Here is a 244,712-nt window from a genome sequence, read left to right on the forward strand (position 1 = left end):
TTCCAGTTCAGTTAGTTCAGCAAATCCTTTCCCTCTTTATTCTTATCTTAATCCTTTATCTTAATATGTTATAACTTTACATTCTCACCTGTTAACAATCCATTTTTTACAAACTCCTTTGTAACATTACTGCTAAAACCACTTAACTTCATTCCGACATCATTTTAACATTCATTAATTTTACAGTATTTCTGTAGGTAGTCTTTAAATTTCTTCCAATCTTCTTCCACCGACTCCTCTCCCTGGTCTCGGATTCTGCCAGTCATTTCCACTAGTTCCATATAGTCCATCACCTTCATCTGCCATTCTTCCAGGGTGGGTAGATCTTGTGTCTTCCAATACTTTGCAATAAGTATTCTTGCTGCTGTTGTAGCATACATAAAGAAAGTTCTATCCTTCTTTAGCACCAATTGGCTGACCATGCCCAGGAGAAAGGCCTCTGGTTTCTTCAGGAAGGTATATTTAAATACCTTTTTCATTTCATTATAGATCATCTCCCAGAAAGCCTTAATCCTTGGGCACGTCCACCAAAGGTGAAAGAATGTACCTTCATTTTCTTTACATTTCCAACATTTATTATCGGGCAAATGATAGATTTTTGCAAGCTTGACTGGTGTCATGTACCACCTGTATATCATTTTCATAATATTCTCTCTTAAGGCATTACATGCCGTAAATTTCATACCTGTGGTCCACAACTGTTCCCAGTCAGCCAGCATAATGTTATGTCCGCCCATTTTATCATAGCAGATTTCACCGTTTCATCCTGAGTATTCCATTTCAACAGCAAGTTATACATTCTTGATAGTATCTTAGTTTTGGGATCTAACAGTTCTGTTTCCAATTTTGATTTTTCCACCTGGAAGCCAATTTTCTTGTCCAAATTGTAAGCCTCCCTTATTTGATAATAATGAAGCCAATCTCACACTTTGTCTTTTAGTTTCTCAAAGCTCTGCAATTTCAATTTATCTCCTTCTTGTTCCAAAATCTCCCAATATTTCGGCCATTTGGCCTCCATATTGAGCTTTTTCTGAGCCTTCTCTTCCATTGGTGATAACCACCTTGGGGTTTTATTTTCAAATAGATCTTTATATCTTATCCAGACATTAAACAATGCTTTCCTGACAATATGGTTTTTAAATGCTTGGTTTGTGGGCTGAACTGAGGATCCTGCCCGTGTGTGGACCTACTTTGGCATGGATTTTCCTATGCTCCTTCTAATGTGGAACGCCACCCCAATCTGAACTATTTTGTAGCACTGATTCTAAAGCTGTCTGATGATCAGCTGTTGAGACCCAAATGCCATTGCTGAGCCTGAGCTACGCAAGTACGGAATTCAGAATTAAGCCAAGAACTTCAAAGAGAAACAGAAATGATTTGAGAGAGAGAGAGGAGCGGGATGAACACTCATCATAAACCCATAAAATCAATGGTAACTACACAGGCACAGGGGTAACGGCCAGTCCAGATCCCCTAGTGACTCACCTCCCTGTCTTGCCCAAAGGCGAGCACTCCTCCTGCGAGTACTCAGGTCTCTCCTTCTCTCAGACCTTAGTCTCTGCAGCTCGGGAGATGTTGGTGGGTTACTAGACCCAGAGGCCGCCTCAGCCTCTCTTGACCCAACTGGTAGTGGAGCAGCTGTAAGTGATTGCCCGGCTGAAGGCAATGAGGTAATCCCCGCATCTGGAGCCAGGGCAGGCTCAGGCCCCTGACTCGGCCCAGCTGATGTTTGTTGCAGGGGAACCTGTGCAGACTGGGGCTCTTCAGAATCAGGCCCCAGACTTGGTTCAAATGCTGCCTGAGGCAAAGGATCCAGTGCGGACTGAGACTCCTCTGGTTCCAAGTCTGAGCCCGAGTCCCAGGCCATCACAGTTAGTTCCTATCCTCTGTCCCTTCCAAAAAGGACTGACAGGAGAGCAGTAGTCTGGTTTGGTAAGTCCCCACTCAGAGCCTTGCCCGCCCCATGAGGCAGCTGCCTCAGGCAGCATCCCTCAAAGCATGGCACCCCAGTTCTGTGACCCAGATTTACCACTGGTCTCCCTGGCCTCTAAGAACAGAGAGGGGCTGGCAGCAAAGCTCTGTGGAACACTTCCGCTCCTGCCAAGATTACTTTCTTCTTGACAATCCTTACTGAGTTTGCTGACTCCGTCGGAGGGGAGTGGAGCATTTTTGCCCCAGGTGCCTTGGGCCACCCTGCCCACACCCATGCCATGCCACTCACCCAGTGATTCGTGAAAAGCCCCTGGCAAGTCGGAGTGTCATGGAGCAATATATATGGTGTGTGAGTATGAATGGTTGTACCGACACATTCCTCTGACTTGACAAGAGCTTAGATCATGCTGAATGCATGCAGAAGAACAGAAGAAGAGGCCTTCTGGATCCGGCCAACCAGATGCCTATGGGAAGCCCACAAGCAGGATCTGAGCACAGCAGCACTCTCACCTCCTGTGGTTTCCAGCAACTGGTATTCAGAAGTATACTGTATCTGCCAGGCGAGTGTGCCTATGCCAGTATAATCAAATGAGAAGCCAGCATTGTTCCTTTATGGGTGAAATGCTCATATTATGATGGGCAGGCATGTATATTGCAGAAACTCTTGCCTCTGGTGATCCCAGCATCTGGAAAAGGTCCTACGACTCAACACCCTCTCAGTGGCATCCCATCCAGGTTGACCCATACATCTCAGTTGGAGCCACTGAGAACAAGTCAGTTTCGATCTGCACAATAACCTTAAGAATGGAAAGCAGGGACTTTGGAAGTTGCTCATCAACAGTTAGCACCTGCACAGCTGGTTGATCATAGTCTTCCACACTGTGGTGAAATGTCCTGTTTTCCTATTTAAAGAAATTCTTTATAAATCTATATTTATGAAAAGCACGTACAAATGTTTTGCGAATCCAGTATGCATTTCCTCCCCCTCCCCATCATTGAGAAAAGGTTTATGCAAGTAAATTCCACTGAACAAATTTGGACTTACATACGTGGGATTCGGCTGAAAGTGTTCAGAACTTCCCAGAGACAAGGAATGGCAGCTAACTGGACAAAGCAGAATAAAGTGCCCTACGCATTCACTAATAATTTGAAAACTGGACACACTGCAGAACCCAGCAAGATGGGAGAGCACAAATAAGACGAATACAACAAGATCGCCCATATGAGTTCAGTGAATGGTCCTGGGGAGAGAAGCGAGACATCTCTCAGATCCCATGCCTCTCATGTTTGCTGCAGAGCCCAACCAGAGGGCGGATTAAGCCCGCAGGCAAAGCTGTCCTCCCACTTCGCCGGCTGAAACATGCTCACAAGCCCGGCCGTGGGAACTCCCACGCCATACACGTGACCGGCTGGGAAAGAGCGCCCCGACGCCCGCTGGGAGATGTAGTCTTCTGGTGGCTCCTGGTCGGGGCAGGCGCCCGGCTGAAGAAACCGCATTTCCCAGGGTCCTCCTGGGGGTGGCGCCGAATCTCCTGCCGGCGAGCAGCTGCACCCGGGCGGCGTTGCTGAAAAGGGGGAGGAGGGAGGAGGTCTCTGTTCCGCGAGCCTCGGCGTTTCCTCGCGCCAGCGCTGGAAGAGGAAGGCGGGTTTCCCGTGAGGTAACAGCAGCAGCAGCAGCAACTTTTGCTTTCTCAACTCTGCCGGCAGCTGCGCAAGCGGCGAGCTGCTCCGCTCTCGGACTCGCTGCGAGGGTCCCGCGCCACCTGCCTCGCTCCGTCAGCATGAGTTTGTGGGCTCGCGTGGGCATCTTGGGCACCCTGGCGTACTGCGTAGCGAGCAAGAGGAGAGCCCTGGCCGAGCCCAGGAGGAGCAAAGCGCCGCGCGGAAGCGGCGACGGCGACGGCGACGGCGACGACCCGCTGGAGCTGAAGCTGGTGCAGGTTCTTTTCCGGCACGGCGCCCGCACTCCGCTGAGACCCATCCCCGATGTGGAGCAGGTGAGGGGGCCCGCCGCCCGGGGGTGGAAGGAGAGGGACGGAGCTGGCAGAGCAGGGCTCGCCGTCCCGCTCGGCCACCAGCGGGTCACCTTGGGCCAGGCAGTGTCTGCCGTCCAGCCGAACCTGCCTCCCAGTGTCGTCGTCGGGATGAAATGGGGAGAGGGGAAACCATCTATGCCGCCTTGAACCCCAGGCAGAAATAATGCGGTCAATGCATACATGCCATTTCCCTTTTCCTCTGGCCCTTCCCAAAAACAAGGGCCATGGGGGAAGCATCAGCTTGTGGGGGGGGGCGACATTCAGCAATATACCCCTCCCTGGGTTGGTTCGACCCCTCTTGGCTTCTTGCCCCTCACCATAGGTGCCAACTCCTAGGTAAGTAAAATATTATTTGACCCCCCCAATAAAATATTGGAGGTGGCTGCCCCCCAAGTTGATGGGCATTGTGATTCAAATAGTATGTGTGCCTGCAGTGCCTTGTGATCAATTATATGGGGTTGGGGGTCACCTGCCCCCCATATTTTATTCAAGACAGCACCCCAGCACACACACACACCCGCTGTCTGTTCACTTGCATGCGTGCGCGCACACACACCCATCCACACAACCACCCAAGTGGGAAGCACAAGGTGAGGGTCCCTTTTGCTCTCCTCGCTGTTTGCTGGCTAGGAAGATCTACAGAGTCAGACCGCTGATCCGTTGTCCACACTGGCTATGCTTCAGGCAGGAGCTTCCCCCAGTCCTACCTGGAAACGCCCAGGGTTGAACTTGGGACTTCCTGCATGCACAGCTGATGCTTTGCAACTTTCCTGTTCCTAAGAGGGCAGGTGGACAATGACAAAAGGATGTCCAGCAGGGCCAGGAGGCTCAGCAAGTGGGGGCTTTGAGTGGAGCCCCCTGGTACCGCCCCCTCTGATGCTGCCCCTGGATCTGGGCAACACAGGCAAGCCTCAGCCAAGATCACACAGGGGGGGCAGCTAGTTGGGGGTGCCTGGTTGTGATAGTGGTAAAAGGGGGGGGGTTAAAAGAACATGTTAATATTGTATCCTTAAGTGTTAAAAGTATCTCTGCTACATTGTCTCACTAATCTTTGTAACAACCCTACCAGGTATTATGCACCTGTGATTTTAAAAAATGTATTTATAACCCAGTGCTGTAAATTGGCATGAAAAGCAGCAGCTTGCCAAATAATTATCAGGCATGTTCATGCAGAAATACTAGTGGAGCTGATGATGCCCTGGGCTTGGAAATTCCTGGTGCTAACAGCAATCAATTCCTAAAGAAGGTGCTGCATTTTTTTCCAGCTGACCTAAAAAGCCATTTGGCACATCAGGAGCAGGTTGGAGGAAGCGGAAGTGGTCCGAGGAGCAGCAGAGGTTGCTGAGCTTACTAGCTCAGGGCTGTCAGTGTGGGCATTTTCACGAGGCAGCAGGTGAAGGAAGCATAGGTGGAAAATTTGGCTTTGCTCAGTGCCAGTAGCCACCAAGCGGAACGCAGGCCAAAGTACAGCAGGTACAGCAATAAGACACCTTTATACTGCCAACCCACAATCTGATAAAGTGGATATTTGCCCCAGAGTGCCTTGGCATTCTCTAAAATTTAGAGAACATGGAAACAAACGTGGGAATTATGTTAAAATGTGGGCTGCTGCAGAGCTAAGGGAGTGAGCTCCATGTGAGGTCAACTCTATTGTGGTCACTTGCTTAATGCCTGCCATTCATACTGGTGGGGTGTGCTAGCTTGGGCTGCTCTGCTGCCTGTCAACCATGAGATGCTTCCTTCATTACCAGCTGGGTGCTACAGGCCCAAATTGTGAGCGCTGGAAGGTGTAAATGCAACTGTATGCCAGAGAGTGTGCAGTCCTGCAGACATTGCTGGACAACAATTCCCATCATCATCCCTGACCACTGGCCATGCTGAAGGAAGTTAGAATACAACCCCTGCAATATTCAAAATTGTATGTTATGTGCCTATTGATGAGTGATAATAGTGACTCATTTATAGTGCTAATTCTCTATAGCCTTGTTTTGTGCATCTCCTCCTATCTTGAATGTTACCAACCCATAGGCTAACTAACTACTATAAATAATTTGATTGGGGTGCTTGCCTCTTGCCCTTTTAACTTCAGGAGATGCATGCATAAACATGCATTTGCATTAGTGCAGAACATCAACCAGTCTGTAATAATAATAATAATAATAATAATAATAATTATTATTATTATTATTATTATTATTATTATTATTATTATTTATTTATATCCTGCCCACCCTCCCCAGCCAAAGCTGGGCTCAGGGCAGCTATATAGTCAGATTTGGAAATTGTTCACTCTGCTTCAACCAGATCAAAGTTTGTCTGTGCCACTGTTTTTCATAAACAGGTGATGAGAGAAGGCATTGCAACTTCTACTTACCCAGTTTATGAACTACTTACCCAACACCTGCATTTCCTCTTGATTTTGTAGCTGGAATAGAATTAATGGTTGTGTTTATTTTTCCTTATGCACCATGTTCCTCTCTTGGCTCTACCTAGCAACTTGTGATAACTTCTGGTGATGAACAGATTTGGCAGATTTACCACCTAGATCAGTAGGAAGTGCAGTTGTGAAGAAATTGAGATTGCTCTTTTTAAAGTTCCTAAACTCATACACTTTAAAGTGGAATTTCTGGGGAAATGGCCAAGAACTATTGATGGCAGATATGCCTCTTAGGATGAATACAGAGAAACCCTGATATTTTAAACATTCCAGATATGTGCAAGCCTCATTTGTATTTTCTGTGTTGCAGTGTTTCCAAAGGCAAGTGCTTGGAATAGGGCAAGGATTGGGAGCCCCCCACCCAGCTTACCAGCTTTTCCTCTAAGGACCAGCTGTTTAATAACTTAAGAGCCCTGCTGGATGAAGCATATCTAGTCTAGCACTGTGTTCTCACAGTGGCCATCAGATGCCCATGGGAGTACCATAAGCAGAACCTGAGTGCAACAGTGCTCTCACCACACATAACTGGTCTTCAGAGGTATTTTGTTTCGGACAGTGGAGGTAGAACATAGCCTCCATAGCTGGTGGCCATTGATAGCCTTGTCCTCCACGAATCAGCTGAGCAGGGTGGGAACACCTGCCGTAGGTGATGCTATAATTGAGGCGCTGAACAAGGACCATGGTTTGGTTCTCTGTATTTGTAACCCTGACTAAAAGAATTGCAAGCAATCCTCAGTTGACTCTTTAACCAGCAAAAGAGTTGAATATAGTATTTTAGCCCTGGCAGTTCTGCAGAGATCCATTTTCGCAAGACTTCCTGATGATGGTGTCCATAAGGCATGTGCAGCACATTTCATTAGGGGTGTGCTTACCCAGTAAATTAAATTGAAACACAGTTCTTATGAAGCCGAACAAAAGGAGAGCGAGCACAAGGCAGAAGAACAACAGACAAAGACACACAAAGGGGGGGGGGGGTAAAAAGAAGGGATGGAGACACAGGTGAACACACAGAGCCCATCTGCGCCCCCCCCCAATCCCATAGTCACTACTTTGCATTATGGCTTCTGAGTCATCCCCAAAGCAAACCCAAAACTCCTCACAGGCTGACCCCACTCCTACTCCTCCACGAAGTCTAAGAATGACACACAGGAACAAGCTATTCGCTGCTACTGCTGCTGCTCCTCTTGTTACACACACAAAGCAGAGCCAGCCAAGAAGGCCTTGCCATGCTCTGACTGCTTCTCCAAACACAGGAGTAGGAGCGCTCCCTACTGCCATTGTAAAAACATTGCTGAGGCCGCAGCCACTTTTTCAAGACATTAGAGCATGCATGGGCACACCCAGAAAGTATGCCTACATTGATGTTTTTGTATATTTCAAAATCCTGGAGTAAGAAGATTGCGAAATCTGTCACTGCCTGCTCCTCTTGCAGCAGCACAGCCTGAGCATTGAATGAGATGTTTTAGCACAAAGCTTGCAGAGTTTGCCATGCCTCTAAGCCCACTGAAATAAATTTGATTTTCCACAGTAGTGGGTTGTCAACCTCTTCTAGCTATTTGAAGGTCCCAGTTTGCCTACTCAAATGCTTTTTCTTTTCCTTCATCCTTGTTTTTGGAACAGGTGGCATGGGACCCTGCTCTTTTGGAGACGCCTGCCGAAACAAAGTTGGACTACACAGTAACGAACCTGGCTGGTGGGCCAAGACCTTATTCTCCTTTCGAAGAAAGCTACAAAAAAACAGTGCTGAAGGTGACCCAACATGTATTCCTTTGGAAATGTTGAATCTCCGTTTATTTTTTCAGCCATTCAACAGAGCTTTTCTCTTCCCAGGGCGGAGTGAATGCAGGCCAGCTGACAAAAGTAGGAATGCAGCAGACGTTTGCACTGGGGAAACGGCTAAGGAGACGTTACATTGAGGAGACCCATTTCCTCTCACCAGCATTCAAACCTTCTGAGGTCTTGTGAGTCTCTGAACACTCCAATTTCCTTCCTAACAGCTTTCTTGCTCTTCCTGCTGACTGTTCCGCTCCCTCCCAGCCCACACGGCATCATAAGCCTTAGCAAAGTTTCATCCAAAGTCCTCGCTTGCTTTTTCCCCACACCACTGTGTTCAGTTTGTTAAGAATCTCCAGCTAGAACAGATAGCAGCGCTTGGTACTGCCATATTGGTGGCTCACAGATTGCTGAAACCCCTCAAGTCCCACCCCGTGTCAGTTTGTACAGGGAGCAGCCCACTGTGTTCCCATTTCATTGGCTGCCTTCTGTCTTTCAGTGTCCGTTCCACTAACATTGTTCGGAATCTGGAGTCCACGCGGTGTTTGCTAGCTGGGCTGTTCCAACAGCAGAAAGAAGGTCAGCAATGAAGGGGAGCTCCTTGCTCCTCTGTTCGCAGTCCTGCCTTGGAGTCTCTCTCCTAACAGAGATCATTGCCCTTTACACCACTGTTCTCTTTCTAGATCTTCTGTTTATCACTGTCTATTATGCCATACCCTAGTGCAGTGTTTCTCAGACTTGGGTCCCCAGCTGTTGTTGGACTACAACTCCCATCATCCCTATCTAGCAGGACCAATGGCCAGGAATGATGGGAGTTGTAGTCTAACAACAGCTGGGGACCTGAGCTTGAGAAACACTGCCCTAGTGGATTCTGATAGGCTACACTTGCACTCTAAATGAGGAATTTCACGTTTAGAAGGAACTGGTGACTACTCAGAAAAGGAGTGCTATGTTGGCTCCCTTGCTGCAACTCCTAGGGTAGAGGATGTAGTTTGCAAGGTTTGTGGTGTTGGTGGGCTTTTATTTGTACAGTCATGCAATTGGGTGCAGCTCATGCACTGCATCATTTTGGGAACGTTTTCAGTAGGTGAGCTCACCATGGCAACTGCATCTGGCCCAGGAGCTAGTAGCATGTTGCAGAGCTGGCCTTAGAAGGGCCCAGACCCCTGCTGCTCCCACAAGTATACCTCTTGCTGCATGCCTGCTTCACAATCCTTTGTTAATGCATGCAGGTATCCTCTACATGCCTCCCTTTACCCAGGCAGGGCAAACATCAATCATAAGTTTCTGATACAGCAGAGAGCTTGACCCCCGTAGTCAGCACACCTTGCATCATGCCCATTGCACCATTGACACCCTACTACCCTTGAGAACTGAAGGAGATGGAAAATTCAGCGGCCAGGTTGCTCACTGGAGCAAGACGGTCTGAGCATATTACACCGATCCTAGTCTGACTGCACTGGCTACCAGTTAGTTTCCGGCCCCAATACAAAGTGCTGGTTTTGACCTATAAAGCCTTAAAACGGTTCAGGACCACATTACCTCAAGGACTGCCTCTTTCCATATGAACCTACCCAGTCTCTGAGATCATCTTTTGAGGCCCTCCTTCATGTGCCGCCTCCTCCTCGAGGTCCAGAGGGTGGCAACACGAAAACGGGCCTTCTCTGCAGTGGCTCCCTGTCTGTGGAATGCCCTCCCCAGGGAAGTTCACCTGGCACCTTCATTATACACCCGGCAAAAATGTTCCTTTTTAACCAGGCATTTGATTGACATTCTATGCCCTTTTAAAATGTGTTTTTTTGGGGGGGGGTATTGGGGGGTTGTTCTTTATTTTGATTATGTATTTTGTGGTTTTATATTTTGACTTTATTCTGTGAACCACCCTGAGACCTCTGGGCATAGGGCGGTATATTATTATTATTATTATTATTATTATTATTATTACTATTATTATTATTATTAAAATAAATAAATCCAAAATTTACAGGAAAAACGAGACAATGCAGGCAGAAAGAATGAGAAGGAAAAGGGGGGCAGAAAGGGAAATTGGCTAGTTCCATCTTCCTCCCAACTCCCATGATCAGAGTTGTGGTTCAAAACATGGGGGGGGGACCACATTGGGGAAGGCTGACCCAGCTATTAGTCCCATTTGCTTGGAATCACAGGTGGTCAGAGCACTGTTGCACTCAGGTCCTGCCTGAGGGTTTCCCATAGGCAACTGGTCAGCCATTGTGGACTAGGTGGGACCTTAGCTAATCCAGCAGGCTCTTCTTATGTTCCTAAGGAGAAGGTTTGAAATGATGCTGCTAACTGGCAGCCGGAACAAAACTAAATGGGAAGGCAATGGCCATACTGCGTGTGGCATGCACCTTGAAGGTTGGGAATGAGCCTCTATTCAGAACCTTTAGTTGCCCAGCTTTACAGAAAGATGGGTAACTTGGGTCCTCTTGATGTTGCTGGACTAAAACTCCCACCGTCCCTGGCCATTGCCAATGCTGGCTGGAGCAGATGGGAGCTAGAGTTACCAACCACATCCAGAGAGCCACAGATAACCGACCCGGCTCTCAAACGCTGCTCTGAGCAGGCACCAAACTTATATGTGGAGCTGCACAGAGACCAGGAAGAAGAATGGAACAAACAAGTTAAATCTCAAAAGTTTTGATACTAGGATTAAGTAAATTGCAAAGTTCTGCTACCAAAACATTTGTGCAGAAACCACTATTTCTTGCAGAAACTATTATTGTGTTAAACCTGATTATTGGGAAATGATTAAGAAGGGAAGAACGCTGCGCTTACTTCTGGTTTTGTAAACCCCAATGTTTACAACGGTGGCTGTTACAAACTGCTTTGATTAAGATAATGGCATGCTGTGGTGTAAATTAATTTACAAGTAAGAGAATCATGTGGTGTAAGTCGTTCTGTGTAAGAGCAGAATATATCACCAACAAGTATCTGAAGGCATGTGTTAATAAGTGTGCTTTGCTGAGCATTTAGCACAGTGGGCTCTTGCCTTATTAGTTTGCAGGCATGATTTAATGCTTGCTTGAAGCACAAATGTAATTGGGAGCATAGACTTGTATGCTCCCAAGTGCAGGGGAAGTTCCCTAATGAGCTTTGCACAAATGAGGGTCGAGATGGGTAAGAGATTGTCCTAGGATTATAAACTATTTTAAATCAGTACAAGATGTGTTTGAATTAATTCTCAACAGCCCGAAACTTTAAACCATGAACTGCAAGTGCATTCAATGTTTTTTGTCTTGTACAGGACCCATTACCATAGTTACAGATGAAGCAGACTCTGAAATCCTTTATCCCAACCCAGTGAACTGCCATGGACTGAAAGTCATGAACAGGTATCTTGCCACAAACATTCTGTCTGGTGCCACTGTGCAGACAGAGGGTGCAGTAGTTATTGCAGCAAGGCCTTTCAGAAGACCTTGACCTAAATTATATGCATGACATCAGTTGATTGCCAAAAGCAATGTGCTCCCCTAAACCCTGTGAACGGTTCTGGATCTGTTCAAGCATTTAAAAGAACATGTGAGAAGTGTTCAAACTGGGCAGAGGAGCATAGCCTAGCCACCCCTGCTCCTCCTTTTGCAAGAAGGATTGAGCTGCATTCAGAATCATCTTTATCAGGAACTTGTGCAGTCAGCATGCAAAGGTTTGCTGGGCTGGGGAGCTGCACATTTTCACATGCTTCAGTTTGAGCCTTCATACACGCTTGAACCTGAAAGACACCTTCTGACTTCCTGGGGGCGGTTGGCTTGTTGCATCCCTCACAGAACAGTTCCAGTGTTCCTCTGTGAAGCAAGCCCAGGCTTGCCATTCTTACCTTGCCTCTTTCCCTGCACTTTTTATGCCATTGCAAAAGTCTCCTTAGGGAATGATTGTGTCAGATCTAGCCATAGCCTAAAAGCTGCTGACGTGTAAGATTGTGAGACGAGAACAAAATGGCCAAAGCAAATCATGCTCTTATTGTATGTTAGAGTAGTTGTGCAACTATGTTGTGAATAAACTATTTTCAATTTAAAAAAAAGCAGTTGGAATGAAAACTTATGAAGTAGCCTACCATACTTCTGTGTCTCACAGCTTGACTATTTAAACGGCTCAGATGATAGCATTTGTTTCCCCAAACTTATACTGTAGCGACCGGTTGCATTTTGTGGAGCGGCTATTGTGCTTGCTGTAGGCTCCTCTGGGATTATGATGGGAAAGGGCTCTCTAATATGCTGCTTGACAATTCTAGTGATTCGGTGAACTGCGTAACTGGTGCCCAGTCGGCTCAAATAAAAGCAAGTATGATCACGCTTGTGTCAAAAGCCCATGGGACAGAGAGTGAACGCCAATTCCCTAACTCCTGGCAGAGCCAATACGATGCTATTATAATCACTATATTCTAAAACAACCCCGTATGCAATTCTGCTTCTCTTTTAAGAACTGCATCCGTAACAGTTTCCTTTTCAGGGAAGCTGTGGCAAAACTAGGAATTTTCAAAGGTGGCTGTAGGCAAGCTTGTCACCTTGTCCCTGCAATTGAAGGGGCCTGGGGCCGTGCAACATCAGTGTGGCGTGCACACATGATGCAAGCATTCCCTGTGGACCTGGCCCCACGCCCCCCCCCACTTCGTGCCCCTGGCCATAGGCTACTCTTGTACAATGGTGCAGCTAACCTGTGGTCCCTTCCAGATGTTGCTGGGCTCTCAAATTCCATCACTCCTGGCCGTGCTGGCTGATGGGAGGTGGGGTCCAGCAACATCTGGTGCACCATTGGTCATTAACATCTGCCCTAGTGAGGCAAGAGCTATTTAGTTATTTGCCCTGAAAAAGATCTGAGTCAACTAAGGAAAAATTACTTTCACGTGCTTAAGACCTCTTTCTTTTTTGTAACTAATTCTGATGCATTTAGTTGTCTATTGGTCAAGCAATCATTTTAAGCCAAACAGCCCTACACTCCTTTTTCCCTTCTAACAAGCAGGGGGATTCAAGCACAGTAGCTTGTGCAGATTACCATTTATGCATTATTCTGAAGCTTTCGTTTTTCCTTGACAGAGAGAGGCTGGCCAATGTGCTTCTTCTGCAACCAGGAATTGCGGAGGATCTGAAGACCATTAAAGAGAAGATGGGCCTTGACAGCAAGAATGGGGCAGACTTCTTTCTGCTTTTTGACAACATTTTTGCAGAACAGGTATGCTGTGCCTTCGTAGGAACAAGCCTGTTTTCTTTAGCCATCCAAGTTGATTCATGCAGGTCAGTGAGAGAAGCTGTGCTGAAGTGGAGCAGTGTGGCAGCCCAGGTGCTGATGGGCTCCAGCTCCCATTAGCCCAAGCCAGAATACCCCATGCCCAGGGATGATGGGAGTTGTATTCAAGCAATGTATGGAAGGCCACGTGTTCACCATTTCTGTGCTAGCAACTATTCAGCAGAGTAACTCTTGTTGCAAATCGGAAAACCAAGACAGCTCTGCAAGAGAGGAAATCATGTGTCTTCCTTCAACTCCCTCTTCAAACATCACATTTTTTGTCTTTTGTGTTAATTGTTTTAACACTTCTCCTTTTTATCTTTCTCTCCATCCCCCAAAAATGTGTTGCCTTTTACACTGGCAAAATAGATAAGTTCTTGCTGTCGTTGCTTATGAAAATCTCCAAAGTAGCTTGTAAAATTGACTGAATTTCTCTTAGATCTTACCTAGGACCTGATGACACAGAAGTAGGTTACATGAAGCAGTTAGTATGATATCAGGGAGGGGTTGGGTCCAATTCTGTAATTCCCTCCTTAGGGTGTATCTGTGCTCCCAATATTAGATTGATCCCCAGTGCATCATATGAACAGATAATACATCCTGAGTTGGACCTAGTAAGTGGTCCAAGGTGGGATATTGGCAAAGGCCTGCTACTCCACTTTATCTCAGGTTTGGCACTAAAGATTAAACTGGATGTGGGAAAAGCTTGCATGCCGAGACATTTTAAGGGGTTACATCAGTTACAGCAGAGGGAATACTGTATGCTGAACATGACTATTACGGATGCTTAGGCTTTTAAGTGGCCAAGGATTGTTTTGTTGTTATATCTTATCCTGAGATCAATAGATATAGAGTAGGCTAGAAATGTTGTAATAGGAAAAATAATGCTCTAGCTGGGTAAACCAGTATAATTACCAATCAGTAAAAGCAAAGCATTTAACAGCAATACAAATATGTGCTTTCAACATTCAGGGCTCCCTTTCTTTATAGATTTGTCTGAAAAAGCCATGCACCGTCATTATGGAGCTTCTTTCTCCGAGATGCTTCTAACCACCCCAGGGTTTCCTGCAGCCGAGTTTGAAAGCCATTTTTGTACAACAATACGCCTCACTGACCTGAATACTTAAAACTCGTAGGAAATGAAATGAAATGAAACCTAGGTTCCTCATTGTAAACTTTCCCCTATCCTACTGTTGTCCTTCTGATCCAGTCTTATAGAATTCTATGGTTGGAAGAGGTCCCGGGGGTCATCAAGTCCAACCCCTGCAATGCAGGAATCCTGTCCACCGCTGTCCCAGGGTGGACTCGAACCACCAATCTTCTGGTTAACAGCCAGATGCATTGACCCATTATGCAATTGTTTTAAAATTACTGGTTTTATATTTTAATTTTTTACTGTACCGTATATACTCGAGTATAAGCCGACCCAAATATAAGCTGAGGCACCTAATTTTACCACAGAAATAATTGGGAAAACTTACTGACTAGAGTGTAAGCCGGTTCACCACACCGCAAACCTCCTGGTGGGCCGGAGTGCCTGTGCGTGTAGATGGCGACTAACAGACAAACAAGCAGAAAACTGACAGCGGCAGAGGCGGAGGAGGAAGCAGCCGCCAGAAAGGGCTGCTTTTGGGCTGCTCTTTCCTCCACCGCCACCACCTCCGACAGTAGCAAAGGGGACCCTCACTCGAATACAAGCCGAGGAGAGCTTTTTCAGCATAAAAAATGTGCTGAAAAGGTTGGCTTATACACGAGTATGTATGGTAACTTGCTGTTTGGTTTTTATATTGCTTTTGTAAACTGCTTGGGTCTTTCTTTTTGAAGTAAGCACTATATAAATTTGTTAAATAAACAAACAAAATGAATATTGTGCCACTTCAGGTAATTACGTTGCCTGACTGTGGCAGTAACATAAGACATGGGAGGAAATGGTAATCAAGACATATGAATGGGACCATTCATATGTCTTGAACTGAAATCTGTCCACTACATGAAGATGTTTTCAGGTTGTCCAAGTTAAAACTAAAGGCTTGTTGTTTTTAAAGGGAATCACTCACTTGCTTATTGTAACAGTAATATCACTATTCATATATCTATCTGTTCACATTGTTCTTCGTCTTTAGACTTAGAGGAATGGCCTAGTTCCTTGTCTAACACAACTTGTTCAAGTGCATGTCCATGTTATGATATCTAATGATAAGCACATGTGTGTCCATGCCTGATCTAAAGTAGTGGTGCCATTTGTCACTGCAGCCTTAGAGTTGTTATTTTAATTCACACTATGCTGTCTTTTAGGCACATGATCTGCCTAGTTGCCCTATTCTGAAGAGTTTCATGGAACTGATCGAGCAGAGGGCTATAGACTCACTCCTTTATGTCACAAAATCAAATTTAAGGTGAGCAGTCCCAGGGATGGTATGGGTGGTAAGCCTGGGGATATCTGCAAGACAAAACACAGAATCACTCTTCTGTTTTAAAACATGGACTTCTTATGCAGACTAGTCATGTGTGTCGTCATGTGTGTCCCTGCTAGCCAGGAACCTTTACTTTTAAACCTGCTCCTGTTCCGATTAAGTTCTGCCAGTTATCTAGAACTGTTAAAAGATGTCGCAACTCTTGTTAGAAACTTTTTTTTTTAAAAAAATGGATCTCTGTTTTGTTATATTTCTGACTAGAGAGTCTCTCAAGATGTCAGTTGGTCCTCTACTCAATATAATAGAGAAGAACATTAAGGCGGCAATGAACCCTTCCTCTCCTGAAATCAAGGCCAGGTATGTAGATTATTGGTATTTACGGTCTTGGCAGAACATCCCATTGAGCAGCATCTACAAGCTAAAAACATTGAAAGGGGAAATGGGATAAATCAAGGGGAGCAGGAGTTGATGGAACAGTGACAATTGCACCATTTAAGATTTGTCTATATATTTTTAACTGGGTAAAGGTGACTTGTAAGTATTCTAACTTTAAATGGATGTTATGTAGAACTTGGCTCACAAAAGCAGTTTCATATGAACAAATACAAACTAGGTGCTCGCATGTGGAAGACAGAGAACAAAGAGGAAGGAATGCTATTAGCCTGATAATTCTCAATTTAGCTTATTACATCTACCAACTGACTTGAGATTCAGTGTAAATGGAAAATGCAGCTGCAATGGCTGCTATACACAATGTATGTCATGAGCAAGACTGAATTATTGGTCACTTCTTCTTTTATTTTAGAAAGCTTGCTCTGTATGCTATTCACGATGTTACCCTCTTCCCACTGCTATTGGCTCTGGGGGTCTTTGATTCCAAGTGGCCTCCATACGCAGCAGACATGACAATAGAACTCTACCAGCGTTCCAAGGACTGGTTTATACGGCTGCTCTACAATGGAGAGGTAGGAGGCTCCATGGTGATGATGTTACACATATAAATGGGACCTCAAGTGAGATTTGGGCAGGACGCAAATTCCATACTCTAGCTTGCACAACATCTAAATACAAAGGCTGTTAACAGATAAATCCCTGAATCTGGAATGCGGGGATCTCATACCTGTTTCAAGCTAACTTTTTGTAACTTTTAAAGCAACTCTCTTTGCAAGGCTGGCAGTAGTGATGCTGTATGTCAGGATATCAGGACTCTGGCCCTCTAGTTGTCACTTGACTACAAATGCCATCATCTCTGACCACTGACTGGTACTGTTAGGAGTCTAATAGAATCTGGAGGGACCACAAAGTGTACGAGATTTATTTATTTTTTGCCCAAGGGCCTCTTGTAATGGCATTTTTTTGGTGACGTAAATGTTGATTTGTCTTGTCTTTCCGCAGGAGCTGGTTCCAAGAGGATGCAGAGCTGGTCTCTGTCCGCTGGAGGATTTTCTAAATGCCCTTTCAACTTACAGTGCTAATCCAGAGGAATATAAAATGCTTTGCTCTCAGTGAGAAGAGACGTAGAACAGATAAATGATTAGTAATACTAAAACATTATTCACAACATTTGTCTTTTCAAACGCCATAAAGAAAAGTGTCATTTACTTCTGGTTTAACTCTGCTAACAGGACAGTTCAAGTAATGTAAAGTATAACAGGGATGAATGCTGCTGCTACATTTTGAAAATTGGGTCCCTGGCTGCGGTAAGAGTTGGTGGTGGCTTAATATCCAAAAAGTGGTTACTGTAACCCAGTTTTTCAAATTAATGGAATCTTGCAGATGGCAGCCAAGTGATAGCCCTCTGCTGACAGAAGGCATACACCAGTGAAAAGGGGAGGCAAGGCAATTTTAAATAATCCCTGTCCCTAGCCAAAGCTGCTCCAAAAGATCCCAACCCGGAAACGGGGGGTTCCTGAAAATTGCCTGTCAGTAAGAGAACATTAATTGGACACCAACCACTCTGCACCTACTGCTACATTTGCTTTTGAGCTCCACTAAGACATTCAATGTGCTGAAGCTAGTGCTACTCTTTGTTTTAAGTTCCCTGTGGTCCTTTAGCAGCTAAACTGAACCACTAAACTAGTCTTTCAAAATTCTCAATTAAGGCATTTTACTGGAGCTTAACTTTCATTCCAGGACACCTATATATAGCCTTGCTGTTGTCAGAAGCTACAGCCATTAGCAGGACAAAGTCTCTTTCCTTGGAACCTTCAACCAGCCATTTTATTATAATTATTGCCATATTCACTTTATAACCGAAGTGTTGCTTGATATGGCTAGGTAGGCCAGAGGTGAACTGTTGTGGAAATGCTACAGTTAGCTAAAATGCAAAAACATGGAAGCGGGCCGATAGAAGCCTGGAAAGATGTAATTGGATACAAGCACTTTGTCAGACTGAATGCTAAAAGCAGGCAGCAATGTTAATATAACTAACCCAAAGACAAGACAGGTGGATAGTCACTGGGTATTCAAAATGGCTGTTACTTATTGTAACAGAAGCATGTTGAATCAGATTGGTGTTGTGCCCTGTGGGTTATAGGGAATACAAATTGACGACCCGAATCAGTGCAAATGCTACAGCAACCTCTGTACCTGAAACATAGGGTTAGTAATAGTTTGCTCCCTCTAGTAAAAGGGAAATGCAACCTGGAAGAACCTGTTTTGTGTAGCTGGAGAAAACTTGACACATCACAAATATGGATCTTCCAAAGGAATACTGGGGGTAGGTGAGGTTAGTTGTTGAAACAGACTTTGAAAATAAAGAGGTAAGAAGTCTCAAGGTTTTTATATACAAAGGTGCTAGCTCACTGGCCCTTTCCTAATGAATGTAAACAGATACCAAACTCATGGCTGTTCAAATATTCAGTTGATACTATGATTGTATTACAACTGATTCCGAGGAAATGGGAGTTACTACCTACAGCTTGATCAGTACTCAGGCTTTGGAGTTGGAGATCTTCATCTGAAACTTATTTTGGATTACTGAAGGTAAACATTTTACAACTTAATTCATTTTCTGGTTGCCTGACTAGAGTGGATATCTCTGTTCCTGAGCAGCTGCTCACTGCTAGGGGATCTTCACCTGTGCACCCGTGTTAAGGCTAACCTGCCCCCATGACAAAGGTGAGACTGGTAGCACAGCCATGCCCTTCTACACCGAGAGAGGGTGAAAGGGGTTTAAGAAGCAGCCTACCTGGTGTGCAACATAAAAACCTTATCGGAAGGATGCGATCCGAAACTCATATACGCAAGCACTTTAAACCCGATACAAACAGGCATATTTAGAAGCAAGCTAGACTGTAGCAAAGGAGGAAAGAAATAGCTTTTGTAAGAAACAATATATTTTATTTTTCTGACACCACAGCCCTGGCAAGTGGTTTTGTACCAAATTTAATGGAGGTTACACAGAGAACGTTTTACGCTGGGGAACAAAAAAAAAGATAGCCACAAAAAAGGTCAGGATAACTTTTAGTGTCTGTTCCACTCCCACATTAATAAAGTCACCGGGGGGGGGGGGGGTCCTAAGAAAAGGAGAACGAACAGTAAGACTACTGTAGAATGTAACAGTGTCAAAGTCCAGCCTCCTCCTGAAAGTAGCAACACTCTCAGAATGAGAAGGGGCTCTCCTACATATACTCCCCAAAAATAATACAATGTATTGCAGCTGCCAGAGGAGGAGACAGTAAAGGGAGGGGGGGCAAGATGCCTTTTTTTTTTTTTAAAGAGTGGGAGGGAGAGACAAAGGTGCTTGATAGCACTCCATAATTTGAAAAATATGTCCTTAACTTATTTTTTTTTAAGATTCCCCCTCACTGAACTTAAGTTCCTTTTGTGCTTTTCATTAATACTCTGCTCTGAGGTCGTAGTTTGGTTTTTCTATACATTGGAGTTGAAGGAAAATAGTCCAAAGTTCTGAAGATGGATTTTCCACCTAAAAGTAAACAGCCTCTCACCCCAAAGACTAAAGTCTCTGCTAAAATCCCTTTTACAATATAGTACAGTACACAAAAATAACCCCCCCAAAATAACCAAGAGTCCTGGGAGAAGCCAGTCCAAAGGACGTAAACATACAGAGAGAATGGTGCAACTTGTGACAAATGGCAATTCTCAAAATACAGCTACAGATTCTCAAAGCAGGTGCCATCACAGGATATCCAAGTACACAAAAATAATTTTTAAAAAATAAATTTTAAAAAAACAACCTGTTAAAATGAATTCATTTGTTTTCAGGTAATTCCATACATTCGAGATTTCCCAAAGCATCCTCTGGTCTGTTTTTTTACCTATTGCATGGCCAAACTGTGCTCCTGGAGCTCTCAGGCAGCCCTCAGGACCTGGAATCTCATCTCAACAAGGATCGAACCATCCAGTCTTATGTAGCAGCTTAAAACATCATGTTCCCTGGATTTCCAGGGCCTTGGCTAAATCCTCCCATTCCTACATCAGCAGCCATTCCCCGGGGTCTCATCTGTGGAGGAATCATGATGTTCTGTTGGGGTCCTATCATGCCCTGCATTGACATCATCATACCAGGTGAACCCACAGGTCCCGGATGGCTGTAGAGCCCAGTAGGAGCGCGGTCCTTGCCTGGAATCATGCCTACTGGGTTGCTCATTAGAGTGGGCTGGCCAGGCATGGTTGGTTGTGCTGGTGACATCATCCGATGGTGAGGTCCCATCATGCCTTGTTGCAGGAAGGCAGGAGGTCTCATTGGGTTGTGACCTGGCATGGATGACGCTCCTCCAAGAGAAATATCAGGTGCGCCCACCGGCCCCCCCATGCCAGCTAATGCCAGCCCCATTCTCGGATTCTGTTCTGCCATCATTCCCTGCATGTGAGAAAACCCAGGCCCAACACCCTGTGGCTGCTTGCGGCCCGGTACTTCCCCACGAGGGAAATACTGTAGTGTCTGGCTAGGCTTCTCTGATGGAATAATCCTGGACAGGTCGAATTCTGGTATTCCAGTAGCTCCAGGGCGAATCACTTCCTGCAGCTCCGGGTCAGTAAAAACTGAAGGCATGTTGTTTCCTAGGACAGTGAAAGAATCGGGTCCTCCGGGACCTCCAGACTTGCAAAGTGCGGGATCCGTTGAACTTTGGGGCATGCTGGTGGGACGTCCCAGAGGTCCCTCACCGTGGAAGCTCATTCCAGCTGGGAAGTTGCCTTGTCCTCCACTCGGTCCATTATGTGGAAATGGCACCTGCTGGGGAGGGGACTGTACTGGAGGAAACCCCTGTGGGAAGCCCAGGCGTCCTTGAGGTACCATTGGTGGATCCTGGGAACCATGACCCATCATTGGATTGTGTGACATCAGGCCAGGGACCCCATGAGGAGGTATACTGGGTCCCATAGCATTTGGAGAGGGCATCTGGTTACTGTGAGTTAGAGGCTGCGTCATTCCCATTGGGCTAAGAGTTGGCATCGGGCCCACCTGGTTGGGACCTGAACTGCGAGGATTCTGGGGGTTAATGCCCATTCCTAGAGAGAATGGGAGGGGGGAAAGGTTAAGATTAGAGCAAGTAGGTGATAATACAAAAAGCTTTCAGGAATGGCAAGTACTGCATACGTGAATTCTAATGTGGAAATGAGTAATCTATGGATAGCTAAATATCTCATTGCTATACTACAGCCTCACATAAAATAAGGACCACGTCGAAAGCACACCAACACAAAGAGGTTGTCCCAAATGCTGACATATTTTCAGTCAGAGACCGTTGCACATACTGGAATCTCTCAATACAAAGACAAATGTCAAAGGGGAGGTTTCATGCTGGTGAAGGTAACAACAATTGCTGAAATGAGGGAACCCTTTCCATTGTTGACTTCTCTGCCAAGGCAACCCGGTCAATCTGTAATAAGGCATGATCAAGGGTTCACAAAGGACAAGGGAAGCCCCAAGTATGCCCTAGAAAACATCCACCATTTTCACCAGGGTGAATCAGAAGTATTACGCAAGCTTAAAAAGAATGGGGGTAACAATTTGGTCTTTTCCTTGAGGTCTTCCATAGGTGACTGATACAACAGCAGAACAATGGAATTTAACCCTTCTCTAGAAGGGAAAACGATGCAAGTTTACTCCAAATCCTTCTGCAAGAAGCCACTAAAGGAGAAGGCAGTTATAGGAAAGGTCTCCAGGAATAACATTGCCTACAAAAAGAGGGGGTCCAGAACAGAGGCAGAGTGTGTTATTCTGGAGTCGCTTGGCACAGCTAAGCTCCAAATCTTCCACAACCATCTCACTACATTTTATTGTTGTAGGATTCTAGTCACTTGAAGCAATTTATCTCACTATTTCCATCAGGTTGGTTAAAAGAGCAAAGGTGTGTTTTTTCAAAATAGAAGTACTACCACCTAAAGTCTAACCATCCTGGAACCTGAATCAAGAACCTGGACACACTTAATCTAAGCCTCAACACCTTACTGTGAAGAAGAGAAGTTGTCACTCTTCTAAGTCAGCTTGACATAAACTCAACAGCTTTTAAAACTCCTCTTAATCCAACTGGAGTCAAACAAAATCTGACATCAATTCTCACTTCCTTGGGTAAAACTTGTTTCTGGGTTCTAAGAAAGACCCAACTGAAACAGCCACAAGCAAGTCACAGAACATACTACATCAATATCAGAATGATTCTTAGACTGGTAAGTGGCTCTCAGGTAAGCTATGATAAAACGTGATCACTTGAGACACACAGAGACATAATCCCTAGTCTTTTTTCACAAATTACACTTGGTGTAATAGTTTGCGCTATACTTGCAAGTCACAATGCTCCATTTTCAGTTAAAACTGTGAAAAAAAGAGAGAAGGGTATGATAATTTATGTAACTGCCTACATCAGCAGCCTCCTGCCAAACACTTGGGTTAAGTTACACAGGCTGTTTGCTGCCCCCACCTTAAGCTGTCCATCCTAGGTGAGTGGTTCCTGACAACTCAAATTTCAGTCAGGCAATTTCAGTGAAGCTATTTCAGTGTGTCACTGTTTTGCCACATGCAAGTTGCAATTTCATTAGCTTCTCCCTATGATATTCTCCAAACCACATGCTACCAGCCACAGCACACCTATACAGCATTTGTTTCTTACCCGAAAGATTGTTCATAGGTGGCAGGTTTGGGGAACGTGCTGGAGGAGAGTCATCATCTGAGGAAGCTACAGTCTTGATAGCGTCATGGTAGAGTGGAGTAGAACTGGGCATTGCAAACTTGGACATCCGGGACATCATGATGGAGAGAGGATTTTGAGAGAGAGTAGGCTCTGGGGGCATTGTGTATGGACTGCTAGAAGGAAGATTTCCAGGAAGAGTCACAGGAGCAGCCTGGCTAACCGTTGAAGGGGGTGCACCACCTAAATAAATAAATACAAGTTAGCCTTTAACAACTAGTCACCTTGCCTAGAATACTTTGGAAGTTTCACTCAACAGTTTCCTGTTGGGTCTGGGTTAAATGCCAATTTGACCATATGAAACTTATTTATATCAAATAATATCACTGGTTAATCTGGCCCTGTATTACTGACTACTCTGATTGGCAGCAGCTGTCCTCAGGGAGAGCGCATTCCCCCAGCCCTGAAAAAGGGAACTGTGCCCCTCGTTCGCTCCCTCACCCCTCTCTCATGCATACCACAGTACATCAATATACCACAAGGCAACTGCTCCATAATCAGGCTGTCTGCAGTTTATTTAGTATTTCATTCTCTATGGCACACATGTTACCCTACACTATACGCAACAGGAAGTTCATTTTCAGCCACACACAACACTTATGTACCACAAAGTCCATGTATCTGAGGACAACTAAGCCTTCAAGATGCTGTGACACTCTTACATTGGACGAAGAGGGTTCTGACTTAAGAGGCATCAATCATAATCCCACAAGTTCACCCCCACTGGCTTCTCTGCCAATATACCAAATGCTCATAGAAAAGCACACATCCCTAGAAGGAGTGGACTCTGGTCCCCTCTTGAATCCACTAAGACAACTGTATTGCAATGAAGTTGTTGTGAGCCGTCCCATGTGGTAGGCACTAAAAGCATAGGATATAAAATTTTAAATAAATAAATCTCTGGGACAATAGCAAGCCATAACAGCAATAGCAACTACACAGCCCTGTCCATCAATGGTCTTTCTGCATAAATGAAGCTTGAGTGTGTGTACATCAGGGACTAGATCTACTTTCTCCTGGTAACACTAGTCCCATAAGTACTTACAAGGATGATACTATAATCTGCAGTTATGCACGAAATACACACTGTATTACCATAAACTGAATTTCAGACCTTGTTACAAAATAATATGAATCAGGGTATTCAGACAAATCAACCAAGAGGAAGAACTAATAAAATAACTGCAGGAAAGGGAAGAGGAGAGGTTATTTTCATACTGGATCCTTTAAGCCATTTGCTTTTTGAGAGCCCAGGTGCCAGAATCTGAACAAAATGCTACTTTCCCTGCTAAACCCCAGTTTCTCAGCAATCTGGACAGCTCATTATAATCACATTTGCTAGAAAAACTATTTTACGCCCGGCAAACGCAACTACTATGCCTGCTTTTTTGTGTGCAGAACACCAGAATCTCTCAAGACTAGAATGACAGGCACTAACTGGATAATGCCCCTTGACATTCCTACCAGCCATAGTAGCTCCAAACATCTATGCATGCTTCATGCCATTCAGCAATGCCTGCTGCTGAGACAAAGGAGGGAGGACCTGGCTCACAGAGAGACCAGGAAGAGAGCAAGTGCCTTAAAAAAAGGCTCAGTTTCATAAATACAACTAATAGTAGAGAGAACAAACTTGCCTGTGCAAAAATGTACACCCTCCAGCTACCTAATGGTTGGAATCCCAACAAACGGAACAGTTACCCTGTGATGCATATATGAAGCAAAGCTGAACAGCTTGGGTGAGTTCAGAAGTTTAAACACTATTATTAAATGCGCTGTTTCACATAAGAGCACTAACCAGCTTACTAAAAGTTCCATTTCTTATTCAACATTTGCCTAATGTTCCAAAAACTTATCAGAATGATCAGCCTTCTCTACTGTACTCCTGGCGAGACAGGATGGACAGATCTTTCGAATTCGAATCTGGCTCTTTGTTGGCCAGTGATCCACATTTTATAACACATACCTCATTAATACTTCCACAGCCACAGATAGAACCAACAATCCTCCAATTAACCCAGGAGGGAGAGGGGGATTGACAGTTAATGAAACACCATGGGACTGCCCCCCCCTGCTTGGGGTGCGGTTGGTTGGGTTTTATCTTCTAGGGATACTTACCCTATCAGACCTCCACCTCTTTCCCATACCATTTTGACCCAGGAGTCCTGGCCCAAGGATGACTTGTTATTGAGGGGATGTTACCCATTTATTGGGGAGGCTAGTATGGGATCTGGGATTTCCACAATTGAAGGGCTAGGGAGGAATGGCGGTGGGGCTAGATATCTCTATCGGCGAAGGTTTTCGAGATGCAGTGATCCTCGAACCCCTTCCAATCTACGCCCCATCCCAAGGGATGAGGGTAGGGAGAGCAAGGATTACACACCTCCGTCATTGGTGCTGTGCAATGCCAGGTCCATAGGCAACAAAACCGCCACCATGCGTGACTTTTTTGTCTCGCAGGGGATTGACCTGGCTTGCGTGACAGAGACCTGGGTACGGGAAGGCGAAGTAGTCTCCCTACATGAGATAACACCTCCAGGTTTCTCTGTCCTCTATCAATCGCGGACTGTGGGTCGGGGGGGAGGAGTAGCGTTGTTATTCCGGGAGGATTGCTCTTTCAGAGCTCTGCCATCACCGGCGATCTCCAGCATTGAATGTGTTGTTCTCGTATGGGGCACCAAGGAGAGCTTGGCTGTCTGGCTGGTGTACCGACCACCCAGCACACCTGCAGCCACCCTGTCAGACCTGCTGGAGGTGGTGGCGGGCTGGGCCTTGGAGTTCCCAAACCTACTGGCTTTGGGAGACTTCAACGTCCATGCCAATGCCGCTCCCTCCTCACAGGCTCTGGACCTAGTGACTTCCATGGCAACACTAGGGCTCTCCCAGTTTGTTTTGGGCCCCACTCATCAAGCAGGCCACACGCTGGATCTGATCTTTGGGGCTGGCATAGATGTGATCATGCTCCCCGCTGTGGAAGTGCCATGGTCTGATCACTACGCTCTGAAAGCCAAGATTGACTTCCCGCTCCTCCCCGGCTCGGGTGGCGAACCTATTTGGGCTCGTCCGCGAAAACTGATGGATCCTGATAGATTCCGACAAGCCTTGCGGAACCCTGCTCCTCCTGGCGACTCATTAGATGACCTTGTTGAGGACTGGAATAACCGGCTCTTGGCAGCCATTGATGAGATCGCGCCTAAGCGCCCTCTGCGACCCCGTCGAAACCGGGCACCTTGGTTTACTGAGGAGCTCCGGAAAATGAAGCAGGATCTCAGACGGCTAGAGTGAGTATGGCGACAGACTCGTGACGGAGCCTCAAGAACATCTTATAGGACGCTTATGAAAGCCTATGAGATGGCTATGAAAGCTGCTAAGAAATCTTACTTTGCAGCTTCCATTGCATCCGCTAACTCTCGCCCAGCACAACTTTTTAGAATAATTAGGTCAATAACGTCCTTAGGAGGACAACCAAATTTAAGCACAAATTCGACCCACAGCTGTGAGGCATTCACGAGCTTTTTTGCGGAGAAAGTCCTGTTGCTCCGCCGTGACCTCCCTGCCAATTTAGATACAGTGAATGAACTGGAGGCCCCTCGACTGACTTCAGGTCCAGTGTTGGACCATTTCGATCGGATACTCCCTACTGATGTGGATAGATTCCTCCAAGTTGGTAGATCCACCACTTGCCTCCTTGATCCGTGCCCGTCTTGGCTGATTAGGGAGTGTCCAGATGTTGCGCGGACCGCCCTGGTTGAAATTATCAATTTGTCCCTTGACACGGGGACATTCCCAGGGGAACTGAAGGAAGCAGTGGTGTGTCCACTCTTAAAGAAAACTTCATTAGATCCCTTAGACCTATCCAATTACCGCCCAGTTTCAAATCTTCCATACCTGGGTAAGGTAATTGAGAGAGCGGTTGCTGAACAGCTTGGTAGGTTTCTGGAGGAAACATCGGCATTAGATCCATTTCAGTCCAGTTTCTGTCCTGGTTTTGGGACGGAGAGGGCTCTGGTTGCCCTAACAGATGATCTCCGTAGACAACTGGATCGAGGCGGGTCAGGACTGCCGATCCTTTTAGATTTGTCAGCAGCCTTTGACATGGTCGATCATGATCTTCTGGACCACCGCCTCGCAGACGTGGGGATACAGGGCATAGCCCGTAACTGGCTGTGCTCTTTTATCTCTGGTCGGGGACAGAGGGTGGCACTAGGGAGGGAAGTGTCGTCGCGCCACTCCTTGGTGTGTAGAGTGCCGCAGGGCGCAATTCTCTCCCCAATGCTTTTTAACATCTTTATGCGCCCCCTTGCCCAGATTATCCGGAGCTTTGGGCTGGGCTGTCACCAATATGCTGATGACACTCAGATCTATCTGCTGATGGATGGCCACACCGACTCGGCCCCGAACACACTGACCAGATGCTTGGAAGCTGTGGCTGGATGGTTTCGTGGGAGCCGATTGAAACTAAATCCTTCGAAGACAGAGGTCCTATGGCTAGGTCGGGATGGCATGGGGATGAGGGACCAACTCCCTTCTCTTGCGGGGGCCCAATTAGTGCCATTGCCTTCCGTTAAGAGTTTGGGTGTAATCCCTTTCCATGGAGGCGCAAGTTACAGCAACAGCCAAGGTGACATTTTTCCACCTTCACCGCATCAAGCAGTTAGTCCCTTACCTATCCCGCCCCGACCTGGCCACAGTGATCCATGCGACGGTCATCTCCAGGCTTGACTACTGTAATTCGCTCTAAGCGGGGCTGCCCTTGAAGCTGTCCCAGAAACTCCAGCGGGTACAGAATGCTGCAGCAAGGCTCCTCACAGGGTCTCTGCCATGGGAGCATATTCACCCAGTGCTTTTCAAGCTGCACTGGCTCCCGGTGGAGTACAGGGTCAGATTTAAGGTGCTGCTTTTGACCTTTAAAGCCCTTCACAGCCTAGGACCCTCGTACCTACGGGACCGCCTCTCCTGGTATGCCCCACGGAGAGCCTCAAGGTCCATAAATAACAACACCCTAGTGGTCCCAGGCCCTAAGGAAGTTAGATTGGCCTCAACCAGAGCCAGGGCCTTTTCAACTCTGGCTCCGGCCTGGTGGAACGCTCTGCCTCATGAGACCAGGGCCCTGCAGGATCTGATTTCTTTCCGCAGGGCCTGTAAGACAGAGTTGTTCCGCCTGGCCTTTGGCTTGGAGCCAATTTGATTCCCTCCCTCCCTTTCTTTTTTCTTTTCCTTCTCCTCCTGCGATGAGGCTACATTTTAATATTTTAATGTTCCATTATTTTAATGTTGTATTTTATTTTTGTTTTTAAGTTGTAATTATTCATCTTGTTTTTATTATTGCTTGTAAGCCGCTCTGAGCCTGGCCTTGGCTGGGGAGGGCGGGGTATAAATAAAAATTTATTATTATTATTATTATTATTATTATTATTATTATTATTATTATAACAACAATGCACTATGAGCTATCACTGCGTATTTTTAACACATGTCAGACAAGGTCAATGTTTTCCACTGTCAACCCAAGTCTCTCAAGCAAGATTTCATTCCAATTGTGATGGAATGAAATCAGGAGTGTCTGGATTTGTCTGCAGACAGAAGAAATGGCAGTGACTATGCACTGGCTGCAAATCCAGCTACCATCAACCAAAGCATCAAGATGAGAGAGGGGAGACGGAGAGAAACTTGTTCCAAATCTAGTGTTTTTCAATGCGGTCTCAAATGCTATTCTATAGTTTCAGAGTTATTTCTAACTCTTACTGAGTTTTATCAAAATGTAACTTAGATAATGTGTACTATTTGTCTAGAATAAAGTGTATGTAGGTCCTAATAAACCTAAAAATGTTTTATCACAATAAAACCCATTGGAGAGCTGGGCCCCAGAGCTACAGGAGAACTCCAAAAAGAGGGGTGGGGGAAAGCATGCCATTGCAGTGATTACTCTGAAACAGTAGAGGGCAATGCTGTCAAAGTGTTGTCTTGGTTGCCTTCCTAATTCCTGGAATAATGTGATTTCACAGACTGAAGAGCTCCCAAGGCTGGCTCCATCAAACAACTGCATGCAAACATTGCGCACCTGGGGACTTCCTTTATTAGAACCTTGCAGGATGAGAACAGCCAGTTGACTTTAAGCTATAAATCTGAAAGATTCAATGAGACTTGCAATTCTGTAGGGCAAACAGAACCATGTGAACCAAGAGAGGGACTTATATTTTGTAAACCATTGCAGAAATCAGCTGGCATCTACCTAAAAACCATTCACAGCCAAATCTGTGATCTAATGTTAAACCAACTTCCTCCCAGGAGGGATCTGTGAAGCCAAGCAAGACACACAGTTTACCAAATGCTGTTTACCATCTGAATTGTTCGGTGAGGACAACTCTTCACAAAATGTCATGGTTTCAGGAATTTATATGCAATAATCCTTACAGTACAAAAATACTACAGGAACCAGCTTGTGATATGCAAGAGAGCTGGTTCTAAGTTTCCATGGGAGGAACTCTCAAATCCGCAACAAATTTGCTTCAGAGCAAGGCAAAGGAGTTTACTTTCCCCCCTTTTCACATCTATCCCACTTTGGCATACGAGGTTGGATCCAGACATGCATGCCCTTCTGAGAAACATCTCAGATCCAACAGAGGTTCCTGCTGAAGGAAAGGAGAGCAAATTTTGAAGTTACCCCCCTGAGGCCTCCAACAACACTTCCCATGGTGTTCCAGAAGGTCCCTCAACTCCCTAGTAGCTACAGAAGGAACTGCCTCTAGCAGAGTGTTCTGCAAATAGAACTCAATTTACCCAACACACGATACACTAGTAATCACTCCAAGTCTACCCTGTTTCAACCTAGCCTGTATACAAAAGACTATGTTTCTAAGCTAGTGAGAGTAATCAGTCTGTGCATCCATCTCTTCACAGTTCAATTATATCCATACATCAACTAGTACTATGACAATATCTTTACAGGGTTGTGCCCAACCCTTTACAGTCTTGTGCCCAACACAAAGCAGTTTAAGAGCGGAAAGGTAACAAGCTAGCCTGCCAAGTCTGGTGCATCAGGTTGTCATTAAAAGGAATCAGAGCAGAGTTTGTTTAAAGGAAAGGTAGCACCTTACTGACTATAAAGATAGTGAAGAAAAAGGATGGTAGAGAAAGCGAGCACAACTGACCTGATTCAACATTTCCCATCATGGCTGGTGAAGACATGGCAAGAGACGCTTTGTGGTTGGGGGGTATTCCAGGACTCTGCAGTGGGGGCTTTGGAGATGAAGTCCATCCAGGAGAAGGTGCAGGGAGGGACGGAGACTTGAGATGGACAGGAGAAGCGGCAGCAGAGCCCATAACAGGAGGAGATTTGATTGAAGCAGCAGCTGCTGCAGTCGGCCCTGCGAGTATCCCTGCCAGCTGGGATGGAGTCTGGGGAGACTTGAGGTTCCCGGAGGGCGAACCCAGCATGGGAGACTGGACCTGGCGCATGGTGGGGGACTTCAGTGGATTTATGCCGGGAGAATGAACCTGGCTGGCACCTACGGAAACATCCAAGGGCTTGCGTCCGAGGTTGCGTTGAACAGGAGGAGCTGTGTTGAGGCTGTTTGGGTTGCTGGAGGGATTCAGAGGTAGTGGTGGCATGTGGCTAAGCCGGTTGTTAGTCCTTTGGTCGGGCCCCATTTGTTCTCTGTGATTCCGGAGACCAACACCTGGGCCCTGAGACATAGGATGGAAAGGTCTCGGGCCCATTCCATAGTCCTGCTGGGGATGCTCACCGAATGGCATGGGCACCATTTTCTGCTGCGAGGGGAGTATCTCCGAGACACCTGGGCGCATTTTCATCATTTCCTCCGGGCCCACTCCAGCTTCCCTCATCTTCTGAGGTATCATTGGTGGATTGGAACTCATGTTGACATTCAGATTCACATCCCCCTTCATGCTACCAGGGCCCATCCCAAATTCCAAGTCCCTACCAGCTGCCATCTGAGGTGGCATCCCTTTGGGGAAATCTCCCCTGGAGGGGCTCATGGACCCTTCAACCGGCATACGTGGGAAGATGGGGTTATTGCCGGGCTCCATGTGTCTTTGAGAGGGAATCATCCGGTTCATTTCCATGCCAGGCCTGATGCCTTCAATGCTCATGCCAGGGGGAAGTCCTAGCTGTTTTTCTGCCAGCTGCTGTTGAAAGATCTCCTCAGGCAGGCCCTGAGGATTGGGGAACCTCTCCCCTCGCCCAGGCCCACTGAACACACCTTGCCCAGGAGGGAAGTTTCGGCCATCTGGCATTTTTGGCACATCTTCCGGCCAAGGGACACCTGAAAGCCCGGGTCTAGAAGTGGCGTTTGGGACATTGGGACCCTCTATGTCAGGGTTTATCATTCCAGCAAACCCAGGCAGCCGCATCTGACCACCAGGCACATTGGGATGGGGGGCCATACCCCTTGGGGGCAGTGAATGGGACATAGTCATACTTTCAGGAAAGGGCTCTGGGCCCCCAGGACCCCAGCCCTCACCTGGGGTCATCTGGTATGGAGGTGGGGGGCCTCTGACCAATCCTCGAGGCCCATGCTGGTGAACCATCATGTCTTGTAAAGAACACTGCTGTACAACCTGCTCCTGCTTCCTCCTCTTTTCTTCGTAGAACTCCTGTTGCAACTTCAGCCAGGCCACCTGCTCGGGGGTCATGTGATCCAGGTGCTCTGGTCCTATAGGACCAGACTGAGAGTTTAAGGATGGTGGCCCAACTTCATCTGGTGAGAAGGGCATGTCTCGGTGCCCTGGAGGGCCAAAGGGAGCCCCTCCTTCTGTCCGGGGTCCTGGCCCTTTACCTAAACTTTGGGATTGAGCCATCAAGGCCTGTATTGGCCCTTCAGGCTTCTTTTGGGGACCATCCAGCACTCCAGAATTGGGCGGGGGAGGCCCAGCTTGGCCTCCAGTGAACTCCTTCTCATCTGGGAAAAGCATACGCTGAATATCTCGCAGAGTCTGCAGGGAACGTTCTCTATGCTCCAGCTGCTCCTGGGACAGTCCATCTGGATTTTCACCCATATTTGGTGGGTCCCCACCAGATACCTGCTGGTTGGGACCTTTAGGGTCCGCAGTGGAACTGTTACTTCCTTGGGAAACTGGACTAACGGCTCTATTACTGGGGGTTGAAGTTTGCCCAAATCCTTCAGTTTGTAGAGGGGTGGAGTTTGCAGGACTTCCTGCTGACATCACTTTACTTTCTAATCCAGGATTGTCCTGCTCAATAGGACATGGAGGGCCAGTAGGTTTGGGTGCTGGTGCCGGCACTGGAATGGGTGGAGTCTGCTGCATTTTGGCATTCTGGGGAGGAGTCTGCTCTTGAGAAGCAGGCAGCTGCGATGGAGCTTGGGGCTTTGTATCATTTCGAAGTGGTGGAATCTGAGTGTTCTGAAGAAAAAGGAAGAAAAGTAAGTAATTTCACATGGCTCAAATGAAGCCTAGTTCTAGGGCAATAAGGAAGGCCAAGCTCTGAGTTCACTTTTCGCCAATCATGCTTTAATCATTCAGTCAAGCCACTGGCAGCCTCACCCCTCCTGCCCACACTGTCTTCTCCATCTGTTAAGTTACTTACCAAAGGTGCAGTGTTTCGTTCCACCTTGTTAGAGATGTTCTGAATGTGAAAAGATACAATGGTTTCCACTTGTCCTTTCAGCACAGCTTCTGCAGCCCTGAAGACAAACACAAGCAGCTGAAACATCACACGGCATGTCAGTCCCTGTCAACAAAAGTCTGCACCCCTTTCTGTAATTGATAACATACTGTCTTTTTTCTTAATCGCTCTTCATAGAAAGATTCCAGGACAGTGTACAAAACTAAGTGAAATTCGCACAATCAAACAAGATACAAAACAATATAAAATCTTAAGAACTAACATCAGGATAAAGTACAATTAAAAAGAAAATAATCTAAAATCTATAAAACCTTGGCAAATGGGAAGGTCCCCTGGTGCAAAAAGCTTGCTGGTGCCAGGCACACAACATTAAAAATGGCATTCCAAAGTCCGTTGGTTACCATTCAGTAGGCCCTCTTTCTGTAAACGTAAAATACCTCTACTAAAGAGGGCAACATCTAACGAAGACGTTATTTTATGATTTAATTGGTTTCTATACCACTCTCTATCTGAAGTCCTCAGGGTGATTTACAAATGCACAATTAAGTGCCAAATTGTCCAAAAGGCAAAACACAGTTTTTCATTTTCCTAGAAGGATTCTCTTTCAACGTAGAACATACATTCATGCCCTTCCTCGTGTGATGTGATGGAGATACAGGTACCTATTTAAGCAGATATGGTTGCAAGTGGAAGCCATGAATGGATATAACTTGTCATCGTGTATAAGCAGCAAACAGAACTAAACCAGAGGCTGTGGCTACTGCATTCAATGTAAACTAAAGTGTCACTTACTTATTAGCCATCTCTGTTGAAAAGACATAGACCACTTTGGATGGAGTCTTCTGCATACTACCTGGCTCTGAAGGGGCCGCCTGACCATGAGAAGGCGTGGAAGATCTTGGGGCTGAGGCATTTGAAGGAGCCAAGGAGTGTGCAGTATACTGGGACTCTTGTGATTTTGCATGGTCAGCAGAGCCAAGATCTGAAACGGAAGTAGTGGAGAGGTCTCAGTCTCAAAAAAGATAGCAAAATTCCATTCCCATCTTTCAGTAGCTCACTTAGTAGCACTTTCATTATAGATACAGTACAACCACCCACCATAAGATTCATTTGTTCTGGCATTTATATAAGACAATTATTTCTTATGAATGCCCATCCTAATATTGATAGCTGCCATTTACAACTTCAGGCTTTTTCTCCCATTTGCACCACAGCTTCTACTATTACACTTTGTGTGATTTAAAATCCAGTCATTCATAGTATACTCTTGTACATTTGTCAATTTCCACACATCCACAAGGAAAACTCTTAAGAGTATTTTGGCCTGGGGGCCACATTCATCTTTGGCCAATCCTCCAGGGTCTGAATGCCAGCAGCGGGTATAGCAAACCTATACACTTTTAATGAAAACTTCCGTATGTGTGCGCACACAAAGGACGTGGTTTCACCTCTCCTCAGCTGATCCACGAAGATCCCCCTCCCCCCGAAACAGGAAAGGAGTGATTCTCCATCCTCACCAGGGTATCCCCTGCTTCACCCACCAAAATATTGTGTATGGTTCCTCCCCCCCCCCTTCATCATTGATGCCAAAAATCATTGGGATCTCGGGGGCAGAGCACAGATCAGTCACAGCTGTTGTAAAAAAATCTGACTGGTTTCAAATCAGGAGTGTGTGTGGAATCCCCCACTGGCAAAGCTATTGAACCTTCCACATTTTTCAGCTAGATAAAACACTTTCCCACAGTTTGCCTCGAACTCAGATGGCCTGCCCATAGTTGTTTAGATGTTTTAGTTTAAGACATACTATAAATTCTATCAAGGTAAGGCTAACCTAGGACAATTGCTTCCACCTTGACACACCAACAATGACAACAGCACACAGGAGATTGTTCTTAGAAGCTTTACACCACTTTAGTGTATTTCTTGGGAAAGGCAATGGAGTCAAATCCTAGAGTCTATTCAAAATCAGTACAAAGCTGATGTTTAAGCAACATACGCATAGGCCAGAGCATTTTGGCTGTATAAATTTTCTCATCATATTTAGTGTAACATTTGCACATTTAAATGGCTCTTACCCAACACATGAGACATGGGGGTTGGTTCAGAGTCTAAGTGAGATTCAAATGGTTTCCGAAACTTTAAGAAGTCCACACCACACAGTAATCAAGTAATAAAGTTTCAAGATCCACATATGGCGATACAAAACTTTTTTTTTTTTTGCAAAACATCATAAGCAAAGTAAAATGAGAAACAAGTCATGTGTTGAAAAAAGTGCCGATGGGACGAAAAATGCCCTAATCCTCAGCTATGAACCCGTAATGATCAAAGCACCCCGAACTCGAAGGTGCTGTGCAAAAATTAAATACACAACATAATCTCACCTGTAGGCTTGCAATCAAATAACAGAAGGGAAAGCAAAAAGTAAAAGAAAAGAAGAGGAATTTTTTTTGGGGGGGGCAGATATAATTGCATGCTTCAGCTCGCTTGAATGCGACCCCTGTGAATATCTTGAGCCCAGCAGCCTCAAGACTGAGTAGAATTCAAGCAAAGCTTGACACATTTGGGCTTATGTGGAGAACACTGGCCACTATCACACGAATTATGTTAGCCACTGAAGACAGTCCCAAGCACATGTGATTTACATAAACAGCACTTCCACAAGTGCAACAACACTTGTAACATGAGCAGTTCCTATGATATTCCAAGCAGAACAGGACTTCTGAGATTGACAGATTAGAGCTGCATTCCGGTAGTCAAAGACACCATACAGAAGCAACAGAAAGACTTTCCCTACCCCAATCAAAGCTATATTTCAAGTGGGTGGAAATGATGGTCATCAATTATAAGCTGTGAAAATATCTGACTGCTCAGAGACCAGCCTTACTGAGCTGAGATATACAGCAACAAGCACTACTCTAGAGCAAAAATTCCTCTCTGGGGGCTAAGCTCCTCTTACTATTCCCATCGCATCCTGAAGTGGGCAAGGATGCACAGCATTAACCTAGTTCTTCCCAACCTATGAAACACAGATTATCATCTGTCCTACTCCAACTTTTGTTTCACAAGCTATTCCTTTCCTTATAGGCCTTCTCCAAGGGGACTAATGTTCCTCTAATGAGGTTTTTAACCCTCTCTATCCCAAGAGGGTCTCAGTGGATTAACATATCTATGAAATTAACATGTCGACACAATGAAAAAACAAAAATACCCACTTAAATATCCTACACACAAACAACAGATTGTGTCATTTTTGAGAAGGAAAGCAAAACCCATTCTTTTAACACTTACAGAAATACAGGCTCAGATTTTGATGGCTGCTCCTTATGTGACATTACATAATTCAAAGATACCCAAGCACAGAATACACTCAGATCATGTCAATTACGAATGGCACTTGGGCCTTTTTATAGTGTGGTGTTTGCATTTAAACCTATGGAAAAGACACCCTCATCCTGAGAAAATAAGACCTTTGCCTGCAGCGGAAGAAAGGCCCACTGCTAGGCGCAAATCAAAACTGACCACAGCATGCTGTGGGGTTCATGGGACCTGCCTTCTTATCAAGCATATCAAACAAAACACTCTTGAAAAGACAAATTGTTTGCCTCTTTTTACACTTGAGGAACTATTAGTTTAAAAGGGAGTCACTGTAAAGTTTCAGAACATGTGCTTTGGCAGGGAGCTGCTTTTTCCAAGTCTTCCAATCCAATTGTCAAAAATCTTCCTTCATGCCGATATACAAAACTGACTCATTTTGGCTGGTACAATTTCTAGGGTTCAGAGCAAGTTAAAAAAAATCACAGAGGCTCTCAGTAAAAGCTGACACCCACTCATTTTTCTACCCCTTCACATGTAGACATACCTTTGATTTCAGATTCATCACTGGGAGTCCCAGCATCTCTTTGTTCAAATGAGTCCGCTGAAATGCTCCTCTCTCTCTTTCCTTTCCCTTTTGAACCATTGCCAGCCCCGTTCTTCAACCCCATGCTTCCTCCTTGTCCTGGGAGCACTTTTGGTGTGTGGCCCCCACTCTTGGGGTCGCAGGGAGAGGGCTGGGATTGGCCAGTTGAGCCCCCCTGTTTACCCTGGTTGGAGAATTTAGAGTCCAGCTGGGGGTTGCCAGATGGGGACATCACTGTAGGGGGACGGACCATCACCTCCTGCTTTGATTTGGGACTACTGGAAAAGAAAGGTGGGGAAGAAGAGTAATTTGTAATAAAAGGTATAAGAATGCCAATTTACGCAGCAGTAGCCACCAGCTCAGCTTATTTTACAGAGTGTGGCCAGCACCGGTAAGTTAAATTCATCCACATGCATATTGTCCAGCAGCTATCTAAAAAAAATGCCTTATTATCCAGCTTGAGGTATTACTACTTAAGCAAACAGAGAAAGGCAGCAACTACCCAGATCCTAGGAAGCAGTCAGTCACATGGGGATGTACCTCTGTCACTTCTGTCAATAAAGACAATGGTTTCTATGTACAAAGACATGCCTCACACTAAGACCAGCACAAAGCAAATAAGCAGGGCACCATAAAGTTCACAATGCCACCCATCTGGATTCAAACAACACAGCTCAACTGTCGGGGGGGGGATGTTTTTCCATGAAAGTTCAACTGAATTTATACACAACTCTGAATTTCTATCCATTACCTGCCAGCGGAATGTAAGTTTTAAAAATGCTCACTTCAGTTACTTTCAACTGTTAGAGGCAAAAATTGCATCTTTCTGAAAACAAGTGCAAAAGAATATTGTAAAATAGCACTGAACTAGATTTCATCAGCACAGTAGATGTGAGGAAAATATATTGAAAAAAAAGAGCTGAATCTCAGAACTGATCCATAATTATAGTCAGACAATGTATATGTAGCCAACTTGCATGAAGAGGAACACACCAGATCAGGCGTAGACCTCCCTGATAATGGAAGCTGGTCTGTAAGATCACTCAATTTTTTTGAGTCGTAGATTACTTGAAAGAGCTGTAAGATGCACATGAGTGGCAGAAGATATGAATCAGCTCTCAGATACAATGTAATAAAAAAAACCCAGCAATAAAGATGAGAAGGAACCTACCCACCCCTTCCACAATCCAATAATACACACTGGGTACAAATTTGCTTCTGGGCACAATTCTTTTGAAACGGATTAGGTACAGAATACTTCAAGGATCCCCTCCACTCATACCATTCCTAAGATCATAAGGAGAGACCCTTCTCTGTGTCCCATCGAAGGTAGAAGTGTGGCTGGATGAGATATGAGAGGACTTGCTCCATGTCAACAACCAGATTACCATATTCATTTGGCCCATGGTTGGTCACTTCCTACACAGCTTTTCCCCCCAGTTACTGAATAACTGTTTTCCCCCCAGAAGGCTTTTATAATATGAGGCAGATAATGCTTTTTTATGATTTTTTAAACTGCTAACTCTGCCTCTTTTGCAATTATTTTCAACCATTTTCATGAAACTGGTTTTTCTATATTGTAAGTTATCCTAAGTGGGATGAAGTTTGGGGTATTAATGCTCTGATAAACTAATAATAATAATAATTAAGAGATCTGGTTACCTCAGGCAAAATAGCTACAATTTCCATTCAATTTTGTGTTCTAAAGATGTTTCTTTGCACTTCTACTTATTTTTTGGGGGGGAATGTTTTTGTTCTGTCTATACGAAGAATATGCTTGCCCCCTGAACACCAAGACAGAAGTGACATGGGAACACTTCCTCTATGTGCCAATATTTACCTTCCCCATAAAATGGAAGTGGAAGCACTGTGTGCTGTCAAGTGGAATGGTCAAAACTGTCACCCTCTCAAAGGCTGTTTTGTCAAATTAGAGGATTGAGCCAGAGATCCTCAATGGGGGCAAAAAACAACAAGAAAACACAAGCGACTACAAAATCAAGAACCTCAAAAGAGATTGCATAAACTTGTAATTTCTTACGAAATATCATATAAAGGCAGATAGAACCAGCACATGAAGAGAATTCTCCGTATCAGAATAAACTTGAATAGCACTCAGCAGATGAAACTCACATGACAGGGGGTTCCAATTAAAGTACAGAAGGCAAATAGCGATTCATGTCATAATGCCACCAGAGAGACACACAGAGAGAGGGAGAATATATATATATATATATGTATGATATTTACCTCTGGGCATTTCCTGATGGGGAATTTCTCACTTTGGGGTTACTGGAATGCATTGACAGAAATCCTAAGCACACAGCCACACGCACTGAGGGGGGCTTCTTGTCAAGTTCCTCTGTTGCTGCTGGCAGTTCTGAAGCACTTTCTGTCCCTTGCTTTCCTCAGTGCTGTCGGTCTGCTTGTCTTTTTCCTTTTTGCTTCTCTCTGTTGTTGCACTGGGCCTTTCCCTCTCGCAGCTCCAGCATTCTCCAAATGTGTGACTCCTGCTGTTGTGAGGAAGTCTCGCATCTCCAGGGCAAACTGAACCAAACCCAGTCAAAGAACAAAAAAAGACTATTAAAAAGGGGAGGAATGTAGAACTAAATGAGATCAGTATATGGCCTTTCTTCTCCACCTTTCTAACTGGAAGGGCAAGATGAGAAAGCTCAACCAGATGGAAGCTGAATGTACATTCCGATTATAAAATAAATGCTTTTCCGGTATTAGCTACGTAAGCAACCACCAGGTGTGCTAGATCTAACAGATGAGAGGGAGGAAGTTTCTCTGTACTCCAATCCAAGATCATGTACAAACACATTTATGTGTAGAGAAGCAAGTTGCTCGTATCAATCAGTTCAAGCTTTCTAAAAGTACTATGCAGGCCACATCACTGCAAAAAGATATAGCAACATTTTTAGAAGATCACACAATTATTAGCACATCTTAAAAACAGGTAACAATTACCCTAGTGAAACACAAGATGGTAATGGGAGGAGGGATCATTTCATGACTTCTGAATAATCAATATCCACCATCAAAATTACTGCATCGAAGTGCTAAGTATCCTATGTCAAAGTTGCTAGGCCCAATTTTCTAGACTACGGTCCATAAATACTATGTCTCAATCTACATTTAAATGAAAAGTTAGAAACATTGAACATTATGGTGTTTGAGCAGATTTTAACACAGGGCTTATTCATCACTACTATTACTAAAGGAATCAAAAATGTTTTTCTTCTTCATGCTGAATAGTTTTGGAACAATTTTATATCAGATTCAATTTATTATCACAGTTTTTATATCAGAACAATTTTTGTATCTGAATGAAAACTAGATTACCAATCTCTAACACTGGATGATAATATTCAAATTAAGTATTTTTTCATAATTCATAAGTTTATAAGCTATGAAGAAAGTAAAAGTCTAAGAAAGTAGTATTTACTGGTTAGATTTCTTTGAAACACAGCAGTATATTTTGAAAGCAAAACAACCCTTTTGTGCTGCTGAAACATACTGCAAGCTTTTTCATACGACAATGTCGTAATACTGAATTCTGTCACTCTATGACACAGCATCAACATATCTTAATATCAGAAGATAGCATCAGGACATTTAAGTTCTTTTCCTCCTTTACCATTCCTTCCTCAAATGCTTCCAAGTCTGAAGGAAGGAAGTCCTACAAATTTGGCAAAGGATCCCCATACTCGAAGTATGTAAGGCAACAGAGATTTAAAAAAGATGTATTATTTTTGCTCATTGCAAGGAGAGGAATGTGCCAATTAAATTTCAGATAAGGTCACAGGATAGCTATTACTAATGTTGATGCCTAAGAACCTACAAGAAATACAATCCAATCTGCATTACCAGACTGTATTTTACATAAGCCATATACAGAGTTATTGTGAGATCTTGTTCTCACAAGCACAGGACTCATTCTGCCTGAGAGCATATGCTAATACCCACAAATCAGACTTGGTGGTTTTGAGAAACTGAGACTTCTAGAAGCATTTTTAGTAGAAGTGGACAGGCATGCTTATTTAAACATTTTGGATGTGCCACATCTGAATCTGCTGTAAGCCAGGCTGTATTTCTACCCCTTCACCCGTAAAACACTCAAACACAAGATGGTAGGCATGCTTTCACTGAGGACAAAAGACCATAGCAGACTACACAGAATATGAAGCAGGAGATGAATTCAAACACTCCTGACTACTACAAATCATCCCAATATAATGGGCACTAATTTCACTTATCAATCCCAAAAGGCAAATTTTATTATTATTTTCTAGGTTAATGAAGCTAAAATGCAAGTCATCTTTTGGGACATGTTGGACAGGGCACATGTCTTACAGAAAAGCAAGCTTTGCCAGCCTCATTTCTGTTAATGCCACTGTCTCAGAAGAAACAACCCACAAAAGTTACTTTCAACCCAAAGTGCAGAGTTCACTGCAATCAGGACATCAATGGTCCATTCGTTCTTTTTGTAATATACTTATTATACGTAGCCATTTGACTTCATCCCTGGAGGCACACTCCATTGTCTCTTGAGACAGACGGATGCCAACAATATTATGCTGTCAAATGTTACAGCCAAGCAGACCATTATTAAAACCAATTTCAGTAGCTCATTCTTCAATATAATGTAGGGAACCCTGTATTTCTGCAAGCCTTTTGGCCTGTTCCCTTTGCTTCTAAAGGCAGCTTACCAGAACTCCAGTGTCACGACATTGTACTGATCATCCTGAAAATGGGTTCAGAAGCCCTTTGTAGACAAAAAGATCACCTGAAATAAGACAAAGCTTCATCAAGCAAAATCCACAGCAAAATGAGTTTTGCCCAAAGCAAAAGAAGATACAAGACTTACACCCACCCAGTTTTGGAAATACAGGGCCAAATTAAACTAACCAGTTCCACTACTGGAAGCCTGAACAAAGTCTCCTGTAGTGCAACAGGCCCCCCCCCACCCCTCAATGGCTTGAGGTGTGTGTGTTGGGAGACCCCCTCCCACAACAGCGCACAAGGGGAAGAAAGGGGAGATTGTTCCATCATGCAAGCAGAAAGCTTGCGCTGACAAAACATTGTTAACAGCATGACATTGTGTTCCTCCCACCGCATCTGGAAGCATACAGTACTTGACAGCTTATCTGCCCTGATGTTTAAGGATTGGTAGACAAGGTGTATTACAAAAGACCTGCTAAGGAGGCAATTGCTCAACAAGTTGCACTGAAACAGAAGAACTGTCTCATCCAAATGATGGAGAGATGGATGGAAAGAGGGACACAATCCTCATCCCAAAATTAAAGATGTAGTGGTAAGTAAAGAATGATTGAGGGGCACAGAAGTCTACTGCCTTGAACAGAATACTTGTTCCAGCAGTTACGATCCTCTTTTAGCCATTTAATATCTATTCTGCCAACAGTTAATGGGAACAACATTCAACTCTGAATTGTTATGTTCTTTTCATAGATCCATTGAAATACAAACTAGATACTCTGAGCCAGGTCTGAGGTACAAAACACACAGAAAAAAAACAGGATAGATCCTTCATGCTGCTGCTATTGAAAAGATGATCAGAAATGATGTGTCATCCCTGGATCTGTAGCTGATTAAGCAAAAATATTACAGCCTACTGCGCCAGCCAAGTTTCAGTGACTGATATGTAATTTCTGAAGAGATCTAAAAGTTGATTATGACCTAGACCTCCTGCTGTGGCATTTTCCAACTGGGGTACAATTCTAGAGAAAGCTTGGGTCAATATTATTTTTAAATATTGCATGTATTTTCAGCATTTTTGTATTATGTTCCAATTCCATCACTGTCTTCTTCACCTACTATAAGATACAGAGAGTTGCTGTTATCTATAAGATATGCTATGGAAGTGATTCTACAGTGCTAGAAGGCAACTCATAGCCAAGCTATTGAACAATAGCTGGAATACCCTTTGAAACCAAGAGGCGAAGAAAAATAGAGCTCAACTGATGCAAAAACCCAAATTCTTTCACAAAGTATTGTTAGCTTCCTTGAGTCATGAAAACTGATGGCTCTGCTGCCTATCTTCCTTTTTGTCCTTCCTCTCTCATTTTTTTTTACTTTGTCTTGTTCTCTTTTGTGCGGTGACTGTGTGCATTGGAGTGAGTGTGTCTGTCTACAAAAGAAAACTTTATCAAAACAGATCCTAGACAGAGGAGGAGTCTAGAGATGGCACACTGATGAATCTAAGATGGAAATGCGCAGAGTTCACACCTTAGAAGAAGCACTTCCACATTCCAAATAGGAATGCAGTCCATCTGCACAAATACGGCAACCCACTTCTATTTCAGCAGCAATACCCCAACAGATGGTAGAGCAGCTCATGCTGAAGCTGGAAACCTTACTGGAATCAAAGCAGAATGCAACCCAACAGTACATTCAATCCCAGCAATAAACCATCACACACAATTCAAGTGAGCAAGATCTACATGGCAAAGTGCAATATCTACTGAGGGCTCCTAGAAAAGACCATTAGTAGCAGTAGTGGTGGTAGTAGTTAGAAGATTCTGATTTAAAAAATACAAATTGGAGACCTTTGAGCAGTTGTGGATAGAGTAGTAAGCTGAAAAGCACAAATTGGTTAAACTGCCTGTTCAACTAGACCTGAACCTCGGCAAACTAGTAATTGCTAGATTGGGATTAGGCTCATCTAGCCCTGAACCTAAACAAGATGTGTACTTACCTCTCCCACCCTGCTCTGTACAGGAGTGTTTGGGTGGAGAATTGGACTCAGGGTAAATGTGCAGACACACATGTAAAAGCATCCTGCCAAGTATACAAGGAATAAAAGAAGTGACTAAACTGTAGTCCAGATCCAGCACAGCAAACTGCAGAAGTTGCCCACCAACTCCTTTGACCTTAGCACTGGAGTAATGAGTGGCTAGGGAAACCCAGCCAGATGGGCAGGGTATGAATAATAAATTATTATATTATTATGAGAGCAGAAGTAGTCAGATAAAGGACTCTGCCTGCTATTTAAGAGACTGATCTCTGAAGCACTTTATCTCCCCCTCTCAGTGCTGTGGAGCTCTGCCTTGGAAATAGGGGAAAGGGCTGTGTGCACGCTAGCATGTCTGAGAGTGTGCTCGGTGCCTGTATGTTAGGTGAGTGTGCACACATGCACATTAAGCATGCACAGGGCATTACCACGGCTGGCATGTGGCCCTCAAGATGGGTGGCTAACCAACAATGAAGCCGTCAGGTGAAAAATATATTGGCCACTGGATGTGCTATTTTCATTCAAAATCTTAAGAGAAGATACAGCTATATTAAGCCACTCTCTCTTACGAATCAAAATCCCTGGTTCGCGACAGGTTAAAATTACATCATGCAAACTTTGGAAGTTGCAGTTTCCTTTATGGCAGACAAAGAATAAAGGTTCCACAGCACACAAAGAGAAGAAATATTCTCTCCCACTCAGTGTACCTCTTTTCTCAGACGATTAATAGAGTTTGAGTTGGGCAGAAGCAACTGTTAAGAATAATGATTGGTGAATGGCCAAGGGTTGATATCTCTGACATACAATGTCCTATGATAAAGATCTGTAAGCAGAGATTTCTGTCAATAGTTCAATAAAAAATACATTATGACAGACACACACACACACACCCTGGTCTGCAAATGCTCAAAGTCCATGTTACACAGTTCCTATACATTTCTTTAGCATCCACAAAATATACCAATGAGGTACGTAGACTTGGAAGTGTAGTCTATATGATCTGTGTTTTCCAAGTATGTGGCAGTTTAACTGCTTCTGCAACACAGTCTCCTTCAGAGGACATTAATACACATCTCCAATGGAGACCTTCCATGCCATGTCTATCTAATACTAATACTGACTTTTCAAGAATAAAGCGCTTTTAGAAGACCTATAAAAGAAAAATGATAGCAGAGGAGTGTTTTAATCTCACTTCAGCATGTAAAGGTGGCAGCACAGAAGGAAGAATGCAACAGGTTTCTCTCCATCTTGGCAGTTCACTAAGTTTCAATGCAGAAGGTGTACACAACAGGTACTTTAAATCTAAAGCTGTAATTTTGCCTGCTCCCACAAGATAGATAATACTACATGCCAGGAAAAGGTATTCCATTTTAAAAAAAAGAATATGCAAGTTTTCAAGTTACAGAATTTGTCACACCATGTAATCATAGCTTGTATGCAGTAGAGACGTTAGCTTGGTGAAAAATGCAAGTAATGTAGGGATCTGTGTGGTTCTTAACCATGCAACTGTGCGTTCCAGTTGTGCCTGGTTGGCAGGAGGGTGCAGAGAAGAGAAAGCTGGAACCTTAAGATCCTAATGGCACAATGAAACCAAGTCTACACAAAAGTAAGTCTGACTGAATCCAGTACGGCTTATTCCCAGTTAAGTAGGACTAGGATTGCAGCCTAAATCCCCTATGTTGAGAGATATTGAAGAAATGTGCATATCAGGAATGCTTTGATTTCATTTCCTTGCAGTTTCCCCACCAAAAACCAGTCTCTCCCAAGGTTCAGGAATTGTGGGTGGGGGTCCTGAGGAGGAAGGAAAATCCCTGAAAATCAAGAGGAGGCACCTTCTCCAAAGTAGAAAAATACCTCCACTCTTATTATGGGGCATTCCTTCCTCCTCAGCCTCCTCATCCCACAGCTTATTGCATTCAGCAGGGTAGGAAAGCCTGTTTCCTCTAAACCTGTTCCACAGGCTTTTCTCTGGATTCATCCCACCACCCCTTTTCAATTTCTGTGCATTAACCTCAATGCTCCCCTTTAACTGGGAAACTGGAATGAACATCAGATGTGATGTAAGCAATGGCCATTACAGGGACAAGAATCAAGACTACTGGCTTGCACTGCTGTAGCTTGCATGTGATCCGATGCACGAGAGTTAGAGCAGAGATAAATGAAGACCATGGCCAGGATTAAAATCATGGAGAAGATTCATTCATTTATTTTAGAAATATCCATCTTGTGCCAATTACCATAACTTAAGGCTTTTGTTAACACTTGGCAACGATCTCAACACTGCTCCGATATTTTGCACATATTTTCTTTATGATTTAAAATTTATAGAATTGATTTGTGAAGCACAATTGTCTGTATGTTGATGGAATGTAACTTCAAAAATTGAACAGTAAACAATATGCACAGACAATTCCATCATTCACATTTAAAAATCACTAAAAATAATTAAAGAGTACCTTGAGCTTAAAAAAATAATTCAAGCGAAGATTTTTTTGCCTGTTGAAGGATAAATGCAAACAGGTTTTCAAAGCTAGTGGTTAGAACACCAATATAAGTAAGATCAGTTGTCTGAACAGGTGGATAACTTTGACAGTTTCAGCCATGGTCTGCTTCAAACTGCCTGCCCTAGAGATAGATAAAATTTTGATTCTTTGACATACTTGAGGCACTAGCCAACACTTACTGTCCAATAGACTGAGAATAGATGGGTAGATTCAACACCACCTATAAAAGGAAGTCCTTGGACATTCAACTAATCCCTGTGACTACAGTATTTAAAACAACTGCAATATCAAAAGAGGTAAATTATCTAATTAACAGATGTAGTCCCTTGCCCGAGCTTTAAACATCAGCAGTTTCTTCGAAGTTTCAAGTTGATGGTGAACAGTCTCCCACCCCACTGTTTTCACAGTTGTTTCTGCTGCTTGGATAGCCAGTCACTTATCTTACTGTAATGTACAGATGCTATGGTTGTGTTCAACAGCTTCCCGCAACTGCTACTGATTTAGTGCTAAAGATAAACAAAGGATACATATTTTCAAGCTGGCTTCTGCAAGCATCCTGGGGGACTCTGTGGTTTGGACTTTACTACCTCTGCCAACCCCACCAATTTCCCAGTCTGCTATTTGAACTGACAGGGACCTGCAGTTCCTTCTGTGATTTGTGGGATCTGGGTGCGATGAACCAGCATACCCAACACCCAAAAACCCTCCAACTGGAAGGGAGCCAACTTTTAGCCTGAGGGGTGTGTGATACTACCTTGTGCCTTGTATCATTGTTCTGCTTGTACACAGTTTAGAGCACCCATGAAAGATGGGGAAAACGAAAGAGCCAAACAAATCTTATCGTGCACCGTCAGTCTGAATTCTCATCTACTTCCATATTCAGATGTTACACTCAATGACCAGACTAAGATAATTCTTTTAGTCCAGATGGATAATTTGCTATAAGGCACTTTAACATGGATATTTAAGCAAATAAATTTGTGTGATAAAGGTTCAGAGGCCCCAAACCTCAAAATAACCAAGGAGTTCCTTATGCAAGGATATTTGACTTTCCTAAGAAGATATGGATATGAGACCCATACCAAAGATTAAGCCATATGGTAAGGACATGTACCCTCAAGGTAAATATTAACTAGCCTAACATCTGCTAAAGGAAATACTGTCTTGAGAGCTACTGCTGAAGTTCTTCATCAAATCTTAAAACTCAATTATAAAACATTTTCAAATAACTAGCAGAATAAGCTGTGTTAAGACAACATTTGCACTGTTCCCTTTGTCAAAGGGTTCCAGTTTCTTCAGTAAGGAAACCTAACAGCAGAATGTTATCTTTGCAACCAGTAAGTGCACTACAGCTTCTTTAAATGCCATCCTACCCTCAAATACATTTACAATATATTTGGGGAAAAGTAGACTCAATATCCATCCCTTGCTTATTAGTGCTTTAAATGTTGAGAATAGCAGGATCAATTTCATATGGGGGTGGGGGAGAAAAGAGAATGATTTCCCCCCCCCCCCCAAGCTTAGAGTGGCTTATTGAAAGAACCTACAAGGTATTTTGAATAAACACTCTGAATTATACATTAACGAAGAGGTACAAAATTTAGCTGAAGTTCAGTGAAATCACATTCTCCAGAGACTGAAAATTTGTCCATCAACAGTCAACCTCCTAAAATTCTGTAACCAAAGTGTGCTGTGATAACTATTACTCATTATGTTGAAGTCTTCTCACTGCTATAGCTGGAAGATGTTGCACTCAAATTCTTGGCCAAGAATAAGCAATTGCAATCCATACAAAACAGAACTGACAATAGCTCCAACTTGGTAACAAGACATATAAAAACCTTGTGGTCTAGTGTGCCTGTTTAAATTACAGGTGAACAGCAGTAAAAGAGCAGTGTAAGAATGTCTGAAAATCCGTAAGTAGAATTTGAAATCAGAAAGTTCACAATATGCTTCCTTCATACCTATAGCTGATATGTTAATTATAAGCAGTACCATAATAAATATCCTCTTTTGGATTATGTGAGAACTGACTTCTTAAACTGGCTTAATAGTGGGCTTTCCTGTAACCGCAAGAACAAGCTATATTCTAAAACTGGGATGGGGAACCTATTGCTCTTCAGATGCTGCTGGCATGGCCAATGATCATTGCTGGTCTAACGAAAGTTTTGGAGGGCCACAGGTTGCCCATCCCTGATTAAAATTAAAAGAGGAAGTATGTAACACTGGACTGGTTTGAATGACACTGTAATCTGAAATATGACTTAGCAGGGATCATGCAAGCGTGCAGACTCCCAGAGGGGATCTTGCAGGCACTTTACTACTCCCCAGTCTCATGGCATGTTGAGCTAAGCCAAAGTTTGGCTTAGTGTGCCACCTGAACCCAGGCTCATGGTTATGTTTTCTCCTCATTATCAAAGGGCTGGAGCCAACAGCAGATTTCTGCTTAACTCAGTGTGGCACAGGAGCAAAAAGGACCAGGGAACAGCAAATTGGCTGTGAGCTCCTATACATTCACACAGTTCCACTACACCATAGTTTGGCTTACCGGATTGTTGTGCAAACCAGGCCACTGTCTCACATAAGAAACATACAAAGCTGCTTTATATCAATTCAGACTACTGGTTCACTAGGCAGTGCCATCTATTACAACTGACAGACACACTAGATCCTCAAGGAGGTCTTTCCCTGGTTATTTTAAATCTGGAGATGCTACAGACAGAACCTGGGGTCTTCTACATGTACCACCGGGTACAATGCAAGCTTTGGTAACAGAAAAACCAGCCAAATGTGCACCCCCCATTTGTAGTACTAACTCCACAGGCACTAGTGAGCGACACATTAGAGCACACCATGTTTCTCAGCAAATATCAATGTTATCCTAAAACATAGCAACTGAAGACAAAACACAGTGCATTTCTAACAGATTAGCATGCAAATGAAGGTTCTTTGGAAACAGAGAACTACAAGTCAAGATATAAAATTCTATAAGGAAGAAAAGTGTGATCTTACCATGATCGGAATTTTAAACAAAGTACAGCATCAGTTCTGGGTATCTTTGAGCAGTTCGTCTCACAAACACGTCCAGCATTTAGTTGTCTAGGAGAAAAAGATACAAGAATGTAGTAGGTATCTCTACTGAACGTAAAAGCTATGGATCACTACAGATGTTTAGAGCTGTATAAACAGTGGAGTCAAAGTTTCTTTTCACAGCAGCTGAAACCTGAAGTATCAATATTCTGCTTATGGTTCTGTGATCAAGAAAACCGATTTCTTAACTGCGACTAACTTGTGCACATTGCTCAACAAAGCCTAGGTTAACTTTGTCATACTCATGTAGTAAAGATCAAGAATATAGACTTTTACTTTTATTTTTTGGTAAGGAATTTAAGGGAAGTGGTGATTTCAGATTCCTAGACAACAGCACTAAGTTTCAGCTGCCCAGCCCAGGGCTACACTGTTTAAAAAGCCCCACCTTCAGCTACTAGATGTTCTGCCATTATCATCTCCCATTTCTAAGCTTTTTGTACATAAGTTTTATTCACAACCACAGGAAAACTTTCTTTGGTTAAAATAAAATGCCAGCACTCTCACTGTAAAGGGAAGCAATGTAATCTAAGCAACATTTCATGCTGTAATCTTGCATCACATATGGCCTGGTTCTGATAGTATGGCTAAACCATGGTTTGGCTCTTAGGGCTCTGCCCTGGGTTCACAGACACTCCTCTCTCTGGGTCTCCAATTATCTCCTCCACTTTCCAGTTTATGGAAACCACAAAAGAAGAATATTGCTTAAGGTGGGGAGAGGAGAAAACACCCATGTGCAACCAGAAGTCTAGAAATCTTAGCTGGTCTTGCTAGCCAACTTGGTCACCAAGACTTTTCTCCTTTTCTCTATGCAAGATCAAGAAAAATCCCCTGCTCCTCAGACCTGCAAATATAAATGTAGCTCAGGTGTGGGGCTGTTCCTGCACTTTGGCCTTCAGCCCCAGCCCAGATTTGCAGAAATCAGAGATGATTCCTACAGTTGTAGAAGCCCAAGGTGCACACAGCACCATCAGTAGTCCGGCCTAACCTCTAGAATGATCCCGCTTCCCCCTGATAGCCACTGTGGTGAAGTTGTTTAATTCAGAGTAGGATTGCGACTCTGTTCAACAACCCACCTCAATCAGCCAATAACTGTTTCTCCACTTAACTAAATCTGTGAAACCATGTAGGGTTAGGGAAATAAAGTGGGATATAAATACAAAATAGATATCTAGAGCTTGTTCGTGCACTAAGAGCACTTTGGAAGCCAAGGGACAATGAGACAAACCCAAATAATCCTTTCTAGATATAGAGAAGGGTGCAATAATGTTCCCTTTTCCTTACTCTGTTTCATGTAATTCAAAAGTCCAGCATAACTGTGGAGACATATCCATGTTCCACCAGTAGGGCCAAGAGATTTATCATCCTCCGCAGAGGATGATGGACCATTCAACATGAGCAGTGATGTTATGGCCCCCTATAGGCAGTTTCTTTCAAGAGATCTCAAGATACGGTAGTTTCAATCAGAAACCCCCCCCCCAAAAAAAAACCCAAAAAGATTAGTAACTTCTGCTAGGAAAAAATAATTCAGCTCCTGGAAAGAGCTTTCTCAAAACATTTTCACAAAAGGAACATGCCTTCAAAGGGAGTGATCCTGGAGCTATCATAGAAAAGGTCCTCCCCACCAGTCTCTTAAAAGAGGGCCTGTTCAACAAGTCAACTATCACCCAGAAAACCTTAAACTACCACAAAATAATTATGAAGGAGGCTTCAGCTGTACTTCCCTCACCCAACACTCCTCTACATCTTCCAATCCTCTTCACTGAAAGGAATATTTATTTTATTTAACTTAACTTATAGACCACTTAATTAAAAAAATACCTAAGAGGTCCACACAGCAGAAATTCAACTGCTCTCATGAGGGTCACACAAGTAAATGAAAGGGAAACTGGCCTCTCTCACTGACCATCCCTTTAAAATAGATAAAATAATATAAAATAATACCCTCTACTTTTCAAAATCCTGACAGCTTCATACAAGCCCATATCAAAAAATCATGGGTAGACCCACTCTGAGCACCATCACCTCCAGCAGGCAAACATCAGCTCTCACCAAAAGGTCTCTTGCACAGACCAGAAAACAAACTCCTTCTCTTCCAACACATAGGTAAGATTGGCACATTACTTACCGGTAACTAACTAGTCAACAGTCAATTGACTATGTATTATTTGACCATGGTCAAATATTTTCAATATTCCACAAAACGATGATGCTTGAAAATTTGGCCGGCTGCTTATTTAGCACAGCTGTCTTTTTTTGGAAAAAAAAGTTTTTTGTTTAATAGTTGCTACTATATGGTTTTATTTCTGTCTTCATTTTTTTGAAGTACGGCAACCGCAGGTTGGCTGTTCCAGGATAAAAGCCCAAGAGAACTTTTCCGTGAATTGCACGCAGTTGTAAAAACGTTGCCTAATACCACTGAGTTATACTTTACATGAACAGGTCGTTACTAAAGCTGGTATAAAAAGTGGCAGCCAAGATCCATTTCACACAGCATACCAGAATGACACCTATTCCCACACCAACCGGCCAGTGCCTTGAGAATTCTGCTGAAGCCCTTCTCCATGTGCCCCCATCAGTGGTGAAGGCATGTTAGGGGTCAGTGGGAAAGGGATTGAAAAGAAAGCTGCCAATACTGTGGTGCCTTTCTGTGGTGTAACCACATTTGGATAACTCTGTACAACTCTCGTCGCTGCATCTCAAGGAAGATATTGTAGAGTTGGGCAAGGTGAAGAAAAGAGCCACAAAAATTACCAGAGCACTACAGCAAGACACCTATAAGGAACAGCTACAACATTTGAACCCAGTTGGTAGTGGAGTGGTGGAAGAGTAAGGCAGGCATGATAAAAGTGTAATAAAATTAAGCACCAAGTAGAGGAAGCGAATAGAGAGAAGTTTTTCCTTCTTCTCTCATAATACTAAAAGCAAGGGTCATCCAATGAAGCAGAGAGCTGGGAGATTCAGGACAGACAAAAAAAAGGACTTCTTCACAAAGAACAGAGTTAAACTTTGGAATTCACTGCAACAAGATGTATTAATGACTACCAATTTAGAGTTTTAATTACGTTTTATCTGCCATGAATTTGTCTCCCAAGGGTTACTAATCATGATGGCTACTTATGAGCTCCAGGATCAGAGGCAGCAAGCCACTGAATACCAGTATCAGAAGAGCGGAGAGTGCTTTTCTGTTCATATCCTACTTTTGGGACTCTGGGAGGCATTTAGTTGGCCACTGTGAGAAATCAGATGCTGGATTAGACAGGCCTTTGAACTGATGCTAAAGGGCTCTTCTTCTGTTCTTACTCAATCACAAAGGAGTTTGCTTTTTCAGCATTGGCACCCCATTTATGGAATGTCGCCCCTAAAGTGGTTTGGCATGGCACCTATGCTGCACTCTTTTCAGCACCAGGCAAAAGTTTTACTCAGCCAGGCATTTAAATTGGCTTTATTTCTAGTTCTGCTTTTAGGGGTTCTATTTGATATCTTCTAGTTGTTTCCCATACTACGATATAATTTGATTATACACTGCTTTAATATCCAACCAGGATATTTAAATATGTGCGTATGTATGTATACTTCTCTTAAATAATTAGATTAATATTCAGTTATGTATTATCCACATAGCTTGTCCTATAGTTCAGACTGCAACACTATGGTCTCTTGGAGGGCATCTGAGGGGCCTTGGGATAGATCAGATCTACCTCTCCAACCTGAGAGTGAGAGATCCAATGTTGAGGCCTTCTTATTTAACCAGAATGAGTCTTCCGGCATCCTGGCCCAACCAACATCCAACACTGGATGGTCCAAGAAGGAATACGGAGGGAAAGAGCTGGGATCCTGAGTCCTCCCAGTCTCCTGTCACACACCCAAACCAGGTTTATTTATTTAAGTAACACTTCTGAACATGTTTAAATCTCTTCTTCCACTCCCTCTAGCAAAAATGGAAAGGGAAATGTCAAAACAGAAAAGCACAGCAGGAAATGGACGGAAGAACCCAAAGGCTTTCCACCACTCTCACTTTCATCCTGCTAGCTCAACTCGCAGGATTTTCAATTAAGGCAGTTGAATCTCCTTTGGATTTTGCTCCTCCCTTAACATTAGGATTGCAGTCTTAATCGCTAAAGCAAATCAATGTATCTTCCAGATACAGCAAGTTAAAGGATTCTTCTCTATGTAAATGAAGAAATGATTTGCTCATTTATCAGATATGAATACTTGCATGAAACACAAGCTTATGTTCACCTGGTGAAAATAAGTTTCCCTTGTCTGTCCAGTTACTATCAAATCCTGTATTATTATTTTTTGTTTTTAGGAGGGTGGAGCTAGCCCAAGGCAGAATGAAACAGAAAGGAGCAATACTGGAAAAAATAAGAAAAGAAAAAAATGCCCAGTGAGCAGATTCCCACACTTAGGCTGCAATCCTAGACTCAGCTGCTGGGGAGTAAATGCCTTTGAACGCAATGGGATTTACTTCTGAGTAGATATTACAAGACTGCACTGTCTTGTGCAAGACTCAAACTGTTAGGGGAGTTGGTTGTAAGACACAACCTATATTGAATGGTCTCTGTATAGATTAAAAAAAAAACCTAAAGCATGCAAAATTTACACATTGTGACAACGTCAATGAAAGGAGGCCTGGTTGTAATAATAAACCACTGAAGATAATATTCTAGTTGTAAATCAACAAGGTATACTCATCAGATTTAGGAAATATATGAAGTTGTATAGGCCTTGTTCCTTACTAATTTAACTCAATTCACTCTGTTACTATGTCAGGAAATTAACTGGAAGCTATTGTGGCTCACATGGCTTCCAATTAGTAACCTGGCACAATTTAAGGTTGTTAGTAACCTGGCACAATTACCTACGAAGCTCAAAATAGTTTGCAGCCAGGTTATTTAATGGAACACATCCACCCACACAAGTCTTCCCAACATTTAGGATAATCATCAGATCCCCTGCTCCATGCCCTTTCCATTCAGAGCCATGGATGGTAGGATGATTGGTGGGGATAGGACAGGGCCTTTTAAGAAGTGGTGTCGAGGCTACCTTCCCCAGGAAAACTAGTTGGCTCACACTCTCATAATCTTTAGATAGATGATCAATATTTTATTTTAACCTGGTTTTTGGAATCTTTTAACTTTGCATCCTGCTGCAACAAATGATTTATTGCTGGGTTTTAATACTATTTTATTACAATACTTTATGTTTTTAATATATTGTAAGCTCTTCAGGGGGCTCTTTTAACCCAAAACATGAGATATAAATATTCAAAAATAAACAAATTGCACACAAAAGTCAAATGCAAAGAACACAAATCAAATTCTCAAGCTTGGAGCTTATGAAGAAGTGGGAGATTTGTCTCAGCAGCTGCAGAGTGCTTTGGAGATGTTCTCAGGCCCCTTCTACGAATCCTTAAAGCCTCTCCTTAGCTCTAAGCAAGGGTCCCCATCACTTGAAACAAGGGCATGGTGATAATGTTTGGAAGCCACAACTTTTTGGGTGGCCACACAAAATTTGTATGCCCCTGACAAACTGAACTCCTTTGTTTTTGAAATTAGAAGCCTCAAACTTGTTGATTACTGAAGTATCTTTTTTGTTCTAAAAAGATTAATGCTTACACATACTTGTCAACTATTTAACCAATCGCTTTTTAAAGGTCAAGGGCACAACTACAATAATGAGATAGCTTATAGAATGCTGTCAGATGAAAGCACAGTAGGCTGTGGTAAAGAGGTAAAGAGACCCCTGACCGTTAGGTCCAGTCGTGGACAACTCTGGGGTTGCGGCTCTCATCTCGCTTTACTGGCCGAGGGAGCCGGCGTACAGCTCATGTGGCCAGCATGACTAAGCCGCTTCTGGCGAACCAGAGCAGCACACGGAAACACCGTTTACCTTCCCACCGGAGCGGTACCTATTTATCTACTTGCCATTTGTGCTTTCGAACTGCTAGGCTGTGGAGCACCCATCAAGGGTAACACCATGCCTCAATTCAGCTGCTCACTGTTACCTGGAGGGATTGGGAAGTGCAGAAGCAGACAAGTTTTTACTTCCTCTAGTCAAAATGAGATGCTACTGCTCAGCTAAGAAAGCAACATGACTAGTATTAGTTTGGTAACTCCCTCTTATCAGCAACCATTTCACTTCACACACACACACACACACACACCCCAGATGAGGTCCCAGGTCACTCTTATTTGGCTTAAAACCATAAGTGAGAACAACAAAAATCCTGAGCATTATTATTTAAAAGTGCAACATCTTCCAAGTTCAATAAAGATAGTCCATGTTCACCATATTCTAATACACCTGACTCATAAATGCAACATCTAACTTGACACCAAAATAATATGTCAAGTGACACGCTTTAGATAAATGTAAATCAATGTAAATTAGCTGCAGCTCTTCTGCTGGATTCCCCCCCTCCCCAGCACACATTGACCAGGTTGCTGAGCCCTACCTCAAGCAAAGCAAAATCAAGTAGATAAAGAGGAAATAAATGTACAGTATGTTGAATTAGTTTTACATTCCAAATTTGGTTTATCGACCAAAAATTTACCAGGTAGTTTTGAGCAAAACTAGCTCACATTCATCGCACTATTCCAACCAACTGGCTAAATTTCATTTCATCTGTAAGCTGAATGGAAGAGCCATAATAATGAGAACATACATGCCATTTAAAAGCATTTCTTAACAAACCACACTCAGACAACAGTATTCAAAGTGATATATAAATGAAGTTCTCAGCTTCATTTGTGGAAGTGCCCTCAGTTCCCCTCAGATAGAAAGTACTGAGGAATTACCCCTCCAGGAATTGCTGCAATGACTACAGACTGTGTACACTTGAATATATGAATTAAAAATAAAGCTGAATGGAAGCAAGTGATATTTGTGGATGATATGATGCGCCCACGCTGCTATACTCCAATGTGCTTTTCTTTTAACTACTTTTACACAAATGTTTTCTACCTTGCCACCATTTTACAACACATTAAAATAACTCAAGTTTCAGTGTGAACCAAAATAGACATTTTTTCCTCTCATCTTAACACAAGTTGATGGACTGCATTTTAGTCAGCCTACTCGGTTGTTTATTTAAATGGAGCATTAGTTTAGTAAGAAAAAAGTAGCAAACAGGGAGGTAGAATAAACTGAATGCAAAGACTGCCAATCTGAAGTTAAGATAGCACACCAGAGTATTTAGCATTTCAGAAAAAAACCAAGTTCTCTTTGTGTACTACCCCTTCAATGCTACATCAACATTCAAGTGACCTAAAGACCAGACTCAAGAAAGGCTAGGAGAAAAAGGCCCTACTGAATGTGTGGCCTCTCCTACCTAATTCAGCTTTGAAACTACGTACTAACTCTACATATCACAGGTCAAAACTTAGGAGCAAGTCTGTCTCCCCATTTACAAAAATGGTTTTGGAATGTAAGAGCAATTAGTCTATTACTTTAAGACCAATCCTAAGCTGCATGTGGTTCTAACTACAGAACTAAAAAATGACTGAACGTGTAAATTTCCAGGGTGGAGATAACCTCAACAGATTTGCACCATCTACCTACGCATGCAATTAAGCAAACAGGGACTGACCAATATTCACAGCACTTCAGGAGAAATTATCAAGCCCCTGATTTTTATCCCCCCCCCCCCCGCCCAAGATTTACAGCTCCCTTTAACTTGCAATGTGGAATAGTACTCCTTGCAGACTGGGCATCTAGTTCACAATCCCTCTGACCAGCATTGTTGGAAGGGGGAGCACTATGCTCTCTGGTCATGTACAGAAAGACCTCTTAAACAGCTCTGCACACCTTACTTTCTTAACAGCCTTGCGGAGGGTCACCTACAGCCACCCCATTTCCACACACTGGATCCACAAACCATTTTCTTACCCCCTTGCACTTTTATTCTTCTGTACTGCCCCCTCAGGCCCATGGCGACTGCTTGGCAGCCCAGAAGACACAAACACACACTCCGTCCCTCTTACCCCCCCCCCACCTCAAAGCCTAAAGCAGCTCCTCACCTCCAGAAGCATCTGCAAAATCCTCCCCCTTTCAGCGGCGACCCACAATGGCAAATCCCCTTATTTAACTGGAACGGGGAGAAGGAAAACGGGGGTGGGGGAGTGTGAAGCGTTCCTTACCCCCAAATTCCCAGGCTCACTCCGTTCCTTCCACCCTGTTTTCCTAACCCAGGCTGCCTTCCTCCGTTACCCACAGAGACGCACGAGCCCCCCCCGCCCCAAAAGGGCTGGCATCTCATGCCCAGACACCCGCCTTGCCACAACACGCACACTATCCACACACACACCCAAGCGCATCCACATACTACTCCGTGTACACAGATAGCCCACCCGCCCCCCTTTTCCCAGACTCAAGGTTTCTCTCCCCCCCCCCGGCCGTTTGTTCTTCCCCTCATGCGATGGACACGCCTCCTCCCTCCGGCCTCCTCCACGGCTCTCCTTCCAACCCGCCCCCCCCCCCGCCCGCCCGCCTCGGGCGGCTAATCGGAGCCGCCCCCACCCCCGCCTCGCTTTGCCAAGCGCCGACCCCTCCCGCCTCTTTCCCTCCCGCCCGCGCCCCCACCTCACGCTCCCCGCGCCAGGTTTTTCGACCAGCCCCCAAACTCCGAAACTTTCCCCCGAAGAGGCAGGCGGGAGGGCGGTTACCCGGCGGCCCCTCGTCCTCTCGCCGCGTCGCCCCCCCCCACCAGCACCACCTCAACACACGCGCGCGCACAGCCCGCCTCCCCACGGCCCGCAGTTTCCACGGGTGCCGCTGGCACCATGCGGAGGATCCTCCTGCCCGCCTCCCTCCGCACGCTCACCGCTCTTGCCCACCAAGGGCGGAGGGGCCTGGCCCGGCCGGGGGGCACCTCTCAGCCCCGGGCAGGAGGCGGCGGCGGCGGCGCAGCGTCTCCCCCCGGCGACGGCGAACTCGCTCCTTTCCCGCAAACACACACAGGCTCCATTGTCCGCCAGCCAGCCAGCCTCCCCCCTCCTCCTTCTCCTCCTCCCCCTCTCCCACATGGTACCGCCCATCGCCCCTCGGCCTCCCTCCTTCTCTTGCGCGCGCCCCCCCCCCCGTCCGCTCCCCGCGAGTGAAGCAGCCTATCGCGCGCGCGCTTCCCCCAACCCCCCCGGCCCACCCAATCAATGGAACGTCCCCTCCTCACTCACGGGCAGACTTTGACTTCTCCAAGCCATCGGGGCCGCCTCGCCTCCCCAGCAACGGGAATGGTAGTGTCCCGGTGGAGAGGAGAGGGGGGGCTAGATCCCCCCCTTTCCTCTCTCTCGGAATGGTATCAACTGATTCCTTAAAGAGACAGGCCTTGAATGCATGGGTCCTTCCTCCCCTGTAAAGCAGCACCGCCCTCACCTCCCTCCATTCATCCTGGCACCGCCCCCGCAATTAGCATAGGCCAGCCCCATACCTCAAGGTAGTTTTCTTTCCGCCGCCTCTTCCCTCTTAAAGACGCAGCCACCCAATGGCACTTCTTAAAGCGACAGGCTGCCCTTTAAAAAAATAGATTCTTCCCCCCACCCCACACACACACCCCGCAAAGCCATCTCCACCAGGAACTCCTCGGAGCCAGCCTGGAATCTCGGCACGTTTATTTCAAGGCATCAGAAGGCATAGAAGTGTCTCTGTGGCAATGCGAAGGGGAGGCACACGTCCCAAGCCTAAGCCACACCCAGGCAGGGCGCGCACACACAAAACACACACACACACGGAGGCTCTGCACACTTCCCACACCTCAGGGCCCCTCGTCTCCCAGGTACGGCAGCCGCACCGCACGCTGCAAAAGCACACACGACACCTCGCCGCGCTGAGATGCGTAAGCCTGAAGCAGGCTCTTACCAAAATCAAGAGACAGGGCGAGTGAGGCAGGGAGTCGGGCTGCAGCGCAGCACAGGGCGAACACACGTTCTCCTCCAGCCTCCACTTGCCCCCCCCCCACAAAATAGCAGACACTGATTTAAAGAGCATGTCTGCACCATCCATCTCAATTGCAGGCGCACAAATTGGATTTTGCAGAATTAAAAGCCGAGCTCTCTGGCCGGGAGGTCGGGGTCGTTGTATTAATTCAGGAGATGCATTCCATCTCGGCGATCGGGCGGCCCCCCGAATCTGATCGGCTCCCAGATTTATTCTCTCCTTCCAACCTCACACGCCCGCTCCCCCGTCTTGTGTGCCCTATTACATAAACCCTGCGGGCTATCAACAAAACCAAACGCAACTCACGCTTTAAATTTGCTAGGTATACTCCAGATCCATTAAAATCTATGGAATTGTGCTCATTGGTTTCGATAGGTATGTGGATTGCACCCGTATGACACTTCGTTGGCAAAACAGACATAAAAAAGCCAAAAGGCGGCGGGGGAACCATGTTCATATTGATTTAATACAGCTCCTCTTGGCCTGTGGATTGTGGCTAGCTACAGATATCCACAAACCACAGTGGTTATAATGAATTTGCAGGGTGAAATATACTCAGAGTCGCAAAGTGATTTCATGCTCTTTATTCAGCTCATAGTGGTGAGGAGGAATGAATGAAAGTCCCCTCAAGGTATCTGCTTTATATACATTATTTACACAATGGGCTGCACATGATTGGCTAATTCCGGAATTCTACTGTAAGCCAATCAGGTTGTGGATTCACTTCTATCTGGAGCATGATTGGGTGGTTCCTGCCAACCAATCATATTGCTGCATTGTTCTAGGACCAATCTGACTGCTGCATTCTGAATCCTATTGTTCTAGGACCAATCAGACTGCTGCAGTTTGGATCCTATTCAACTCAGTACATAACACCCCTCCCCTCTAAGTTCCAGTCCTGCCCGGGAGGTCGCATTCATAGTCCTCGAGGTACGCCGGTGGCCTACGTGTGCGTTGCGGCCTGGGGTGTTCCCTGGTCCGGGGTTCAGGTTCTGGCTCATGTTCCAAGGATGCTGGCTGTGATGGGCCTGTCTGGTCTGGTGCAACCGGCTCGCTCAGTCGTGGTTCTGGTTCCGGTGTCCTTTTGGCTTCGCGGGTCCTCTCTGTATTTACTGATTCTGCCTCTCCTGCTGGCCCCTTGCGTCATGCGGCGAAGGGTGTCCTTGGTGGTCCGCACCATGCGTTCTGCTTGGCCATTGGTGGCAGGGTGGAATGGCGCCGAACGGATGTGGCGGATGGCGTTCTGCGCTGTGAAGGTTTGGAATTCTCCTGACGTAAATGCAGTCCCGTTGTCTGAGACGAGAGTGTCAGGGAGCCCGTGGGTTGCAAACAGCCTGCGTAGTACCCGGATGGCTGCGGACGTAGAAGTGGACGGTACCAGTGCGACTTCCAGCCATTTGGTGTAGGAGTCCACCACTATGAAGAATGTTTTCCCCTGAAAGGGGCCAGCGAAGTCCACATGCAGGCGTGACCATGGTGCTCGGGCGGACTCCCAGGACTGGACTGGGGCCCTTGGGGGATCTGGGCGGGATTCTTGGCAGGCCTGGCAGTGTTTGACCCAGGCCTCTATCTCTCCGTCGATCCCCGGCCACCACACATAACTCCTGGCAAGGGCCTTCATTCTTACTACCCCTGGGTGTGTCTCATGTAGGGCTGTGAGGACCCTTTTGCGGAGGGGCTGGGGAACAACGACCCTGCTTCCCCATAACAGGCACCCCTTGTGGGCCGACAGTTCATGTTTGCGGGTTGTGTAGCCGGCGAATTCTGGCCCGGGGCTGCTGCTGGGCCATCCCCTCCACACCCAGTCCAGGACGCGGGAGATGACCCTATCTTTCTTGGAATGGTGTGCAACTTCTTGTGCCTGAATGGGGCGGTCGGGAAGCAGCTCCAGGCTCATAACCTCTTGTGCAGGTGCTGGGTCGGGGCCTGTTTCCGGTAGTGGTAGCCTGCTGAGGGCGTCCGCATGGCCCATCGCCTTCCCAGGGCGGTGAATCAGTGCATACTGGTAGCTGGCAAGGAAAATTGACCACCTGAGGACACGAGGAGACAGCACTTGGGGGGTCTGCTTTTCGGAGGCAAACAAGCCAAGCAAGGGCTTGTGGTCAGTCACCACGGTGAAGGGCCGCCCGTACAAGAAATCATGGAATTTTTTTACTCCCTTCACGATTGCCAGACCCTCCTTGTCGATTTGCGAGTAGTTCCGCTCGGTTGCGTTGAGTGTCTGGGAAAAGTATGCCACCGGTACCTCTCTTCCATCCGGGAGTTGGTGTCCCAGGACAGCACCAATGCCATAGGGTGAGGCGTCGCATGCTAGCACCACCGGCAGCCTCTCGTCGAAGTGTGCCAAGACCGAGTTTGAGACAAGCAAGTCCTTGACTGCCTGGAATGCGGCCTCCTGGCGCTGGCCCCACACCCAAGGGGCCCGCTTGTCCAGGAGTCTGTGTAGGGGCTCCGCTACCGCCGCCTTGTGGGGAAGGAAGGAATGGTAAAAGTTCAATAGTCCCAAGAAGGCCTGAAGTTCAGTCTTGTTCTTGGGCGCTGGGGCATCACAAATGGCCCGTACCTTGTCCCCAGTCGGGTGGACCCCTTCTGCGTCCACCATAAATCCCAGAAAGTCCACCTGAGGCACTCCTAGTAGACATTTTTCCCGCTTCACCTTGAGACCCGCCATCTGGAAACGGTGCAGAACGGTGCGGAGGCGGTCCTCAAACTCCTCTGGTGTGGGCCCGGCAATCAACACATCATCGAAGAAGGGGGTGACGCCAGGAATCCCTTTAAGGAGAGAGTCCATTAGATTCTGGAATATGCCTGGTGCCACGCTGACACCGAATTGCAGCCGCTTTACCCTGAACGCTCCTCTGTGCGTCACAATCGTCTGTGCCTCTGCTGTGGCCTCATCTACTGGCAGTTGTTGATATGCTTGGGCCAAGTCCAGCTTGCCAAAAATTTTCGACCCAGCCAGGGTGGCAAGGACATGGCTGACCACTGGCACTGGGTATGCATGGGCTGTGAGGGCCTTGTTTATGGTACATTTGTAGTCTGCGCAGATGCGGACCGAACCATTCGGCTTGACGGGTGTGACGATTGGGGTTTCCCAGGGGGCATTAGGCACCGGCTCCAGCACGCCTTGCTCCACGAGTCGGTCCAATTCCTCGTCTATACGGGGTTTCAGGGCGAACGGGACCCGGCGGGCCTTGAGCCTGACTGGTCGTACTGCGGGGTCAAGTTGTAGAGCAATGGGGGGGCCCGTATACTGTCCCAATTTCCCATCAAAAACCCCCGGAAATTCCTTGCATATGGCGTCCACGTCCACTTGTAAGCTCGTGTGGTTCACCCCGGTGACGGCTAGCCCCAGTGGTCCAAACCATGCCAATCCCAGTAAGCTAATGTAGGGGCCCTTGACCACAAGCAAGTCCAGTTGCCGCGTCCGCCCTCGGTATTGCACCCTGAAGGTCCCCACCCCCATTGTGGGGACCTTACGTTTCTGGAAGTCCCGGAGGGTGAATGGGGCCGGCCTGAGTTTGGGACCCCCAGTAGGACACAGTTTCCTTAAGGTCCTTGCCGAGATTATGGATAGAGTTGAACCCGTGTCAAGCTCCATGCGGCATGGGGCCCCCTCTATCTGTACCTCTACATAAATTTTCTCTACGTTGGGGTGGGGCAACTGGTATACCTGGAAGTCCGTGAGCTCCGTCGAGTTGCCTTGGTGTGTTGGGCCCCGGGACCTGGGGCTCTTGGATTGGTCATCTGATGCCTGGCGTCGGGTGGGCCGAGCTCGACACACCCGGGCGATGTGTCCCAATTTTCTGCACTGCCTGCACTCTGCGTTGCGGAAACGGCAGGTCCTCCTCTCGTGACTGTCTCCACAGCTTGCGCAGTTCCCTGCTTCTCGTCGAGGCAGCTGTGGTATGTGGGCTGCTTGAGTGCGCTGCTGTACTCGGTGCACCTCCTCCCTGTTGGATCCTGAGTCGTCGGTGAGGTCTTCGTGGTGGACCCTCGGTTGGGACGGCTGGCTCGGCCGTGCCTCTTGCGTCGACCTCTCGGCAGCTTCCGTTGCCAGGGCCTCCTCCAGAGCGACCTGGAACGTTAGGTTCTTCTTAGCGTAGAGGCGTCGTTGCAGCTTCTCATCCTTCAGGCCACCGACGAGGCGGTCACGAAGCATGTTCTCCAGCTCTGAGAAGTTGCAGAACCGGGCAGCTTGGCGGAGAGAGGTCACAAACCCAGTTATGGTTTCCCCAGGGGCTTGCCGCTTTGCATAGAAGGCATTTCGACGAGCCACCACAGAGGGCTGTGGCGAAAAGTGCCCCTTCAGCTGTTCCATTATTGTTTTGTATGGAACAGTAGCGACGTCTTCGGGTGCAAGGAGAGCCCGGGCGATTTCAAACGTCTCCTCTCCGCAGACGCTGAAGAATATCGCCCTCTTCTTGGCGTCTTCTTCATCGGTGACCCCTTTGGCTTCTAGGAGGAAGGTGAAACGGGAGGCATACGCTTCCCAGTCTCCAGATGCTGGGTTGAACGGCGAGAAGCTGCTGTCGGTTGCCATTCTGAGTTCCTTGTGTCCCGGAGCTGAAGCCTGGATACACGGTGCGAGGCAGCGGTGCGGCAGGTGGCGGTGCTGCGGTGCTGTGTGTGGCAGTCAGCTCAGCGGGATCCCACCTTCGTCGCCAGTGAAATATACTCAGAGTCGCAAAGTGATTTCATGCTCTTTATTCAGCTCATAGTGGTGAGGAGGAATGAATGAAAGTCCCCTCAAGGTATCTGCTTTATATACATTATTTACACAATGGGCTGCACATGATTGGCTAATTCCGGAATTCTACTGTAAGCCAATCAGGTTGTGGATTCACTTCTATCTGGAGCATGATTGGGTGGTTCCTGCCAACCAATCATATTGCTGCATTGTTCTAGGACCAATCTGACTGCTGCATTCTGAATCCTATTGTTCTAGGACCAATCAGACTGCTGCAGTTTGGATCCTATTCAACTCAGTACATAACACAGGGATTAGCTTCCAGCATTTTTAATTTCCACACGTCTTTACAATTAAACGGCAATGAGATGAAATGAAAATTTGTGCCTCCTTTTCTTGTCTCTAGGAGGCAGGAGACTTAACCCTCTCCACCATATACTCTTACTAAAGTTCAATTCTCAAGTCTAACCCCTAACATATTTCCTCCTGTTTCGTTTCCTCACCCTCACCTTCGAGTGGGAATTTTGCACCTTACGTTTGCCCATCCCCTCTCAAACCCACCCCAAGAACAAAGAGATGGAAAACAGAATTGGCACTAACTTTTGTGAATATAGCTTCCCATTTTGAGCATAATGGAATACAGGAGGCAAATCCACATTGTCTCCTTCGTTGTATTTTGAACTGGAGGCACCAACCAATAGTAACAGAAACAGCTAGTTCTTCAGCTCCCTTTGTAGCTGAAATTCACTGGGGCTATCATGGGCACCACAGTCAAAACAAAAAAAATTTTTTTTCCTTCCAGTAGCACCTTAAAGACCAACTAAGTTAGTTCTTGGTATGAGCTTTCGTGTGCATGCACACTTAAGCTCATACCAAGAACTAACTTAGTTGGTCTTTAAGGTGCTACTGGAAGGAAAAAAAAATTTTTTTGTTTTGACTATGGCAGACCAACACGGCTACCTATCTGTAAATGGGCACCACAGTGGAGGATGGGGAAAGATGTGTCTGTAAGTCATGTTTCTGAAGTACACAACAAGCACTGAATGTGAACATGGAAAGTGGTAATTTAGCTTCCTAAGAACTTTGGCTTCCACTTACAAAAAACACACACAAAAAAAACAAGTTACTAGCCCTTATGGTTGCAGAAATGAATACACAGTGCCTGACACACACAGCCAAGAAAAAGGAAGCGTGTGGGACATGGGTGAAAGGGAGAGGTAGCTCTGAACTGCTTTTAATGGCTATAGTGTGTGAGGATATGTATTTAAGCATTGATTCTTTCACATACTTAAAAAAACAGCAAAAAGTGTGTTCTCATTGTGAGTACTCTATCATGTACACACAGAAATCAAGCCCAAACATGCAGATCTGTTGCACCAATAAGATTTGGGGGGCCAGTTTCAACTTTCCACAGTACAATTTAAAGCCCTTTGAAAACTTCCCAAACCATGGTGTACGTGTTTACCACAGGCTATGCCAGCTCTACAGTGCCATTTCCAAGCCTCTGAGAAGTTATCACCTGTACGCATTTTATATTTCATAAGGTCTCATAGAAGGTTTTTGGGTTTTATAAGGAACCTGCATGCTGAGTAGATAGCGCTCATCTGCCCATGACCCACCCACTCACCCAAGAACCTGTGCCCATTGGTGGAGAAGGAAATAAATGCACAAATAGGCTAAGTAAATGATCCTATCATAAACGGATAAAGAGAACAAAGTGATATGCATTAGGACCAAGACTAAAATATCTCATAACAAAATACACATCTTTATGGAAGGTTGATATGTGGTTTTCTAAATATGTTTCATAAACATCTGAAAGGCCCTGCAAATATTATTGTGCAGGGCGTAAATAGGAGGCTGTCTTTCAGAAAGCACAGGTTAAAAATCTGTTGCAATAATGATAATATTTAGTACTTATGTTGCACTTTATAGTGTTCCAAGCACTCCATGTACATTGTGATTCTTGTTACACTCCTCGAAAGTAGGTCAGCATTATTACACCCATATTGCAGATACAATTTCCATATCAGTTGCCTGTATCCACCCACTCAGTTTGCAGCTGGGGCAACCTCTTTGCACAGCTCACACTCAAAGACACTATTGGATAGCAGATCTCCTAAAATAATTTTATTATTATCAATTTTTAGTTAGTTTGCTAGTTGCCTTACAAAGACGGCCTGGAGGCAACATACTAGAAATCTGAAACAAAAAAAGTTTTTTTAAAAACACACAGACACACATAAAGAATTAAGATTATAATGTTTAAAAGCATATCAACTTCATTTATTTAAAATGGGATTAGATATTTTCATGGGAGGCAGGTCCTTGAACAGGCACTAGCCACAATTACTAAACGAAGCTTCCCAATTCAGAGACGACATTCCTTTGAATATCAGTTCTTGGAGGGTAGGCAAACAACAAGAGAACTTTTGCCTGAATGCCCAGAACTGTCTGGTTGACTACAGTTGGAAAAAGAATGCTGTACTTGAAAGACCCTTGCGTCTTTCCAGCAGGGCTCCTGCATTCTTAAAACCAGCGCAACAAGCAAGGTTTATATGCTAGTTTTTAAAGAAGCACTTTTTTAAAATGGTGTTCTCTATCCTCAGGCTAAAGAGGTGCAGTGCTTTCTGTCACCTCACCATTCCCCCACCTAGTTCCCAATTCATTTTGCTGCATGTGTAGGGCTTTTTCAGTGCTGGCACCCCATCTCTAGAGTTCACATGATCTCAGAGAGGTTTGCCAGATTCAAGCACTGCACTTTTTAGTGCCAGATGAAGGCCTTTTTATCTGCCCAGGCTTTTTAGAAGTTTATAATTGCTGTTTGATCTAACAGTTTTAAATCCTTTTTCCCTCTGGTTAATTTTGGTTTTATTGTTCTGCCCTTTACAGTTATTCGGTGGCTTTATGCTATTATTATATTTCCATCTGGTGGCAATGTAATCACTTAATTTACCATTAGATATTCTGCCAAACTTATACAGTTACTACACCAGGAGGACACGCATGACCATAATGCCACAAACCAGTTCCTTGTTAGTTCACAACTGTCTTTTCGTTTTCAAAAGCGATTTCAGTGTGGTACTGTTCAATTAGCTGATTTGTCTTTATAAACAATAACAGTGAGAGGTTTTTGTTATTGCAGTTTTGGCATATGTTCAGGTTTCTGATGATGCAAAAGCTAACTTCACAAGAGAGTTCACTCTATGCAGAGTAGTTTGCTGACATTGGCAACAAAGTTGTTTTTGAAGTCTAAGAAGCTACTATTTATCTCTGGGTTCATGGCAGCATCTTTAAATGCCCAAGGACGTATCCTTCCAGTTCAACCCCAAATTGAAGCTGGATTGGACCTCCGATTCAGAAACTGTCAGGACTTTTGTGGCATTCTGCAGAGGCCACATATAGTTCCACAGTGCAGAAATGGACAAAATAACCCACCAAATAACTTGCTCTCATAGAAAAACGCTTCTACCTGTCATTGTAACCTGAGCTCTTCGTTAACAGAGCCCTCATATTATGCCAGGGCCAGAAACACACCTCTGCTACATGGCCAGGAGAAAAAGGGAACATACATACAAAAAAATATTAAAGATGCATTAGAATGATAGACACTCCCGCAGTGTCCCAGGAAACACTACCACAGCCTAACAACAACAACAACAATTTATTATTTATACCCCACTCATCTGGCTGGGTTTCCCCAGCCACTCTGGGCCACAACTGGGGACTCTACTGCCACCAGTGCCCACATGACCCCCTCACCCCCGATACAAGGAGCTAATGACAATGTAATAATCCCACTCCACCCTGGCACACACTCTTACATCACCACGAGAACAAGACACAAAAAAAGCCCACAGCTTGTAACCCTGTTACAGGCAGTCCCCAGGCAACCTCACGGTCAGGGGTTCAAATCCCTTTATACCATTCACACACACTGTTTTAGCTGCAAAGCACAGAGAAAGGGAAGGAGAAAACACACCCACATAACTCCCTGGGCGAAATGACTCCAGAGAAAACACACACACAGAGAGAGAGAGAGAGAGAGAGAGAGAGAGAGAGAGCGCACCTGAATCAAAGATTTCGAGATCTACCCAGCGAAAGAAAAAACTTTTTTTGCCAAGTAGCTAAGGGGAGGAACCAGGACAGGCAACCAAGGCAGCCAAAGACACACACACAGATAGCAGCAGCCTCCACTGGCTCACTGCACAGCACTGAACATAGGGCCATCTAGTCCAACACCCTGCAATGTAGGAATCTTTTGCCCATCGTGGGGCTTGACCCTCAGATCAACATTCCAGAGGGAAAGCAGGAATATAGCCCCCTTCACCGTTTATATGACAGCAAGGTGGGCAGACTGTCAGCTCAGGAGTAAAAGAGAGGGAGTTGCAAACTCTGCACGGCAGCTCCCTAACCAGTTGGTTACAGCAGAGCTCAGTCACTGCATGAGGTCTTTGTCCTGTCCCCTGCCTCCCCCCCACCCCCCACAAGCACAGGGGATGCACAAGGAACTATCTGCACAGAATGGCTCATGTTTTGCATGGTGAAGGACCATGCTTCAAATTAAGACACACCCACCCCACCCTCATGCTAGAAAACAGGAGGGATGTTGGGTCTCCATACAAACAGGAGCAGCACTGCATGAACCAATAGCCTTGTCCCCGAATAGAGCAATTGCCTTTTGGCCCACTCTTTCCCCTGATGTGACCACCCCCCCACCCAATGTTGCCTCATATGCCAACCCTGTCAGGTAGCATCCTAGAAGGCTTCAATGCCCTTCCTGATCTCTTCTGCATTACACACATCCTTCGCTTTCCTAACCCAGTAACTGCAAAATACACCCCAGCACCAATCCCATTTGTGCGATCTGACAGACCCCAGGGAAATGGGGTGATCAGGGGTGGGGGGGAACCCATATCCACCACCTTCAGCAAAGAAGCAACACATGTGGCAAAACTGAAATCCTTTACAGAACAGTATCCAGGAGGCAGGAGATTCTGAAAGGGAAGTCAAATGTGTGGAATGCCAGCCAGGCACTCTAGTAAGGCTCTTGTGCCTTGGACAGTGGCAGGCTAGGAAGTTATGGCACCAGCTCCATGGTAGAAACAACTCCACCTGTTGCATAACTGTCTGTTGTGCAGTTTTCCAGGATACAGGAGCCTGCCTAGCACAAATATGTTAACAGCCCCATGAAAGAACAGTCAACAACATCTGGGTTGTTGCTGCTGATCACCAGGTTGGGCTTGTTGAGGTGTGGGGTAGACCTCTCTACCTTTGGGACAGTGGCCTGCAGAGAGCCCGGGAAGACAGAAAGAGGACAATGAGCAATGGTCAGCAGCTGCAGCATGTAGTACTTGAATCTAGATGCACAGCAGGTGTTTATGAAGCTGAGAGAATGAGTGGTGCTATCTAAGCGCGGACCTGAGAAAAACAATACAGGCATATAGCTCCCCCTTGCAGATTGTAGTGAAACACTGTGTGCACAAGGGCAGTTTGTTCTGCTCCGTGCATCTGGGCTGTGATCCTGCAAGGCAAAAGGCCTCTTGAGCCTCTGCCCAGAGATGATAATGGTATTTGCCAACAGAGAGCTTACCTGCATGTGGGAGTGAATCTTTCTCCTTTGTGGAGATTACTGCTCCCCACGGTTAAGAGAGAAGAGTGCTAGAGCAAAGACAGTTTGTGCAAGACATAGTATTCACTCATGGCAAAGTGGCTGGGCGAGACAAGGGAAACAGCTGTAGCAGTTACACATGAGGACAGGTGTTCCCCTTTCCCTTGCTTACTTGTGTGATGCTCTGTTTTGGCACCCCCGGTTTTGCGAATGGAGTCTGTTTGTGTCTGGAGTCCTATGCTGAGGGTCCTGTGCTGTAAAGGTTCTATGCAGAGAAGTGCTATCAATGAGCTCAAGTTCATTCGCATAAATCTGCCTTGTGGAGGCAGGCTGCTTTGCACAAGGCACTCTGTGTGCAAAGCACCCTTTTCCCCATAGTTAGCCATCACCAGAGATCTTTCTTGTGAGCCATTAGCAGGCAGGCAGCTGTAGCTATTTGCCCTCTCATCTGAGGGCTTGGATACACTTCCGCCTAGAAAGCACAGGTCCAAGCAGTTTTGCCTTTGCCCCACAACTTCCCCCTAGAAAACTCACTCTTTAGTGATAAAATTGGAACAAACTGCAATCGGTGGAAAACCTGATTGCCGTTTGCTCCAATTCAGTGCTAAACAACGGGTTTCCCCAAAGGAAAGCAATGGGCTAAATGAAAGTCTGGATAAGCCCTCTGTTGTGGTCTCCTTCTGTGACAGTGGTGACTAACCAGTGGGCTATAGTTGTGCCCACCCCCATAAGTTTTTCGTGGCTTCCCAATAATGTATCTTTAAAAAAGAATTATTATTATATTAGTTTTAAAAACAAAACAAAAACAAACTATGAGTCCCTCACTATGATGCCAAAAGGTTTTGTTGTCGCTGCACAAGGAGTCTCCAATTTTTGTCCATTTTAATTTTTTAAGACATTTTAATTATTACTTTTAAAAGAAATCTCCCAGCTTTCATAGGTGCCCTGATGTGATTCCCCAATTTGTCATAATTTTCATTAAAAAAAAAAAGATTACACTGCACTCCCCTCTGCTGTGATTCCCTGATGCCAAAAGGTATTTTTCACCCCTATTTCTACTTAGAAAAGAAATAGTCACACCCCTTTTAAAAACTTTGGCCATGTCCACTTCGTACTTTTATCACTCCCACTCCGGCGTGTGAACCCCTCCAGAGGTTTGGCCATCAGTCAACTTAAACATATTTTTTTGTCTTGGGGCATGTGCAAAAGTAGTTATCAAATATGTATCGGCATATCGGAGAGAGGAAACAATTACCCCGTCCAATCACTGAAGGAACACAAGAAGAACCTGCTTGACCAGGCCAGTGACCCATCAAGTCCAGCATCCTGTTCTCACTGTTGCCAACCACATGCCTATGGGAAGCCCATGCACAGAACCTGAGTGCAAGAGCACTCTCATCCCCTGCAGTTCAGAATTCAGCTGGTATTCAGAAGCGTACTGCCTCTGAAAGTGGATGTAAGAGCCCCCTGGGGTTAATAGCCAGTGGTAGCCTTATCCTCCATGGGCTACTCTTTTAAAGCCGTCCAAGTTGGTGGCCATCATTGCCTCTTGTGGGAGCAAATTCCATACTTAAATTATACACTGTGTGGAAAAACTACTTTTTTGTCTGTCCTGAATATTGCAACATTTAGCTTCATTGGATGTCCACAAGTTCTGGTGTTATGAGGGAGAGAGAAAAATTTCTCTAACCACTTTCTCCATGCCATGCATAACTTTATTAATTTCTATCATATCACCTCTTATTCACCTTTTCTCTAAACAAAAGTCCCCAAAAGCTGAAACCTTTCCTCATCCCCATTGATCATTTTGATTGCACTTTTCTGAACATTTCCAACTCTACAATATCCTTTTTCAGATGAGGTGACCAGAAGTGCACATGGTATTCCAAATGTGGTCCCGCCATAGATTTGTATACTGGCATTATGATATCAGCAGGTTTATTTTGAATACCTTTCCTAATGATCCCTAGCATGTAATTTGCCTCTTTCACAGCTGCTACACACAAGGTTGACATCTTCATTGAGTTATCCACTAGAGCCCCAAGGTCTTCTTCCTGGTCAGTTGCCACCAGTTGAGACCCTCATGTGTGTTCAGTAAGACTTTAAACCTCAAAGTGCATCATTCTACACTTGTTTACACTGAATTGCATTTGCCATTTTACTGCTCATTTACTCACTTTGGCTTTGTAAACCCTTTCTGTTTATTAACCACTTTTTTAAAGCAGGGGTGGGCAACCTGTGGCCCTCAAGATGTTCTTGGTCTTCCACTCCCATCAGCCCCAGCCAGAATGGACAATGGTTGTCAAGGACTGGTTGGATGCAGAGCGAGAAGAACCAGCTGGGGAGCCAGCAAGGGAAGAAGGCTCAGAGCCCAGTGGCGGCAGGACAATGATGAGTGGTCAGAGGGAGAAGACTGGGAAGAGGAGGTGTTGGAAGCTGAAGGGGTAACAGGGCTTAGTGAGCTGGGAGTCTGTTCTAGGGAGAAGTCAACAATCAGAAGCTGAAGCTGACAAGTGAGAGGAGGAAGGTCAAGAGGCAGAGATGAGTCAGGCTGATGAAGAGTCATGGGGGTCTCCCTTTCCTGCTGGGCAAACTCCACTACCCCCTCCCCGTGTCTTTCATAACCAGGAGAGGCATGAAAAGGGCAGAGGAGAGATTGGCTGGATGCAGGCGTAGTCTCTGATTGCTTGGTAAAAGACCTGGAGAGGAAGAGACAGATAGCTGTGGAGATGTAGGGACCTTTAGTCTTGGCAACTAATTTCATGGAGGAAGAGCCACTGGGAATGAGTTGCTGTGTTCATTAGGCCTGACACTCAGCCAAGTCTGTGGAGATCTTGTTTTTGCTAATACAAAGTTAACTCCAACTTTGGACTGTGTGATTACTGACCAGCACGTTCTTTGACAGTGGTTAAGGACTGTGGAAATTGCAGCCCAGCACTAGCTGTAGAACCACAGTTTCCCTATCTCTGGATTTAGAGAATCATCAAGACTGGCTCCTGAATAAAAGAAGAAACCAGTTCTTTGCAGACACCCCCCCCAATTGATGAATCTAGTGAATGAGAAAACGAGATTGTCAAGGAATGTAGGAGTGCATAATTCTGGTCTTCATGAAACTCCACTGCTTTCAGATGCTGGATGCTCTCTGGCCCACAGTTAGCAACCTGCTGAAAAACGTTTTGAGAAAGGGCATGTTCCAAGTGATGGCTCAGACATCACCCCAGACTTCCCACATCATAAATAAGGGCAAATGAACTTTCAAAGACAAGTCAGAAACCTATTCTGGACAACAGAAACTATAGGAAATCCATCCCTGGATGATGTCCCAGACTTAGTAATACTTGACAGATGGAACTCTGCTGATGATCCAATTGTTGATTCATTTCACAAACGAGAAGATAAAGGCAAAAAGCAGCACCAGGATTTTCAGAAGGATGACGCTGAAAATTGTGCACGTAATATCTATGATACTAACGGAAAGAACTTCCTTGCTCTTTTCAACAGCCCACAACCCAAGGCAAAGACAAAAATACAAGTGCATGATGGTGCCATCATTATTCATTATTTGCTGGCACATGCACATTTTGATAACTATGCACATTTCACGTTATCCTCACATTAACTGGTGCCTCCTTCCTTTGGCGTGTGTGTGTGCGCGCACACACACACACACACAAATTCAGGTTTGGCACTTAGGCCACTGAACCAAGCATGAAAGAAACTGTTGCCTGACAAGACTTTATTTACTCTTCATCATTTCTCCCTCCTCAATATGTTTTCCTTTTCTATTTTGGATGCTCCTCGGGAAAAAAAAAGTCAGCATGCTTTCCTCATTTTAAAAGTTACGTTAGTACTCAGCCTTGTCAACTGTGGGAATCAGCTGCAGCAACTGCCTTGGGGAATGAATTCCCAAAGCAGGGATTCTCATAAGAGAAATCCCTACTGAGGCATTTCACCATGGGAGCAAACAGCAGTGCATCTCGGCTGAAGTAAATTGCTGCTTGACAGGTTGTACGCTGAGAACCAGGCTCAGGTGGAGAGGTCCCAGGCTATTTGGGATTTAACAGTCATTGCCAACAACGTGAATTGGACTGTGAATGGAGGACTTTCCTTTACAAATAACACAACACTCCCATCTCTTTAGCCTATTATAGCAAATCTATTGCTATCTAGAATCGCCATTGCCGCTGACACAGCTCCCTGTACCACAGCTGAGACTATATTTCAAACTCTGAGGGGTCAGCATCAGTTTTTTCAGACCTTTCAGGTGCTAGTCTCAAGCCTGGCTAACTAAAGTAAATGCATCCAAGCATTTAACATAACATCACAACTGTTTTGGCCATCAGTGTGCGTAGGAGTGAAGCTTTAAATTGCTACACCAAAAACAAATTCCTATGGACCAGCATTTAACTTAACAATAACAATACTTGCCATTTATATACATTTTTGAGTGTTCAAAACACTTCACATCCATTATCTCAATGCTACAGATACTTCCAGGTACTCAGGCAGCCTAGCACATGGGATTTCCCCAACCGTATTATGTATTGGTTCTGCAAATACCCACTTGGATTCTGAGCTATTTATTTCAATGTGTCTCTGGGGCAGAAAGCAGAGCTACTTAGATTTCACACTGCCAGAAGAAGACAAACTGTATGTTCATGAACTCTATGAATATATATACGAATACCAATATTTGTACCAGCTTGTGTATTGTTTGCCCGATTCAGTGCAAGTCAGAGTTCCCATGACTTTAAAAGTTGCGTAGTATTAGCAATTGCAGATTCTCCTCCCATAATGGAGTGCCAGAAAAAGCCGTATCTTGCAAAATTTTCTACTCCTATGAACTATGTTAGATACAGCTCTTCAACGTTTTCTTTTTAAGGAAAAGGAGTTGCAAGTGCCTGTAATACAGCAGAAAGTACTAGTGGAGGAAAATATGCCTGCTCCTGGCTGCCACCCAATCCTTGGGCTATTTTCTTACTCAGCTTCCCCAACTACTTCCTTCCCTTATGGGAAAAGGTATGTGGACCTAGAAGGTAAAATAAAGGGCAGGCTAGGTCACATCCACAGCATGCATTTAAAGCACAGGGTTTCCCCCAAAGGGTGCTCGGAAGTGGATCTGTGAGGGTGTAAATGACAGTTCCCAAGATTCTTTGGGGGAAGCCATGTGCTTTCAATGTATGTTGCGGATGTGACCTTAGAGGGGCACTTTGAGCAGGAAAACTGAAGAGAGGGAAAGGGTTAACTACCTTCTTCCTGCCACCTGCTTCTCCAGTCCCAATTACCCCCACTGGAAGTGGCTTTTGCTATTTCACATGTCGGTTGGGATATCTAGGGCAGCAACATGTTTAATGCTGAAAAATGTTTTCTGTGCAGTTGAAACAATACAGCAGTTGCTGTAAAAGACATTATCTTTGCATGGAAAGTGCTTTGAGAATGAGTCTGGTAGCGTGGAGAGTTTCTATAGAACAGTGCTGATCCACATGCAGCCATGTGAAGACCTTCCATGTAGAAATATTTTTGGGAGGAATCATGCTGCAGCCATAACACTGATATGAAGCAGCTCTGGAGGAGGAATCAGCACATGTGCTGGTTGGAGCAAGAATAGTTGTTCCAATATCAGTGTATTAGGTAAAGGTAAAGGGACCGCTGACCTTTAGGTCCAGTCGCGGACGACTCTGGGGTTGCGGCACTCATCTCGCTTTACTGGCCGAGGGAGCTGGCGTACAGCTTCCAGGTCATGTGGCCAGCGTGACTAAGCCGCTTCTGGCGAACCAGAGCAGCACACGGAAACGCCGTTTACCTTCCCGCCGGAGCAGTACCTATTTATCTATTTGCCCTAGGCTCTGTGGTTTAACCCACAGCACCACCCCCGTCCCATCAACGTACAGTGGTACCTCGGGTTAAATACGCTTCAGGTTACAGACTCTGCTAACCCAGAAATATTACCTCAGGTTAAGAACTTTGCTTCAGGATGAGAACAGAAATCGTGCTCCGGCGGCACAGCGGCAGCAGGAGGCCCCATTAGCTAAAGTGGTACCTCAGGTTAAGAACAGTTTCAGGTTAAGAACGGACCTCCAGAACGAATTAAGTACTTAACCCGAGGTACCACTGTATTACAAAATTATAAATAAAACTACAGTACACTGGTGTGCTTAATTTGACCCTTGTGACCTATTCTGAATACAGGGATTTAGCTTTGTGAACTGATCTACACAGAAGAAACCCCATGTTGAAATGAAGAACTGCAATGTATCTTGAGCCGAGTACAAAATGCACACCCCTCATTTCAGCTTTCAACGATACATGTGTTATATGCAGCCTTTCACTTTCAAAATGGTTAAAAGCTGTGCCCAGCAACGGACCAGTGGTTGCAAATGTTTTGAAGAGTAAAGCTGCCAACGTGTTCATGTGCTATTGACTAAATGTCAGAGGACACATGCACTTTGCATGTGCTGGGTTAGAATTCGAGTGTGTGGTATTATCTAAAGGGCTACTTAAAGTCGCGTTCGTCCGAGAGCTGCATATAAGCAAAACAATCAAATGCTGCCTCTGAATTAACAGCCAATGTCCCAGCACAACAGAAAGCAGAAGACTAAAAAAGATGATGCACTGAGAGAGTTAAATTCCCTTCCAGGAATACGTAGGCGTTGTTGTCTGTTTTGCAGGGCAGAAATCAATATTCCCGCCTCTTCTCCTTCTGTTATTTCACCTTGAGATACTTGCACTCAGACAGATGAGTTTTGAATCTTATTCTCTGTTACTACAACTTATTTCCTTCTAACAATTCGCAGGGTCACAGATGTTCATGCAGCATTAACTTGCCTGTAATTTGCTTCCCAGCTCTCTAAACGGAATGCCATTAGTGCTTCAGCTACACTTACTCTTTCTGCAGATCACAAAGCTACTTCTACTTGGCTGTGTCTGTGCCGTCCCAATCACGGCCATCTACTTAGTGACCCAATATCCAACTTTTTCCTGCCCTAGCATCTTGTCCTCCTTTTATCATCATATGTTGTCCAGCCTTTGCCTTTAAAGAGCAATTGCACAGAATGCACACTTAATTAGACCACGTGCTCTTTTTTCCTATTGGATTTACTAGTTCCTCTCGTTATGCTCCAAATTCATTTTGTCCAAGAGCATACATGAATGAAAGCTCGTTAGGTATTGCTGAGTCTAATTAACTTTATCCCACTCACGACCCTTGATCTCCCAGGTCCCAGTCCAACACTCTAACCACTACACCACACTGGCTTCTTAGAGTACTTCAGCTACTTATCTATTTAAGTAGGTACCGGTAAATAAATATGAGGAAAGCAAAATGTCACTTAGAGAAGGATCTGAAATATTTTCCTTGAAGCTTGAATTTGTTTTATTCTGGGTTGTTTTATTAATTTGATGTTTTAATGTGTTGTAAACAGCTTTGAGATTTTTTCCTTTAAAATATAAAGCGGTATAGAAATGAAATTAACAACAATTACTTTATGACGGGCAGAAATTTAGCAGGTGTATTTTACCCAGCACTGTTTCCTTGTGCTGAGAAACTTGGTACCTATACCATCAATCGCTGCTGTGTACAGTGGTACCTCTAGATACAAACTTAATTCATTCCGGAGGTCCGTTCTTAACCTGAAACTGTTCTTAACTAGAGGCGTGCTTTCGCTAATGGGGCCTCTTGCTGCAGCTGCACTGCCGGCCCACAATTTCCGTTCTCATCCTGGGGCAAAGTTCTCAACTCGAGGTAACTCTTCCAGGTTAGCAGAGTTTGTAACCTGAAGCGTTTGTAACCTGAGACGTTTGTAACTCGAGGTACCATTCTACCTTGCAAAGAAGACTGCAAGCCTACTCCCATTGTTTGCTGTTCTACTATTGAAAACTTACCAGCTCCCCTTGGATCCTCTCTATATTACTATTATTATTTAAATTTAATACCACTCTGCATTCGAAGATTACAGGATGATTTACAGTATAAAAACACAAAAAATACATAACAAAACAACAACAACCAGTACTATTATTCAAGTTATTGTTCTATAATTCAAATTATTTGAAAATATGCACTACTCACTGCAATCATAGGGACACAATGCACCATTTTACCACATGGTAGGATGTCCATCATGTGGCTGCATAGTTGTTTATGTTACTAGCATGGTTTATTCTTCCCCCGCCGCGTGCTCTAAAGGTTGGTGTGACTTGAGGCTTCTTCACATTTTTCTTGTGAATGAACAGTCATCTGTATTAATAATTCATGGCTGATTATGTTGAATGGGGAAAGTAACCCCACAAGCTATAGTTTAATACCTAGATTATTGTCTTGACTTCCCTGTCCCCGCCTGCTCCCTAATTTTCGGATTACTTTCCTGTTGTTTTTGTGCATGAGCTTAAATCATTTATATTTTGATGTATTTAATCGTTAATGTTTTCCTCCCCTTACTGTGAAAAAGTCTATACTGTAGTTTCTCTGAAGTCATGTTTGCTTGTGTTTTGTACGGCATATATGCAGTTAGTCTTGATTTTTACATCCAAAGTGAAATTTTGCAGGATCCCCCCCCCCCGACGCGCACACACCTCCATTTTTTTATATTAATGGCACAGGTTATGCATACATTACTGAAAGTCCATGAAAAATTACCAGGATATTTCTTTTTTGAAAAAGAAGAAAAAAATTAAAGAAAATACATATTTGGAAACCAAAGCAAGGAACACTATTATCATTCTGAGTAAACTTTTAAGGCTATGGGAAGAGATTAAAACATCTTACTTCCACAAAGGAATAAATAGAAAGCAGTGATAAAACACTGCAGAAATGCCTGAAGAGATAGGTAGAACTAATGATTTCACTCCATAGCAACAGAACAAGTCAGTAACTAGGGGTGGTACGACAGCAACCAAAATACTTCAAAACAAAACAAAACACTAGCTATGGTCATTTGTATTTATGTACATAGCACACATTTAAGAAACGGCCAATTATGCCCACATTTCCTGCATGGCAAGTTGGTGGATTACATTACTTGCAAGTGGACGTGTACAGGAGCGATATACCACTCTGTGCATCTTCTGTACAATTTCATGCAGTGATGTGGGCGGCTGGCATTTGCCAAACTCAACTAGCAGCAGCAAAAGACAAGTGAGGTGTCACAGCGCTGTCAGGCAAGGCACGTCCAGAGTCAGGAACCATAGAATCGCAGTATGCAGAAGGGACCACAAGGATTAACTCTTTATTGTCAAAAGTACATTTACAAGTTAGGAAGTCTGTCAGTCCTACATCCCTCAGGTACTGCTAGATGTGCACCTAATGAGGTAGTTGCCCATGGCTTTGGCTTATGCACCTCCCTTATCTGAGCTGCACACAAGCAAGCAAAGACTGTGTCTGCATGTAACCTGATTCTGCTCTTCCCTCTTCAGTTCTCTCCTGGCCCTGGGAGAGAGTGGAGCAGGAGAAGTGGAGGAAGAAGGAGGCAGTGTCAAAGCCTCTACACCAGCCTCCTGCACCAGTTCTTCACTCTCCAATCCTGCAGCTTCCTCCACATCACTGATCCCTTCTCCCAAGTAAGTCTCCAAAGTGCCCACTCCTCAGGATCCAGCCAGCCCCTGACATGTTGTTAGCTGGGAATCAGTACACAGCAAGATATGGATATTTGCTCCTTTAGTTGAAGGTAGCTGGTCACCATCTGAGGTATGGATTCACAAGTTTAGGGCTGCATCTGTCTACCAGAACAACTAGCAACAAGCGATGTGACCACAAGCCTGTGGCAAGCTCTCTTGATTGAATTTACATTCATCAATGTCTCTGTGAACTCGAGTGGTACCTCGGGTTACAGACGCTTCAGGATACAGACTCCGCTAACCCAGAAATAGTACCTTGGGTTAAGAACTTTGCTTAAGAATAAGAACGGAAATCACACGGCGGCAGGCCCCATTAGCTAAAGTGGTACCTCAGGTTAAAGAACAGTTTCAGGTTAAGAACCAACCTCAGAACGAATTAAGTTCTTAACCCGAAGTACCACTGTAATGTAAAGGTAAAAGGACCCCTGACAGTTAAGTCCAGTCGCAGACGACTCTGGGGTTGCGGTGCTCATCTCACTTTACAGGCCGAGGGAACCGGTATTTGTCCGCAGACAGTTTTTCCAGGTCATGTCGCCAGCATGACTAAGCCGCCAAACACTGAAACCAGAGCAGCGGACGAAAACGCCGTTTACCTTCCCGACGGAGTGGTACCTATTTATCTACTTGCACTGGCATGCTTTCGAACTGCTAGGTGAGCAGGCGCTGGGACTGAGCAACGGGAGCTCACCCCATCGCGGGGATTCGAACCGCCGACCTTCTGATTGACAAGCCCTAGGCTCTGTGGTTTAGACCACAGCACCACCCGCGTCACCTTAAATAAGTTGCCCTCCAATAGTTTCCTAAGAAAGCCCAGGGACAGGATTTTGCATTTGACTAGGACATTCCCACCTAAGACCAGTAAATACCCCTCCTGAACCCCCTTTTGAAACGCATTCCCTGGTTAGCAATCAGGAAACCTACCTGGGTAGGGTTTGTATTGCACACTTGTGGGTCCTCCTGATGCACCACTTAGAAATCAATGGCTCAAAATAAAATGGCTCATAAAGGGGGTCAACAAATAGGCTCAACAACCCACTGTTAAACCTGCATGGCATCATGATGAACATGTGATGTGACTCATGCTCCATGTTCTGGACCTGCTGCATTACAGTCTTCCAGACAAAATGAAAAATGTTGCTTTTCAGTAACAATTTCTTAACCAATCTGGAACTAGTTTTTTTGACAGACTCTCCTTACACTGCATTGCTCAGAGGGAAATGAATGCACATTCCCTTTGATGAACCAATACTTCATTGCTTTGGAATTCAGGAAATTTCTACAGCAGGTTAATTACTCAAATTATCATACGGGTGCTAAAACACTGTATTTCCACTCCCCACCACCCTACTCAAATGATATTTTAGTAGCTGAGAATATGGTCCTTATAGACTGAAATAAGATAGTATGAAAGTTGAGGACAAGAAGGAGTTGTGCAAGGTAAGGACACTTGGGAAGGTGCTTGAGATATGAAGGATCTTCAATTGCTTTCTTGGAATTACAATGGGGAAGGAATTGACTCAGAATCAATCTTAAATTGCATTAGAAAATTCTTAAACGTGTGTCACTGAAATCTATTTGGGATACCATTCAGTGATGATGTATTTATCTGCCAATCTTCCAGCAGAACTTCCATCTCCTTCCTTTCTTTTTGTTAGCCCTCCAGACTTTCTTATCAGGCTCCCCTTCATCTCATTCACTTGCTATTATTGCCTTTCCTCCTCTCATATCTTACAAGTACCTTTTACCACCCCGGTACTTATTTGAATTTCTCTCCCCTTTGTCTTTTGTGGCAATGCAAGCTAAATGGAAGCAGAAGCAAGGAAATAATTCCAGAGACTCTGTTGCTGATAAATAGAACAAAGTACATAACACAAGCTATTTGAGAAGTCATGCCTTATTTCTGCACATAACCAATACCAATGGTTCATTCGTCAGCTCATCTTCCAAGATAAAACTGTATATCTGCAAGCAATGCCCTTCTCCATTCTACATAGGGCACAATGCAAAAGAATCAATGGGCACACGTAAATCTGGTATAAAAGGAGGCAATACTCATAAACCAGTGGGAGAACATTGCCGTCTACCAGGCCACTCTGTCACTGAGGTTAAGGTGGCTATACCTGAACAAAGGAATTTCAGAGGGAGGCTCCAGAGTGAAACTGTTGAATTAAATGTAATCAAGAAGTCCAGCTCTATTCATTTGGGTCTGAATAAAGACAATGGGTTTGTTTCCCAATATAGAAGTTAATTAACTCAGCATTGCCAAGTTGATTGCTTTATCACTATTGTAAAGAGTCGTCATGATTATTTTGCATATAGTCTAGCTCTAATCTAGATTAGATTAAAGCCTGTGTGCTTCATACCTGCCTTACGTACAGAATAATTCAATTTTCCTCATGAGAAGGATGGCAAGCAAAGTCATGGAATTTCATCCCAGAGCTTCTTTTCTGTTTTTTGGGGAGGAAAACAATCCACCTTGAGTTCCATGATGGAAGAAAGGCAGGATATAAATGTATTCAATAAATACATATAGGTCAAGCAGACATTCAACAGGTGCAGCTTTCTCCATCGTTAGGTAATGTGCAAAGCTCTGCAAATTGAACTTGTCTGTTGTGCAGCTGATGAAGGCATAGCACCTTTGTAAGTCTGGGGAGGGGGTACTGCAAGCCTGCTTAAAGTCACACGTAAAGAGAGATGTTTGGGTGCCTTGTCCCTCCGTTAAAAATAATTGATTCATTAGGAGGCCCTGGAAAACATATTATATGTTGCCCCTATTCAATCGGGCTTTTGGTAAGGAAATCTGTAGTTGCAATAGCCAAATGGAAACTGTGCAGCAACCATAGCTCATTCAGTAGAGCATGAGACTTTTAATCTCAGGTTTGTGGGTTCAAGCCCCATGTTGGGCCAAAAAAAATCCTGCACTGCAGGTTGGATTAGATGAGCTTTGTGGTCCCTTCCAACTCTACAATTCTATGACTCTGTGAGTCTATAATTCTACTAGAACCAAGTCTTTCCTTCAGTGTCTCAGAAGAGTCAGAGAATTCCCACAATGGCAGCCAAAGACAGGACAGGGAACTGTCAAACCTCAAGAAATGTAGCTGAGGCAAAATGTCCTGTACGTTAACATGTGGACATGTTATCTCACAAAGAATGTATATGAGACACCTGGTTTAAAAGAAGAATGGATATATGAATTCAAATGATGCTTCCTGTAGAGATAATGGCAATAGGACTGTGTACTTGAGGAAACTAGAAATTCAGTGCATGAAGATCCACTGGCCTTACCCTGTATAAATTGGGCTTAACCACTGATGAATTCTGCCTTAGATTATTTCTTTTTTTAAAAAAAAATTGTTACAGATTTTCATGTTTAAGAAAAGTACATACAGCATCTCCATTTTCAATTCATAAAGTCTTTTTCACAGTTCAGTTATATTTGGTGCAAGACATTGCTGTCGTAGACATTGAGACATTGTGTTCCGCCTTTGATTCTGAGGCTCCATGTTTATTGGAACAGAATTCAAAATTTCAGAATCTGTGGTTCTTACAAAGGTGTATTTTCAGAATTTTGCAAGACATAAACAATAATAATAATAAATCATTTGTTAACATTGTTTTTCAGAATCATAAAGGTGAGATTTAAAAATAAAACCACACATATGAAGAGGAATATGGGTTATGTTTGTTTAATTTGGGGGGGGGTAACTAGTGGTTTTGTTTTAAAAAAGCATAAATGGTGGGGGATTTACATCATTTAAAATTATTATTGTGAGGGCACACACACATAATCCATTACTGACATTCCAAAATCTGCAATTCCTGACGGAATCCAAATAGAGCGGAACTCAAGGGATATCGGAATGTTGGAACAGTAATGGAGTGGAACTGACAGAATCCACTTATCCCTAGTAAAAATGCAGATTGCAGGCGCTGCAGAGTGCCAATGGGCACACAGCTTGCATGTGCATAGGTCTCTACAGAAGACATGCTCAGTGCAGGAAGGTGGGGGATAGGATGTGTGGGCATAATCCTGATCCCTCCACGTTTAATTTTTGATGTTTTCTATATTGCCTGTGCAGAGCTAACAGAGAAAGCCATAATACAGGGAGGTGATTTTTTAAAATTGTGGTTTGTGGAGTGATTTCAAGTGATTTATTTTTCACAATGAAAATGAAAACAAGGCCTTTTAAAAGAACAGGCCCAAACTCTGCATTAAAACTCAACACTTTTTTCATACTCTGATGCAGCTGCACTGAGTGCAGAGAGTAAAAGGAAAGGTGGAAAACTGCAACTGCTTTAACTCCCCCTGTTTACCAAGGACAGTTTCTTTTTTTCTGGCACCTGCTCCTGGTAAATTGGTTACAAGTCTCAGTATATTATGCCTCTGTGGGAGAGAGATGTTGGGAGTGTCTCTTTTTTAAAAAAGCTAGTTTATACTATAGCTCTTGGTGTTTCAGTTGCTTCCCACAGAGAAGTGAAATTTCTGAGCGGAGGGGCGGATGCACACACATGGGACACAAATGCCAGCACACTTCTTCCCTTCCACACACATCCTGAACTGCCTGTTCAGCAAATGAATGTACCTTGAGTTGCAGCTATTTATAATTAGGACAACCAGATTCACTGTAAGATCACATTCCTAATTTTTAAAACAAACAAACAAACAGTTATAGTGACGTTACTAACACGCGCTGTTTTGCATGTCATTTGAAGGAGGCAGCTGTATAGTAAATGAATACAGTGGACACTCGGGTTGCGAACGTAATCTGTGCAGGATGCACGTTCGCAACCCGCAGAGTTCGCAACCCGCGTCTGCGCACGCACGGCTTGCAATTCGGCGCTTCTGCACATGCACAAAGCACGATTTAGTGCTTTTGCGCATGCACGACCGCCGAAACATGGAAGTAACCGGTTCCGGTACTTCTGGGTTTCGGCAGTCCGTAACCCGAAAAAAACACAACCTGAAGCAGCTGTAACCTGAGGTATGACTGTACAGCATATACAAGGGCCAGGCGACCTGAGGCCTGCAGGTGACCCTCCGCTTAATTTAATGCACAGGGAAGGTGAGCCCTGAGGGAAGGGAAGGCGACTGGAGAAGGGAGAATTTGGCAGGGGGCAGACAAACTCATGGAGCAATGGAAGGAGGAGGGGAAGTTCAGGCCTCTTAGCATCTTAATTAGCTAAGATGTACAAATGAAAGTCTAAAATGTGCTGGAAATGTAAAGAAAAAGAGGGTACTTTTTATCATATGTGGTGGTCATATAAGATGATAAAAGACTTCTGGGAAATGATATATAATGAACTGAAAAAAATGTTGAAAATAACTTTTCCTAAGAAACCAGAAGCTTTTCTTTTAGGTATTATAGGACCAGAGATCTCGAAGGACCAGATGAAACTATTTATGTACGTGATCACGGCTGTACGGACTCTCTTAACCCAGAAATGGAAAGATGGTACAACTCTGACCAAAGAAGAGTGGCAGACAAAATTGATGAACTATGCCAAGCTGGAAAAACTTACAGGAAGAATTAGAAACCAGGAAGAGGAGGTATTTAATAAAGAACAGGGAAAGTTTATAATTTATTTGATAAGCTATTGTAAACAATTACATTCATTGGTAGGATTGACAGAAAACTTGTAGTAAAAATTTGAATTATGGATTGACAAAGGATTTATAAAAATAGAGTTATGATACAGATGCAGAGGGGGAAATCATTACATTAAGATCCACAATGAGGGGGATGGAGGAGTCAGAAGGGATTATATGTTTATGTATTTAACTCATTTGTTTATGTAAAATAGAAAATGCAAAAATAAAATGCATTTTTTTAAAAAAAGGTAAGTTTAGGTCTCTGGTCAGAGAAATCTCTCTTTCCCCTCCTGCCTGCTGGGGATGGGGGGAAGAAGAGAGAAAGGATGGGGTGTCAGAAAGAGACACACTGCCAATATTTGCCTACAGGAGATACATGGTGCAATGTCACTGCACTCAGTGTTTTCTCATGCGCAGGCGCACACAAGCAGTAGGTCACCATGATGTGGACCAATGGAAGGGAAACACTGACTCTGATGATGTCACATCTTGCATCGTTAACCGAACATCACCAGGGAAACTCAGCAACACATTCATCATAAGTTGTGGTTGCACTCAGCATGTTGCAACTGCAGAAATGTCTCCACTTTTCATCACAGAAATGCAGGGGGTTGTCAGCGAAGTAGATGGCAGAAGACTCACGCTGTGGAGCTTCCATTCCAGGTCTTAAGCTGGAGGTTGAGGCTATACCTTTCAAAGCTCTGAAGCCACGAGAAAGGGCTCTATTTCTCCCACTCATCTCTTCACGCACCTTCCTCTCCCATGCCGCCCACTGTGAGGCAGAACCAGAGTCCTGTTTGCTACAGCAGGCAAAAGAGTTATGGAAGAAGGGAACTGGTAGGGCAGTGGGTCCCAGTGCCTTGGAATATTAAAAAGAACAGGCACCATCTCCAAGTTAGAACCTGGAAACCCAGAATGGGACCAGGGATAACAAAACACATCCATAGCATAGACTTCCCCTTATTCAGCCAGTGTCACAATGAAACAGAGCAGTACAGAACTGGCAACACTTTCCCTTCACATTCATTTATTTTGTTGCAATAGAAGTACAGTGGTACCTCGGGTTACATACGCTTCAGGTTACATACGCTTCAGGTTACATACGCTTCAGGTTACAGACTCCGCTAACCCAGAAATAGTGCTTCAGGTTAAGAACTTTGCTTCAGGATGAGAACAGAAATCGTGCTCTGGCGGCGCGGCAGCAGCAGGAGGCCCCATTAGCTAAAGTGGTGCTTCAGGTTAAGAACAGTTTCAGGTTAAGTACAGACCTCCAGAATGAATTAAGTACTTAACCTGAGGTACCACTGTATAGCTTCTAGAATAAAGCGGCAGCCACAATGTGGGGTAAAGGGGTGAAGAAAACCAAGGCAGTGGTCCTTTCATACAACGAAGTTAAGAATAATTTCAGCAGCATTCTGCCAAATGCTACAGTCGCTTTCCCAAACTTAAGTATTTACATGTCACCTTTTCTTCATTTTTACACATCATTCTCTAGACAAGTCAGGAATTGGGCAAAATGTGATTCATCTGGAGGAAATGATGGGGTATCAGCCCCAACATCCCTAAGCCCTGTTTTGCATGGCACTTGTGCACACAGCCAATTAAAGCACTAGTCACTAACCTGGTGAGTCAATCTCTTCCTGCTCGGTGATTTTGTGTGGGCCATAGGACATGCTCAGGTAAAGAAGCAAGATGTGGACACAAAAGGCTAGCAGGCATATGCAGTTATCCTATACGCACAAAGAATAAAAAGTTAGACTTGAGTGCTAAACTAGGCATGACATATCTGTTTGTCTCCCTCAGTGCAAACAATCAGGGAGGGGGTTTAAACCATTACGGTATCTGTATGTGTCCACAAGAGATGTAAATGATAATTGAAGGGGGTCAGTATTTTTGGGAAGAGGGTGAATCAATTCCTTCTCCCCTCATACAGTGAACTTCATCCAAATCAAGAAAAAAGAGACCTTGCAGTTGCATTTACCTTTTCACACAACTGCACAGGATCCAGTCATAGATCTTCTGGTGCCATGCCTATTTTTGGACCTAAGTTGGTAAATTCTATATACAGTGGTACCTCGGTTTAAGAACAGCCCTGTTTACAAACTTTTCGGTTTACGAACTCCGCATCACCAGAAGTAGTGTCCCGGTTTGTGAACTTTACCTCAGTCTATGAACAGAAGCTGACCAGTGGAAGGGCAGCAGCAGTGGGAGGACACATTAGGGAAAGCATGCCTTGGTTTAAGAACAGTTTCGGTTTAAGAACGGACTTCCAGAACAGATTAAGTTCGTAAACGGAGGTACCAATGCACGGCCATTTTAAACTGCACTTTTTTTTGTTTTTTGTTTTTTTTAATGCTACTCCAATACAGACAAAAATCTTACATATAAGCCTGCATATCAGAGAGAAAAGTTAGTGTAGCTCTCTCCCTGATGTGCCAATTTGCTACTGCAGCCAGAACATAATAATTTAGATTTTTACTCCCAGGCTACGCCCAGACTGTTGTTTTTAATTTGTTGCTTTTAATTGTAGTTAAATGTGAAACTAATCGCTGTATCTGTTGAATCCTGGCACCCAATATTCCTCTCGGTATCAGCAATGCTGCTCTCTCAAACAGATGTTTGATGCACTTCTGTGCAACAATACTTTCAGATCTTCTGCCTTGTGAAGACTTTAATCTCTTCCAAATGGCTGGTGCAGTCATGGATAACGTTTCTGATACAAAACATATATCGATAGAAAAGCAAACACCCTCTCAACTTTATCTTCATTTTGTCCTCAGCCCTTTCAAATTGGCACTATTTAAACAGCTCTCTTTCAACTGTTAACTGCGAATACTGTCAGAGATTCTGGAGCAGCCCTGGAGGGAACTGAAAATGGAGTGCATAATGACAATTATACACACACACAAACATATATATATATATATATATATATATATATATAGAGAGAGAGAGAGAGAGTATAATGTATATGTATATAATAATAATAATTTATTATTTATACCCCGCCCTTCTGGCTGGGTCTCCCCAGACACTCTGGGCAGCTCCCAACTGAATATTAAAAACACAATGCAGCATTAAACATTAACAACTTCCCTAAACAGGGCTGCCTTCAGATGTCTTTCAAAAGTCATATAGTTGCTTATTTCCTTGACATCTGATGGGAGGGTGTTCCACAGGGCAGGCGCCACTACTGAGCAGGCCCTCTGCCTGGTTCCCTGTAACCTCACTTCTCACAGTGAGGGAACCGCCAGAAGGCCCTCAGCGCTGGACATCAGTGTCCGGGCTGAACGGTGGGGGTCCACAAATATATATATATATATATATATATATATATAGTCCACAAATGATTATCAATACACCATTAAGCCCTCTCCAAAGCTGGTCCAGGAAATCCTCTGGAACAAAATGGGATCTGGCATGGTCAGCTGCAGGAGGTAGAGGAACACAGAAGCAGGGGGCTAATTGCATCATGCCTCAGCTTGCACAGACAGAAGTGCTACCTGCTAAGGCAAAGCCACTACTGGATGCAAACTATACAATAAAATTTTTTTTTCCTTCCAGTAGCACCTTAAAGACCAACTAAGTTAGTTCTTGGTATGAGCTTTCGTGTGCATGCACACTTCTTCAGATACACTCTGTATCTGAATACTCTGTGTATGTATCTGATATACTCTGTGTATCTGAAGAAGTGTGCATGCACACGAAAGCTCATACCAAGAACTAACTTAGTTGGTCTTTAAGGTGCTACTGGAAGAAAAAAATTTTTTTTTTGTTTTGACTATGGCAGACCAACACGGCTACCTATCTGTAACTGAAACTATACAATGTATGCTTCTTTCTTCACATGCAACCTTATGCATATTTAATTAAGTAACTATTACACAGTGCAATCATAAGCTTATTTACTCTGAAGTACGTTCGTTGAGTTCCCTAACACTTACTCCCTGAGTAAGTGTGCTTAGGTTAGCTGCCTAAAACTCACATGATTAACTGATGAAGACAGAGACAAGTGTCAAGAGCCAACATCTCTGGAGAAGCTGCCAAGGTCCACAAGCCTACAGGAGGCCCGCAACCGACCCTGGAGCTTTCTGGATCTGATCCTCCTCCTTGCTGTCACTGCCTGGTGAACTGCCCTCTGCAAGCTTGCAAGCAGTAACAAGAGGGAAGGGATGGAGTTACAGTCCCCGCTTACCTGGTGATCTCTTTCTCTGGGCAATCGTACAGATCAGGTCCAGAGGAAAGGGGTAAACAAGGAAGAAGTGGGTCCAGTCAGAAGAGGAGACCCACTGAGGACATCATGTCCAAGGACCCTCTAAACCTGGGGCCAGCATTGGACCAAGATATCTTTAGCAGGGTGGCAAGCCCTAGATCTCTTATAGTCAGTTACACTACCTGCATTATTGAACATGCACTGTATAGTGCCATTCAGTTTCTGTAAGGTTTCTCCTCTAGACAAATGAATATCTGCTGTAGCTGTATAATAACCTCAGGTCTATTTCCATATTATTTCAAGCCCTGAGGATATAACATCACAACCATATTCATTTATTCTGTTATTTTGGAGACAAGTATTCAATATATTATATTATAAAAGTATTACTCTGAAAGCAATACAATTTAACAATTGATTAGCTCAAATGTTAATATTCTTCAATTCCCCCCCCCCATTTTATTAGGGAAAGCTATCCTCCCCGCCTCCAGTGAAATTAAACATCACAGGTCTGGTAAAATCTGTGACACCTAGGTGGCTGCAGCCTAGAGACAATGTGCTGCAGCCTAGACATTGTAATTGTTTTCCTAGCCATGAACAGAATCTTACTTGCTTTTCCAAATTTGAATTATTTTCTCATCCCTGATCACAGCTACTTGCAGCTCAAGCTTAAGAATATTTTTATATTGTAAACCACCTTGTGATCCTCAGATGAAAGGCAGTATAGTAATAATAATAATATTAATAGTAATAGTAATACCTTCTGTGGCAACATGCAGTTGATTTGAATGGGTTCCACACAATGTCAAAAAAGCAGGACACTGTGATAGCGAAGATGTGTTGGAATCACAGACAGATGTATCAGTGGAAATGTTTTTGACAGTGTAGCTATCAGAGATGTAACGTGCAGTGTATTTTCCTGTCCTAAATAGACACCATTAATAATATTGCAGTGGAGCAGCCATGTCAGTGTCTTGCAGAAGCTTTTATGGACTAATGTCAACTTCACCAGATGCATGAAGTTTTACCCTCAGTTGAAAGGTATCCCTATGGGTGAGGTCAAATATCAATGAAATGCAAAAAGTAAAAATCTGAGACAATTCAATTAAGTGACCTTTCACAGCAGCAATCATTGGTGATAGCACCACCATTCTAGCATCGTTAACTTAATTAACTCTTGTAGTTGGAAAGGAACCCATTGTCTGCTCTTGATTAGTATTGAAAGGTTATGGATTAGGGCCAGGTCCAGAGGGCAGAAGTGAGGCTGAGCTTTCGCCAAGGGCCCAAGACTAACACAGGGACCAGACCCAGCTTCCCAACACCACTCCAACCTCACTATTCGAAGCAGTACTCTTGATTTGCATGCCCTGCCTCTTCCAGGAGGAGAGGGTATCTTGCCTGAATGCCATGAAATCCTGAAGTTGAACTCTATATCATAGCAAAGAGAAAATATCCTGCTGGAAACATATATAAAGAAAGTCTTTCAAAAGGAACAGGTTGCCCAAACAAATGCATTCATCGTACATAAATCCTTAATGATATATTATACAGGAAAGCCTCCACCCTCTACCCCTCACAATTCCTTTAAGGGGGGGGGGGATAAGCAACAACAGATAATGCAATACACCTGATAGAGCAATAATCCTCACCTAGCAAAATCTGATTTTCACGCCTAATAAGTGAAATAACTGCTGTGACCCATGGTCAAGGTCAGAGGCTGAGGTGAGTTGTTACTGGAAGGGTTCAGGACTTCACATCACATAATGGCTCTTCAGGGAACACCTTTTTTATTTAGTGTTCTTTTCATGTGCAGTCCTCGCGTGGGAAGCCTGACCTGAAAGCACAGTTTGCACATAGTGAAGTCACTGTCACACTACCAGGGCTTGTGATCATGCAGAAATCTTCTGATCGTTTGGGTTGAACTGGTTTGCATTCCAGCAGACTGAAAGCAGGGAATGCTCATTGTTTGTTCTCTCATAGGAGCTACCCCACATTCCTCTGCTAGGCTCCTAGCATGACTCCGGCTGCGCACTGGTGTCAATCTTCTGCACGGTTTTTTTCTCACAGGCAGAGAAACTGACCATAAGGGACAGGGGAGGCAAAGGTACAGAAAATCCAAGGGATCTCCCAATTATGAAGCAAGCAATTCAGGCACATGCAGAGAAAGCCGCCTCCAGTTCATTTTAAATAGTGTAAATGAGGAGAAAGCATCAACAAATCAGCGTGCTGGTAGCCATTGCATCAAATTCTGCTCTTAAATCAACAAACAAGGCGCAGGCTCTGCCAGATGCAAAATGTGTCAATCACCTGCAAACAACTGGGGATCTGAAATCCATGCAGAATCTGCAATGAGGATGAAGACCTCAATGTAGGACTGAAACCCGGAATCAAAATACAAACAGAACCCAAACAGAACTTGGCTCGCAAGCAAATCATCACTAAACCCAAAGCAAGACATGACTTTGTAAAAGCTGGGAGGAAGTAGGGATGCACTGAATAACTGAGTAGGGAGTAGGGGGGAGGGAAGCTGGGATAGGATTAAATATCAGGAAACAGTACACTTCCTAGTTGTTTCCACATTTGTTCCAAATTATTCATCAGTAACTGATCTCAAAGAAAAACATTCTCCAAGACTTTAAAATACAGACTATTCTGCTCATCATAGAATCATAGAACCACAGAGTTGGAAGGTTAAAAAAAATAAAGCATCAGCTCAAGTACATAGCAGGGCAGAATCATTCACACACCAGGTCCCACTAATAAAGCCACAGCATCTAGTCCACAGTGTGCCACACAAAAACAGAGGACGTGTACTGCAAGAGAGTTGCCAACTCAGTTAACTAACAAACAATAACAACAAATCTTTCAAAGGAAATGCTTTGCAGTTAAGAACTGGTGCCTAAGATTGCTTTTTTCCTTCTCCCTCACAATCCCCTTTCCTTTTGTGTCATGTATTGAGGGCAGGGACTGTATTATTACTGACGATTACTAGTGGTATGAGGGATTGATATATGCTGGCTGGGAAGGGTGAGTTATCCTTTCCCTAATTGTCAATTGTGTTATTTTAAAAGGTAGAATAATGCTTTTTAGTTTATTGGCATGCATATTTTACTTCTTGGTGTTTGGAGGATATTTTGTTTAGTTGTTTATTTAACATGATTTTTTTTATAGCTGATTTCTATGTGTAGTGTTTATTTCGTGGGAGGCTGCAGTCATGCATGACTGTTGGTTAGTGTGTGAAGTGGTTTAATATAGATAGATATACTCAATCACATCATGCCCCCTGCTCCTCCAGAGCAGAAGTAAAGCTTATTTCCTCTCTTTCTGTCTACATTATGTAACAGCAAAGAAGAATGTGTGTGAGCTTGCTCTCAAGCTTACAACATATGTTTGGAACTATATTCTGTACTTTCCACCCAATATTTTGCCTGTGTTTCTCTTTGCAGCTGCACAGAACAGTACATGAATCAGACCCATCAATATGTAAGTAAAGAATGTTTAACTTACTTAGCAGTGTGTGTTCTGTTCCTTGCAAAAGGGGTAGAAAGAGGGGAGTATTGTAACCGGGATAAGAAATGTCTAACAACCTATATTCCTAATGCTTCCCTGTGCTGCTTATTTTTTTGTCTGTTTAATACTCTGCTACTGGGGCTCTCTGTGTGCAAGCCCCACGTTTTGAATCCAGGCACCCAGCTATTTCTTTTGTTGTCCATCTACGCCTGCAGGTCCACAGTGTGTATTTAATTTCCCACTTATTTTGAAACTAAGGAGAATGCTCTATTTAGTTCTTAATTCTGTTTCATAGAACACAGAAATTCTCTGAAATTCTCTAGTTGCTTTATTATTTAAGTTGTTTTAACCTTTGTTGTAAACTTCTCAGAATTTTCTTCAAATTGATTATTAAGTCACAGCTACACAATTTGTGACTCAGCAAGCCAAAAGTAGCATGCCTCACACTCTAGTTTCATTTAGGAAGCAAAAACAGAAGATTTCTCAAAATCCTGGTGGGCCGCCAATAAATGGCTGGTGGGCTGCTCTCGGCTTTACAGGTAGGGGAGTTATGCTGATCTGTATCAGGGGGACATGTCCGTCACACCCAACAATTTCTGGCTATAGGAGTATCCAGTGCCTCAGGCAGATGAGATTCCTAATCCTAGAGGAGACAGGATTCTTAATTCTTAACTTTCTCCACAAGAATGAAATAGTAATTCTCCATAAAATCCATTTTAAAAAAATCTCACAATGAGTAATTTTTTTGCAACCAACTGTCTTAGGATACACACCCCATTATGCCCCACCCCATCCCCATTATGACCCTGTTATGCCATCTTTTGGGGACCCATGCATCGGCAATCCTGCGTCAATTGGACGCACCTAAAATGGTCACCCCGTTTATTGGTTCTTGCTATATTGGACTACTGAATATGTCATTTTAGTACTGAAGTTTCTATATTGTATTTATGTGTTTTTACAGTAAGTCACTTTAAGTATTGTTTAAACTGTAGGATGGACCATAAATGTTAAATAAACTAAACTATATTATACTTCTGGCTGTTTATCAGGGATTAAAACAAAATCTTTCTCTCTCACACACACAAACATTTTAACATCTGGTTGCTCAAATGCCAGCCTATCCACCAAGATCTATTTTTCTATTTGTTTTCTGTCCTGATTTTGTATACATGCATACAGACGCCTACACACCTCAATTTATTTTATTTAGCTCCCTTTGTAGTTCTCTGCTAGTGGTTTTGTACACCCACACAAATTCAGCAGGTGATAGGTGTTATATCTAGTTGCATCCAAATTTGGTATCATTTTTAAAAAGAAAAAATAAAAGTACAGAAAAGTAACTGCAAGGCATGGTACAATGCTGTGAAGACCACAACAGGGCTTCTTCACTGCAGTTCACAAAGCTAGTGCTGACTATGGATTTCTGCCATGGCAACTGTTATATTTTGTTTTTGTCCTTATCATACTTTTATGATGCCCCTAGTACTCATGTTAGACCCTCATTCCATGTTGATCCCACCATGTGGTGTCTACAACTTAGCAGGAAAACTGCCACGAAGATCTGAATGTATACTGTTAAAGGCTGAAAGGCGATCTTTCACAAAATATACTGGAGAGAGAGATGGCAGATGATACCACAGCTGGCTAATCCCTAATGTCTGTAAGTAACGTAAAGTCTGCAGCAGGGACATACAGGGAAGACTGCAGTGACGATTTTGTGAATATAAACACTGCAATATGCATTTTTTTCTACTCACAGAAATAGCCGCTGCAGTCTTTCATGTGTCCCAAAGCATTTTACATGGAGGAGCATTCAGAATTCAGCCCACCCACGTTTGCTGTCTGAAGTAGTACAGCTCAGACGTCAAGTACCTTCCACAGCAATCCCATAGCCGGCTACTCAAAAGTTACATCCTGCTGACGCCCCAGTTAAGTGTCTACCGGGTTATAGCCTCATTATGTCTGACATGGCTGTAAAATTACGGCTCTTCAATGCGTAATTATTTTTCCCCAACAACAACGTTTTGAATTATTAGTGCTATAACCAGGCCTGTACAACTTGGCTTCCGTGTCTATTTGTGGGGAAATACCTAATACGACCTCTGTCTCATTTTTTGGAATATCTAAGGCCCACCAGAAGTAAGCCCATCAGAAGTGAGTCTAGGGATGGGGAGATGTTTGCATTGCTCCACCTGCGTTCCTCATTCACTCCCTGGATTCAGAGGCCCATAGTTTTGTGTTTGTACCACTTCTGAAGCATGTTGCTCCCAGTCAATCATACTACACTGGTCGTCTGTGCCTTGGGACCATATTAGCGCCAATGATGTCCACCTCCTACAGAAGCCCTCCATCTGCTTTGAGACAGCAGCAAGGGCAAAAAGTTAAAAATCCCCTCCCCCTCCTCAAGGTTGCATAGCCCTCCCCCCATGCAGTTGCTATTATTATTATTTTTTAATGCCAAGTATGCAAGGGCCAATCATGTGCTCACCATCACATTGTCTACTTTGCCCTTAGATTCCTGAACTGATATACAGTGGTACCTCGGGTTACATACGCTTCAGGTTACAGACTCCGCTAACCCAGAAATAGTACCTCGGGTTAAGAACTTTGCTTCAGGATGAGAACAGAAGTCGTGCTCTGGCAGCACGGCAGCAGCAGGAGGCCCCAATAGCGAAAGTGGTGCTTCAGGTTAAGAACAGTTTCAGGTTAAGAACGGACCTCTGGAACGAATTAAGTACTTAACCCGAGGTACCACTGTAAATTGCTGGGACACTGAGATCCCCTTGTGTGCTGCTGCTATTCAACTCACAAGTAGCAGAGCTATGGCAAGGGTGGGGAATGGAATAGATCATACAGAACGAAATCAGGGAGGGAGGGAGACTTAGGGGTGAGTGGGCAGAGAGGCTTGTGAGGCAAGGAAATAAATAAAAGGGTACATAAGGAAAGAGGGTGAAATGATACATGTGGAGTGAGGGAAAATGAGAGCTTAAAGGCTGTAGTGAGAGGTGGGTGCAGGAGAGATCTGTAACTGGAGAAACAGAAAAGGAAAGCAACCAGGACGGAGGAGCAGAGAATCCCATGGTGGTGTAGACAGAAGAGAGTAAGGTAGGGTACAGAGAGAGAAAGATATGGTGGGTGAGAAATGAAGCTTCAGGGGCGCCCTGTGGTGGGGAAGCAGAAAAAGAGAACAGATGAAAGATGGAGCTACAGAGAGTTCAGGGCAGTAGGCAAACAGATATTGGGAGCAGCACAAATAGAGTGAGTGTGTGTGTGTGTGTGTGTGTGTGTGTGTGTGTGTGTAAAAACAACACCTGTGCTCTTGCAAAGTGAGTGCTTTCACTTGCACAGTGAAAAGGAGGGGGTGACTTAGAGACAGGCTGCCTGAAGTCTTTCAGAAGGGTGAGGAGAGAGATGGATTAAGAAGAAACAGTAGTTTACAAAGAAACAGGAGCTGCAATCTTAGCCCCACTTACCTGGGAGTAACTCCCATTGAATTCAACAGAACTTACTTCTAAGTAGACATAGTCAAGACTGAGCTATTAGGAAAAAAGCACACTGAGGAAACAAAAATACTTAGGTTTGAATGTAGTGGGGTGGCTGTCTTGAGTTTGCAAGAATATATCAAATGTGGCCCCATCAGTATTTTGGGGACCCCTGCTATAAACAGAGCCACACATCTCAATCTAGGAGCATGAGGTTGTAGAGGCAGGAAACCCTGTCTGCTCCTTTCAGATGAGTGTATGATATTCCTTGAAGAAGAGGAGGCTGCAGAGCAGCTTTCAGATGAGCAAATGTCAAATCTTCTGGCCACAAAAAGGAAAGTGGTAACCTCTTCATTTCCTTTGTGGCTTTTCACCTAAACCACAGCTTCTGCCTTTGGCTTACAAGAGTTTTCTATGCATTCAGATAACTGTGAGTACATTTCAGCATGTATGCTGTTATCTCACTGCCCTTTGGAAACTTCCTCTCTTTCCACCCAACAAGTCCTCCTCTTCTCATAAAGAGCCGTGGCTTTCAGCAGATGACCCTTGGGTTTCCCCAGGACTTCTACTTTCACAACAATAACCATGAACAGTAGTTTCATTTAGTAGTTAACTAGGTCTAGTTTGACAAAATTATAGCCATACTGAAAGAGTAAAAAAATCGGCAGAAATAGTTAAGTTAGGCTAGAATCCTCACTCCCCCTTGGGTTGGAGGGATTAGTAATTTACTACTGACCAGCATGCTCTATGGCAGTTATTTCACAAGTCTATCACCTAATGAAGCAAGACTAACTAAGGAGAAAGGCTTTTCTATGGTGGCACCTCATTTGTGGAATACCCTTCCCAGAAAGGCTCCTCTGCTGCCTTTGCCAACCAGGTGCCCTCCATGCTGGCTGGGACTCATGAGGGATTTGGTCCAAAATATCTGGATACCAGCTTGGTGAAAATTAGCCTAAAGAATGGCCCTTTAGACGCCAGGTGAATACCTTTATATTTTCCCAGCGCTTTTGACATACAACTGTCACACATTTGGGGTGGTTTTTAAAAAGTTTTTCCACCAGTTTATTTTCTCTTTCCTAGATTTTATGCTGGTTTTAGTTCACTGCATGCTGCTTGTGTTTATTGTGACATTTTTTGGGGGGGGGGTAGGTGGGGAGCATTCTGCTGATCTGTATTGTATATAGTTCATTGATGCTGCTTTTACATTTTTCAATACATTTTGCATTTTTAAATACACTGCAAATTGCCCAGAGGACTTAGTGAATGGTATAGAGATGTAATAAACAAACAAACAAACAAACAAACAAATGTATTATAAGCCTCTTTGTTGTTGTTTTTTTAAATGTGTAAATAAATTATTAATTTTAAAAGTGGGATAAAATATTAAATAAATAAACTATATTCTTATATATGCTCAGCTAATATTCCCACACCCATCAGATACAAAGTGATTGTTACCTGATTGATAGATCACTCAGCTGCAGGAGCTGGGCCCACCAACTATGGATTTCCTATCTGTATATATGTTTGGCCTTCATCATATCATATTGATGGGGTTCACCTGTCCAATCTGGGAGCCTACATTCAGAATAGGATATGTACTGTGCTGAGTATACCTGATTGGAGGGAGAACAAGCCAGTTGTTGCTGGTATTCTCTAGACAAGGATAATTGAGCAATTCTTAGAATCAATGCTATTTTTCTAGAAAAAGAGGTGTTGGAACTCATCCTGAACACCTCCTTTGTTCTCTTATGGTGCCCACCTGAGAGGTGCCAGAACTGAGTTCTGACAAGTTCCAGCTGAAAAAAAGGCCCTGCTTAGAATTAAGGGCTTTTTTGGTAGGAAGCCTTTGAAACAAAGTTCACAGCCCACTTTTAGGCAATGGCTGATGCCATCATTCCTGATTTACTCCTCTGACACCAAGGTCTGGAATTTTAAGCCCTTTAGTAAAAGGATTTGAAATGTTAGGTTCAGCCAGTCATCAGGAGATGGGGGTATCTTTTCAGACCTTCAGTTTCAGGTTAGGAAATGGGAAATAAGATTCTACATTTTCTAGCTTCCTGTCCAAATAATGCCATCTCTGTTTTTCCTCCTTGTACTCAGTTTTGCTGGTTGAGTGAGGATCTAGGAACTGTTCCAAACTTGCCAGAGACCTGCAATGTCAGTTTGATCAAGTATCTAACTGGTACAAGCCTTGCTTCCTTCATCCTAATTCTAAAACACTTCCAGTAGTGCAGTAAATTTTGCTCTCGATTTATCAATACATTCATTTGCAGTTCTTGACTGAAGGCTGGTGTAGCAATCTAGCTGTGGAGTTTTTTTGTCCCCCCCCCCCTTCAAGTGTGAAGCAGCACAGCTGCCACAAAACCATTAAGTCTGACGGCTAAGTTGCAGGCTGCAATATGACAAGGCAATGGAATGCAGTGGGGCTGTATGTTTCCTGCCATCCAAACTCCAGCATCATCTGAGAACCACCAGGGCAAGCTGAACTCCACATAGGGCTATTAGAACAAAACAATGTGATGCTTTCTATAACTCACCCTGAAAGGCAAGGCAAGTTGCAATCTGAATATTACATGAACCGAGTCGCTGCCCTCGTCTTGGTTTAACACAAAGGTTACATCTGAAATTGTGCAGTCAAAGATTTCTCAAATTGACTTTAAATGTTTTTATCTTGTTTTGCCAAGAGGGTAATGTACAAATGCATTTTTTAAACCAAAAAATAAAATCCTTTTTTAAATGGAAACAATATCAGCCAGAATATTCCAAATATTCCAAAATTTAATTCATTTCAAAAACTGCATGGAAATATCTCATTCAAAAAGTTGCCTTTGAAAATGAGAGGTCAGAATTAACAAATGAGCAAAGAAAACAATTCTGAATAGACAATGGCTTTTGGTATGTTTATTAATTGCTTTCGAATGAAGTCCTACTATGCATTATTTAGATTCTCTCCCCTCAGTCTCTTGCCCCAGCTCCAAGAATCTCTGCACGTTAACTGATTCACGACAGTCCATAATTCAACAGGTGATGTTTTCTTTGGAGTTCTAGAACATGGAAAGCATTTCAAGATGAGCAGCTGTTTTGGTCTCTTGTGGCAAAAAACAATAACATTTATTATAACCTAAGCTTTTGTGGACTCAAATCCACTTCACCAAATACAGGAAGTGAAATTTTAATTTGCAGGTACATAAAGGAGAAAACTGTAAGGTGTAAATTGAATGGCAATGAAATGCAAATATTACAGCCAGTGATAATTAGATCTTAACCAGTAGGTTAGATAAACACACCTTTAATCCTTTTACAGAAGCAGACTGGAGATCAGCATTGTTTTAACAGTTGCAGTGGGGCAGGAAAGAATTAGAAAGAAACAGTCACAGATTGCACAGATATACTAGTATTGGTGAGCAAAATAACACGGAATGATAAAAACCCTTTGTCCCACTTTAGTCTGCAAGTGACGGCATCAAACTGTTTTCATACTACATTCTTTCTTTTTTTTAAGTCTTTTGAATAGCCACCTCAAGGTCAATTACAGAGTTTCCTGGGAGGTTTCAATGTTTTCCCATTGATTTACGAATACAGTGGTACCTCAGGTTACATACGCTTCAGGTTACAGACTCCACTAACCCAGAAATATTGCTTCAGGTTAAGAACTTTGCTTCAGGATGAGAAGAGAAATTGTGCTCCGGTGGCACGGCAGCAGCAAGAGGCCCTATTAGCTAAAGTGGTGCTACAGGTTAAGAACAGTTTCAGGTTAAGTATGGACCTCCGGAACGAATTAAGTACTTAACCCGAGGTACCACTGTACTGCCTAAAACCTGAGCTTATCACATTTGGTTAAACTTAAAAGACAGACAGACAGGGAGAGATGTCAATCAGGACTCAATAGATGCAGTTGCCAGGTCGCCACATGCAACCTGGAATCTCTTTTTGGTGATGCATTTGTAGGCGAACATCGCATACGAGGTCCCTCCTCACACCTTTTGTGTCCAGTGAAGAAAACAGACCCTGGAAGAGTCATAGCTCAGTATTAGAACATCTGCTTTGGTTTTGAAGGTTCAAACAGCAGCTTCTCCACATAGGGCTGAGACAAGACTCCCTGTCTGAAACTCTGGAAAGCCACTTATAGTAAGGTTAGCAAACGTCCCCATTTCCCGGGGACAGTCCCTGGATTTACAAAATCAGTCCCCATGCAAAATCCATCTACAGTGGTACCTCAGGTTACATACGCTTCAGGTTACATACGCTTCAGGTTACAGACTCCGCTAACCCAGAAATAGTGCTTCAGGTTAAGAACTTTGCTTCAGAATGAGAACAGAAATCGTGCTTCGGCGGCACGGCGGCAGCAGGAGGCACCGTTACCTTAAGTGGTGCTTCAGGTTAAGAACAGTTTCAAGTTAAGAATGGACCTCCAGAACGAATTAAGTACTTAACCCGAGGTACCACTGTATTTATTAGGAAGTTGAAAAGTGTCCCCAGATTCACTGATTTTTTTTTGGTAACCTTAACGTATAGACAGTACTGAGCTAGGTGGACATGTAGCTTCCTATGTTCACACTGGGCAAAGAAATGCTTGACAAATAAATCTTTTGTTTGCCCACAACACCTATGGAACTTGGGGAAAGGGCATTCACTTGTGTTGTGTTGTGTTGTGTTGTGTTGTGTTTTGGTACACTCAGAAGACAAATTCTTTCTGCTCTGATTGTCTCTCAGCTTGGGGCAAAGTTGGAGGCAGAACCCTTTCCTTTCCCACAAGTTTTTAATGGATGTCCATGGACAGGGCAAAGGCGGTTTGGAGAGATTACAGATAATGGCTGGAAACCAAAACAAGTCAAATTTACTGTATGTACCCCCACCACCACCCAGCAACCTGTTTAGGGAAGCTTTTAATGTTTAATAGACTATTGTATTTTAATATTTTGTTGGAAGCCACCCAGAGTGGCTGGGGAAACCCAGCCAGATGGGCGGGGTATAAACTACTACTACTACTACTACTACTATTATTATTATTATTATTATTATTATTATTATTATTATTATGCCTAGGATTGACTATACTCAGGAGTTCATCCAAATGAAAACAAAACTGTGTCACAAGTTCACAACAGGTAACTACACTTCCAAATCTATTTGTTAGGAGAACTTGAATAGTGGGATGCATGGATACCTTTGCAGGGTGGGGAATCATAAACGGGAAGAAACAAATGCCAGATCATATGGCAGTCAACTACACTCGGTCCTGCATCTGCTGATCACAGATGCAGATGTTAACCTGCAGTCAGCCGAGTATGTAATTGCCAAAGTACACGTTCAAATGCGTGCATACTTTTAATGTGCATTATATAGAGGTCATACACTCTAGGCGGAATTGGCCCCTTCTGCAACTTCATTAATTCTAGAGGAGTTGCAGAACATATTAATTTGGCTTGGACCACTTCTACAGATAGATTTCATCATACACACACATACAACAAGGGATAGCAATCTTCTGAATCAGTTGCTCAATGGTCTCCTTGAGGCTGCTGGACTCCCTGTTTAATCAGACATAAAACAAATCGCTTGCGGAGGCAGAGGCGTATAAGCTGGCTTTAATTACAATATTGTAACACCAATTAGAGATCTATCTAATCGAGGACTCAGTACTTCCTACTTGGGTATTACTCCCATGTTGGGATAATTGCTGCTAATTAAGCTTGGAACTAATTAGGCCAAATGATCTCATTTATACCCACAAATATGACTTCCAGGAGTCCACAAGAAAACAAGGGTGATTCTTGGACTTTTCAACCTTTTGCTTTTTATATGGGGCATTGCTTCTGAAAAGCAGTTATTTCCCTCCATAATTCCCTTCACTTAGTCCCAAAAGAACCTGATTTATTCTTCAGAAGAAATTGTGCTTCCACGTGCTAGAAACTCAACCACCAATTTTAGGTGGGCAGAAATTTCAAGCCTTACACATATTAAAAAGTGCAATGATTTAATTTTAAACTGCTCTGCAACCTATCATAAAACCAAAATGGCTTTAATTTGCAGAGCACTTAAAAGCCAAGGTTTGGCTTAGTGTGTCATCTAAACTCAGACTTTGTGGTCAAGCTCCTGCCTTGCTAGCCACAAGCTGTAGTCAAGACTTGCTTTGAATCCCTATTTCAGTTGCGGAGAGCCTTCGGCCGCCAGATGCTGCTAAACTACAACTCCCATGAGCTCAAGCAAGCACGGATGATGGGAGTTGTAGTTCAGCAACATCAGGAGGGCCAAAGGCTCCAGACACTTGCTCCAGTGATTCCACACTACATTAGCTTTTGAGGCCTCCCCAATACTCTAGCTAACTCTTGCATAGGACGTTATTCCTTGCTACGGCTCAGATGGCTCAGTCAATACAGCATGCGACTCAATCTCAGAGTTGTGAGTTCGCGCCCCACATTGGGCAAAAGACACCTGCATTGCATGGGGTTAGATTAGATAATCCCTCACTGTCCCTTCCAACTCTACAATTCTATTATTCTATTATGTGCTTTGTTTACCAGCCACTTTTTAAGCACTGTGACGAGACAAGTAAAAGCCTGGGAGAACCTAGAAGACACCATTCAGGAACTGTACCAGAGGACACCAGGGAATTTGGTTCAGAAATTCGCTCAGTGTGCTTTAACTTCCCTTATGTTTTTGCCTCCTCCATGATGCTTACAGTAGTAGCTTTTCTCGCACGACATACTTTTTAAAAGGTATCTCCCAACTCTTAACATTGGCTCATTCAGAACGAGTTAATAGGGACCCAACTGCAGAAAGGAAGTCATTCATCTTTTACATAAATCTCTCTTAGTGGAATGTTCTGCATCATAGATGATTTTGTATAATCTTGTCCTGACCAATGTTGCCCAAAATGGAGTTCTCAGTAGCATTCCAGTGATGTCAACACATAAAAAAACATGGTGATTGGCAATTCCCCTCATTCACATCTCAAGGCCACAGACAATAGATTTCACCAAGGTCTGTGGATAAGGACTTCCTTTCGTCAGCAAATCATTTTACATTTCTCCTAAATTTTAAAATGCTGTATTCAACAGCTAAAGCTTCTTGCCCATAAATAAACTTTTCCGGAAGCCTGCATAAAACTCATTCTGCTGCCGGGAGGCTTTTAGCCATGTGTATGATCAGTAGAAATCAAACCAGAAACGAAATGTTTTTAGTTTTACTAGACTCAGCCAACTACAGACCTCCTTATCTTAAAACCACAAACTTGTATCCCTGCCTGTGTTTATACAGCAAGATTGTGTGCCTGTCCTCCTGTTTTGGCGCTTCTGGGCTGCCACTCTTTTAAGGTGGGATTCAATCACATACCAGCAAATTCAAGTTGTGCTAGGAAAGTTGATTTAGAACACTTCTGGAACAAACCCACTTTGCCCACAAAATCAGATTTTTGGCAATAAGGTAAGGGGCAGGAAAATACACTGGAAAAACCAAACATTTGTTTGATGAAGCATCATCTAAGCTCCCTGAAAACAAATCAGAATTCTCAATGAATAACTAGCATTGTCTAATCTCACCACCAATAAATCAGGATGAATGTCTGATCAACAGATCGTCTGGAAGCAATCTTGTTCTAGGCTGAGGCCAAACTTTGCTTTATATTAATGGACATTTCTTGGAAATATATGATGCTCAACAACAATTCTTACTGTTTAGGAGAAAGGCTTACAACTTCTCAAGTCCCCAACCCTTGACGAACACTTCCTGTCCAAGATACTGTGATACCTGCCAGGGTGGATATGATTTAAATCAAATTGATTTAAATCACTAATCAGTAACACCTGATTTAAATCTTTTTTTTTTTTTTTACAGAAAGACTCATTCTGGCAGGCATAATCTTAATATTTACAACCAGAGGAAGGTTTCATTTTTGGAATAATAAATTTTTCAGAGTAGTTTTTACAGTTATATCAAAAATTACTGAGTTGGTTATACTATTAGAAATACATAGACAGTTAATTATGAAATTATTGTAAGGTTTAATAAGTTAACTGTTTATATTTGGACAACTTTTCTGCTGTACTTTATTGGAAGGAGAAAAATAATCATTTCCTTAGTAACAATTTAAACAATTTATTTAACTAAAGCAATAACATTATAGCATATGTATCCATGTTTGTTAACTGATGTGGTTAAACGTGTTGTTGGTTTTTTAAAAAAAACAATTTAGGCTGAGTTTTAGCACACATGCAAAACTTGCAACAAATCCTTATTTCCTGATGAATAGCCTTTGGACTATAATGTAACTTAAATAGAAAACTAGCTTTAGGGGGGGAAAATTCCTCCAAAAGCATTTTATTTTAAAAATCGAATTTAAATAAAAAAAATCTGATTTAAATTAAAAAATCCGATTTTTAAAATTATTTTTAAAAAATCATTGATTTTTATCCACCCTGATACCTGTACATCAAAGACATTTCTAGCTAGCAGCACGAAAGCTTCCTTCATTCTCCTGTGGTCCTACGTGTTCAAGAAAGATCCAACCAAAGCAAGCACTTTTAACAATAGTTTAGATTCACTTACTTTCCGAGTTCATCACAACTTACTTACTACTTATTTTTCTTAAAATGATTCCTTTGTCCATCAGCACGGCACAAGGGGTCATTAGGAAAACCAGCATGGGCTCCTCTGATTTCACAACGAAGGGTACGATGGTAGCCTGTGGACTGTCCCTCTTAGACACTCTTTGTCAGGAGATTTCTCTCAAGCAAGAAACAGGAGAAGGACCTCTGAAGACATATCCCAATTCTTTCTGGAGAAATGACTCATTATGGTTCTGTCGAAAAGTCAAGTTCTGCTGATCTTTCAAGAGCTGACCTAGAGCTGTGAATCAAGCTTGCACTGGCAAGAATCGTGAAGACTGCAGTCACTTCTTTGAGTTCAACCTTGATTGAGGCAACCACTGCTGTCGTGTATATATTTCAAACTGCCCTTCCGTGAACACAAGTCAGTGCTCAGGCTGGAACACACCAACTTCCTCTTTCTTCCTCTCTGAGTCTGATTCATGTCTGATAGCAATGGTATAAGGCAGCTTTGTACACAGAGCATCTTCTGAAACTCCAGCAATTATCTGCTTTTTCTTCAGTTATATTACAGAGAGCAAGCATGAAGAAGAGGGAGCGTAGCAATCATGATCAGCCTGAGCTTCAAGCATGGTTTGTACAATGGCGAAAGCATTGCACTGGGCACAATTCACAGGGATGGTCTTGTAGTGCTTACTATTTCATCCAATGTGGGAGAAATTCTGGTGGTCTGAGACTACTGATTCTCCAAGGTACCAGCTTAAGCAGGTTGCTTGCAGAGCTGGATTACAGTGGTACCTTGGGTTAAGAATTTAATTCGTTCTGGAGGTCTGTTCTTAACCTGAAACTGTTCTTAACCTGAGGCACCACTTTAGCTAATGGGGCCTCCCACTGCCGCCGCACCACAATTTCTGTTCTCATCCTGAAGTAAAGTTCTTAACCCGGGTACTATTTCTGGGTTAGCGGAGTCTGTAACCTGAAGCATCTGTAACCCGAGGTACCACTGTATTTGACATCTTCTATTTGGTACAAGAAGAGAAGGGGTGGAAGGGGTGGGGCATAACAAGCACGAGAAAGAAAGAAGAAAAGGGAAAGTAGCAGAAGGGAAAAGATGGAAATGATGGCAAGCTTGCAGTGTGGGGAGAGGGAGTAAAAAGGGATGCCAGAGGGAGGACAGATGAGAAAACTGTCACACACAGAAGAATGGAGACATGCAAAGAGAGAAAATGGAAAATGACACGAACAGAAGGGAGGGAGGTACACGAGGAAGGGAAACACACAAAAGGCAGAAACAAAGATAAGGATCTCAACAGCAAGGAAAAGAGGCGGAGGAAAAACAAAGTTCTCTTCCAGGAAGGGAGTCACAATGTACACAACCGTTCCATTACACCAGGAATTGCAACCTGTCATCCTTATGAAAAGATGTATTATTAAGTCCCCTAGGCTGGCCTGATTTCACAAACAGTACTTCAGGGAAGCAACATTTTTAAGGGTGCTGATAGGGAGTGATGTGCAATTTGAGGAGTACACTTCAGGAATTCATGCAGTGTCACAGATGATGCTGGGATGCAACTCTGGGATCATATGATCATTCTGAAATCTGATCCCCAGCATCCTCTGTGACACTTCAAGGAACCCTGAAATGCATGTCTTGGATTGCTGATCCCACAGCCTCTTGGGGAATCAGGTAAATCTACTGGGACAAATCCCAGGCTAACCCCCCTTCCCCATCCAACGCAGGGAGAAAAAACAGAGCTTGCACAACTTGCTCAGTGTGACAGTTTGAGAGAAATCAAATCTTCTCATTTCTATTATTAATGACTTGTAATTGCTCTTACAGCTGTAATATAAGTGCATTCTCTGTGTGTCATTTCCCTTCACAACAACCCCCCCCAAAAAATGGAAATTCTTATTTCCACTTTCAAGATAAGGAATTGATTCAAAGATTGTGATTTGCCCAGGGTCTTTCAGAGAGTCTACAGGTGAAGTAGAACTTGAGTTGAAGTCTTCTATGGCAAAGTCTTAATGGAAAAGCTGTTTTTCATCCGAACTGCCCAGGTTACTCCCAAGTTTCAAGGCAAGATTTTATTCATTTTTAAAATAAGGATAATGAAATTATTGCAAGGGCCACTTCACCCATGGTGTTTGTTTTAAATTTTATCTATTTAACAAAAATTATATACTGCCTTTTTGTAAAGAGAACCTCTAAACAACAATGCTAAAAACAGGTATTTTTAAAAAAAATCAAAATGTAATTAAAATCAAACCAAAAAGCTAAAAACAGACTAAAATGCATGTTAGCTTCTACACGCCCAAATAGTCTTACCAGAACAGAAACATTTTTAGCAGGCACTTAAAAGAATACATTCGTACCTTGGATCCCGAACGCCCTGGAACTTGGACATTTCAGCTTCTGAACATCGCAAACATAGAAGTGATTGTTCCGGTTTGTGAATGTTCTTTTGGAACCCAAACATCTGACGGGCTTCTGCGGCTTCTGATTGGCTGCAGGAGCTTCCAGCAGCCAATCAGAAGCCACAATTTGGTTTTCAAAGGTTTTGGAAATCAAACAAACTTCCAGAACGGATTCTGTTCGACTTCCAAGGTACAGCAAAGGCACTTCCTTGTTATCGACAGGCAAGAAGTTCTAAAGTGTTGGTGCTCCTGAGCTAAAATATCAATTGGAAGAGATATAATATTTGTTTGCTTATTTAACTAAATTTATAAAACATTTTACATGTACACATAACATATAATAGATTAATAGGACCATGTATATTATACATGAACAACTACCAGGAAACGATGGGAAGCCACAGATCATCAACAACTGAATCACCACTTAATGTGTAAAGTGATCCCAAGAGCTCCAGAAACAATTCTGCATCTTAGAAATACCTCTAAGGCTGTAATCATTTGCACACTTAACTGGGAGCAAGCCCCACTGAACACTATAGAGCTTACTTCTGATCACCAGGCATAGACATTTACAGGAGAAGTATGCTCTTGTTCCTCTCTGCAAGTTTATAACCTGTTCTCCAAGAAGTTTGCTGTGTAAGTGTCTTCTTTTAAGAGTCATGAACCTGAGGCCTGCTGTGGCTATGTTCTGGTAGAATCCTGGGAGACTTAATTTTAAAATGGGGTTGGGGGGGTACTGGATTGTTTTTGAATTGATTTTTATTATGTATTTTGTGTTTTTATATTGTGATTTTAATGTTGTAACTGCCCTGATTACCTGCAGGTATAGGGCAGTATACAAATTTAAACAACAACAACACATGGGAAATGGAGGAGGGGCTAGATAAGATCCTAATTCAGGCATAGGCAAACTCCGGCCCTCCAGAAGTTTGGGACTACAATTCCCATCATCCCAAGCTAACAGGACCAGTGGTCAGGGATGATGGGGAATTGTAGTCCCAAACACCTGGAGGGCTGGAGTTTGCCTATGCCTGTCCTAATTCCTCTGCAATCAGTGGTGGGAGGAGGGTTGGAGGAGAATGGCACATTTAAGTCAAAGCCAGGGAAGATATTTGCCCATTTAAAGGAGTGGGCTTTCATAGCCAACGTACACATATCTGGTGCCATTTACAGAACATATTTATATTGTTTAAAAGTGGTGGATCTTTCTTTGTCTCCTGTTAAAATGTGTACATTATAGAAGATCGTAATAACAATTACAAGCCACTAAGCCATATATACAGGTAAAGGTAAAGGGACCCCTGACCATTAGGTCCAGTCGCGGACGACTCTGGGGTTGCGGTGCTCATCTCGCTTTATTGGCCGAGGGAGCCGGCGTACAGCTTCTGGGTCATGTGGCCAGCATGACAGACCCCCCCCAAAAGAGGTCTGACTTTTCTCCCTCCTTTAACTGTCCCCACTGAGAACAAACTGAGAGCCATTGCTGTGGTGTAGTCAGCTTCAGGACTGATACTCCAGGGTTTGTGCTCAATGCTACATTCATCTATAAGTACATTTGCATTCCATTCAGGATTTTCAAAAGCATCATAATCTCTGGAAGTCAGGGGCTTTCAGAATCTTCCTTCTGCTCATTGCATTTAATGTCATTTAATTGCATTTAATGTCAGAGTAGCACTGAGTCCCCGTATCTTTCATTTCTGAAATAATCGCCAATCCACACTCCCCCTCCCCTCCCCAATCAAAATGCACCAGGACAAAGAGCACAAATCCTTAAGAAATATTTAGCGGATTTCTTCCTTCAAAATCTGACTGACCGTAGGCAACACATCTGAATAAATTTTCCTTTGAAAGAGACAGATTGGCAACATGCGCACAGCTCCCCCAGTAATCGCTCAGTGCATCAAACCACAAGAATTAGGTGAAATCTTACGCCGGCTTCACCTACACCAAGAGTGTTTCACCTCACTAGCAAAGGATAGCCTAGATGTTCCCTGCACATGAGTGACGAAGGTCTGGCTGCCATAAACTACTGTCGATAGCAAGGTGTGTGTTTTGTTTGTTTATTCCCAAGGAGGCATGTTTATCATGGCTGTCAGGGATTATAAAAATATTTCCATGCCGTGAGACAGCTTGATATTGTAGCATGCAACTAAACGTGTGGGTAAATGTGCAGGTGGAACACTGAAATAAACAAGAAATCTTCCATAAGAAGCTTAAGTTATGATCCCCATGGATGGCAGCAGAATAAAGCTAAGGGTAGGAAGGGGAACACAAAGCGTTGGGAGGGGAAGCAGCATCAGGCAAAACACAAGGGAAGCTTGTTGTGTACATAGTCTTCCATCCAATGTGCTCAGGAATGCACGCAATGCCATGTGATCATGCAATAGGAGTGAGCAACAGACCCTTTGGTGGAATCAGGAGACTGAACCAAAACCCTGAATATAGATGATATAGATACCGATGTATATAAAGATACCTTTCTAGCCCTCAAGATTGCAGCTGAAATCATAATACCAAAAATAGTGAAGGACCCAGAGATATATATAGCTGCTTTAAAAGGCACCCACATAAATTTGCTTTTTCTTCCAGCTGCTTGGGTTTCCCCCCCAGTAGTCACGATTTCTACATTTACAGAGCAAGATTTTACAGGGTCTGACTCAGATTATTCTCTCTTTTTAAAAAACCCCATACATTTCAAATGGAGGATATTGTATCTTACTAGGCCTTATGTTAATTGGAAGAAACAATGGCTGCTGTTACGAGAGACAATGTGGGCGGACAGATATAATTAGACTGTGAACTGGCTCAAGCCATCATACCTTTGCAACAAACTCATTGTGTGCTCTTAGGTCTTACAGCATCCTCCCATGTGTGAACTGGAGACAATGGTGAATGAGAAGTTGTGAGCACAGTGGGAATTATAAGGCACTTTGCAAATTAGAGGGTCTGTTCTTATGGCAATTTTACCTGGGAGTTATGTGATGAGGTCATCATGGGTTGATTTACCACCACCACCCCAGGGGTTTCTGTAGCACTTCCCAACCTTAGGAATGTCAAAAATGCATTCCCAAGAGTGTTGTTCACAACACCTTGGAAAACTTTAATGAAGTGGATTGATACACATAAGGCCAGCCTGAGAATAGTGGTCACTTAAGGAATAAATATTTTGAGGGGTGTCCACAATGCAGAATGCAAACTGGGAGATGAGCCCAAAGACTCTCCGCAGCACTTGTGGCGATTCTGGGGTGCCCTTAGTGGACTTTGGGATGGACCCACTCAAGGCAGCAAAATGTCTTGAGAAGGAACTCACCTAGGTGTCAAAAGACCTGTGGCTTAAGTTCCCAATGATACAGCAGAGAAAAAGATGTCAGCTTTAAGGCAATGGTGGTCAATTTATGTTACTGAATGAAAAAAGGATCAATAAGAAACAGTGATAACTGGATCTGAGGGTGAAGTCAAGACACTTTGCTGTCCTCTTAGGGAACTTAATTTGTGGCAGGGTTGCCAGAGTTTAGCCCTATAACCTGTTTTCAGCAGAGTCTGGAAGAATATGAGTTACTACTGCAGAAGAAGTAGCTCTGAATGTGTACAGAGTGTGTTTCCATCAAGACTAAGTGAACTCACATACAGGATTTAAAAACAGCACTTTCCAAGGCTTCTCTTTTTAGATATGATAGAGGCTCCAATGAGGTTGCATTCACACAGGGTTTTGTTCTGTTCCCCCAGCATTTCCCTAATTTCCGTATTATATTTGAGCTTTCACACAACATAAACACCACTTCTGGAAACCTAGTGGAATACAGTGGAAGTTTAGTGCTCATTTCCATGTTAATTGGTTCCAGAAATAATCTGTTTGCAACACCATTAAACCAGAAAATCGTGGGAGTAAAGTGATGAAATTTGGGGTGGGATACTGGCATACAGTTGTTTCCTGCTGTTTTTATGGTTGACTCACGAGGGAACGACATTCATTGTGCCACACTGTGTGAATGAACTTTAATGCAACCTGCCAGTATATCAGTAAAAAAAGCCACCGTTCCATAATGCAACAGGTACTGCAGTGTGAAAGGAATGCTAGAAAACAGGACAGAAGCACTAGCATTATCATCAGGAAAAGTAACAGAATATATCCCATGTCAGAATGCACCCAAAATGAGGTTAAATAATAATTGTCTCTCTTAGACAGAAATTTTTTTTAGTAAGTGACAAATAATACTACTGAAAATAAATAATCATTAGGGATAATTTATGGTGTTACATTTCTGTCACTGTGGACCCCAAGGCAGCCTACAAGTGCCTCCCAAGTGATGTCTCACCCAGACACTATCCCAGCTCATAGCTGCTTAGGCTTCAATTCAGCAAGGCAGCGGCTTCTTGTGTCTTCAGGCCATACACTGGGACCACAGGTAGTTTCAACAGCTAGAAGAGGCTTCCCACTGTCAGGTCACCAAGTGCAAATCCACACCATACATTCAGTGCACATTTTAAAGCACATGGCTTCCTTCCGAGAACCCTGAGAAATGTAGTTTGTGCTGGGAATTGTAGCTCAATGGAAGGGAAACTACATTTCACAGGATACTTTGGGGGAAGCCAGCCACATTGGATGTTCTTTATATGCATGGTATGGATCTGCCCCATCAAAAGCTGGAATGGAGGCTTTTAAAGTCTCTGAAGCTGTGGATCTTCCCTGCTAGCGCTGGCTAAAACTGCTACTTCTTCGTTATTCCCCAATGGGGGCTGAAAGGTATGTATCTCTCTCTCTCTCTCTCTCTCTCTCTCTCTCTCTCTCTCTCTGTGTGTGTGTGTGTGTGTGTGTGTGTGTTTAATTGCTTTTTGGCTGAAGCTTTGCTTGCCTGTTTAGCCTGACTGTTGGATTTTGTTGGGCTTGTTTTAATTTGTATTTCTTCTTACTTGTTTGTAAACTACTTTGAACAATTGGAAAAGTAGTATATAAGTATTTTAATAAAATGAGGCAATAAATACAAGTTTGAAAAGGAGGAGGAACTGAACAAGAAGGCAAGATGTGTCGCCCTTGAGATGCTTTTCTGGGGGGGGGGCGGGAATAGTAACCACAGAACAGGTGGGGTTTGGGGTTTTCTTTGCTAAATATCATTCTTTACTTCTCAGCATTTAGCACAAGAGAAGCCAATTTTTAACAAGATGGTTACACAGGGGAATAATGTGTCTTAAAGGGTGTGATGTTAACATGTTTCCCGAAACACATTATCCAACATGCATTTGAATGTTTGGAGACAGTCTACTGCACGTTAGCAAATACACTGCAAAAACAATAACACTCTTTGCTATGTGTCAACCCCTTGTGTAGATGTGCCCTTAGAGACTAAATGTTGCTACCACCTGAGTGTTGCTAAGAGGCATATACAAAATGAGATCAGCAGCCTTCAGCCAGACAGCAGAAATCTATGGTGCAACTGGCCCTAGTAGCAATGCTGTGTTAGCAGCAGCAGCAGCAAAAAAGAAAAGAAAAGAAAGGGGGGTGGTATCCAGGAATGAACAACGAAAGAGGCACACACTCTGAGAGAGAGCTACAGCAAACACATATCTGTGAACAAGTCTTCTCCGATATAGCCTATAAATCTGCCCGTAGATTGGTTCCGTTAGAAAAAGCTTAAGGTCCACTGCAGCCTCCCTTCTGCCTTTCACAGTTTAGTGACAATCTATGATTAATACAAGGTTCATATTCGCTCCCCCCTCAAAAAACCCCACCACCATATTTATCTAAATTTTCACGAGATATAATCTGTGAAAATCAAGAGCCTGAACCTTCCACCGTTCTCTTTAATTTGTGGCAGAATGATAACTCATCAGGGATAGGTCTTCCTATCTGTCAATTTCAAGACTTCTAAAATAATCTTCAGCTGTTTATACTCCAAATGTGGAACCTGATTCTATGCATGTTTACCCGGAAGTGAAATTCTCTTGTTCTGCAAGGTCTGCTTCCAAGTATGAATAGGATTTCAGCCTTAATATCACAAAGAATAAGGCACACAAATTACCCACTCGGTAGTGAGTGAAAATACCTAATCTTCTTCCATCTTTTCACGTGGAATGTTGTGTCACTAACTCAGTGGAACTTGTGTGTAAAGCCAAAGCAAGTAATTTGGCTGTAAACAGAACCCAGTTGTGTGATTTAAAGGCTAACCTGCTGCGCCACAGTTTACATCATCTCTATCTTATAGCTCCCACTACAGCATATTTGCATTTTGACCATCTGCTTCTTCCTGCACTCCACTATTAAACATGCTTTCTGTGCCTGTGCAGGTTGAGTCCTTTGGGAGCTAATGGATTGTCCTTAGGGATGCACAGGTGCGATTTAGTTGTTACTTATCCTCTGAAGTCCTGGCTTCCCTCCTTAAAAAAACAATTAAAAACTGCCAAACTTTGCTTCTGTGCACCGCAATTGTGGCTGCTTTTTTACTATGCCTCTTTCACATCTCCCTCGTTTGTTTAAGTCACTTTTGTAAAACACCTACTGTATTCATCTTTCAGAGGCTAACAATTAAGACTTCACTTGGAAAGCTGTGCAGAAAATTAACATTTAACAACCCAACATGTATCAACAAACAAGGGTGTGGGATCAGTCACTATTGAACTGCTCCCCTTCCAAATATCCCAAGTTAGACTATTAAAGAAAGGGTAGTCAATATTAGGAATCAATCTGCATTGGGGGGTTTTTTAGTTGAATTCAAAGTCAGTGTTCTAAAATGTCCAGAATGTTGGACTTAGACTAGGGAAATGCAAGTTCAGGCACTAACTGACCTTTGGGACAGTCACCCTATCTTACTCTGCCTACCTGCCCTCCACGGGGTTGTTGTGAGGGTAAAATGAGAAAACCCCATGCATAAGTTCATTGAAGAACAGTCAGTGTAAAAATGCAATAGATAAGTACCAGAGAGACACAACTGCCACACTGCCTGAAGCAAAACTGGTCTCCACTGAGTTCTGTACCCATGTAAAATTGTGCATAAGACCTTTATGAATATAATTTTTAAACAGTTGTGTAACTGAGGGCTTTTAGCTAGTTAAAACTCTTACTGAGGGTTTAATACATTCATTTGATGTGCACATACTTCTGAGCCCATAACATCAGAACTGGTTGCCTAAGCAATTTTTTTTTTTTTAAAAAATATTTTTTTAGTGAACAGGGCCATTGGTCCCTATCAAACCCTAGGACTCTGGTGCTCCTTAAAAGTTGCACAGCTAACAGACTCTGAAGGAGCATTTCTGCGTACATGTGCTAAAGGGACCACTTCCATATGATGCTATGAGCTCCAAACTTTGCATCACATAATTATTCTTCAAATGATTAATCAAGGTCTGAACTAATACCAAAAACTGAGTAGGCAACCTCAGCATGAACATATTGGAACTCCAGAATTTGCCCATGAAAGTGAGCATGGAGCTCTCATTAACTTATTCATTAATTTATTATTTGTTAAATTTGTATACCACCCTTCATCCATAGATCTCAGGGAGCCACTCTCTTCTGACACCATGCTGGGGAACTGGTTCTGTAGTGATACAGGGAAGAGGAATGGCAAACCCACACGAAACCATTTCCTACAGTCCTCTGGCTTTACCCTGGGCTGACCAGATCCTGATCAAACATTAGTTCAGTTGGTTTTGTTTGCATCAGAGATGCTTAATAACTGCTACAGATGTTTTAGCATACATTGAGAGTAGGTATAACGGGTGGGTTTATTTACTTGTGAGGGGTTTTTGGTTTATTCATTTCACAAATTTGTTTCGCAAAAAAGGGGGAAGTCCTCGTCCGCTTACATGCATGATATTTTGTGCTACTCTATGCCTTTCATAGTGCTAAAACTATTGTGAAATTTAGGCACATTTAATTAATAGGTCAATCAACTAATCAACCTCTATCACTTTAAACTATTCCTTAAAATTGGGTTGAAGCCCTAATAAAAAATGCATACCAGTTCCATCAGCTATCTTGGTTTCTTCTCTTGTCCACTGGCCTGCAGACAAATCCCTTGCCACAGAAGCTATTCATCCACAACTCTCTTTTCCTTCTAAGGCTGACAACTAAGAGAGCTACATGGCAGCACCAGTGAGATTGGGGGCAGGGGTAGGTTTTGTCCAGTGTTAACTGCTTATACATAGTACACAGGCTTAGTAAAGTGATGTTGTTGTTAATTTTAAACAAAGAAGACCAGACTGCTTGAAAACTATGCAATTTCCATACTTAATTTTTTGAGTTTGCCATTTTCCCTGGTCTGTTAATGATTTCTCATTTCCCCAGTAAATACCAGGAAGAAAGAACATAAGAGCCCTGGTGGATCAGGCTAAACAGACATCTAGTCCTGGTCTCACAGTGCCCAACCTGTGGGAAGCCACAAGAAACTGGTAAAAGCTTATAGTTATGAGTCACCTGTTCAAAACCAGTTCCCACCCACCCCAGGAAATTGCCAATTCTGGTGGTGAATGAATGAGCTCATGAACATGTAGTGTTAAAAAAAAAAATGGGGGAAAAGGCAAACGGCCCACCTCAAGCATGGGGGAGAAGCAAAAATACCACACTTGGCATTTCAGTTGTGAAGTCAGGAAGAAACCAAGCTCATCCCACACCTGAGGTATGCATTGTGAGTTCTATTTTTATAATACATTGTCTTCAACCTTACATCTATGTTAAAGTACTGAGAAAACATATTTGCACAACATTTGTGGTGGTCTGTGCAAATGTTTGCTGTCCAGCATCCTTGCCCCCATAACTCTGGAGGGACTGCCTTGTAGAGGAAGATGCCGCTGCCTTGCATGATGTTCAAATACTGTGGATGTACATGAAGCAATAGCTGCTGACCACAAATTTAAGAGCCCTGCAACATTAGACAACTGAGTAATGCTTCATAAACAAACAACACACATGACAAATATATTTATCACTCGGATAACAGGATTTGTCTACGTCTTGAAGTAACAGAAGTCGAACAAAAAGAAGGAAAGAGTTAATCCTGGTTTGATGACAGATTTGCCTCAGGCTACATCTCAAATAGTGGCTTCCAGGACCTCTCTGCTCAGTCCACTAGAACATACTGTCTCTCTAGCATGCCCGGTGAAGCAGAAAACAAGAACACTTGTGTTAGCTGAGATGCATATGTACATCTGGCCACACTGTGTGCAGCAAAAGAATTATAATAATAAAAAAATGAACACCTTCCCTGTTCAGGGTGTATGCTTATGTGTATGAGTGCTCATAAGCAAGGAATGTCTAGAGTCAATGGGAAACAAGCAAGAGAACTTGTGGCCTATCCATTTTTGATAAGTTTTGCGGCTTATGAATATTCTAAGCAGGGTAACCATGTTTGTGGCTTGACTGTCTGCTAGACAGGAACTATGTTGGTGGAGAAAGCTAGTAAAGCAAATACCAACAACCTTGCCGTCTGTTAACTCTAGCCTGCCCAATATCCTGCCTAGGAAAATGAGGCCTGCCAAAGGAGTTCTTGAGAACCACTTGGCAAGTGACCACCGGTATGATTCATGCAAGCTTAGCGAAAATTAAATACCCAGTTTAGCCTCTCTCTTTCTCTTTCCTTGCAGTCACAATAGAGCAGAAGCTGTCAAATGGCAGGCGCATCTAGATGCCCTTCCGCTTTCTTTCCAGGGTGGTGGCTGCACCTTAATGCATAAGTGGTACAAAAGGAGTACTTGTTTGTGGCCTTTGCAAATGAGTGGATTTTTTTGGCATTTAAAAAATGAATATCTAATTAGATCAACACAGCTCTCAAAGAGGAAAATTGTACAAAAACCTGCACGGGTATTTCCTTTTGTCCCAAGTCTGCCACTTGTAAGAAGAGACAGCAATAGCAACCTGTTGTCCTTTCTAAAAATGAACTCTCGCCCTTCATATAGTGCCAGTTTTTGACCTCGCTAGCCCCAATCTGCTGCTCAGTGTTTCTTGCAGAGCTGGAGGGCCCGTCACCCCATTTTTCTTTTCCTCTTAACGCTCCTTGGCAGCGTTTATTCTCCGTCTGCTACCAAGGGGCCAATTAGTGCTTCACTGTTGTTGAGCTTTGTGATTTACCTAATAGGAACTAGATTGGAATTAAATAGGGCACCAAACAGCCATGAGCAGGTATCAGCATTATGGGCTGCATTCAAACAGGTGGGGATCCTTGATGCGAAGCAGTAAGCGCAAAGAACAACAACGGTGTGATAGGTCTTTCGTGCCAAAAAGCTTTTCAATGAAACAAAACACATACTGGACATGCTTAACTATGCTACAAAACTGTAAAAAATAAAGCAATGCTGGAAGCAGAGGCTCTCACAACAATGAAATCAGTCCCTGGCCAACATAATACACGTTACTCTGGACCCAATGTGATGACATGCGTATTTAGTAAGAACATGGGAAGATGAAAACGGTGTCTCCAAGTGAGACAGAAATAGGAAAGACCAGCACCTGTGTGGAGTATGTCATAAAAGGGACGCAGGTGGCGCTGTGATCTAAACCACTAAGCCTCTTGGGCTTGCCTATCAAAAGGTTGGCAGTTCGAATCCGCACGATGGCATGAACTCCCGTTGCTTTGTCCCAGTTTCTGCCAACCTAGCAGTTCAAAAGCATACCAGTGCAAGTAAATAAATAGGTACCGCTATAGCGGAAAGATAAACGACGTTTCCGTTTGCTCTGGCTTTCGTCACAGTGTCCTGTTGCACCACAAGCAGTTTAGATATGTTGGCAGCATGACCGGGAAAGCTGTCTGTGGACAAACGCCAGCTCCCTTGGCCTGAAGCAAGATGAGCGCCGCACCCCATAATCGCCTTTGACTGGACTTAACCATCCAGGGGTCCTTCACGTTTACCATGTAATGAAGTTATACAACTGGGGTGCATCTAGGCTGTCTAGCAACTTCTAGCACTCCTTAAATCATTGCCTCTCTGCTGTAATCCACATGCCAAACTGCAATTGACTTTCTGCACTTCAGGGTTTGCAACACTGCATACATCCCACTGTTCCGTTTACACTACTTGCAAGTTCCAGCCACATTAATGGTGGGGAAGAGACAATAATTGCCAACACAGCATTTTAGAAATCAATTATTTAATTTGTGTTAAAGTGCTTAAAAATAAAAAAGATGCTTTTGCAAAGCACCTTGGTGGCATTTTAAAAGGAAGACTAAAAAGTGTTAAATGAATTAGTTTGGGGAGCCCCAACCCCAAAGTGTTAAAACAGTACCAATTGGAAAAGCAGCATGGGTTTTCAAATCAATTTCTAAACCTACACTAAAACCCTTTTTAAAAACTATATAAACACTATTGTGCAAATATTTCAATTATCTTTTAAAATATATATTAAAATTATGCATTTTAGCGTAACTCAGAAGTTTAATTAAAGCAAACTTAACTCACTGACCCCCCAAAAATGTAAACAATGAAGTTATGCTGTAGTAGATGCACGGTGAAAGGTTCACTCATCCATCACTGCACACATAAAAGCCACACCTCTTTTAAAATGTGAGCGAGTAGTGTTAAAAATAACCCATACCTGTGGTCCTTATGTGGATAGTCTATAGAGAGGGTAGGGTTATAGAGGTAACTAGCCCCTGTCCTATCTTCTTGCTTTGTGGCCTTCTTTTATTTGATGGGGGAAGGCAGACTTGTAGATCACCATGGCACCTTTACTATAGTGATAGAGAAATGAAGAGGTACAGCCCTGCCCTCCAATCCCTGACCGGAGCCAACTGCCCTCCCCAGCCTCTGAGATGCTGCTCCTTGCCGCCCCCTGCATATTCAGGTTCTCCTCCTTGCCACCCCCCATGAACTCCTTGCTATAGGCATTACTTCAGAAGGTCAACAGCAGTGGTGTAGCAAGGTCAGGTGGTACCCGGTACGGAAAATCTCTTGTCACACACCCCCATTGAAATTATTTTTTTAAAAGGAAAAATAAGATCATTACAGTTGTAAGTGTTATTTTCTGGTTTATTTACTTAACATGGTGAGCATAAGCACTTAAAAACCTTTCTTTTGCGATGGGAATTTCTTATTTTAAAAACACATATTTTTGCCATTTTGTCACCCCCCTCAGTGATGACACCCGGGTCGGCCCGCACCCACCACACCTTCCTTCCTACGCCACTGGTCACCAGAACACTTGTAGTAAATCAAATGATGAAATTCTGCACCGCATACCACATTCAAGTTTAACACAACAATTCCAGGGAACACACAAAACTCAGATGGTAACACGCAAGAAGAGCAGAGACATTCTAATCTCATGTTCTGTTATGAGGTACAGAAGATACGTTTCTGCACCTCGTAAAGGAATACATCTGACATTTTTTGTAAAGTATTTGGCATTTGTATTTATTGTATTAACCATTAGAATAGGGTAGAATTTTATGCCTCCTTTGTGCTGCCGTAAATGCCTATTAGACATGGAAAGGAAATAAGCTCGTCTGGCATTAATACAGGTATTATATATTTATGGCATACATATGTTTTGCCTCATGGAAGAAGCGTGCTTTATGTAGACAGAAACTCTTTGCCACTTATGCATTTTCTGTATTGTGCGACTGCTCATTCTGATATGCATCTGTGAACATTTATAACCATGTATGAAATAAACCAACAAATTTAGTCTTCATATCAATATAAGAAAGTGTACAGACTGACCAGTGGTAGATGCCCAATTCTGCACAATACACAAATGTAATGAGCAATACCACATTGTTAAGAAAAGAGTTAGAGCTTCAGGACCCCTGCTTCTTCACTAGATCACCCACAGAGATCCTTCCTTCTCCACCAAAACCTCACCAAAACTTCAATCCTCACTCACTTATAATCCTTCCTACAAGGCCTATCTACATAATTCTCATAATTTTATAAATATATCTACCTTCCTTTTCACAAACAAACAGCAATGCTCAGTTGTATCCCTCTCATTTTCAACAACAACCAAGAGCTCCTCTTTCAGTCAAAATGCACCTTGCAGAAAGAGCTTTCATGGATTATTCTGAACCTCAGTTTTGCAGTCGCCCTGTCATCTTATCTGCATATTTGCATTGTTTCTCTCCCCCTTCATACTACCTCGATTCAACTATACACATTTCACCCATACATCTGCACATATGCAATAACACTTTCCCAGTATGTGAATATGTAGCACGCACATACACACACAAAACACATCTAGAATTTTCACCTATAGTGGTGTGCATAGATGTAACCACTCCTTCTCCCAATATCTGTTTGGGTAAAGTGTCATGTGCAAAGCAGCCCTGCATTAAGAAAAAACCGTGCCCTTCCTCTCTTTTTCTCTCTTGAGCCTGTCCCGCACCCAACGGTCTCAAAACTTGGGTTCCTTCTCTAATCCTGACTTACTACACTTTGATCTTCCTTCCTCCTATTTACTCCTATAACTGCATTGTACAATGTGAGCTGCACCTAACATTAAAGATACTATCTCACCCAAATAAAGTTTGGGTGTGGAAGAAGTGCTGGAGTGAGTGTGTGTGTGTAGAGGGATGGGACTAGTCACTAGACAGAATTCATGCTTTGCACTTTGCAGAGGCAGAAGAGAGCCTCCATTTTCCTTGCTAGACTGAGGAGGGTCTCAGGCCAATTTTGTCTCCCTCCCCCTTTCTCCCATCCTGCTCAGTCTTTTAACGCACATGGTAATCTCCTACAGGCCTGGGCTGGGAAAGCATCAGACCTCTTTCTCCCTCTTTTCCTCACCCTCCTCAGACCGCTCCTGTACAGTTCCAGTTGCTTTGGGGGACACTGGGGAGGGGGGAGTATTTGTGCCAGTCAAGACTTCTACAGATTTCTAGATTCTTGCTATTTGTCCAAAAGTAATGCACTCCAGACTTATGGTGTGTGATAAAAGCTATGAGACCTCAGAGAATTCAGTTTCAGTTAAAATCCCATCAATATTTTAAACATAATGGGAATCCACAGGAACGAAGAGCAACGTTATTATTTTTAAGGAGCAGCAATAGTGAAACAGCTCTTCTCTCCCTTTTTGAGCACTGCCTCAACAGCAGTTAAGGTGATCCCCTCCAAAAGCAGCAGCAGCAGTGAGCACACAAGCCCTCTTACATTGTTGCCCCTCACACTCGGCCAGCTATTTGCTGAATGATAAATAGCACCGTTCTCTACATAAAATGTTGTTTACTCTCTCAAATCCATAAGAGATGTTGCCCTAAAAAAACACAACCCGAAAGCTTTATTGCAAACCGTCTAGATTTGGACGTGTCCGCTAGACTCAGAACAACACAAGATTCGGGATATAACAATGACAAAAGATTCATGGTCTCATTCTTCCTGGCATCCAGCTTTTTTAAAGAGGGGGGTGGCAAAAGAACACAACATATGTACAATTAGAGAGGCGGGTGAAAAAACCCGATTCCTCCTCCCACCTCATTTTCAGTATCAATCGCCCAGTAAATCTTGCAAAAAAGACACAACAGAACACGACAAGGGGCCAACAGGTGGGGGTGGGGGGGCGAGTTAAAACATTTTCCTAAAAGAAAAGAAAAGCTTTTGTGTTCATTTGCAAACGGCCGTGCTCCTTTCCTTCGCCTCTTTGTAAACCGAAGGGGCTCAAGCTTTCTGAAACGCGATTAAAAAGACAAATGCATAAAAACCGCGCTAAGTTTGACCTTCTCATTAACCCTTGTGGCCAGCGAGAACAATTTTAACGCCACAATGAAACAATTCCCTTGGGTGGGTTAGATGGGTGTGCATCTTTTCTTTTCTTACTACCGGGGGGGGGGGGACTGAGGCGCATGGCAAGGAGGCGGAGATCGCCGCCACCACCCCTAGTGGGAAAAGTTTCGCGATGCCCCTTCCTTCCCTGCCCCACTCCAGTCTGAGCCCTGCAACCTCGGTGCATCTTTCGCTCAGCAGTAGTGGCGGCGGCAACCCCAAAGCTGGGCTGGGTCTTGTGCAAAGGCGCGCCCCCCCCTCGCCCCCCAGCCAAGAGGGCTGTTGCTCGCCAGGCAAGCGGCTGCGGCGGCTGCTTTTAGCCGGGCCAGCAGCAGCAGCAGCGACAGCTCTTGCGCTCTCCGAAGCTGTGAATGAAGGAGCAAAGGGGAGGTGGGAGAGTGGAGGGGAAGCTTGGAGCTCCGAGGCCGCCAGCCAGGAGCCTGCTGCTCCGCGCGCGCCCCCCTCCGCTTGCCCAGCAGCGGCAGCCGCCCCCCTTCTCTTGGGCTTAGCGGGGCGAGGAAGAAGACGGAAAGCGGCGGCGGCGGCGGCGGCGGGGGGGGGGGGCGGGAGAGAAGAGAAGCGCAACTGCAACCAAATAACAGCGCCTACCAGGAGCCACCTCCAATACATGCATGCATAGGGAGAGCGGGAGAGAGAAGAGCACGCATTCCCGGGCTCGCTCTCCCCGGAGCGCCTGCGAGGCGACCAGCCGCCTGCCACTCACTGGCCCCCAACCCGGCGAGGGAGGCAGCTCCAGCAATGCGTGGTCCCCCTCCTCCTTGCCAAGCATGGAGCGCTCCAGGCTGGGGAGCAAACAAGCTCCTCTCGGGCTCGTGTTGCTGCTGCTTGTGGTGCCACACAGAAGGGGAAGGGAATGTAGCCTCTCTCTTACCTGTTTTTCTTTCTCTCTCTCTCTGTCTCTGTCTCTTTCCCCCCCCCTCTCCCTCTCTCTCCCTCTCTCTTTTTTAAATTGTGTGTTATGAGGAGAATTTCTGGAGAATCATTTTCCGCCAAGGCGAAAAAAGGAAAAAAAGGGGGGGTGGAAAGTGAAAGGAAACAAAAAAACAAAAACAACACCCGAGCCCCTTTCCTCGCAAGCCCCCCGGCCTCCTGGTACCAAGACACGAGGACAACATCAAAGCAACTTGGGGGGAACACTTGAGGGGCCTATTGTCTGCTCCAGGCGGCTCTGTTTTTCCTTCGGCCTCCCCCCTCTCGCTGCCGGGAGACTTGGTACGGCCCAGGCATTCATGCCAAGTAGCTTTCACACATGGAAGCTTGTCTCAAGCAATTGCTGACAAGCCACAAACAAGACATTCTCCCTCCCTTCTCCCTCCCCCTCCTCCTTTCTTCAGAATGCAAACTAAAACTCCAGTGACAGGCAGGCGGGTTTGGCTTAGCCCCCCCACTCCTCCCTCTACACACACACGCAGAGCTCAGCTCACTGCTGTACTGGTGGAGTTAAGAGACAGGGAAAAAAGCCCAGGCTGAGTTGGGGGCAGGGAAAGAGCTGTCTGCTGTGTCCCAGTAAAATGGCAGAGAGAGAGAGAAGCTGTGCACACAACATTGCAAAGCATTTGCCTTCTTCGGGTGCAAGGGGGGGGGGTCAAAGAAGGAACAACGGGCGGGGAGAAGGCAGGCGAATCAAACTCTTTCGCATCGTATTTTGGGGATGGGGGTGGGTGAAATTCGCCTTGCAACCTCAGTCAGATGAGATCGATCTCCCTCTCCTTCTCCCTCCACACACACACAATAGATAAATAATAGGGTGTTTTACATAATCCATTCCGGGTTTCATTATTTCACTTTCTCCCCAGCGTTCCTCACATCCACCCATTTCTCCAGCGCACTGCCAGGGCACAACGTGTTCTACATCCCACAGGGCTGACCTTCTTTCCGTGTCCTCACAACAACCCTGCGAGATGTGGGTGAACGGTTGTTGTGCAACCTTGTGGAGTGACTTCCACAAAGCCGCCCAATGAACTTCAGGGAGAAGGTCAAACCTGAGCCAGAGGCTCTCTCACACATTGATCCTGATGCTGCCCATGGTGCAATAGTAACACTTAAAAAAAACACACCACACACTCCAGAGGGTAACACAGCATTGTTCCAAGGAAAGGGAGTCAGCCGTCCAAGGAGGTTGCTCAAGGTCATGTAGTGCACTTGTTGCAAACTGGAGCTAAAGCTCATATCTGTTAACCATCCATTTAGGGTATGTTAGGTAGATGAGCTGGTGTGGTACAATGGTTAGAATGCCAGACTAGGAGCTGGGAGACCAGGGTTCAAATCCCTACTCAGCCATGAAGTTCACTGGGTGACCTTGGGTGAAGTCATGATACTCACTGGGTGACTGTCTCTCAGCCTAACCACAGGGCTGTGGTAAGGATAAAATGGCAGCAGGAATCATGAGCCCTATTTCTGAGTTCCTTGAGGATGGGATAAAAGAGTAATGGAATTAATGAAGGGCTTGGGAGGTAGTAGATTTCACTTAAAATACTGCGCTTCTGACATGGAGTCCAGTGGAACTTAAAAAAGAATAGTGAGAAAGACAAGCATGCTCATGTGATAAAGAAGTGTGATAAATTGTTAGATTCACATAGGTAACAGTCAATCACCCCCACCCCACCCCCCCCAAAAAGCAACTACTTGCATCAACATATACAGTAACTCATGCAATAAACGTGTTTGTTCAGATTTGTTATGGTCCCCAGGCTGGGAAGCATTGCAGTGCAACAATCTTGCTAGAAAGCTGAGCAGGTGCAGATCTCTTTCAGGGCTTGAATGGGAGACAAGAGTACCCTACATGTGCCATAGATGGGAGACATGATAATTAGTTAATAAAAAGGCAGTCCCACTAAGTTCAATGAGATGCTTTAGGACTGAACTATACATGATCATGGGGACGTATCAATATATTCCCTCCCTCTTAAGTTTTGCAAATAGTGACTGCTTGGGGAACGGGATGGCTAATCCAGATTTGGACTACAGCACAGAAGGGGCTTTAACCCCTTCTTATTTGTTTTTTTGTTTTTTGTTTTAATTTCATAAAATGTATATATACTGCTTGGTTGTAGAAAAACCTTCAATGGAAATCAACAGCCATCCCCCATGAAGCTACTTATTGGACCCATTAGGACAAAATAATGGCAATGGAATCTTGGGGCGGGGGATTTTCATTGGGAAGATGGGGCAGGGGGTGGAGTTAAGACACCTTCTGCCTCCATTATGGTCCCAATGGCTGTTATCTGAAATCCATCCATCTCTCCAGTTACAGATAGGTAGCCGTGTTGGTCTGCCATAGTCAAAACAAATTTTTTTTTTTTCCTTCCAGTAGCACCTTAAAGACCATCCATCTCTGTTAGCTACTTGGTGTGTTTAGGCCTGCAACCTTTGAAAGGAACAGCCCACAGTTCAAGAGTTACAACTTGCTTCTATCAGTTTGGATCTGAACAGAGTCAACTTTCTTGCCCCACTATGTGTGTTCATTTATTCCACCCTGCTTGCTTCTGTAGCAAATGGTCATATATTGTGCATATATTTATATTTAAGCTCTTAAGTGAATTGCCACATTTTACATTTAATTCCTACCAGTAGAACAGCAGTCCTGTCAAGATATGACAGGTGCCCAGTATCTACACCTTCCAGAAACAATTGAAGATATTTTGTTCCATTGGCTGTCTCAGCTGGATGACTGGGTCTCTGCCATGAATGTCTATTTTGTATTGCTTTTGGTTTTTAAATATATCTCCTGTTCTTTTTTCATCTGCTCTTTTTCTTGTACAACACCTTGAGACATTTGTACAGAAGGCAGCTAACAAATTAAGAATAATAAGAATAACAAACACTACCTTTTATAATTCTCCTTTCCCCTCTGCACCATGAGAGGATGGCAGTTCATGGATCTGATTATATGGATTTTTGTTCCAGGAAACTTAAGTCATCATAAATTTGTTAGTCTTTACTATGCTACAAGATTCTTTATTAATTCAAGAGTTGAGAAGCTGAAAACAAGGACTTGTGTACCTACTTCTGTATAAGATTGGGGATGGAGTATGTGAAATGCTTGTGCCTGATCTATTTACAGTATTGGTTGTCTGGTTTTTGGATTTGGATTTTTTATTTCTCATATTTTCTTTCCCCCCAGAATCCTTATTTGGAAGTGCAAAGACTAAACAAAAATCTAGGTGGTACAATGCATTGTGTTCTGCATACTATGTATGAATTTGTGTTGAAGTGCATGAACGACTGTCAGAAGTTTCATGAGATAAAACTGCAAAGCTCCACCTTGAAAAATATGCACTGTGCCCAGAGACAACAAAAGGGCCGGTTTCTCAGCTTGTCAGAAAAAGGATTGCAAGGCCCTAGGAAATGCCACAAAAACTTCAGCAGGCTTCATGTGTATAACCGTGCCTTTCATCCAAGGATATCAAAGTGATTTTGTAAATAAGAGCAAACGTTATTATCTCAGTTTCGTAGGTGGAGAAACAGACAATGATTAAGCACTTTGCCCAAGGCCACCTAAAGGAGAAGGGGAGAACCCAATTCTTCTGACTCCGTGCTGACTTAAGTGTTGAAGCCACAAAAAATTCTGCCTACCTTGATACTCATTCACAAAGGTAGTTGGGGTTTTTTTCCAGGTCTCATTTTAACTGGCACCTACTGTGTGGTTTGGGGATTAGATGGAGAAGAAAGAGGAATTGATCAGAGAGAGGGGGAAGACAATGGGGGAGGGTATTTTTGCTTTTCAGAAGCATGTGACATATGAAAAATGGAACATAAACAGAATGTTGCAAAAATCCAGATGGCATGAAAATGGAAGGCTCAGATGATAAGGAAAAATGTATCCAAAGCAGCATGAAATGTGCATGGAAAAGATGTCCAGGTTATATAAAGGAAGCTATTAAAATTTGCTATTAGCCAAGTTATTTGCATTTATAATAATATATATTTCACCATTAGCAAAGTATTTAAAATCTACAGAATACAGCCACTAAAATTAAACATAGTATATATATAGACTTTATACTAAAGATGCTAAGTATATAAAAGTTATACTTCAAACTATAAAAAATATATTTTATATACTTACTTTCTCCTCTGTTTATATATGCTGATCTGTATTTATTTTTACATTTCCTGGAACATACATTTGTACACATTAAACAGATGCTTCTCATTAAAGCTATTTAAAAGAGCTATTTATGCAACACAATTATTTTATCAACTTTTGATGGCATTATAATATCACACCACTATGTAATCCTAGGCCAACATAATGGTCAGATCCTTAACCGTGGCTATAACTAGCTAATCGGAAGGGGGAGGGCTGAAAGAGACTGCAGAAATATTTAGAGAAACAGCAGGATTAGTCAGCCTCTGGGTTCCAAAATCTGGGGATGTGTTTGTACAAGACCTGGAATGTCAGGAAACCTATCTTGCAAAACAACTTAGAAAAATATTCAAAATGAGCAAATAATATCGCTACGTTTAGTAGCATTACTACGTCCAGAATTTCCAAGGCACCTAGGAAAATAGATCCTAAACCTAAGGAATTAACCATGAATTTTTGTTGAGGGTGATTCTTTGCTTTTGACACAGCCAGAACCAGAGAACCGCTTTGGTCACACAACTTGCAGCTCTGATCCAGCAAAACAATTATTTGCATTGATAAGCTAAAGGCGTGGCCATCCCTTTGAGTGTCATTCCTTCAGGCTTAGCATGAGGCTTAGGGTGCCACTCCATTTGGCCCATTGATTGTGGCACTCTCCTAGTGATAGAAGAAGGAGACCACTGAGGATAATGCCCTCTCTGAGAGCTAGGGGGCTGGGTTGTGTCTGTGAAGAGCAGGGCTATTAGGTATTGTATGTTGAGTGTTTGGAAACTCTCGACATACCCTATTTGGAAGAAGATCTGTGGGCATCTTTCACTGCTCCCATGTTGACAGGGGTTAATGGGATTTTTATGTTTGCATTCCTGCACTGTAATTTATGCATTTTATATTACTAGTGTAGTTTAATTTACTTTTTACCCCTGTGGACGCTTTCTGCAGTTACTTTGCGTTTCTGGCTTACAGTTTAGAGTATAGCATGCTCTTGAAGTAAATTATTATTGAAATGGATTAATTGCTAATTGTTTGTAATGCTTACATTATTATTTTACTCTGTGTTGCTGTTTGTTACTGTCCTCTTTTCATGTGCTGTAAGGTGCTTTGGGCACATTTTTTTGGTAGAAAAGTGGCATACAAATTGACGGATTACAAATTCTGATCTATGGAATCCTTTCACCACTTGGTAGCTATTTAATTAAGTGGAATGACTTTCATTTTAAATGCTGAGTTCCACCCTATTACAAGGGAAGCCGTCTCCTGAGACAATTCATTCAGTCATGCTGTCAGGTCGCCCAGGGGCTTGAACCGTGAACTTTATATCCTAGGGCTCCACTGTATCAAGAGGTCAGAGCTATGTAGCAACAGCTCCTAAAATCAGCAGGCAGGATGATGCCATTGCCATAGCCAGGCCTTCTGTAAATGCTTCTAGAAGGTGGCCTTCTGACCTGGATGGCAATTCTGATACCAGTAGTAGTCCCCCCCACCTCCCCCCACAATTTATGAAATGTTCTCCCTAGCAAGACCTGCCTAACTCCAACCTTGACATTGTTTTGGTGCCAGACAACTATGTTTTGGCTTTCCTGGGTATTTGGGCATCACCAATGATATGTCATTCAACCATTAATTATGTCTGCAATAATGTTGACGTGATATTTATGTGGGTTATTTTACTTTGGTTGGAAATCCTTTTTGGTCTTTTGGCCACCTCATGAGAAAAGAAGACTCCCTGGAAAAGACCCTGATGTTGGGAAAGATGGAGGGCACAAGCAGAAGGGGACGAGATGGTTGGACATTGTTCTCGAAGCTACCAACATGAGTTTGAACAAACTGCAGGAGGCAGTGGAAGACAGGAGTGCCTGGTGTGCTCTGGTCCATGGGGTCATGAAGAGTCAGACACGACTAAACGACTAAACAAAAAAACAACAACCGTGGATACAATTAATATACCAAATAATAAACTTACACACACACCAGACTACCAAAAAGGTTGTCTCCATTTCATTTCACTTTGTGGGGGCACGGAGAGCAGGGACTCACTCTGAAGAGGCTCTTGCAGTTCAAAAAGCATCTGAGGGAGAAGGCAGTGTTTCAGGTGCCAAGCTTTTGCAGACTTTCGTAGATTAAAACCAAAATTTAAATTGGTCCCAGAAGCAGAATGGGAGCTGCCACAGCTGGCAAACAACGGGCATGATATGGTAAAAATTCCCAGTCCCTGTTAAATGTCTTTTGACCCTGTTTTGAACCAATCGCAGTTTCTAGACCATTTATGTAAACAGGCCAGCATTGCAATAGTTGAAGCAAGAAGTTATCACAGCATGGGTAAACTGTGCCTAAGCTATCTCCATTCAGGTATGCTACATCAGCCAAAGATGATAAAAGACACTTTAGCAGCTGCTTGAACTTCTAATGACAATGTTGGAGCTGATCGAGTACAATCTCTTCCAGAACAGGGTGAATGCCGTTTACCAACCATAAGTCCCTCCATCGTATCACAATTGAGTCTCAGCTTGTTCACCCTGATCGAATCCATTATCACACCAAAGCTTCTCTTCAGGAGGCCCACAGCCTTACAGAATCTCTCTGCTGTGAGGGGTGAGCTAGGGCTGGATGTCAGTTGTATACTGGTGACATCTCAGTCCAAACCTCCCAGCGCTTTCATGTAGATGTTAAACAGCATAGGAGAAAAGCAGATCCTTGTGGGACCCTAAAACACACCTTCCAAGAGGTCAAGCAATAATCCTCATGCTGCACCTCCATGAATTCCCTCCCCTTTAAAAAAATAGCAGAATCAATGCCAAGAACTGCCTCCAATATGCCACTCAGGAAGCCGATGCAGAGAAGATGATGGTCGATGTAGTAAAAGAATAAACACTGTCAATCTTGCCTTGTTTCTCTCTCAGCAAAGGTCAGGTGACCAAGCCAGTCTCCATCCCACACCTAGGCCTGAAGCCAGATTGAAATGGACAACACTGATATATCAGCACCAAATTGACTGAACTCCACCTGAATGGCACTGAAAGCTTCTAATTAAATTAGATAGATAGAACAGACACAGGTAAAGTATGAACATCCAAAAGTGCTTTCACTTCAAGAAGTCACATCACTGAAAGAAAAAGATGATTATCAAGAAGCAACACATGATTGCAGAAATTAATAATCAATCAGGGATGAACTTTAACGGAGTGTTCCTCAGTCTCAGAACAATCACATAACACAAAACACTAAAGAGCAAATAAAGGATGGAAGTTCCGTTAATTCTGATTACAATAATTATGATGACTCCATAACTGTGCCAATGCTATTTAATATTTTTATTTACTGTACTTATTTATTTCTAAATCTTGACACCCCTTGTCTTTCAGAAAAGCACTCAAGGCTGCTTACCTTTAAATCAATAAGAAAACATGATCAAATAGGCTAGTAAAATCATTGCAAAACATCACAACACATGTTGCATAATCCACGGGTTACCACTCAGGGAAATATGTTGAATACTTGAGCATCATACATGCTTTAGTGATGGATGATTTATCATGTTGCATATATTTGGGAATAAACATCCAAATCATTATTCTAGCTCACTTGTGCTTATCAAGTTAATTTTGATGGATAAGAGCTGGTTTGGTTATTTTCCCCACCCTTTCCCCTGAGTGTCTGCTATGCTCTTACCCTATTCATTTTTAAGGGAGGTGACTAGAACTATCCACAGCATTCCAAGTGTGGTTGAACCATAGATGTGTAGAATGGCACTGTGATATTAGTAGTTTTTTTCCAATCTGTTTTCTAATGAAACCTAACATCAAATTCATTTTTTCCACAGCTGTCACATGCTGGTTGATAACTTCACGGAGCTATCCACTATGAGCCTCCCAGGTCTTGCTCCTTCCCAGTCACCACCAGTTCAGGCACTGTTAGTGTATATATGAAATTAATATTCCCCCACAATGTAAATCATTTTACACTTCTTCCTTTACCGTCTATTCACCCATGTTGGAAAGATCTTTATGGAGCTCCTCATAATATCTTCTTTTTTTAACCACCTTCAACAATTTCCTGCCATCAGCACACCTGGCTATCCCACTTCTCACCTCTGTTTCTAGTTTTATAAACAAGTTTGAAAACACAAGTCCCAATGCCAAGGTTTAAGCAGCTCCACTGGGAGAACTGTCCATTTATTCCTACTCTCTGCTTCCTGTTCCTTAACCTGTTAGGGATCTAAGTATCCTATGTCTCTTTTCCTATGACTGCTAAGCTGACTCAGAAGCCACATCATCAAAGCTTTTTGAAAGTATATAATATACACCAGACTACCTCTATCCATTTGCTTATTGACACTCTCAAAGAAATCTTCTCCAGACAGGATTTACCTTTTCATAAGCAATGCCGTAGCTCACATTGACTTCAATGGGACTTGTTCGCAGGTATTAAGTGTTCCTAGGATTGTCTCCTAGAATGGAAAATGCTGAGTCAAGATAACGAAGTCAAATGGGAAAAGGCAACTGGATAATATATGAATGTTTGTTTTTGTAGGTAGTTGAGGGACACTAAATGCTCCACCTCTAGCCAACAGTGCCAACAGACTTGAGCAAATCAATGTCTCTCAGCCTTCATTTCTCATTTTATTAGAGAGGAATTATCATAATATATACACGCTGCATTTCATGGGCTGTTGCAAGGATAAACTAAATAAATATTGTGAAGTGCTTTGTACATTAAAAGTGCAATATACGTAAATCAAATTAGGGAGAAAGCTGTTTATTCCTCCTTGTTTCATAAGCCAGTCACATTGCTGTTGATTACTTTCCAGGTTCTAACTTGCTCTTACATTGCTTAACCTTTCAGATAAGCATACCCTGCACTCTGAAAACTAATGGTATATTTATATTTATGTACTTACAAGTCTGCAACTTGGACTGAACTTGAGCTGAATTTCAGCAGAACCAAAGGAGCCGCAAGTGATGCAGGGGCAAACTTTGGTAATCTGCCATAATATGGTGCCCTGTGTGAAGCCAAAATTTGTTTTCTGCCAAATGGATCTTCTCAACTATGGATCTTCTCAGTTATGCACTCCCTCGGCTCGGTGTCCTGTGCAGGGGAACTGCCTGAAGAGCCCTAAATAGAAGGTGTGAGGTCAGTGACTGGAGGCATCTTGCTTCCCTTTGTGGGAATGTTCACAATCTAGGAGTTATCCCAGACCTCCAGTGCTGTCCTGCCCATTACTGCTGCACCAGGAGACATGAAAAAGTGACAGTTCCACTCAGCAGCTACTAGCCAATCCTCATACATCACCTATATTGCTTTATTGCCTAGGAAAGCAGAAATACTTGTGCTGATGGGACAATATCCTTAGTACAATGCTGAATACAGCGGTACCTCGGGTTACATACGCTTCAGGTTACATATGCTTCAGGTTACAGACTCCGCTAACCCAGAAATAGTGCCTCAGGTTAAAAACTGCTTCAGGATGAGAACAGAAATTGTGCTCTGGCAGCAGGGCGGCAGCAGGAGGCCCCATTAGCTAAAGTGGTGCTTCAGGTTAAGAACAGTTTCAGGTTAAGAACGGACCTCTGGAATGAATTAAGTACTTAACCCAAGGTACCACTGTACAACTCTTAGTTATCCTCTTCATCTTCTGGGATAGGTTTTGGGAAGGAATTGAGACATGACTGGTAAATACACTGAGAGTGAGGTTCTGTTGCATCCAAATCTTGCCTTTGTACATGGTTCCAAAACACCAAGTTTGGTCTACCTAAAGTCTGCACAACATATGTCCCTCTACCAATTATGCTGCCTCACAGTCTAGAAGGTGGCCAATGGAACAGGATGTAGCACACAAACAGGGAGATGTACCCTAGAATTTCCTGCTATGCCACAGAGGCTTGTGACAAGTTACACATGTGTACAAGTTCAAGAGCATTTCCAATAATTCTGTGCCACACTGTAAAGGCTAATCTTAGCGGATCATCTGCATGGTCATCTTGCAGTCTAGATTTGGGGAATGTTTGGTCCTCCAGGTGTTGCTGAGCTGCAACTCCCACCATCCCAGGACATGGATCATGCTTGCTAGGGCTGATGGGAGTTGTAGTTCAGCAACATCTGAAGGGACAAAGGTTCCCCATACCTGTTGTAGTCCAATAACATTGGTGCCAGTGTAAGGTGGTTGAGGGCAGCAGTTGGTATTCTAAATCAAGGTGACGTTCCTCATCTTAAAATCACATTCCAAACCTTGTAATATTCTTGTTTCCCCTTGCTTTATCAGCAAACAGGTAAAATCTAGAGGGAGAGGGGTTGGATATGTCAGCTCAATTGCAACAGATTTTGGACAAAATATATATGCAGATGTATTTTTGTTGATGCTCTGATTTCTGGCTCAGACAAGACACAGCAGAAAGAGCTTCCACTCCCATAGCAACTGTCCAAACCTCACTTAGAAAGGCCCCCTCCAAGTTGAAGACCAACTGCAGAATTTTCTAGCTGTATTAATTTGCAGGCTTTTAGCACAAAATTCTCATTTTCTTCCCACTTACCCTTATTAAAATGCACATTTATTTATCAGAGGGGAAGCCAGCTATAGATTAATACATTTGCATTATTTTATGGGAGCATTATTTTCTGAGCAACGTGCTAAAATCATGCAATTTCTAGTTGGGTCCAGTAGGTGGACTGGAGCTGAAGGAACAACAGAGCTCTATGCTTAATCACTATGTCAGAGCTCAGTTGCTTTTCTTTCATTCATCTCTTTCCTTTCTTTCTTTTTTTCTCTCCACCTCTCCTAGCAACACAGATCTGCAAGCGGAATAGAACGATGTCAAACCGGGGGATGAATGGTCGTAGAAGATGCTCTCTTTCCTTTCCAATTATTCCAATCCAGTTTTCTGTAGAAACTGAAGGAGCCAGACATAATTTGCCTCTGTGATTCATACAACAAGCCACTTGATAGAAACATTGCCTGCCTGTGAAGTGTTCAGCCGAGTCCATTTTATGGAGTTCCGTCCCCTGAATTCCAAGAAAGAATAGGTGACAAGCAGGATGTTTGCAAAGTATGGCATGCCACATATGCAGCTGTCAGTCTCTTGGTTTTGTTGTTGGGAACCCAGTAAGGTCAAGGAAGCTGGTGTTTCCAGGCGTCCACAGCCTTCCCTCCATCCCTGTTTCGTATACTGTATTATACACAGCAAGCATGTGGTCCATGCATCTGTTATGTACCACTCCCTCAGAATCTTCCAACTTTTGTCAAGTATGTCATTTGAAGTGTTTGCTGCTGCTGCAATTGTCACACAAATGCCTGTATTCCCACGAAAGACTTTAACCCTTCCTCATGATTCCCCCCGCCCCCGCCCCGCCATAGCAATGCTTGAAAATGTTACTGCTACGTGTGCTCCAAAAACACAGTCATTTTCACAGACTGGCTCTTTTGCATTAGACACAGTATGGCTGCCTCTATGATAACTGTCAATATTCATGACCTGCTCTTCGAACTTCATCTTAGTGGCTGGTTGTGCTCACCCCACCTGGTATCGGGAAAGTGTGCAAAACGACAATAGGCTTTTCCTGTGCGGACCTTTCTCCCTCTAGATAAGCCTCCCACAACCTGGCACCATCCAGAGGCTTTGGGTTTCAACTCCCATCAACTGCAGCCAGCACAGCATAGCTCCAAACCTCCGGAGAGCGCCAGGTATACAGTACTGTCTTGTGAAGAAAGCTCCTTTAGATTGTGCATGTATTTGTTACGACAACAATTTCCAAGGGCTTTTAGCGAATTCACTGGACCAAGAATATACCAATAGCCAACGTTAATTGGAGTTGAATCCAGAGTCCTCATGTAATTGGCATAAGACATCCAGAGTGAGCATGAGCCAATTTCAACTAACCTGGTGTGCTAGCAGAAGTCAGTGCAAGGGCGCCTGCTAGTGCAATGGGGCTTTCCCCTTCTCCTCCTCCCGTACATCCCTACACCTCCCCAAATCCACAGACATCCCACAGACATCTGGTTGGCCACTGTGAGAACAGGATGTTGGACTTGACAGGCCTCTTCTTATGTGCCTATATTCAGGACTAGCCTAGAAGGAAAGGCGTCATAAGACCTAGTGCCTCTCCATTGGTCAGTGGACCACGTCAGTCTGTGAGGTTCAGCTGAAGGCATTGAGGCCTAGAGATCTCCCTTCAGTGAAGAATCCTACTCTGACTGGATAAAGGCCCAGAACACCAGTAGCACCAGCGCTGAAGGCTGGCCAACTTCAGGTCCCAGCTCAACACTTTCTCAGTGTTTTGCATCATTTCATTATGGCGGCATTTGTTACCAAGGGCAGGAGCAAGGACTTTTTGCCACCAACCCTTCAGCAGTCACCAGCAAACCCAGCAGTGCAGCAAAGCTTCTCCTACTGGCTACCTGCTCTAACTGCAGGCATCTCCAAACCGAAAAAGAACAAGCGAGTCGTCATTGACAAAGGCACTTGTTGTGCCAAAATGCTTGGCCAAAGCCCAATAGTTCTTTTGGATTCAGACAGACAATAAAGACACCCAAGTTGATGTTTAACAGATTTTATTCAGAGGATAAATCAAGAACGAAGCAAACAGAGCAGAGATATTCTTACGACCCTTCTCAGTCTGCCAAGAACCCCCTCCTTTCCGGGAGACTGTGGTTTGAAGCATCTTACAAGCAAATGGTCTGGGCTTTCGTTGACAGCAAGATCTGTGGTGTTTTGGTTTTGGTTTATCACCTGTTATTCTGGCATTTTCTTGAAATGGCTTATGTCTACACTGCCAGAGCAGTTCTTTAAAGGGAGATGGCAAGGTGGCTAGCAGGAGACTCCCATGACATCCTAAAACACACTTATGGGTTTGGCAAGCATAGTGGACCCACAGCTCACCTGTGGACCCTATTCTGGTTTGCCTCTATAAGACAGAGAACCCCCACTTCAGCTGCATTTCTACCAATTGCATACATTTCACTAATTCCCACAAAATAAATGCTGAACTTGCAACTTCAAATAACTGCTGCCTATACAGATTCCTATTAGCTGATACATGCATAAGCTATAGTTATTAAAGCAGTGCTAGGTCCAGGCCTGTTAGGCTCAGTTCCAAGGCATCAAGGGGAAACTTGATGACAGCGCACTACCGCCTTGTGATGCAGTTCTCTTCCACATATCCCAATACGGCCATGACTCCATTATGCTTACTGTAAGAACCCACTCCGTAGGATCTGACTGCCTGCTCTGTAAATGTCCTAAGAAGGATGGGGCATAGGCCTAGAAAAACAGCATTTGAAAGAACCGAAGGTAACGGCTGATGTAAACGCACACAATATATTGCTGTCAGTGAGATATTTAATTATTGGAAGCTGGTGAGAGCCTAAGGTCACTTTCAGACTGTCAGCACTATTCTGCAGATCTCTCACTCATTGAATAGATGTTAGTATATATGTGCTTAGAGCAATAATGTGCGCTTGTGTAGCCAACCCAAGAAAGCATCTACATTGTGATAAACAGCAACAGAACTATAGCACTCTTGCTCAACATAAGAACATAAGACGAGCCTCTTGCACTGGACCAATGGCCTGTCTAGTTCAGCATCCTGTTCTCACAGTGGCCAACCAGATGCCTGTGGGAAGCCTGCAAGCTAGACATGAGTGCAGCAGCGCTCTGAACATCTGCAATTCCCAGCAGCTGGCATTCAGACACATTATCCTTCTGATAGCCAACATACCTAGTAGTCAGGCAACAGAGGAACCAACCCCCATGGCAGATTGCCAGGAATGGACAAGATGAGGGGAAGTCCTTACCATCTGCTTTTATTCAATATTCACAGAGAGAGGCTTAGAAATGCATCCACTTGGAGTAATGGCGTTGCTCTGAGTGAGTGTCGACCCCCTTCCTTTCTCCCATTATTCATCATCACAACAGGTACTGAGATGTGCCCTCTGTCTCTGAGCTCTCTGCTCTCCTGCTTTCAATGCCTGCCAGGTTCTGGGAGAGGGGGATCTGGAATGCTTTCTAAAGACACTGTGTCTGTCAGCTCCCCCCCTCTTCTCCCTCCTCTCCCATTATTTCCCAGCTTTCCCCCTCATCTTCCTTTGAGCTGTGATCTCCCTCAAACCCCTGTTTTAATTCTGAACTGTCTTCTTCTTTTCTGGAAAGGTCAGCCTGGGGAGGCAGTCTCCACCATTCCTCCTCTGCCCAGTCCCTGACATTAGTAGCCATTGATAGCCTTGTCCTCTGTGAATTGGTCTAATCCTCTTTTAAAGCCATCCAAATTCACTTTTTAAAATTACAGACTTTTTGCCATAATAAAAGTGATGGAGAAAAGGATTGGAAAGCGTGAGATAGCTACCACTTGATGGTGACATCTTTTAACCTCCACAAACAAATCAGGACTAAAGCTCACAAGCAGGTTGTCTGGAGGTGGACGGAATTGTTGTTGCTGTTCTAATACAGCTAATGCTTTAAAGGTGTTTGTCCATTATTTGACAATAAGTGACCAATATTGGAGTCAACTGGCCATTTCTTTCTTGCCCATTGGCTAGGGGTTGCTGTCAAGCATCTGGTGGTGTGCCCCAAAGAGCAGCAAGTCTGGCACTTGCTTGGCTGAAATGATGAATGAGACTCACTCAGTGTTAATGGCCTGGTTCCTCTTCCACATGTCAATCTTTCAGAAACAAAAGATGTCTCTTAACCAGATGTCAATATGTATCAGTTTAGCATTACTCAAAAGAAGTTGTGAGTTGGGTTTAAGCCAGACAGGCAGATCAGATGCTGGAGACTAGCCACCTTCCTTTCTAGCAAAGCTCTCCAGCAGTGGCCAGGCCGTGGTGAGAAGGCAAGGTCTGAGCAGAGAATAGCAGCTCCACAGAGGCGCCACTGTCCTGTTGTTAATGAAAGCACTGCATGGTCTGACCTGTGCCCTGCCTGCCTGCAGCCACAGCACTGAAAAAAGAACATGCTTAGCCAATCCTCTCCACCCCTACACACACACACACACACACACACACACACACACACACTGGTGTTAGTTTATGTCACCTTGCAAACCTACCTCTTAGCCTTTCACCTGTCAGAGTGTTATCCCCGAAAGTGAAATGTGTGACAACAAGCTCAAAAATAGGACCTACACACGCATACATAGTTGGGCTTATTTTACAGTTGAGAGATCATGTTTGCTATTTTGCTTTCATGTTTAAAGTTCTCCACTCTCTCACTCTCTCTGTGCAAATGTAATAATGCAATTTGACGACAAACAATCCTGGGAAAATCCATTCATGTGGAGGGTGAATTCAAGTCCCAGAGCTACCTCAGGCTTCTAAAATAGCTGTTACTCTCTTTGTCAACCAGCTACAACAGGGGAACTTGACACTCAATTTGTCAATGTGTTACAAACTGTTTACTAGACAGCAATAGAACTCTGGAGAATAAGGGCACAATCCACCGGGAACATCCTCGCATGCAAGCCCAATTGATTTCAAGATAACTTCCTGCTAGATTTTCACCCTTAATCTCCAGCATCTATTACTGTCTAGTAAACAGTTTAATTTCACCAGGGCTTACACAAAGGAAATTCCTGGTGAGCACATTTGCACAAGAGATACTGAGGGCAGTTTTTAATCTCTAGGGTGGCGCTTTGGAATGTTGGCAACTTTTATAAATCCAGCGGATTAAGAAGTGTGGTTCTCTTGTATGATTTATAAGCCAAACAATCAGTTATCCCACTGGGCTTGTCCAGAATAGAGTTGCCAACCTTTCGAGACAGAAATGCAATACCAAACAGCCACTGCTAATCCGTATTAGTAAACTGTGAGGTGCTTCAGTGGGGTATGGTAGCAATTTTAAAATATAGAAGATTTGAGGCTGATCAGAAGCCCCCAGGATCCTACACAAGTATCCACCAAAGTTATCAATCCTTCTGTTAGCAAGACTCTTGCACTGGGTTTGTTTCATAAAGTAAGTAGAAAACCACAGGTTCAACTATATGGATGGTTGCTGGGAGAGGCGTTAAAATCACGAAAAGCAGCAACATTGTCCTTTTATGTGAGAACTGGTGGCTCAATGATGGATGCTATCAGATTCCGTCACACCGCAGGAGCTCAGTGGATTAGCTACTGTGTGTTACTTCCAAGCTGTCATTGCCACTGAATGGTGGACACAAATTGGTGTTATCTAATTTCCAGTGTGCAGTTCTTCAGGCTTAACTGTGATCTTCAGCTCTTCTATGCAGCCTAAAGGCCTGCACTCTTTGATTTAGCACAAGCCGATGACCTAACCTCCTTTGTCTTTCCTTGCCAAAATGAAAACACCCATAGGCCTTCCTCAACTGGATTTTTTCCCCCTAATCTGTACTTAATTTTGCTGTGTTTACTTCAAGAAAAGCAACCTGCTACCAGCGGGGGAGGTACCTATTGCTTTGAACTTCTGAAATAATATATTTGCAGTTGGCAATTTCTGCTCTTCCTCTGCCAGCTGGCATGAGATAGCGGGGTTATGTCTTCTCAGTACTGAGCAGTGTCATCTATCAGGAGCTGGATTTCAACATCTGGGACCAGTTTATGGAAACCTGCTACCTAGGCCTGCCAATAGATAAACAATGTTGGCTGGTGAATGGGGCAGATTGGAGTGGCCATCCCCAACTTTGTGTGTCTGTGCCTTCCTTCGGTGAGACACCCTGAAGAATAGGGATTTGAACCTAGATCTTCCTGGTTCACCTCTTATGTTCTAAACTTGGTATTTTAAAGCCTTGGGCCTCCAGATTTTGTTGGACTACAACTTCCATCATCCTCAACCATCTTAGGCAATGGTCAGGGATGATGGGTGTTGAAGAAGACTGTTGCTTCTGTTTTTAGTAAATTTATTACCCATTCTTCACCTACAGGTCCCAGGGTGGGTCACAACAATTTCACACCCCACCGCCTCTATATAATCTTGCCCAGTGACCGGAAAATATTTGTGGCACATTTTTATACCTGATCAGAAACCTGAAGAAGCAAAGGATGGTAGACTCTCCCAATCATTCTGTTGTTGTTGTTGTTGTTGTTAATTCAACATAACAGCTGACCATCTACCAAGTAGTTACATTTATATAACACACTCTTGAAGGTTACCAGGTAATAAATGGTTGCCTGAATTCACCCAGTGGATGGGAGATATGAATGAGCAGAGAACTCCTTTGAAGAAGAAAATGGGTGAGATAAAAAAAGATAAGGAAAAGAAAGGAATTTTTGAGTAAAACCGAGTAGGAGAAGATTTTTCTGAAAGGAATGAAATGATGAAATCTAAATAGCAGACCATGTGAAAAAGAATCTCTGTGTGTGCTCACACATCTGTGTTTGGGGTGGATCTACCCATGTTCTAGAATAAAATATGAAGAAGGCAAAATAAAGCGAACAAGAAAAACAAAGGTTTTTCACTGAATTGAAGTTTAACAGGAGAATGTCACAACAGAGTGAATAGAAATCATGTACACATTATGTAACTGTCATCCACTGAACAGCTCACAAATATCCAGCCCCAGCAACTCAACATACAGGAAAAGCTGCTCATCACCATAGACTCAACAGTCCTAGGAAATGTAAGAGGGTGAGAGAACAAAAGTTTTGCTGCTGTAAATTTGGAGAACAGCTGTTCCATCTACTTCTGGACCCCAGAAGTAGAGAGACCGTGGGATGCCCGCTTACAGGGTAAAGACTTTTATTATTATTATTATTATTATTATTATTATTATTATTATTATTATTAAAAGCTTCATTCTGTTGAAAAGTGGTCTCCAGTAAATAAGAGCATAAAACCAGAAGCTGAGTCCCATTAGATCAGACAAGAAGGTAAAAAGGTAAAGGACCCCTGGACAGTTAAGTCCAGTCAAAGGCGACTATGGGGTTGCAGCACTCATCTCACTTCAGGCCAAGGGAGCCGGCGTTTGTCAGCTTTCCGGATCATGTGGCCAGCAGGACTAAACCACTTCTGGCACAACAGGATACCGTGATAGAAGCCAGAGCGCACGGAAACACTGTTTACCTTCCCGCCATAGCAGTACCTATTTATCTACTTGCACTGGCATGCTTTCAAACTGCTAGGTTGGCAGGAGCTGGGACAGAGCAACGGGAGCTCACCCCATGGCAGGGATTTGAACCACCGACCTTCTGATCAGCAACCCCAAGAGGCTCAGTGGTTTAGACCACAGTGCCACCCGCACCCCTGAAGATCCATCTAGCTCAGCACCAGCACCAGCACCCAAAGCACTCTGTCCATCCTGGGGGAGGGATGTTAGCAGGGCTTTCACTGCTTGCATTGGTGAGGGCTTAACACTTCACATTTTCCATTCTTATGGAAAGAAGAGTTAGGAGAGCATTGGTGCTCTTTCCTATTATTATAATTATTATTATTATTATTATTATTATTATTATTATTATTATATTATTATTATTATTATTATTATTATTATTATTATTATTAAAATTTCTACACTATTCTTCATCTGAAGATCACAGGGTGGTTTACAATATAAAAACACAAAAATACATACCATAACAACACCCTCCCTCCACAATTTAAAGGCCATAGATTGCTTAATTTGCCAAAGACCTTGGAGAAGAGGAATGTTTTTGCCTGGCACCTAAATATATAGGCAACAAAGGCTCCAGGTGAGCCTTTTTGGGGAGAGCATTCCACAAAGGGGGAGTCACCACAGAAAAGGCCTAAACTCATCTTGCCACTCTCCAGACCTTTCATGGAGGAAGCACATAAATAAGAGTCTCAGATGATGCTTGCAGGGTCAGGTCTGGTTCATGTGGAGAGAGGATGAAGTGGATGAAGAATTTATATAGTGGTATTGGGATATTTTCAGTGCTTAATTTCTTAAAGGTTTGTAACATTTGACTTCTATAACCAACACCAGGTATTCATTGAACATGGGTATGGTTAATTTTGATGTGGTGTGATCCCTTCACCATAGGATCAGGGCCCCGAAGAAGGGGCTTAAAAAGCATTTTTACTCTCGTTTCCATAGGCAAAGGAATCAAGAAGCCCCTTTATCTCTTCAAGTGGCTAGGTAGTCTTACCTATAGCAAACCTTGGAAGCAGATAATGGCCTGGCTCACACATAACACTAAGCCATGGTTAATGTTAACCATAGCTAATAAACCATAGTTAAAGCTGAGGTGTTTGGCAGAAAAAGGACTCTTCACTTGTGTTTCTGTAGCTTTAGGTCTAACCTGTAGTCCCAGCACAAGGGATTTAAAATTCTGGCCAGTTCCTAATTAATTTAGGGTCCCATTGATTTCAGTGAGTGTACTCTAAGCATGGCTAAGTCTAAATCCAACCCAATGCTTTAAGACCCTTTAAAACTTAGCACAGGTCCCAGTTACTAAACAAATGTCTGGCATGAATATAAATTTTTGGCTAGGCAGAAAGATAATTAGGAGTCCTGGATAATTGTGGTGGTTCGACTGCATTTGGCTTGATGACCCAAGTATGAATCAGCAGAAAACGCCGCAATCCAGCCATTGCCATGATATTTTTGGAGCACATGGCGGTGCTCCAAACAACGCAAGCGAGGTAGTGTCTCAGCGTATGTGCAATTATTCTGTTCCTTTTCAAAAGGGTGATTCAGAGAGAGGGGGAGCTGCGTGGCTGAGAAAGAGACAGAAAAATATGTGCGGGTACATGCTTGCATGTGCCAAAAAGCAAGGGGGGGGGACTGACAGGCGAGAAGGGAGAAAACGGAATGCAAAAGAATGAAGACAAAAAGCTAAATTGAAAAGGAACCCACCTCACAGGGATAGGGGTGTGTGTATGTGTGTGTGTGTGTGTGTGTGTGTGAGAGAGAGAGAGAGAGAGAGAGAGAGAGAGAGAGAGAGAGAGAGAGAAGATATTTAGAGACCATGAAGGGATCAAAATGCAAACATGATCATCTCAGCCTCCTGCGCTCATAATGCTTACAACAACAACAAAATGTAGATTTTGATTTAGCTGTATAACTCACAATTCTTTCACACACACACACAAAAACACACCTGTTTTCTCACTACCAGGCTCTGCTGCCCTCTTGTGGGAAGCAGAAGAATATCTAAACAAATGATGTGATTTATTTCATTGTGGTGGTCTTCATCCATTTTAAAGAGAGAAAAAACCCCTTTTATTAGGAAGGGAAACCACCAGTGCAACTGCATATTTCCATAGGTTAGCATACAGGAAGAAAACTGAAATCTCAAGGGTTTAATATTCAGAATTGCTGGGTTGTCATCTCACCTCTGGTATTGACCTTGGCCAATATATTCTCTTTGCCTGATTTCTAGTTGTATGAAATAGAGATTGGGTCCATTAATTCACAAGGTTATTATAAGGGTTGAAGCAAGGGGTGAGGAAGAAGGATATATGATTCAGGAGCAGAACTATCGCATAGACTCTGATGATGATAAGCATGTTGTTGTTGTTCAGTCGTTTAGTCGTGTCCGACTCTTCGTGACCCCATGGACCAGAGCACGCCAGGCACTCCTGTCTTCCACTGCCTCCCGCAGTTTGGTCAGACTCATGCTGGTAGCTTCGAGAACACTGTCCAGCCATCTCGTCCTCTGTCGTCCCCTTCTCCTTGTGCCCTTCATCCTTCCCAACATCAGGGTCTTTTCCAGGGAGTCTTCTCTTCTCATGAGGTGGCCAAAGTATTGGAGCCTCAGCTTCAGGATCTGTCCTTCCAGTGAGCACTCAGGGCTGATTTCCTTAAGAATGGAGAGGTTTGATCTTCTTGCAGTCCATGGGATTCTCAAGAGTCTCCTCCAACACCATAATTCAAAAGCATCAATTCTTCGGCGATCAGCCTTCTTTATGGTCCAGCTCTCACTTCCATACATCACTACTGGGAAAACCATAGCTTTAACTATACAGACCTTTGTTGGCAAGGTGATGTCTCTGCTTTTCTTTTCTTTTCTTTTTTTGGATAAGCATAGACAAGCACTTTTTCGGCCTCTGTTGATGGGTAAGTTTAGGGGTAGAGTGTGTACCAAAAGGCTGCCATCTCTCAGTCCAGCCTAGGTCTCATAGGTATTGGAATAGGTAAAAACAAAGCATCCTGGCCAAGGTCTTCTGTTGGTCATGAGAAGAGAAGAACCCTCCTTTGCACAGCCTCACGCTCTGCTCTCCTTTCTTGAACTGCTAAAGCTGATCCTATCCTCACTTGGGAGTAAGCCCAATTTAATTAATTGGGGCTTATTTCCAAGTAGGAGATACTGTTGTTGCTGTTGTTGTTGTTGCTGGTGCTGCTAATAAATTTATACTCTGCTTTCCCCCTTCACTTTGAGTTGCTCAAAGTGTCTTATAAATAAAAAGCAAAGGTGAAAGCAAAAAGAGCAGGCAAGCAGCAGCTGCACAGGATTGCAGTGTAAAGACCAGTAACCCCTTCAGCAGTTGTTACACTTACACACACACACCCAATATATGTGAAGGAGAGCAGGGAAGAGCTCCTGAAACTGGTAGGCACTTGCAAAAATACAACAGGCCCTGCAGGTTTGCAGTCTAAGGGATTGTGCATGTGATTCATTGTGTTTGGAGGAGAGGGAGTATTTTGTAGGAGAATTCAGGATGCGGAAGGGGTTGGGGAAGGACTGGGTTGTAAAAAGTCACATCCTCCAGTGCTGCCGTTTCCCACCACCACCTTTTGCACTGCTTTACAGACGTTGCCATTCGAAATTCTCCATTTTATAAAGCAATTGGGGAGCAGTAAGAACTATTCAGCAGAACATTTTGGAAGGTTTAATTTTTCACATTTTAAATAGTTTCTGGAGTCGGTTTCGTTTTTACCAATCCAAGGATAAGGGTGGATTACAAGATGAAAGAAAGGTGACCTTAGTAAGTGAAAAGAGCTGTAATGAAATGGAAAATTGTAAACTCCCCTTAAATGCCAGCTCCCACAACAAAAAAGGAAGGAAGGAAGGAAGGAAGGAAGGAAGGAAGGAAGGAAGGAAGGAAGGAAGGAAGGAGTTTGTTTTTCACCAAGATCATCAAATTTTTGAGTTTCATTGTAGCAATGTTCAGGTGATTGCTTTCGATGCAGACTCTACCGAGACAGTAAGAAAAGGCAACAAATTTTCCCAAATCATGAACAATACATTGTGTCTGTGTGTCTCTAAACTCTACACCATTAGCTACTTCTGCTGCAATTATTCCTGTTTAGCATTTAGGGCTTTCGTTCCCTCTTAAGGATGATGTTCTACTACGGCAGTAATACGTTTTCCAGTTCTCAAGCAGCTGCAGCTCGAGAGATAGAAAACCTCTTACTTTTACACTAACATCAAGGCCTTTTAATGTTACTCTGGCAGAATAAAACCATAATATACAAGACAATCTGGCCCTTAACTCAGGTAAAGCCTCCAAGGATATTGCAAGGGAAGTCTGTAATTGACCCTCCTAGGTGGCACTCAAGCACTGCACTTATAATTGAACCACTGGTATTTAGGAATCAACTCACAGTGGCATTCCGCTCCCTCTCTATACTTGACACAGGTGGAGCCCAGCGGAGTACACTCAACCACTTCCATTCATCCAGTTGCAGAGGTTCACCCTCTCCTAAGATAGATGGGAATTTGGTGCTCTAAATGCCCAGGAGGGAAAATGTGCAGGAAGGAGGCTGAGATGGAAAGAAATACATTGCTGCTTTGAACAACGAGGTGCCCTAAAAGATCTGAACTGAGCATTTTGAGGAAATGCCCTTATTTTCTGGACACAGAGGGGATTAAGCACGGCCTGAGATACAAGGACATGAAGGGGAAATGTGCCATTGGTAAGCATAACATAAGAAGAGCTGGCTGGCTACTGGTCCATCTAGCTAATAATTGTCTGCACTGACTGGAAGTGGCTCTCCATTATTTTTGGCAGGATCTTTCCCCAGTCCTGCTTGGAGATACTAGGGATTGAACCTGGAACCTTCTGCATTCAAGGCAGGTCCTCTGCTAAGGCCTTCCCATAACCAGTAAATCTCAAGTAATGGCTTGTCCGCACATGACAATGAGACATCCTCAAAGCACTTCACTTATGTCAGTTTGCAATCCTTACAACAACCTTGCAAGGTCACCCTGCATTATCTCCCCCAGAATACAGATGGGGAGGTAAGCTTAAGGACAGAGAAGAGAGCCTAGCAGAGCTGAGACCTGAACCAAGGAGTTCCTGATTTTTAGCTCAGTTGCTTAGCCACTATACTAAATACATCAGATTGAGGAGGAAGAGCCTTGAGACAATATTGTGGGTTACAGGCAGTAAATGGTGAGGGTTTCCCACCACCACAGTTTTGAATATGCTTCCACATTTAAAAAAAACATTTTCCCGCAAACAGAAAAAGAGTGCAATAGGTGGGATGCTCCCTGCTGTGCTAATTTTCTGCTTGTAGGGAGGGATTTTTGTATATGTGTGGGATTCAAAAAAGATGAGTGTGAGGAAAATGTTGCCCCTCTAACCAGTTTCCAAACCTAGAGCAAAATGTTAATTAAGAAACCAACCAAGGCCATACCTAAAATGTTAATTGGGAATCATTGGTAGAGCTTTGGTGCTTTGATGCAAAAGGACTTGGGTTCAATCCCTGTCATCTTCAAGTCAGACTGAGAGAATATTCGTGTCTGAAACCCTTGAGAAATGTTGCCAGCCAGTATAGACCACATGGAGCTAGTATAGAATAAGGTACCTTCCTCTGTTTGCTAATGGCAAAACAGCTGCTAACCTGTTTCTAGAAGAGTAAACTTGTTAACAATAATCCTTTCATTCATTAAATGTTTATATTTTGCTAGGAACTAGTAATGTTGGATTAATATAGATTTTGTATATGTTCAGCAGAGCTTCCACAACTCAGATTATACCTATGCAAAAGTTCTGGTAATCTGAATCTGAATGTGTTTCCTTCGTGTAAATAGCTCTCACCCAAATGCTTGGCTAACTAACAGTTCAGATACAATGGTTGTAGTTAGTTAAAGTCATCTCAGGCTCACCTACCTGGGAGTGACTCTAACTGAACTCCGTGGAAATTGCTTCTGAGTGGACATGCATATGCAGTGCTTTGGGGGGGAGGGTACGCAGGGGTACGCATACCCCTAAACATTTTGTGAATCTAATGGGAGAATAAACTAAATTAAAAAAATAAATTAGTTTCTTCTCTAGCGTGGTGAATCGTCAGTTCCGTTGAATAACACGGTGAATCATCAGTTCTGTTGAATAGTACAGTGAATCGTCAGTGCCATTGCTACCCCCAATGGCGGGCTCATTTCCTTTCCTGGTGTTTCCTGAAGCGAGCGTTTAATGTGTGAAGCAGTGTGGAATGTGGATGTGTGGAATCAGGAAGATGTTAGTGCACACAACCTCATGCCAATGTGGAAGTTACTATGAGCTGTCAGCTGTGTAATATGAGGTAATGCATGTTCTTTGTACTTTTGTCCATTTACTGTATTTATTTTTCCCAATTCGAATTATAAAATGGTGAGTTTCTTGAGTCAAAATGAGAGTACCCTTAAACATTTTTATTATTATTATTTCTTTTTAAAAAGCATTGTACATATGATTGTGCACTGGAGTTCTCTTTTTGCTCTCCTCAGGTCCTAGCTGAGGAAGAGAAATATTTCTTGCCCATTCTCATCAAGCCAGCCTTTACCTCTTTATTCCTCAGACTGTAAATGATTGGATTCAACATGGGTGTTACAATGCAATACAGCGAGGAAACCAAAGTATCTACATCCAGGGAGTACCCTGAACTTGGCCTGTCATAGTTGAAGTTGGATGTGCCGTAGAATATCACGACCACCATCAGGTGCGAAGCGCAGGTGGAGAAAGCCTTCATTCTGCCCTCAGAGGAATTGATCCTCAGGATAGCACAGATGATGCGGATGTAGGAGACCAGAATAAAGAGGCAGGGGCTGAGCCCTATCAACGCACTGGCCAGGTGGAGCACAGCTTCATTCACGGAAGTGTCTGAGCAAGAGAGCTTCAGAAGCAAGGGGACATCGCAGAAGAAGTGGCTGAGCTCGTTGGACTTGCAGATGGTTAAGGACGATGTCAGGAGGGTGTGCACCAGTGAGTTTGTCAAGCCGCACATCCAGGAGAACCCGGCCATCTTGGTGCAAGCCCCCTTGCTCATGATGCTGGAATAATGCAAGGGGCTACAGATAGCCACGTATCGGTCGTATGCCATGACAGCCAACAGCACACATTCTGTCCCTGCGCAGGTAATGAGGGAGAACAGCTGGACAATGCATCCCGCATACGATATGGTTTTCTTTGCTCGGAAGAAGTTAGCCAGCATAACGGGGACTGTGGCAGAGATATAGCAAATGTCTAGGAACGACAGGTTGCTCAGGAAGTAATACATAGGGCTATGAAGGGTCAGATCTGTTCTGATCAGGGCAAGTATCAGAGCATTTCCCGCTAGAGTTACCGTGTAGATGACTAGGAATACTAAAAAGAACAGAACATAGAGGCTGGGGTGGTTTGTAAAGCCCAGGAAAATAAATTCGTCTACAAAGGTTTGGTTTTCCATTTGCTCAGGGGCCATTTGTAGAAAAGAAATGGAGCAGCCTTTTGAGACGGGATAATGATCGACGTGTGTGAATGCTCAGAATGTGGAGTCAATCCGCTGTAAGCAATTTAGCAAAGGTTGGCATCTGTGCCTTCATATCATGTGGGTCCCAAGTAGCGTTTTGCTACAGAATTAACCCCACAATTATTAAATCACCAAGAGAAGGAGCAGGTTATACAGAAGAACGTATAACCCAATCCCTAGTAGCTGGTTACCTGTATGGAGGAGGGAAAAGAAACAAATGATGCCAACACGAATGTGAGGATTGCTAGGAGCTAAAGGAATTGAGATCAAGAATAAGGACCCGTATTAATATAATTTACAGTAAAACTCTGCTATTCAATTATCAGCTAACACTTCCCATTGTCAAAATTCTCTTAGTCCCTCATGTAGCCTTCATATTCATGTAATTTATTTTTTAAAAAAACATTCCTGTTTACTTCTTTCATCGCGTTCTACGGTGTTTCTATGGAGAAAAGCTGTAGCTGACTGGCAGAGCATCTGCTTTGCATGCAGAAGGTCGCAGGTTCAATCCCCAGCATCTCCAGGTAGGGCCAGGAGAGACCCTGGTCTGAAATCCTGGAGAGCTGCTGCCCATCAGTGTGGACCAAGGTTAGCCAACATGGTGCACACCAGATGCTTGGGCCAGAATTGCCAGTGGTCAGGGATTATGGGAGTTTTAGGACTGGAAGACACCATCTTGGCTACCCCTGGCATAGGCAATACTGAGCTACTACTGTTCTGGCCCAGGTCTGACCCACTACGAAGCAGCATTCCTAAATTCTTATGTTTTGCGGTTATTCCACGTACACACATGCATACCCTCTGACCTGCAGACTCATGATCTCTGCAGCTCGTTTTGGAACACCGGTGATCACATTTTGCCAATGTTCCATGATAAATTCCAATGAGTTCATATATTGATCCTGTGTATACGGAAGAGTGAGCAATTCTCACAGTTGCAAACAAAACATAACCCTGCTAAGCTTGAATGTAAAGGACACATCAGATTTAAGATCCTTTCCTTGCATATCATGCCAATTTCTACTACCTAGTTACTCCTTGCATCACAAAAATTTAAATTTTTAAGCTGTGTTCCCTTATTTTGATCTTTTCTAATTAAATGGCATTGTGGTTCTCAATAGTATTCATTATTTGTTTTTGTTTTTTAAAAAAATAAAATTTCTGCTTGCTAATGCTCATTTGAAAATTGAACGTATGAAATGTTTCAGACTTTTATATGAGAGGTTCTCTTCAGCCTTGGTTCTTTCTACTGCTCACTTCCACCCCAGATTTTTAAAATGCTTTTAAATAACTAAAACAACTGCAGTGCTGATGGTCAGCTCCAAGCTGCAGTTTTCCTTCTGATGGCTTATTATCTTGAAACCAGTCACAGAGCAGACAGCCCTCAGAGAACTGGCCTTGGTAAAGGAGGGTGTATGGCACCCAGACTCAGGGGCCAAAATAACTTTGCTGGCCTTGGGTGGCCAACAGTGAGACTTGACTGTAGGGGTAATGCCATTTGCTGCTCTGAGACAGGCTGCAAATTGTCCTGAGCCAGCTCTGGCAGCACCTCACAAACCTCCATTTTAAAATATGGCCTCCTCAAGGAGACCATTTTAAATAATTCCTGAGGTACTCATTTTCAAGCAATAAGCTGGACAATTTTCTCTTTAGATGCAAGACAACAAAATTATGGTCTTCTTTTCCCAACTTATTTTTTCCCCTGTCATCCATATAGCAAGATAATTTATTTAGCTTCCACATCCTTGAAGCAAGATTAATTTTTAAAAATATCTTCTACCTCATAAATAATTTCCATGCACCACAGTTGTGCTAAATCTTTGTCTTTCCTTCTTTACCCTTAACACAGCATAGAAGTTGATCTTATTTCCTGAGTTTTTCCTTGTGTCCTACAGGGTGCATATTTTCTCATAAAAACGTAATTTCTACTAAATCAAAGATAAGGTTTCATGGCTGAAACTTATATTTATTGCCATTCTTTAGACATAACATCCATTTGGACATTTTCATGAGAAATTATTTTGTTTATCCCAAATAAAACATTAATGCAGCTTCTTACAGTTTGTGTGGGTGGGTGTTAACCCTGCATTTTCTCACAAAGGAGCAAATCAGGTCCGTAAGATGAACAATCCCAAATCCAGAACCTATTAAGCTAGTCCTGTGAGCTCAAGGACACCTCAGACCTGTTTACAGTAATAAGCAGCCTCACTACTACCACTGCTCTGTCCTTTATGGCAAACTCTGTTTGAAATGAAGCGGTGTTAGGTGGTACATGACCCCAGTCAAGCTTGCAAAAATATATCATTTGCCCGATAATAAATGTTGGAAATGTAAGGAGGTGGAAGGTACATTCTTTCACCTTTGGTGGACGTGCCCAAAGATTAAGGCTTTCTGGGAAATGATTTATAATGAAATGAAAAAGGTATTTAAGTATACCTTCTTGAAAAAACCAGAGGCTTTTCTCTTGGGCATAGTCGGCCATTTGGTGCCAAAGAAGGACAGAACTTTTTTTATGTATGCTACAACGGCAGCAAGAATACTTATAGCAAAGCACTGGAAGACTCAAGATCTACCCACTCTGGAAGAATGGCAGATGAAATTGATTGACTGTATGGGACTGGCAGAAATGACCGGCAGAATCCGCGACCAGGGAGAAGAGTCGGCAGAAGAAGATTGGAAGAAATTTAAGGATTATTTACAGAAATACTACAAAATTAATGAACTCTGAAAAGATGCTGGATTGAACTTTTGTGGTCTCTAGCTGTTATGATAAAGATAACAGGGATTAAAATTGTTTAAGTCATAGAATTTAAAAAGTTGAGTGGAAAATAAGGTGTTAATTAAAAGGAATGTTAAGAGATTAGGATTTGCTGGATTAACAATTTGAACTAGAAAACAAGAAGGGGAGGTATGAGGAAGTCAAAGAAATATGTTACTGAAAAATTGTTATTGAAATTGATTTGTTTTTAATTAAAAAATAAATGAAATGAAGCGGTGTTTCAAAAGCAGCTGATAATAAGAGATAGCAGCCAATTGTTGGGAGGGTGGGGGGAGTAAGTCCAAAATTCTGTTGGCTGACAGTCTCCCCAAGCAACTGTTTGGATCCATTGAAATATCTTTTAAACATAAAACCCATGGAGACAAAAGGAGTGTTTAAGCATCTTCAACCTGATCCAGGAGGATCTATATTTTAATGGCTTTAATTTATATTTGTTGTTTGTTTACTGAGCTAATAGTTTTTATTAAGAATAAAAGAGCCACATTCATTCATGCCAAAGCCCTGTTTAGGGAAGTTTTTAATGATGTTTTATCTCATTTTTAACATTCTGTTGGCAGCCGCCCAGAGTGGCTGGGGAAACCCAGCCACATGAGCGGGGTATAAATAAATTGTTGTTGTTGTTGTTACACCAGTATTCTGTTCTGACGGTAGCCAGATGCCCGTGGGAAACCCATAAGCAGGACTCAAGCACAAGAACCCTCTCCCCTCCGTCAGTTTCCAGCAACATTGCATATTATATACAGTGTTACTGTACATCTTATATATTGTGTTTTTATTGTTATTATTTGGCGGGGGGGTTCTTTAATTTCCATTGTAAGCACATAATGCTGGTATGTAAATGTCTCAGATGATCACACAGACTTATATGTGTATCATTTGCTGGACTGGGACCTGGGGGCATAAACTGGATTTCCATTCAGAGTCACACTTGAACAGGCAGTGGGATGCACATTCTGACATGCATTCAGATGAACATCCCAATTCGCACGTTACATGTTGCGCATTAACATCTGGTTTGTTTGCATGAACAGAGCTGGGTTGGATCGCTTCTGGTTTCAGAAGACTGGTACTTGCCTTATCATGGTGTACCAGGTCCAACACTATTCTACACTGACTGTCCATAGCTCTCCAAATCTCTCAACTAGTCCCCACAGGCATAACCTAGTCCAGCCTTCCCCAACTTGGTGTCATGCAGAACCTTTGGAGCCTAGCCTCTGAAGGCAGATCTATTGTCACTGGAAGTCAGAGGTGGTTTGTGAGGCATTTATGGTTCTTCTTACAGAAGTCAAAGACATGCAGAAAAGAGTAAAAAAAAGAAACCTGACGTGTATGTGCAGAGGTGGTGTGCACCTGATACTTCACCATTCTTTTGTCTCACAACACTGGAAGATACGCACGACCAGCCAAGACAAAGGTTCATGATTCCTCATGGTTAACTCAAGGCTATTTCTCACATAGACAAAGCCAAGCACAATGTATGCAATATTCATTTCAAGTAGGATTCTTTATTGAGCTGAATCAATGGATTGGATGCTTAAGTCGGTGAGCCACTCTTGTAGTCAGAAAAAAGAACCTATGCATCTTTTCATGTATTTGTAAAAGCAAGCAAAAAGCAAAATAAAAAAGTCCACATACCTAACTGAATAGAATTATGGGGTGCATTTAGGGTGTTTCCAGACTGCCAGCATTTTGTGGGAGGGAGTGAAACAAGCAGTGGAACTTTTGACTTGTGCAATTAAAGTGGACCAAAGGAAGGGAAACGTCTGAAGTACTGAGAGGGGAAACTGAGAGCTACAGGAAGATGTCCAATTTGAGAAGGCAAAAATGTTCACCGAGGAGAAAGAAACTCTGTGTTGTGGGATGTGTTGCATGGATTGAATTCATTTAAACTGTCTTTAATATTGTGTAATATTGTGTTTTAATATTAATGTGGTGATTTAATTGTTGCAATCCACCCCGGGACCATAGGGTAAAGGGCAGGTAATGAATGAATTGTAACAACAACAACAATAACATCAACGTGTTTCACCTGTAGTCTTAGGAGGATCAGTCAAATAAGCTTCCATGAATGAAATGTTTAACTAGATTGCAAGATTGTGATCTAAACCTTGAGCCCCTTGGCATTCAAGAGTAAGTTCAAGGATGGTCAATGGCTCCAGTCCTTAACCATCCCTACTTCTGGGTGAATCACCTGAGTTCAAAGATCCTTGCATGCAGCAGCAGGTTGCATGTATATGGCTGTTCACACAGATTTCATTTTGGGATAGATGGTTAATACTGTTAACTCTTTTTACTCTGATTACTGTTGCAAGAGGGGAGAAAAAGGGACACATCCCTCATCCCCAAACAGGTAATATCTGCTGTCAGAGACAACCATATTTCCCTGCTGTGTTCCTGGTCTTGTTCTTGAATGGGGAACTATATGTATAGAGTATGTGTATACTCTATAATTGTATAGGGAGGTTTGACAAAGGAACCAATGACATAGAGGGGTTGTGGGCTTTCTTTCACTTTTCAAGGAGTTGCTGGGCAGTCATCTGTTGGGGAATGCTCCATTTCTGATTTCCTGCATAGAAGTTGGACTATGTGGCTTGCAAGACCCCTTCCACTCTATATGATTCTATAGACCTTGGATGAAGAGGTGCTGCAGAGGGACCCAAGTGAACAGCATTCATTTGCAAGCAAGGAACCTGATTTGGATGAGGAATCATGAATGTTTCTCAGTTTCTGCTTATGAATGGCCCTTGACGGATTGGGAAAGTAGGCTTGAATTGCAGCACCAAGATGCAATCCTCATAGGAACCTAGGAAGCTGCCTTAACAGTCCACTAGCTCAGCACTGTGCACATCAGCTGCTAGTGGTTCTCTGAGATGAGCAGGCTGGGATCACTCCCTACCCTACCAAGAGATGTTGGGACCTTCTTTATGCACAGCAGATGCTTTACCACTGAACAATGGCCCTTCAAAATTGAACCTGGAGGTAAAACTCATGACTTCCAGTAGCTTAGATTGCAAACTCCACCTCCACAATGGCCATTCCGTTATAGAAATACTATTACAGATAGATCAAGCATAATTCATACATTTCATTCCTGACAGTCTGGTCCTAGCAAGAATGAGCCTAGAGTTCTATTGGCAGGATAATGTGACTTATCAATGTGAGAACCCAAAAGGCTGATAAGAAAGCATACAGGTACCTACCTGAAATTGCTGTACTGTATTTACCAATGAACATCAGCATCGCTTCCTCTCAGGCTCCTATAGATTAATTCAGGAAGCACTATTTAACCGTCAGTCTAAGACCTGGGGGACATATTGTATTCGGAGAAGTATCTCAGGGACATATGCAAATAACAGGTAATTTAACTGTTTATTGCTTTTAAGGAAAACAGCAAAAATGACAAAAACATAAAATTTACCCATCTAGAGAATATACATATATATGTGATGAAAGCCTGGCTGCATTTAAAGTCAGCTGGCATTTTGCCATTGTTGCACTTGAATGAGAATTTCATTTACAGTGAATAATGATAAAGATGCTATTTAGGGTACAAAATGGATTTTATTTGAAGAACAGGTTTAGGGTATAATTTTCTAAGAAATAGCTTTTGCAATACTGTAAACTTCAGCTAAGGATACTACCAAAGCTTACATATTATTCTCCCATCAGCAATCTTCCACTTGCTCAGTTAATACTGATGCCCTGGAAATCCAAGTGTGTGTGTGATTGTGGTGGGTTTGGCATTCTGAGCTTGAGCAGTAATGAAAATATGACTAAGATTTGGTTTTCCCATAGCTGTTTGAACTTTAGCATGACTACCGAACTGCATTTGAAGATTGGGGAGGTTTTAATATGTGGCAAGTTAATCTGTTTTTCACACCTCCCCCAGAAGCTGCCCAGAGTGGCTGGGATAATAATAATATAACAACAACAACAACAACAACAACAATAATAATCTTTTTCATATCATTTGATCCCAAACATGCATGTAGGGTCTTAAATTTTAATTTTGTACCACATATTTTCATAGTGGAAGTGCTACTGTTGCAACCCACCTTAGTTCGAATGATGTGGATCCTGATGCACCAGCTGAAGACCAATTATCTATTTGATTGAAAATGACACTCTTCTATTTTCTGTAGCACATTAACAACACTCAAACATCTGAATTAAAGGATGTCACTTGAGAAGAGCTGTCTTTTTCTCATGTAACGTAAAAAAAGTTCAAAGCTCAAATCCAAAACATTCAGTTTCTTTAGACCAGGCTCCCTCAACCTCGGCCCTCCAGATGTTTTTGGCCTACAACTCCCATGATCCCTAGCTAGCAGGACCAGTGGTCAGGGATGATGGGAACTGTAGTCTCAAAACATCTGGAGGGCTGAATTTGAGGAAGCCTGGTTTAGACATTGCTTTCATTAGCTGCATTCTTGCTTGGTTCTGCTTACAGATGCAGAGGTCATTCCCATCAAAATGCCACTCTACGGTATCTCCCCATTTAATTCAGGTCTACCATTTCTGCAAACTATCCAATATGTAGCAAACAACAAGGCAGAAATGGTAAATCTGGATTAGATGGGGTGGGTGGGCTTGTGGGACGGCATTTTGATGAAGACAACAACATTGTGTGATCACTGAAGGGAAAAAATAAACTTGCATGCATGAACATCTTAGGCTGTATGAAGAAGAATAAGTATTGTGGCCATGATTCTAGCATCCACTATGTGCTTGCATGAATATACATCTGAAAGGCTGATTATTATTATTATTTAATCACACGTTTATCCCTCTCTTCCACCAAGGAATTCAGGGCAGTATAAATGGTCCTCCCATTTTTTCCTTACAACAGCAACCCTGAGAGGTACAGGAGAGACAATCTGGTCCAAGACCACTCAGTAAGTTTCGTGGCTCAGTTGGGAGTTGCTGCTCCAGCAATTGTAACCCTTCTACCACATTGGTTCTTATGAAATTGCTGTTTGTGTATTACATTTGTATCACTCTTTTCCTCCAAGGAGCTCAGAGTGACAGGGAAGCCTCAGAACAGCCCTGTGAAAAGGAGAGTCATTAGAGGAGCTTCTGGGCAGGTGGCTTCTAATGCTACCCAGTATTGTTTTTCAACTGTAAGTTCCAGGAAGAACTTTGCAGTTGACCTTTAAGAGTATTCCAACACTTGGGAGCTTGGGGCTGCAGCTGAATTGCTCAAAGTTCTGAACTAACAAACTGCTAAAAGGATGTCTTTGCCACATCTGCTCGGTCATTATGGCTTCAGTGTCTGTATCTACTATCCCCAGATTTAAGCTGCATGTATTACCACCCCCACATAAGAGAAGTAGCAGCAAAGCTTGCAGAAACAATTGAATTTGTTAGTATTTATTCAAAATAATTTCAGGGAGGGAGTGGAGAATTATTCACAGCAAGCATCTAAGGCCAGTTACTATCTTTCCAAAGAGATGCAAGCTTTGACTGTCTTTTGCAAACACATACTGTATTTTCTTTCTAAAGGCAGGGAGTTGGTTATCTTAGACTTATCCAATTCACAAAATGCACCTCTGAGGCAGTGTCGCTCATAGTGCAATTCCACATGTCTGCCACCCCCATTGAGTTCAACAGAGCTTACTTCTCTGCAAGTGGCCTGCGAGCGCTCCAGTTGGAGAACAGCCTTTACCAAAGGTGTCGTGGGCTTTGAAGACACTCGAACTCAGGACGCAAGAGAAATGTGCTAAGAGGAAGGCACGCTTGGCAAATCCACACCGTGATCAACTCCTGCCCGGAAACCAATGTCCCCACTGTGGAATGACATGTGGATCCAGAATTGGCCTCCACAGTAACTTACGGACTCATTGTTAAAACCGTGTATATGGAAGACAATCTTACTCGGCTATGAGTGATCACCAAAGAGGAAGAAGAAGGATTGCAGCCTAAGTGACTCAAATATAAAACCATTGAAGGAACTGCATGAAAATACAAATGCAGCACAGAATGTTCCTTGCTCTTTGCCGCTTTTATATTTATGACTTTTTTGTTTCTTTGAGTAAAGATGTAAGAAGTAGTAGAATTTGACTGAAGATCAGATTTACTGCTTCATATTCATGCTAAAACTAAGGCCTGATCTACTCGAGCCAACACACTCATAAACAGTCCTAGTCCTCGGATGGTTTTTTATTAAAACTCCACAGAATAATCTAGCCAGGTTTCATGTAGGGTCTTAATCCAGAATAAGGAGATAGAAAGGCAGTGCCGGATTTAGTATAAGCTAAACAAGCTATAGCTTAGGGCCCCACTCTCTTGGGGGCCCCCAAAAAAATTAAAGGAAAAAAACCTGGATGTACATTTCCAAAATATAAGATAAAAAACTAATAAAATGGCTTTAGATAAAAACTAATAAAATGGCTTTAGGTTTTCCCAGCAGTAATGTATGGAAGTGAGACCATAAAGAAGGCTGATTGCCGAAGAATTGATGCTTTTGAATTATGGTGTTGGAGGAGACTCTTGAGAGTCCCATGGACTGAAAGAAGATCAAACCTCTCCATTCTTAAGGAAATCAGGCCTGAGTGCTCACTGAAAGGACAGATCCTGAAGCTGAGACTCCAATACTTTGGCCACCTCATGAGAAGAGAAGACTCCCTGGAAAAGACCCTGATGTTGGGAAAGATGGAGGGCACAAGGAGAAGGGGACGACAGAGGATGAGATGGTTGGACAGTGTTCTCGAAGCTACCAGCATGAGTTTGACCAAACTGCAGGAGGCAGTGGAAGACAAGAGTGCCTGGCGTGCTCTGGTCCATGGGGTCACAAAGAGTCAGACACGACTAAACGACTAAACAACAACAACAAGGTCCATAAATTACCATATAGCATATATTCAACACAAAAAACAGTGACAATTTGTTGTGGACAAAGGACAGCTGGACATATAAAGGGCCCCATTACCTTCAGCAGCTTAGGGCCTCATCAAACCTAAATCCGGCCCTGTAGAAAGGTCTAGTAAAGACAAAACCTGCTTTTGTGTCTGATTATGAAGGCATGGAATTTATGAATCTCTTTCTTTGCTTATTTAACTCAGGGGCCTAGTCATTCAGTTGCAATTTGGAACCCTGGGTTTGGAGATATTCCAACAGGTAATCATTCAGGCACATCCTGTTCTTGATCTTCTGAAGTGCAGGGTTTCCTCTGCAATGACATCAAATCTATGGAAACGTTTGAGCTATGTAAATACTCCTAGCAGTTGCAGTTAGATTTCACCCTGTTCTTTCATCATGTGAAAATTTCCAAAATGTCTGATGGGATTTTAATTTCTTGAATTTCTAAAGGTTAACCTTCTAACTTGAAATAATTTGACCCAGTAGAATAAAGCTCTGGACAATTATACACACAAACGAAAACAATGCCGCTGCTTTATGACTTTATTAGCACACATTACAAGGTCCCTGTCAGAATTAAAGCTCTGTCTCATTCTGTCTTTTGAAGCAAGCACACTTGAAAATGTCAGGCACTCCCAACTATAGCAGCTTGCAGTGCTTATATATCTCAATGGAAAGTTTTGATAAATAAGGCCATAAAATTAGGTGTTGAAAGGTCATATGGTTTGACCATCAATGTATCTAAGCAGTAGTCACATTGTTCACTTCAGTGTAAAGTTGTTACTGTTTGATTTTCGTCCCCCACCCGCCTGCTGCCCCACTTTTTTAAAAAAAGAAAACGCCAATCATTTTGTATGCCAGAATGGAAAGGAAGGTCTCTGGAGTTCTGTCTTGATGTTCCTGTCTGCAGCACAACTGCATTCCTTAATGAATGCTCAGGGCTCTATTTCTAATTTTGGAATTGAGTAAAATGAATTTGCTGCAATTCTCAATCACTGGGGAATAATCTTAATGTACTTCCCCCTACTGTTTATGTCTTTATGCAAACAGTGTCTCCTTAACAATGCCCATTGCAGCTAATTTGCAACTACATATCTCAAAAATATTGTCTTCTAAAGTTTTAATAGAGCCCCATGCAACTTAATTATCCATTATTGGCAGCTTCTCTCCTGGGGTGATTAGTTGGATGAAGCTAGTGAACTTTGAAACTGCAAAATCTCAGATGGAAAGATGATTAGTTTATTTAGCAAGAGACTGGGATAGGAGGGAATGATGGGACTCCCTCGACTCATCTTTGATCAACTTGTTTTCTCTATGGCAGGCTATTTCTTTGCATGGAAGAATCTCATTTAAAGTTTTGTTGGAGAGTTCTCCCTAACTGGAACAGTCCCTGTGTAAAGTTCACATGAATATGAATGAAAAATGAATTCATCCATTCATCAGTGTACTTTTCAGATTTTAGTTTCTTCTTCTTAATAGGTCTCCTGATGTTACCGAAATCCATTCCGGGCACTCTGCGAGGCTGCCCATTTCCTCTCAAGTTCCTGCCAGCTGAAGTGGTTTATCATGTTTTGATTCCCAAAAGGAAAAAAGGATAATTGAAAATCAATGTGGAGTCACATCAGGGACATTTTTTTGACATTATGATAGTTAGCTATCTAGTTAACTCTATTTACATGCAAAAGACAGATGGCAATAATAGATTGCTATGTCCCAAGAAAGTTAAGGCCTTGTGAGATTAGACCACAGAATATGGTGATATATTAAAATAAATGAAACAGAGTGGTCATTGAGATTAGCAGTCTAAAATCTTGCATCTTGTCTAGACAAGCAATACAATCCAACACATGCCTACTCAAAGCAACATCCTCAGAATTCATTTGACTTACTCCCAAGTAAGTCTACATTAACTTTAAAGCCTAAGTATGGCTAACTTACTGGTTCATAAATATTCCTTATGAATTTAAAACAGAAAGCAATATATATATATGTATATATATATTACATACATAAAAATATATATGTATATTTTTAAGTACCAGTATTGCTTTCCAATATTGGATCTGGTGACTTCTGTTTCAGTGTATTTGAAGAAGTGTGCATGCACATGAAAGCTCATACCAATAACTAACTGAGTTGGTCTCTAAGGTGCTACTGGAAGAATTTATTTTATTTTATTTATTTTTATTTTGTTTCAGTATTTAAACGTTTACTCAGAAGTGCCATTTAGGCCAATGGTACAGTTGTAGCCTTAAATCAATCTCTCTCTTTCTCCCCCCCCTTTTTTTGGCCTCAGTGGGACAATTCTGCAGAGCAGCATACATGGCTTTCCCCCACCAACTATCGCTTTTACCATAACCCTGTGAGGTGGGCTAGGTGCACGGTCTTGTTTTAGTGCCTTCTGGGCATTCTATTTTTAAAGCACATTTTAGTCCCTCATCCTCGTTTTTCCTCGTATGGAGCATCTTAGCATTCACCTTTTTTTACAGAGTACTGAATGTCAAGTGTGGCCCACGGTGCCTAGTGTTCAGGATACCCTTTGAGAAGGAGCGCCGAAGACGCGCGCCCGGGAGAGTTCCGCGCTCCGACGCGCCTCTGCGCATGGGAAACGGCGTTGGCCGACCCGTTTGCTCGCGCTTGCGACGAGGACAGCCAGTCTGAACCCACCGCCGCTCCGATGCTCCGATGCTACTGGAACGGCTTGCCGCCTTCCTTACGGAGCTCGGGAAAGCCGCCGTCTTACGTACATTAAGCACCATTGAACCCAGAGCGATCAGTTGCAAGTAAACAGCGGTTGCAAGTCAAAAGATTGGGTTGCATAAGGCTGATTTGCACAGGCCTCGTTCCTTCTCCGTTGGGCTCCGTCAGAGGACAGAATCATCCTGCTGGTCGGACAACGGGAAGCGCATCAGCGGCGGATTAATAAGGTTTCCAGATATTGTATTTTTTAAAAAATGAACCATTTCTGTAATGCTCCCCCCGCCCCCCGCAGATCTCAGATCTGGTGGTTCCAGTAGGTCTTCCGAAGTGGTCGTGGCCCCAGATAAGGGAGCCTTATCTTATTGTTCACGCCTACTTTTGTGCATATTGACTACTCGCAAGCAAGCCCATTGAGTTCAATGAGGGGGGGCGTAAGTGCGCATCGGAATATTTGCAGTCGTGCAAACGCGTCAGAGACATCTAGGGCGCAATGCTGCCCACACTGACTTTTCCAAGAGGCTTACTTCCGCGTAGACATGTAACTGTGTACTGCTACTCGCCGATGATAAACTACAAGCCCCATAAATCAGAGCGGCGCAGCAGGGACGTAATTTTCGCGCCTGCGTAGTTAAGGGCCGGAGGCGCGGTGGGACCAGAGGTTCCGTCCTTTCCGTTGCTCAATGAAACCTTCCTAATGGAGCGCCGGAGCTTTTGATGGTGCTGCGCAAGCGCTGTGGCTGGAGCTGGCACGATGGAGCATCCGCGGCTGCTACAAGTTGCAAGCCTGTTTCTATTTGTTCTGTGCTGGGGGAAGAGCTCGGCTGGTGAGTCTGGAGTAAATGCCGCCGGGATCCTGCTTTGCAGAGGGGTCGCGCCCCCCGTTGGCATGTGCGCAGCTCCGGCGCGCCGCTTTCTTGTCCTTGCTCCTCGTTGTTACAGCTTTGTTAACAGTAGGCTGCTCTCTTTGTGTGTGTGTGTGTTGGAGAGAGAGAGAGAGAGAGAGAGAGCGAGCGAGCGACCTATAAACACCGGCGTAGAAGGGTCTTGCAATCTTGGATCGTCGCCTCCGGTCCCGGTTCTGGCCACATGGAGCGATGCGTGCCCAAAGGCAAAACTGATACTTCCTAAGTGGCTCTCTTCTCTTTGTCCCACAGAAATTCTGAAGTCTCCGAGAACTTCCCTACTTAACTGCTCAAGAAGTGCTGCTGCGGCTGCTGGTGGGGGCAGTACTGTTCAGCAAACAGGAATTGATTTTCCCGACTTAAAATATTAACTGCTTGTGTGTGTGTGTGTGTGTGTGTTGGGGGGGGGGAGGAAGGAAGGAAGGAAGGCCCTGATGAAACTCATACCCTTAAAAAACACATGGGGGTCTTCTTTGTCTTGGAACTTGTGTTTCCCCCTCCTGCCAGAGTAATGGCAAAGCGGACCTGCAGGCAAAATGAAATGAGTGTCCCAATTTTAGACACTCTTGGAGTGCACTGTTTTCTTCAAACATTTGGGAGTAAGGATAAAGTTGCTCTTGCAACATTAATATGTCAAAACTTGTGACATCTTACACAGTCCACTTCTGCTGGTGATAGCAGACTCTTTGTGGGGCTTGGCATTCTCTTCCAAAGCTCCAACCCATGCATCTCAGTCAGGCAATCTGGTCTAGAAATGGAAGAATGTGCATGGATTGAACAGCAGCAATTTAAAAAAAAACAAAACAACTTCACTTTGTGTAAGTGTACTAACTCAAACAGGCAAAACAGTTTTAATGCCTGCCTTCTTTTTCCTGTGGTGCAATCTATGCATGCTAATTCAGAAGTAAGTCCCCACCCCATGTTCAGTGGGCTTGCTTGGGTAAGTCAGTGTGTTTTAGGACTTATTTATATATTGAATTTCTATCCTGCTCTTCCTTCCAAAGGAGCCCAGGGCAGTAAACAACAAGAGCTAAATCAATAAAAACATCCGAAAAACAATTCCAGTGCTAGCACAGATTGGGCGAAATCTCAGCCTAAAAGGCTCGTTGACAGAGGAAGGTCCTTGGTAGGCGCTGAAAAGACAAGGAAGCAGCACCTGACTGATATTCAAGGATTGTAACTTTTTATGCTGCTGAAGCTGGGTTTCTGGGTTTAAAGCAGCTTTCTTGTAAGACAGGCTACCTTTTCATCACTAGATTAGGTCTCAGAAACAAGCCTGCCACTACACCAGTCTCATGTGGAAATGTGATGCCAGAAAGCTACAAAACTGAGACTCTCAACCTTCCACATCGTTGCTGGTCTGAAGGTCCATGACCTTCCACCATGCTGAAGCTAAGCAGATCTAGGCCTGGTTAGTGCCTGGATGGGTGGCCTCCTAGGAGCAACATGCACCACCTTCAGTTCCACGACAGAAGAAAGGCTGGAAGGAAATAGAATTAAATAAATATACAATAAAATCCTTCCCTTCCTCCAAAGAGTTCAGGGCAGTATAAATTAATGATACAAGAAAGTTGACAAATACTAAGAAATGCAACTCTTTGAGAAGGGATTCAGCAAGGAAATACCATTATACATTCAGGGGAGTGTTGAGAAGTTCTGGAGGGCAAATAAATGGTGGGGGAATTTGGCCAGGTCCCCCCACAAGGGATTCACAGCATTTTCCTTGAAGGTGCTGTGGTTAAGTCACTGAACAGGAGGCTGGATCCAGATTCATTCTCAACACACAGGACAAAGCCTTGGCTACCCTGCCTTGATCCTGTGTGGGTGGGCAGTGGGACCCCTTGATGATTGTGTCAAGATTGGCCAGAATTTAATCCTCCTTATGTATGTTTCAGATACAAAATGGAGCAAATTCCTGGTTCAGATAGATAGAGCTGTGGAGAACTACAAACCATGTATGCAGGCAAACTGCAGCTGTCATCAAAGGTAAGGGGCCAGCATCTCTCACAATCCAATTAATATTTACAGTGTGATGTTGTTGTTGTTGTTGTTTAGTCATTTAGTCATGTCCGACTCTTCGTGACCCCATGGACCAGAGCACGCCAGGCACCCCTGTCTTCCACTGCCTCCCACAGCTTGGTCAGACTCATGTGATACAACTCACCAACTCAAGGTTGAAGGTGTTACCCTAAGTATGCTGAATTATAAGCACCTCATGTTATTGGGGATCATTTGCAACAACCTCGTTATTGGGAAGCAGATGATGTGTGCCAAATGAGACCTGACACCATTTCCACAGTTAATAATTGTGACGGTTTCTTTTAAAGAATAAATAGCATGGGAGGTGCCCTGCTTGAGATTGAGAACAGATGCGTGGGTTAATCCATCTCAGGTCCCAGTTTGGATTAGCACCTGCCACTGGCTTTTAACAATTTTTGCACATGCAATTTCTTCACACAGTTGGTAACTGCATGGCATGTCTAGTTGGAACCTGTGCTGTCTTGAAATAGTAATATTTAACATCGTAACCACCACCACCTGTTTATGAATCGCTTGTTACAGATGACAGAGCCTCACAGTGATAAAGCACTAAACACAACAGAATATCAGCTTGAAATATAGCACCTTAAAATGTCAATCCACAGTCAATCGGATGAAGGATGGTATACCAATTTAATAAATAACAACTATAACACAGAAAAATCCCCCCAACACAGAATTGAATTAATATTCCAATATTAATTCCTATATTTAATATTTAATGACGCAGGGTCATTAAAAATAGGTTCTGATTATTTGTGTGTATCTATTGACCAAACGTAGAGAGGAAATATAGCGTCTTTGTTGGAAGCATAGTAATATTGTTACTAGGTGGACGCAGTGGTGTTAATAGTTTAAAGTAGCTCCCTGTTTCAGCTCCCTCTCTCTCTGTGCAAGGCAACAAGTTCAATATTCTACTAAAGTGATTGTATTGAACCATCCCATGCTAAAATCCCTTCCTGGAATGACTTAGCTGTTATACTAATTTTCCTTAATGTGTTTAATGATGGGTGGAATCTTTCTTCCCTTAGAGTTAGGGAACAGGACTTGGCTCCCTTCCGAGAGGGGATCTCCGAGGAGCTGCTGTCAGAAGCAATCAGTCGAAGGCTTGGGACGCACTACCAGATCATTGAGAAGAAGTTGTACCGTGAACATGATTGCATGTTCCCTGCAAGGTGAGAGCAATACGGAATGTATCAGAAAGAGAGAGAAACAGGAAAATCTCCCTAGCCTCCTTAACCTATGGGTCACTGAGCAGAAAACATTTGAAAGGGCTAAATTCCAATGTAAGAGGAAGAAACTGATGAGGCATTGCTTTGCCTGAAATGTAGAAATTGCATTTGCTTTTGTGAGAAATCAATATTGACATGGCACTTTAGTTGTACGAGGGGGTGATGCGGGTTAGAAGCTGAAAGAAATCGGCAATAAATGCCTCTTGGGAGCAAGGATAATGGAAAGGGATAACTTGCTGAGTTGTCTAAAAACAGTTGTTTGGGTGTCAGAAGGAGCTTGTGTCTGCGCCCGGCTTGGTTTATAGTCATAGTAAAAAGCAAACAACACCAGCATTGCAATGTGTCCCTATTGCTTTCTTGTTTCATTTCAGTCCCTGGGCTTTTTTGTGTGGTCATGCTGTTCCTATGGGTATAAAAGCCTTTCTCTGTCCTCTGCTTGGTGTTTCCCTTCAAGTCTATCTAGAGAGACCCCATTAGCCTTTTATCAATTGCCTTGCATTCAACCGACTCTTTCCTTCACTATCTCTGCTGCTTGTGTGGTGTGCCTTCATTCAAGTCTTGGTCTCCAAGACACGGACACTTTACCTTCAGTGCGGTGTAGTGGTTTGGGTGCTTGACTAGGGTTGGTGAGACCTATGTTCAAATCCTCACACAACAGCAAAACTCAACTAGAAGACATAACCTACCATACGGGGAGAATAAAAGTGCAGGTGAGGGAGGAGAACCTGTAGTTCTTGGGGGAAGGAGTAATACAAAAATGGGTGGGAGTCAACAAAATTTTACACAGAGTAGGCCCATTGAAATTAAGGGGACAAACTTAGTCACATTCATTAATTTTAGTGGGTCTGCTCTGAGTAACATGCAGTTGAACACTATCGGTGATAGAAAAATGCTATACATATACTCTCATTAATCTTTACAGCATCCCTCCATATCCAGTTAGTATAATTTTTCCTCTGTTGAATTGTGTGAAGCTCTATAAGTGCAAATGTGAGGCAGAGGAAGACTGCTGAAGGGGATAATGAGAGATGGGGATTTTCTTGCTTGGGGCCACCTGGTAAGTTTGTGGGTGAGGCTCAAGCTCAGGACTTATTGACTCTTAACTCAAACACTTAACACTGGTGTATCCCTCCCATCTCATGCGGGTAGTTCTCTGAATCTTTTCGAGCTTATTTTCACAATATAACTGAGTTTAAGTTATACTGTAACTGTGTCCTTACAGCACAGAGTCCTAACATATGGACAAGTAATTCCATCAACATTGTCTATAAAATTTTCAAGGGTTCACCCTTAGGTAGCCAAAATGGCACTACCCATGCACAAGGAGATGATATTGGCAGACATGGGAAAACTGCTTTGAGGTTCCATTACAATAAATCAGTAGGGACATTTACTTCAATAAAAACTGAAAAAAACCCGAATATTTGCATAAGTACAAATTTTGGCATCTGTCTGTTTCATGACACAATTGAAAGAGTGTGCCATCGGGGTTAAAGTCTACCTGTTGGAGAGTTACTGTAGAGACCAATACAGGAGAGACATGTTTCATTGCAGCTGAGGCAGATGAAAGCATCCAGTTATCCTGCTGCAGATGCACCATGGCGTTTCTTCTCTCTGCTCTCCTCCCAGCAGTCATTTCTCCTCTGGTCACTGCTTTGAATACATGACCTGGCTGTCTGTCTTCAGGCACTACAGTTGTCTGCAAGGGATTCCCACACAGCAGGGTTGATGTTGCCAGCCTTCATGCCACGTTTTCAGACATCTTTGTAACACAGAGTTGGTCTGCCAATGGGCCTGGTGCTTGAAGCCAGCTCCACAAAATATGTTAGTACGTATTACCGTATTTTTCACCCTATAGGACGCACTTTTTCCCCTCCAAAAATGAAGAGGAAATCTGTGTGCGTCCTATGGGGCGAATGCAGGCTTTCGCTGAAGGAAGCTATCAGCAAGCCTGGGGAGCTCGCGGGAGTTCCTGCAGGGCTCCCTAGGCTGCAGATAGCAGCCTGCTGTCCGGAGTGCGGGGTGCGCTGAAGCAGAGTGCCCCGTGCTTCGGGCAGATATCCGCAGCCTAGGGAGCCTGCTGCCCTTGTTTTTCTCCTCTAAAAACTACGGTAGGTGTGTTTTTAAAAGCTCGGGCTTCCCCCGCCCCAGCCCCGCAGCTGGGGGGGGGGGAATAAATTTTTTTCTTTATTCCCCCCCCCCCCAAAAAAACCTAGGTGCGTCTTATGGGCCGGTGCGTCCTATAGGGCAAAAAATACGGTAGTTAGTGGCCATAACACACTAACTATCTTTTGCAGGAGAAATCTGAAAACTGAGTAGGAAGGGAAATGAAATGGAGGATGACCGATGAAGGCATGGCTGGGACTTCATATTTCTTGCAGGTCTCACTTGATATGAGTAATTCTCAAGGCCACCCCTTGCACGTATTGCTATCCACAGGTGCAGTGGGGTTGAACACTTCATCCTTGAGATCATTAACAACCTCCCAGATATGGAGATGGTGATCAATGTGCGAGACTACCCCCAAGTGCCCAAGTGGATGAAACCAAAGATACCCATCTTCTCCTTCAGTAAGGTGAGAGAGAGTAGACAACTCCTTGGTCATACTTGGTGGGGATAGCTAATACGCTTATTTGAATATCTTGCATTACGGAGATATTTTGCAGGAACTAATGTGCTTCTGTCTGTCCATTTTCTGAAAGACGTTGGAATACTATGATATTATGTACCCTGCTTGGACATTTTGGGAAGGCGGACCAGCTGTTTGGCCAATTTATCCAACAGGCTTAGGACGTTGGGATCTAATGAGAGAGAGCCTCAAAAGGTATGTTTCTGGAGAGAAGGATGAAGCTTGTTTTGTGGAGTCTGAAGTGTGTTTCCTAAGAAATCAATCATACTTTGTAAGATGGAAGTATGCATGACATCAGAACTGGCAGTGATCCACAAGCTTTGTAAGTTGTGAGGCACATCTAAGCTAGCTTAGGCTGCGGCCCTATACCCACTTACCTGCGAGTAAGCTCCATCAAATCCAATGGGACTAACCTCTACGTACACATGTATGGGATTGCACTGCTAATTTGGGGGGCTTTAAACAAGCCAAATTGGTGGAAATCCAAACAGGAGTTAGCATATGGGGTAGCGATGACTTTGCAGACATCCAACAGTAAGATGCAAGACTTTTGGTATTTTTGTGAGTGTGTATTAAGGGGAACTTCAGCTTCTCTGTATAACAACTTGAACTTGCTAAGATCCCCTCTTTTTCACAGCCTTTAATGGCATAGAGGCTGCTATCGTTGCTTTCTAGAACATCCTGCGGTGATGGAAATAAATACATTGATTCCCAAATATGACAGAAACTGACCAGTATCTCTCCAGTGTCATCAATTTTAGATGTGAAAGAAGTGGCACATTAATCAAATGGTAAAATGCCTTGCTAGAATAATGGGTGATGCAACTAATAGCATGGAGCAGAGTTTGTTTAGTTGAGGTTACTTAACCTAAAACCAAAGAAGGGATTCAGAGAAATAGGATGGATTTCTTTGCTTCTCTTACTAAGGTGTTATATGTCCATGTTTTTAACATCATGTACTGATCAAACTCTCCTTAGCTCTGCAGAAAAATGGCCCTGGAAGAAGAAAATTTCGAAAGCCTATTTCCGAGGGTCCAGGTGGGTTAGCTCCGTTCCCACTTCCTAACACTGATATACTACCGATGATTTGTATAGTGATAAAACCAGGGCATTAACAAGACATGGGCTATGTACTGTGTTGCCCAGGAAGATTCAATGTTTACAAATGATATAAGCAGGGCTCTGACACATTCTCAACAGGGGTTGATATTTTCAGTTCAGAACAGGGCGATCGTTACCTAGTAAAACAGCTGTTGTTGTTGTTGTTTAGTCGTTTAGTCGTGTCCGACTCTTCGTGACCCCATGGACCAGAGCATGCCAGGCACTCCTGTCTTCCACTGCCTCCCACAGTTTAGTCAAACTTGTGCTGGTAGCTTCAAGAACACTGTCCAACCATCTCGTCCTTTGTCGTCCCCTTCTCCTTGTGCCCTCAATCTTTCCCAACATCAGGGTCTTTTCCAGGGAGTCACAAAACAGCTGTACTATGTACTAACATTCTCAATTGTTGATTGTCTTTCCTGCATTCGGGTAACTATTAGTGTGCAGCCACTGTTCCAAATATTTTACTCAAAACATACTCAAAACAAAAGACCCCCCAAATGATTTACATATACAAGATACAGAGCAGCTTAGGCTTTGCTGAGGTGGAGGAAATGCTAGTTTCCTGCACTTCTTGTTCGTGTTCCTTCTCTGCTTTATTATATTCAAACAGAACTTTCATACTTTCTTGATGACAGGATGGTTTGTGGGTTTTTTGTGTGTGTTTGGATGCAGTGAAGAAGCAAAAATACATTCTAGATCTTCTGTATCTCAGGGGTGGAGAGCCTGTGGCTTTCCAGATGTTGGACTAGAGTTCCCATCAGCCCCAATGAGCATGGTCAGTGGTCTGAATGATGGGAGTTGTAGTCCAGCAACATCTGGAGGGGTAAACATTCCTCACACCCGCTTATATCTGCAATGATGTGTTATGTATTCATCTAATTGTTGATGGAGCTCACTGCTTTCTACCATTGTTCCTGTGGCATATTCAGTAAATTAGATAAGTTTGTCTTCCATGGAGAACATCGTTTAACAGATTTATGTGTGGTTTCACTGGTAGGACAAGTTCAGAGCGGGATCCCCTCATTCTTCTTTCTCGAGAAAATCCAGACCTTGTTGACGCAGAGTACACGAAGAACCAAGCCTGGAAATCCGAAAAAGTAATTACTCTTGAAGGCAGCTCTTTCCTTTCTCTTAGAAAAGGGGTGTTCTGTTGTTTCAAAGTCTGGCTTCAGCAGGAAGAGAGCCCCTGTTTTTCAGGACACATTCATAAGATCACACACTGATATCCTGGAATAATGACCCCTCTGTGGTTCCATACTTGCCAACACTAGCACAGGTTAAGAACCTCACTTCAACAATAAGTATGAATTGAAAGGATGGGGGGAAATGTCTCCTGCTGTTAGTTCTCCTGGGAGCCCAGTGCTACTTGTTAGTTCTCCTGGGAGCCCAGTGTAAAAGTGCTATTGGATATGTGAAAAGGAAAGAAAAAAATTAACTGTGGGGGATTATTTGCAAGTAGTGTCATGTTTAAATTAGGTGCTGGGAACTACATTTATGGCAGTAAGACCTTGGTGCATCATGCAGCCAGAGTCCTGGAGTCATGTCTTTGATTTAATTATGAAGCCTAATATCACACACTTTTTCTGGGAGAGTGTGCGTGGGAGGATACATTGTCTTAAGACACAGGTGGGGAATGCTTTCCAGACTGAGGGCCACATTCCCTTCTGGGCAGCTTTCCAGGGGCCACATGTTAGGGCCAGAGGAAAAAGTAGACAGAGGAAGAAATGTGACTGGACTTGCTCCTGCACACACTCGCAATGTCTTCCCTATCCTTCATCCATCCAGGCCGGGGGGGGGGCATTTTGAATGTTCAGGGACATTCCAGGCAGGGAAAAGAACTCAAGGAGGGTCCAGAGGGAGGCTGGTGAGGGGTGGAGCTTGGGAAGTGGGTGTGTGGCTGAGGAGGAAGTGTGAAATCTTAAGGGGTGACTAATCTTAAGCATTGCCTTAATTTATTGGTTGTGCCCCAGTAGCAGGGTTGCCATATGTCTGAAATTCTGGACATAGCCAGAATACTGCAGTCAGAAGCAGCATCTGGGTAAAGCTCAACAACAACAACAATTTTATTATTTATACCCCGCCCATCGGCTGGGTTTCCCCAGCCACTCTGGGTGCCTTCCAGCACAACTTTTCCAGCAGTGTCCAGATTTTCACTTTTTAAAATATGGCAACCCTACCCAATAGGAATGTGTCAGATAGGCAAATTCTGATTCTTTTTTGGTTGAGTGTCCCATAGCTTGTTGGCTGATTTGATTTTCATTGAGATGCTTGGTTTGGCATCTACCTTATGACATAACTAATCATTCTCGTGCTCTGGTTTTATTTTGTGGCTTGCCAGTTGTGTCTCTCTGCCATCCTCTAGTTACGTTGTGACTGAGTGGCATGTTCTATAGGACATAATTTGGAACTTCTCCTCTTAATATCTGCATTGCATTTCATGGTGCAGAAGAGGAAATAACCAGGACTGTAGTGGAATTGTCACTTAGATGAAGGTGACGGTTTGCTGTGAACCTTAATGATCCAATGAGCTTGTAACTGAGCTACCCACTGCTCTGCATTGTGAGGAAACATTATGCAGCTCCAGCCTCCTTGTAAGGAACATGTGACAAGAGGACTTTGGGCTGGCACTAAAATAAGTATGATGGTTCATATATACACATGCCAAGAAATGGATTAGGAGAAACCACTGCTTTTTGCAATCATAAAACAAAAATTTAATATGTACCTTAAGCCCGTGCATGTTTACTTAGAAGTAAACTCAGGTGAGTTCAACAAGGCTTACTTCTAAGTAAACGTGTACAGGACTGCATCCTTAGAAATATTTGGACTATTACATTTTCTGTGATAGGTTCCAGGTTTATTTAGATTTCCCTAGGAACAGGGACTCTAATTTTTTGCCTTCTGAAAATAAATCTAACAGAGAAACTCTACTTGCGCTTATGGTGTTTCACTTTGGTTGTAGTCAGTAGGTAGATGATATATAACAACAACTTAAAATAAATATATATGTATCTATTGTTCCTAAAGGACACTCTTGGGAAACCACCAGCTAAGGAAATTGCACTAACAGACCACTGCAAATACAAGTAAGTAACTGTGTCAGTCTGCAATTCTATTCATAAATACGTCAGGAAAGTCCATTGAACATAACAGAATTTACTTCTGAGTAGACATGCACAGGATTGAACTGTCCATCTAGAATTTATCGGGACTGTTTTCATCTATCTATCTTGTTTTATGTTAAAATAGATACTGGAAAAGTCTTTAGACCATAAAGATGTTCAATTAACCATTAGTTGCAAGACAAGGCATTTGCTCCTATCTTCATGCTGCTGCCATTGGCACCTTTTGCCTTCGCCTGAATTGTTTCACAAGCAGGAATATGTGCATTCTGTTTGTGCCTTGGAGAATTGCTTGTCCGCTCCACCCTTATGAAAACTTTCTGTCACACAGTTGTGTTAGTTATTGTAATTTAAGGAAGGCATTCAAGGAATCCCAAAGAACCACTATATCCCCTGGGTGCTACTAAGGATAATAAGTAGCTGATATGATTATACTCTGTGGAATATCAGCAGCTCTCCTGGTAAAGCAAACCGAAGGCACTCTCATCTTCGGTCCCTCGAGTATGTCTGTGAGATATTTCAGTGCCACATGTAGATGATGATCCTGCAATACTAGTGTGTTAAATGACTTCCCTGAGGTCTTTTGGGAAGAGCAGAATGGTGCCTGGAATAGAAATTATGGATTCTGGCATGGAGGTTTTTCAAAGCGGAATAACTTCTGCATTTGTGTTTTGATGCTGCATCCTGCCATCTCCCTGACTTTTAAGGACAAAAACTTTGGCAACTAATGTTCAGGCACTGTTGTGTTTTTATCTAAAGTATTTTTTAGATAAATGTACTCTTGTAGACTATTTATTTATAGGAACTCACTATAAGGGCCAGGATTGAAACCAAAATGCAAGCCAACACCATAGATCATTATTTCCCAAACTTGGGTCTCCAGCTTGTTTTTGGGCTACAATTCGCATCATCTCTATCTAGCAGGACTAGTGGCCAGGGATGATGGGAATTGTAGTCTAAAAAACACTTGGAAACCCAAATTTGGGAAGCACTGCCATAGATGGAGCAACTGTGGTTACGGAAGTTTAGATTTGCCGTATTTGTCTTTCGATACTCTGTGGCAAGAGTCAAATGGCGTATGTTCTTCCCATATGACCCTTCTGTAAACCAATTAATGTAGTACATAAGCAAGTTGAGGAAGAAAAGCCATGCCCTTCTCATAGAACTATATGACGGCGACCTAACAGATCTTCGGAAATAGGCAGCTTACTGCCCTCCAGACACCGGACTACAATTCCCATCAACTCTGACCCCATTGGCCCCACTGGCTGGGGGTGATGGGAGTTGTAGTCCAACTATGTCTGGCAGGCACCTTGTTGGCTAACTTTGATCTTGTCCTGCTTGAACAATGATCAGATCTTTAAAGAGCGTGCAAGCATTTATTTAATTGTTGTAAATAATTCAAACAAGTTTGAATCTCTAGAAGAATAAAATTCACCTAAAGCTGCATGACCCAGCTTTGTTCAATGATTAAGTAAGTGCACTGGTTACTGGAGGAGAAGGAATATTATAAGATGGTGTCTGTTTTTATTATACAGATACCTCTTCAACTTCCGAGGTGTGGCTGCCAGTTTCCGCTTCAAGCATCTCTTTTTGTGCAACTCGCTGGTGTTTCATGTTGGGGAAGACTGGCTGGAGTTCTTCTACCCTCAGCTGAAACCTTGGGTTCACTACATCCCAGTCAAATCAGATCTCTCTGATGTCAGGTGAGAAGTTGAAACTGAAGCTGCAGTGGCATATTAACCGCTCCTTGTGTACTGAGATGGAAACATCAATGTACCATGGGAGCTTCCAGACCAGCTGTTTGTTGAACATCCTTGCTGATACATTCACTTGGAGGTTATACAATTTTGCCTACTTTGTTTCAGGGAGCTGCTGCAGTTTGTGAGAGAAAATGACGAGGTAGCCCAAGAAATTTCAAAGAGGTAAGTTTTCCTTATCTGTAGCTTCCATGAGGCAATTATTCCCACTGCAGAGCACCAGCTGTTGTGATGACTGGCAGAGGTCATAATAGCTTTTGAAAATAAAACTTGCAAAGGCTCAAGGGCAATGATATTCAGAACCCTTTTAAACAGTCAGTGAAATTCCATCCCAAATTCCTTCCTTCAGTATTAGTGTGGTATCATGTTCAGATATGTGTCCTCCTAAGTCATACTTTGAGTTGACCTGTTGAAATCAGTGGACATGACTAACTTAAATTCAATGGTCTCTGACTTATGTATACAGGTCAACACACCCCAACAAAACGCTGATTGGGTATGTGCTCTCGTGCAATGAGGGGTGGGGAATATAAAAGGTAAAGGGACCCCTGACCATTAGGTCCAGTCGTGACCAACTCTGGGGTTGCGGCGCTCATCGCTTTATTGGCCAAGGGAGCCAGCATACAGCTTCTGGGTCATATGGCCAGCATGACTAAGCCGCTTCTGGCGAACCAGAGAAGTGCACGGAAATGTCGTTTACCTTCCCGCCAGAGCAGTACCTATTTATCTACTTGCATTTTGATGTGCTTTCGAACTGCTAGGTTGGCAGGAGCAGGGACCGAGCAACGGGAGCTCACCCCGTCATGGGGATTCGAACTGCCGACCTTCTGATTAGCAAGTCCTAGGCTTTGTGGTTTAACCCACAGCGCCACCCGCGTCCCTCGTGGGGAATATACCTAACCTTCAAATAACTGTAAGGAATGTTCAGCATAAGGTTGGACATTATTATGAGGGGAACAGAGGAGATCGTTTACTGTTTGTTGCTTTGGAAAAGAGGACCACTCCTGAAAGAGAAAGTTACTATGCGGATCAGTGGTTTTTAGTAGTTCTTAAATTAAAAAAGCATTGACTTTTTGATGTAAAGGAAGAATGCACTCCCAGTTCTCCCTTTTAGCCATGGATGGAAGTTTCAAGACATGAGTTGAACATTCCTGTGCCTGATGTTGAGCCTGGGAAAGATGGGCATGGTTTGCCCACAAGGCCCTGGCAGGCCGATCTCTGAGACCTGGCGGGCATAGTTAGTCTTGTGGGTCAAAGGTCTCCTACCTCTGGGATCTTCAACATAATCAAGATGAAAATCCTGTGGCACCTTAAACACACAGAGATGTGCTGAGGTTAAGATCTGGGGATTGAATGTACCTTCCAAATGTACAAAAATTGACTTCATGCCCAAGGAAACCTGAGAGCTCTAGCTTAGTGGGGCAGATAATTTTCTGTTAGCGATCCCCAGCCCTTCCCTCACAGCACTCCCGTTCCTTGAAGAGATGCACTGATCATTAAGCCAGTTTTCATCCTTAGTTCTTGAGGTATGAAAGCCACTAACTGTTGTCATCCTCTTTGCTTGTCTTTCTTGCCTCTAGAGGTCGCCAGTTCATCATGGACCACTTGCGAATGGAGGATATCTCTTGTTACTGGGAGAGACTTCTGACTGAATACTCCAAAACCCTAACTTACAAAGTTAAACGAAAGAGTCACTACAGTGAGATTTCATCCAGAAACTTGAAAACAGAACTGTAAAAATATTTTTAAAAACTGTTCCATTTCCAGTTCAGGACCAAGACTTGTGGACACTGTGAAATCCAAAGAGCAGAATGGTTTTCTTCAAGCTTAGAGGAAAGAAAGTGTTATTGTTACTTACTGTATTAAACTATTTTATCAAATCTGGAATTTTCTTTAATATCATGGAAAGTAGATTTTTCCAGAAGTGTTCAGATATGTGGGAGGCCAAAGTTCCACTGAATTCTAGTATTGCTTTGTGGTGAAATCCTTTTGAAAAGGGAACTGATGTTCCATGATGTTTAACTGACTCACCATTTAACACCAGATTAATCCTATGGAGTGGGCTGTAGTTTCTTACTGGTGAGTGAATCATTTCATGAATCATCATGGATGCAACATTTAATAATGTGATCTGTGTAGCGTTTGGACAATAGTTCTTTGCAAACTCCGAGTCTTTATTGTTGCAACACATCAATGTGGTACACAGCAATATGAAAAACTTTTGAAAGCAATTCAAAATAATCATTAAAATGAATGATTACACAACCATAATAATAATAATAATAATAATAATAATAATAATAATAATAATAATAATAATAAATTTTATTTATATCCCGCCCTCCCCAGCCGAAGCCGGGCTCAGGGCGGCTAACAACAATCAAATAATCCAACATTCTAAAAACATTTCATTATAAAAATTAATTAAAATCAAATTGATGGCAACCGTTAAGCAAAATTCTGTGCAGATTGCCAGAGGAGGGAGTCAGGCTGTGCCCTGAACAAAGGCCTGGTGGAACAGCTCTGTCTTGCAGGCCCTGCGGAAAGATGTCAAGTCCCGCAGGGCCCTAGTCTCTTGTGACAGAGCGTTCCACCAGATTGGAGCCGCAGCCGAGAAGGCCCTGGCTCTAGTTGAGGCCGGCCTAACCTCTCTGTGGCCTGGGACCTTCAGGATGTTTTTATTTGCAGACCGTGGCTATTTCCTAGCCACTCTGGGCGGCTCCCAACAGAACACTAAAAACAGAATACTGTGGCACCTCTGGTTACAAACTTAATTCATTCCGGAGGTCTGTTCTTGACCTGAAACTGTTCTTAACCTTAGGTACCACTTTAGCTAATGGGGCCTCTCGCTGCCACTGCACGATTTCTGTTCTCATCCTGAGGCAAAGTTCTTAACCTGAGGTACTACATCCAGGTTAGTGGAGTCTGTAACCCAAAGTGTTTGTAATCCGAGGTACCACTGTAAAACTTCAAACATTAAAAACTTCCCTAGGCTAGGCTGAGAAATGCTGACCAACCCAGCTTTATGGAGTTCATGACTGAGTGAGGCAAAGCTAGACAGTATGTGGGAGATCTATGGTCAGAAACTCTCACTCCCCTGCTTTTCTTCTTATTACTAATTAACAGCCTGACGTAGCCCCTTTGAAGATTGGGGAAGTGATTCTAAAGAACGAGGTTTTACTCTTTTCCTGATCTGAACTACTTCCCCAAAGCTGCTATTAGCTAGAGAGAGGGAAAAGACTAGCACAGCTTCTTCCTTCGCTCTTGTTTGTGAAAAGCCAGCTTGCCACTTCTATTCAAGGACTTATTTCCATGTCGCTGCAGAATCTGGGGAGGAATGAGAAAGCTTGCAGTGCTATGGAGCAAATGGCAGCCCTGCAAAAGATGGTAGTTAAGCCATTCCACATCCACATGGAAACAGCTTGAGAAGTGCACAGCCAAGTTGCGTGTCCCATCCCTCACATCTCAAATATAGTCTCTCCTGCCTTGATTTTCAGTCTGAGTTTCTGGCAAATGATCTCATAGTTCACTTTGCATAAATCAACAGTGTCTGTTCAGCGGTAGTGTACTGGCAAATTCAGAAGTGCAGGGTCCCTTCATGATAGTGTGGTATAGTGGTTAAGAGTGCTGAACTAGTGCTGGGGAGACCTAGGTTCAAATCCCCACTCAGCTATGAAGCTCACCTTTTCATTTAACTTTTTCTAAAAAAGTGTACCATCCTTCATCTGGAGATCTCAGGGTGGTTCACAATATTAAAATACAAAATACATAATAAAAACAAGAAAAAACCCACAAACCAATAACCATCCCCCTCCCCACATCCTCCTATAAACACATTAAAAATGTTAATCAGCCAAAGGCCTGATTGAAGAGAAATGTTTTGCCTGGTGCCTAGAGGTGTATAATGAAGGCGCCAGCCAAACCTCCCTAGAGAGAACATTCCACAAACAGGGAGCCACCTCCGAAAAGGCCTGTTCCTGAGTTGCTGTGCTCTGAACCTTTCATAGAGGAGGCACACAAAGAAGGGCCTTAGATGGTAATCACAGGATCTGGGTAGGTTCATATGTAGAGAAGTAGTCCTTAAGGTGTTTTGGTCCTGGCCTTGGGCCTAATGTATTTCACAGGGCTGAAATAAATAGTCACAGCCATGTTCCTATACAGCCTAAGATTATGCAGTATGCAACATACAATAATTACACAATAATCTTATACGTGCTGCAGAAATAGTAACAGGTTTTTGATCCTCTGCAACCCTGGATCACTGCTATACAGGAATGTACTCACTGGGAGGCGGTGAGAGAAAATTTCATATGCTGCAGAATGCTATATTAATTACTGGTTGTGTCTCCTGAGTATGGCGTGTGTGTATTGTAGATATTGGAAACTGGTGCTGCACAGTATTCCTCATTACCTTACTCACTGAGCTTATAGATGGGGAAGAAGAAAAAACAGCATGACACTAAAACAAATTTGCAGATGCTGCGTAAGGAAGAGGGACCAATACCAGACATGGAAGAATTACCGGTAACTCAGGAAATCAAACTATGTGGCATTATTGTGCTGGATAGGAAAGAGGAGGTAGAATGTTAAAAAATGAGACAAAACCCTAAATTTATCTTCAGTGAAGGGAATTAATCTGGTATGTTCTAAAACTCATCTTTAAATGATCTTTTGGATTAAGAAAGAAAAACCTGCTTTGATGGCTGAATTAATACTGAAATTCGATTTTTTTTAAAAGCACTGTGACAACAAAGAACCTGGGCAACCGACAGATGTTCTGCCCTACATGATATAACAAGCAATGAACTACTTGTATTTTGTTTCTGTCACAAATGTGTTTTAGGCTGGTGAGAAAGGTTATAAACTTAAGGATTTATTTTACTGCTCTGTTCCAATTATTGCAATTTGCCCATTGGCTAGTTATATGTTGGGAAGCTCAGGCAGGAGGCTTTTCTTGTTTTCTTTTCCATTCAGGATAAGAGCATGAAAGATTGACTTTGCTCAATGATGAAAACTACGGTAACTTGAAGTACAACTGCTGCTGACAGTGGGTATCACTGGACATGATGGAACTTCTTTTTGATCAAACGTGCATAGGACTGCATCACATATTTACCCTTAGTACAGTTAAAAGAACCTTGCTTTAAGTTCCTCAACAGAATTTGGAGCAAGTTTGCACTGTAGTCTCCAGTTGCAGTGCTTTTTAAATATAGCTGGAAGCGTTAAATCTTACTAGCTTTGCCTCGATAGGCTTCGTCAGAGGGGAGGAATACATACAGCAGTGGACGTATATCGTTCCGCTTTTTTTAAAAAAAAGCCAGAGCAAATAAGTCGTTTGCAAAAATAGACAGGGCTCTTGAGCCTCAAGAGCCGTGCAAAAAAGGGAATTTCCGCTTGTCGTGCCCCAATATTAATATCTTGCCACCACGCTCTTTTCAAAACCCCAAATCCTTTCCACTCCATCGACAATAGGGGCAGAGGAGGTGCTACAGAGTATGCACGGCGCTTCCCGCAAAGCAGCTGGTCAGGATTGCGCACGCGCAGTGGCGGGAATCCAACACCTCGCTCCCCCGAGCTCGCGCCGCCTCCCGCTTCGCAGAACCCAATGGCGGGGGGCGGGTGAACAGAAATGCTTTCCAGCCGGGGAGTTGCCTGCGCTGCGTCCTCCAAGGCGCCAGGGCGGCGCGCTCCTCCTTGGCCCACTTCCGGCACAGCTGAGTCCTCGAGGGAAGGTCCTGGGAAGCGGCTTCTGGGGAAGAGCGCTCGGCTGTTTGGCGATGGAGCCGCCGCTGGCGCCGCCGCAGGGACCGGTCCGAGTCTCGGCTGCCTCTTCTCCCGCGCTGGCCGCGGGGCAGCCCAGGGTTTTGAGTAGGCCGGAGCCGCCGGGCTCGGGCTCGGGCTGGGAGCGGGTCCGGGAGCTCCTCCGGCGAGAGTAAGCCCGAGGGTTTTGTTTTGCAAGAATGCGAGGGTGTCCCGGGAAGCGGCAGGCGCCCCCGTCTCCTTGCAGCCAGGCGGGGCGGGCGCGGGGCTGGCAGTGGACGCGAAGGCAAAAGCTCTGCTGAAAGCCCACTCGCGTGCCGAGTGGAGTTGTCTCGAGCCTCACACGGGCACTTTCAGCCTCTGTTGATAATGTGGCTTCATTTAACGCTAGCGTTGCATGGTGGGGGGTTCAGGATTTCTGAAACGTGAAGGGGGCTTTTTATGTCCTGAAGACTTGGGTTCTCATCGAAGCATTTTCTCCCGCAGCGAGCTAAATCGGTATCCTGAAGAAACGGTCGATATCATCAAAGCAACGTTTTGCGGGGGCATTGTCGGCATGGTCTATGGCGGGGTACCCGGTTTTATAAACGCCAAGAGACGGTACATTGAGCAGAGCCAAGGAGAGGTTTTCCACAATCGCTTGGATGCTGCGGTACGGACAGATTCCTGGCATGGTAGAGCACACATCAAATCAGTCTTCTCAATAATGCCGTTACACACATCTCCTTAAGTGAGCACACTAGGAGTGCTATGGACACTTGTCACTTTCACTTCAAAAAGGTGGTTGTAGAGCTTGGGAAGGGCAACCAAAACTATCAAGAAGCTGAGGCAACTCACCTGAGAGAAATGTTATGATGTTATAGGCTTTTTAGTTTAGAGAAAGTGCAGGGCGTGATAAAGGTGTGTACTTGGTATGGAAAAACTGATTACAGTAGATACAAGTTTTTCCCTTTTCATATAATGCTAGAACCTGTGATCATCTGATGAAGCTGAATGCTGGAATATTTAGGACAAAAGGAAGTGCTCCTTTACACACCACATAGTTAAGGGTGGTATTTGCTGCCAGAAGATGTAGTAGGAGCTGCCAGGTTATGTTGCTTTACAAGGGGATTATTCATCAATAATAAAGCTGTCGATGGCTACTAGTCATGTTGGCTGCATACTGCCTCCAGTCTTGTGAGTTGGTGTACCTGTGAATAGCAGGAGCATACTGTGGAACATGTGGGAATGTGCCATTGTGCTTATGTTCTGCCTGCGGGCTTTCCATAAAGATTGGGTTGGCCACTGTGACAACAAGAAACTGGACTTGATGGGGCTAGATCGAGGATCACAGCCAGCGTTTCCATATTGCCTAGGTTAATAGTCTGGATAATATCACTGAAGGCAATCAAAATGTTTAGTTCTGAGATGAGCACTGAAAAATCCAGAAATAAAAAAGCAGGTTATGTGCATGTACAAATGAGCTGGGTGGTCCATAGTTTTGTCAACAGTAAAGCCTGCTGAATTGTTTCTGGTGCAAGGGTCTAGTCCAGAATCCAGACTATAAAGGCGCAGGTGGGGATGTGTATGCAGAAGCAAAATAAATAACTAAATTGTGTGAAATGGGAGATACTGGACTTCTTTGATTCTTTCTGCTTCTAAGCAAATATTTTAGCCCCTATATAAGATACCTTACTAGTAGGCCTCCTTTTCTCATTAACCTCAGGAACGGTACATATAAAATGTCATTTGGGGCATAATAAAAATTGGTAGTGTGGCCCGACAGTGTCTTTAAACTTTTGTAACTTTCTTGATAGCGAACTGCACATCGTGCAGCAACCAGGGGCTTCATCCGTTACGGTTGGCGTTGGGGCTGGAGAGTTGCTGCCTTTGTGGCAATATTCAAGTGAGTATGCTTATTCTTGGTTGGAGGAGGCAGTTAATGTACAATAACTGTTCTAAAATGTTACCATTGTCATATCTGTGAGCAGTTAACTTGCAAGATGAGACAGTATAAATAGAACCTCTCCTTGTGTCCTTTCCTTCTGACCATCATCAGCATCGGATGGTGTAGAGTCTTGTAAAAACAGCTTATCTACCCCCAGCCAATCATTAGGCCTTGCATAAGGCAAATCAACCATTTCTGTTCTATCAAAAAAAAGCTATGTTGGCATATTGAGAGCTGTGACTGCTTCTCCTCAGAAGGTCTATAGTCATTCTGTAATGTCATAGCAGACCAGCTAATAAGGCGACTGGTGAAAAACTGTCTATTTTTCTATTTATATCTGGGGTGGGACCAGGGTCTGACTGTGGTGCTCTGGGCCTACTTTCAACCCATATGACCCTCCTCAGACCATAATCCCTCCCAAGCTTTGCATGGTTGGAACGTATGAATGCTTCCTGGACAGAGGATGAGAGAGGGTCTGTAGAGAAAGCTTGCATCTATGGAATGTAGCCTATTAGTGTCCTGATAGTCATTGTATATTTTAAAGCTGTAATGACTGTTTTATATAAGATCCACGGATAGGCTTTATTTTATTTATTTATTTTAGTCTGTCATTTATAATTAAAATTCAAATTATTTAAAACTCTTACCTCAGGTGATTGAAATTGTCCTTGAACTTGAAATAGCATACTCAGTATCCAAATTACAGCCTGGTTTGTACATTATTGTTTCCTCTAGTTTCCATTAGTAGAAAAAAACATGCATGCTATCACTTGTGAAGTATTTGTTTCACGTTTTGCCATAAATATATGGATCGGGAAGTGTTTATTTTTCCTGTATGTTGTATGTAAACTTTGTTCTGTGTAGAAAAAGTCACATGTGAAGTGATTCTAAATACTCACCGTATTATCTAAAATGGGAAGAGTTAGCAAAATTTTTAGTCAAGAACTACAGGCCACTGTTTGGACCACCAGAAATAAAAGTCTTTTTCTTTCATTGGGCAGTTTTCCTTATTAATCCTTGTTTTTCTCACAGCACAGTGAGCACTGCTATGTCTGCATACCGTGATAAAAACGCCCTCAGTCACTTTGCCGTTGCAGGAGGTGAGGCGATGATATTTGAATGTTCTGTTTTGAATGAGGCAGAAAAGTTGATTAGAGAAAATTAGTTTCAGAGCTCAAGAGTCCTGCTTCTTGGTCTATTAATCTTCACTTTTTGACCCCAATCAAATTCAAAAATATGTTTTGTTACTTAAAATGATTTTTTTTAAACCAGGCAGATCTTTGGGATTGGCATTTCTGTCCTGCTGATTTCAGAAAAACTCATTTCCAAATGTGTATGCTTATGATGACAGCATTAATATTGTGCAAGCTATAGTGGTTCTTTGGTGAAAGGTTCTTAAAGGATTATAATATTAGAGGATTAGTAAATAATTTAGGCTACAATTCTATTCCCAGTTACTTGGTAGTAAGTTCCTCTGAACTCAAGGGGACTTACTTCTGAGTAGATATGTAAAGGATTGTGCTGTCAGTCATGTTAAATATGAATGGAGAATTGGGAAGCCAGGAAAGGAGAGGCATCTTCTCAGTTTCTCTTTCATTGTCAGATTTTGCTACTAAATTAATCTTATATTGAGAGAAGCCATTTTTTGCTAGCTCTGAAAAGTGCTATAAGTGATACTAATTTGTATTTTTGTACATGCAGAAATTAAATCTTATAATTAAAAACACTTAAAAGAGAAACTTAATCCCTGCCCTAATTTTTCTGTCGGAGTAAGCTGTCTGCTGTGAAACTGCTATAGTCCTCTGTCATAAAAATGGCCCTATTGAACCGACACATCCAAATTTTTAAAAATATATAATAACTGAAAAAAATCGAAAGGAACAGTTCACCATATCCTGCTTTGTAATCTCCTTTGGTTTCAGCTGAGTTTGTACTGAGTCCTACATAAACCTCGCTGAAATTATCGGAGGCTGCACCCTTTTAAAGGTACATTGTCAACCTCTTGCAGATTCCACTTGGCATCTTGTCCGTCTGTTTTTTTGCAGACCCATTTTTGTAAAGCTATCATGACAACATGAAAGGACAATCTAATTCTCTTCCTAGATATCTTTGGTCAGTACGTAAGAAAATAATTATGTGGGAGAGGTCTTTGTATTATTAACATCTTTTCTCTTTTGTGAAAGCCCCAGAGCTGACCCGTTTTAATGCATTTCTGCATATTATTGAAACTAGTAGTTTATGACTTGTCAGCATTCCCAGCTTCTGGCTCCACAAATGGAATTAGGAATTCTTCTAATTCATAAGGGAGCATCACATTACCCAAACACTGCATGGATGAAGGCAGCAGCTCCCGCTGGTTGCATATACCTAGAAAGAAGTACCAACTTTCCTTTTACAAATGGGAGCCATAACAGTTCTAACTTGAATGTGCTATTGGCCACAGCTGCTTATGCCTGACAAATGACTGGTAGATTATTTCCCCCATAGATGGTAATTGGTATGATTCCTTACACCACTCAGCTATTGTAATTTGGTACCTTTTTACGCTGGTCCTTGACACTTGAGATGTACGTTTTTAGGATCCTTTATTGTTTTAATTGGGTTTTCATGTTGTATTTAAAATTGTTGTGAGCTACCCTGGGACGTTAGAATGAAGTGTGGGTAATAAATCAATGAATAATGATAATAAGCATAAGCAAAAACCTATAAAATCAGTTGAAACTTTGAAGACAGATTGGTTTCTAAGTTGTGCTGACAACATAGACTTCTCATATTGTGTTCTAAAATGAAATAGACATTACAGTTGCTGCAGCATACACTTTCAAGTGCGGACGTAACAAACACGTGCACAAGTTTTTTAAGATATGCGTACGGTGCCTGTACATATTTGCTGTAGGAAATACTGATGGTCCCCCCCCCAAAAAAAATTTATAATATTTGGAGCTGCCCGTAGCTGAATCTTTAGTGTGTAGTCCTGGAGCAGAGTCCAGTTTTACAGGACAGGACAGGAAAAGGGGAGGCAGAAGGAATGACAAAAAAGCTTTTTCATTGTAGCTGAGACTTCTTGCAAATCTCTTGTGTGTGGTCTGATTCTATTATTTTTCTTATTTCTAGGTTGTACAGGAGCCTTGTTCAGAATGCACTTGGGCTTGAGAGGTTTGGTTGGCGGGAGCCTTTTTGGGACATTGTTGGGGTAGGTTGCTCATAGATGTACAGTACATGTACACACAGATGCACTAGGAACCGGAATTGCTTCCTTTTGTTGGGTGTGATAGTCTGCAGGTGTCATTACAAGGCAGTTTTTGAATCTTGACAGGATTTCCTGCAAACTTCCGTCTAGCCTTAGACCTCATCTGTTTTCTCTCTTATTGCAGAAGGTGGCTATTTTTCTTCCAATTTCCCGCTTAGTTTGTCTGTATTTAAACAGAAATTGATTTTAATTTGCCTGTCTACTAATGTTTAAATGGGCGGAGGTGCTGATTTAAAAAAATCCACAAATGTATTGATTGCTGTGGTGGGTCAATTATTAATTTGGAGGATCCATTGTCCTTTTGTCCTCAGTCAGCTTTTTCAGCCCATCATTTCTTATCATTTCTTTTCTTCTTGGAGGTGGGTGGGAGTAAATGTTTAGTTTACACAGGGTCAACATTTAGGGAATTAGTTTAATGGAGAAGACCCACACAGAATTATGTTTTCTAATTATGAGCACAAAACAATAACAGTTAAGAATGATGGATTCCCTTTCCAGATTTGGGACACTTTTCTTCACCTCTACTACATCAATAGTTTTGATGTGTGTTGCATGCTGGGTATGGGCAATCATGTTTAATTTAAAAAAGACTAAAGGAAGATGGAATGTTATCTATTTGTGGTTGACAGTAGAATTGAGCTCCTATTTTGCAACTGCTTTAAAAAAAGGCATCAATCAATCTTTATTGTGGTCAAAGACCAGACAGCAGAATTAACAACAGCCACATATACTACAGCTTTAAAAAGGAAAATGGATGAATAGGAGAAGGCACAGATGCAACTACTGGCAGAGTGACTGGTCCCCCATTGTTTATAAGTAATAAAGTTCTCCATATGGCTAAATGTACTTCCTGTGTCATCATCTTGCAGTGTACCTGCTGGAGCATTACTGATGTCAATGCAAAAATTTGCTGGCGAAACATTGATCGAGAGAAGAAAACGAGAGCAATGGGAGCTGTATGAACAGAAGCTGGCAGAATGGTGAGGAACCAGTGCTGTTAGGTTTTAATTATTAACTCTGCTACTGAGCCAGGGTGGATCTTCTCTTCATCTAGGACTGCTACACAATGATTCTAGCCATCTTCCACTAGTAATGTGATATGATGCTCTTGACACTGACCATTAGTCATCTTTTGCTCAGTTTTGAATTTTCTAGTTTTGCATTTTCTGGAGCTTTTGCTGATATGAAATTGGTAGTTCCATAAAAATCCATATACTGTTGGTGTAATGGGCCCATGGCTTGATTTTAGCATTATTTGTAGAATCCTCTCAAAATCTATGGCAATTGACAAATGGCACACTAGCAACCATGGCATTTTCTGGGTATCTTGTGATTTCAAGGGTGGGCTATAGCCATTTTTCTAGCCACCCAGTCCTATTTCCTAAAGTGGCTAACAATATAGGTAATTTTAAACAATGAAGGAGCATAGGAGAACTCTATTTCTTCCAGATGTTTTGGACTACAACACCCATCAACCTGAGATAGCATTGCCTAATGGTCAGGGGAGATGGGAGCAATAATCCAGCAACATCTGGAGCGCCCTAGATTGGAGAAGACTGTTCTAGCACCAAGTTAATAATGCTTTATGGAGCATTCTAATTTATTAAAAAGCTTAATTCACTCCCACTTGGTTGTATTTCACGTAGTATTTCCCAGGCCCTTCCCTACATAGTTTCTGTATTAGTTTTCTCCCCTCTTACTCTGGTTTTAAAGTTATAACCTGAATAAAAATACAAGAGGGAAGAACATTTTACAATTATGAACAGCCTTCTAGAGCTGTTTCCAGATGAAAATTTTATCCTATAATTTTAATATATTTCCCATATATTCAGTGTCCAGGTTGTTCATTCACTTTTCTGTGTGAACTGATCAGTTTGTCCTATGCTAACTGCAGGCATGTGGGCAATGGCAGATACAATGTAGGTGAAAAAGCCCTTTATAGCATGTCATTGAGCCCTATTGAAAGTGTTTCCAGGATGTATGAAGGGAAGAAAGGGTTGTCTATAAGCAAAAAATAGTTGTCATGTGGAGGATTGTGTGAAGAAATAGTCTCTGTTTGAAACAATTCATTATAGACCGTTAATGATTTGTCAGTGGTAAATGGATTGGCTTCAGCCTACAATGTATGTTTGTTTTTAAAAATATATTTTTATTAAAGATTTCTTAGTGTACAAAACTATGTGCGTTATTTCTTTTTTCAAGTTGTGTTTTCTACAATTTGGTTTCATTTGTTGTGAGACATTAGTGTTACATACAATGTTCGGTTAGGAAGAAAAGAGGGGAAATGGTGAGTGTGGTGGGGTAGTTACGTTTCTATTCTTCTACTTAGTGTATGTGTAGGGTTTTGGGTCAGCGTCACTTGTCTGGGTTCTCTTACTATTCGCTCGTTGTGTTTCCTTGGTGGTGAGAGAGGTTGGGGTTGGGCTAGGGTGTGGTTGGTTTTCTTTGGGTGGCTGTAGTGAGATTTGTTTTTGTGAGTGAGCGGGGTGTGTGTGTGTGAGTGTGTGTATTTTTGAATCAGGTTAGCCAGATTGATTTGTATGCTGTTGGTGGATTCTTGTCATTATCTTGTTGGGCTGTGTATGTGATAAAGGGGAGCCATACTGGGGTGAAGGCATCTTCTTCTATTTGTTCCTGTGTCAGTTTCAGTTTATTGGTTAGTTTTTCTAATAAGTTTCAGCCTCCAATGTTAATGGTGATATAAGCATATGAGGTGCAGTTTTGTTTAGCTCTCAGAAGTACAACCATGTTCCTTTTTCTTTTTAGGAGGACAAGGCTCAGCGTCACTGAAAACATCTCAAAGGAAATGGATGATGTACTTCAGGAAGGAGCTTCTCCCAGATCATGAGTGAAAACAAATGTTCTTAGTATTGCACACTGGAACTCTTAACAAGTGGTGTTCAAAGTTTTTCTTGTGGCCTGTTGCTTAGTACACAATGGACTCTCTTGAAGAGCTCCTAGGTTTGGTCAGATTAACCAGGAACATGGAAAGTTCAGCTTCAGGTGATGACTAGCTACCTCTTTAGTTGGGAGAGGAATAAGCTTGAATTACTTCTCTGGATAGAGAAAGTACAAAATTCACTTTTTGGGGATATGCTCTAAGGAATAACATGGGTGTATTCCGAAGGTCTCCAGGGTAAGTTGATGGGTTGAACGGTGGAGTAAATCTAAAACAATAAAGAAAAATAATAATTATTTTGAATGTTCATGTTCATTGCTATATGAATTCTTTTGGTTTGGTGCCACTCCTCTTTTGAATGCAGTACTATAAATCTTACCTTTGACCTTACTACGTACCAGGAGACATAGGTGCTGGGGAGGAGCTAGGGCTCCCCCAATATTTCTGAATAAAGCGCTGCCCCCCAAGGTCTGCGGCAGCCATGTGTGCATGCTCATGTCACGTGTGCAAGCTGTGGGGCTTCCACACAACATGTCAGCAAAAATGTTCTGCCATTACAATATAAAACAGCATTGACTAGCTTTGGTATGTTTCACTTGGAAGGAGTTCCCTTGGAATAAATGAGAAAATAAGGGTGATATTGCAGTGTCCTGCCTCCCTGCCCCTGATGTTCCATGTCCCCAACAGCCATTACTGGGCTGCTCTTTATTAATATACAGTAACCATAAAACATAAAATTAATTAGTAAATTCAACAATAAAATCTACAACCTCCTTACAACTGCAGCAAGTTAAGTTTCCTGTGGGCTTTAACAGGATACTACCAGTATATTTTTTTTATTGGGTTGTCAAAATGTTCCGTGCGTATGTGTTTTGTTGAGAATTGTGAAGCTGGACATGCTTTGACTATTTGTTGCTGGTGGTTGTATTATTTGTAGATTGATCCCCCCCCCCCCCCCGAGCTCAAGGCTGTGTGCATTGTCTTCCACTTCCCCATTTTTATTTTCACAACTGCCCTGTGAAGTAAGATATGCTGAGAGCTGGTAGTTTAGACACCGAAGTTGTGAAACTACACATACTTAAGAACATTTTCTGCTTTTTATTTATTGGGGTTGACAAACATTTTTTGTTTTGCCATTTTGCTGTAAGTATGAAGACTATGAAATGTAGTAGTTAAAGAATTGTATTACATGATCTGTGATACAAATATGTATCTTGCTTTTCTACTCAGGAGCCCGAGGTTGTATACATTATCCTCTCCTTCCCTCTTTTATCTTGGCCTAGCCTACCTCGCAGGGCTGGTGCAGAGTTAATAAGCAGCAGGTCTCTCCAATAGATTTTGGGGTGTGTGCAGGGGCCTCACATCACATGCAGTGTACCAGGCCCTGGAAAAACCCTGTTGGCATCCTTGTGTACAATCCCAACTCAGTTGGCTACAGATTTTCAGGATTTTTTAAAAGCGCATTCATGCCCAATATACCAAAGTTTGTCCTAAAATAGTGGCATTTCCTGCAGTATAAGTGTTACAGAAAAATCTAGGTGCGAGGCTGCTCAGTCACCCAGCTTGTCGGGCAGAGCCTGTCGGTCCCTGCGGAATAAAGGAAGGAGTCCAGCCACCAACCAGAGCAAATAGCTGTAAACCAAAGTTTATTGTGCAACAGGTTCAAAGCGGAATGGGGTGACAATGACTTTGAAAACTTTCCTACCATATCCAGAATACAGTTCGTGCTACATCATTGCTACATCACTGACATGTCACAAAAGGGGAGGGGTAGACAGGGGTTACACTAGTTTAACCTTGGCAAACATGTCCAGACAAGTCCTTGGTACAAGATTAGCATAAGCAGACGTGTCAGGGGAAGACCCAGGTATAAGATTAGCATAGGCAAACACCTCTGAGTCCTACCGCCCAAAGTACAATAGAACTTCCCTTGCATGTCTGGACCCCTTGGCAAGTCTGGTGATGGGATTAGGCTTTCCTTGGCCAACAATCAGCTCAGCAGTTGTCACCTCTGGTCACCACCTGTGGTGGGAGGTGTGTATACATGTCCTCATGCTTGGGGAGGTGGCAGGGAAAAGAGTTGTTTTTCCAAGGGCAAAATAGTGTTGAAATGGAGGAAACTGGCAAAGGAGTTGATTTTATATGATTGTTAAAGCTAGGTAACTTCCCTGAGCTGTCAAGTCGAAAGGATACATTTATGCATTATATTTGTAACAACTTTAAAGATGTGCCCCCCCGTAATTTCTGTAATAATAAGCATACTTGAAATCACAAGTTGCCTTCTGCCCTAAGGGTGGAATGTCTTTGAAAAGGTGGTTTTGATGTAGTGAAAACGCATGGCAATTGTTCTGAAAAGGGGCTTTTGGCCCCACCTATTTGGGTACAGTGGTACCTCTGGTTGCGAACTTAATCCATTCCGGTTCATAACCGGAAACCGCTCATAACATGAGGTGAGCTTTCGCTAATGGCGCCTCTCGCTGCTGCCGTGCCACCGGAGCGCAATTTCCGCTTGCATCCCGGGGCAAAGGTCACAACAAGGGACATCTACTTCCGGGTCAGCAGAGCGCATAACCCGAAGGATTCGTAAGGAGGACGGTACGTAACGTGAGGTACCACTGTACATGGTAGCTATAATTTGTCACTGTAACCGTTGTATCTTGGCTTTCTTTAGTGCTGGAATTCAGCTGTGTACAGAGGTTCTCAGGAAGTCTCCTGTCCAAGCTCTGATGAGACCATGACCTGCTCAGTTTCTGTAAGAATTACCAGAAATAACCACAAAACATTTGGGCTTTCTTTTCCTTCCACCATTGTGATGAAACCGTTACCTAGTAGAATACACAGATTTAATGAGACAAGTGATCCATTTGCCACAAACATCATTGGGGAGGAAAGGAGTAGGATGAAAGCCACAAACCATAATTGGTTTGTGTAAATTGTGGTTGAGTTTTTATGACTTATTGTTCATGTCTTTGCTCTCTTCAGGCACTCTTTTTTGCCCATAAGAAAATGAGAATAAAAGGCCTGTTAAATGCAATGAAAGAAAAAAATCCAAAATAATCCAGTTCACTTACTGCACTGGCTCATTTATTAAAAGCCTGAGTCTATATAAGCATACATTTCATTAAATGGAATAACCAGGCACAAGTGTGTTTTATATTTGAAGTGCAAAAAAGACAAAAGTTTAACTTTGTTTTATTGGTATAATTGTATAAAAATAGTTTAAAAACACATCCACCATCTGAGGCTGAGGACACACACACACACACATATATATACACACACACAAACATGTATATACAGTATATAAGGATGATTTGCTGAAAAGCTAATGCTAAAATATAACTTGGCATAATTACATATTTAACCTAGTTTACAGTCAAGAATAAAGTGAAAATAGGAGACAGCAATGCTTGGATACATTTTGCACAGCTGAGAAATACATTGTTTGGGAAGCCTGCAGAAAAGCTGGGCTGCTTTAAACAGACAGGACTGATAACATGTTACAGTTCCTATTGTGATATGAAAGGTTTACAAATAAGCAGACACCCTAAAAACCTGTCCACTTCCTTTGTTAATCACCTTAGAGACAAACTTTAATGTGGCAGGGAGAGTTTCTGTAAAGTGTTAGTGAAACTTGGGTCTGCTTTCTTCAATGGGTTAACTCTCGGTTTAAACCAAATAATGGTGATTTAGAGCCTGTTTACATGACAAACTGAGTGAGTTAGGAGATAAACTGAATTAACCCCTGGCTCTTGGGCATTTTCTTCCTCCATTGAATGCCATGGAAGAATCCTGCTTAAGAGTTAAGTGTGCTTATAGTATTGAAATCCTGATGCTCAAATAGGCATATATCCCATTAAAGCTTATACATACCGCTAAATCTTATTACAGCAGTAGCAAATGAATATTTAAAAATACTCATATGGCCAATAAATAGTTCTTGGTACCCCTACATTTACATAGAGGGACCATAGCAACAAGTATAATAAAGCTATAAGCATTCCAGGCTTATTTTCTGGTAAATAAAATTAGGGAGGAGAGGTGATAAATTATGTGCAAGCCACAATTTAAGTTGAAGGAGAGTTTCCAAAATGAGAAAACACTCTTTACCCTACATAGCAGGCAATAATACTGTTCCTGGGTATGGCTTCTGCAGCTGCAGAACCATACTAGTACCTTCCATTCTGTTGCAAACTGCATGTGCGTGGATGGCAAATAATGGCGAGAACATCTCACCCTTACACTAAATACACCCCTAACTGAGGATTTTATTACAATGCGAGTGAGAGCTAGTTTAGCAAAGATCAATGGGCTCTGCAGCTGGGGACAAGTGGTCCAGTCTACCACGCATCCCATGTGGTGCCCCCAATTAGTTTTGGGTGCTGGGACGCCGATACCTCATAAAAGGAGCGTTTGCTTTCCTTGGTGTTGTTTTGTAGACAGAGCATTGCCAAAGCATTGCTCCCTTTTTCACTTGAAACGGGTGCTGCTTTGCTGGTGGAGTTGCTCACAAGTCACAAGGAAGAGGTGGTTTCACGCAGTAAGATGGCTGGAGATGTCCAAGCCAGTGGATCTGTCCCAGCGGGAGTGTGGGAAGCACTCTTTGGTTTGAAATGAACTTCACTGTAAAATTTCTGCTTATGAAGAACGACGGTTCATTTCCCCTTCCAAATCAGGCAGTTGTCTAGAAGATGGTACTACGCGTTGTATCATTTGGTGGGGGGGTACTTGTAAAAAATGCTGTTGAGGTGGAACAGTCAGTATGGTGGGTAGTGCTTTTAACCCTTACCCCTCCCGCCATTTTTCTGAGCAATGCTTCTATCACACCTGGAAAGAGAGAGGTATGCCCTGTGTCGTTGTGAAGAGCGATGCACTCTAGGTTCTGGGATCCAGGGTGATTATGTCTATTTCACCAGAGCAGAATGTTGAAAATCAAACACCACTGCCCAGGTTTCTCTATGGTCAGGCACATGCTGCTTCCGATGTCCCGTTGGAAAGCTGCTGCGATGTCATTTCACTTGTTGCCACTGGCTGGTGAGATGTCACAGGCTCTGAAACGTCAATCGGTTCAGCAACATTGAACAGAAAATCTTTACCAACCTGACTAAGAATTTTAAAACTATGTCAAAGAGTGGGGGTGGGGAGAATTCCCATTAGTCATGAGGGTGGAGTATGGGTCAAAAAGTCAATAAAGAAGAACAAAACATAGGCTAAGAGGCTATGATCGGTCAAGGTCACCCAGTGAGCTTCATAGCTGAGTGGGGATTTGAACTCTAGTCTCCCATGTCTTAATCCAGGGGTGGGGTACTTTTGGCCTTGCAGATGTCACTAAACTACAAATCCCACCATCCCAGGCCATTGGCCATGCTTGCTGGGGCTGAGGAGAGTTGTCGTTCAGCAACATCTGCAGAGGCAAAGGTTCCCCACCCCTATCCTAATCCAACACGCTAACCCATGGGTTGGCAAACTAAGGCCCAGGGGCCGGATGTAGCCCAATTGCCTTCTGGATCCAGCCCACAGATGGTCCAGGAATCGCCGCGTGGATCAGCGTGGGATCGTTCGGGCTGTGCCATTTCCCCCCCTCTCCCTCACACACACTGCGACGGTGCCTTCTCCCTCCCTCCTCCTGGCTTCTCCCCGCCCTGCCTAGAGGAGGAAGGGGGCTGGGCTTAGTTGAGCCACGGTTGGTCGAGCGCCATTTTAAGCATCCCCTCTCTGGAGCCAGCCCTTTCATGTCACTCATTGTCCCTCCGCTGCTGCCGCCAGCCCCTGCCGCTCTCAAGGCACAGGTAAGCGGCCACCGGGGCTCGTCCGGTGTTGTGGAGAAGGGAGGGGAGAGTCGGAGGGGGATTTTTTCCTCCAAAATATCGTCTGGCTCCCCACAAGGTCTGATGGACAGCGGACCAGCCCTCTGCAGAAAAAGTTTGCTGACCCCTGCTCTAACCACTACACCACTCAGAACTAGCACTCTGAATTGTTCTCAGAAGTTAGAAAAAAGTGCAGACGAGCAAACACGGCCTATCAGCAGACAGAGTAGCAGAGTTCAGTAATGGCCAAAGCTTTGGAAGTTTGGGACTTATTCCACTTTGCAACTAATTTTATGACTGCAAAGGAGTCTAAATACAAAGTAGTTTCTGAGTTTGTATTTAGATTGTAAGTCGGCAGTCACATATGTTACGTTCCACAGGCCAAACTATTTGACACAGCATCTCTTGTAAATAAAATAAATAAAAATAATTTTAAACTTCATCTCTATTATCCTGCAGTATGTGTTGCTTTCCATAATACTATTGCAGGGTTCCCGCTAGTGCATCACATCCATGTATGCTCTGAAGAATTCATTTATAGTTGAAGAATACATTTAACCAATCCCTGATTTTTTTTAAGTAAAACTGATGCAAATTGAAATGTTTCATGGTTATTTGGTTCTGGGGTGGTAGTTGAAAATACCACTTTGTGTATATCACTAGCTCCATTGGCCTAACATTATGAAAACTGGAACTGCCTTCTTGCCTGCATACATTAGAAGAACTAGAATTGCCCTTTCATTCACCAAAAGGGGAACCTGAAGACAACAAATGTAACTTGCAGCCAGAGGCATTTTTAACAGGCAGTTGCCCTGAAGAACAAACTCACTGACCCCCCAACTCCCCTCTTTCAAAGGTCAGGTTTAATTTTCAAGATTGCGTGCTAGGGGTGTGGGGGGAAATTCTTTCACATATTTATTTACATTGTGGAATATAGGCTAGGGAAGTTGGAGCGTTCTTAAGAAGCAGAGGGCATAATGTTTTCAGAGTGTGGCTTCATTCCCTTTTACGAAGCTGCAGCGCTAAGCTTAAGGAAGCTGGAGGCAACATTTTCTCAGGAAAAATGTTTGCAGACTCACAACTCAGCCACATAACCTGGAAAAGGATATGGTCCAGCACTATGGCTCCAGCTGAATATTGGGGCTCATTCACACTTGTTTCCCAATGCACATAGATTTCAGTTACAGATAGGTAGCCGTGTTGGTCTGCCATAGTCAAAACAAAAAAATTTTTTTTTTCCTTCCAGTAGCACCTTAAAGACCAACTAAGTTAGTTCTTGGTATGAGCTTTTGTGTGCATGCACACGAAAGCTCATACCAAGAACTAACTTAGTTGGTCTTTAAGGTGCTACTGGAAGGAAAAAAGTTTTTTTTTGTTTTGACATAGATTTCAGTTTGCCTTGGGATGATGGCTGCTCTCTCTCTCCCCCCCCCCCACTTAGTGTTATTTTTTGCTGAGCTGAAACATTCCTGGTTTGGGAGGGGTTGTGTGTTGTTGTTTTTTAAAGTATGATTTTAGCTTGTTGCTTTTAGTCCTGTAAACCTCTTACTATATTTTTAATGAATTTGCGGGCAGCACGCCAGGGAAAGGGCCCATTGCACTAGTGGGACTAGAAATATTGTTAAATAAATAGGATTGCATCCAATGCTGGCCTTACTCAAAGTAGACCCACTGAAATTAATGAACATGATGAACTTGGGCTCATTAATTTCAGTGGGCCCAGTCTGTACTGAGCTTAGCTGGATACAACCCATAAAAAGCAAACATTCATTTCCTAACATGGCTACAGTTTAAGTTGAGCATGTAATGAGCCTAAGGATCTGCTTGCAATTTTTGGCCACAGCCCTGGAACATGTAAACGATGAACAATGGTTTGTTTCCAGTGGTAACCTAAGGGTTTATGAAAAGATACCTATTGCATTTATATGCTGCCTTTCTTCTTGGTGGTGTGCATGGTTCTTCTACCCCTATTATTCTGGTAACAAGGCTGTGAGATACGCTAGGCTAAGAGACAACTGATTAGAAGTCTTGACGGCTAAGTGCGGATTTTAACCTGGGTCTCTGAATTCCTAGCAGGGCTCTCAACCACACCACAGTTTCCTACACTGGTTGGTCACAAAGGCATCGGAACTTACTGCGGCGGCGGCATCGGAGGAATGTTGGCACTATCACGAGAGCAAGGACGAGGATAACAATGGAAGCCGCTATGAAACCATGCGGAGGAGGCGGTGGAGATGAATTGGGGCACTTCCCTATTGCTGAAACGAGAGAATTGAAGATAAACCTGTGACTGCACTGAAGAGCCCAAGGGGTACATGAAAAGCAATACTTTGGGGCACTGAGTGTCACTTATCTGAGTGGAGCACTTCCAACATTAAGTTAGTTTTCCTTTCTCCTGTTTAAACTTGAAACCCGCCTACATACGGAAATCATGGCCATTGCTTAATGTCTTCCATTTCCCTCCATCTACTTGATAATATTGTAGGGATAAACAAATGGATACCACATTCCAAGCTGAGGCACAGGGATATTTGCTGCCTGCTTGCGCGCGTGCACACACACACACACGGACATACACAGGAACATACAAATAATCCAAGACAGTGACTCGGTTTTGCATTTCTCACTGGTTCAGCTAAATAGTTACAGTGCTATCTATATTTTTTGCTAGGGTTCCTGGTACTGTTCAAGATGGAATCCATGAAAAAGCAGAAATGTCCCATCAGCTGACCAAATATTTTCAGCTGTGATGCTAAACTTATATAGGAAGTAATAATAATAATAATAATAGTTTGGAAAGATACAGTGTCTTCCTAACAACACACAGCTATTTTAGATCCAGAGATAAAGACTCGCCAAATGAATGGTCATTCATCATTTGTAGATCTCCCTATATGGAACCAATCTCATTTGAAAAATTCTGAGGTTTAGTCCTTCTGAGGTTTAGTCTTCTGAATGGCTATATTTCACAAATGAGAAACACTGTCTCAATGTATGATTGAGGGAACTTACACAAGAGGTGGTCGGTGGACACTTGGAAACCTGCATAATGTATTCGACATTGGACCAAGATATCTTCAGACACGTTTTGCTGTAAGTTGCCAGTAATATTAAAACTTTCAGTGTAGTTGTCCTTTATGGAAGTATAGGAACACCGCACTGTCTCATTATTGACCAACCAAGACATCGTAGCCTCTGGATATCCTCCATGAGAAGAACACATCAGTGTCAACTGAGCTGGGCCACAGGGATTATGTGATACATGTATGACAGGCTTCCTATAGTCAGCTAGAGGGAGGAAAAGACAGTAAGATCACAAGTTACACTTGTACATATTGAGATGTCAAACAATGTTATTGGCACTATGCTTAAGGATTGTTTTTCTACAGAACCATCAAATTTAATCTGACTTGCACTGGAACAGCAGAGTGCTCTTTAGGAAATCCCATTCATTTCAACGGGAGACACTCGTAGAGGTTCCTGCCATGGCTTGTAATCTAAATGGTGCTATATTACTAAGAATTCTAAATTACTTTCTATGGTAAGAGTTCTTATTATAACGGGTTAATAGCATCCTTTCTCTCGGACATAATATAATGCTGGAAGATTGGGAAAGGTTAAGGATGAAAGGGGTTAAGTTTACTGCATGTACGATGTTAAAGGAAAATATTATGAAAATTATGTATAGATGGTACTTAACCCCTGTAAAATTAGCAAAGATGTATCATAATAGTGACAATCTCTGTTGGAAGTATAAAGAAAAAGAAGGTACCTTTTTTCATATGTGGTGGACCTATCCCAAGGTGAAAGACTTCTGGGAAAAGATTTACAATGAATTGAAAAAAAATGTTGAAATATGCATTTATTAAGAAACCGGAGGCCTTTCTTCTTGGGATAACAGGTTTGGAATTGCCCAAGAAAGATGTTAAATTATTTTTGTATGCCACAACGGCTGCTCGAATTTTACTAGCCAAGAACTGGAAAATACAAGAAGTACCAACTGTGGAAGATTGGCAGATGAAGATGATGGACCTTTCGGAGCTAGCTGACCTGACGGGAAGAATCCGCGACCAGAAAGAAGAGGAATACCAAGAAGATTGGAAGAAATTTAAGGACTACCTGAACAAATATTGTAATATTAAAAACTAGAAATCATTTGAAAGCACCAAAGAGGCCTAGGATTAAATTAGGATTTATTAAATAAATTGGGTTTAGAATAGTAAGAAAAGTGAATAAGTTAGATAATAATTGGAAATATTTTTGTTGAAGAATGATATTGGAAAGCTGTTACGTACAGATACAAGGAAACTCAGGAGGGAGGGATTAGAGGAAGTCAACCAATATGTAAACAAGGTTGGGTTGTAAAGGTTTAAGATTATTTTATCCTATGTTGTGGTTATGGTTATGTCTTTCTTGTAATCTATTGTACTGTTTTTTTCTTTTGGTATATGTGTGTGTGTCCCCCTTTTTTCTTTTTCTTTTTTGTTAGATTGTAAGTGTTATAACTGTGGAAAATTCAATCAAATTTTTTTTTGGGATAAATAGCATCCTTTCTCTCAAATTCACATTCCCCTCATAGCAACGTTGAGTAATGTTGGACCCAAGAGACTATACGTTTGTTTGTGTCTGTTAATTATTAGAATTTAAGTTAAATAAAATAACACTAAACAAATTCAAAAGCATTTATATATTTATAATTAACGCTTTTACTTGAATGAGTAATAATATATAAAAAATTTTTTTCCTTCCAGTAGCACCTTAAAGACCAACTAAGTTAGTTCTTGGTATGAGCTTTCGTGTGCATGCACACTTCTTCAGATACTTCTTCAGATACTTCAGATATCTGTAACTGGAGTAATAATATATTATTCTGGAATGAATGTTACTGTACTATTAATATATTATTGTTATTTCTACCACTGCCTTTTATAATTCATAGAGACGTGTTTACGTCAAATGTTGTGGTGTTTAGATTTTATGTTCATTTCATATATGATGCCTTCTGAGGGCTTGACCCTAAAAGGAAGCATAAAATAATACTCTGCTGCTCGTTGTCATAGCACCTAAAGGGGTATGTTTTTAGGATAACTTAAGCAATATTTAGCAGCAATAATATTGAGTGGACAGAGCTGAGCTGGGTCAGTGGATGGAGTCTGGAATGTAACTGGGAAGCAGAGGACCGCTAGTCACCAATGCATGTGAAAGTGTGTTTCATTTCCTATTTTCAAAAGAAGTTCTCAGCTTCCAGTTGTCAGCCGTCTTGGAACTGCTGCACAAAGCGCTTTGGCAATCCTAGGCCTGGGGTTTGGGAAGCACTTGTGGGGAGAGAAGGATTTGGCCCACTGGGCCAAAATGTCCCCCTGTCCCTGCTGTAAGGCCTATGGCATATCTAAGTAGAAAGTAGCAGTGGCTCATGGGAAGGAGACCAACCGTAAGTGGAGCCAGAGTCAATGACAGGCAGAGCAAGCTAATTTCACCCCCAATCTCTCCCCCCACCCCGCTAAATTCTGTTTGGGCAACACTGAGACTAAGGAGGAGGAAGCTTGCAGGCAATGCCACCCATTGGGCTGGTTGTGAAGAAACAGGGAAGTTGGAACTGGCTGAGGATAGATTGGTTGGTGGAGCAGTGCTCTATTTGCCCCAGGAAACCGGCCTCCGCTGGTAGAAAAGTGACTCAAAATGAACAGCCCCTGTCTAACACAAATGAATAGGACCCTTAAGCATTGCTTGGGTACTTAAAATCCTGTTTTGCTAGACAAGCACTTACCTGACACTGATAAATGTACCCATTTATCACCTTTGTGTTCTTCCTCCAGTAATATGATACACCTATATTTGCCTTGATCGGACACATTCACACTGGAGATCCGAAGTGTAAGAGTCTTCTCATCCATCTTTGTCCTGTTCTGGAAATGTATGTCTTTTACAGTGTTTTCTTCGCCGTTGCTGTAAGCTATCACAACCAGGTCAGATATACCAGGGCCTACATATTTCTGCCAGTAGATCCTGTAAGATGCCAGGGGCCGTTGCATTTTGTAGTTGCAAGGGAGTGTGGCTACACCCCCTATTTTGGCTGTTACCGAGACAGGGTCTGGGGGGGAAGAAAACAAGAAACAGGATCTCGTGAAACAGATGCTTGTTCTTCAAGTCCTTCCTCACATCTCTGCGTTGAAACAATGCTTTGCAAAAAGGGAAGGGAGATTCAGATATGCAACACACACTGGCCATCACTCATTAATGAAACAAGGATTTCTGAAGGACTATGAATTCCACAATCAGTTCCCATTAGTAGTGCAATAAATTTCCCCATACTCTCCCACAAAAATACCTCTCTTTGACTTGTCAATGACTGTTTGCAGCCTCCATTATTTCTGCTTTCTGTTTCTCCTTCTGTCCCATTTCCCCGATTGCATGATCCCAGAATACCAGAAATTAAATGGTGAGCATGATGATGTCTTGGCACAGCTGTCATATGTGATGAGCTCCAAATGGGTCATTTCAGTGGGAGGAAGCTGGAGTAGCTCAGCTGGTAGACCATGGTAGGGCATAATCTCAAGGTTGAGGGATCAAGCACCACGTTGGGTAAAAGTTTCCTGCATTGCTATATGGTCTTTGTGGTACCTTCCAACTCTATGACTTTTTAGCACATTTGCCCTCATTCTGAATGGGGCAGGTAGGGGAGAGAGAGCAACACAAAGCGTGGAAGTGATCTAAGTAAGAGTAACTGGAATTACAATATGGAACGAGTAAAGAGGGGAGCACTTTGTCACCTTTTAGCATAGTTCTCTGAAAAATTGCCAAGAGAGGGGTGTATTTTCATGGGGGAGGCGAGAGAACATTTTTTCAAAACACACACTCTTCAGCTTAGTCCTACTTAGGAGAAAACACCGTTATGAGGGGATTTATTGTCTGAATCATGCTTGTCTAAAGGATAAAGAGAGGTGTATGAGTGTGTGGAGAAGTCAGCCTATTGTATAAAGTCAATAGTTAACTTTGTTGTTGTTCTGCTTGCTTTTGCCTCCAGCCTTACCCACCACTAGAATGTGGCTCCCAAAAGGTTATCCAGAGGGAATGAAAAAGCTTCCCCAACCCTGTTTGAATCCACTGAATGTTATTCATGAAATATCTGTGACTTGCAAACCAGAGCTCTATACATCAAAACTGGTCACATGCATCTATTCCATTGTTCTATTCCGGTTTGCCTTTTCTCCTTGAACTATTAGTTTGCACGCTTGCAGGCATTTTCCCAACTGTCAGGACTGTTGTTGTTGTTGTTGTTTGTTTGTTTTTTAAAAAAAACTTCCCTAAAATAAATGAATCCAGGCTAATGTACCTGTCCCCCCCCCAATCTTCAGTTGTGATTTGTGTATTGTAAGGGGTTGGACTAGATGACCACTGGGGTCTCTTCCAACTCTACAATTCTATGATTCTATGTACATATATCATGAAATAATTTGGTACAGGCTGTGAATAAAAGGGATGGAATCTTTTGACAAAATTACGGAGGATCTGGGGTTATATATGTAGAGAGTGGATCTAGATTTATATAATTTAATCTCTTTAATAACTATAATAGAAAGGCAGGGTGGAAATGATTGGCAATAAATAAGTTAATAACAGTTTTCATATACCAAAGCCCAATATAGGTTTCTGAGTTGAAACCACAGGAATAACTTGGTAGCATTTAATTATTTATGGAATTTATGTAGTGCCCAATTAGCCACACCCCCTGGGTGGTTCACAAATTTAAAAACGATAAAATACAACTACTATTCCCCCCCCCAAAAAACCCACAAAATCATAAAAAATAGTGTATAAAAATGGCACAGAAATCATCATAAAGCCATCATGAGGCAGCATAAGATGAAGAACAATAAAAACAGCACTAAAACCCAGCCAAGGGGGAAAACAAAATACTTCAAGGAACTAAAATGTACTAGAACCATAGGTACTAAGAGAACATCATTTGCTAAAATGCAGCTGGGCTATGTTTACAGTAAATACAGCAGAATTTGGCAACTGAAAACTATTTGTAGAAAGGATCTGTCAAGATAGAGATTGCATAGAACTTTCCCTACCATTAGACAGAGGGAAGTGGCTGCCTCAGGTTGTGAATTTGAGGTGTGACAAAAGTTCAGCAAATGGTTCTTTATTTAATTTATCATTGCTGTGTGTTTTTTGCTGCCAGGAAGAAGGTGCCAAAATAATTTGCCTCAGGTGTGAAAATAATTTGTTCAGTCTCAGGTGCCAAAATAATTTGTCTAGCATATCACCTGTGCTTGGGTGATTTCCAAAATCCAGGGGCAATTTCTGACATTTATGGTCTGGATTTCACCTTGAGGGCTCAGTCCTATCAGCACAGGCTGCAATTCTTATAGAGCAGCAGCACAATAGTACTGTGATTGGTGCCCAGCTGTGTCTTGGGACCTCTGAGAAGAAGGCATGTGTGGCTGCCAGTCCATTTCTGTTCTAAATTCTGTATTTGGTTTTTTGCTTTACTTCTTACTTATGGTTTTAACTTTTTATTCTAAAACTGCAGAGAACTTTTGTTGCTGGGTAGCATATAAATGTTGTGAAGAAGAAGAAGAAGAAGAAGAAGAAGAAGAAGAAGAAGAAGAAGAAGAAGAAGAAGAAGAAGAAGAATAGGAGGAGGAGGAGGAGGAGGAGTAGTTTGGATTTGATATCCCGCTTTATCACTACCCGAAGGAGTCTCAAAGCGGCTAACATTCTCCTTTCCCTTCCTCCCCCACAACAAACACTCTGTGAGGTGAGTGGGGCTGAGAGACTTCAGAGAAGTGTGACTGGCCCAAGGTCACCCAGCAGCTGCATGTGGAGGAGCGGGGAAGCGAACCCGGTTCACCAGATTACGAATCTACCGCTCTTAACCACTACACCACACTGGCTCATTTAATTAATTACTAAGTAACTATTTATTTAGATAATAACTATTTATCTAGCTAATTATTTAATGACTAAATAAAACATGACCCAATTGCATTCGGTAACCGGTTTCAGTGATCTGCCTTAAATCCACCTAGCCCTGTGAAACTTCTACTATTATCTACCCCTTTTCTTACAATTCAGGGTGGTGGTGCTCTGTCACATTGTCCTAGAAAATGTTATGGGGGCAGTTTCACACCACCCTAACCACACCAACAGAGGACATCATACCAGAAAGAGACCATGGGTGTGCGGATGTCAGAGACACAACTTGTTGTGACTTGCCTACGGAGCTTTCTGGTTGGCAGGCTAATTTTTCCCCTCTGCCCAGAAAAGCAGAACAAAAACCTGTGCAGGACAGCCGTGAGCAAGCACACAGTTACTGGAATTTTTTTGCTAATGTCACACCTACCTTTGTCTTGCATAACACCTAGGAAACTGCAAGTAGAATATGCTTACAGAACAGAACAGTTGTAGACAAGAGGAACTATGCTGCCCACAAACATTCAGCAAGTTCAGTTAACTCACAGTGGAGGTGTGCTGTTGTGACAAAGCAAAAATGAAAACGAATCTGGAAACTGGAATAGACAATATACTAAATAGTCCCTGTAACTGGCCTGTGTGGGAGGCATCTCTCATTCAGCATGTGATCCTGATGAAATCGAAGGTACCAGCACCAAAACCCTGTGCATAATTTCTCTCACTGTCTCAGTGAGAGGGAGTAATCTTGTTCTCTTTTCCTGCCAGTACAAAAAAATGGGCTCAGTAACTCTAATTCAAGGTCTAGCTACAGCTGCTTTACATATTATGTCACAGAAAACTGATTTTCTGCTGCATGGGCAGGCAAAATATGTTTGGTACCTGCATATTTACATTCTCAAATATACATTTGCTGCTTGGACACATCATATTTATATATGTACAGCAATTTGGATGGGAGCCGCATGTATAATGATCTATATCTATTTTTTAAACACTCAAATATTTACACACCCCTCTTGAATGAGGTACAAGCCTTCTCTAAATTTGTTCTGTATGATTAAATGCCACACAATCAGATGTGCATCTCCTCATTTGTTTCGCTGATTGATGATGTTCTCACCAATGCAGCAACCACACACGTGGTTGGTTTTCGTAGAGACCTACTTTTCTGACATTCCTCCCTTGAGATTGTTAAATCATTTCCACATTTATTAATTACATTTTTATCCCACACTTTTCTATGAAGATTGGGGGCTTGTACACAGCCCCCCGCTTATTCTCACAATATTCCTATGAGGTAGGCTACACTGAGAGAAAAAACTGGCTTAAGGTGATCTTTGCAGCCAAGTGGGGATTTGAACTCGTCTCCTCAGTCTAAGGTCCAACATTCTGGCTACTGTTCCATACTGATCTTGACATGCGCTTCTCTTATTTTTCCATTGCGGTGAATACTAGAAAGGTCATGGCGTTCCTGGCATCGCAAATTATTGTGTTACTACAAGATGGCCTTACTAGATCCACTTAATTCCTGATGTAGATCTTCCTTATTCCCTAGCGGGGGCAGGGACAAAACCATTTGAGGTTTTTCCTCAGCCACCTTGCAGGGAGACATAATATGTTGTCATTATCCAGCATGGTTTTAGGTTTTAGTTTTCAGTCAGGGAATCCCCTATGACCAGTGAACTTGTGACATTTAAATGAGTAAGAAAAGAAAGCAGAAGCCCAGCCTACAGCAGAAACAAGTTTGGCTTTTCAGTTCCAGATCTGGCATTTCTAGTGAATTCACTCATTCCACAAAGATTTATGAACCATGGTTTTGTACAGACTCACTCAGTAAGCAAGGAATTCTAGTTTTTAAAAATATATTATATATACAGTGGTACCTTGGGTTACATACGCTTCAGGTTACATACGCTTCAGGTTACAGACTCCGCTAACCCAGAAATAGTGCTTCAGGTTAAGAACTTTGCTTCAGGATAAGAACAGAAATCGTGCGGCGGCAGCACAGCAGCAACAGGAGGCACCATTAGCTAAAGTGGTGCTTCAGGTTAAGAACAGTTTCAGGTTAAGAATGGACCTCCAGAATGAATTAAGTACGTAACCAGAGGTACCACTATATTAAGTAAAGGTAGAAATACCTCTGATAGTTAAGTCCAGTCACGGACAACTCTGGGGTTGTGCGCTCATCTCGCTCTATAGGCCGAGGGAGCCGGCGTTTGTCCGCAGACAGCTTCCGGGTCATGTGGCCAGCATGACTAAGCCGCTTTTGGTGAACCAGAGCAGCACATGGAAACGTTGTTTACCTTCCCACCAGAGTGGTACCTATTTATCTACCTGCACTTTGACGTGCTTTTGAACTGCTAGGTTGGTTGGAGCTGGGACCGAGCAACAGGAGCTCACCCTGTTGCAGGGATTCAAACCGCCAACCTTATGCTAGGCTTTGTGGTTTAGACCACAGCGCCACCCGCGTCCCTCATTCTTATGTATTAGTAACTGATTAAACAAGAAGAGAGTAGGAAAAAGCAGGCAGTTTTCACAATGGAAAGTAAATTGTAGAGTCCCATAAGGATCCATAATGTGCCAGTGATTTAAAGCATACATTTTCTAGAGTCAAAGCGGGAGGCCCCATTAGCTAAAGTGGTGCTTCAGGTTAAGAACAGTTTCATGTTAAGAACGGACCTCCGGAACGAATTAAGTACCTAACCCGAGGTACCACTGTATATATATATTATGGTGCCATGGTTCCATGTTATATGGAAGCTCTCTATGCACTTCCCCCCCCCAAGCTTTGATTCAATTACATAATTTAGACACCCTGACTGCCAATAGCCCTTGATCTGTCCCTCAGGCTGTTTTATTTTAACTGTCCCACAAGTCCACTTATAATATAGTAAATACCATAATCACTGAGTTTCATTTTATTACTGCTATTATCTGTTTTCCGTTTTACTTACAGCATAAATCTATGCATGTCTACTTAGAACAGGGCTGACCCAAGGTATTTTGGTGGCAGAAGCAAACCCCCAAATGGTGTCTCACCCCCACTAGGGAAGGAGAGGTGAGTGAAGATCTACATCAGGAATAAGGTGGAGAATAAAGTTATACATTAGGATCTGCTGCCCTATGGATCCTGCCACCTGAGGCAGTTTGCCCCACCTTGTTTCATGGTGGGCTGGCCCTGACTCCACAAAACTAGAAAACTGCACAAACTACATTAAAAATCTTTACCGTATTCATTCCATAAATTTTATATACTGCTCGATTGCAAAAAGTCTCAAAGCTGTTTAAAAATACATATATAAGCATTGGGCAACAATGTGAAAAGTGTGTGTGGAGAATGAGAGAGAGAGGGAGAGGGAAAGAGAAAGAGAGAGAAGCAATCTGAAAAGTGTGGGCTGGTGAGAATTTAAAATTGCTTTCATTTCTTTTTCAGCCTGCTATGGTCTAATTTGAGTAGAGGAAAAATAGACTAACAGTTTAAACAATGTTCCAATATGGACAAGCCCTGCATCATGTATGAGGTAATTATTGCAAGCACTTTGCAATAAACTACTTTAAAATATGATTATTATATTATTATTATTTGTTAAGGGTCCTTAATGACTTGGAGATTTCCCAGTGACTGGACTGAGGAATTTCTTAAGAAAACTGGGGAAACCCCATGCGGTGAGAGACCATGATCTGGGAGAATCCCATGCTGGGAGGGAAACAACAGATGCAATCTTATTCTTCCCCTGGGAGATTTACTGCTATTCCAAGGCCAACCCTATCATTAATTAGAGTGAGATGGCTGCCTCAGGTGGCAGATGCTGAGAGATGGCAGCAGTAGCACCAGAACCCTGGTTGTACTTCCTGAGGTCCTCTAAAGCCATTCCCTTCTCCTAAGTCAGGATCCTGATGGTGGCCACATCTGCTTTCTGCTGGCTTGGTCACCTGACTGTCTTGCCTTGAAAGGGACCAAGGGAGCAGACAGAAAGACGGCCATCCCTGGCCGCGGACTGCAGCATGCATCTCCAGTGTGCCTGCCCATGCGCTTGTATTTAGCATAAAGCCTTTCAGAGCTCTTTGAATCATTTGGTGTTGTCCACAAACATGGCCACCTCCCTGCTAACCCTAACTCTAGATCCTGGGTCCCAGGCTAGTTAAAGTTTTAAAGGATAAAAATTGATCCCAGGACCAAATAGGCAACTTGCAGTGCCTGAACATTGCTGAAGTGATACGACTGAGCACCTCACATTGGACAACAGTCTGGCTGCTTCAAAATGCTTTCTCAAGGCAGCTGTTACAATAATGCAACCCTGATGTACTGAGGGCAGGGAGAGAGGGGAATGAATGGCCATGTCAGATTTCTACAAGCAACCAACACACCAGCTGAAGCAGTTGAGAAGTGCTTCCGGCCACTGCTAATAACTGGGTCGGTTCTAAGTCCTGCAGCACTCCCAAGCTGCACACAGAGTTCAGCTCTCCCCTAGACTCTAGCAACTGCATCTCAAGAGTAGATACTGGCTACATCTGGGCTCTAGTGCCCAAGCATGCAAAATTCATGTACATAAATATTCAGGCACCACGCAGTGACAGATTGCCGTTTCACACCCTGTATCTTCTGAGTTAAATTTTGAGCTGTTGATAACTTAGTATAGATAATTTTGCTGTCTATCTGTATTAAAAAGAACAAACACTTTACCAGCTTTTAGAAGCAGTAGGATGCAGGCAAATGCAGAGTAAATTAATACTCATCCCTTCATTCAATTTATAGCCCATGCTTCATCGTGAGGTCCTCGGGCAGGATGCATATAATTTCATAATGCAGTTTAACATAATAATTATAACTTCAGCTAAAACTGTAACCAGTGTGACTACACTGGAGGGAGGACCAACAAAATCTAATTTAATACATAATGACAACAACAACATATTTGCACCACTTATCTACCCAGCCACTCTGGGTGAAAAGATGCATCTTGACCTGCCAGCGAAATACATACAATGACAGAGCGAGATACATCTCAGAGGGGAGAGACAGTTCCAGAACCTGGGGGCCACCGCAGAGAAGGCCCTCCTACACACCACTATTCCACAGACTGCAGAATACACTGGTGTATAGGAAGCATTCAGGTTTGCCACAGAAGGTGGAGAGAGCTGTCCTGCTTGGCCAACTCCAGATTTAATCTACTTCTGTTCTCCAGTTTTACAAGATTTAAGAAGTTTCATACACTATCCAAGTAGAATCAAAATCCAGACCTAGGCATATGGCTGCAGCTGTAAAACTGCATGCCCACAAACTATGAAACATTGGCCACAGACTATGCAATGTCAACACAGCACTGTCCTCCAAATGAGGAAAGCTGTCATCACCACAAACAATCATTTCTAGAATGTTATTAATCTCGTGCGCATTGGATCAGTGCACAATGTGACGCAAGAGATCAGCAGGAAGGAAGTATTAGAAATATATTAGGGGTTTCCCAGAAGCAGGGAGAGAGAGTGGCCGAAAGGAACCTGGAATGTAACCCAAGATGGAGTATTGCTGTTAGCACATACAGTGTTACCTCGGGTTACAGAAGCTTCAGGTTACAGACACTTCAGGTTACAAACTCAGCTAACCCAGAAATAGTACCTCAGGTTAATAACTTTGCTTCAGGATGAGAACAGAAATTGCGCGGCGGCAGCGGGAGGCCCCATTAGCTAAAGTGGTACCTCAGGTTAAGAACAGTTTCAGGTTAAGAACGGACCTCTGGAACAAATTAAGTTCTTAACCTGAGGTACCACTGTAACTGTTTCCAGCATTTCTTTTTTCAAAATGCAAGGGACAGCACAAATCAGTTCCTGTGTCTTTGAAAGCAGGAGTTCAGGCTGACTCAACCTGCGACACAGCAAGGCAAATGCAGCTTGCTGGAAATGACTGCTGAGTGCCAGGTGCTTGACAAGGCCCCCCCCCCATTTCAGCCATCCTAGGCAGTCCGCAAAACAAGGAGTATTTGTGGGCTGTGCACTGCATTAGGTTGGGTGGTCCAAATGGCCCAATGTGGTGGTTTTGACAGGGGCCATATCACTGGCCAAGTTTATTTATTTCAGATCAATACCATCATCAGCAAGATTGCTGATACTCAAACTAGGGCACTCCCAGCCTGTTTCTATTTTCTGGCGAATTCAGGTAGCACAATTAAAGCAGATTTGGTGGCGTTGCGCAGCAAACCCACTTCCCCCAAAATTAGCCCTTTTTTTGCAGTAAGGAAAGTGATAAGGAAATGATTTGGAAAGTGTGAGGTGTTAATTGCTTCCTGCAATGTCATATAACCCACCCTATGAAAAAATTAGAATGACAGCTGAGTGAACAGCTTGTCTGGAAGTGACCATAGATATAGTTAAAAGCAGCCACTGGAGGGGGACAGTTTGGTGGATGAGTGATTGCTTAACCTTTTCCCTTGTCTCTACTCTCCAAAGCTGCAATTAGCTATGGAAGAGAAAATGGCAGGTACAATATCTGCATTTTTTCTTCCTCTCAACTCACAGCAGCGTGTAGTATGTGTGGACTAAGGTTGTGGAAGGTTAACCCCCTGCCTATAGAGCAAACTAAAATCTCTCCCATAGCAGCTTTTAGCTCAAAGAGACTGTGCGATTTAGTGATGAAAGACTGGGATGCTTGTCTTTGAATCCTCACATGGGCCACGAAGCTCACCAGGACCTTGCTCACTCACTGATGAGGTAAACTGGTGTAACTCCATGCCACTCCTAGTTTGGCCCCAGACACAAATGATTTGAGACCAAACTGTATCCAGCATTACAAGACACATTTCATTCAGTACACTTTGGTGTGGGTGTGGGTAGAGGTGTGCGTGATTTCAATTTCTATTTGCTTAATTTGGTTAACACTTTCCCCTGCTTTCTTTGGGGTTTCCCCCAAACTCATTCTTAAGTTGTTGTTTCACATTTCGGTGTTGCTTAAGGCATGATTTCAGAAAGAGGGGGAAAGCAGATTTCTGAATTCAAAGGAAGCAGGAGACAGAATGCTGTGTCCATTGCCCACGGTTGGCTCCACCATTTGTCAGAAGCCCTTACTCTCAAAGGCTTGATGAAATGTGTGAGAGGTCAGTGGAAACGAACTGGCTGGCTCGAGGCCTCTGCCATCCCTCCGTTTGCCTTCCGGCTTCCCTGAGGGGCAAAGTGACCGAAACAGTGACAAAGGGAGCAGAGCTCAGCCCCACTGTGACCTCCTGATGTTTTTCCATGGCACTGGCCACTGAAAATCCTGCCACTGTTTAATATTGTTTTAATTGAGATATTTTATGTAGCGTACTTGTATACATCATCATCATCATAAACTTTATTGCACTAGCCAAAGGACAGGGCATCATTCACAAAGGGAACAAAAAGAAAAGCAACAATAACCATAAAAACATCAGGCACTGCAGGTACAATAAATCACGATCACTTCTCCTAAAAATTATTTTTTTCATACAATAACATAGCAAGGGGTTCTCAGGTAGAGTGTGCCAGCTTAAATGTCCAAATCACCTTTGCAATTGACCACTATTTTATCTAGTTCTTTTCTCCTGATCTTCTTAGCTGCCAATGCATATAGTGCTACTTTATAAGTTACGAAGTCTACATGGGCTTATTTTGTACTAATATGTAGTAACGTTGTTCACTGCTTTGCGGACCTTTGTGCTAAAAAGCAGTGTGCAAGTAAACCTCACCAGGCTGTACCGCGTCAATAAAGACAGTAGTGGCTGAAGAGCGAGACGGTTGCCTCAGCCAAGCGATTTTAAGCGACAATGACGGGACAGCAAATGGTTACTTATTTAATGTATTCTTACATCTGAGGAAAGGGGAGAGGTGCTTGTGGGATTTTCTGCCCCAGGTCCCAATATAACTTGGCTGGCCTGGGGTAATATGTGCCTGGAATCGGGTGGGAGGTTTGCCACCTGCTGCTCTGCCTCACACAGAATGTCTTTGGGCAGCCCTGCCACTGCAAAAGCACATGCCAGAGCATATGGCGAGGTTACGTACTTTTAGAATAATGCTCCCTCATCAGATGGGAATGCACGGTACTTTATTTATGACAAAAATGAGATAAGCTAGCCTCACTGCATTTGGGGGAGCTCTTTCTGCCAAGATGACTACTGGCCTTCTGGCCCAAAGTCCTGTAGAGGTCGCCCATTCGTTCCAGTATTGTTGGACATCCACAGGTGTTGTGTTTTATTTTGAGGTGGGGGTGCTAAAACACCAAAACGATGGAACAGACTATTTTATGAGACACACACACAGAGAGAGAGAGACAGAGAGAGAGAGAGAGAGACAGAGAGAGAGACAGAGACTGTACATTTTGCCTTATATACTGTATCATGTTCTGCCGAGACAGGTCAGTTGGTTGAGCATGAGACTCTTAATCTCAGTGTTGTGGGTTCCAGCTGCATGTTGGTCAAAAGATTCCTGCATTGCAGGGGTTAGGTCTAAATGACCCTTGTGGTCCCTTCCAGCTCTTGTTGTTGTTGTTTAGTTGTTTAGTCGTGTCCGACTCTTCGTGACCCCATGGACCAGAGCACGCCAGGCACTCCTGTCTTCCACTGCCTCCTGCAGTTTGATCAAACTCATGCTGGTAGCTTCAAGAACACTGTCCAGCCATCTTGTCCTCTGTCGTCCTCTTCTCCTTGTGCCCTCCATCTTTCCCAACATCAGGGTCTTTTCCAGGGAGTCTTCTCTTCTCATGAGGTGGCCAAAGTATTGGAGCCTCAGCTTCACGATCTGTCCTTCCAGTGAGCACTCAGGGCTGATTTCCTTAAGAATGGAGAGGTTTGATCTTCTTGCAGTCCACGGGACTCTCAAGAGTCTCCTCCAACACCATAATTCAAAAGCATCAATTCTTTGGCAATCAGCCTTCTTTATGGTCCAGCTCTCACTTCCATACATCACTACTGGGAAAACCATAGCTTTAACTATACAGACCTTTGTCGGCAAGGTGATATTTCTGCTTTTTAAGATGCTGTCTAGGTTTGTCATTGCTTTCCTCCCAGCTCTACAATTCTATAATTCTACAAATGCTAGAAACTTATTATCTCTTTCTTTAAAATGAAAGTTAGGATTATGGTTCATCAGGAGGGGGGACAGCTCCCTCTCCCTCTGTGGATGACCATGCCACTATATTCAGAAAATTGATACAACTATCACTGTGGCCTATGTGACCCATTTAAGCTGCCATTTGTTAACTCAACTGATGAGACATATGTAGTGCTGTGGAAGGGGCAAGAAATTTGAGAATATCGGTACTTACAACAGCCTGAAAGGAAAAGGGGAGAACAAGCTTTGTGCTTTCTTATGGTTTTGTAATGGTCTTTTTTCTCTCTTGTCTTCCTCTATTATGAAGAAACGTGTGTAGAGCGGGAAACCTGATTTTAAGAAATTGTATTAAATTAAAGTAATTTGGTATATATATATATATAGTGAGGGGGGGAGTATTTGATCCCCTGCTAAATTTGCCCGTTTGCCCTCTGTTGAAGAAATGACCAGTCCATAATTTTAATGGTAGGTTTATTGTAGCTGTGAGAGACAGAATAACAACAGGAAAACCCCCCAGAAACCCAAAAGATAAAAGTCAGAGATTGATGTGCATTATAATGAGTGAAATAAGTATTTGATCCCTTTGCAAAAGATGACTTAGTACTTGGTCGCAAAACCCTTGTTGGCAATTACAGAGGTCAGACGTATCTTGTAGGTGGCCACCAGGTTTGCACACATATCAGGAGGTGTTTTGTCCCACTCCTGTTTGCAGATCCTCTTCAAGTCAGTAAGATTTCGAGGCTGATGTGTAGCTACTTGAACCTTCAGCTCCCTCCACAGATTTTCAATGGGATTAAGGTCTGGAGACTGGCTAGGCCACTCCAGGACCTTAATGTACTGCTTCTTGAGCCACTCCTTTGTTGCCTTGTCCGTGTGTTTTGGGTCATTGTCATGCTGGAATACCCATCCTCGACCCATTTTCAATGCCCTGGTTGCGGGAAGGAGGTGCTCATCCAAGATTTGACCATACATATATTACTTTTGTAATTTCTTTTGAAATTTTAATAAATATTATTAAAAAAAAATATATTACTTTTGTAATTTCTTTTGAAATTTTAATAAATATTATTTAAAAAAAAAAGATTTGACCATACATGGTCCCATCCATTGTCCCTTCGATGCATGTCTGTGTGTGTGTGCGTGTGTCTGTGTGTGTGTATAATACATAAGTGCTGATCCTAAAAGCAGTGTGCCTACCCTGTCTGAATTAGAAAAATGGGATGATTGTATGCCTCATATCATAAACAAGCATAGGCTTGTTTCTGCTTGTAATATGTGAGATGGGGCTCCCCTTGGGCTATATTTTTTCCTGGAGCCACTTCTGTGCTCAGCAGAACTTTAGCACTTCACTGCTTCTGATTAGGTGCAGAATTGTCCTCACGGCTTGGCAACACTGTGTTAAGTTATGATATGGGAAGTAGGCCATTTACTCCAGGGTCCCACCATAATTCAGGCTTGAGATTTTTCTCATATTGGGGGGGTGGGGCCATGAATCCCTCTATAGCAGGGGTGGATAACTTATGCCCCTCTAGATAATGTTGAACTCAAACTCCTTTCATTTGTGACAATTGGCCTTGTTGGCTGAGGCTGATGGAACTACAGTCCAACAACATATGGAGAGATCCAAGTTCCCCATTCCTTCTCTAAAGCCTCTTGCTTCACCAGCAGATGGGAAATAAGTACAAAAGAATAAGAAAATAAGTTCTTCCCAGTCAGCACCTTGGGGACCTTATTATTAAGATTTTTTTTTTTTACTGTACTGTATGAAGTGGTTACAAACCATTAATCTTTATAAGCAGCCAGAAGATGGATATTAATGTTCCCACAATGGAATGTTGGAACTGTGTACCATTTTGAATCATTAAGGAGGCTAAACCACAGTGATTTGGTTAAGGCTATTCAGTGATTTGGGATTTGAAAACAGCTCTCCAAGATCCAAGACTAACATTCTGACTACTGGAGAGTATTGAATACCCAGAGAACTAAATAAATTTTGGACTAAATACTTCATCAAACAATCTCTTTGCATTGCCTCTCCTTTTGATTTGCCCACCCTAGCAACTCACTAATCCAAGTAATTTGAGAAATGTGCCGCTTGACACCAGTCACCTGAGACAAAGGCAAAGTCCACCAGCGCGAGTCATAAAACCAACATAAAGTTGCAAAAGAATCTTATATGTGTGTGATAGCAAGAGATCAACCTGGATGTAAGGGTAAAATCTGGTACCTTTGATCTGAGCAAGAGCAGCCTGACATCTTCCACCAAAACTGGAAAACCCACAAAGGCTTATATCCTCTCCAGCTTAATAACAGTGTCTGAAGGGATAATAAGAACCTTAGCACATTCATAGACTCAGAGTTGAAAGCAACCTCAAATATCATCTTGTCCAACCCTCTGTTGATGTAAGAAATCCACTACTATTGCATCTCTTTGATACCTGGTCATCCAGCCTCTGCTTAAAACCTCCAGCAAAGGGCAGTCCACTACCTTCTGAGTAGACTCTCCCACTGCTGAACAACACGTATCCTTGGGAAGTCCCTGTCCTACATTTCCCATTATAATATAACACAAATAAATAAACAATTAGATACCACTTTAAAGCACTCAGTGCTTCATAGAAATAAACTTACAATCCCGCAACCACTTGGCAAGGTAGGTTGGTATTATTATTCATTAAAACATTAAAAGAGCCCTGCTGGATTAGACCAAATGTCCATCTAAACCTGAGGTCGCCAACATTACACCCATGGGGAATTCACCTGCCACCCACATAGTCTATGAATCTCACTCACAATCAATCTCTCCTTAGTCATGAAGTGATGAGGTACTTTCCCCCTGACTGCAAACACACGAACTTTAATTCTATAATCAGATCCATTGCATCTTTTTTGCCCCTGAAAAAGTACTTCTTGAGAAACTGGTTGTATCGTTGAAATAAATATCAATGCGGGTGAATTATTCCTTAGTGTGTCCATTTGAAAACAGATTACCGGTATTTATACTACTACATCCAGTTTTTACCTCATGCAGCTACTACAAACTGAACTGATGTGTTCAGTGAGCTGAAGTTCTATTTCCTGATAAGTTACCCCACCAATCTATAACTGAAGTTAGGCATATGTGCCCCAATATATGTTACTCTACAAGGGCCTACACGGAAGCATTTTGCTGTCTAGTCACCAAGTTTGGAGATAACTTTTTTTGACTTCTCTGCAGTCCACTTGCATTTTCATCACCTTGAGTAAATTGGTGTGATCTGCAAACTCGGCCATTTCAAGGACCAACTTTGACTCTAGAAAATGTATGCTTTAAATCACTGGCACATTATGGATCCTTATGGGACTCTACAATTTACTTTCCATTGTGAAAACTGCCTGCTTTTTCCTACTCTCTTCTTGTTTAATCAGTTACTAATACATAAGAATGAGGGACGCGGGTGGCGCTGTGGTCTAAAGCACAAAGCCTAGCATAAGGTTGGCGGTTTGAATCCCTGCAACAGGGTGAGCTCCCGTTGCTCGGTCCCAGCTCCAACCAACCTAGCAGTTCGAAAGCACGTCAAAGTGCAGGTAGATAAATAGGTACCGCTCTGGTGGGAAGGTAAACAATGTTTCCATGTGCTGCTCTGGTTCGCCAAAAGCGGCTTAGTCATGCTGGCCACATGACCCGGAAGCTGTCTGCGGACAAACGCCGGCTCCCTCGGCCTATAGAGCGAGATGAGCGCACAACCCCAGAGTTGTCCGTGACTGGACTTAACTATCAGAGGTATTTCTACCTTTACTTAATATAGTGGTACCTCTGGTTACGTACTTAATTCATTCTGGAGGTCCGTTCTTAACCTGAAACTGTTCTTAACCTGAAGCACCACTTTAGCTAATGGGGCCTCCTGTTGCTGCTGTGCCGCCGCTGCACGATTTCTGTTCTCAGCCTGAAGCAAAGTTCTTAACCCGAGGTACTATTTCTAGGTTAGAGGAGTCTGTAACCTGAAGCGTATGTAACCTGAAGCGTATGTAACCCAAGGTACCACTGTACATAAGAATACCAACCTTCCTATTCCTCACCTGCTAAGTCTAAATAAGAGCCTTTGCTAAAGGATTTATCAAAAGTGTATTGAAAATCTCTGTAGATAATATCCATTATTATTATTTTCACCTAATAATAATGGTTATTATTATTATTTTATACCCAGCAGGTCCCAGGGTTGGTTACAATGTTGAATATTAAATAGGTAAAATAGTTAAAACAAATAACAGTCATAGGAATAGGATGTGCCCTAAAATACACATATATAAGGTGTCAAAGACCAGGGTGAAGAGCTGTGTCCTCAGCATTCTAAGAAAGCTGTATAGTGAAGGTGGCACATGCTTCTCTGTGGATTACCCTACTCGACTGGACTGTTCCCCACCCACAAGTTTGTTTACATCTTCAAAAATTTCCAAAACGTTGGTGAGGCAGGACTTCCCTTAGGAGAAACCATACTGATCCATTCTCATCAAAACTTGACGTTCTAATGCTTGGCAATCTTATATTATGGCATTTCCCATCAGTTTCTCCAAAGCAGATAAGCTAACTAGCCAGTGGGGATGTAAGGATCTGCCAATTTTAGTTCTCTCAGTTTCTCAATTTTCCAGTCTTAAATTCAGTTTTCCACATTTCTGCAGCAGTTTGTGATTTTTTAAAGAAAAAAAACCCGCATGAAAATTCTTCACTATTATGCAACTTTCTCCTCATAAATACATATTTGTATGCATTTTGACTTGTGTATACACACACTTTTGCCAGCAATTTCTCCTAAAACAGCACATTTTTGCAATGCTCTTTTCATGTATATATTCAGTGCACACTTTCCCCTAACATATATGCATTTGTGTAAACGTTGGTGGCTGGAGAAATGTATTGCGAAAAATCAGGAACGTGCGAATCTTGAAAGATTCATGCTTTGGTTCTCTTATCATTTTCAAAAGTGCTAATTTGATAGGTTTGGCTTAAAATGAGAACTGAATTTCTCCTCCATCTCTGCTGGCCAGTAATGTCCTGGATTCTATTTTAAAGAGCAGCATTTACATTGGCTTCTTTTCAATTCCTCAGTTTGGAGGCTGATTCTATTGACACGTTGACTGTTTTTGTTACAAGATAAAGGTAAAGGTACCCTTGACCATTACGTCCAGTCACGGAGGACTCTGGGGTTGTGCACTCATCTCGCTCTATAGGCTGAGGGAGCTGGCATTTGTCTGCAGACAGTTTTTCCAGGTCATGTGGCCAGCATGACTATGCCGCTTCTGGCACAATGGAACACCAAAACCAGAGCAGCGCATGGAAACGCCGTTTACCTTCCCGCTATTTATCTACTTGCACTTTGACGTGCTTTCAAACTGCTAGGTGGACAGGAGCTGGGACTGAGCAATGGGAGCTCACCCCGTCACGGGGATTCAAACCACCGACCTTCTGATCGACAAGTCCTAGGCTCAGTGGTTTAGACCACAGCACAACCAGCATCCTGTTACAAGATAAACTACTGAGAATTTTGAGTTATTGAAGAACACCTGGGCAGATGCTGTCCAGAACATTCCATCACCATATAGCAAATGGAAGGCTGAGCTGAGGCTTGCCTAATGCTGCTGATTTCATGGCAAAGCTGAAATTCACACAGAAACTCCTAAATTGTAAACCACAGTCCTGTGTACGCTTATTTAGAAGTAAGTCTCATTGAGTTCAGTGCAAAGAATGAAGCATTCACCACTTTTTAAACACACACACACACACACACACACACACACACCCCAGTTCCTCTTGGGAATAAGCAAGGAATGTCAAGTAATGCTCTTATGAGGACAAACACAGTGAATTGTTGGGCTTACCTGAACAACCAAAAGGAAGCACAAAGAGGCCAAGCCAGAGGAACCACGTTAGAACGGGTGTGGAGAACATCAGTTTTCTCTTCTGTGTGTACATCATATTTTCCAAGACCACCTTGACTGAAGCAGTGAAACGGCAAGAAGTTACAGAGAGAAATGCAGGATGTTTGTGCAGTTCAGGTGATTTAGTTTAATTTATAAGTAGTATTGCTTTGTCTTGACAGTTCTGTTCCCCTACTCACTCTGCAACCCACATTAATCTATCAATCTATCTATCAATCAATTTAGCACATGGCTTCCACGCTGGCATATGATACTCAGGGCATCAGCAATTGCATAAGAATTCGTTATCAAACAGTAGTGAACACACAATTGTGCTTGGAGCAATAATTAAATAATCAATCAACATATAATTAATTGAAAGCAGTTCCAGAGCCAGTCCTGTGTAATGTGCATCAGATTTTTACCATCTTAATCAATTGCTTGCGAAGATAAAACAAATGAAGAACACTGGTTCACACTTTATATGCTGGCAAGTACATATTAGGTTGACACAACAGAAGGCTAAAGTCAGAGCATATACCTTGCTGATGCATTTTTTTTATGATGCTGTGACACAAGTTATGCTGTACCACAACTAAGCCTTGGATCCCAGACTCTAGAAGCAGTCATACATAAACAGGTAAACAACTATAGGTGGAAAACTGTTTTCAGATGCTGATTTCTAGGCGAGATTATCAAGAGGCTTTCAGGGACAGAATGACTAGAATTTGATGCAGGCATGAACGTAGCCAGAATTTATTGGGGTGGGAGGCTTTATGTTGGGGGAGAACAAAACTGAGTTATTTGCAATGCAATTGGTCAGTTAGCTAAGTATTTTTATTTACTTGATGGGGGGGCAGCTGCTCCCCCATCCCCCCCCCGGCTATGCCCATGGATGCAGAGATGATGATGAATGATCTAAAATGAAAGTCATATGAGGAAAAGCTGAAATGACAGGAGTTCCCAAAGATGTTTACTACCGTCTCAGAAAGAAAAGGAAGAACTATTGTTTACTGCGTCCAGTGAGAATAACATATTGGTGTAGATCTGATTAATATGCTGTTGGGCAGGGGGGTTTTTTAGCTGGAACTCATCAGTACTCAGTCCCGGCCCTTTTTCAAGTGGGTACCATTGTCATTCTAAGAGAAAGAGGGAGGTGTTCTGGCACCTCTTTTTCTAGAAAAATAGCACTGCTGTGGGAGACTTCAGATTTCTAAATTCACAAATGAAACAAGGTAACAGAAGATGCTGTAGAATTGCCTCTGCTGGAGTTTCTAAAGAGTTCCTACCTCACGGTAAGTGGCCTGACCAGCAGATCTGTAGCCAAGTTCAAAGCTCCCTGAGACTTTAAAATGTCCTTAATACTGCTATCAAATGAAAAATGAAATGAAACACAGGCATGCATACCATACAATTAAAGCACACCCCCCTCAGAATCCTGGGAATGTAGTTTACTCCTTACGTAGCAAAAATCCCAAGCACCCTTAACAAACTATAGCTCCTAGGATTCTTTGAAGAAAAAGTGCTTTAAATGTGCTTCAATTGCATTGTTTGTATGCAGCTATGCAGAATTCCTCTTTCAGTACCCCATCTGACCGTTTGCCCAACCCCCTCCGGTTTTCCTGTCATTTCTCACCATACCAGCCTTCTCTTAAGGCAAAAAGATGTGGGGCGAAAGCGTCAAGAAAACTAAAACTAAATGAACCTTAACTCCCCGCTTATGCCAGTCTCATAAGAAACAATCTATCTAATCAGTCTGCACTGTAACTTAGCAAATTAAGAAAAAGGAAGGAAGAGAGTCCTTCGCCGTCAACTTACAGTAAGCAGGAACCAGAGAATGATGATTTGCCTTCCAGATATATGCCTCTTCCTTCAGTGATTGGTATAAATACTAATCTTAATTTGGCTATGTCCCACGCAACAGAAAGCTCCTCTAAGTAGTTCGTTCTTAACCTGTGATTGCATAGAAAGATGAGCTACATGACTTTAAGAGAAGCCAAATGTCACCACCCCCTCAACTTCCCCTTTTTGCCGTCGGAAAAAAAATCAAAAACTTTCAATCCTTGTCCAGCACTTTCCATATCATTAGAGTAATAGAGGAGCAGGCTAGATTGATAATCTGTGGTAGCACACTGGCATTCAGCAGGATCCATAGCAGGGTCCCTAAGTTTCTAAAATGGGCTAAGAAACAAATATTAATGGATTAAATGGAATCCCATCCCACTTTCATTTCTAGGCCAGCCTGGCAATGGCCCACAAAGCATGGGCCGATAAGGGAACAAAAGGAGTGGCTCTGTGCCAGAAGACAAAGGGCTGGACCTTCCTCCTTCAACTGTTTGTTAGAAAGAAAAAGGCCAGAGTCGAGAGTTGAAAAATATGAGCTAGAAGCAGGATGCAAAAGCTGCAGGTTAGAAAGGCAGAGAGGTGGGGGGCAGAGTCAGGGGATGCTAATGCTGTGAACCCCTCAGCTGTAGGTTCAGGTGGTATATATATGGGTAAATAAAGACACCTCAGTCTCTGCTGTCCAAAGGAAACGTGAACCCTGAGTAAACACCCAGAACCTCTGGAATCCCACACTGCTCTGAGAATGGGGTGGCATGCAACACAACTCACTCACCATATTTTGGCCTTTACTTCTTTATTTCAAAATTATGTCATCATTAGATAGGCTTATTGCACATTAAGAAGAGCTTCCCTATTCATAAACTATCACCTTGCAACAATTTGTTTATTTATATTTAATTACATTTATGGGCCACCTTTTCCACCCCCAAGGAGCTCAAGGTAAGAGTACATGGTTCTCCCAGTTCTCCCGCTCATTTAATCCCCACGGTGTGGAGTTCTGGGATTTCTTCCAACTCCCCTCCCCTGTACACACATCCAGATTTGGGTAAGCATTGGGGTGGGGAGGTGGAAGAGCCATTGCACTAGTGGGACTCATTGTTCTGGGCAGTAGCGTAGCTATCCGCTCAGGTGCCTGGTGTGGGGTGTGTGTGTCCTGCAGCTGGGGGCAGGGCAAGTCTCTCCAACGCTTGGAGCCTCTCCGCCGCCTCCCCCTCAGCTGTTGGGCGGCTGAGGGAGAGGCAGTAGGCAGACGCAAGTCCCACGCTGCCTAAAACGGCAGCGTGGAACCTGCAGGTGCCTAAGCTACCACATCACTCCTAAAAAGTTTTGTGAGCCCCATTTTTATTTTAAACTCATTTTGTCACCCCCCCCTCAGTGATGACACCCAGGGCAGCCCGCACCCTCCACCCCCTTCCTCCTCACTGGTTCTGGGTTCTGTTAGTGCAACCAATTTACTTTTTTTACTTGGGCATTTGGATAGATGTTTTGTCACTCTTGCAGGGTGTTGATATAAATGTGATTTGTTGTGGTGCTTTGAATTCTCACATTGTTTTGCTTTATTGTGTATTGTGCACTTGTTCTGGGACTGATTTCAATAATGAGCAGGTTATAAACTACCTAAATAGTGTATCAGCCCATTAGTGGGGCTCAGCCTGATCTGCCCAGCCATTTTCTTCTGTTGCCACAAGGCACGTTTGAGGCCTGCTGCTCTTATCACCAGGGTTGAGGTAAGGCTCAAAGGCTGGTCCATTCAGCTGCTATACATCTTGTGCTCCCCCTCCCCCTTCACTAGAAGCAGCAAAATATTTTGGGCTGATGTTCTGTGGTTTAATTATGTTGTGTTTATTCCTGCAGATTTTGATATGGGGATATATTTTTTCAGCGTTTGCTTTTATGGACATGAACATTAGCTTTGTCTTTCTCTATTCCACTGCCCACCTCCAGTTGCCATTGAAACATTTGGCCAGACCCAGTAATGTTCACTTGACTTTTTTCTTTAAATGGGAATCCCCAAGTGATACTGTAGCTGGGTGGTGCCTTTTCATTACCTAGCTTGGCCAAGTGGTATTATTTGAACAGAGTACTGTTTATTTTCCTCTCCTGCCACAGCAACTCTGACAAAGCAGTTTCTCTTCATCCATTGCCTTTCCAATCTGGGAAGGAGGGGTACACCCATTTCTTCAAGACTGGTGAGGAGAACTTGCAATGTAGGCCTTTCCCCATTTGGTCCCTTTTATGTTTTGAAAAACTGGAAAATGGATTATTGTTCTTCAGCTTCTTTACTTCCCTTTAAAACTTTTAAAGGCTTTACATTTCTGTTTGCCTTTCTATTTCTAGCAAGATGTGGCAGTGTGTAAGGTAAAAGGTAAAGGTAAAGGACCCCTGGACAGTTAAGTCCAGTCAAAGGAGACTATGGGGTGCGGAGCTCATCTTACTTTCAGGCCGAGGGAGCTGGTGTTTGTCCACAGACAGCTTTCCAGCCCTTGTGGCCATCATGACTAAACCGCTTCTGGTGTAATGGAACACCGTGATGAAAGCCAGAGCGCACAGAAACACCGTTTACCTTCCCGCAGCAGCGGTACCTATTTATCTACTTGCAGTGGCATGCTTATGAACTGTTGGGTTGGCAGGAGTTGGGATAGAGCAGTGGGAGCTCATCCCGTCGTGGGGATTCGAACCGCTGACCTTCTGATCAGCAAGCCCAAGAGGCCCAGTGGTTTAGACCACAGCGCCACCCACATCCCATATACAGCGGTACCTCGGGTTACAGACACTTCAGGTTACAGACTTCGCTAACCCAGAAATAGTACCTCGGGTTAAGAACTTTGCTTCAGGATGAGAACAGAATTCACACGGCGGCAGCAGCGGGAGGCCCCATTAGCTAAAGTGGTACCTCAGGTTAAGAACAGTTTCAGGTTAAGAACGGACCTCCAGAATGAATTAAGTTCTTAACCGGAGGTACCACTGTACTAATTATACACAAATGACAAATGTTCTTTAGATGATGTTCCCTATTCCTGGGGTCTAGTAGAGACCAAAGGCCTGAATCACTTAGTCATACATGGTGAATAAGAAATGTTGCCCATTCTGGTGTAACACTGCTTCTGATTGGCTCACTGGGGTATCCAACATGGCACCATGAGGACTTTCCCTGGCATCTACAAAGCCTTGGAGCCTACCCTCCCCCCCCCCCAGATCATTCTCCCCTACAGTGGCAAATGTGGTTACCTCCTCCCACTCACTGCTCTCAAAAGTACGTAGAGTTGAAGGAAGAAGTTGGAGGAAGAATTCTGTTTCTCATTTTCTCTTTTAAGTCTATCTGCTTTTCAAGGCTCCGATTGGCACCTTGGGAAGCTGAACAGAAAGTGGAGCTACTGAGAGGGGAGAAGGGATGAAAGAGGACCCCAATCTGGGAAACTGGGGGTGGGGTGGTAAAGTGACCTGGGAAGAGATTGGAGGGGAGGAATGTGAGGTGCCACAGAAATTGGGTGGGGGCATGCAGAATTGTGTTGGGACTGGTAAAACAGATAATTTCAACTCTTGATCTGTGGCTTTATTGCCACCCTATCTAAAAGTCACTAAGTTCCAAGAGGAGGGTCCATGCCTTGGATAAAAGTTTTGTGGTGCTGAGTTTACTTGGCAATCTACCACTGCAAGGTATGATATGACAGTGGTTTTTGGGGACCCTGTTTAAAACAATACAAATTAAAGGGAACCCATTTTAATTCTACTAGATCAGTATATATGTAGGCTCCATCTATCAGGGTGGGTGGGGGAAGAGGAGAGAGAAAACCAGCCTCATAATCTGTTTGTGATGATAAACTAAAATCCATTTCGCATTTACTTCTGCCACCCTGTCTCCCCCACCCTATATTTGTGCCTTTGATAATTTGCACCTAAATGTTCTTCTTGTTGTTGTATGTTAAACTGACAGTTCCACTTATTTTTTACCTTTGTTTTTGTTGTTGTTGTATGTTAAACTGACAGTTCCACTTATTTTTTACTTTAAGAATGTTTAACAGGATGTTTTCCATCAGAGCTGGGTGAATTTATTACAGAACAGCTACAATCTGAACATACATAGGGACATTTACTATCAATATAGGTGGTTATGAGCAGGAGGGGAAATAGTTCACAGGTGTGCTATTTTTGTGTGCAGTTGACCTCAGTGCACACTCCATTCATTCACTTCCTACTCTTAGGATGGGACTGAAATTTGAATGCTCTAGTGCACAGGTACATAGGGCCAAACACAACATGACACTGATTGCATGAATGCAATTAACAAACTTTTTTTTTTTTAAATGCAGCAATGAGAGCCCAAACAATATTGGAGCTGTGAAGGATGGAGAGATAAAGTTTTACAATTTAACTCCTTGCCTTAATCGGGATGAAAATATCCCCTATGCTATTTGCTTCAGAAGGAAAGCCTCTATTGGCAGCATCATTTTCAAATGCACCCCTAGCATTTGTCTAAAAAGTAAAAAAGAATAACAAAATAGCGATAGTGCTTTACAAAGGACAAAGACCAGTAAATACTAGGGATTACCCTTACTAACTTCAAACATTTGGAGCACATGTTGATGGATGGGGCAAGCTTGCTTTCTCCTGTTCCAAAGGCTAGGACCTCAACCAATGGCTTCAAGTTCCAAGAAGGGAGATTCCGACAAACATCAGAAATACCTTTCTGAGAGTAAAAGTTGTTCAACAGTGGAACAGACTTCCAGGAGAGGTGGTGGACACTTGTTCCTTGGAGCCTTTTAAGCAGAGGCTGGATGGCCATCTGTCATGTACGATCCAGTTGAGATGCCTGCATTGCAGGGGGTTGGGCTAGATGACCCTCGGGTCCCTTCAACTCTAAAATTCTATGCTTTTATTTTATAAACCTTGAAGGATGCTGTAAAGGCACTAAAGGCCATTAAAACCACTGGAATGGTTTCTTTTAAAATTCAGAGGAACTGGTTGGAAATCTAAAGGTTAAGACTTTATTTCCTAAGGAGCTAACATGTCACAGGCTAAAAAGAGGAAGAACACTGGTTTAGCAAAAGAGGAAGATGCTTAAACCATCCGGCATGCCTGAGAAAGTTTTCATCTTCTCGCTTTAAATCAAACAAACAATGGAAAATAGAAGCCATTTGGAAAATTATATATCGTTCTTGGAAATTGAGCCTTCTTAGCAGTACTTGTGGGATCTCTTAGAAATGTTGGCAGCAGGACAGTTACTCAAACTGATAGTAGATCCTTATTTTATCAGGTTGCCCTTGTTACTAAAATAAAATGAAATAAAAATGATAACATCCTCTTTATCTGTTAAACTGAAAGCAGCTCACGGGATTAAAAATAAATCCTAATTCAAGCAACAATCAATAAATTGATACAAACAACAAAAGAAGTTGCAGCAGAAAAATAAACCAGAATCCCTTACGATTCTGCCACCCGAGGCAGCTGCCTCAGACCACCTCATGGGCAGGTTGGCCCTGCAAAAAAATTCAAAGTCCCACACAAAGTTTGCTCTAATGGCCCAGCCTGCACCAAGTGGTTCAGTTAAATAATTTTAGGCTGTGAATTTAACGGTCTTAAGGGGCATCCGTCTTTAAATTCAGTGTCTTACTTCATTTGCTTCAAAATGTGGTAAACACATCTTGCTGCGCATTGAACCTTCAGTGAGGGGGGAAAGTATTTGATCCCCTGCTAAATTGGCCATTTGCCCTCTGATGAAGAAATGACTACTTTGGAATCTGCTGGATTGATTGCTTCTGTCGACAGGTGTCTTTTGTACAGGTACTGTAACAAGCTGGGATTACAGGTAAGACCTCTCCCTTACAGCAGGTACTTCTAATCTCAGCTTGTTACATACAGTGAAGATACCAGGTAGTCTGACATCTGGCTGGTTGATATACTTATTTCACTCATTATAATGATCATCAATCTCTGACTTTTGTCTTCTGGGGTTTTTTTTGGGTTTTCTTGTTGTTATTCTGTCTCTCATAGCTACAATAAACCTACCATTAAAATTATGGACCGGTAATTTCTTTGACAGAGGGCAAACGGGCAAATTTAGCAGGGGATCAAATACTTTCCCCCCTCACTGTAATTTAGACACCCTGACCACCAATAGCCCTTGATCTGTCCCTCAGGCTGTTTTATTTTAACTGTCCCACAAGTCCACCTATAATATAGTAAATACCATAATCACTGAGTTTCATTTTATTACTGCTATCATCTGTTTTCCATTTTACTTACAGCATAAATCTATGCATGTCTACTTAGAACAGGGCTGACCCAAGGTATTTTGGTGGCTGAGGCAAATACTTTTTTCCCTCACTGTATCTTATCTCCAGTGCTATTTAATATCTACAGTAAGCCGTTGGGAAATATCACTAGGAGTTTTGGGGTGAGGTGCCATCTGTATGCTGATGGTACTTGGATGTAATTCTTCATAACTTTTGCATCAGGAGAGGCTGGGCTATTGCCTGGAGACAGTGATGAAATGGATGAGGAAAAGAAAGCTGAGCTTGAATCTCATGAAGATGGAGGCACTGCGAGTCAGAAGTTCCCATGTCTGAGAAATTGGTCAGTTGCCTTCCCTGCATGGGGTTGCACTTCCTCTGAAGGAGAAGGTTCTCAATTTGGGGGTGCTCCTGGATCCAGCTCTGTCACTGGAAGCTCAGGTAGTCTCAGTGACTAAAAGTGCCTTTTACCAACTGCAGCTGGTTCAACAGCTATGGCCACTGCTAGACCAGGAAAGCATTGCCACAGTAGCTCATGTGCTAGTTACTTCAAGTCTTGATTACTGCAATGCACTCTATGTGCCTGATTCCAAAGCTGCAGTTAATAATACAGTGGTACATCTAGTTGCAGGGGATGCGGGTGGTGCTGTGGGTTAAACCACAGAGCCTAGGACTTGCTGATCAGAAGGTCGGCGGTTCGAATCCCCGCGACAGGGTGAGCTCCCGTTGTTCAGTCCCAGCTCCTGCCCACCTAGCAGTTCGAAAGCACGTCAAAGTGCAAGTAGATAAATAGGTTTCCGTGCGCTGCTCTGGTGCACTGCTCTGGTTTGCCACTACTACAGGTGCCACATAATACTCGTTCTGCATTTGTAAGAACTTGTTCAATGTGGCAGCACCTGCACTTTGGAACTCCCTGCCTATTGAAATCAAGCAGGATCCTTCACTGTACTCTTTTAAGCCCCTGCTAAAAACATTCCTGTTTAAACAAATCTACCCAGATGCTAAGGAAGTTGAGGTAGATTAAATCTGTTTCAGTATTTTAACTGTTTTATATTTTGTAAACCACTTTGAGGGTTGTTGTTGTTTTTTACAATCAAGCAGTGTATACATTTTATGAAATAAAGACATAATAGACACACACAAACCCTACAGCTCCAGTTAACACACACAGAAGTTTCCCACCACTTTCCCTCCCAATCCTCCTTCCCGGTCACAAAAATAATTGCAAATGATTAAATAAAAATCAATATTACAAAAATATACTCACACTCTCCGTCCATTGATCTCTCTTAAGAAACATGAATGAAAAAATAAGTTACTTAAACTTGCAACCACACCTTTCTCTTTGCTAGCTACAAAGAATGACTGTGAGCTATTTGGAGGCGCGGCCTATAAGGAAACAATTCTGTGTATACTCAGGACGGATCATAAAACAGCCCTCCCTTATCTTACAGAGTTGCTGGAGTTTTCTTATAACAAGAGGCAGGTGAAACCTGCACAACTGGGGCTGAAACTGTGGCATTCTTACAGATACTAAAGCTTTCACATAGCTTTTCTGCTCAGAAACCTAAGGGGCGGGTTATCCTCTTGGCTATAGCTGTACTTTTGGATTAGGGTTTGCTGAATGCTGCAGAGACTTGATTGACAGACATGTTTGTAGAGCGTTCTAATAGAAGCATAACATGTGTGTGGAACAGGAAAGAGTGTGTGGCCTTAAGATCCTAGGAGGGGAAAAACCAAAACAAAACAAATTGCTTGACCTTCTCCTTGGGAGGACTGTGCCCCAGTAGGCAGTGGAACAGCCTCCACTGCTATGAAGGCTTTCTAAAACTACAGTGGTACCTCGGGTTACATACGCTTCAGGTTACAGATGCTTCAGGTTACAGACTCTGCTAACCCAGAAATAGTACCTCGGGTTAAGAACTTTGCTTCAGGATGAGAACAGAAATTGTGAAATTGCGCCAGAAATGGTGGCGCGGCGGCAGCGGGAGTCCCCATTAGCTAAAGTGGTGCTTCAGGTTAAGAACAGTTTCAGGTTAAGAATGGACCTCTGGAACGAATTAAGTTCTTAACCCGAGGTACCACTGTACTGAGTAAAATGACCCACCTGTATCTGTTCCTCTTGTGACATTCACCAGTACTTCCTGATTCTCCTAACTGCAAAATACAGTATGGAGCAAGTAGGCTAAAAATGAAGATATGGCAGCCTCCCAGGAAATGTTACCAGAGAAAATAATAAAGTGTCCCTTATGCAAGCACAAAACCAATGCATTCCCTTGGTATGTTGGGATGGGGGGGGGGGAATGGTGTTTTTCTAGGTACACAAACATCCATTTCTAGGATGCTGTTCAAGGGGGGGGCACATGGAAAGTGCACAGTGCACAGCGCATATATTATGTTCAAAACTTCAGTGATAGTGGAAAGAGACAGACAGAGAGGAAGACTTAAAATTGCCAGTGGGATTTTTCAGTATTTTATGTTGGACCAACAAAGCCCTATGAAATGGTGTGGTAGTGGGGCTTGCAAAGCTGCACTTAATATTAATGTTAAAATTTCAAAGACCTGGATCCTTTGTAGCTCCATTTTGTAATTCTGCAAAACACAGGAGATTCAAGCCACATTTTTCTTGACTAGGTTCAGACTGGCTCAGAGCAGTTTCACATGTACATTCTGTTGCCGAAAGTTCAATGGGTTTCGGTAGACATGATGTATCCCAGGAAGCACACAAGTGCATGCTCAAGTGTTGTCTGGCATTACAAGGAGCCTCATCTGTAGTAGCAGTGCTTGTCTAGGAATCCGGACCACTTTCCCACGCACAGCACAGGTAACATCCAGCTGCATAAACAAGACAGCTCTCAGAGTCGGCTCACACAACCCCACCACCCACATTTACTCAAACGTTGGCCCCGGTGAGTTCAATGGCACCTACCATGCCCAACCTTACCTACCATGCAGTTCTAGGCTCAGAAGTTAGCCCCACCAAATTCAGTTTTCAGTGGGGTAGCCCTATGACTCCGCTACACAAAAAGCAACCACCACACGTGCCCTGGCACTTTAAAGTCTAACACGGTCTGCTGAGCTGAGGCAGAAGTTTTTGTTGACTACAATCTATCCATAGCTGTCAACCGTCCCGTATTTGGCGGGAAATGCCCTTATCCCAGTGCCGTTTCCCACTGCTGTCCTAGATGGATGATGTCCCTTAAATTTCCCGGGTTTCATGCTTGCCCGGCTCGGGAGGGAAGCAGCGGCTCAGGGTCCTCCGCCTCGAGAGATTGAGAGAGAGCGCGCGCACGAGCTGCCACGTCTCCGTCTCTCCCTTTTCCCCCTCAGGGGCACGTCGTGAGGAGACGGGGGGCGGTGGGTCGGCACGCAGCCCCTCTCTTGCGAGACTTCCGCCGTGCTGCCAGGGGAAGCTGGAGGCTGCAGCAGCGGCGGCAGCTGAGGAGGCCGCCTGAGGGAGGAGGAAGAGGAGGGGATGGGGAGGGACGCAGAAGGGCGGCGCGGCCGCTGCCACGCCACAACCGCCTCATGCTGGGCTCGCGGGCAGCATGGGCAAGAGTCTCTCTCCCTCCCTCTTGGGCAGGGAAGGGCCGATGGAACTCCTTGCGATAGGATGATGGAAGCCCCGACATGCTGCTTAGCATACCCTCCAATCAGTGCAGCATCTTAATGTAGTGATTTCTTCCTCTGCATCCCTTTCATCCATAGTTCAAATTTTTACTACAAGTTTTCTGTCAATCCTACCAATGTATGTAACTCTTTACAATAGCTTTTCAAACAAATTATAAACTTTCCCCATGCTTTATTAAAGAGGTCCTCTTCCTGGTTTCTAATTCTGCCTGTAAGTTTTGCCATCTCGACGTCCTTCATCAGTTTTGTCTGCCCCTCTTCTTTGGTCGGAGTTGTAGACCCTTAGGATCATCTAGTCCAACCCCCTGCAAAACACAGTCAGTCGCAGCCAAAGCAGCATGGTTCCATGAGTGCCGGATTTCTGTATAAGCGAAGCAAAATCCCTTATTTTGGCTGCTGATCCCTTATTTTCGAGGCTGCTGGTCCCTTATTTTAAAATCTGTAAGTTGACAGCTATGAATCTATCCCATCAGATTCTGCGGGGCGAGAGTGGAAGGGAAGTCACCGTTTCTGTTTGTTATTATGTGATGTACCTATTTTGTGTTTTTCTACTGTCATCCGCGCTGTGATGCTCGGGTGACGGGCGACATATACATTTAATAAATAAGTATTGAGCGTAAATACTAATTTACAGTTGTGTGTGCGTGTGTGTGAGGGAGAGACCCTGCGTTTTAAATCGTGCAGCCCCGAAGAGGGACGCTTCACTCCTCAGGTTTCCACTCTTAAATTCGCTTCCACACGGCGTGTAGTCGCGTGTTTCTTGACATCTCTCCCCCCCCCCCGCCCGCTGCTTGCAATCCAGCCCCGAAGAAGCGATCACATGATTAGGATGAGCCCTCCTCTTCGCCCGCTCTCTCTCCCAAAGTAGCTCTTCTCCAGTTCACTCGCCGCTGACGAAGGCGCGCAGGCCAGCTACTTAGTCAGGACGACGACCGGCGCTCGGAGATTGGCTGCGGCGGCTGCTGTTTCTGTTTCTGCGCGGCTTGGGCGCAAGTCCAGCCTCTCCTCCCCTTTCACTTTCCTTTAAGGGGGTTTCCTGCCCGGGCTTCTGCCTGCATCGCCGGTAAAACTCAACTGCAAGTATCTTTCGCGCGGCGAACAAATCCATGTTTGGGAGCTTGCAAAGCCGACCCAACTCAGGGGGCGCCCGCCTGGGCTTGTGCTTCTGCCGCTTGGTGCTGGCGGCAGCGTGCAGCGCCCGGTTCTGTTCTTTCTCGGAAGTAAGGCCCGCGAAGCGCAGCAGCTCTTCCCTCCCAATCCAGGCTCGGCATCAGACGGCCGGTTTAACCCGGCAACCCCCCACCCCCAGGGAGCGCTTACTCGCAAGCAGGGCCGCCCGCTCCAAGGGCACAGAGTTGTAGTAGCCTCGGAGTAAGGAAAACCCAGTGGATAAGCGCCCCCCCCCCCAGTTCCACACCGCAGCGTGGAGCCGCAGAGTAACGGGCTGCAATCCCAAACCCGCCCACCTGGGGGTGGAGGGGGGCGTTGAACTGAACAGGTCTTGCTTCTGAGCAGAGGCCAGGTTGCGCTGTGTGCTTAGGATCGCAGCCATGGATTTATTGGGGGGGGGGGCGGTGGACACCGACTTGTCATCGCCCTCTGCCTGGCTCTGCCTAGCAGATTCGAAAGGACTCGTTCAACAACGGTTCTTTAAAATTGCTTTCTTTTGATTCCAAGTACTCAGAAAAAAAATCTGTCAAAATCTTTCCACAATTTCTACTTTTAGTTTTTATTTATTGACTTGATTGAGGGGCGGGCAGCTGCTCCCCCCCCCCCAGCTACGCCCGTGCAGCCTGAGTCACGGCAAACCAAGCGCGCATCTCCCAAACCCGGGAAGTTTCCACTTTGCGCCTCGGCAGGTCCCGCTTCTTTGAGGGCGGTTGACTTAACTCCGAAGTTTGCATTGCATTGCATTGGCAACCGTCGCTAAGAATGGGTGGCGTGGGTCGAGGCGGCTGCCTTAGCTCAGAAGGAAGCCCATTCCCCGCTTTTTTCCATCCACCCCCTTTTTTCCATCCACTTATCCCCTGAAAGACAAGCCCTCCAGAAGCCGAAAGCACTCGGAGGTCCGAACAGAAGCAGCCTCTGGTGCTGGAGATTGCGTAGAGAAACTCATTATTTTTTCCTCCTTTTTAAAACCCGGGCATTATGAGGAAGGGGTCAAGCGGCGAGCCCAGGGCGCTGGGGGTGGAGGGGCGAGTCATCTTTCAGGGGCGGTGTACTCCCTTCTGCTGGGAATCGACGGGGCGTGAAGAAGCGCAGCTGCCGCCTGCTCGGAAGAGGGCAGGAAATGGTCGCGGAATGCTATTCATTTCTACCCAGAGCAGCCGGATTTAACCACCACAGCCGCCAGAATAAGACAAGGAAACGTGACAGGGCCAGCTAGAACAAAGCAGCTCGCCTAGGATGGCAGCCAGGCTTTTCAAGCTTAGGCACCTTTCTCCCAAGAAGCAGACCCACACATACTGTGTGAATTGGGCCCTCTTGCAAACAACAACAAAACAAAAAACGGGAGCATTATATCACATGCACGTTGGTAACCGCTTGTGGGCCGAGCGGAGTTTCCCTCCACACCTCCAATATATCAGGGGCTACATGCAAATAACACTGTATGATGTCTGAGGCACAGGATGTCGACAGGTGACACTTTCCCCATAATTGCATTTCCCTACTGGCAAAGGTTTATTTAACCTGTGGAACCTTTGACTGCTGTTAAAAGCACCAGAGCCCCGGAGCCCTGCAATGCCAACCCTAAGACAGTCAAGGAATGCAAGTTTCATGAGATATATAAACCGGATAGACAAACCTTTAATCGGTGGCAATGCTGCCAGAGTCCGTGCAAGAGTGGGTGCGGTATTTTAGATGGCAGCGGGGGTGGGGGGTGGTCTGTGTCAAAAGAGACTTATGATCTACTGTAACCAAAAGGCAGGTGACCGTGTTTAGGAAAATCCAATATGGAATTGTTCAGAAGCATGCTTAGAACATTTATGGCAGGTATTTATTATTCATACCTCACAATATCTACAGTGATGTAGATATTCTGTCCTTTCCCCTTTCCTTTAGGAGCAAGAAAAGGAATGTGAGCCTTTAACATGATTGTGTTGATTTTAGTGATTGTACCACCAGCAGCAACTCACCACCAGAAATCCCCCTATTTTTTCTCCATGAGTGGGAAAGCAATGAATCACTCTCCCCTCCTCTCCATGTTGCTACTAAAACCAATCTAACTGTCCCACAACTGCATTTTCATTAAACAACAACAACAACCCAACAGCAAGAGATTAGGTAACAGCCTTTGATTACCCTGCAGGGTTGTCAAATGTTCTGTGCCCTTCCTCAGAACAACATTAGTAGAACAACGTACCTCCGGTTGTGAACAGGATCTGTTCTGGAGGTCCAGCCATATCCTGAGGATTTTGTAACCAGAGGTGTCTCTTCTGTGTAGAGCGCTTCTGCGCATGCATGAGCTGCGAAACACTTCCGGGTTTGCCGCTTTCGCAACCTGAAGTTTACGTTACCCGAGGATAACGTAACCCGAGGTTCCACTGGATTCACATTTGCATTATCAGGGAATTTTTTAATGCTTCTGCAGATTAAAAAAAGTTCATATTAAAAAAAAATTGCATAAAACTAAACCCTTATTAGGGACGCGGGTGGCACTGCGGGTTAAACCACAGAGCGTAGGACTTGCCGATCAGAAGTTCAGCGGTTTGAATCCCCACGATGGGGTGAGCTCCCGCTGCTCGGTCCCTGCTTCTGCCAACGTAGCAGTTCGAAAGCACGTCAAAGTGCAAGTAGATACCATATTTTTCACTCTATAAGATGCACCAGACCACAAGATGCAGCTAGTTTTTGGAGGAGGAAAACAAGAAAAAAAATATTCTGAATCTCAGAAGCCAGAACAGCAAGAGGGATCGCTGCGCAGCGAAAGCAGCGATCCCTCTTGCTGTTCTGGCTTCTGGGATAGCTGCGCAGCCTGCATTCGCTCCATAAGACACACACACATTTCCCCTTACTTTTTAGGAGGGGAAAAGTGAGTCTTATAGAGCAAAAAATACGGTAAATAGGTATTTACCTTCCGACGGGAAGGTAAACGGCGTCTCCGTGCGCTGCTCTGGTTCGCCAGAAGCGGCTTAGTCATGCTGGCCACATGACCCGGAAGCTGTACGCCGGCTCCCTCGGCCAGTAAAGCGAGATGAGCTCTGCAACCCCAGAGTCAGTCACGACTGGGCCTAACGGTCAGGGGTCCCTTTACCTTTAAACCCGTATTAGAAAGCACATGCACTTCTATCATTGCTGCTACCTTTTAATTTTGGGTGACTTTTGCCCAGTCATTGCTGCAGTACAATCTTGGATTTCTCCGTTATTTTACCTGAGCGACTATTGCTTTTCTACCAGGAAATCAAAAGAAACTAGCTTCAAAATGAACCAGGAAGTTGCTTCAAAATAAAGTAGGCAGGCCTTCTTCATTAGTGGAGTCTTGAGAGAAAATATAGAGTGACACCCCCCCCCCCAAAGGAAGTCTCAAAAACGACTCCAAAATGAATCAGAAAGTCCCTTCTCCTTTATCTGTAGGAGTGACTTCTTGGGTCATTTGAAAGCTTATTGATTTATTTAAAATACTGTTTAAAAGCTAGTGTGTGCGCGCATATATACCAATTGTTTTCAGAAGTTACCTTTTTAATGTATATGTCCTGCAGGCAGACTTAGGTGGCAGGTTACACCTACAGCACTGTTCACATGATCAAAACATTCGCACCCTGAAAAGTCCGCAGCTAGAGCAGTGCTTCTGCGCAAGCGCAAAGCGCGAGAGAGTGCTTCTGCGCGTGTGGTGAAACCCGGAAGTATACACATAATGGGAGCAGGCCTGAGCAGGACCGCAATGGTAAGTCCTGCCCTTGGATGTATGCGCATTCGTTTGCACATCTGCAGTGTGTGTACAGGTGTTTGATCATGCAGACAGTGCATGAGCACTGTTCATAGGATCAAACATGTAGGGAGAGCAGGATTGAGGCTTGATCTTTCTAGGATTTTGAAGGATGTATATCAAGCACTCACAAGCATGAACGAGACTGAATTTATAGAGACAGGCAGGGACCAAATATATTTAACAGGATCCCTGCTCCTTGTGTACTGTAGGTTGATTTTCTTAGACATTTTGACCACATTGCAGTTTTAACCTGTTTTTCATCAGAGGCTTTATTGATTGCAAACTGTTGTTTTGCATGAGGACAGAACATGTGTTCGGGCCTGCAAGAGAACTATGAGGCTGCCATGGTGCTGAGTGCCGTTGGAGACGCCTTGGGCTATTACAATCAAAAATGGGAGTTCGTGCGCAGCGGTGAGAAGATTCACAGCGAGTTGGCCAAAATGGGCGGCCTGAACAAGCTCAACGTGGCAGGCTGGAGGGTCAGCGACGACACCGTCATGCACTTGGCTACTGCTGAAGCCTTGGCAGCAGCTGGGGAAAACCCAGACTTAACCCACTTGTATAAACTCATTGCAACAAACTACAGAGATTGCATGGATGACATGGATGGACGAGCTCCAGGTAATCTTTCCTTAACTTTTAAACATATGAAAATAGAAGGCAGCAGTTTCTGGATCATGCATGTTCTATGTGTTCAGATTGGAACATGATGTTTCCCAAAGGCCTTAGAGTCCCGCAGTACAGTGGTACCTCGGGTTAAGTACTTAATTCGTTCCGGAGGTTTGTTCTTAACCTGAAACTGTTCTTAACCTGAAGCACCACTTTAGCTAATGGGGCCTCCTGCTGCCGCCACGCCACTGGAGCACGATTTCTGTTCTTATCCTGAAGCAAAGTTCTTAACCCGAGGTACTATTTATGGGTTAGCGGAGTCTGTAACCTGAAGCGTCTGTAACCTGAAGCATATGTAGCCCGAGGTACCACTGTACTATTAGAAAGGGTTCCTTTCACAACTCTGTCCAGTGGCTGCAGTAAACTTTTACGGCTCTCATTAATTTAATGCTCAGCTGTGTTTTCTAGTCAGATCTCATAAAAGCAGGGAGTGGAAACCTTCAGGCCTGCCAGAGGATGTTAGCATCTCTGACCACTGGCCATGCTGGTGTGAAATCTGGAGGGCTGCAAGCTTCCTTGACATTTTAAAGTTTTGTATTTTATGACTGCATATGGCTGTATTTTAATATTTTGTTGGAAGCCGCCCAGAGTGGCTGGGGAAACTCAGCCAGATGAGCGGGGTATAAATATTATTATTATTATTATTATTATTATTATTATTATTTCCACATGAGTTTCAAATCTGTGCTGAGGTTTGAACCTGTGATTCCCATGGCTGTAGCCAAATCTCTCTCAATTTCTGGCTCACCTCATGTCATACTTTGATATCAATAGGAATGGACCACGGTGCAATGAGCAACTTTCCCTCTGCTTCAGCTTTCCATCTTCAGGAGGACACTTTGCTCTTCCATTTAGAATACAGACATTGAGTGTGTTATCCTCCAGATGTTGGACTGCAGCTTCTATCAGCCGTGATCAGTATGACCAGTTGTCAGGGATGATGGGAATTGTAGTTCAAGAATATCTTTTAAGGTTACAGATTCCTCCAGCCCTGACTTACATCCAGCCTTCCCACTAAATATACTCTGTTTAGAATCTAGTATATTTTAGTTCACTCCCATTCTGTGAAATGGATATTTCCTAATTCAGTAAACATGCTGGCTGCTACAGATTGTCCATTGTTGGCAAAAGGCCTATATATCTTCAGAAAGAACCACTTTGTTTCTTTGCAGTGAGAAGCATGGGCTCATCTGGGCCTTTCATTTCAAAGTATTTAGCTCCTGCCAGAGAGCTAGGAAACAAGAGTAGGGCTGCATGGCAGTTTGGCATTTATTTGTTTGCTTTTTTCATCCCAAGATTGAGGAACCACTTTAAGGAAGAGGTGTGCTTCCTTTTTCTTCCACCTCTCTTCAGTTACTTTCCCCTCCTGTGATGATGTTTACATGTGTGGCTGTGCTATATTTTCAGTGGCTGGAATGGGGAATTTGGGAAGTATTGATTGTATGCACTCCAGTCTGTGGATTCTGAGCTTTTCAACAACATAAGAGCCAAGTGTGCCAGAGATGATAAGCAGCTCAAAATGGGATTTGCATAGGACATCTGCTCATAAAAAAATAAGATGGCTGAATCTATCTATGCAAAGTTGTACCATATGCTCTGCAAAAGGAATATTATGATGCACGAGGATGATATGAACCCATCACAGGAGCCTGAAACACAATTCAGAGTTTGCCTTTTGACTGCATTTGGGTGATAGTCTCTCTTAGAAGCAATGGACTTTTCCTGAGTCCAGCTAGGTTAGAAGGAATCACTTGGCAAAGTGGGTTGCTTCTGCACTAGGTGTTTTCTGACGACTTCTACTCCTTCACTTCATGGAAAATCCTGGTGATGTTCCTGCTGAAATGTTGCATTCCAGCATTTCCCATTATGCTTTCTTTTAATGTCTGATTTGGGTTTTTCCCCCTGAGTTTCAGAGCACTTCTGGGCCTCTGGGCTTGCGTCTCTTCTGCTATTACATTGCTAGCTGGTGCTAGGCTTTTAAATTTATTTATTGCCTACCTGCACTTGGGAAGCTGCCATCTAGCTTAGTCTTATCTACTTGACTAGCTGGTGATGGCTCTCCATGGTTCCAGACAGGTATTTCCCAGCATGCAAAGCATATGCTCCTCCACTGAACTGCAGTTCTTCCCCTGAAAACTTCCTGATTGCACCGAAGCAAAAGTACCATAGCAAATAACGTCAGGAAAATGTTCACTGGTGTGATCATTGTAGCCCCAAACTGAGAGGGGTGGAGCTTCCTGCTACACTGAGCTGGGAAAGAGGATTGTGAAACTGTCAGATGATTTGCAAACCTGTTAGAGACTGATGAAATTCAGGGGATTCCCCACTGCCCCACCCCTGAAAAGGCTTTGGCGTGGGGGGGGGAATCCCCCTACCTGCGCTGTCCCTGGGAAAGGCTTTCTCAGCAGGAAGACACTGCTGCTTTGCCAACCTCACCACGGCTTGATTTGACTGAAAGGCCCAGTGAAGCATGGAATGCGCCAATGAACTTTTAAAAAACAACAAAGTAATTTTTATGTACTTGCGCTTCAGTGCAACAAGGCAGTTCTGGACATGGACACCCACACGCCCCACAGTGTTCTCTGCAAGCTTAGCTGTGACACTGCCCTTGTTAAGCCACATTACTATTGTCTTGGAAATTTCATGGTGTAACAAGGAGCACACACACACACACAAAGGATAGAAAATACATCATATGAACCCTTAAATATGCAGTGAGAAAATGCATTTGAAAGGGGGAATGAGAGAAACAAAATAGTTTGAATGAAAGTGTCACCAAAGAGAACATTTGAGGCAACATAGAGTATAAGGCCAGGCACAGGCTATAAGTTGGGAAATCCCCTGTTCTAATTTTGGTGCTGTAATTAATTCACTTGGTCTTAGTGTGAATATGGTGACGAAACTACTAGACTCCTGTTATTACTCAGCTGTACTTTCATTATCGAGCTGATGTGTGGAATCATGTTGATGACTTGACATTTATATAGCACTTTCCTTAAATATTTAGACTTCCAGAAAGTGGAAGCTGTGATGTTGCTTATATAGCAGCATCAGTGTGCCATGTTTGTATGCATGCATGCATACTGCATTTGCATATTTTGGAACTAAAATCCAGACATCAGTTTCTTTGCCCTGCTGGTGGCACAGCTTAGTGCTGCAGAAGCAGCACATGTCCTCCCCCAGAAAGGAAGCAATGGGTTCAGGTTTGTGTACCAGGCTGAGAACAGCCGGTCACTCAGACCTTGCTACCTGCGCGGGAACTCGTGTATCTTCCAATCTCTAGGCTAGCACAATCCACAAATATCTTATGGGACGGGGGCTGTGTGATAGCACTCCTGATACCCTGAAATCCCTTTGGCAAGCACCCAAAGCTGCAATGTCGAAGGCTGCCTGTCAAGACCATTGGTCCATGTTGCTTAGTACTGCCTACAACAGGAATAGCCAAAGTGGTGCTTTCTAGCTGCTCCCATCAGCTGCAGTCAGCATGGACACATGTTGTCTAACAACAGCTGCAGGGCACCCACCCTGGCTACCCACCATTTCCACTGACTGACAGTTCTCCAGGGATTGGTGTTGTTCCCAGCCCTACCTGGAGATGGAAGGGATTGGACCTGGGCTCTTCTGCAGGCAAATATGTGCTCTGCCACTGAGCTACGGTCTCTCTCCTGGACAAGGGCAATAAACTGTGTCAACTGAAGTTGGTGGAGCAACCAAATGGGGACAATAAGATCATAGTTGTACAAGCAGTCACAGCTGATGATCAGACCTTGAATAATATCATTACCAGGGTCTGTTGCCCCACTTGACAACCCAACCTATCGGCCTTCCCCCTGCCCACCCACTCCTCCCTTTTGCCTATCCCTTCACAGCTCACCCAAACCACCACTCCCTCCCCAACCCTTTAAAAGAGAGGGATAAGCGCTTTAGAGAACAATTGGCCAAACTACTTTCTGAAGTGCCTCTGCCCCTTAAAACAGCTTGCCTGGGCTGCCTGCCCTCCACACTGCTTGCTTGCTTGCTTGCTTGTCAACCTGCTGTTGTGCTGCAACTGCAGCATGACAACAGCTTTACATGTTTATGTACATAGGAAAAAGTCAAGCAAGCTGACATAGGCTGCAATCCTATGTATATTTACATGACGATAAGCCTCATCTGTGGGGTATTGTAAGACTTAATTTCTGGGTACACATATAAGGACCTGTTTTCCCTATGAACCATGGTATGCAAATGGAGCATAGGAAATGCTTTTAAGATTGTACAGCAGATGAAAAGATTGTCTATAGGTAGCTGGGAAGAATGCAGTTCATTTCATTTAGAGCTTGTGTGTGTTTGGATACGACGCTAATTTCCTAATGGTACATCTTGAATATTCTAAATAACTGCAGGCCAATACATAAAAAAAATCCAACTTTAAAGCTGTGGCCGCTTTAAAGATGGGCATCTGGTATCTATGAACTCTTGGGTGATGCAATTCAAGAATGCTAAGAAGAGTCCTGTCTGATCAGAAGGGTTGATTTAAGAGTCTGTTCTGTGAACATGAGCTGATCTTGGGAGACACCCCAGCCAGTTTCACATGTCTGAGCTGTGGGAGTTTCCTAGTTATAACATGCTGTCACCATGCAATTCCCTCCTAGTATGGAGTAAGGGTACACTTGTCACCTCTTTTCCACTTCCACAGTGCACTTGTTTGCTTGTAGATGGGCTGGGGAGAAAGGGGACATTATTTTTTTGCTTGGTAGCAATTTGGCAGAGGTCCTTGATGGAACCTTCCATCCCCCCCCCAATATTCATCATTGATTGGGATCTCTAGAGATTTATGGAAGAAAAAGCATCCCCTGCTCCTGCTCAGCTCAAAACAGAAGGACCACCTTCTGCCAAACCCAAGATCTGTTTCAGGGGTAGGCAACAGGGTGCCCTTCTGATTACGTTAGACCACAACTCCATCAGCCCCAGCCAGGATGACCTGTGGCCAGGAATAATGGGACCTATAGTCCAACAACACCTGGAGGGTGCAGTATTGGCTGTATCATAGGGAGGGTGACTCCCTGCTCTGGTAACTTTCATGAGGTGGATTGTTGCAGTGCTGGTACTGCCCTCAAGATTCAGAAACTGCGACTGGTCCAAAAAAAGCAGCAACCAGATTACTGGGTTCACATTTAGAACTCACTCTGGAACCTTATGAGAGAGGATTCCATCCTGCCTAAAGTCCTCTATTATCGTTCCAATAGCAAAAAAACCTAACCCGGAAGATCTGAATGACTTTCGTCCAGTAGCACTCACACCTATAATCATGAAGTGCTTTGAAAAGCTGGTACGAAATCATGTCATTGCCTGCCTACCAGAGGGACTGGACACATTCCAATTTGCTTATAAAACGAAAAGATCGACAGAGGACGCTGTGGCGATTGCCCTCCATGCTGTCCTTGCACATTTGGAGCAGCGGGGGGGTTATGCCAGACTGCTTTTTTTAGATTTCAGCTCGGCATTTAATACCATTCTACCACAACGTCTGATGTCTAAACTGGAAGATCTGGGGCTTCCGTTATCACTTCGTGGGTGGATACTGGACTTTTTGTCAGACCGCCCCCAGAGGGTTCGGTTGGGCCCTTATACCTCTAATTGCTTAAGACTAACATAGGAACACCACAGGGACGCGTACTCAGTCCGCTCCTTTATATTCTCTACACGTACGATTGTGTCGCTGCTCACCCTAGTAATAGGGTTGTCAAATTTGCAGATGACACAACCGTGATTGGGCTCATCCCTGAAAGGGAGGGTGAAACGGACTATAGAGATGAGGTGGAGCGGCTGACAGAGTGGTGCAGAGCTAACAACTTGCTCATAAATACAAGGAAGACAAAGGAGCTTGTGGTGGACTTCAGGAGACAGAAGAGCGATATCCAGCCACTTTTGATTGATGGGGTCTGTGTGGAGAGGGTAACAACGTTCAGATTTTTGGGCATTGAATTACAAGAGGATCTGTCCTGGAGTGTCAACACAAGGGGGCTTGTGAAGAAGGCGCAGCAGAGACTGTACTTTTTGAGAATTCTAAGGAAAAACCATCTTCCGCATAAACTGCTGCTTGCCTTCTATCACTGTGCCATTGAGAGCGTGCTCACTTATGGCTTATGTGTGTGGTACGGAAGCTGTACTACCCAGGACAGGATGGGGTTGTGCAGAGTTGTTAAGGCAGCAGAGAGCATTGTTGGCTGCCCACTTTCCACCTTAGAGCAGATTTATGCCACAAGGTGCCATAGGAAGGCACTGGACATAGTAAAAGATCCATCGCATCCTGGTCACTGTCTCTTCGAGCTCCTGCCATCGGGACGGAGATACAGGACGATGAAGACAAGAACGAGCCGTCTGAAGAACAGCTTCTTCTCCAGAGCGATCTCAGCCCTGAATGGGAAGCCTGGACTTTGAAAGTCATCTAATCTTCCTTGCTGTACTATACTGTATTGTTTTAATTAGTGTTTTTATGGAGCAGTCAAGTAATTTCGTTGTCCCTGAGAGGAGGCAATGACAATAAAGATATTATTATTATTATTATTATTATTATTATTATTATTATTATTACTAGTAATAAATATTATTAATAAGAAATAATGATAAAAAGCATTAATACATATAGTTGTTAGTGTTATTAAATCTTGTTATTCATAATGATAGTCCTATTAAAACCTCAGGAAATCAGTGCTTATTGATCGAAAGCATTAAAGTTGTTACCTGGTGTTTGTGCGTAGACCATACAGGTTGAGGATGATTAACTGCAAGTCAGCCTGAGATGCAAATGAACAATCAGGGCAGATGTACAAGTTTCCCACCTTTCCCACCCTTCTTAGGTGATACCTGCATGGCATACGCCTTGAGATTGGATCCAGACAAGCCGGATAGCTGGATACCCGACTTCTCTGAAAGAGGAGGAGGGTGTGGTGCAGCCATGCGGTCAATGTGCATTGGACTGAGGTTTCGTCACCCAGAAGAGCTGGAAAACTTGATCGCAGTAAGCATAGAGAGCGGTCGGATGACTCACCACAACCCTACCGGCTACCTTGGATCCCTGGCTTCTGCTCTCTTCACTTCTTATGCCATAAATCGCAAGCCACTCCAGGAGTGGGGGAAAGGGCTCATGGAGGTGCTACCAATGGCAAAAGCCCATATCCAGAAGGCAGGTTCCTTTGTGGAGAAGAACTTGCAGTGCTGGTAAGTAATACACATTTTGGAAGTCGGAAGGTTCTAAAAGCCATCTGATAGATTGAAATAGTTCCCGATATGATGTTGAGAAAGTATGAAGTGTACCTCCTCCTCGAAAAGTCCGGAGGGTGGCAACACAAGAATGGGCCTTCTCTGCAGTGACCCCCCGTCTGTGGAATGCTCTCCCCAGGGAAGTTCTCCTGGCGCCTTCATTATATATCTTTAGGCGCCAGGTGAAAATGTTCCTTTTTAACCAGGCCTTTGGTTGATCTAATTTGCATCCTATGCCCTTAAAAAAATTTTTTTTGGGGGGTAGCTATTGGTTTGTTTTTATTTTGATTATGTATTTTGTGGTTTTATATTTTGATTTTATTCTGTGATCTCTAAGGTCTCCGGGTATAGGATGGTATATAAAATCAAAAAATAATAGTAATGTTCCTTGTGCTGGTGACCAAGATAGAGGGGAAGGAAATGGATGCTGCTTATTACCCTGGAACAGGATTCCCCAAACCTGGGTTTCCAGCTGTTTTCAAACTACAATTCCCCTTATCCCTAGCTAGCAGGACCAGTGGTCAGGGATGATGGCAATTGTAGTCCAAAAACATCTGGAGACCCAAGTTTTTGAAACCCTGCTGTATAATATTGAAACATTGACCCTGAAGTACGTATGTACTACAACAGAGAAAGCATTTCCTGATCTGCAGAGGTCTCAAAACGTGCTGGATGTTAAGACTTTCTAAGTTTATACTGGGTTTATTTTTTTATTCATACAAGGCATATACAAATACAGTCTTAATATGAAATCCTAGATATTTACATACCTTCCCATGGGTTTCTGTTTCTTAGGAACTACTTTGAAAGGACATGGAAGAAGTACCTGGAAACTAGAGGCATTTCAGATGGGAAATCTCCTCCATCCTTCCCCGAAGTGTATGGTGTGAAAGAGAGAGATGAATTCTACACGTCCTTGAGCTACTCTGGCTGGGGAGGTGCAAGTGGGCATGATGCTCCCATGATTGCTTATGACGCCATCCTTGGTGCTGAGAACTGGATTGAGTTGGCTCACAGGGGTTTCTTCCATGGTGGGGACAGTGACTCCACTGCGGTCATGGCTGCATGCTGGTGGGGGGCAATGCATGGCTTCAAAGGCATCAATGCGAATAACTATAAGGAAATTGAGTATAGAGACCGACTGGAAAAAGTAGCGAGGAAACTCTATCACCTGAGCTTGACTGCAGGGCAGTGAAGTCACACTTGCATGTTATAGGCAAGACGTCCCCTGCAGAGACCTGGAAGTTGCTAACCAGTAGCCTCTGGTGCTGTTCATCCTTGCCAAACATATAGTGCAGTAAGTCAAGAGATTTAAATATAGCAAAATAAAAGGCCTACTCTTACGAGCTCTTACTTGAAGCATTAACACCGAGTGTGAAGTCTGCTTGGATACAAATTATCAGTGAAATATTAGTGCGGGCCAATAAACTTGAGAAACCTATGAGACAGTGGTGTAAATGTGAGTGGCACAACACAAAAGTTAGGTAGCGGGGGTGGGGGATATCACAGCAACTAGTTGTGCCCATTATTTCTAAAATTTGTCATGAACAAAGATATTTTGGTGGCGTTTTCGCAGGTCTTTGACTTTGAGAGTTTAGTATCAGAGACAACTTTGCTGTCAAGTTCTGTACAGTGGTATCTTGGGTTACAGACTCTGCTAACCCAGAAATAGTACCTCGGGTTAAGAACTTTGCTTCAGGATGAGAACAGAAATCGCGCGGCGGTGGCGCAGCAGCAGTGGGAGGCCACATTAGCTAAAGTGGCACCTCAGGTTAAGAACAGTTTCAGGTTAAGAACGGACCTCCAGAACGAATTAAGTTCTTAACCCGAGGTACCACTGTACTTTGCAGGCTACAAATGTTTTTCCTTAGATCTTTATTGGGAGTGGAACATGTTCAAGATTGGGAATCTACGGGCACATCTTTCCCCATTAATACGGGTATTATTTCGTGCCAGTCGAGTTGCCATAGTCACGATGTGCCCGTCTCTAAAGCTGGTAGAAGGCTTTTCAGTATGGGTTGAGGCATCAAACTTCAAAGTGGAAACTGTGCCTTCTAAGTGATGGGTTGATAGATCTGATTAGCTAAGGCAAAGGTGGGGGACCTGTGGCCCTCCAAATGTTGCTGGACTCTAGCTCCCATCATCCTGGCCATTGGCTGTGCTGGCTGAGGCTGATGGGATTTGGAGTCCAGTTACCCATCTGTGGAATCTTCTCCCGAGGGTTAGACGCCTGGCCCCACCGCTGTCAGTTTTTAGGTGCAAGGCTAAGACAATTTTTTAATTACCTAGGATTTTGGTGGTTAAGTGTATCAGACATAGTTTGCAGTTTGCCTTTCAGCTGGTTTTATATGCTTTTTATTAAGTCACTTTGAGAAGTTTCTTTTCTGACCGTTCATGTGAGATATGGAAGTTAAGCGTGTCAGATTAGATGAAAACTAATAAAAAATTAAAAATTATTAATTACAGTAAGTGTGTCAGATTAGGACTTGGGAGACCAGGATTCCAACCTCCACTTGGCAACCTTGGGCCAGTCACTTTCTCTCGGCCTAACCTCCTCACAGGGTTATTGTGGGGATTAAATGAGTATGAGAACCATACCAGTAAGTAAGTAAGTAACTAAGTAAGTAAGTAACTAAGTAAATAAGTAAGTAAGTAAATAAGTAAGTAAATAAATAAATAAATAAATAAATAAAGAGTGATGAAGAATACAATCAATCAACAACAGTATCTGGAAGGGCAGAATTCCCCCTATCCCTGCCACTTATGGAAGGCCTTCGTCTGAATTAGAATGGCTTTAGGACATGTGGATTTCTCCAGAGTAGTTTTTGCACTTGAAGACAAGAATAAAACCCAAAGAACATTGAACTTTTTAAGCACTGTTCCTAAGGGGAGTTTTCTATGAACTTTTAACCTCTTCCTCATAACATTAATTTCTAAGACTCTATTAGACAGGGTCCAGAAATGGAAAATGTGTAATATAAAGAACTCAAATGATCCTTTACAGGAGAAAAACAGCAGAAATTCAAAAGTCCCCATTTCAAATCTCACCTCTGCCATGAACTCAGTAGGCCTTAGGCAAGCCACCCTCTTGCTGCTCCAGTCCCCTCATCTGCATGATGGGAAATAAGAATACGGACTTACCTTATGGAAGCCCTCCAGATGTTTGGTTTGGCTGAGGCTGATGGGAATTGTAGGCCAAAACATCTGGAGGGCCCCAGGCTTGTGAAAATTCCCATACAGGATTCTTGCAGAGGTTACTAGATTAACATGTAGTGTTCTGAAGAATTGAAATTGCTACACACATGTTAAATATTACTATTGAACTGTAAGACATCAGGCAGATAAGGAGGAGTTGCTGTTTAAGTACTTATTTTTGCTCTCAATGTTCTTGTGGGAATTATCTGTTGCCTTTTGGAAGGAAAAGGGATCCATTTTAATACTTTTGAAACATTAAACAAAAGAAAGTTTAAGATTGCCTCTCATGGGAAAATGATGAAAGTTACTGACCATACAGTCCGATGGCCACCCCGCCATGGGGCTTGGCTATGGCCCATCATCATCAGAGTCTCCTCCTCCTCCTTTCTCCCAAGCAATCTGTTTTGCTGGCTTAGGGGAGGTTGTCCTTCTAAGTACTTGCCAGGCACTTCTAATCCCATGCAAAACCGGGTGTCCACAGCATTAGCTTTCAGCACAATAGGGGAAGGGCAGGCTAATGAAACCCACCCTCCGGCACTGCA

General features: G+C 43.4%; 7 protein-coding genes and 1 long non-coding RNA gene across 22 annotated transcripts; 4 read left to right on the plus strand and 4 right to left on the minus strand.

The window, feature by feature from the left end:
• The first annotated feature begins 3,318 nt into the window (after positions 1-3,318).
• Positions 3,319-17,394, plus strand: ACP6 (acid phosphatase 6, lysophosphatidic). Its single transcript, XM_083611665.1, has 10 exons — positions 3,319-3,929; positions 8,026-8,154; positions 8,236-8,366; positions 8,678-8,757; positions 11,444-11,531; positions 13,230-13,365; positions 15,715-15,815; positions 16,095-16,190; positions 16,639-16,798; positions 17,229-17,394. Exons 1-10 carry the CDS (start codon positions 3,714-3,716, stop codon positions 17,340-17,342), a joined length of 1,251 nt encoding a protein of 416 aa, XP_083467791.1. The 5' UTR covers positions 3,319-3,713; the 3' UTR covers positions 17,343-17,394.
• Positions 17,395-19,153: 1,759 nt separating this feature from the next.
• Positions 19,154-122,243, minus strand: BCL9 (BCL9 transcription coactivator). Of its 10 annotated transcripts, none has more exons than XM_083611461.1 (12): positions 58,011-58,177; positions 48,757-48,843; positions 45,697-45,736; positions 43,205-43,287; positions 41,199-41,275; positions 38,737-39,033; positions 36,451-36,767; positions 33,384-33,573; positions 32,553-32,649; positions 30,136-32,368; positions 22,910-23,170; positions 19,154-21,308 (listed from the first exon to the last, which is right to left on the minus strand). In XM_083611461.1, the coding sequence occupies exons 6-12, from the start codon at positions 38,787-38,789 to the stop codon at positions 20,215-20,217; spliced, it is 4,245 nt and encodes a 1,414-aa protein (XP_083467587.1). In that variant the 5' UTR covers positions 38,790-39,033; positions 41,199-41,275; positions 43,205-43,287; positions 45,697-45,736; positions 48,757-48,843; positions 58,011-58,177; the 3' UTR covers positions 19,154-20,214. The 10 variants fall into 10 exon arrangements, with proteins under 10 accessions (XP_083467587.1, XP_083467586.1, XP_083467579.1 ...); XM_083611460.1 differs by lacking the exon at positions 58,011-58,177 and adding an exon at positions 57,659-57,843; XM_083611453.1 differs by lacking the exons at positions 45,697-45,736; positions 58,011-58,177 and adding an exon at positions 122,023-122,243.
• Positions 122,244-146,784: 24,541 nt separating this feature from the next.
• LOC310761865 (olfactory receptor 5V1-like) lies at positions 146,785-147,726 on the minus strand (the record flags this gene model as incomplete). Its single annotated transcript, XM_083612062.1, has 1 exon — positions 146,785-147,726. One exon carries the CDS (start codon positions 147,724-147,726, stop codon positions 146,785-146,787), a length of 942 nt encoding a protein of 313 aa, XP_083468188.1.
• Positions 147,727-160,752: 13,026 nt separating this feature from the next.
• POGLUT1 (protein O-glucosyltransferase 1) lies at positions 160,753-174,789 on the plus strand. Of its 2 annotated transcripts, XM_083611677.1 has the most exons (12): positions 160,784-160,947; positions 162,030-162,151; positions 162,921-163,011; positions 164,097-164,240; positions 166,737-166,872; positions 167,000-167,121; positions 167,905-167,964; positions 169,025-169,124; positions 171,055-171,113; positions 172,688-172,855; positions 173,018-173,074; positions 174,490-174,789. In XM_083611677.1, exons 3-12 carry the CDS (start codon positions 162,983-162,985, stop codon positions 174,644-174,646), a joined length of 1,032 nt encoding a protein of 343 aa, XP_083467803.1. In that variant the 5' UTR covers positions 160,784-160,947; positions 162,030-162,151; positions 162,921-162,982; the 3' UTR covers positions 174,647-174,789. The 2 variants fall into 2 exon arrangements, with proteins under 2 accessions (XP_083467802.1, XP_083467803.1); XM_083611676.1 differs by lacking the exon at positions 162,030-162,151 and having other exon boundaries at positions 160,753-160,947.
• Positions 174,790-178,389: 3,600 nt separating this feature from the next.
• Positions 178,390-187,041, plus strand: TIMMDC1 (translocase of inner mitochondrial membrane domain containing 1). Of its 2 annotated transcripts, none has more exons than XM_083611743.1 (7): positions 178,390-178,622; positions 179,156-179,321; positions 180,466-180,554; positions 181,629-181,696; positions 183,711-183,789; positions 184,716-184,826; positions 186,613-187,041. In XM_083611743.1, exons 1-7 carry the CDS (start codon positions 178,405-178,407, stop codon positions 186,692-186,694), a joined length of 813 nt encoding a protein of 270 aa, XP_083467869.1. In that variant the 5' UTR covers positions 178,390-178,404; the 3' UTR covers positions 186,695-187,041. The 2 variants fall into 2 exon arrangements, with proteins under 2 accessions (XP_083467869.1, XP_083467870.1); XM_083611744.1 differs by lacking the exon at positions 178,390-178,622 and adding an exon at positions 178,631-178,841.
• Positions 187,042-187,165: 124 nt separating this feature from the next.
• On the minus strand, positions 187,166-227,467 carry CD80 (CD80 molecule). 2 transcript variants are annotated; one of them, XM_083611732.1, is made up of 9 exons: positions 227,450-227,467; positions 227,036-227,336; positions 225,769-226,213; positions 218,245-218,379; positions 216,388-216,499; positions 198,320-198,643; positions 195,565-195,840; positions 194,688-194,810; positions 187,166-191,796 (listed from the first exon to the last, which is right to left on the minus strand). In XM_083611732.1, exons 5-9 carry the CDS (start codon positions 216,482-216,484, stop codon positions 191,708-191,710), a joined length of 909 nt encoding a protein of 302 aa, XP_083467858.1. In that variant the 5' UTR covers positions 216,485-216,499; positions 218,245-218,379; positions 225,769-226,213; positions 227,036-227,336; positions 227,450-227,467; the 3' UTR covers positions 187,166-191,707. The 2 variants fall into 2 exon arrangements, with proteins under 2 accessions (XP_083467858.1, XP_083467859.1); XM_083611733.1 differs by lacking the exons at positions 227,036-227,336; positions 227,450-227,467 and having other exon boundaries at positions 225,769-226,448.
• Positions 227,468-228,986: 1,519 nt separating this feature from the next.
• ADPRH (ADP-ribosylarginine hydrolase) lies at positions 228,987-242,318 on the plus strand. 3 transcript variants are annotated; one of them, XM_083611674.1, is made up of 5 exons: positions 229,062-229,194; positions 232,832-233,016; positions 233,367-233,682; positions 240,573-240,933; positions 241,771-242,318. In XM_083611674.1, exons 2-5 carry the CDS (start codon positions 232,987-232,989, stop codon positions 242,168-242,170), a joined length of 1,107 nt encoding a protein of 368 aa, XP_083467800.1. In that variant the 5' UTR covers positions 229,062-229,194; positions 232,832-232,986; the 3' UTR covers positions 242,171-242,318. The 3 variants fall into 3 exon arrangements, with proteins under 3 accessions (XP_083467801.1, XP_083467800.1, XP_083467799.1); XM_083611675.1 differs by lacking the exon at positions 232,832-233,016 and having other exon boundaries at positions 228,987-229,194; XM_083611673.1 differs by lacking the exons at positions 229,062-229,194; positions 232,832-233,016 and adding an exon at positions 229,214-229,351.
• Positions 235,712-238,908, minus strand: LOC310761678. The gene is made up of 2 exons (XR_014547662.1): positions 238,733-238,908; positions 235,712-238,617 (listed from the first exon to the last, which is right to left on the minus strand). It is a non-coding gene; the product is annotated as an uncharacterized lncRNA (long non-coding RNA).
• Positions 242,319-244,712: the final 2,394 nt, after the last annotated feature.

This window comes from Podarcis filfolensis, assembly GCF_964270895.1.
Source record: "Podarcis filfolensis genome assembly, chromosome: 4".
NCBI classification, from domain to species: Eukaryota; Metazoa; Chordata; class Lepidosauria; order Squamata; family Lacertidae; genus Podarcis; species Podarcis filfolensis.

Bases quoted from the DNA above. Each gene is read 5' to 3' on its own strand.
- ACP6 (XM_083611665.1), top strand. From the start codon at position 3,714: ATGAGTTTGTGGGCTCGCGTGGGCATCTTGGGCACCCTGGCGTACTGC. The intron at 16,191-16,638 runs GTATGTAGATTA...CTTTTATTTTAG, and splicing joins TCTCCTGAAATCAAGGCCAG to AAAGCTTGCTCTGTATGCTA. The intron at 16,799-17,228 runs GTAGGAGGCTCC...GTCTTTCCGCAG, and splicing joins GGCTGCTCTACAATGGAGAG to GAGCTGGTTCCAAGAGGATG.
- POGLUT1 (XM_083611676.1), top strand. From the start codon at position 160,875: ATGGAGCATCCGCGGCTGCTACAAGTTGCAAGCCTGTTTCTATTTGTT. The intron at 164,241-166,736 runs GTGAGAGCAATA...TGCTATCCACAG, and splicing joins GATTGCATGTTCCCTGCAAG to GTGCAGTGGGGTTGAACACT. The intron at 167,122-167,904 runs GTATGTTTCTGG...AACTCTCCTTAG, and splicing joins ATGAGAGAGAGCCTCAAAAG to CTCTGCAGAAAAATGGCCCT.
- BCL9 (XM_083611453.1), bottom strand. From the start codon at position 38,789: ATGCATTCCAGTAACCCCAAAGTGAGAAATTCCCCATCAGGAAATGCC. The intron at 32,650-33,383 runs GTAAGTGACACT...GTTTGTCTTCAG, and splicing joins TCAACAGAGATGGCTAATAA to GGCTGCAGAAGCTGTGCTGA. The intron at 21,309-22,909 runs GTAAGAAACAAA...CATTCTCTCTAG, and splicing joins ACCTATGAACAATCTTTCGG to GAATGGGCATTAACCCCCAG.
- TIMMDC1 (XM_083611743.1), top strand. From the start codon at position 178,405: ATGCACGGCGCTTCCCGCAAAGCAGCTGGTCAGGATTGCGCACGCGCA. The intron at 181,697-183,710 runs GTGAGGCGATGA...TCTTATTTCTAG, and splicing joins TCACTTTGCCGTTGCAGGAG to GTTGTACAGGAGCCTTGTTC. The intron at 183,790-184,715 runs GTAGGTTGCTCA...ATCATCTTGCAG, and splicing joins CTTTTTGGGACATTGTTGGG to TGTACCTGCTGGAGCATTAC.
- ADPRH (XM_083611673.1), top strand. From the start codon at position 229,238: ATGTTTGGGAGCTTGCAAAGCCGACCCAACTCAGGGGGCGCCCGCCTG. The intron at 229,352-233,366 runs GTAAGGCCCGCG...GCATGAGGACAG, and splicing joins GGTTCTGTTCTTTCTCGGAA to AACATGTGTTCGGGCCTGCA. The intron at 240,934-241,770 runs GTAAGTAATACA...TCTGTTTCTTAG, and splicing joins GAGAAGAACTTGCAGTGCTG to GAACTACTTTGAAAGGACAT.
- CD80 (XM_083611732.1), bottom strand. From the start codon at position 216,484: ATGATGTACACACAGAAGAGAAAACTGATGTTCTCCACACCCGTTCTA. The intron at 194,811-195,564 runs GTAAGTTCCCTC...CTCTCGTTTCAG, and splicing joins GTCCACCGACCACCTCTTGT to CAATAGGGAAGTGCCCCAAT. The intron at 191,797-194,687 runs GTAAGTTCCGAT...TTGACGTTTCAG, and splicing joins CCTCCGATGCCGCCGCCGCA to AGCCTGTGACATCTCACCAG.